This window comes from Bufo bufo, chromosome 1 (genome assembly GCF_905171765.1).
Source record: "Bufo bufo chromosome 1, aBufBuf1.1, whole genome shotgun sequence".
NCBI classification, from domain to species: Eukaryota; Metazoa; Chordata; class Amphibia; order Anura; family Bufonidae; genus Bufo; species Bufo bufo.
The window spans coordinates 551084309-551349101 of NC_053389.1; the positions used below are offsets into that span (position 1 = coordinate 551084309).

General features: G+C 44.7%; 1 protein-coding gene, 1 long non-coding RNA gene and 1 pseudogene across 7 annotated transcripts; 2 read left to right on the forward strand and 1 right to left on the reverse strand.

Annotated features, from left to right (window-relative positions):
* Positions 1-90483: 90483 nt before the first annotated feature.
* LOC120987117 lies at positions 90484-97466 on the reverse strand. The gene is made up of 3 exons (XR_005775921.1): positions 97456-97466; positions 96131-96133; positions 90484-90726 (listed from the first exon to the last, which is right to left on the reverse strand). It is a non-coding gene; the product is annotated as an uncharacterized LOC120987117 (long non-coding RNA).
* Positions 97467-119855: 22389 nt separating this feature from the next.
* On the forward strand, positions 119856-243435 carry KMT2E (lysine methyltransferase 2E (inactive)). 6 transcript variants are annotated; one of them, XM_040412573.1, is made up of 27 exons: positions 119856-122269; positions 149381-149565; positions 151909-152023; positions 152507-152730; positions 153043-153123; positions 155056-155114; positions 156290-156343; positions 164803-164972; positions 165191-165229; positions 178801-179031; positions 179974-180104; positions 181659-181776; positions 181985-182094; positions 184728-184992; positions 202738-202836; positions 205464-205628; positions 206658-206993; positions 207432-207485; positions 210144-210395; positions 210500-210644; positions 215801-216051; positions 218592-218648; positions 219906-220475; positions 229816-230117; positions 233547-233632; positions 234078-234175; positions 241263-243435. In XM_040412573.1, exons 2-27 carry the CDS (start codon positions 149495-149497, stop codon positions 242664-242666), a joined length of 5487 nt encoding a protein of 1828 aa, XP_040268507.1. In that variant the 5' UTR covers positions 119856-122269; positions 149381-149494; the 3' UTR covers positions 242667-243435. The 6 variants fall into 6 exon arrangements, with proteins under 6 accessions (XP_040268507.1, XP_040268516.1, XP_040268531.1 ...); XM_040412582.1 differs by lacking the exon at positions 207432-207485; XM_040412597.1 differs by lacking the exon at positions 202738-202836.
* LOC120987343 lies at positions 214561-214644 on the forward strand (annotated as a pseudogene).
* Positions 243436-264793: the final 21358 nt, after the last annotated feature.

Consider the following 264793-nt stretch of genomic DNA (forward strand, 5'->3'; position numbering starts at 1 on the left):
TTATTAGTCTGCATCCCACAATTAATTTGTTTCTTTATTCATAAAACTGTGAAACTTAAATAAAGAATTTAAAAATAAAAACTGTTGTTACCACAATTTTTAGCATTATGTAATTCCCTACTTAAAGGAGCTTCATTGCCACCCCAGGCTGTGAGGGCACATATCACAATACTTCATAAAGAAGGAAAAAACCCTGAGGACTGCGGCAGTTATAGGCCGATCTCCTTGCTCAATTGTGACCTTAAATGGTGGTCAAAATTGTTAGCACATAGAATAGGCCCTTTCTTAAACAAATTAATAGACCCAGAACAAGTGGGATTTGTTCCTGGGAGGGAAGGCAAACATAATATATGGAGAATAATACTGTAATGAATATCTATACATTAATGGAATTCATTATATTCTAATTTTGTGCTGCCACCTGCAGGCCTGCATTGGTATATACTAGTAGTCAGCCTGGAAGCATTGTACAGGCTTAGGCCTATTACTAGTGTGGGATGCCTCCTCGATCTCAGCCAGGGGAAGCGGCCGGGGCTGGGAAGCGTGCAGAGAAATATTCAGATTAGATTTTGTCAAGAACCCAAAAACTTGAATCTTTTTTATGCAACAACACTAGGCTTGGTAAGCAGGAGTGGAGATAATTTTATTTATTAAGAGACCAATTTTCTCTGCACATTTAGCAGATTACCATTGTGGAGTATCAACAGAAATCAAAAGCAAGAAATAAGAACATGATATACGCTTTTCTGCGTAGGCAAATGCAAGTTTTATTTATTTTATTTTTTTTAACTTCTACACCCAAAACATAAAATATAACGACATATTTTAACATTGCAGATTTGTTGCAGATGTTTTTTTTCAACAGGTGAAATACAATTGAACAGGGTTTTAGAGAATCCAGAGCACGTTCTGTTGTGGAATTTTGCCACGGGACTCACTATTTAATTTGCAACAGATTTGTACAACAAAATCTCCATTTAATGCATGCCAAATTTTATGCAGATTTGTGGCAAAATCTAGGGCAGAACATTTCTGTTATGTCCAACATTTGCACAATAGTGCATACCTACTCATCAGATGGGGAGAGGTTAAGCATCGCTAGGTATGGAATTTATAGGTAGTACAGTCATTGTAAATTAATAAAAGCTAGAAGTCGGACCCCTATTCTCACGGTGGGTAAAGATTACAGGGGTGGGACCTGCACCTGTCTGAGATTTCAGTCATATCTTGTGGCAGTGCTATATGTTGAAGATAAAAGTATTTGTAGCATATACAATATATTTTTTAAACAAGGCAGGCTTCTAGATGTGATCTTACCTACATCTCAATGGTCCCATTTTGTTACTTATAGCTACCCCTGGACCAGGCCTCCAGCAGTACCCAAATAACGGGCCATGCATGCTCCATTCTGTTTTCCTCACCAGCATAATACACAGCTGCAATGAGGGTCATGGTCAGTGATTCGTGTAAGGCTCTTGAACAAATATGTGCTGGGTGGCTTCCCTTCAGCATCCTCCACCTGCCTCTCTAAGGTACACAGGTCTCTTTCTATACACTAATAGGCTCAGCTATGTATTACCTATGGCAGTGCTTTGTAGTAAAACTAGCCTATTTTGATAACGAGACCTTTCATTAAGCCTTCTTGCAGACGAGCGTGTGTCATGCTGCGAGTCCGCAGCGCAGCTCCTGGCCTGAACTCCCAGCAATGCCTGGGTCACATAGCATCATATTGATTTATGATGCTATGTAACCCTTACAGTTCAGGAATGTATTGGATAAGACTGACATCATTATGTCAGTGTCATCTAACACATTACAGAACTGTAAGGGTTACATAGCATCATAAATCAATATAATGCTATGTGACCCCAGCAGTGCTAGGAGTTCAGGCTGGGAGCTGCGCTGCGGACTCGCAGCGTGACACACGCTCGTCTGCAAGGGGCATAAGTCATGTTGCCTGTAGTTAGGTTCTTTGAATGATTAAAGGGGTTGTCCAGGTTCTGAGCTGAACCCAGATATAAGCTATTCTTTTACTAAATATGAGTGGAGGATCGGAGCATTTCTTGCTCCGATGCTCCCCCTTGCCTTGCTCTGAATTGAGCAGCGCAAGGTCTGTTTGTTTACTGCCGGTAACGTACAGGGCAGAAAGTCTCTGCCTAACATAGTGAGGAGAAGCCCGGTACGTCACCGGCAGTAAACAAACAGATGCATTGCAAAAGGAGCATAGGAGCAAGGAAATGCTTCGATGCTCCACTCATATGTAGTAAAGGAATAGCTGATATCACCTGGACAACCCCTTTAGTACTAGACATGAAAAAGTGTGTATTCTTTCCTTCCCTTGTACTGCATTGCTTACTGTCATTTAACATATTTTAAAATTGCTGGCTAATTTTATTAAATTCATAACCATTTCCTTTTTTTCTACAGTGTTCTTGAGTGATTATGTTCACTGACAAGCACAAGTGAAAACCCATGGAAATGTTTCTGTATGCCATCATTATGTAAGAAGAAAGTGCAGTGTACAAGGATGTTTCAGAAGTTACTTTCCCAAAAGAGAAGTTGAAGAATATTCTTCTGTATATTGTTCTCATCTCTACATTTTTAATAACTCTCCTAATAATACTGATCTATAACTGACTACATAAGAGCGACTTAGCTGTGTGCATCATAAATAGGTAACAAATCCCTTAAAACAGCTCTCAAAAAGTATACATTTGTAGTTCCCAGATTGTAGACCTCTCAGTAAAAATATTATTTGGAACAATTGCCCATCTGGTCACATGGCCAGGTACTCCGCACTGTAATAACAGAGCAGATTTTATATATACACTAGTGAACACTGTTTAAGAATGTCCTAATTTATACACAATTCTTTGTTGGCCAATATTTTATGACTTATTTGACAAGTTACATTACGTGCCAATTAAATCACACAGTCTTGAGAAATAGATCAGTTCCCAGTAAGCATCTGAGAATGATTGTACACTCATTGACAAAAATAAAAAATGCACCCAGATAGAAATGTCAGATTGCTGCAAAACTCTGCATGTAGTTAGGTCTTAGGCATATATGTAAATGATTGCAGGTGTGGTCTGAATAGACAATGGGTCTTGCCAAAAAAAGGGACGTAAAAGTGCTTCCCCCAATGCCCTATAAAAAGGCTCTCAGAGGCTACTTTTGGGTAGTTTACCTTTTGGTGGGAGACAATTGGCTTCTAGACATTCCTCTACAACACAATTGAAGACATTTTGCTCTGAATTTGAGAGGGGGGCAAATCATTGGGCTGATAGAAGCAGGATGGTTGTTTCAACAGTGTTTTGAGCAGTAATTTTGTGAGGGAATGCATACACAACTAACAGGCTCCAGATGGTCCAGACAGACCATCAGAGAGAGGAACGTTTGATCTGCCATTAAGCATGAGCAGCTCTCACAATTTCTTTCTTTCTCCAGACACAGGTGGCACCTTCATTACACAACCATGTCCCTACCTAGACTATTTCCAGGTGCTTAGCAGAAGGAAATTTTGTGTCACGGGGATCATTACATATCTTGGTTTTGACAGCCCGCCACCATCGCCTTCGTTTTCAGTAGTGTCATAAACGAAAAACCTGGAAACTTGGACTGCTACGGACTGGAATCATATCGTCTTTAGCCACAAATCCAGATTCTGTTTGAGATCCTACGACGGTTGGGTTCGACTATAGAGGCCTGGTGGTCAATTCTTCAATTCTGCCTTTGTTGTGGAGTGACACACTGCCTCAACTGCCGGTGTGATGATCTGGGGAGTCAGTCACCCCTTGTAGTGATAAAAGGAATCTAACAGCTCACAATATGTGCAGGACATCCTGTGGCCAAATGTGTTGCCTCTCATGGCCGGGCTTCCAACTGGCATTTTTCAGCAGGAATGTTTTAAATTGCAACACTTATTTATTTAATGCACTTATAGAGCGCTAATATATTCCGCAGCACTTTACAGACATCCAACTGTCCCTAATGGGGCTCACAATCTAAGTTTTCTATCAGTATATCTTTGGAGTGTGGGACGAAACCAGAGTACCCGGAGGAAACCCACGCAAACGTGGGGAGAACATACAAACTCCATACAGATGTTATCCGTGGTCGGATTCGAACCTAGGACCCCAGCGCTGCAAGGCACCAGTGCTAACCACTGAGACACCATGCTGCCCATTTTCCAGACTTATCGGCAATTGAGCATTTATGAGACTAGCTGGGGTGCTTGATTTGGCACCAACAAGTGTGCAGGATGTACAGGTCCAGCTACAACATCTGTGGGCAAATGTGCCGCAGGGCTCCAAATGGAACCTATATGCCTCCAAGTACAACCGTATCTCATCTTATATCTAGGCTAGAGGCGGACTACAAGGTACAAGAGCCTCCTTTCAATTGTACAGTTTTCCCCAATAAACGTATCCTTTTCGCTCCAATATTGTAATCACTTATAAATATCATCATTATATTCACACATAAACAAAAGTTTAATTAAATTCCAGCGCGTTATTTTTTTGTCAATGAGTGTATCAGCAACCAGTGAACCTCATTACTGGTCTTACATAAGAACTATGTAACACTGTCTGCCAAATAAGATCACTGTATACAACAATGGATCTCCCCACGTTTTCTGCAATCTTCACAGATAATGTGTCAGACTATAAAACAAGTGTTCTATTTGGGATTATCCTGTGCCCCTCTGCACATATGAATTTCAGTTACATCGGAGTGTAAGATTTGAAGGGGTTGTCTAACGTCAGCAAATGGCATTTATCGTGTAGAGAAAGTTAATACAAGGCACTTACTAATCTATTGTAACTGTCCAGATTGCCTCCTTTGCTGGCTTGATTAATTTTTTTATCGCATTATACTGCGGGTTACAGCCACCGCGGCTGCAGGATGGGATCTGTAGCACATGCATGCCTATGTGTGGTCCCACTCTCCTGTCCATCAGAGAGGCTGTCGCTTTTTCCTATAGTGTGCAAGCATGGCCACCGCTGCTGGATTGTGATGGAAAAATATTAGAAGCCAACAAAGCAGGCAATATGGACAATCACAATACATTAGTTAGTGCCTTATATATTAACTTTGTCTATATGATAAATGCTATTTGCTGAAGTGAGACAACCCCTTTAAGCCTGTGAACATAAATACAGTTTAGTACTTGACTAAAAATATTTTGATTAACCAACATGGAAAAGTTGTAGATGATTTTTTTTTTTTTTTACTAAGTGGGTAGCTCTTTACTTATGGAACCTGTGCCCTTAATTAAAGGGGTTGGGATACCACTTCTTCTGTATTCCATTACTATGTACGAGAGACGCATTGGAGTATTTCCTTGCTCCGATGCTCTCCTTTGCCTTGCTGCATCGTGCAGTGCTAGCCAGTGTTTGTTGTGAGTTGGTGACGTACCAGGCTTCACAACACTATGCTAGACGGAGACTTCCGCCGAGCAGTGAGCCCGGTGATGTACTATACTACTTTGCATAGTACCCGCCTCCGGCAGCCAAGAATAGCGTTGTGAGGCCCAGTACGTCACCGGCTCACAACAAACACTGGTTCTCGCTGCACGATACATTGAGGCATCGGAGCAAGGAAATGCTCTGATTCTGCTCTTGTACATAGTAAGGGAATACCGAAGAGGTGATATCCAGGTTGAACCCTGAACCCGGACAACCCCTTTAATCCCCAGTCATTGGCTATTGATTTAATGTTTCTATTTATATGGAAACTTGCCTTCTTCTCAACCAATGAACAAGTTGCAGTATATGTTAGAGCATTAGCTGTCGGGTTCTCTGAATGTTACTGTAGTAAATGTGAAGACATGGATTTAATAATATTAGCTAAGAGGAATATGTATTAAACCACAGCCTCAATGAATGTTACATGTAAGTATTAACCTTTGAATTCCAAACAGTTGCTTAGATGTGTTCATTATCGATGTGTGTTTGTATGTATGTACAGTATCTCACAAAAGTGAGTACACAATATTTTATTCTATCTTTTCATGGGACAACACTGAAGATATGACACTTTGATACAATGTAAAGTAGTCAGTGTACAGCTTGTATAACAGTGTAAATTTGGTGTGACCTCAAAATAACTGAACACACAGCCATTAATGTCTAAACCACTGGCAACAAAAGTGAGTACACCCCTAAGTGAAAATGGACATATTGTGCCAATTAACCATTTTCCCTCCCTGGTGTCATGTGACTCATTAGTGTTACCAGGTCTCAGGTGTGAATGGGGAGCAGGTGTGTTAAATATGGGGCTATCGCTCTCACACTTTCTCCTACTGGTCACTGGAAGTTCAACATGGCACCTCATAGCAAAGAACTCTCTGAGGATCTGAAAAAAAGAATTGTTGCTCTACATAAAGATGGCCTAGGCCAGTGATGGGCAAACTGCGGCTCTCCAGCTGTTGTAAAACTACAAATCCCATCATGCCCTGCTGTAGGCAGACTGGGCATACTGGGAGTTGTAGTTTTACAACAGCTGGAGAGCCGCAGTTTGCCCATCCCTGGCCTAGGCTATAAGATTGCCAACACCCTGAAACTGAGCTGCACCACGGTGACCAAGACCATACAGCGGTTTAACAATACTGGTTCCACTCAGAACAGGCCTCGCCATGGTCAACCAAAGAAGTTGAGTGCACATGCTCAGTATCATATCCAGAATTTGTATGAGTGCTGCCAGCATTGCTGCAGAGGTTGAATGGGAAGGGGGGGTCAGCTTGTCAATGCTCAGACCATATGCCGCACACTGCATCAAATTGGTCTGCATGGCTGTCGTCCCAGAAGGAAGCCTCTTCTAAAGATGATGCACAAGAAAGCCCACAAACAGTTTGTTGAAGACAAGCAGGATAAGGAAATGAATTACTGGAACCATGTCTGTGGTCTGATGAGACCAAGATAAACGTATTTGGTTCAGATGGTGTGAAGTGTGTGTGGCGGCAACCAGGTGAGGAGTACAGACAAGTGTGTTTTGCCTACAGTCAAGCATGGTGGTGGGAGTGTCATGGTTTGGGGCTGCATGAATGCTGCTGGCTGTGGGGAGCTACAGGTCATTGAGGGAACCATGAATTCCAACATGTACTGTGACATACTGAAGCAAAGCATGATCCCCCCCTCCTGTTCAGAAACTAGGCCACAGGGCAGTATTCCAATATGATAATGACCCCAAACACACTTCCAAGATGACCACTGCCTTACTAAAGAAACTGAGGGTAATGGTGCTGGACTGGCAAAGCATGTCTCCAGACCTAAACCCTATTGAGCATCTGTGGGGCATCCTCAAACAGAAGGTGGAGGAGTGCAAGGTCTCTAACATCCACCAGCTCCATCAGTGGCAACTTGTGAAGCACTAGTAAACTCCAAGAGTTAAGGCAGTGCTGGAAAATAATGGTGGCCACACAAAATATTGACACTTTGGGCACAATTTGGCCATTTTTACTTAGGGGTGTACTCACTTTTGTTGCCAGTGGTTTAGACATTAATGGCTGTGTGTTCAGTTATTTTGAGGTCACACCAAATTTACACTGTTATACAAGCTGTACACTGACTACTTTACATTGTGTCAAAGTGTCATATCTTCAGTGTTGTCCCATGAAAAGATATAATAAAATATTTACAAAAATATGAGGGGTGTACTCACGTTTGTGAGATACTGTGTGTGTGTGTGTGTATATATATATATATATATATATATATATATATATATATATATATATATACAGTACAGACCAAAAGTTTGGACACACCTTCTCATTCAAAGAGTTTTCTTTATTTTCATGACTATGAAAATTGTAGATTCACACTGAAGGCATCAAAACTATGAATTAACACATGTGGAATTATATACATAACAAACAAGTGTGAAACAACTGAAAATACGTCATATTCTAGGTTCTTCAAAGTAGCCACCTTTTGCTTTGATTACTGCTTTGCACACTCTTGGTATTCTCTTGATGAGCTTCAAGAGGTAGTCCCCTGAAATGGTTTTCACTTCATAGGTGTGCCCTGTCAGGTTTAATAAGTGGGATTTCTTGCCTTATAAATGGGGTTGGGACCATCAGTTGCGTTGAGGAGAAGTCAGGTGGATACACAGCTGATATTCCTACTGAATAGACTGTTAGAATTTGTATTATGGCAAGAAAAAAGCAGCTAAGTAAAGAAAAACGAGTGGCCATCATTACTTTAAGAAATGAAGGTCAGTCAGTCAGCCGAAAAATTGGGAAAACTTTGAAAGTAAGGGCTATTTGACCATGAAGGAGAGTGATGGGGTGCTGCGCCAGATGACCTGGCCTCCACAGTCACTGGACCTGAACCCAATCGAGATGGTTTGGGGTGAGCTGGACCGCAGAGTGAAGGCAAAAGGGCCAACAAGTGATAAGCATCTCTGGGAACTCTTTCAAGACTGTTGGAAGACCATTTCAGGGGACTACCTCTTGAAGCTCATCAAGAGAATGTCAAGAGTGTGCAAAGCAGTAATCAAAGCAAAAGGTGGCTACTTTGAAGAACCTAGAATATGACATGTTTTCAGTTGTTTCACACTTGTTTGTTATGTATATAATTCCACATGTGTTCATTCATAGTTTTGATGCCTTCATAGTCATGAAAATAAAGAAAACTCTTTGAATGAGAAGGTGTGTCCAAACTTTTGGTCTGCACTGTATATATATATATATATATATATATATATATATACATATACATACTGATAAAAGTACCATAAGAAATGTGTTTATCATTGGAATATACATTTCTGAAATTATGTAACGTATTAGCAATTATACGTTTTATACACTCCAGACACGTGGCTCATTTAAATTTCCAAACTCTAGCATTTGTTGGATTTTTATTTAAGGAGCCTTGATTGTATATGGTGACGTTCCGTGTTATTAGATGCTCAAGGTAGTACTGTAAATAGTTTATAACAAAAGAGGTAAACTTTGTACTGTTTCAAATGCCTGTAAATTATATTGTCTTACCTGTTGCATTGAATGATCCAGTCACTTGCAAGCAGAGGTTAATGATAAAACTTGTGTTATTTTACCATCACCTGAAATACACTGGATATGTTAAATCAGTATGAAGTTGGTGACTCAATCTGTATTTTTGATTTGTCTTGTTTTATCATATAAAGCAGGGGTTTATCTTATCAAATATTATTAGAAAGGGGTAAGGAGATAGTAAGGGAATATATACAAAGGCTACACAGCAACATGTACTAAAATAGCATTTGTGTGATGTTATTCCCTGTAGGTAAAAATAAATTCTATCTGATTTGGTATTATCATAGAAAAACATGTTGGACATTTCTGTAATAATTACAAATTATATGCAATTTTCTTTCCCTGTAGGGAATGATCAGAAAGATAGAACACTTTAACAGTTAGTCATTCCCATTGCAAGGCCACACATAAAAAAATATATTTTTGTAAGTAAAAATCTTTAGAATATATCTTATGACCATGGTTTAACCATATTATGTATGTGTTAAAAATATGAAATTTGATAAGGAAAATGATACTGATCCTATTCAAATGTAATAGCTAAACCAACTTGCAGGGGCATTGGGTCTTTAATACATGTTTACCACAGCATTCTTAACTTAAATTTCGAAGCATATGGTAATTGCATTTTGAATGAGTTATACATATTGGAGTATGGGAAATAAAAATAAAAAAGAATGCATTAATATGTATAGATAGAAAGTGTGGCAATCAACATTTGGTAGGTCTGCTGATGTACATAGTTTAAAAAAAATCTATTCATGCATTGTCACCTTGATAATAAAGGTCCTTTTCAATGCAGTTTTATTTCAAATAAAAATAATTTTGTCTCCAGGACCCCTCTTTTTTTATTTTTGCTAAGTGCATTGTTTCAGTGAAATGAAATTTATAAAAATGTTGATATTATGCATCTCTTTGAAATACCGTAAATAGGTTAAAATGCTGTGCTGCTCCATTTCTGTAAATATATATATTTTTTCTATCTATGCATGTTGAATGGGAGTGATCTTCCCTCAGCCACATCCCCATGCTGCTTCCCCACTCTCTTGTCACAGCACGAGTCTCTCACAGACAATGGCCTCATCCCACCATCCTGTCTACTATTCATGGTTTCGAAGATTTATATATTTTTTTTGTGATTAAAGCGGATATATCTATCAAATTTTTTTTTTACGTTTCTCTATACTATTTAGAGCATAACATGGTACAGGAAGTGGTGAGTAAATTTATAGAAGAACTGCAAAATGGAATCTTAAGACAGATGGACACATTTTTAATTTATGTATCTAAAAATTCAGTTTATGTCCTGTTTCTTTTTTGTTTTCAACATTAAATGTTCTCTTTTTCTCACATGAAAGGAACACGTCTATATTTAGACAATATGATAAGCAGACATCACAGAATAGCACCAGGGTATGTATGTGTTGTATTTCTCACCAAAGGGATAAATTAGAACTTTGATGGTGAAATCCCTAGGTAAGGACTAACACAAATGATTAGATTGCTACATAAAAAAACAACCTTTGTTTGATGTTAATTTCTCTTTTTAGAATCCCACTCCAAACTTATTAACTATTTAAAGGATTTTCCTGTTAAAATTTTTTAATTTTATTTATTTGTTTATATAATAGGAAATCATGAAATTTTCTAATATACAGGTATTTAACATTTTGCATAAATACCTTTATTATATCAGGCAGTTGACCCCTATAGCCAGAAGAATGTTATAGCCCATGTATCAGACCTATGTAATCTATCAATGGCCTAACTGTAACATTGCATCAGTCATGTGACACTCTTTACACCCTGACATTCAGTAAGCACTGTTACATGACATACATGTGCTGGGTCAGCACACAGGACACATTCATGTGATAAGTAAATAGGAATAGTAGTTGAATCATGATTTTTATTGTGGTTATTACAGTAACTACCGTATTTAGATAATATGTTGAAAGGAGGTTGTGGTGGCGGTGGCCAGTCAGGGAGGGGAGATCGAGGTGCTGGTAAACAGCTGGACCTCGATGTCCCATCCCCAGTCGGCATCCGCCCCAAAACTACAGGAAACCAAACGGCTCCATCTCAGCATTCAGGCCAGCGGGAATTATTGTGTCAAACTCAAAATAAAATTGCGATTCAGCTCTGGACATATTGGCAATGAGGTTGCCTCCTCTCCATGATCTCTTAACTTTCTCAAGGGCCAGAAAGTAAGTTTAGAAGGATCTTTATTGTGGTAGGTTTTGAAATGTGAGACAGAGTAATTCTCGAATCCATTTCTGATGTTTGTGATATGTTCTGACACCTTCTGTTTTAATGTTCTCTTGGTTCTCCCTACATATTGTTTTCAACACGAACATTCTAGGATGTACTGTATATCACATCCGTCGTGTCACAGCATAAGCGCGGCACTCTAGTCTGCTGGTGCGCGTTGTCGTGGCCTCCCAGCCTAAATCCAATGGTGAATTGAGACAACACCACTCTTAACCACTTACCGTCACACTAACGCCGAAAGGCGTCATCTCTGCGGCGCTCCCAGGTCACACTAACGCCGATTGGCGTCATCTCGCGTGAGCCGAGATTTCCTGTGAACGCGCGCACACAGGAGCGCGCGTTCACAGGATCGCGTAGTGCACAAGTTCTTCTACAGCCTGCCGGCCGCGATCATTGGCTAGCAGGCTGTGGATTTTTGAATCGACGAATGAAATGGTTATGTCAGACGCTATTTTGAAAATAGCGTCTGATATAACTGCTGCCTGGTCCTCTGGTGGTCCCTTTCGCTTGGATCGACCACCAGAGGACACAGGCAGCTCAGTAAGTAGCACCAAATCACCACACTACACATTAGATATTACCCTGTCATTTATTAACCCCTTATTTAGCACCTGATCACCCATATCAGACTCCCTGATCACCCCCTTGTCCATCCCCCCTGTCACTGATCACCCCCCCTGTAAGGGTCCCTCATCCCTGCCAGGTAGTTAGCGCCCAGCCCACCGCAGTCACTAGTACTATATAGTATCTGTAAGTGATCAATACTGATCACATTCAGATCTATATAAGTACATTAGGGTCACCTTTGGCTCTACAAAACGCAGTGTTCGCCCGATTAGGCCTGATCTTTTGCGCACACTTGCGTTCAGTCCGCCCCACCGCAGTGACAGAAATATTTTTTTTCTGATCACTGCAAAAACACGGTAAAATCGCTGCGCCGCTTTAAAGATCACTTTTGAGCTTTTTGGATCTTTATTAGCTATCGCAGCTTTACTTCGCAAGCACTCCTTTTTACTAGGTAGGTTTGCTCTTTTTCCCGGGTAGTCTGAGAGGAATACCCCCTAAATTTAGTGAACCCAAAATGTCAAACAAGGGGTATTCCGCTGAAGAGGCCTACAGGATTCTGGCCGTGATGGATGAAAGCGATGGGGACGCCTCATCCGCTGAATCCAGTGGTTCAGAATATGAACCTGTAGACAGCAGTGGCACTCTAACCGCTAGCGAAGATGACGAGGTAGAGGTCCCTACTACGGCCAGACGTACCCGATCCCATGTAAGAGTTCTGCCTACCCTGCATGATGGTCCTCATTTGCAGCAGAGTGGTGCTAGCGCTGATCTTGTTTATGGTGCGGCATACACCAGCAGCGCAGCACACCCTGGACCTTCTACCAGCACTGCCGTATTCCCTGGTGAAGTGGCGAGCACCAGAAGGGCAGTTCCAGCTGGTACGGTGGCACGTGCAATAACTCCCCTGTCGCAGCCACCGCGTTCACAGGCCCGTAGAACCCCTAGTCTCCCAGAGGTGCTGGCAAATCCTAATTGGCAATCCACTGATTCCGCCGCACCCGTATTGCCCCCTTTCACCGCCCAGTCTGGAGTTCGCGTGGAGACGGCTCATTTAGGATCGGCCCTTCAGTTTTTTGAGCTGTTCTTCACCGCGGATCTCTATGACCTAGTTGTGGCAGAAACCAACCGCTACGCCACACAGTTTATTACCGCCAATCCGGAAAGCTACTATGCCCAGCCTTTCCGCTGGAAACCAGTCACAGTTTCTGAGTTTAAAATTTTTTGGGGCCTTATCCTCAGCATGGGTCTAACTAAAAAAAATGTATTGCGGTCATATTGGTCTAAAGACCCAATACATTACATGCCCATGTTCTCTGCTGCAATGTCTAGGGCACGTTTTGAGGTCATCATGTGCTTTATGCATTTTACGGACAATAGCACCTGTCATCCAAGAGGCCACCCTGCTTATGACCGGCTCCACAAAATTCGGCCCCTCATAGACCATTTGTCATCCAGATTTGCAGATGCGTATACCCCTAATCAAAACATCTGCATAGACGAGTCCCTAGTACATTTTACCGGGCGCCTTGGCATAAAACAGTACATCCCCAGCAAGCGCGCCCGGTATGGGGTCAAACTGTATAAGCTCTGTGAAAGGGCCACAGGCTATACATATCGTTTTAGGGTCTATGAGGGAAAAGACTCAAAACTGGAGCCGGTCAGATGTCCTGACTACCTGGGGAGCAGTGGCAAGATTGTCTGGGACTTGGTGTCACTCTTACTCCACAAGGGGTACCACTTATACGAGGACAATTTTTACTCAAGCGTGGCCCTCTCTCGGCACTTACATCTAGTCGGAATTCAATGCTGTGGCACCGCGCGACCTAGTCGCCGGGGCTTCCCCCCAATGGCTCGTTTGTACCCGACTTGCACGGGGGGAGAGGGCTGCCTTGTGTGACCAAGAACTGCTCGCGGTGAAGTGGAGGGACAAGAGGGACGTTTACCTTCTGTCCACCATTCACGCAGACACGACTGTCCAAATTGAACGGGCAACTGGAGTCATTGTGAAACCCCTCTCTGTCCACGACTATAACCTTCACATGGGAGGGGTGGACTTCAGTGACCAGATGTTGGCTCCCTATTTAGTTTCCCGACGCACCAGATGCTGGTATAAGAAGGTGTCTGTTTATTTAATTCAATTGGCGATGTATAATAGTTTTGTTCTCTACAGTAAGGCTGGGAGAACAGGATCCTTCCTAAAATTCCAGGAAGAGATCATTTCGGAAATCCTGTATCCAGGAGGGTCTGTGCCCCAAGGCCCTGATGTAGTGAGCCGGCTACATGGCAGACACTTCCCGTCTGTCTATCCTGGTACCCCAACTCAACGTTCCCCAAGAAAAAGATGTTGTGTCTGTAGCAGGGGTGGAATAAGGCGTGACACCACCTTTTTTTGTCCTGACCAGCCTGCCCTATGCATAGGGGAGTGTTTCCGCAAGTTCCACACTCAGGTACACTATTAGCATAGGGATTGCGTACACAGGACAGGCACACAGGGGTCTTAGGGCCCTTTCACACAGAGCTGCCACAAACCTCTCCTTTCACCTGGGACAAAGTGCATAATGTACTTTGCCACATCTCTGGGCGATTTGCGCTTTGCACATTGTCCCATGGGGAAGAAGAGGTTTGTCCTATAAAAGGTAAAAAAAAAAAATCACCGGTAAGCAAAAAAGTTATTGTTCTGTTTCAAAAGTTTATAAAAGTTAATGTTAATAAATTTATTGCGTTGCGACCTGTTTTTTTATTTTTATTTTTTTACCTTCTAGGTGGACCAAGCGATCAAGCAGCTGCAGCTGCTGTCAGATTACACAAAAGTCGGTGTATGCGGCGCTGCAAGACGAGATTTCTCCTCTGCAGTAAAAGATACGTTTGCCAAGGCATATGAGCTGAGGAGGCGGCAGTGTTCATATGCTTTGGCAAACACTTTGTATATATAAAAAAATAAATAAAAATCCCGGCAATGATTTATTCATCCACATCGATTGATGTGAATGGAGAAATCTGGTTTGCCAGGGCATACGAGCTAAGTGGGTATGGATGTTGGGCGGAGCTCCTATGTCCTGGCAGACGCCTTTCCCCTCCTTTTTTTTTTTTGACAGAGATTTTTTCATCCACATTGATCGATGTGAATGAAGAAATCTGTGCCGTTCATTTTTTCTTTCAGCCCAGAGGCTGAACGAAAAAAAAAAATCTCATTACCCGTATTCTCAATATAAGGAGAATAGCAGAAACTCCTAATGCTGGCCATACATGTAATGACTGCGGAGACCCTCAAATGCCAGGGCAGTACAAACACCCCACAAATGACACCATTTTGGAAAGAAGACACCCCAAGGTATTCACTGAGGGGCATATTGAGTCCATGAAAGATTGAAATTTTTGTCCCAAGGTAGCGGAAAGGGAGACTTTGTGAGAAAAAACAATTTCCGCTAACTTGTGCCAAAAAAAAAAAATTCTATGAACTCGCCATGCCCCTCATTGAATACCTTGGGGAGTCTTCTTTCCAAAATGGGGTCACATGTGGGGTATTTATACTGCCCTGGCATTTTAGGGGCCCTAAAGCGTGCGAAGAAGTCTGGGATCCAAATGTCTAAAAATGCCCTCCTAAAAGGAATGTGGGCCCCTTTGCGCATCTAGGCTGCAAAAAAGTGTCACACATGTGGTATCGCCGTACTCAGGAGAAGTTGGAGAATGTGTTTTGGGGTGTCATTTTACATATACCCATGCTGGGTGAGATAAATATCTTGGTCAAATGCCAACTTTGTATAAAAAAATGGGAAAAGTTGTCTTTTGCCGAGATATTTCTCTCACCCAGCATGGGTATATGTAAAAAGACACCCCAAAACACATTGCTAAACTTCTTCTGAGTACGGCGATACCACATGTGTGACACTTTTTTGCAGCCAAGGTGGGCAAATGGGCCCACATTCCAAAGAGCACCTTTCGGATTTCACAGGCCATTTTTTACAGATTTTGATTTCAAACTACTTTGCACGCATTAGGGCCCCTAAAATGCCAGGGCAGTATAACTACCCCACAAGTGACCCCATTTTGGAAAGAAGACACCCCAAGGTATTCTGTGAGTGGCATGGCGAGTTCTTAGAATTTTTTATTTTTTGTCACAAGTTAGCGGAAAATGATGATTTTTTATTTTTATTTTTTTCTTACAAAGTCTCATATTCCACTAACTTGTGACAAAAAATAAAAACTTCCATGAACTCACTATGCCCATCATGAAATACCTTGGGGTGTCTTCTTTCCAAAATGGGGTCACTTGTGGGGTAGTTATACTGCCCTGGCATTTTAGGGGCCCAAATTCGTGCGAAGTAGTTTGAAGTCAAAATGTGTAAAAAATGGCCTGTGTAATCCGAAAGGTGCTCTTTGGAATGTGGGCCCCTTTGCCCACGTAGGCTGCAAAAAAGTGTCACACATGTGGTATCGCCGTACTCAGGAGAAGTTGGGCAATGTGTTTTGGGGTGTCTTTTTACATATACCCATGCTGGGTGAGAGAAATATCTCGGCAAAAGACAACTTTTCCCATTTTTTTATACAAAGTTGGCATTTGACCAAGATATTTATCTCACCCAGCATGGGTATATGTAAAATGACACCCCAAAACACATTCCCCAACTTCTCCTGAGTACGGCGATACCACATGTGTGACACTTTTTTGCAGCCTAGGTGGGCAAAGGAGCCCACATTCCAAAGAGCACCTTTCGGATTTCACCGGCCATTTTTTACAGATTTTGATTTCAAACTACTTTGCACGCATTTGGGCCCCTAAAATGCCAGGGCAGTATAACTACCCCACAAGTGATGCCATTTTGGAAAGAAGACACCCCAAGGTATTTCATGATGAGCATAGTAAGTTCATGGAAGTTTTTATTTTTTGTCACAAGTTAGTGGAATATGAGACTTTGTAAGGAAAAAAATAAAATAAAAAAAATCATCATTTTCCGCTAACTTGTGACAAAAAATAAAAAGTTCTATGAACTCACTATGCTCATCAGCGAATACCTTGGGGTGTCTACTTTCCGAAATGTGGTCATTTGTGGGGTGTTTGTACTGTCTGGCCATTGTAGAACCTCAGGAAACATGACAGGTGCTCAGAAAGTCAGAGCTGCTTCAAAAAGCGGAAATTCACATTTTTGTACCATAGTTTGTAAACGATATAACTTTTACCCAAACCATTTTTTTTTACCCAAACATTTTTTTTTTATCAAAGACATGTAGAACAATAAATTTAGAGAAAAATTTATATATGGATGTCGTTTTTTTTGCAAAATTTTACAACTGAAAGTGAAAAATGTCATTTTTTTGCAAAAAAATCTTTAAATTTCGATTAATAACAAAAAAATGTTAAAATGTCAGCAGCAATGAAATACCACCAAATGAAAGCTCTATTAGTGAGAAGAAAAGGAGGTAAAATTCATTTGGGTGGTAAGTTGCATGACCGAGCAATAAACCGTTAAAGTTGTGAAGTGCCGATTTGGAAAAAAGGGCCTGGTCACTAGGGGGGTATAAACCTGTGGTCCTTAAGTGGTTAATGAATGCAAAGTAGTTTTTATTCGTAAAGCAACTTTCACAACAAAGTGACGTTTCGGTCAAATCATGACCTTTTTAAAACAGTGTGAAAATAATGTAGAAAATACATAATATTGAAAAGACATCAAGTATGAACACACTGCAGCAAAAAAGTATATATGCATCATGTCAATACAAAAATTAACAAGCTCCACTGTCTCCACTATGGACATACATCAAAAGTTGCATAACTTGGACTAATAACAATACATAGGTAACGTCTGGATTAAGGTAGCTCCAAATACGGCGGACATCAGAAAACATAGAAGATCCAATGTATAGCGAAGGCAGAACAGCAGATGCAATTATCCTGGTATTTTTTTATACAGTTGTGTTCAAAATTATTCAACCCCCAATGCTGTAAAGGGTTTTAGGGAATTTAGTGTACATTTGTAATTGTGTTCAGAATGAAATCTTACAAGGACTTTTTAAAGAACCAAATGCAACTAAAATGACATCAATTTTTTTTGTAATACAGTATTAAATGTTTTTTTTGTGATTTCTTCATTGACACAATTATTCAACCCCTTAAAGACTACCACTCTTAAGAACAGAGGTTCATTCAAGTGTTTTCGATCAGGTATTGAAAACACCTGTGGATGTCAAGGAGCAGCAATCAGCATAATAAGCACCAATTAGGCAGATTTAAAAGGACGGTGATACTCAGCTCCTTCTAGACATTTACTGGTGTGTTTACAAACATGGTGAAGTCAAGAGAATGGTCCAGGAAGACAAGAGAAGAGGTGATTTCTCTTCACAGAAAGGGCAATGGCTATAAGAAGATTGCAAAGATGTTAAACATACCAAGAGACACCATAGGAAGCATTATTCGCAAATTCAAGGCAAAGGGCACTGTTGAAACGCTACCTGGTCGTGGCAGAAAGAAGATGCTGACTTCGACTGCTGTGCGCTACCTGAAGCGCAAAGTGGAGAAAAGTTCCCGTGTGACTGCTGAGGAACTGAAAAAAGATTTGTCAGATGTGGGTACTGAAGTTTCAGCTCAGACAATAAGGCGCACACTGCGTAATGAAGGCCTCCATGCCAGAACTCCCAGGCGCACCCCCTTGCTGTCTCCAAAGAATAAGAAGAGTCGACTGCAGTATGCCAAAAGTCATGTGGACAAACCACAAAAGTTTTCTGTGGACTGATGAAACAAAATTAGAACTGTTTGGGCCCGAGGATCAACGCTATATTTGGAGGAGGAAGAACAAGGAGGAGGAAGAAAAGAACACCTTGCCTACTGTGAAGCATGGCGGGGGGGTCAATCATGCTTTGGGGCTGTTTTGCTTCTACAGGTACAGGGAAGCTTCAGCGTGTGCAAGGTACCATGAATTCTCTTCAGTACCAGGAGATATTGGATGAAAATGTGATGCAGTCCGTCACAAACCTGAGGCTTGGGAGACGTTGGACCTTTCAACAGGACAATGATCCCAAGCATACCTCCAAGTCCACTAGAGCATGGTTGCAGAATAAAGGCTGGAACATTTTGAAGTGGCCATCGCAGTCACCAGACTTAAATCCGATTGAGAACCTCTGGTGGGACTTAAAAAAAGCAGTTACAGCGCGCAAGCCTAAGAATGTGACTGAACTGGAGGCTTTTGCCCATGAAGAATGGGCGAAGATACCCGTAGATCGCTGCAAGACACTTGTGTCAAGCTATGCTTCACGTTTAAAAGCTGTTATAACTGGAAAAGGATGTTGTACTAAGATTGAATGTCACTTGGGGGTTGAATAAAACTGATAATGATGTGAGCACAGAAAAGACATTTGTGGTTATTTCATTATAAATGTTATGTTATATTTGTCTGACTTACAAGTGCCTCTTTGATTTAATTGTAAACAAGATAACAGAAATGATCAAAATCAATGTCAAACTGGCCAAAACACTCAATTTCAGTGGGGGTTGAATAATTTTGAACACAACTGTACATGAAAACACATCTCTGGTGATCACAGTTAAGGGTCTAAATAGAGAATTATCAGGGCCTCTCTTTAAGGTAGATCTAATGGGAGGTAAGTTGAACCACACACACTCTCACCCTGCTGAGTACAAAATGTTAATTGCTGAGTACAAAGTATTAATAGTGGGATGAGACTTATTACAAAGTAAAGGTACCTGGTGCCCCCATGTGGGACAGTACTTACCAAGTTGCCAGAAGGACAAACGAAAAGAAGAAAATCATTTTTTATACTCAATAAAACCACTCAGAGATATGGGACAGGTATATTGCGGACATGCTAGCAGCGATCTAGCCGTGCATGTCCGCATCTCTATAGGGTAAAAAGAGGTGACAGAATACCTTTAATCCGCCCCTAGATGGAAGCGTTCATTGCTGGAGCACAGAGAGCTGCTGTCCTGTCACTCAGCTCCCTGCACTCTGTCTCTCCCGCACTGAGTGGTAAAGCAGGAAGACTTCTCCCCGCTCCACCATTCAGCCTGCAGGCACAGATCGTGCTGCCGGCCTGTGTGGGCGGAGCCTGCAGCCCAGAAATCTGCATAAGCTCCGCCCACATCGTTCTGCAGAGCGATCTGTGTCTGTAGGGGAGAGAGGACTGTGAGCTTCAGGAACGGGAACAGGTGAGTAGGTACTGTGTTTTTTTTATTTAACAGAGGGCATTTCTACCACAGTGGGGGCACAGGGTATTTCTACCATGGAGGGGGTACAGAGGGCAAAATTACTACAAAAGGGGCACAGAGGGCATTACTATTACAAGGGGCACAGAGGGCAATACTACTACAAAGGGCATTACTAGTATTAGGGGGGTACAATAGGCATTACTACTATAAATGGGATACAATGGGCATTATAACTATGAAGTGGGCACAATGGCATTACTACTGTGAAGAAGGCACAGTGAGAATTATTACTATGAAGGGGGCACAATGTGCATTACTACTTTTAAGGGGGCACAATGGGCATTACTACTATTAAGGGGGCACAATGGGCATTACTACTATGAAGGGAGCACAGATTGCATTACTACTGTGAAGGGGACACAGAGAGCATACTCTTGTAAAGTGGGTAGGCATAACTTATGGGGCACTGAGTGGGCATTATTACTATGAAGGGGCACAGGGCATTATTACTGGTATGAGGGCATAACTACTCTGAAGGGGTACAGAGAGGGCATTACTACTTTGAAATGGGCACAGAGAGGGCATAACTAATGTGTGGGAGGCACAAAGAGGGCATTACAACTGTGAGGGGGGCACAATGAAGGGAAAAGTACTTTAACCACTTAAGGACCACAGGTTTATACCCCCCTAGTGACCAGGCCCTTTTTTACAAATCGGCACTTCACAATTTTAACGGTTTATTGCTCGGTCATGCAACTTGGCACCCAAATGAATTTTACCTCCTTTTCTTCTCACAAATACAGCTTTCTTTTTGTGGTATTTGATTGCTGCTGAGATTTTTCGTTTTTCTGATATTAATCAAAATAGACCGCAATTTTCTCAAAAAAAGTGTATTTTTTATTTTTTCTGGTAAAATTGTTCAAATATAATTACATTTCTATACAAGTTTGTGTCAGAATTTATTGTGCTACATGTCTTTGATTAAAAAAAAATCCAATAAGTGTATATTTATTGGTTTGCGCAAAAGTTATAGCGTTTACAAACTATGGTACAGAAATGTGAATTTCCGCATTTTGAAGCAGCTCTGACTTTCTGAGCACCTGTTATGTTTTCTTGAGGTGCTAGAATGCCAGGATAGTATAAATACCCCCCAAATGACCCCATTTTAGAAAGAAGACACCACAAAGTATTCGCGGAGGGGCATGGTGAGTTTATGTATGATTTAATTTTTTTTCACAAGTTAGCGGAAAATGACACTTTCTGAGAAAAAATAAATAAAGTTTCCATTTCTGCTAACTTCTGGCAAAAAAAATAAAAAATCTCCCACGGACTCACTATGCCCCTCAGTGAATACCTTGGGGTGACTACTTTCCGAAATGGGGTCATTTGTGGGGTGTGTTTACTGTTCTGGCATTTTGGGCAGGGCTAAATTGTGAGCAACCCTGTAAAGCCTAAAGGTACTCGGACTTTCGGCCCCTTTACGCACCTAGGCTGCAAAAAAGTGTCACACATGTGGTATCGCCGTACTCAGAAGTAGGGCAATGTGTTTTGGGGTGTATTTTTACATATACCCATGCTGGGTGAGAGAAATATCTCTGTAAATTGACAACTTTGTATAAAAAAAATTAAAAAGTTGTCATTTACAGAGATATTTCTAACACACAGTATGGGTATATGTAAACATACACCCCAAAACACATTGCCCTACTTCTTCTGAGTACGGCGATACCACATGTGTGACACTTTTTTGCAGCCTAGGTGCACAAAGGGGTCCAAATTCCAATGAGTACCTTTAGGATTTCACAGGGCATTTTTACGCATTTGGAGGCATGGCGAGTTCATAGAAGATTATTTTTTTTGGCACAAGTTAGCGGAGATAGATTTTTTATATATTTTTTTTCTTACAAAGTCTCATATTCCACTAACTTGTGACAAAAAATTAAATTTTACATCCAAACCCACTTCAGCTCGTATGCCCTGGCAAACCCGATTTCTCCATTCACATCAATCGATGTGGATGAATAAATCATTGCCAGAATTATTATTTTTTATATACAAAGTGTTTGCCAAAGCATATGAACACCGCCCGTCAGCTCATAAGCCTCGGCAAACGTATCTGTTTTACTGCAGAGGAGAAATGTCGTCTTGCAGCGCCGCATACACCGACTTTGTGTAATCTGACAGCAGCGCAATGCTTCTGTCAGAATGCACATCAGTGCTGCAGCTGGTTGATCGCTTGGTCCACCTAGAAGCTAAAAAAAAAAAACAGGCAGCAACGCAATAAATTTATTAACATCAACTTTTAACATTTGAGACAGAACATTAACTTTTTTGCTTACCTGTGTTTTTTTTTTTTTGTTTTTTTTTACCTTTAGAGGACAAACCTCTCCTTCCCCATGGGACAATGTACAAAGCGCAAATCGCCCAGAGATGTGGCGAACTACATTATGCACTTTGTCCCAGGTGAAAGGAGAGGTTTGTAGCAGCTCTGTGTAAAAGGGCCCTAAGACCCCTGTGTGCATGTCCTGTGTCACGCGATCCCTACACTAATAGTGTACCTGTGTGTGGTACTTGCGGAAACACTCCCCTATGTATAGGGCAGGCTAGTCAGGACAAAAAACTGTGGTTTCACGCCTTATTCCAGCCCTGCTACAGACGCGACATCTTTTTCTTGGGGAACGGTGAGTTGGGGTACCAGGATAGACACTCGGGAAGTGTCTGTCATGTAGCCAGCTAACTACATCAGGGATTTGAGGCACGGACCCTCCTGGATACAGGAGTTCCGAAATGATCTCTTCCTGGAATTTTAGGAAGGATCCCGTTCTCCCAGCCTTACTGTAGAGAACAAAACTATTATAAACAGCCAATTGAATTAAATCAACAGACACCTTCTTATACCAGCGTCTGGTGCGGCGGGACACTAAATAGGGAGCCAACATCTGGTCATTGAAGTCCACCCCTCCCATGTGAAGGTTATAGTCGTGGACAGAGAGTGGTTTCTCAATGACTCCAGTTGCCCTTTCAATTTGTACTGTAGTGTCTGCGTGAATGGTGGACAGAAGGTAAACGTCCCTCCACTTCACCGCGAGCAGTTCTTGGTCACACAAGGCAGTCCTCTCCCCCCATGCAAGTCGGGTATTAACGAGCCGTTGGGGGAAGCCCCGGCGACTTTTGGTCGTGCGGTGCCACAGCATTGAATTCTGACTATATGTAAGTGCCAAAAGAGGGCCACGCTTGTGTAAAAATTGTCCACGTATAAGTGGTACCCCTTGGGGAGTAAGGGGTGACACCAAGTCCCAGACAATCTTGCCACTGCTCCCCAGGTAGTCACGGCATCCGACCGGCTCCAGTTTTGAGTCTTTTCCCTCATAGACCCTAAAACGATATGTATAGCCTGTGGCCCTTTCACAGAGCTTATACAGTTTGACCCCATACCGGGCGTGCTTGCTGGGGATGTACTGTTTGATGCCAAGGCGCCCGGTAAAATGAACAAGGGACTCGTCTATGCAGATGTTCTGATTGGGGGTATACACATCTGCAAACCTGGATGACAAACGGTCTATGAGGGGCCGACTTTTGTGGAGCCGGTCATAAGCAGGGTGGCCTCCTGGATGACAGGTTTTATTGTCAGTGAAATGCATAAAGCGCATGATGCCCTCAAAACGTGCCCTGGACATAGCAGCAGAGAACATGGGCATGTAATGTATTGGGTCTTTAGACCAATAGGACCGCAATACATTTTTTTTTTAGTTAGACCCATGCTGAGGATAAGGCCCAAAAATATTTTAAATTCGGAAACTGTGACTGGATTCCACCGGAACGGCTGGGCATGGCAGCTTTCCGGATTGGCGGTTATATACTGTGTGGCGTAGCGGTTGGTTTCTGCCACAACAAAGTCATAGAGATCCGCGGTGAAGAATAGCTCAAAAAACTCAAGGGCTGATCCTAAATGAGCTGTCTCCACGCGAACTCCAGACTGGGCGGTGAAAGGGGGCAATACGGGTGCGTCAGAAGCAGGGGATTGCCAATTTGGGTTTGCCAGCACCTCTGGGAGACTAAGGGCTCTACGGGCCTGTGAACGTGGTGGCTGCGACGGGGGAGTTACTGCACGTGCCACTGTACCAGCTTGAACTGCCCTTCTGGTGCTCGCCACTTCACCAGGGAATACGGCAGTGCTGGTAGAAGGTCCAGGATGTGCTGCGCTGCTGGTGTATGCCGCACCATAAAAAAGATCAGCGCTAGCACCACTCTGCTGCAAATGAGGCTCATCACGTGGGGTATGCAGAACACTGCTAAATTTAGGGGGTATTCCTCTGAGACTACCCAGGAAAAAGAGCACACCTGCCTAGTAAAAAGGAGTGCTTGCGAAGTAAAGCTGCGATCGCTAATAAAGATCCAGAAAGCTCAAAAGTGATCTTTATAGCGTCGCAGCGATTTTTACGGTGTTTTTGCAGTGATCAGAAAAAAAAAATTCTGTCACTGCGGTGGGGCGGACTGAACGCAAGTGTGGGCACAAGATCAGGCCTGATCGGGCGAACACTGCGTTTTTTGTAGAGCCTAAGGTGACCCTAATGTACTGATATAGATCTGATTGCGATCAGTCTTGATCACTTACAGATACTATATAGTACTAGTGCTGATTAGCGACAGCGATGACGCTAATCAGTGACTGCGGTGCAGTGGGCTGGGCGCTAACTACCGGTGATAAGGGACCCTTACAGGGGGGTGATCAATGACAGGGGGGTGATCAGGGAGTCTATATGGGGTCATCAGGGGTTAATAAGTGACAGGGGGGGGTGTAATGTGTGTGTGTGGTGTTTGGTGCTACTTACAGAGCTGCCTGTGTCCTCTGGTGGTCGATCCAAGCAAAAGGGACCACCAGAGGAGCAGGTAGCAGGTATATCAGATGCTATTTACAAAATAGCGTCTGATATACCTATTTGATTGGTTATTTAAAAAAATCTACAGCCTGCCAGCCAATGATCAGCACTGGCAGGCTGTAGTTCAACTTGTGAACTGCGCAATCCTGTGAACGCGCGCTCCTGTGAGCGCGCGTTCACAGGAAATCTCAGGTCTCACGAGATGACACCAATAGGCGTCCCTGAGAGCGCTGCCGTCCGGAAGCCTATCGGCGTTACCGTGGCGGCAAGCGGTTAAAGTGGCATAATGTGGGCATAACTACCATTAGAGGGCACATATCTGGAAAAAACTACTGTGAAGGTTGTACAATGAGGGCAATACTACTGTAAGGGGGTACAATTTTTAGTATTGGTGGAGCGTGCCAGTGAAAGGACCCGCCCCGGGTGCCAAACACCCTAGGCACGCCACTGATTATCACCCTTACGAAGCCTGGTAGATCCCCGGATGTTCCCCAGAATTTTCGCCCCATATCGTTACAGAATACAAACCTTAAACTATTTGCTAAAATTCTGGCCAAACATCTTTCCCCTTTATTACCAACGCTTATTGATAGGTTTTATTAGAGTCAGATACGCTTCAGACAATACCAGAAGACTGTTAAACCTGGTTTATTCCCTACAGAAAAGTAGAATCCCATCAGTGGTGCTTTTGCTTGATTCTGAGAAAACGTTTGATCACATTAATTGGGATTATACTTTTCAGGTTATGAAGACCCTAGGTTTGTCAGGAGATATTTTTAATGCTATTACGACCTTCTATTCTGCCCCTTCCACCAAGGTTTTTTTCAGTGGTGCCTGACAAGCCTTGAACCCTTGGCTCAGCTGATCAGAAATGTGGGGGGTCACTAGAGGCAATTGTGCTCAAAAAATTTCGTTATACGCAGATTATATCATATTGACTTTTACATTACTGGAGCAATCGTGGAGCCAGTTAGTCTCGATTATTAAAAGGTTTGGCCTTATTTCGTACTATAAATGTAATACCACGAAGTCTCAGATTTTACCTCTTTTTATACATTTCACCTATTTCTTACTACTTTTCAATTTAATTGTCATTAAACACCAATATACATGGGGAAAAGATAACATCATCCGGACATTACCCCAAAATAAGTTACACAAAAAAGACCGATCCGGATAGAAAATAATACCTTTATTCATACATAATTCATAAAATACAGCTTAAAATCAGTTGGTGGTGCAGACGCACATTAGGCAGTAAAATGCCCTCACAGGAGATAACAAACAGTATATGTGCCAAAATAAAGGTTGGTCATACATAAATGGGGTATAAAGCCACCACATAAAGTTTCACAAGATCATCACATAAAGTGCCAAGTGCCTCACCACAAATGGATAGATAATCCTGACCTCCTAGATCCCCACATGGTCACATAGGTATACCTACAAGTAAAATCTGTATCTCCCGCGTCCCATGCTATTTGCTGAAGTGGCACAGCCCCTTTAAGTGCTTACAGGTTCGGCATTTTCTAAGAGGGGTTGTGAACAGAGCATCATGTGAAATACAGGTTTTCATCGTATTCTCAAAGTCTTTTAGGGGTCTTAAACCATTATTATCCCTGTTACAACCTTGCATGGGAGAGCAATTTGGGGAGAGAATTCAACCAAGAGGATTGCGTGAAGGCTACTAATTGTATTTATAGAAACTTAGAGTGTGTGCTCCACGTACAGGCAGCACAAAAAAAAATATTAAGGTGGTATTATACCGTGAACAGCCTACATGCTATGTATCCATCTTCCTTGCCACTATGCTGAAGGGAGTGTTGGGCGAGGGGGACCCTTTACTATATGCTGTGGGGTTGTCCTCTGATCCAGCCACGGTGGCTGCACTGATCTCAGACCTTATTGGAGTGGAGACGACCCTACTACCCCAGACGGCTCTATTATTTATTGACATGCAGCAGTTCCCCAGGGCAGTACGACCTCTCATCTGCAAAATCCTTATTATTTCCAAAATTGTGGTGGCGAGACACTGGAAAAGCCAGTTGAAGTCTCCTTTAGATGAGATTATTACAGTGCTTAAAGGATAACTGTCGTATTGGATTGTGGTAATTAATATCACCTTGGTGGCCCTATTTAAACTTTTCACTGTGTATTCAATTACCCCTTAATTCCACATTTTTGTTCCCTGTACTGCCCATTTTTACCTGTGCTTAAAATAGGGTTGCTAGGCATGGTCCGTTATTACTGACAGCCAGGGACTGTAAGTAAATGATTAAAGCCAGGTCCTCCCCAGCAGCTGATAACAGTGCCTGGGCTGTGTGCACTTCTCCCTGTCCCTGTGCTTGGCAGATGCTCCCTCACTCAGCAGAGCAGGAGAATGCAGAGTTGGTGCAGCGCAGACCAGGGAAGGGAGATCTGCCATCTGCTCAGTGTATGAAAGCAACATGTGGTAAGAGGACCCCTTTGTGCTGCAGGAGATTTACCCTTTAGGGGGGAGGGCTCTGGTTACTGACACTTTTGGGGGGCTATTGTTACTGGGCAGGCGGGATTAGCCTCAGGGTGAGGGCAGTGGTGGCCATCTTAACTGAATAGTGAAATTGCAGTTTTATGCAGACTGGTTGCTAAGGGCTGAATCTTATTAAATATGGGGTAAGTCAGTCTAATAGTAACTGATTCTGGAAAATCATGTTATTAGTAACTACATATATGAAAATTGAAATTAGGGTCTAAATGTGACAGTTATCCTTTAACACCACATGTTCATATGAAAGGTTGATAGCTATAGACCAATTGAGGTTTTCCAGATTTGATGAGGTATGGAGGTCATAGCGAGCTCACAAAGCTTATTTGCCAGGTTGAACCAACGTAGTGCTAGCTAGGGACCATGACAGGGTTCCTTTGTAAGGTATGGGTATCACTAAGGTGGTATTCCTCTTTCTGTTTTCCTGTATCTCTCCTTCTACCTAGCCAGATAGTTTCCGAAGGGAACCTCGTTACATTGTACTGTGACAATTATAATACCGATTGTACACCAACAGATTTCTCGTCTGAATATTTTTCATGGTCAATTTTTTCTTAGTTGTATTTGTTTGCATCCTAGTAAAAAGTTTTAATAAGATTACCCTGGGGTTGCTGGGCCCTTTTTGGTTTCCCTGTGGGTTTGGCCCAAAATGTGCCAGAGCCAGCCCCAGCTTTGCTGCCAGTAGTTCTGTGTGAGCAACTACTGTATGGAGCTTTTTCTCTACTAGGCATGCATACAGAACCACAGCAGTGTGCAAGATCTGCAGGATTAAAATAAACTGTGGCCATCCAAAATCCACACTCATAGTTACCAAAGGTCTATTGCACCACATGAGGTGGCATCACCAGATCATTTGGGAAAATACAAATAGCCAGCATTTCCAATCAGAAAAAGTCAGTCTTCCTTTACCTAGTCCTCTTTGTGGCATCTCAAAGCAATATGGAATCGTTATATCATTATCATTATGTTATTCTTCTCCTGCTAAGACTCCTCCTTGTTCTCGGCTCCATCATGGACATCTATAACGGAATGTTTGGCCATGAAAAAATGTTCTCCACCAGCAATTAGCTTGTCTACAAGCTAAATCCCCACCTGGCCACATTGCTGGCAGTGCAGTCACTGTAGTACCATTCTAGTAGTGCTTTGCACTCTCACGTGGCAGAGAATACAGGCCACAGCGTTCGATTCTCACTGCAGCAAGCTGCACTCCACGGTAGACTCCTGGAGCAGCTGTTACCGGCAGGGACAGTACATGTCTTTCATGGCCCACTGGATCAATGTTTTCTGTGGCAGTGCAGAGACAGCCCCCCAGCAACATTCTTTTGACCCCATTCCACCATATCATGGGGCTGGCTCCCACAGCAGGCACTTATATGCCATGCCTCGTCCACCTCCTCCTCCATGGGCAGGAGAAAAATAGAAATGTTATGTGCCTTTGAATGTTTGCCTCTATTGTGTAAATGTATTGAAACATTAAAGGGCTGTTCAAGACCTATAATGCCCCCTATGTGCCCGGGCCCCTCACACATATTTTACTTAGTAGGCTGCGACGGGAATGAGCCTCCCTAGCATCAGAAATGAGAATGAAGCTATGTTTTTTGCCTGTCCTTACATGCTGACCGATCAGTCAGATTTGACTAACCAACCAGAGCAATTGCAATATAGAGACCACTCGGATTAGTTCTTGAGTGCCTACTACGTCTGCTGTCACTATCCAGGCACTATGCGCTTACAAAATAACAAGTTTATTCTACGGGTCGGTACAAACATGGTGATACTAAATATGTACATGGGTTTTTACTTTTGCACTATAAAAACATGATTGATTGATTAATTAATTAAAAAAAAGTAATGTTGCTGCATTTCAGAAATCCAAATTATTTTTTTGTATATTACTATAGCTGTTCGAGGGCTTCTTTTTAGTGGTGCTGTGTTGAAATACATATAATTTAGCACTTTTTAGAATTTATTTGTTTTGGGGGGGAATGCAAATATATTTTATGCAAAGTTACCTTTATTCTTAAGGTAATTATGAGTGTGGCAGTATTAAATATATACATCAGTATTAGATTTTAAAAAAAGTGGTAAATAGTAAAAAAAAAAGCAGTGCATCAGAAGCCTCAGTGATACATTAGCCTCCATAAAAACAGGAACAGTCTTTAAGGGGTTAAATGTTGCTATGATACAAAAGAGATATTTATTTTTAACCCCTTAAGGCATTTTTTGCAAATCTGACCAGTGTTACTTTAAGTGCTGATAACTTTAAAACGCTTTGACTTATCCAGGCCATTCTGAGATTGTTTTTTCGTCACATATTGTACTTCATGACACTGGTAAAATGAAGTTAAAAAAAATCATTTTTATTTATAAAAAAAAATACCAAATTTAACAAAAAAAATTAAAAATTACAAATTTCCAAGTTTCAATTTCTCTACTTCTACAATACATATTAGTACAAAAGTAAGTTACAAAGGAATGGCGTGAAACAACAGTAAAGCCCCTGACTGGAGCTTAACTCAGAAAATAACTAAATAACCTATAGAGAGACACTGAGAACTACTAAGCTAAAAAATATTATTTTATTGAGTATATCGTTAAAAGCATATACAAAGAGATGACAGACAAATGCAAAAAGTGCAGTACAATCCTGGGAGAGTTTATCAAGTATAACAGAGTAATAAGGTAAGTGACCTAAATGTAAGCGCCTATAAGTAAAAAAGCTCCTATATAACATATACTGTACATTGAAAAGAGTATCCACTGTTGGTAAGAGTGCAAGTAATGGCATCAAATATAAAGTGCAAGTGCATGCTATATTTTATAAGCAAAAAAAGAAAAATATATCTATTCAGCCAGATACAGCAAACAATAAAGTGCATGTGCAAGCTGCAGGAGATAATGAGCAAAAAACATAACCAAGGTTGGTTCAAGAGGCAAAAAAAAAACGCAACAAGTAACATCAAACATGCGGTCCAAAAAGGCAAGGTCACATACCATACAGGGAGTGCAGAATTATTAGGCAAGTTGTATTTTTGAGGATTAATTTTATTATTGAACAACAACCATGTTCTTAATGAACCCAAAAAACTCATTAATATCAAAGCTGAATATTTTTGGAAGTAGTTTTTAGTTTGTTTTTAGTTTTAGCTATTTTAGGGGGATATCTGTGTGTGCAGGTGACTATTACTGTGCATAATTATTAGGCAACTTAACAAAAAACAAATATATACCCATTTCAATTATTTCTTTTTACCAGTGAAACCAATAGAACATCTCAACATTCACAAATATACATTTCTGACATTCAAAAACAAAACAAAAACAAATCAGTGACCTTTCTTTGCAAGGACACTCAAAAGCCTGCCATCCATGGATTCTGTCAGTGTTTTGATCTGTTCACCATCAACATTGCGTGCAGCAGCAACCACAGCCTCCCAGACACTGTTCAGAGAGGTGTACTGTTTTCCCTCCTTGTAAATCTCACATTTGATGATGGACCACAGGTTCTCAATGAGGTTCAGATCAGGTGAACAAGGAGGACATGTCATTAGATTTTCTTCTTTTATACCCTTTCTTGCCAGCCACGCTGTGGAGTACTTGGACGCGTGTGATGGAGCATTGTCCTGCATGAAAATCATGTTTTTCTTGAAGGATGCAGACTTCTTCCTGTACCACTGCTTGAAAAAGGTGTCTTCCAGAAACTGGCAGTAGGACTGGGAGTTGAGCTTGACTCCATCCTCAACCCGAAAAGGCCCCACAAGCTCATCTTTGATGATACCAGCCCAAACCAGTACTCCACCTCCACCTTGCTGGCGTCTGAGTTGGACTGGAGCTCTCTGCCCTTTACCAATCCAGCCACGGGCCCATCCATCTGGCCCATCAAGACTCACTCTCATTTCATCAGTCCATAAAACCTTAGAAAAATCAGTCTTGAGATATTTCTTGGCCCAGTCTTGACGTTTCAGCTTGTGTGTCTTGTTCAGTGGTGGTCGTCTTTCAGCCTTTCTTACCTTGGCCATGTCTCTGAGTATTGCACACCTTGTGCTTTTGGGCACTCCAGTGATGTTGCAGGTCTGAAATATGGCCAAACTGGTGGCAAGTGGCATCTTGGCAGCTGCACACTTGACTTTTCTCAGTTTATTGGTTTTTCCACACGCTTCTTGCGACCCTGTTGACTATTTTGAATGAAACGCTTGATTGTTCAATGATCACGCTTCAGAAGCTTTGCAATTTTAAGAGTGCTGCATCCCTCTGCAAGATATCTCACTATTTTTGACTTTTCTGAGCCTGTCAAGTCCTTCTTTTGACCCATTTTGCCAAAGGAAAGGAAGTTGCCTAATAATTATGCACACCTAATATAGGGTGTTGATGTCATTAGACCACACCCCTTCTCATTACAGAGATGCACATCACATAATATGCTTAATTGGTAGTAGGCTTTCGAGCCTATACAGCTTGGAGTAAGACAACATGCATAAAGAGGATGATGTGGTCAAAATACTCATTTGCCTAATAATTCTGCACTCCCTGTATATAAGAGGTAACAAATCCACAGGAAGACTGCACACCCCGACGCGCGTTTCGATTTGAAACCTTCCTCTGGGGGGTCTCAAATCGAAACCCAGAGGAAGGTTTCAAATCGAAACGCGCGTCGGGGTGTGCAGTCTTCCTGTGGATTTGTTACCTCTTATATACGGTATGTGACCTTGCCTTTTTGGACCGCATGTTTGATGTTACTTGTTGCGTTTTTTTTTTGCCTCTTGAACCAACCTTGGTTATGTTTTTTGCTCATTATCTCCTGCAGCTTGCACATGCACTTTATTGTTTGCTGTATCTGGCTGAATAGATATACTTATACATTCAAGAGATCCACATTTGAGTGTTGATATTTTTCCTTTTTTGCTTATAAAATATAGCATGCACTTGCACTTTATATTTGATGCCATTACTTGCACTCTTACCAACAGTGGATACTCTTTTCAATGTATATGTTATATAGGAGCTTTTTTACTTATAGGCGCTTACATTTAGGTCACTTACCTTATTACTCTGTTATACTTGATAAACTCTCCCAGGATTGTACTGCACTTTTTGCATTTGTCTGTCATCTCTTTGTATATGCCTTTAACTATATACTCAATAAAATAATATTTTTTAGCTTAGTAGTTCTCAGTGTCTCTCTATAGGTTATTTATTTTTCTACAATACATAGTAATACCTCCAAAAATAGTTATTACTTTACATTCCCCATATGTCTACTTCGTGTTTGGATCATTTTAGGAATGATATTTTATTTTTTGGGGATGTTACAAGGCTTAGAAGTTTAGAAGCAAATCTTGAAATTTTTCAGAAATTTTCAAAAACCCAATTTTTAGGGACCAGTTCAGGTCTGAAGTCACTTTGCGAGGCTTACATAATAGAAACCACCCAAAAATGACCCCATTCTATAAACTACACCCCTCCAGGTATTCAAAACAGATTTTTACAAACTTTGTTAACCCTTTAGGTGTTCCACAAGAATTAATGGAAAATAGAGATACAATTTTAAAATTTCACTTTTTTGGCAGATTTTCTATTTTAATTTTTTTCCAGTTACAAAGCAAGGGTTAACAGCCAAACCAAACTCAATATTTATGGCCCTGATTCTGTAGTTTACAGAAACACCCCATATGTGGTCGTAAACCGCTGTAAGAGCACACGGCAGGGCGCAGAAGGAAAGGAATGCCATATGGTTTTTGGAAGGCAGGTTTTGATGGACTGTTTTTTTTGACACCATGTCCCATTAGAAGCCCCCTGATGCACCCCTAGAGTGAAAACTCCATAAAAGTGACCCCATCTAAGAAACTACACCCCTTAAGGTATTCAAAACTGATTTTACAAACGTCGTTAACCCTTTAGGTGTTCCACAAGAATTAATGGAAAATAGAGATAAATTTTCATTTTTTTGGCAGATTTTCCATTTTAATAATTTTTTCCAGTTACAAAGCAAGGGTTAACAGTAGAGTTGAGCGAACACCTGGATGTTCGGGTTCGAGAAGTTCGGCCGAACTTCCCGTAAATGTTCGGGTTCGGGATCCGAACGCGACCCGAACTTCGTCCAGAACCCCATTGAAGTCAATGGGGACCCAAACTTTTCAGCACTAAAAAGGCTGTAAAACAGCCCAGGAAAGGGCTAGAGGGCTGCAAAAGGCAGCAAAATGTAGTTAAATCCCCTGCAAACAAATGTGGATAGGGAAATGAATTAAAATAAAATAAATAAAAATGAACCAATATCAATTGGAGAGAGGTCCCATAGCAGAGAATCAGGCTTCATGTCAGCAGAGAATCAGTCTTCATGTCATAGCAGAGAATCAGGCTTCACGTCACCCAAAACTGGAACAGTCCATTGTCAGATATTTAGGCCCAGGCACCCAGGCAGAAGAGAGAGGTCCCATAACATAGAATCTGGCTTCATGTCAGCAGAGAATCAGTCTTCATGTCATAGCAGAGAATCAGTCTTCATGTCATAGCAGAGAATCAGGCTTCACGTCACCCACCACTGGAACAGTCCATTGTCAGATATTTAGGCCCAGGCACCCAGGCAGAGGAGAGAGGTCCCATAGCAGAGAATCAGTCTTCATGTCATAGCAGAGAATCAGGCTTCACGCCACCCACCACTGGAACAGTCCATTGTCAGATATTTAGGCCCAGGCACCAAGGCAGAGGAGAGAGGTCCCATAGCAGAGATTCAGGCTTCATGTCAGCAGAGAATCAGTCTTCATGTCATAGCAGAGAATCATGCTTCACGTCACCCAACATTGGAACAGTCCATTGTCATATAATTTAGGCCCCGGCACCCAGACAGAGGAGAGAGATCCCATAACATAGAATCTGGCTTCATGTCAGCAGAGAATCATAATTCACGTCACCCAACATTGGAACAGTCCATTGTCATATAATTTAGGCCCTGGCAACCAGACAGAGGAGAGAGGTCCCATAACAGAGATTCAGGCTTCATGTCAGCGACTCAGCAGAGAATCAGTCTTCATGTCATAGCAGAGAATCAGGCTTCATGTCACCCACCACTGGAACAGGCCACTGTCAGATATTTTTAGGCCCCGGCACCCAGACAGAGGAGAGAGGTCCCATAACAGAGATTCAGGCTTCATGTCAGCGACTCAGCAGAGAATCAGTCTTCATGTCATAGCAGAGAATCATGCTTCACGTCACCCACCACTGGAACAGTCCATTGTCACATATTTAGGCCCAGACACCCAGGCAGAGGAGAGAGGTCCCATAGCAGAGAATCTGGCTTCATGTCATAGCAGAGAATCAGGCTTCATGTCACCCACCACTGGAACAGGCCACTGTAAGATATTTTTAGGCCCCGGCACCCAGACAGAGGAGAGGTTCATTCAACTTTGGGTTGCCCCGCAATATAATGGTAAAATGAAAATAAAAATAGGATTGAATGAGGAAGTGCCCTGGAGTACAATAATATATGGTTAAGGGGAGGTAGTTAATGTCTAATCTGCACAAGGGATGGACAGGTCCTGTGGGATCCATGCCTGGTTCATTTTTATGAACGTCAGCTTGTCCACATTGGCTGTAGACAGGCGGCTGCGTTTGTCTGTAATGACGCCCCCTGCAGTGCTGAATACACGTTCAGACAAAACGCTGGCCGCCGGGCAGGCCAGCACCTCCAAGGCATAAAAGGCTAGCTCTGGCCACGTGGACAATTTGGAGACCCAGAAGTTCAATGGGGCCGAACCATCAGTCAGTACGTGGAGGGGTGTGCACAGGTACTGTTCCACCATGTTAGTGAAATGTTGCCTCCTGCTAACACGTTCCGTATCAGGTGGTGGTGCAGTTAGCTGTGGCGTGGTGACAAAACTTTTTCACATCTCTGCCATGCTAACCCTGCCCTCAGAGGAGCTGGCCGTGACACAGCTGTGTTGGCAACCTCTTGCTCCTCCTCTGCCTTCGCCTTGGGCTTCCACTTGTTTCCCTGTGACATTTGGGAATGCTCTCAGTAGCGCGTCTACCAACGTGCGCTTGTACTCGCGCATCTTCCTATCACGCTCCAGTGCAGGAAGTAAGGTGGGCACATTGTCTTTGTACCGTGGATCCAGCAGGGTGGCAACCCAGTAGTCCGCACACGTTAAAATGTGGGCAACTCTGCTGTCGTTGCGCAGGCACTGCAGCATGTAGTCGCTCATGTGTGCCAGGCTGCCCAGAGGTAAGGACAAGCTGTCCTCTGTGGGAGGCGTATCGTCATCGTCCTGCGTTTCCCCCCAGCCCCGCACCAGTGATGGGCCCGAGCTGCGTTGGGTGCCACCCCGCTGTGAACATGCTTCATCCCCATCCTCCTCGTCCTCCAGTAGTGGGCCCTGTCTGGCCCCATTTGTACCTGGCCTCTGCTGTTGCAAAAAACCTCCCTCTGAGTCACTTCGAAGAGACTGGCCTGAAAGTGCTAAAAATGACCCCTCTTCCTCCTCCTCCTCCTGGGCCACCTCCTCTTCCATCATCGCCCTAAGTGTTTTCTCAAGGAGACATAGAAGTGGTATTGTTACGCTGATAACGGCGTCATCGCCACTGGCCATGTTGGTGGAGTACTCGAAACAGCGCAACAGGTCTCGCATGGAGGCCCAGTCATTGGTGGTGAAGTGGTGCTGTTCCGCAGTGCGACTGACCCGTGCTGCAGCTGAAACTCCACTATGGCCTGCTGCTGCTCGCACAGTCTGTCCAGCATGTGCAAGGTGGAGTTCCACCTGGTGGGCACGTCGCATATGAGGCGGTGAGCGGGAAGGCCGAAGTTACGCTGTAGCGCAGACAGGCGAGCAGCGGCAGGATGTGAACGCCGGAAGCGCGAACAGACGGCCCACACTTTATGCAGCAGCTCATGTCAGGGTAGTTGCGAATGAACTTCTGCACCACCAAATTCAGCACATGCGCCAGGCAAGGGATGTGCGTCAAACCAGCTAGTCCCAGAGCTGCAACGAGATTTCGCCCATTATCGCACACCACCAGCCCGGGCTTGAGGCTCACCAGCAGCAACCACTCGTCGGTCTGTTGTTCTATACCCCGCCACAACTCCTGTGCGGTGTGGGGCCTGTCCCCCAAACATATGAGTTTCAGAATGGCCTGCTGACATTGACCCCGGGCTGTGCTGAAGTTGGTGGTGAAGGTGTGTGGCTGACTGGATGAGCAGGTGGAAGAGGAGGAGGAAGCTGAGTAGGAGGAGACAGGAGGCAAAGAATGTTGCCCTGCGATCCTTGGCGGCGGAAGGACCGGCGCCAAACAGCTCTCCGCCTGGGGCCCAGCCGCCACTACATTTACCCAGTGTGCAGTTAGGGAGATATAGCGTCCCTGGCCGTGCTTACTGGTCCACGTATCTGTGGTTAGGTGGACCTTGCCACAGATGGCGTTGCGCAGTGCACACTTGATTTTATCGGATACTTGGTTGTGCAGGGAAGGCACGGCTCTCTTGGAGAAGTAGTGCCGGCTGGGAACAACATACTGTGGGACAGCAAGCGACATGAGCTGTTTGAAGCTGTCTGTGTCCACCAGCCTAAATGACAGCATTTCATAGGCCAGTAGTTTAGAAATGCTGGCATTCAGGGCCAGGGATCGAGGGTGGCTAGGTGGGAATTTACGCTTTCTCTCAAATGTTTGTGAGATGGAGAGCTGAACGCTGCCGTGTGACATGGTTGAGATGCTTGGTGACGCAGGTGGTGGTGTTGGTGGTACATCCCATGTTTGCTGGGCGGCAGGTGCCAACGTTCCTCCAGAGGCGGAGGAAGAGGCCGAGGCGGCGGCGGCAGCAGAAAAGGCCGAGGCGGCAGCAGCAGAAGAGGTAGCAGGGGGAGCCTGAGTGACTTCCTTGTTTTTAAGGTGTTTACTCCACTGCAGTTCATGCTTTGCATGCAGGTACCTGGTCATGCAGGTTGTGCTAAGGTTCAGAACGTTAATGCCTCGCTTCAGGCTCTGATGGCACAGTGTGCAAACCACTCGGGTCTTGTCGTCAGCACATTGTTTGAAGAAGTGCCATGCCAGGGAACTCCTTGAAGCTGCCTTTGGGGTGCTCGGTCCCAGATGGCGGCGGTCAGTAGCAGGCGGAGTCTCTTGGCGGCGGGTGTTCTGCTTTTGCCCACTGCTCCCTCTTTTGCTACGCTGTTGGCTCGGTCTCACCACTGCCTCTTCCTCCGAACTGTGAAAGTCAGTGTCACGGACACCCCAAAATTCGGTACCACCCGAACTATACAGTTCGGGTTCGCTCATCCCTAGTTAACAGCCAAACCAAACTCAATATTTATGGCCCTGATTCTGTAGTTTACAGAAACACCCCATATGTGGTCGTAAACCGCTGTACGGGCACACGGCAGGGCGCAGAAGGAAAGGAATGCCATACGGTTTTTGGAAGGCAGGTTTTGCTGGACTGTTTTTTTTGACACCCATGTCCCATTTGAAGCCCCCTGATGCACCCCTAGAGTAGAAACTCCATAAAAGTGACCCCATCTAAGAAAGTACAGCCCTCAAGGTATTCAAAACTGATTTTACAAACGTCGTTAACCCTTTAGGTGTTTCACAAGAATTAATGGAAAATAGAGATACAATTTCAAAATTTCGCTTTTTTGGCAGATTTTCCATTTTAATAATTTTTTTCCGGTTACAAAGCAAGGGTTAACAGCCAAACCAAACTCAATATTTATGGCCCTGATTCTGTAGTTTACAGAAATACCCCATATGTGGTCGTAAACCGCTGTACCGGCACACAGCAGAACGCAGAAGGAAAGGAATGCCATACGGTTTTTGGAAGGCAGGTTTTGCTGGACTGTTTTTTTTTACACCATGTCCCATTTGAAGCCCCCCTGATGCACCCCTAGAGTAGAAACTCCAAAAAAGTGGCCCCATTTTAGAAACTACGGATAGGGTGGCAGTATTGTTGGTATTAGTTTAGGGTACATATGATTTTTGGTTGCTCTATATTACACTTTTTGTGAGGCAAGATAACAAGAAATAGCTGTTTTGGCATAGTTTTTATTTTTTGTTATTTACAACATTCATCTGACAGGTTAGATCATGTGATATTTTTATAGACCATGTTGTCACGGATGCGGCGATACCTAATATGTATACTTTTTATTTATTTATTTATGTAAGTTTTACACAATGATTTCATTTTTGAAGCAAAAAAAACAAACATGTTTTAGTGTTTCCATAGTTTGAGAGCCATAATTTTTTCATTTTTTGGGCGATTACCTTGGGTAGGGGGGTATGATTTTTGCGGGATGAAATGACGGTTTTATTGGCACTATTTTGGGGTGCGTGTGACTTTTTGATCGCTTGCTATTAGACTTTTTGTGATGTAAGGTGACAAAAAATGCTTTATTTAGCACAGTTTTTTTTTTTTTTACGGTGTTCATCTGAGGGGTTAGGTCATCTGATATTTTTATAGAGCCGGTCGATACGGACGCGGCGATACCTAATATGTATACTTTTTTAATGTACGGTAAGTTTTACACAATAATACAATTTTTGAAAACAAAAAAAAAATCGTGTTTTAGTGTCTCCATATTCTGAGAGCCATAGTTTTTTTCAGTTTTTGAGCGATTATCTTAGGTAGGGTCTCATTTTTTGCAGGATGAGATGATGGTTTGATTGGCACAATTTTGGGGTGCATATGACTTTTTGATCGCTTGCTATTACACATTTTGTGATGCAAGGTGACAAAAAATGCTTTATTTAGCACAGTTTTTTTTTTTTTTTTTACGGTGTTCATCTGAGAGGTTAGGTCATGTGATATTTTTATAGAGCCGGTCGATACGAACACGGCGATACCAAATATGTATACTTTTTTTTATGTAAGTTTTACACAATAACAGCTTTTTTCAAACAAAAAAAATGATGTTTTAGTGTCTCCATATTCTGAGCCATAGTTTTTTTATTTTTTGGGCGATTGTCTCAGGTAGGGGCTCATTTTTTGCGGGATGAGGTGACGGTTAGATTGGTACTATTTTGGTGGGCAAACGCCTTTTTGATCGCTTGCTGTTGTACTTTTTGTGGTGTAAGGTGACAAAAAAATGGTTTATTTAGCAGTTTTTATTTTTTACGGTGTTCATCTGAGGGGTTAGGTCATGTAATATGTTTATAGAGCCGGTCGATACGGACGCAGCGATACCTAATATGTATACTTCCCCCCCCCCCCCCCCCCCTATTTTTTACCAATTTTTTTACTTTACTTGGGGAAAATTACGTTTTTGTTTATTTTTACTTGAAACTTTAAATTTTTTGGGGGGGAAACTTTAATATTTTCAACTTTTTTTTCACTTAATTTTTTGTCCCACTTTGGGACTTGAACTTTTGGGGTATATTCCTTTACAATGCATTCCAATACTTCTGTATTGGAATGCATTGGCTGTATGAGTAATACTGTGTGTATTACTCATACAGCTTCCGGGGCCTGGGAGATCCAGGGGGCTGGATCTCACAGGCTCGTCACCGAAAGGCAGCGCAGATGCCTCAGGAAGGCATCGCGCTGCCTTCCATGCCATCGGGTCCCCCCCACAGCCCCATGGGGACCCGATGGCACCACCGCCGCAACAGGTAAAAGCCGCAAACCTCAGGTCTGAATTGACCTGCGGTTTGCGGCGATCGCCGACACGGGGGGGTCACGGGACCCCCCCCGCACATTTAGCCGTGGTGCCTGCTCAATGATTTGAGCAGGCACCGTGTCCCGATCACCGCCCGCCGGGCGGCGGTGATCGGAACAACACATGACGAACCGGTACATCATGGATCCTTAAGGACTCGGGAAACAGCCTGTACCGATACGTCATGCGTCCCTAAGGGGTTAAGGGAATGTGTCATCAGAAAATGACGTATTTTTTAAATCATGTTTTTATGTCTAATCTTTTTTATTTAGAATTTTCCATCAATATCCACATTTAAACAAAAGCCATAAATTCCAGTAATTTTTGCACTGGCCCCTAAGCCTAATAATAGGCACCACGTCTTGGCCTATACAGATCACTTCACTGCAGTTATCTGCTTATCTGTAATTCTAATCCTGCCTATAATGGTATAATCTCTGTGTATAGATTATACAGGATTGACCATTCATAGGTAATTGTCAAAGCCTATTTATTCTTTTCTTGTACAATGACCTCTGCACACGTCACAGGTCATGCCTAGTAAACTCTCCCATAGAAGTCAATGAGGTCCCCACCTGACCATTGTATCTATGGACCATGTGGCTGCCATAAAGCAATTTTCTTAATGCTTTCTAAACGATGTTAAGAACAGCTCAAGCAAGACGACAGCCCCATAATCATGTTCACAAATAGAATAAAAAAATCTGCAATTACAAAAAAAATAACAGATTAGAAAAAAAAATACATGTGTTGCTATCTGGTTTTCACTAGCAGATACAAATTTTCTCTAACTCCTTATTCATAGAAAACTATTTTTAAAGAATTTTTGCCTGTTAAGCAGTACAATACAATTGAACACTAAATACAAAATATTGTTTATCTCTCTGTAGCAGTCAGTATAGTGAGATAAAACTCCTGTATAGATAGGTCACTCATGGTTAGTTTACTGCTGCTGTGAGGGAAAGATGTTATCAGTTAGAATAAAAGTAGATTAGCACAATAAGGCCTCATGCACACGACCGTTGTTTTATTCCGTGTCCGTTGTTCCATTTTTCGTGATTTTCTGCGGACCCATTGACTTTATATGGGTCCGTTGAAAACTCGGCTAATGCACCGTTTGTCATCCGCGTCCGTGATCCGTGGTTCCAGTCCGTCAAAAAAATATAACCTGTCCTATTTTTTTTCACGGAAAACGGTTTGCGGACCCATTCAAGTCAATGGGACCGTGAAAAAACACGGAGGCACACAAGATTGTCACCCGCGTCCATTTTTTTCCTATCATTTGCATGGCAAACTTGACTTAGACTTTTTTTTACTTTCCTTTATGTCTGGTGGTCCTCCAAAAATCAAGGAAGACACACGGAAACAGAAACGGATCACGGAACAACGGAACCCCATTTTGCGGAACGGAACACAACAACGGTCGTGTGCATGAGGCCTAAGGATAACAGTATGACAACTCTATTGTTCTCGTTAGAGACTAAATAAAGATGCCCACAGTAAAGCATTGCACTTATCAGTGTAACTAACTGACAAAGTCAAATGAGGCTGTGTGCCATGCTAAAAGTCCAAAGAAATTAGGAAGTTGCCACTCAGCATATGATGTAGAATACATTGAGCGACTTAAAAAAATTATACCCAGAAAACCATCCATACAAATTCACATATAGGCTGTTAAAATATGATGACAATAATATGAAGGATCTTTTCTTTCACCATGCTACTTTACTATGCTGCCAATAGATGGAACCATAAATCGATTTGTGAGAAGAAACTGTTATTTTATTACAAAGCCACTAGATGGCACAAGAGGATTGGAAAAAAAATAAAAATCAGCAGAAGCAGCTGTGTTAAAATTAACAAATGACAAACATTCTAGAGCGGTGATCAGCAACCTTCGGCACTCCACCTGCTGTAAAACTACAACTCCCAACATGCACACTGAGGCTGCATGCACACGACCGTATGTGTATTGCGGTCCGCAAAAATCATTTTTTTTTGCGGATCCATTGTAACAATGCCTAAAACGGACAAGAATAAGACATGTTCTATTTTTTTTTGCGGGGTTACGGAACGGACATACTGATGCGGAGAGCACAAGGTGGGCTGTCCGCATTTTTTGCGGACCCATTGAAATGAATGGGTCCGCATCCTATCCGCAAAAAAAACAGAACAGACATGGAAGCAAACAACATTCGTGTGCATGTAGCCTTACTCAGCTATTCTTGTAATTCCCCTAGAAGTGAAAGGACAAACTCTTGGGCACCACAGCTTTCTTTATTCATGTAGTCCTTTTCAGTACAAGGTGTCACCAGCACAAAAACTTTGCTGTGGTGACTAGGAATTAAAAACACTTCAAGCAGCATATGCAAAATTTTGTATCTGCGGTCTTTGGTCTGGAGTTGATTTATTTAGAAGAAATTGTATTTACTTTTGAAGTATGACAGAGGGGTAGCTGAGCTTGCACCATCAGCAACTGTACATTACAGCTGACACTCTGATACAACAGCAGTGGTCGGAAATAACTGATGCTACGGTCAATAGCCACTACAGTATCTAAGTGGTTAAACAGAGAGGGCTCCCACGGTCATCCTATAATCTGTTACATGATTTCAAGGTGCTTATAGGTCATAGTGGCTATCTCAGTTTATGTGAACAGAAAAATGAAAAAGTTATGTCTCTGGGAATGCAGGGAGAAAAAAAAGGAAAAATGTCCCAGTCCTTAAAGAAGTTATCCAATCCTTATAATGACCCCCAGAATGCCCAGGCCCCTCCTCTAGAGCATACTTACCTGCTCCCCGGCACCCGCGTCCCTCCGGATCCCTGCACGGCCACCGCTGCATCTCCCGGTGTGGATCAAAAGATCTGGTGATGGGAGATGCAGCCAATAGCAAGCCGCGATGGTGACCGCCCTCCCTAGCGTCACCCGCGATTCTAGGGAGTCCAGAGCAAATGTCAGAACAGAATGAAAAGGGTGTGTGCCTAGTTGAAAATTCAGAACGGAATAAAATATCGGTAAGGCTGGGTTCACATCACGTTTTAGCCATTTATTTAACGTATACAAAAAAACATACACGTTGATGGATACCTCAGACTGATGCTATACAGTGGCATCCGTTCACCATAGAGTTCCACTGTAAAAAAAAAAAAATTATACTTTAACACAGTGTTCCCCAACTTCAGTCCTCAGGGCCCACCTGTCAGTCATGACTTGAGAATATCCCACAGAATGAATTATATCATATAAATATATCACCTGCTCAATACTAAGGTGGGCCCTGAGCACTGGATAAAAAAGCGTGTTGTGCTGCACTTTTGTATCTTTTTATTTTTTACAACGTATCCATTAAACGGACGGTAAAAACGTGATGTGAACCTAGCCTAATCTATTCTTAAAATCAGAGTCCATACAAGAAAACTCCTTGAAATAAATACACTAATTGACAACAAACAAAAAAACGCACCAAGATAGAAATGTCAACATGTAGTTATGTAAATGATTAAACACACTGTACAGTTTTGACATGAATTCAGGATGCAGTTTTTTTTATTGTAGCAAGCTGAAATTAATTAAATCATTCTAGTTCTGATCAATGGTCAGGTAGGTTGATACACTGCTCCAAATTAGATAGATACGTGCATGCACGGCGAGAGAAATAACACTGACACTCTAGATAATGTCAAAGTATAACTCTAATTTATTAGGTGGGGGCTTCACATTATATACCCTCCATATAAGTGGGAGGAGTGGGCTCACATGATTGGTCTTTTAGCAAGAAGGAATGTAAACAGGAAATACATTTAAGGCATATGTATGATAGAATTCCTTACAGTTTCAAGTCTTTGCTGCAAATAGTTTCAATCATAGAATGCATACTGGGGGTTGTCTCTCGGACTGACACCATTTTGTAAGTGACAAGCAAGTGTCCATTATATTCCATAACAGTCCCCCCTTGGATTCTTGATTGTAGAACTTTCCCTGCCTAGTGAACCCCTGGGAATACCATTCGCAATCCTCTTCACCCACAGTGGTGTCAACCTACCCCTTTTGGGTAGACTCCCGGTTAAATCGGACTTATGATAGTACCCTGGGATTCATCTTTCCCTATCGGTACGACTAGGGTTGGGCGATATCAAAAATATTCCCATGATAACGATATTAAGAAATTTATCGCGATAACTATATACACTGCTCAAAAAAATAAAGGGAACACAAAAATAACACATCCTAGATCTGAGTTAATTAAATATTCTTCTGAAATACTTTGTTCTTTACATAGTTGAATGTGCTTACAACAAAATCACACAAAAATTAAAAATGGAAATCTAATTTTTCAACCCATGGAGGTCTGGATTTGGAGTCACACTCAAAATTAAAGTGGAAAAACACACTACAGGCTGATCCAACTTTGATGTAATGTCCTTAAAACAAGTCAAAATGAGGCTCAGTAGTGTGTGTGGCCTCCACGTGCCTGTATGACCTCGCTACAACGCCTGTGGATGCTCCTGATGAGGTGGCGGACGGTCTCCTGAGGGATCTCCTCCCAGACCTGGACTATAGCATCTGCCAACTCCTGGACAGTCTGTGGTGCAACGTGATGTTGGTGGATAGAGCGAGACATGATGTCCCAGATGCGCTCAATTGGATTCAGGTCTGGGGAACGGGCGGGCCAGTCCATAGCATCAATGCCTTCGTCTTGCAGGAACTGCTGACACACTCCAGCCACATGAGGTCTAGCATTGTCTTGCATTAGGAGGAACCCAGGGCCAACCGCATCAGCATATGGTCTCACAAGGGGTCTGAGGATCTCATCTCGGTACCTAATGGCAGTCAGGCTACCTCTGGCGAGCACATGGAGGGCTGTGCGGCCCTCCAAAGAAATGCCACCCCACACCATTACTGACCCAATGCCAAACATGTCATGCTGGAGGATGTTGCAGGCAGCAGAACGTTCTCCACGGCGTCTCCAGACTCTGTCATGTCTGTCACATGTGCTCAGTGTGAACCTGCTTTCATCTGTGAAGAGCACAGGGCGCCAGTGGCGAATTTGCCAATCTTGGTGTTCTCTGGCAAATGCCAAACGTCCTGCACGGTGTTGGGCTGTAAGCACAACCCCCACCTGTGGACGTCGGGCCCTCATATCACCCTCATGGAGTCTGTTTCTGACCGTTTGAGCAGACACATGCACATTTGTGGCCTGCTGGAGGTCATTTTGCAGGGCTCTGGCAGTGCTCCTCCTGTTCCTCCTTGCACAAAGGCAGAGGTAGCGGTCATGGCTGCTGGGTTGTTGGCCTCCTCCACGTCTCCTGATGTACTGGCCTGTCTCCTGGTAGCGCCTCCATGCTCTGGACACTACGCTGACAGACACAGCAAAACTTCTTGCCACAGCTCGCATTGATGTGCCATCCTGGATAAGCTGCACTACCTGAGCCACTTGTGTGGGTTGTAGACTCCGTCTCATGCTACCACTAGAGTGAAAGCACAGCCAGCATTCAAAAGTGACCAAAACATCAGCCAGGAAGCATAGGAACTGAGAAGTGTATGTGGTCACCACCTGCAGAACCACTCCTTTATTGGGGGTGTCTTGCTAATTGCCTATAATTTCCACCTGTTGTCTATCCCATTTGCACAACAGCATGTGAAATTGATTGTCACTCAGTGTTGATTCCTAAGTAGACAGTTTGATTTCACAGAAGTGTGATTGACTTGGAGTTACATTGTGTTGTTTAAGTGTTCCCTTTATTTTTTTTGAGCAGTGTATATATCGCGATAAATACCCATTTAGCAGAACAAAACACTTGGGGCCAAAAGGAGACATTATACTGTATGGGGCAGCCACAAGGAGATGTTACACTGTATGGGGCAGCCACAAGGAGACGTTATACTGTATGGGGGCCACAAGGAGACGTTACACTGTATGGGGCGGCCACAAGGAGACGTTACACTGTATGGGGCGGCCACAAGGAGACATTACACTGTATGGGGCGGCCACAAGAAGACATTATACTGTATGGGGCAGCCACAAGGAGACGTTATACTGTATGGGGCAGTCACAAGGAGACGTTACACTGTATGGGGCAGCCACAAGGAGACGTTACACTGTATGGGGCAGCCACAAGGAGACGTTACACTGTATGGGGCAGCCACAAGGAGACGTTACACTGTATGGGGCAGCCACAAGGAGACGTTACACTGTATGGGGCAGCCACAAGGAGACATTATACTGTATGGGGCAGCCACAAGGAGACGTTACATTGTATGGGGAAGCCACAAGGAGACGTTGCACTGTATGGGGCAGCCACAAGGAGACGTTGCACTGTATAGGGCAGCCACAAGGAGACGTATGGGGTGGTGGGCCACAAGGAGTCATTATACTATATGGGGCGGTGTGTGGTAGTGTAGGGAAGCCTCTTACGATCCATCTAACTGGGGTAAAATCCTATTAGGATAATTCGTGGAGGAAGTCTTCTTTGGGAGATTTTAAAAAAGAGGACATGGCTCCACATGGGCTAGAAGTGACAACTGCTATTGAGGGGGGAAGGGGTCATTCTGTGGTGATGTCACTCTTCACCACCAAAATAGCAGTACATGAGGAAGCTGACTTCAAATATGAAGTTCTCCTACCCCTATAAATCACCCCAATGGACAGTGACTGCAGTCATTACCTGAAGGAGAGGTGAAATAGCCAGGGATTATGTTAGCAGTCAGTAGTGGGCTGTCTGTCACAAAGGGCGATGCAGATGAAAACACAGAAAATCAATGTAAACCATCAGTCTACTGGAGCCCAGTACACACGATATATACATCATGTATGTACACAATGACATCTCTATTTATATGCGTATATGTTGCTTGAGAAAGACCTTTACGGTCGAAACGTCGCATTTTTTTTTTTGCTGGTGAAATAAATTCCACTGAATTGAAGACAGGAGAGTGCTGCGGTTTCTTCTATATGACGCTTTCAAGGGGGAACTTCTGACTGGCTCCCAACACGGCTGGCACCACCACAAGATAAGACTTCAATTTTTCGTTGTGCTGCTATACGCATTTCTTCCTATGATCTCTATCTATATGATTATCACATCACAGGTGGACACTGGAGTGAAGACACATGCGTTGGTGACACATATTAAAGAGGACCTTTCATGAGTCCAAAGAATATGAACTTAGTAGCAGGCTGCATAGAGCGGCGCCCAGGGATCTAAGTGCACTTACTATATTCCTGGGCGCCGCTCTATGCAGCCTGCTACTAAGTTCATATTCTTTGGATCCATGAAAGGTCCTCCTTAATACAAAGTCTTGGTAAAGTTGCAGCAGATGGCAGCAATATCACTTACTGCTTTTTATGTTGGCTGCCCCATGGGTCAGAGAAAAGTCTATTTGTTAGGTCCCACCGAGTTCTAGTCATATGTCACTCAAACTACTGGACTGACCAGAGGCGGAGGAGGAGCATAGCAAGGTGAAATGCGGCGGCTGCGAAGCACCAGACTTGTGCGGCAGTATATGACAGGTTTATATAAAGTGAAGGGAAAAAAAAGCCTACTCATCCCTGCAGCCAGGTTCAGCCCTCCGCGTGCTAGTAGTAATGCAAGAGGCAGAGGCCAGTGACCGGGGAACATAAGCAGGTGGAATCGGACATTTTAGAAGTAGGTCAGCACACATGCGACCACTCCTATGACGTCATTAAATACCGCGGTTTTTTGGAAACTGTGATAGACATATCGCCGTGTTATAATATCGCGGTATATCGTGCATACCAGTATATCGCTCAACCCTAGGTACGACATCGTAATTGGTGGGGGAACTTGTGTTGAATTCTTTGGTTTCCATTTCTTCTTCACCATATAGCAGCGTGATGGGCTGTTCAGTAGTTGGTCACAATTTTTTCACATATTTTTCGGGCACAGGGTACAATGCAACATAACACTACTGACATTAATACTAGCATCAAGACTATCACCATACCTATCTAGGTGAGGAAGGATTTCCAGTTTTTTAACCATCCAAAAGTACTCATCCCATGGGTCTGTTATCCCTGAGTTGCCTTTTAATTCCTCTGAGAGGTTAGTAAGCTTGTTTATTGCTTCAGTTACCTTCCCTTTGGGGCCAGTGTTATCTGGGATGTAGATGCAGAAAATTTCCCCAATCATTTTACTAACTCCCCCAGTCTCAGCTAGGATCATATCTAGGGCCATCCTGTTCTGAAAGGCCACAGCAGAAGAGGCCTCTAACTGTTCTGCAATTCCTTTTAGGGCATCATGGGTGTAGTTTACAAATCTTTGCTGATTATAATATATGTGGTTTATCCAGTTGACGTTCTTGTTGATTGTCACTATTGGAGTAGGGATTTAAATCCAGCTGCCACCTGATCTTTGGCCTTAAACTCGTTGGGGACCCCCCATTGGGACTCCTATTGCGTCTATACACATGTGGGTCAAAGCTCCACTGTGGGGAGGCCTCCCTTTTTGACCTCCCTAAATAGGATTTTTGAGTGTACCCTCTAACTGTGGGGTCATCTTCTAGTATGTGAAGGGGCATTATGGCTTTTGCTAGGTCGCATTCACCGGACCAATTGCCTTCTGATCTAGTTCTTATTTTTCCATCTCCACAGATCCAATAGATGTCCCCCAAAGATACCCTCTGATTCTGTGTTTCAGTGGACAGGTTGCTGTAGGATGAGCAGTACCCTTCTGTGAAGTTGCCCAAGAATCTCTGACTGCCAGGGTTGAAGTAACAGGTGTAGTTACCGGGATATATGGTTATGCCTTCACCTGGTTTGGGGGTTTTTACTACCAGGGGGTATTTTCTCTTCCACTTTTCACAGGCAGAGTCATTCATGCTAGTGTTGGTGTATAGGCTGAGGAAGCAGCTTTCAGTCTCAGGAGGGAGATTCAAGGGCACTGTGCCTAGGTGTGGGTGTGGAGGGACAATTCTGTTGCCCACATATGGCACAGGTCCACCCCCCCCCCCGGTCCTTCTTCTTGATGACACCATAATTATAAGGTGGCTGCTGCCCGGGCATACAGTAATATCTTCCTGTCGTTTAATTATATTTCTGTTCTCCCCCCGTCCGTTCAAATTCCTTGCTGCAGTCAAGCCACACTTCCACTGCATCTACTATCTTTTCATCAGCAAGCTTGTCTTTTTTTTCATTTAACAGTGCTCTCCATGTATCAACACAAAGAGTGCCACCTTTACACATCTCGTAATGTTTCTCCAACCAGGGTAAACACTTTATGAAGTGTTTCCCTCTCTTGTCCGCCACGTACTGCTTCGGTGAGCAGCATCCCTTCGGGACACTTTCAACATTTCCCATAATGTAATATCTCCTGGAGCAGTCTAGTCCGTAACCTGTGCTTGCACCCTGTGTTCCTGAACTACCTGAGTTTTTCTTTGAGTCAGACACATAGTACACCTTTGGACCGGTTCTGACCGCCTCCTCCCCTTCTACTATCCGGACAGACGCCTCTGGCTATACCGCGATGTAGGCTAATGAGGTAGGCTTCCTTGTAACTCGGTAGTTTATACACAGGTGCTCAAGGTCATAACGACATCAGAACACCACAACACATAAAACACAGTGCATCAAAATCTCATCAATTACTGTGGGGTTTTTACTTGCGTGCCCTTAAAGGCGCCCCAACTGCTGCCGCACCCCTTCCTCAGACAGATGACAAGAGGCTACACCAGGGGACACAGTATAGGCAAGATTGCTGTTTTCTTATATCACGGGTAGTGATCCCGGTATCCGTTGGTTGCGCCCCTCCTATGTCTGATCTCTGGGGGTACGGGAACAGGGGGGTCCAACCTTCGAGCCCCAAAATGTTCTGGTTCTGATCATTGGTCAGGTAGGTTGATACACTGCTCCAAATTAGATAGATAGATACGTTCATGCATGGCGAGAGAAATAACACTGACTCTAGATAAGGTCAAAGCATAACTCTAATTTATTAGGTGGGGGCTTCACATTATATGCCCTCTATATAAGTGGGAGGAGTGGGCTCACATGATTGGTCTTTCAGCAAGAAGGAATGTAAACAGGAAATAAGTTTAAGGCATATGTATGATAGACTTACAGGAATTCCTGACAGTTTCAAGTCTTTGCTGCAAAAAGTTTCAATCATAGAATGCATACTGGGGGTTGTCTCTCAGACAGACACCATTTTGTAAGTGACAAGCCAGTGTCCATTATATTCCATAACAACTATGCAAAACAATATAGAAAGACTCCTGTACTCCACTTTGAGTTTCAGTATAAAGCTTTTATTTTGTGCGGTTCCAGTCAAAGAACGTTTTCGGCTGAAATAGCCTTCTACAGTGTAACTGGAAAGGCATATAAAGTATCACAATAAATGTACAGTAGTCACAATACATGTGTAAGAGATCTTACAATATCCGAAATAACATGGTAGTTAAAGAATATTTGTAAATATATATAGTGTTACAAATAGGTGCGCAATAGACATACAGCACATGGCATATCGATTAAATTATATACAAAAGAGGAAGACGTGTCGATATGGCACATCAAGAGAGCGTCGTCTGTCATCTGGGGACCCTGTGGGATCATCATCATCGGGGTAGTCTGTGGTGAGTAGGTGGCTTCTGGTCGTGGGCTTATTCTGTGGTGAATCAATCGGTGTTCCACCCGATTTAAAGTGGGGCAATAGGTAACAGTTGGTGGAATTAAGGAATGAAAATGCAGAATCTGACATGGCGCAAAATACCAAATCTCTGTAGTACGTATGCTATAGAGTTAAAATCATGTTACTGCATCAGGCTGGTCTAGCTACGTGCAGAGTCCGGTTTAGTATAGGTTGCAATCAGACACATCAATGCAATATCTGACATAGCGCATACTGACAGTTTCTATATTACTTATACCAAAGAGTTAAAATCATGTTACTGTATCAGGCTAGTCTACCTACGTGCAGAGTCCAGTTTAGTATAGGTTGCAATCAGACATATTCATGCAGAATAATGCAAAGTACACAGGTAGAGAGGCAGTTTAGTACATGCAATCGGTATTATGGCATTTAGCATTGTCTGTTCTTACCCGGATCGTGGCCGCATCAAGTGTAAAGCTGAATAGGGGTGAATACCCTCAGTGGGTAGCAGGATATGCTGCTTCTTGTTGGGCTCTATGTCCCTGTTTGGCACGTGGTCCGGGAGGCTGAGGCCTGTATTCCGGATTGCCATAGTGTTTGATGTGTCTCCGTTCCCCTTATGAGGAAGTTCGGCTGCGCGGCGTGGTAGGGGGGCGGGTACTTGCTGGCCTACTTCCGGGTAAGCCAAGATGGCGTCCGGAGCTCTCCGTGAGGGATTGCGCATGCGCGCGCTGCGTGACGGCGGGTGTTGTAGCGGCTGGCTGTTTCTCTGATTGCGCGTGCGCTGGGTGTTGGAGCGGCCGGCTGATTCTATGAATGCGCATGCGCCGGTTCTCATTGTTGTTGTCAATAGCTATCTACGCTGGGGAAGCGCTGCGGCTGAGAGCTGGGAGAGTTAGGGGTGCAATTCTGACATATTTACCTACAGATGACCACCGGAGGGATGAGACATACAAAGGATATGATATATTCATTTCTTGTTTGAGAACTTGGATGAAGTTCAATATCTGCTCTAAAATCGGAATAGAGGTGTCATTAGTACTGTATAGTTAAATGCAAAAAGGTCAATATTTTCAAATTGTGGTCTTGCTCACAGTGACCCATAGGGTAATCCATGCAGTTAATTTGCATTAAAACAGTCATATATACAAGGATGCAATAAATGTACATGTTACATGTTGTAATTAAATGGAAGTTCGTTGACACCGGTGTCTCCGTCGCTTATAATTCAAAAGCACTTGATTATAGAAGTTTTACAATGTATTAAACATATCGTCCGCCGGCGGTGTTCATTTAGATTAGGTAGATAGTATGTTATTTTGTGAACATAGAAGGAGGGGGAGAAACAGGGGGGGGGGGGGGGGGAATTGATTATTTACAGTACTGTAGGAGCTATATGAAGCTTCCTATTTCATAATCACGGTTGAGTCCCTTGGGTTCCAGTGTTTGTAGACGGTGGATCCACATGGCTTCCCTGTTCATGAGGAGACGTGATAGGTCTCCGCCCCTTCTGGGGACTGCTACCTGTTCCACTACCTGGAATCGCAGTTGGGCAATAGTGTGGCGTTTGGCCGCGAAGTGTGCGGGAATGGGCAGGTGATTGTTTTCACATCGGATGTTGGACTTATGCTGACATATTCTGTCTCTAATGGTCTGTGTTGTTTCACCCACATAGGTTAGGCCACAGGGGCATTTGATGACATAAATAACATTGATGGAATCGCATGTGAAGAAACCCCGTACCGGGATCCCTTTCCCTGTTAGGGGGTGGAAGATCTTGTCACCCTTTGTGACATGTGAGCATTGCGCGCAATGTAGGCAGGGAATGTGCCTTTGCGCTGTGTTTGTAGGAGCAATTGTCTCGGCATCTTGATATTGGAGCCCACATCTGCCCTTACAAGCATGTCTTTTAAGTTCTTGGGGCGTCTATTACATGGTAGGAAGGGAAGTGAAAATGCCTCGATGTGTGGATACGCCTGGTGCAAGAGGTGCCAGTGTTTGCGTAAGATGTGTTGAATCTTGTGCGAGAAGGGGTGTAATGTGTGTACAAAAGGTACCCTTTGGGGCTGTTTTACCCTAACCTTCTGACTGGGTTGTAGGCATTCTTTTATCACAGTGCTGGGATAGCCCCTGTTGAGAAAACGTGTGGACATTTCATTTAGTCTCATTTCTTTTGTTGCCGTGTTGTCAACTATGCGGGATATCCTTTGGAACTGCGATCATGGGAGGGACTTTTTCATGCTGGTGAGGTGAAAGCTAGAATAGTGTAGCAGACTGTTGCGGTCTGTGGGCTTCGTGTAGAGGTCAGTGTGTAGGACGCCATTGGGATCTTTTGAGACTATGGTGTCGAGAAAGTTGATTGATGTGCTGCTGTGGTGTAGGGTGAACTGGAGTTCAGGCCAAATGGAGTTTAAGTATGTGAGAAAATCGTGTAGTGATTCTATCGTGCTGTTCCATATGCAGAAAACATCGATGTATCTTTTCCAGGTTGTTATGTGTTGTTGAAATTCTGTATTAGTGTAGACGTAGTCTTCCTCAAACGTGGCCATGTAGCAATTGGTGTAGGGGGGCGCCATGTGTGCCCCCATCGCGGTCCCCTGTTTCTGAATGAAGAAGTTGTCTTCAAACAAAAAGTAGTTTTGAGTAAGCACAAGATGGAGAAGGTCCATACATAGTGATGAGACTTCAGGTTTAGTGCCCGTTGTTTCAAGTAATCTCTTGGTGGCCGCTAGGCCCTTGTTACGTGTTATTGATGTATATAGGCTTACTACATCAAGGGTGGCCAGAATGGAATCTGGCTGCACCTGTTTGATATCCCTTATGAGATTTAGGAATGTGGATGTGTCGAGAAGAAAAGACTTAGTGGTTTTGACTTTAGGTGTAAGGACCTTCTCTAGGAATTCCGAGAGGGGGGACAGAATGGAGTCAGAGGATGAGACTATTGGGCGTCCCGGGGGTTTATTGAGACGTTTGTGAACTTTTGGTAGTATGTACAGTACTGGCATTATTGGGTGTTTTTTAGATAGATAGGATACCGTTTCTTTGTCAATAGTGCCCCTATCTAGATGGGTTGTCAGGACCTGTTGGATGTTATCCCTAATGGACGAGATCGGATTACGTGGTGCCTTAAACCAAAAAGCACCTACAACCCGCCCAAGAACTCCCACCCAGTGGAAACTTTCATTGCACTGGTAACGAGGGACAAGGAGAACCTCAGGAGGGACATTGAGAGGGGAAAACTCTCATGTCAGTCCAACCTATCACAAGACGAACGTAATGCCCTAACATGTCTTCAAAAGGATAAGGAGTTAACCATCAAACCCGCCGATAAAGGCTGAGCTCTGGTGGTTATGGACAAAAGGGATTACCTCGAGGAAATCCATAAACAATTGAATGACACCAATATTCATGAGCGAGCACCACGTAATCCGATCTCGTCCATTAGGGATAACATCCAACAGGTCCTGACAACCCATCTAGATAGGGGCACTATTTACAAAGAAACGGTATCCTATCTATCTAAAAAAACACCCAATAACGCCAGTACTGTACATACTACCAAAAGTTCACAAACGTCTCAATAAACCCCCGGGACGCCCAATAGTCTCATCCTCTGACTCCATTCTGTCCCCCCTCTCGGAATTCCTAGAGAAGGTCCTTACACCTAAATTCAAAACCACTAAGTCTTTTCTTCTCAACACATCCACATTCCTACATCTCATAAGGGATATCAAACAGGTGCAGCCAGATTCTATTCTGGCCACCCTTGATGTAGTAAGCCTATATACATCAATAACACATAACAAGGGCCTAGCGGCCACCAAGAGATTACTTGAAACAACGGGCACTAAACCTGAAGTCTCATCACTATGTATGGACCTTCTCCATCTTGTGCTTACTCAAAACTACTTTTTGTTTGAAGACAACTTCTTCATTCAGAAACAGGGGACCGCGATGGGGGCACACATGGCGCCCCCCTACGCCAATTGCTACATGGCCACGTTTGAGGAAGACTACGTCTACACTAATACAGAATTTCAACAACACATAACAACCTGGAAAAGATACATCGATGATGTTTTCTGCATATGGAACAGCACGATAGAATCACTACACGATTTTCTCACATACTTAAACTCCATTTGGCCTGAACTCCAGTTCACCCTACACCACAGCAGCACATCAATCAACTTTCTCGACACCATAGTCTCAAAAGATCCCAATGGCGTCCTACATACTGACCTCTACACGAAGCCCACAGACTGCAACAGTCTGCTACACTATTCTAGCTTTCACCCCACCAGCATGAAAAAGTCCCTCCCACGATCGCAGTTCCAAAAGATATCCCGCATAGTTGACAACACGGCAACAAAAGAAAGAGACTAAATGAAATGTCCACACGTTTTCTCAACAGGGGCTATCCCAGCACTGTGATAAAAGAATGCCTACAACCTAGTCAGAAGGTTAGGGTAAAACAGCCCCAAAGGGTACCTTTTGTACACACATTCCACCCCTTCTCGCACAAGATTCAACACATCTTACGCAAACACTGGCACCTCTTGCACCAGGCGTATCCATACATCGAGGCATTCTCACTTCCCTTCCTACCATGTAATAGACGCCCCAAGAACTTAAAAGACATGCTTGTAAGGGCAGATGTGGGCTCCAATATCAAGATGCCGAGACAATTGCTCCTACAAACACAGCGCAAAGGCACATTCCCGTGCCTACATTGCGCGCAATGCTCACATGTCACAAAGGGTGACAAGATCTTCCACCCCCTAACAGGGAAAGGGATCCCGGTACGGGGTTTCTCCACATGCGATTTCATCAATGTTATTTATGTCATCAAATGCCCCTGTGGCCTAACCTATGTGGGTGAAAAAACACAGACCATTAGAGACAGAATATGTCAGCATAAGTCCAACATCCGATGTGAAAACAATCACCTGCCCATTCCCGCACACTTCGCGGCCAAACGCCACACTATTGCCCAACTGCGATTCCAGGTAGTGGAACAGGTAGCAGTCCCCAGAAGGGACGGAGACCTATCACGTCTCCTCATGAACAGGGAAGCCATGTGGATCCACCGTCTACAAACGCTGGAACCCAAGGGACTCAACCGTGATTATGAAATAGGAAGCTTCATATAGCTCCTACAGTACTGTAAATAATCAATTCCCCCCCCCCCCCCCCTGTTTCTCCCCCTCCTTCTATGTTCACAAAATAACATACTATCTACCTAATCTAAATGAACACCGCCGGCGGACGATATGTTTAATACATTGTAAAACTTCTATAATCAAGTGCTTTTGAATTATAAGCGACGGAGACACCGGTGTCAACGAACTTCCATTTAATTACAACATGTAACATGTACATTTATTGCATCCTTGTATATATGACTGTTTTAATGCAAATTAACTGCATGGATTACCCTATGGGTCACTGTGAGCAAGACCACAATTTGAAAATATTGACCTTTTTGCATTTAACTATACAGTACTAATGACACCTCTATTCCGATTTTAGAGCAGATATTGAACTTCATCCAAGTTCTCAAACAAGAAATGAATATATCATATCCTTTGTATGTCTCATCCCTCCGGTGGTCATCTGTAGGTAAATATGTCAGAATTGCACCCCTAACTCTCCCAGCTCTCAGCCGCAGCGCTTCCCCAGCGTAGATAGCTATTGACAACAACAATGAGAACCGGCGCATGCGCATTCATAGAATCAGCCGGCCGCTCCAACACCCAGCGCACGCGCAATCAGAGAAACAGCCAGCCGCTCCAACACCCGCCGTCACGCAGCGCGCGCATGCGCAATCCCTCATGGAGAGCTCCGGACACCATCTTTGCTTACCCGGAAGTAGGCCAGCAAGTACCCGCCCCCCTACCACGCCGCGCAGCCGAACTTCCTCATAAGGGGAACGGAGACACATCAAACACTATGGCAATCCGGAATACAGGCCTCAGCCTCCCGGACCACGTGCCAAACAGGGACATAGAGCCCAACAAGAAGCAGCATATCCTGCTACCCACTGAGGGTATTCACCCCTATTCAGCTTTACACTTGATGCGGCCACGATCCGGGTAAGAACAGACAATGCTAAATGCCATAATACCGATTGCATGTACTAAACTGCCTCTCTACCTGTGTACTTTGCATTATTCTGCATGAATATGTCTGATTGCAACCTATACTAAACTGGACTCTGCACGTAGGTAGACTAGCCTGATACAGTAACATGATTCTAACTCTTTGGTATAAGTAATATAGAAACTGTCAGTATGCGCTATATCAGATATTGCATTGATGTGTCTGATTGCAACCTATACTAAACCGGACTCTGCACGTAGCTAGACCAGCCTGATGCAGTAACATGATTTTAACTCTATAGCATACATACTACAGAGATTTGTTATTTTGCGCCATGTCAGATTCTGCATTTTCATTCCTTAATTCCACCAACTGTTACCTATTGCCCCACTTTAAATCGGGTGGAACACCGATTGATTCACCACAGAATAAGCCCACGACCAGAAGCCACCTACTCACCACAGACTACCCCGATGATAATGATCCCACAGGGTCCCCAGATGACAGACGACGCTCTCTTGATGTGCCATATCGACACGTCTTCCTCTTTTGTACAGGGAGTGCAGAATTATTAGGCAAGTTGTATTTTTGAGGATTAATTTTATTATTGAACAACAACCATGTTCTCAATGAACCCAAAAAACTCATTAATATCAAAGCTGAATATTTTTGGAAGTAGTTTTTAGTTTTTTTTTAGTTTTAGCTATTTTAGGGGGATATCTGTGTGTGCAGGTGACTATTACTGTGCATATTTATTAGGCAACTTAACAAAAAACAAATATATACCCATTTCAATTATTTATTTTTACCAGTGAAACCAATATAACATCTCAACAGTCACAAATATACATTTCTGACATTCAAAAACAAAACAGAAACAAATCAGTGACCAATATAGCCACCTTTCTTTGCAAGGACACTCAAAAGCCTGCCATCCATGGATTCTGTCAGTGTTTTGATCTGTTCACCATCAACATTGCGTGCAGCAGCAACCACAGCCTCCCAGACACTGTTCAGAGAGGTGTACTGTTTTCCCTCCTTGTAAATCTCACATTTGATGATGGACCACAGGTTCTCAATGGGGTTCAGATCAGGTGAACAAGGAGGCCATGTCATTAGATTTTCTTATTTTATACCCTTTCTTGCCAGCCACGCTGTGGAGTACTTGGACGCGTGTGATGGAGCATTGTCCTGCATGAAAATCATGTTTTTCTTGAAGGATGCAGACTTCTTCCTGTACCACTGCTTGAAAAAGGTGTCTTCCAGAAACTGGCAGTAGGACTGGGAGTTGAGCTTGACTCCATCCTCAACCCGAAAAGGCCCCACAAGCTCATCTTTGATGATACCAGCCCAAACCAGTACTCCACCTCCACCTTGCTGGCGTCTGAGTCGGACTGGAGCTCTCTGCCCTTTACCAATCCAGCCACGGGCCCATCCATCTGGCCCATCAAGACTCACTCTCATTTCATCAGTCCATAAAACCTTAGAAAAATCAGTCTTGAGATATTTCTTGGCCCAGTCTTGACGTTTCAGCTTGTGTGTCTTGTTCAGTGGTGGTCGTCTTTCAGCCTTTCTTACCTTGGCCATGTCTCTGAGTATTGCACACCTTGTGCTTTTGGGCACTCCAGTGATGTTGCAGCTCTGAAATATGGCCAAACTGGTGGCAAGTGGCATCTTGGCAGCTGCACGCTTGACTTTTCTCAGTTCATGGGCAGTTATTTTGCGCCTTGGTTTTTCCACACGCTTCTTGCGACCCTGTTGACTATTTTGAATGAAACGCTTGATTGTTCGATGATCACGCTTCAGAAGCTTTGCAATTTTAAGAGTGCTGCATCCCTCTGCAAGATATCTCACTATTTTTGAATTTTCTGAGCCTGTCAAGTCCGTCTTTTGACCCATTTTGCCAAAGGAAAGGAAGTTGCCTAATAATTATGCACACCTAATATAGGGTGTTGATGTCATTAGACCACACCCCTTCTCATTACAGAGATGCACATCACCTAATATGCTTAATTGGTAGTAGGCTTTCGAGCCTATACAGCTTGGAGTAAGACAACATGCATAAAGAGGATGATGTGGTCAAAATACTCATTTGCCTAATAATTCTGCACGCAGTGTATATAATTTAATCGATATGCCATGTGCTGTATGTCTATTGCGCACCTATTTGTAACACTATATATATTTACAAATATTCTTTAACTACCATGTTATTTCGGATATTGTAAGATCTCTTACACATGTATTGTGACTACTGTACATTTATTGTGATACTTTATATGCCTTTCCAGTTACACTGAAGAAGGCTATTTCAGCCGAAAACGTTCTTTGACTGGAACCGCACAAAATAAAAGCTTTATACTGAAACTCAAAGTGGAGTACAGGAGTCTTTCTATATTGCATATATCTGGTTTGGGAACCATCTCCTAACACCCACGCCATCCAATTGGAGAACTATCCAACCCTATAACAACTATGCAAAACACCAGGGGTTAAAGAGGCTGCTAAACTGGCTAAATTGAAAACTGCATCCTAACTGCATGTCAGAGCTGCACTATGTGCCCTACAAAAAGGCTCTCGGAGTCTACTTTTTGGTAGTATACCTCTTGGTGAGAAGATGGTTGAATGCTAGACATGCCTCTGCAACGCACTCAAAGACATTTTGCCCAGTTGACAGACTTGAAGAAGGAAATCATCTTGGACTGAGAGAAGCAGGATAATCGTTCTGACTATTTACCCGTCATCTAGTCTGTTCTGACCCAGCTGTTAGGAGGTGTTGGGAGTAGTGATAATGTGAGAGCATGCACACACATATGGCGCACAGGCTCCAGGCATCCCACCAGTAGAGAGGTTTGTATGATCTGCCAAAAAGCACGAGCAGCTCCCACAGTTTCATTGTCCACCATCCAGACACAGTCAGCAGCTTCACTACACACCCCTCTATACTCAGACTGCTGCAGACCGAAACTATATTGTCTTTGGCGACAAATCCAGGTTCTGTTTGGGATCAGACAACAGCTTTAGAGTACGGAGGCCTTGTGGTGATTTCTTCAATATTTCCTTTGCTGTGGAGCGACACAGTTAGGGATGAGCAAATCGACTTCGGATGAAACATCCAAAGTCGATTTGCATAAAACTTTGTTCCAATACTGTATGGAGCAGGAGCTCCGTACAGTATTAGAATATATTGGCTCCGATGAGCCAAAGTTCTTGCTTTGTGAAGTTCGGGAAATTGTTTTTATCAGTACAAAATAATTTATGAATACCTGAAGTCTCGCGGGACTTTGCGAAGCAATAACTTCAGCTTATCGGAGCCAATACACTCTAATACTGTACGGAGCTCCTGTTCTGTACAGTATTGGAACAATGTTTCATCCAAAGTCGATTCGCTCATGCCTAGACACAGTGTCCCAACTGCTGATAAGATGATCTTGAGTCACCCCTAGTAATGATACAAGGACACTAACAGGTCAGTGATATGTGCAGGATGTGTTGCCCCACATTGAAGGGCTTCCAACTGGCATTTTTCATCAGGATAATGCTTACCCACAAACAGCATTCCCAGGAATGTCTTCATGAGGTTACATCTCTTAGTTGGCTTTCTGGTCACCAGATTTATCACCAATTGAGCATTTATGGGATCAGCTGGGATGCCAGGTTTGGCAACCTGAGTGTGTAAAAATCTATAGGCGCAGCTGCTACATCTGTGGTCAAATGTGCTGCAGGATAACATACAGTACCTATATGTCTCCGTGCAGAATTGTATATCATCTTGTTTCAAGGCTAAAGACGGCCCAACAGGGTACTACAGCCTTCTTTCAATTGTACAGTTTGCCCTGATAAACTTCCTAATATTTAAATCACTTTGTATTTACAAATAACAGAAACCATTGCAGTTTCTTAATTTGAATGCCAGAGACCTGCTAGCGATTTGACCTCAATGAATGGATACTTTGCCTATATACAGTGGCTGATTAAAATGCAGTGTGGTCTCCCATTGAAAATAGTGGGATTGAGCAGTGTAGCCCACGGGTTTTTGGTGAACAGGGCCTTACAGTTTTCTGTGAATCCTGTATATTTCAGCAGGAATAACATATAGAATAACACACACAGGGTCTGGAAAAGCCTGAAAACCATCCCAGGTCACAAACCGGGTCAAATCCAGACTGCAGGTGACTTGGGGTGGGTTAATGAGTTAAACAAGTTATTCAATAGGTTTGACCAGATACCCACCCCTCCCCTGACCCAGTCCCCCATGCTGCTACAAACACCCCCCCCATCTTCTTCCCCCACCACTACCATCACTGCCTGTTCACCTCTTAGCAACCTACCACCACTCTCCCCCTCTACACCAGAGGACTCCATCGTTCACCCCCTCCCCACATACCCACCGTGTCCTTCACCACACTCCAAGTGAGGAAGGAACTACAGAAAATCAAGGTGCGTAAAGCTGCAGGACCAGACGCCATAAGCTCCAGGCTCCTGAAGTGCTGCTCAGAACAACTGTGTGGCATCATGGGTCACATGTTCAACCTGAGGCTGGGGAAGGTTCCACAGCTGTGGAAGACCTCCTGTGTGGTACCAGTGCCAAAGACCTCACACCTGAAACACCTCAGCAGCTACAGGCCAGTAGCACTGACCTCACACTTGATGAAGACCCTGGAGAGGCTGGTTCTCAACCATCTTCGCCCCCCTGGTGAGGTCTTCATTGGATCCACTGCAGTTTGCCTACCAGCCTGGCATCAGGGTGGATGATGCCATCATCTACCTCCTACACTGAGCTCTAACTCACCTGGAGAGGCCTGGAAGCACTGTGAGGATCATGTTTTTTTATTTCTCCAGTGCTTTTAGCACCATCCAACTTGGGACAAGCTGGAGATGGCAGGAGTGGACCACCACATGTAACATTGGATACTAGACTACCTTACAGAACGCCCACAGTTTGTTATACCTCAGGGTTGTGTCTCTGACAAGCTGATCTGCAGTACGGGAGCACCACAGGGAACAATGCTGGCATTGTTCTTCTTCACCCTCTACACTGCAGACTTCTCCATCAACTCCCCAGGCTGCCACCTACAGAAGAAATAATGAATTATAGAGAGTCAGTGGAAAAAATCCCCGGATGCCGCAGTCCCCCGGGCCTGTGTCTCTATAGCCCACCACAAGATGGATCACATGTAGGGCATGTATTGGATACACAATGTGGTGATGGGACAGAAAAGTAGGGAATAGAAATATACATCCAGTACGGTCATCTAGTCTGTAACCATCACCAAAATGTGTGGCCTGAGACGTATGGATCCTAATATGTCACAAATGTAGACATGGGCAAAAAATATATAAATATATCATAAATTGCCCATGTGGGGTACTACAAGTAAAAGAGACCCCATGAATAGGATCAACTAAAAAGCTGTAAGCAGAGGGACTCAACCTGAAGTGTAAGATGAAAAAACACAGATCACAACATACCCTGAGACATGGTGGAGGGCAGAGACAGCAGGCACAGGACAGGCAAAGGACCCCGACGCGCGTTTCGCCTCAGCTTCGTCAGGCGAAACGCTGAGGCGGGGCCACCATGTCTCAGGGTATGTTGTGATCTGTGTTTTTTCATCTTACACTTCAGGTTGAGTCCCTCTGCTTACAGCTTTTTAGTTGATCCTATTCATGGGGTCTCTTTTACTTGTAGTACCCCACATGGGCAATTTATGATATATTTATATATTTTTTGCCCATGTCTACATTTGTGACATATTAGGATCCATACGTCTCAGGCCACACATTTTGGTGATGGTTACAGACTAGATGACCGTACTGGATGTATATTTCTATTCCCTACTTTTCTGTCCCATCACCACATTGTGTATCCAATACATGCCCTACATGTGATCCATCTTGTGGTGGGCTATAGAGACACAGGCCCGGGGGACTGCGGCATCCGGGGATTTTTTCCACTGACTCTCTATAATTCATTATTTCTTTTGTTATTTGTTATATTTTTATTATTATGTATTACTTACTATTATGAAATAAAATATACTTTTACATACTGGGCATTCAATTGTTGTTTGTGTAACGACTTTTTAGGTTTATATAGTTGGTTTTTTTGTTTGCCCTTGACTATGAACATATAGATGAGGCCTTCTTCTTGTTTGGTTCTATGCCACCTACAGAAGTTCTCTGATGACTTTGCCATAGTCGGCCTTATCACAGGTGTGAGAACGACTCAGAGTACAGACGGGGGACACAGGATTTTGTGGACTGGTGTCAGTGAAACCAGCTCCAGATCAACGCGGGCAAAACCAAGGAGCTGGTGGTGGAATTCCGCAGACACAGGCCCTCTGCTTTGGTTCTGGTGAACATAGAGGGAACGGACATTGAGGTGGGGGACTCTTATAAGTACCTGGGTGTTCACCTGAACAACAAACTGGCCTGAAGCCATAACACTGATGCTCTTTTGAAAAAGGGTCAGAGCAGACTCTGTTGAGCAGCAGACGCCCCTAAAGACCTTCTTTGACTCAGTGGTGGCATCAGCCATATTCTTACAGTTAGCTATTTGTTTAAATTTCTAATAAAACAATTAGGTGTACAATAAGACAATCATTTAATAGTGGAGCAGCTTATCTGTGGCTGAGAGACAGAGATTAGAGAAGCTCATTAAGAAGGCCAGCTCTGTCCTAAGTTGTCCCCTTGATCCAGTGCAGGAGGTGGGTGACAGAAGAACTCTAGCAAAATTAACATCACTGTTAGGCTACTTTCACACTGGCGTTTTGGATTTCCGTTTGTGAAATCCGTTCAGGGCTCTCAAAAGCAGTCCAAAACGGATCAGTTTTAGCCTAATGCATTCTGAATGGAAAAGGATCCGCTCAGAATGCATCAGTTTGCCTCCGTTTAGTCTCCATTCCGCTTTGGAGGCGGACACCAAAATGCTGTTTGCAGTATTTTGGTGTCCGTCTGACGCAACTGAGCCAAACGGATCCGTTCTGACACACAATGCAAGTCAATGGGGATGGATCCGTTTTCTATGACACAATCTGGCACAATAGAAAACGGATCCGTCCTCCATTGTCTTTCAATGGTGTTCAAGACGGATACGTCTTGGCTATGTTAAAGATAATACAAACGGATCAGTTCTGAACGGATGCAGACAGTTGTATTATCTGAATGGATCCGTCTGTGCAGATCCAAGACGGATCCGCACCAAACGCGAGTGTGAAAGTAGCCGTAGACAATGTCTCCCACCCCATGCACAAAACTGTTGTGGAGCTGGAGAGCTCCTTCAGTGACAGACTGCTGCATCCTAGGTGCACAAAGGAACATTATCGGAGGTCCTTCCTCCCAGCAGCGGTTAGGATTTATAACCACCACTGTTTTCAGAAACCCAGTAGTGAATTTTTTAAGTAAATTCTGTGTTATGTTTTTCTTGCATTTTACTCTTTAATTTCTAATTACTCTTATTATGCTCCTGTTGTAAATGTGATCAGTGATGGCCAGTTCGCCGTGTTCGCCCGCGAACACATGCGAGCTGCCATCTTAACTGACAAGTCCGGCGATGCACAGGTAAGTCCTTACCTGTGCCTGTGCGCGAGCCGGTCGGAAATAAAATGCGGTCTCCGGGTTCAGAGAACAGCCCGATGAAGGCCCCCGGTGGCTGTTCTCGGAACTGCCTGCTCCCGATGACCGCAGGCGAACGCGGAGAACTGGCCATCACTGAATGTGATTACTGCGGTTATGCCAAAATACAAATGAAACCATCCCCAATTAATCTAGTCCCCTGATGGGAAAATTATGAATATCATTGTAATCCTGTTGCACACATTCAATAAACCTTTTTTGGAACTAAACTATTAAACAATATGGTTTTACAGGATTACTGTTCCTACAGTATCAAAGTAGAATCAAATACCTGTCTACCAAGAGAAACAATTTACCCATTAAGGTTTACATTTCTTTTATTAGTTTTCAAATAAAAAAATACATAAATCCAGATTGCCATTTTTTCCTGACTTTTTAATAACAGACCCTTGTAAGGATACTGTACCAGTGGCGGATCCAGAGCCTGGTCTCGGGAGGGGCACTTCCAGATTATTTTCTGTCCGCCCCCACAAAACAATGGTGCTTATAGAACAGACTACACAGTGTAGAGGTATACTGTATATTGTGTGGCACAGTGTATGCTATATGTGTATAACAAACATATTTCACATGAAAACTTACAATTACTTGGCTTGGCCCTTGGGGATGTCGGACACCACTTCAACACTTGGCCAGGGGCTCGGCGGAGCTGATGTGTTTTATCCTAATGAGAAAGATTTCATAATAAGGATTTGGAGAAGGGGCAGAGGGATAGCAGAGCAGGGAGAGGCTGGTGCTGCTACTAGGGGGTCATACCATGGGGGAGTAATAAAGCCCACCATAATGCCCCCCCAGTAGAAATAATTCTCCTTATAATTTGACAGTGCAAAAAATACCCCCTTGTAATGCCCCCAGGTGAGCTAATGTCCCCATAGTGCCCCCATAATGTGCCAGTATAAAATACCCCTATATAGAGACCACAGTAAATGCCCCCATAGTGCTCCACACTCTCCTTCCTCCTAGTGCCCCCCATAATGTACCAGTATAAAATTCCACTTCTTAGTGCCCCCTGTAGATGACCCCAAAGTACTCCTCTCCCCCCTTCCCCATAGTACCCACCATAATGTGTCCCAGTATAAAATTGTACTGTACAGAGCGCCCCATATAAAATACCCCTTCTTTGTGGCCTCAGTAGATGCCCCTATAGTGCCCCCAATAATGTGCCAGTAACAAGAGCAACCCCTCCAATCATGTGCCAGTAATAACAGCCACCCCCATGTGCCAGTAATAACAGCCCCCCCATGTGCCAGCAATAACAGCCCCCCCATGTGCAAGTGTCAATGGGATCTACACCATTGGTATCTTTGAAGTTGACAGATCTATTACTGCATTGTTATTAAAGGGGTTTTCCGAGATTTTAATATTAATGACTTATGCTTGGTGCTTGGACTCCCATATTGTTGAATGGATTAGGAAGTGGCTGAGGGACAGACAACAAAGGGTTGTAGTCAATGGAGTATATTCAGACCATGGTCTTGTTACCAGTGGAGTACCTCAGGGATCTGTTCTGGGACCCATATGGTTTAATATCTTTATCAGCGAAATTGCAGAAGGCCTCGATGGTAAGGTGTGTCTTTTTGCTGATGACACAAAGATTTGTAACAGGGTTGATGTTTCTGGAGGGATACACCAAATGGAAAAGGATTTAGGAAAACTAGAGGAATGGTCAAAAATCTGGCAACTAAAATTTTATGTTGATAAGTGCAAGATAATGCACCTGGGGCGTAAAAACCCAAGAGCAGAATATACAATCAGTGATACAGTTCTAACCTCAGTATCTGAGGAAAGGGATTTAGGGGTCATTATTTCAGAAGACTTAAAAGGTAGGCAGACAATGTCATAGAGCAGCAGGAAATGCTAGCAGAATGCTTGGGTGTATAGGGATAGGCATTAACAGTAGAAAGAGGGAGGTGCTCATGCCGCTCTACAGAGCACTAGCGAGACCTCATTTGGAGTATTGCGCTCAGTACTGGAGACCATATATCCAGAAGGATATTGATACTTTGGAGAGAGTTCAGAGAAGAGCTACTGTAGTGTCTCACTACGTAAGGGTGGGCACTACTAAGGGTCATGTTGCCCCACCTCCTGTGGGAAATTGCTATTGTGTTTTGTATTGCATTGTAATGCATATTTTCATGTTATCTCCTGTGTACCAGGCCTGCTAGGGGTGTAGTTTCTCCTCCCAAGCTGTAGAGGGAGCTAGGGAACCCCCTAGTATATATAGTTAGGCCCAGATAGGAAAGAGTTAGTTCAGTCCAGTACAGGAGGCTAAGTAGCTCAGTCTAGCCTGCCTGAGGTTCCTGAGTAAGCAAAGCTCAGAAGTTAACCCAGGAGAAGAAGTTGCCTCCTGAAGATAGCTAGCACCTTGAGAAGTACAGTGCAGAGCCACTTTTATCCAGCTAAGTAGAAAGCTGAAGAGCAGAAGGATCTTTACAGCAAGAGGATTTATATCAGAGGAAGTTTTCCCTACCCAAGGATAAAGGCAGCTATAGGGCATACGGGCCTTGGAGAAAGCCAGACAGGATCGGAGGAAAATACAGCCTGATCTGTAAGTGTTTATTCCCTCTGAGTATCTTGCAAAGACTTTGCCTGCCACTTATGTGAAGCCTGCCTGTGACCAACATTGTACATGTGGAACTAACTGAAACCTGTAAATAGTTGAACTGTTCAGTAAAAAGAAGTTCTGGTTCACTGCAACTTTGTGTACTTCAAATTATTCCTACAACAAATCGGTGTGCCACCGTTACCGGCACTAGCGTCACGAACTATAAGGGATCTTGCCACCGGCACATTAAACTTCCAACACCCAGGGCACCTCACCTACCACCTGGCCTGGTCCCTATACACAGAGAGTGCCAGCTTCTCCATCACTGCTGTACGCCTGCCCAGGGTAAATAAAAACTGAGTACCAAGAGCAACCCTCGGTTTGTTAACTACCCCTGTGACCTCATATTCGCTCACCCTGCAGGACTGGCGCACTGCACTACTAAACTAGTACATGGATTGTAGGATAAAACTTACCAGGAAAGATTAAAGGACCTTAACATGTATAGCTTGGAAGAAAGACGAGACAGAGGGGATATGATATAAACTTTTAAATACATAAAGGGAATCAACAAGGTAAAAGAGGAGAAAATATTTAAAAGAAGAAAAACTGCTACAAGAGGACATAGTTTTAAATTAGAGGGGCAAAGGTTTAAAAGTAATATCAGGAAGTATTACTTTACTCAGAGAGTAGTGGATGCATGAAATAGCCTTCCTGCAGAAGTGGTAGCTGCAAATACAGTGAAGGAGTTTAAGCATTAGGCCATCCTTCATATAAGATAGGGCTCGGGGCTATTCATTGTATTTAGTATATTGGGCAGACTAGATGGGCCAAAAGGTTCTTATCTGCCGAAACATTCTATGTTTCTATCCTCAGGATAGGTCATCAATATCAGATCGGTGGGGGTCGACACCTGGCACCTGTTTGAAGAGATGGCTGCTCTCCATGCAAGCGCAGCTTTCCCTTCATTGTTTACCTGCTCACAGTCAATATCACAGCTACGAGCAGGTATGATTACAAGCAGTCACATGACATACTTTTAGCTGAGCTAAATAAATTAAAAGCAAATTAAAACACCACTAAAAGCGACAAATATACAGTACAGACCAAAAGTTTGGACACACCTTCTCATTCAGCGAGTTTTCTTTATTTTCATGACTATGAAGGCATCAAAACTATGAATTAACACATGTGGAATTATATACATAACAAACAAGTGTGAAACAACTGAAAATATGTTATATTCTAGGTTCTTCAAAGTAGCCACCTTTTGCTTTGATTACTGCTTTGCACACTTTTGGCATTCTCTTGATGAGCTTCAAGAGGTAGTCCCCTGAAATGGTTTTCACTTCACAGGTGTGCCCTGTCAGGTTTAATAAGTGGGATTTCTTGCCTTATAAATGGGGTTGGAACCTTCAGTTGCGTTGAGGAGAAGTCAGGTGGATACACAGCTGATTATTCAGTAGGACTGACTGTTATGGCAAGAAAAAAGCAGCTAAGTAAAGAAAAACGAGTGGCCATCATTACTTTAAGAAATGAAGGTCAGTCAGTTAGCCAAAAAATTGGGAAAACTTTGAAAGTAAGGGCTATTTGACCATGAAGGAGAGTGATGGGGTGCTGCGCCAGATGACCTGGCCTCCACAGTCACCGGACCTGAACCCAATCAAGATGGTTTGGGGTGAGCTGGAACGCAGAGTGAAGGCAAAAGGGCCAACAAGTGCTAAGCATCTCTGGGAACTCCTTCAAGACTGTTGGAAGACATTTCAGGGGACTACCTCTTGAAGCTCATCAAGAGAATCCCAAGAGTGTGCAAAGCAGTAATCAAAGCAAAAGGTGGCTACTTTGAAGAACCTAGAATATGACATATTTTCAGTTGTTTCACACTTGTTTGTTATGTATATAATTCCACATGTGTTAATTCATAGTTTTGATGCCTTCATAGTCATGAAAATAAAGAAAACTCTTTGAATGAGAAGGTGTGTCCAAACTTTTGGTCTGTACTGTATATATATATATACACTGTTCAAAAAAATAAAGGGAACACTTAAACAACGCAATGTAACTCCAAGTCAATCACACTTCTGTGAAATCAAACTGTCCACTTAGGAAGCAACAGTGAGTGACAATCAATTTCACATGCTGTTGTGCAAATGGGATAGACAACAGGTGGAAATTATAGGCAATTAGCAAGACACCCCCAATAAAGGGGGTTAATTCATAGTTTTGCGGCCTTCATAGTCATGAAAATAAAGAAAACTCTTTGAATGAGAAGGTGTGTCCAAACTTATGGTCTGTACTGTATATATTTTTTGTACTGAAATAGGCCACTAAACGCTTTAACCACAAATACCTGCAACAGTGGTGTGTATATATTTTTCTTTTTGGACTGAAATAGGCCACTAAACGCTTTTACCACAAATAACTGCAGCAGTGAAGTGCGTATATATTTTTTATTTTGTACTGAAATAGGCCACTAAACGCTTTCACCACAAATAACTGCAACAGTGAAATGCGTATATATTTTTCTTTCTGTACTGAAATAGACCACTAAACGCTTTCACCACATACAACTGCAGAAGTGAAATGCGTATATTTTTCTTTTTGTACTGAAATAGACCACTAAACGCTTTCACCACATAACTGCAATGCGTATATATTTTTCTTTTTGTACTGAAATAGACCACTAAACGCTTTCACCACAAATAACTGCAACAGTGAAGTGCGTATATATTTTTGTACTAAAATAGGCCACTAAAGGCTTTTCAACATAGCACTTGCACCCCAATAACAAGAACAAATTGCTGAAATGACAGAGCTGTATAATGGCTATTTGGATCCCCAAATAATCTTTTCCTGCACTTGTAAATTGCTTTTCTAGCACTGTCCCTAGCGCCTTCTGACGTCTCTACCTGCACTAAGATGCTGTGAAATTATTCCTCCCTATTCTTTCCCTGCACTTATAAATCATTTTTTCAGTTTTTTTCACAATGAGGTTTTTCCTATTGCTGCCCCTAGCGCCTTCTCACGTCTGTCCCTGCACTCAGAACGCTGGAAAATTTCGGAATCCAAGATGGCCACCGTATTTATAGGGCTGTGACATCACAGGGCTGGCTGGCTGCTGATTGGCTGCATGCATGGCATTATGGGTCAACCCGCCTTCCCAGATTTCCTTGCCCCATGTCCTCACATGTGTAGCTGCCATTTTAGGAAAAATTGTGATTCGTTACCACGAAGCAGGAGGAAATTAGTTGCAAATTGAATTTTTCCTGAAATTCAGATCGAATTCCACTTCATCAGCTTCGATTCGCTTATCTCTAATGTCAGTATATCGCGCCTGCATGCACTGGACTACCAGCAGCACGGGAATGGTGAAGCAGGAAGCTGACTGCTCTCTGCTTCACGATTCTATTCAACTGGATCTGTGTCCTGAGGACACAGGATAGAGTAAAAGTGGGACATGCAGGCACTGGCGTACCTAGGTTGTTTGGGACCTGGGGCGGGTCTTTTCTCTGACAACCCCCCCTTCCCCCAATACTTTAAAAAAATCGTACCCCCTCACAGTAGTATTGCCCTCACTGTACAACCTTCACAGTAGTTTTGTACAGATGTGTGCCCCCTAACAGTAGTTATGCCCACATTGTGCCCCCTTAAAGTACTTATCCCTTCATTGTGCCCCCTTCACAGTAGTTATGCTCTCATTGTGCCCCCCTCACAGTAGTTTGCCCTCTCTGTGCCCCTTCACAGTTGTAATGCCCCCTTTGTACTTCCTTCATAGTAATAATCCCCATTGTGCCCCCTTCATAGTAATAATCCCCATTGTGCCCCCTTCATAGTTATAATCCTCATTGTGCCTCCTTCATAGTTATAATCCTCATTGTGCCTCCTTCATAGTTCTAATCCCCATTGTGCCTCCTTCATAGTTCTAATCCCCATTGTGCCTCCTTCATAGTTATAATCCCCATTGTGCCTCCTTCATAGTTATAATCCCCATTGTGCCTCCTTCATAGTTATAATCCCGATTGTGCCTCCTTCATAGTTATAATCCCAATTGTGCCTCCTTCACAGAAATAATGCCCTTTAATAGTAGTAATGCCCATTGTGCCCCCTTCACATTAATAATGCCCTCTGTGCCCCCTTCATAGTAGTAATGCCCTCTGTGCACTGTTCCCCCTCCAGAGTAGAAATGCCCATTTTGCCCCCTTCAGAGTAGAAATGCCCATTGTGCCCCCTCAGTGTTAAAAAAAACAAAACAAAATACACAGTAACTACTCACCTTGTCCGGTTCATCAAGCTCACAGTCCTCTTGCCCCTGCAGACACAGATCGCTCTGCAGCAATGTGTGGGCGGAGCTTATACAGATTGCTGGGCTGCAGGCTCCGCCCACACAGACGGCCAGCGTGATCTGTGCCTGTAGGTTGAATGGTGGAGCAGGGAGAAGTCTTCTTGCTTCACGATTCAGAGCGCCGCGGCCTGAAGGAGGGGAGGAGCGTGGGGAGCTGAGCGGTGAGTGACAGGACATCAGCTCCCAGCGCTCCAGCAATGAGCACTTCCATCTGTATTGATGGAAGCGCTCATTGCTTCTGGACTCTGGCACCCCATGAGAGCCGGCACGCATGGTGGACCCCCCCCTTCCTTAGCATGCCACTGCATGCAGGGGTTCGGTCCGCGGTCCGCCAGTTGAGTACCCCTGGTGTAGGCTAGAGTTAGTGATCTGAATTATAAAACCAGCTAATATTTAATATTATATATAAGAACAATGGGGGTCATTTATGACCAGTTATATGCCACTTTTGTGGTGTATATCTGTCACATATTCTGTCGCATGCCATAGTGCAAAAAAGTGGTCGGGGAAGGGGGCGGGCGGGCCGGCCCATCTCATTCATCATTTTCTACGCCTGGTTTAGGCATAGAAAATTGTCTAAATTTAAGACAGCAAGGAAGCTGTGTTACATTTAGAATCGGTGCTGGATGCGCCAAATTTATGTAGGGGCCGATGTCTCTACATAACTTCGGCAATCTACCACCAGCTATAGGGCTTATTAAGACCGGCGTCTAAAATGCCGGTCTTAATAAATGTACCCCAATATGCTCATTCAGATGGCTGTATGAATGAGTCCGCATTGCGGAATGGGTGCGGACCATTCATTTCATGGTTCCATTCTGTGGCTCCGCGGAAAAGATAGAGCTTGTCCTATTCTTGTCCACGATCGCTGACAAGAATAGGCATTTTCTATAATGGTTACGGCCATGTGCGGTCTTTAAATTGCGGAATGCACACGGCCAGCACTACGGCTGTCTTAATGTGCCTTAAGTCTGAGAAAATACATAGAAACAATATCAAATATTGCAATTTTTGGGTATTTATACATGACAATTATTCATTGCCAGCAATAAAAAAAGATGAGGAGTTAATGAGAACAGAGAGATAGTAATATTGCATATGTTCTCTCTTAAGATTTAACCTCTTAGGCCCCTTTCACACGAGCGAGTATTCCGTGCAGGTGCAATGCGTGATGCGAACGCATTGCGCCCGCACTAAATCAGGAGCCATTCATTTCAATGGGTCTGTGTACATGAGCGTTGGTTTTCACGCATTACTTGTGCATTGCGTGAAAATCGCAGCATGTTCAATATTCTGCAGTTTTCACGCAATGCTGGCCCCATAGAAGTGAATGGGGCTGCGTGTGTTTTTCACAGATGGTTGCTAAGAGATGTTGTTTGTATACCTTCAGTTTTTTATCACGCGCGTACAAAACGCATTAAATCGCATTGCACCCGCGCGATAAAAACTGAACAACTGAACGCGATTGCTGGCAAAACTGAATGAACTGGCTTGCGAAATCGCACATTTTTCACTGAACACATTCAAAATGCATCCAGACCTATTCCATTCACACCCGTCTGCAAGGGGCCTTAGGGCTCTTTCACACGATCGAGTTTTCCACATGGGTGCAATGCGTGACGTGAACACATAGCACCCACACTGAATCCTGAACTATTCATTTCAATGGGTCTGTGTACATGAACGTTTTTTTTTCACGCATCTGAAGGGTTAAATAGAATAAGCTATATGATCTGTATGAAGGACAGGAGGTTGGGTGACATCATACTAGAGGGTGAATATATATTTACATTGACCTTCTGTCTGTATAAGGAACTGTTCCTAGTCAGCACTATTGTATTGAGAGCTGCAGCTGTTCTTGTATGTATGGATGGATGTATGTATAAAAGGCCCGTATGGTCAAGAATAAACTCAGAGCTGTTTCTGACATCATACTGTGTGTGTCATTGATAGTTCCCCAGGCCTGTCTTCGGAGACAAAGAAGGAATCAAGGTGCATTGAGAAGGAAAGGATACTTTCAGCATCAGTTCTGCATGCGTGAAAAACGCAGCATGTTCTATATTCCGCGCTTTTCACGCAGCCCTGGCCTCATAGAAGTGAATGGGACTTCAGTGAAAAACCCATTGCATCCGTAAGCAAATGCGGATGTAATGCGTTTTCACTGATGGGTGCTAGGAGAGTTTGTAACCCTTCCGTTTTTGATCACACGCGTAAAAATTGCATCAAAACGCATTGCACTCGCGCAGAAAAAAAACTGAATGCAATTGCAGACAAAACTGACTGAACTTGTTTGGTGCGAGTTTCACTGAACGCATCCGGACCTAATTCGTCACGCTTGTTTGAAAGAGGCCTTAGGGTATCTAGTATCCAAACAAAAGATCCAATAAACTTAATTAACAATTGGCATCAAAAGTCTCCTCTTGCTAATGCGCATATTTTTTCAATTGCAAATGCTTTCAAATATTTAACCGATTTATTGTGATGTTGGATAAGGCTACTTTCACACTGGCATTTCTGGGTCCGCTTGTGAGATCCGTTTCAGGGTTCTCACAAGCGGCCCAAAACGGATCAGTTCAGCCCCAATGCATTCTGAATGCATAAGGATCCGTTCAGAATGCATCAGTTTGGCTCCGTTGCGCCTCCATTCCGCTCTGGAGGCGGACACCAAAACGCTGCTTTCAGCGTTTTGGTGTCCGCCTGACGATACGGAGCCAAACGGATCCGTTTTCACTGACACAATATGGTGCAATTGAAAACGGATCTGTCCCCCATTGACTTTCAATGTAAGTCAGCACCGAATGCAGGTGTGAATGTAGCCTAAAGTGTTTAGCCGCTTAAATTGTTGGCTTTCTATTTATTGCCCCTTCTGTCAGCAACTAGAATTTCATATTTGTTATCATGCACCTATAATTTTGGAGACTTGCCCTGCTAACCCAGTTAGGTTTTCTCATAGGTGGCGTTTCCCTTCCTACATGTTTAGATCAGAAGAATAAAAATTTCTTCTTACTGGTTGCTAGGAAACATACCTCTATGATAATAAGGTACACATAGGCGATATTAATTTTCTGGTCTACTTCTAAAGTGGTTATCAGGGGCCAATTCATTGCTTACATTTCCCTATTTCCCATAAATGGAATAAACTGTTGGAAGCTACTTGGCACATCATACCTTAGCCAAGGTGTAAAAAACAATTAAAATTACGCAACTCTGCGGATATGCGCCCAGGTTATTTAGATGCAAAAGAAGCCACTGACAGTGTATGAAAGGACCCTTACTAACCTTGATTATAAAAAATAAATAAATAGTTTTGGTTGGGTAATAATCTGGGATGTCTCTTAGCATCGCTACTTAACCCTTTCGACTTTCTACTTGTGTGCTTAAAGTTAAGTCACACTCTGGCTCCCTTTTAATGAACCCTTAGGGGACTTTCACAGAGCAGGTTTTACAGAGTAATTTTGGTGTGGACAGCCACGCCGTAATCCCGCCAAAAACCTGCTCACTTCCACATCCTCTCTAGCTCCCACAAATATCAGTGGGAGGCAGCTCTGAGGATTGCGGAGCAGTGGCTTATAACTGCTGCCATGCCGAGAAGGGACATGTCTGTCCTCAGGACTGCCTCCCATTGAAATGAATGCGGCTATGTATAACATGCCGTGTGAATGGGCCCTAAGGAGATTAGTGAGCAATTCTGACATTTTTATGCCTCCTTATATAATGCATAGCCGGATGACCCAGTAGACTGCTTATCTTTCTTGAACCAAACCCAACTACTTTTCTTGATGCACATAATATCGGAAATGCACTTATCAGTCAGGATAAATTACCCACACTATAAATTCCCTTAAACTTTCCAAGGCTCCAGGCCTTGATGGTTTCAGTAATGAAATATTATCGACTATTAGGCCCCTCTCTTAGCAGACATTTATGTAGTTTGAATAATACTATATCATCCAAAAATATTCCAGATGGATTTAATGATGCACATACCGTATAATCGCCCTTACAAAACAGGGTAAGGATCATACTCTCACTAGATCCTACCGACATTTATCCCTACTGAACTTGGACTTCAAAATATTTATGAAAATTTAAGCAACCAGATTACAGTCGATGTCAGAGAGCACTCTCTTGAGCTTGATCTGATCTTTCCTCAACCAACAAGTGTTGATTGAGGAAAGACAGAACCGTCTCTCTCCTGTTCTTTGTCTATACTGCAGTGGTTCCGTCCATCGTGTCCACAACTGCCCTAGGAAGTTGCGAAACTCCAGTGCCTAGGGTCATTAGGAGAGTTGATCCTACGCGAAGATAACTTCTCTCTGAAAACCTCTGTTCAACTGTCGTTTGGTGATGATAGGTTCTCCGTAACGGTCTCCATTGACTGGTTCAGAAGGAAAATTCCTGCATCAGGACGTGGTGGATCAGTATCGTATCCCAGTTCGACTACTCAAGAATCCCCTGGTGGTGACGTCGATCACTGGCAAAGCCCTATCCGATTATGTGTTAAATGTCACCGAGCCTCTGGATCTTGAACTTTGAGTTCTGCATACTGAGAAGATTTCCCTGTATGTTCTTCTGGAACTGCCTCACCCTGCCCTGTTGGGGCTGCCCTGGCTCAGAGTCCATGAACCCGTTCTGGATTGAAAATCAGGAGATAATACGCTGGGGACAGTTGTGACAGAGCAAGTGCCTGACCTTTGTACAACCTAAGGTTTGCTCCCAACCACCTGGAAATTTAGAAGGTCTACCTACCGCATACCATCGTTTTGCAGATGTCTTCAATAAAAAATAAAAAAAAGACTCTTGCTCCCCATCGTCCATGATTGCCCCATCGATCTGTTGCCTGGATCTACTCCTCCTTATGGTAGGGTGTATCCCCTCTCACCCACAGAATATCAAGTGATGGCTGACTACATCAAGGAGAATCTGGAAAGGTGGTGCATTTGCAAGTCCATATGTCTGGCTGGGGCTGGTTTCGTCCTTGCATTGATTATTGTGGACTAAACAAAGTTACTGTTAAAAATAAATACCCTTTGCCTTTGATTTAACTTTTTGATAAATTCTGGGGTGCCAAGATATTCTCTAAATTGGACCTGTGTGGAACCTACAATTTAATCCGTATATGTATAGGCGATGAGTGTGAAACAGCCTTCAATACCCGTGATGGTTATGCCATTCGGTCTGTGCAACGCCACTGCCGTTTTTCAGGAATTTGTAAATGACATTTTCAGAGACTTACTGTATACATGCGTGGTCGATTACCTGGATGACCCTCATCTTTTCTAAAGATCTTCTCTCTCACTGCAAACATGTTCAACTGGTGTTACGTCTCCGATAGAACCATTTATACGCAAAATTTGAAAAATGTGTTTTTGAAAAAAGTCTTCTTTACCTTTCTTGGGCTACATCATCTCGGATCATGGGCTTCAAATGGATCCTAAAAAAGGTTTTGCTATACTTGACTAGCCCAGAACCAAAAGACTAAAAGCTATACAGAGATTCATCGGTTTTGCAAATTAATACTGACAGTTTATTCGTAACTTTTCCTCTCTGACTACTCCTCTTTCTGCCCTCACCAGAAAAGCTGCCAATGCTAAAAAAATGGACTTTTGAAGCTGAAAATGACTTTCTGACCCTGATGACATGCCTCTGCAACCATTCTTCATCGTCCTGATGAAAATAGACAATTTTTCTTGGAGGTGGACACATCCTCCACCATTGCGGGCGTGGTGCTTTCTCAAAAAAATAAATTCTGGCAACTTATATCCATGTGGATTCTTTCCCAAGTCTTTTTCTGCTGCCGAAAGGCATTATTTAATTGGAGACAGAGAACTACTAGCCGTAAAAATAGCTAAGAATGGTGTTATTTATTAGCAGGAGCTCTTCTAATTGTCTTCACTGACCATAAAGTTTTGACTTATATTCAGACTGCTCAGAGGCTCAATCCCAGACAAGCTTGATGGTCATTTTTCTTTGCACACTAACTTTCTGCTTCATTTCCGTTCTGCAGATAAGAACATTAAAGCCGATGCTCTTTCCAGGTCCTTCGATGTTTCTGATGTTGAGGATGATCCACAACACATAATTGATCCTTCCAGATGCATTTCGGTGGTGTCTATAAAACTGTCTGAAGTACCCACGGGTAAGATTTTTGTTCTTGAAGTCCAACATATTAAATTCCTTCTATGGGGACATGCCTCGAAGACTGCAGGTCATCTTGGAGTTCAGAGAACTGAGAAATTAATTGCTCGTCATTATTATTATTTATTTTAAAGCGCCATTAATTCCATGGCGCTGTACATCTAGCTGGGGTTACACAGAAATAAAAAACGCATTTGGATTCCAAACTACTTCTCATACTTTAGGGCCCCTAAAATGCCAGGGCAGTATAAATACCCCACAAGTGACCCCATTTTGGAAAGAAGACACCCCAAGGTATTCCCTGAGGGGAATGGCGAGTTCATAGATTTTTTTTTTTTTGGCACAAGTTAGCGGAAATTGATATTTTTTATTTTTTTCTTACAAAGTCTCATATTCCACTAACCTGTGACAAAAAATAAAATTTTACATGAACTCACCATACCCCTCACGGAATATCTTGGGGTGTCTTCTTTCTAAAATGGGGTCACTTGTGGGGTATTTATACTGCCCTGGCATTTTAGGGGCCCTAAAGAGTGAGAAGTAGTTTGGAATCCAAATGCGTAAAAATGCCCTGTGAAATCCTAAAAGTACTCATTGGAATTTGGGCCCCTTTGCGCACCTAGGCTGCAAAAAAGTGTCACACATGTGGTATCACCGTACTCAGGAGAAGTAGGGCAATGTGTTTTGGGGTGTATTTTTACATATACCCATACTGTGTGTGAGAAATATCTCTGTAAATGACAACTTTGTATAAAAAAAATGGAAAAAGTTGTCATTTACAGAGATATTTCTCACACACAGTATGGGTATATGTAAAAATACACCCCAAAACACATTGCCCTACTTCTTCTGAGTACGGCGATACCACACGTGTGACACTTTTTTGCAGCCTAGGTGCGCAAAGGGGCCCAAGTTCCAAAGAGCACCTTTAGGATTTCACAGGTCATTTTTTACACATTTTGATTTCAAACTACTTACCACACATTAGGGCCCCTAGAATGCCAGGGCAGTATAAATACCCCACAAGTGACCCCATTTTAGAAAGAAGACACCCCAAGGTATTCTGTGAGGGGTATGGTGAGTTCATGTAAAAAAAATAATGTTGTCACAAGTTAGTGGAATATGAGACTTTGTAAGGAAACAAAAATAAATATCAATTTCCGCTAACTTGTGCCAAAAAAAAATAATCTTCTATGAACTCGCCATGCCCCTCACGGAATACCTTGGAGTGTCTTCTTTCCAAAATGGGGTCACTTGTGGGGTATTTATACTGCCCTGGCATTTTAGGGGCCCTAAAGCGTGAGAAGTAGTTTGGAATCCAAATGCGTAAAAATGTCCTGTGAAATCCTAAAAGTACTCTTCAGCGGAATACCCCTTTTTTGACATTTTGGGCTAACTAAATTTAGGGGGTATTCCTCTGAGACTACCCAGGAAAAAGAGCACACCTGCCTAGTAAAAAGGAGTGCTCGCGAAGTAAAGCTGCGATCGCTAATAAAGATCCAAAAAGCTCCGCAGCGATTTTACGGTGTTTTTGCAGTGATCAGATAAAAAAAAATATTTCTGTCACTGCGGTGGGGCAGACTGAACACAAGTGTGGGCACAAGATCAGGCCTGATCGGGCGAACACTGCGTTTTTTGTAGAGCCTAAGGTGACCCTAATGTACTGATATACAGGGTGGGCCATTTATATGGATACACCTTAATAAAATGGGAATGGTTGGTGATGTTTGTGGCACATTAGTATATGTGAGCGGGGAAACTTTTCAAGATGGGTGGTGACCATGGCGGCCATTTATAAAATGTGTTCAATGTGCTGCCCATTGTGTTGGATTGTCAATGCAACCCTCTTCTCCCACTTCACACACTGATAGCAACACCGCAGGAGAAATGCTAGCACAGGCTTCCAGTATCCGTAGTTTCAGGTGCTGCACATCTCGTATCTTCACAGCATAGACAATTGCCTTCAGATGACCCCAAAGATAAAAGTCTAAAGGGGTCAGATCGGGAGACCTTGGGGGCCATTCAACTGGCCCACGACGACCAATCCACTTTCCAGGAAACTGTTCATCTAGGAATGCTCGGACCTGACACCCATAATGTGGTGGTGCACCATCTTGCTGGAAAAACTCAGGGAACGTGCCAGCTTCAGTGCATAAAGAGGGAAACACATCATCATGTAGCAATTTCGCATATCCAGTGGCCTTGAGGTTTCCATTGATGAAGAATGGCCCCACTATCTTTGTACCCCATATACCACACCATACCATCTTTTTTTTTGTTCCAACAGTCTTGGAGGGATCTATCCAATGTGGGTTAGTGTCAGACCAATAGCGGTGATTTTGTTTGTTAACTTCACCATTCACATAAAAGTTTGCCTCATCACTGAACAAAATCTTCTGCGTAAACTGAGGGTCCTGTTCCAATTTTTGTTTTGCCCATGCTGCAAATTCAGTGCACCGATCTGGGTCATCCTCGTTGAGATGCTGCAGTAGCTGGAGTTTGTAAGGGTGCTATTTGTGACATGCTGCGAGTGCTACGCTGTGGGCTCTTGCTGAATGAAGCTAGGACAGCCACTGATGTTTCTTCATTAGAGACAGATTTCATGCGTCCACATTTTGGCAAATCCAACACTGAACCAGTTTCACGAAACTTAGCAAGCAGTTTGCTAACTGTAGCATGGGAGATGGGTGGTCTCATAGGGTGTCTTGCATTGAAATCTGCTGCAATGACCCGGTTACTGCATTCACCAGACATCAACACAATTTCTATCAGCTCCTCACGTGTTAACCTCGTCGACATGTCAATGGCTGTAAACAAAGAGAAACTTGTAAATAACTCATGAAAGAATAAAGTTACGTTAAAACCAAGCACACCATTGTTTTTCGTGTGAAATTCCCAATAAGTTTGATGTGTCAAACCCTCTTCCTATTGAAAAAACAAAAGTTGGATTCAAAATGTCCGCCATGGTCACCACCCATCTTGAAAAGTTTCCCCCCCTCACATATACTAATGTGCCACAAACAGGAAGTTAATATCACCAACCATTCCCATTTTATTAAGGTGTATCCATATAAATGGCCCACCCTGTAGATCTGATTGCGATCAGTCTTGATCACTTACAAATACTATATAGTACTAGTGCTGATTAGCGACAGCGATGACGCTAATCAGCAACTAATCAGTGACTGCGGTGCAGTGGGCGCTAAGTACCTAACAAGTAGCTAACTAACTGGCGGTGATAAGGGACCCATAGGCCCCATTCACACGTCTGCAATTCTGTTCCGCATTTTGCGGAACGGAATTGCGGACCCATTCATTTCTATGGGGACAGACTTTGTCCCGCTCGGATCCGGAATTGCGGATCTGCACTTCCGGGTCCGCACTTCCGTTCTGCAAAAATATAGAACATGTCCTATTCTTGTCCGCAATTGCGGACAAGAAAAGGCATTTTCTATATAGTTCTGGCAATGTGCGGATCCGCAAAATGCGGAAAGCACATTGCCGTGTCTTGCGGATCCGCAAAACACATACGGATGTCTGAATGGAGCCTTACAGGGGGGTGATCAATGACAGGGGGGTGATCAGGGAGTCTATATGGGGTGATCAGGGGTTAATAAGGGTTAATAAGTTACGGGGGGGGGGTGTAGTGCTACTTACAGAGCTGCCTGTGTCCTCTGGTGGTGGATCCAAGCAAAAGGGACCACCCGAGGACCAGGTAGCAGGTATATCAGACGCTGTTAACAAAACAGCGTCTAATATACCTTTCTGATGCGATTTTTTAAACATCTACAGCCTGCCAGCGAATGATCAGTGCTGGCAGGCTGTAGTTTAACTTCAGAGCTGCGCGCCGCTGTGAAAATCTCGTTCATGCGAAATCTCGGGTCTCACGAGATGACGCCAATAGGCGTCGCTGAGACCGCTGCTGCCCGGACGCCTATCGGCGTTACAGTGGCGGCAAGAGGTTAAACTTTTTTTTTAAAGTTTCATGTAAAATCAAAAAAAGCATAGCGTCTTTTTCCCAAAATTAAGTAAAAATAAAAAAATAAAAAAATTTAATTGGAAAAAAGAAAAGTAGACATATTAGGTATTGCTGCGTCCGTATGGACCGGCTCTATAAAAATATCACATGACCTAACCCCTCCGTTTAACACCGTATAAAAAAAAAATAAAGAAAACTGTGCTAAAAAAAAAACCCTTTTCTTTGTCACCTTACATCACTAAAAGTGCAACACCAAGCGATCAAAAAGGCATATGCCTGCCAAAATAGTACCAATCTAACAGTCATCTCGCCCTGCAAAAAATGAGCCCCTACCAAAGACAATCACCCAAAAAATAAAAAAAAACTATGGCTCTCAGACTATGGAGACACTAAAACATGATTTTATTTTTATTTAAAAAATGATATCATTGTGTAAAACTTACATAAATAAATAAAAAAGTATACATATTAGGTATCGCCGCATCCGTAACAACCTGCTCTATAAAAATACCACATGATCTAACCTGTCAGAAAAACATTGTAAATAGCAAAAAATAAAAACGCTGCCAAAACAGCTATTTTTTGTTATTTTGCCCGACAAAAAGTAATATAGAGCAACCAAAAATCATATGTACCCTAAAATAGAACCAACAAAACTGCCACCTTATCCCGTAGTTTCCAAAATTGGGTAATTTTTTGGGAGTTTCTACTCTAGGGATGCATCAAGGGGTCTTCAAATTTCTTTCCTTCTGCACAATGCAGTGTGCCCGTACAGCAGATTACGACCAGATTACGGTGTTTCTGTAAACTACAGAATCAGTGCAATAAATATTGAGTTTTGTTTGGCTGTTAACCCTTGCTTTGTTAGTGTAAAAATTAAAATGGAAAATCTGCCAAAAAAGTGAAATTCTGAAATTTCATCTCCATTTTCCATTTTCACACTATCGTTTTTCTTTTCCGGTATTGTGTTCCGTCACAGGGGCTCAATACCGGAAAAAAACTGATCAGTTTGATCCTAAAGCATTCTGAATGGAGAGCATTCCGTTCATTATGCATCTGTTCAGTCCCTCTTACGTTTTTTGGCCGGAGAAAATACAGCAGCATGCATGGCCAGAAAACCGGAAAAACAACATTGGATTAAATCTCCCCCACAGGGGGACTTACGCAAGGTGGCGCAGTGGCTTCTGAGTGCTCCGGTGCAGAAATCCTGGAGGGATAGAGAGACAACAACTCACCGCAGCCAGTAACGCTGGGGAAAGATTTCAAATTTTCTTCCGGTCCTGCCGAATATGCACCGCCTTCGTCACTTCCGGTGATGTCATTCCGGTGCCGGAAGTTACGTAATTTATATAGCGCCCGCCGCGCAACTCAGCTGGAACTACCGGAGCTCAGGCAGGAGACAGCAGCCCCGGGAGCAGGCCCCAGATAAGACCGGAGCGAGGCCTCCCAATCCACTCCCTGCCCAACGTTAGTACGGGGACCGCGGGAGGCCAGGGAGTCACCATGTGGAAATGGTGTTTAAGGTGCGCATCATCTTCATCTCCCCGGCGCAAGGCACACAAGGAGACCTTTCTCTGCCCCTGTCCTCTGTAGGGACAGGAAACACTGGTGTTGGTTGTGGGAGGGGGGTATTTAAACCTTTCTCTGCTTCCTGCCCCTACAGAGGTCAGGGGTCAATCTCCTTGTGTTGCCGTTGTGGTGATGCTATGGAAATTAGGTTTTGCATCTTTATTGTTTTAAGTTTATGTCACCAATATGATTAACATATGGAGTGTGCAATATTCGCAAGCATAATATTTATTTATATCTTAAGACATTATGAATTGCCCTTTTCTGTAGTATGTTGCACACGTGAATTGCACCTATATTATTTTCTTCCTTTTGTAGATCATGTAATTTCAGTTTGATCACTAGGATATGTAGTTTCCCCCCTCTACTTGTTATGTACAGGTACGGTGTGTGTATACATACTGGTCTCCAATCAGTAGGTGGCGCTATGAGTTCATTATTCCTTTTATGCTTTGGTATTCAGCATATCTCTACAGTTTGCTCAAGCACATTTATGTGTATAGCATGTTGAATTTGTTCACCACAACTCTCCAGAATCATGTTTCTGGTGGTTCCTAGATTTGGAGGAGCTGATTTCTGATCTTCCGTTGCCGCATGTTCTGCATTGGCTTTTCACCATTTCCCGTGATTTTCTCGCTTTCTGCCCACTTGGGTCGCTCCTTCTTGGTTTGACTCAATCCTTCGACACCTCCTAAACACTTGATTTGGCAATTGTATAGGCAGAGCTCTATAGATATGGTTCTGTGGAAGCAGAGTTCCGTATTACCTTTTATTCACTCTCCTATGGGAAAGTATTTTCTTTTATAGCTAGATTATTCTAGGCTATCCTGAGGGGACTAGCTGTGCTGGGTTTATATATAGTTTGATTTGGTTCTTGTAAACACGTTGCCTACACACATTCTAAGTCTTTATTGTGGCTATATTACACACGATTACATCAATCTGGCCTGCGTGCTGATTTCAGCTGTTATGCTAATTTGCAAGGCCCTCTTTTGTTTGCATTGTTTTTATAATTTGAAAATAAAGATTGTGGAAAAAACTAAATAACTTAATATTGTCAGTTATGTTTCATAAATTTGTAAAAGTTTAGAAATCCTAATCATAAATATAGTTTATCAATCTAAGGCCCTTAATTATCAAAAACAGTGATAAGCATGGTGTTCTAGTGGTGAGAGAAAATCCGTTTTTATCTCTCCTGTCTTATACTAGGTATCTTCATGCTGCTCTAAAGCCCTTTGTTACAATGTTTAAAAATGTGCTACACATGCTCAATAGCGAAGACAGGAGAGGAAGTTCACTACTGGGCATGCCTGCAGTCATCTCAGAACTGCGAGACAGAACAAAAGACCGTATTAAAGTCGTTCTCCAGGACTAAGTAACTTTTCACAGATGCCCGCAGCCTGCCTCTGCTATGGAAATTATACCTACTCACCACTGTTCTGGTCCTGCATGCTGGTTCCCATGTGTCCATCCTCTGCAGCCAATAATTGCAGTTCAGCGGCGATGCGTCTCTTGTGGAAATGTCACCACTGAAGCCCATGGCAGAGATGTAGTAAACAAGCCACAGACCGGAAGATAGATGCACAGGAACCAGCGCACAGGACCGAAGCTGTGGATAGCAGGGAAGTATGAATCTTTCCACAGCAGAGGCCGGCTGCGGGCTCCTGTGAATGATTTGATTACACTTACCGGTAATCGTTTTTCTTTGAGCCTATGACAGCACCCCTGGAGAGACTGCCTCCACCTCCTCAGGACAGGAAACAGAACCGCCTTTTTAAAGGAGGAATTATCCCCTCTATCTCCAGTCCTTTCTTCAAGAACGAAGAATAAACATCTTAACAACATATCCTAATAGCTCTAATAAATATATATATATATATATATATATATATTTATTAAAGAAAAAAGATCCGCAGCACTCCTTGAAAAATAAAATGTGCTCTTTATTCACACATCAAATATTGACAACGTTTCGGTTCTCTCACAGAAAGGTTCTGTGAGAGAACCGAAACGTTGTCAATATTTGATGTGTGAATAAAGAGCACATTTTATTTTTCAAGGAGTGCTGCGGATCTTTTTTCTTATGTTCCGTCCTGAATCGAGGGACCACCGCCTGCACCCTGCGACATTGCCGAAGGGAGTGCTGCCAGATTTTCCTTATATAATATATATATATATATATATACACTGCTCAAAAAAATAAAGGGAACACTTAAACAACACAATGTAACTCCAAGTCAATCACACTTCTGTGAAATCAAACTGTCCACTTAGGAAGCAACACTGAGTGACAATCAATTTCACATGCTGTTGTGCAAATGGGATAGACAACAGGTGGAAATTATAGGCAATTAGCAAGACCCCCCCAACAAAGGAGTGGTTCTGCAGGTGGTAACCAAAGACCACTTCTCAGTTCCTATGCTTCCTGGCTGATGTTTTGGTCACTTTTGAATGCTGGCGGTGCTTTCACTCTAGTGGTAGCATGAGACGGAGTCTACAACCCACACAAGTGGCTTAGGTAGTGCAGATTATCCAGGATGGCACATCAATGTGAGCTGTGGCAAGAAGGTTTGCTGTGTCTGTCAGCGTAGTGTCCAGAGCATAAAGGCGCTACCAGGAGACAGGCCAGTACATCAGGAGACGTGGAGGAGGCCGTAGGAGGGCAACAACCCAGCAGCAGGACCGCTACCTCCGCCTTTGTGCAAGGAGGAACAGGAGGAGCACTGCCAGAGCCCTGCAAAATGACCTCCAGCAGGCCACAAATGTGCATGTGTCTGCTCAAACGGTCAGAAACAGACTCCATGAGGGTGATATGAGGGCCCGACGTCCACAGGTGGGGGTTGTGCTTACAGCCCAACACCGTGCAGGACGTTTGGCATTTGCCAGAGAACACCAAGATTGGCAAATTCGCCACTGGCGCCCTGTGCTCTTCACAGATGAAAGCAGGTTCACACTGAGCACATGTGACAGACGTGACAGAGTCTGGAGATGCCGTGGAGAACGTTCTGCTGCCTGCAACATCCTCCAGCATGACCGGTTTGGCATTGGGTCAGTAATGGTGTGGGGTGGCATTTCTTTGGAGGGCCGCACAGCCCTCCATGTGCTCGCCAGAGGTAGCCTGACTGCCATTAGGTACCGAGATGAGATCCTCAGACCCCTTGTGAGACCATATGCTGGTGCGGTTGGCCCTGGGTTCCTCCTAATGCAAGACAATGCTAGACCTCATGTGGCTGAAGTGTGTCAGCAGTTCCTGCAAGACGAAGGCATTGATGCTATGGACTGGCCCGCCCGTTCCCCAGACCTGAATCCAATTGAACACATCTGGGACATCATGTCTCACTCTATCCACCAACGTCACGTTGCACCACAGACTGTCCAGGAGTTGGCAGATGCTTTAGTCCAGGTCTGGGAAGAGATCCCTCAGGAGACCGTCCGCCACCTCATCAGGAGCATGCACAGGCGTTGTAGGGATGTCATACAGGCACGTGGAGGCCACACACACTACTGAGCCTCATTTTGACTTGTTTTAAGGACATTACATCAAAGTTGGATCAGCCTGTAGTGTGTTTTTCCACTTTTATTTTGAGTGTGACTCCAAATCCAGACCTCCATGGGTTGAAAATTTTGATTTCCATATTTTTATTTTTGTGTGATTTTGTTGTCAGCACATTCAACTATGTAAAGAACAAAGTATTTCAGAAGAATATTTAATTAATTCAGATCTAGGATGTTATTTTTGTGTTCTCTTTATTTTTTTGAGCAGTGAATATATATATATATATATATATATATATATATATATATTTTTTTTTATATTATTCTTTTTTCTTATAGCTCTTTTTTTTTTATATATACACATACCCCTCTACAGAAACTTCCTAGGGTCTGGAATTAACCAGGTGCTGTCATAGGCTCAAAGAAAAACGATTACCGGTAAGTGAAATCAAATCATCCTTTCTCGCCTATGACAGCACCCCAGGAGAATAGGCAAGAATTTGTCTAGGGTGGGACCGCAGCCTGAAGTACTTTACGACCAAATGAAAGACCTTCATTAGAAGGTAACTGAAGTCTATAGTGCCTAAAAAAAAAAATGTATGTGGAGAGCTCTAGGTAGCTGCCTTACAGATCTGCTCTATAGAGGCTGAAGCTCTCTCTGCCCATAATATGGAGACTGATCTCATAGAATGAGCCCCAAGCCCCAAGGGCGGAATAACTCCTTTAGAAGAGTAGGCTAAGGAAATGGCCTGTCTAATCGACCTAGCAATATAGACTGAGAGGAGGCTGCCGATCCTTTCCTTGCTCCCTGAAACAAAATTAACAAACGTGGAGGATCTCCAAGGCTGAGTGACCTGTAGATATTGCAGGATACACCTCCTAACATCCAAATTGTGGTATTCAGACTCATTTTTTGGGGAAGCACAGAAGGAAGGTAACACTATCTCCTGAGAACAATGAAAACGTGTAGAGACCTTTGGTAAAAAAAAAAAAAGAAGGATCAGGCAAAATCACAACCCGATCCTCCAGAATCACCAAATAGGGAGGGTCAACCGAGAGGGCAACAATCTCACTGACCCTTCTAGCCAAGGTAATGGCCAGAAGGAAGGAAAGCTTAAGGGTGAGCAACTTCAGTGAGATTTTATAGATAGGCTCGAAAGGGTCATAAGTGAGAGCAGAGAGGACCAAGTTTAAATCCCAGGGGGGTACTCTATTTTTACATACTGGAGATAATTTAGACATTGCTGTTATAAATCTTTTAATCCAAGGGTGAACTGCTAACTTAAACTCAAATAAGGTACGTAAGGCTGAAACCTGGACCCTCAAAGTGCTAGGCCTAAGTCCTTTCTTCCACCCTGCTTGTAGGAAATCTAACACTAGTGGGATGTCAAGCATCTCTAAAAACATCCACAGGCTTTTTGGCGAATCTGAAAAAGGTTCTCCAAATCCTAAAGGTAAATCTCGGAAGTGACCCTCTTCCTACTGGGCAACAGAGTGTCTACTACTTCCTCAGAAAAAACCCTTCTCTTTAAAATCTCGCTTTCAATAACCAGGCAGTCAGGTGCAGATTTCTCACCTCTGGGTGAAAAACTGGACCCTGAGATAGAAGCTCCTGGGATTCTGGAAGTACCCAAGGTGTTGCTATTGACATTTTACGAAGCCAGGAAAACCAAACCCTTCTCAGCCAAAAGGGATCTATCACTATTACCGTGGCCTCCTCCTCTCTGATCTTTTTGAGGACCCTTGGAAGCAGCTTTAGTGGGGGAAAGGCATATTGAAGACCCTGCTTCCAAGACTGGGCCAGAGCATCCGCCGCTCTCGAATGCTCCTCCGGAGAAAGAGAAAAGACCTCTACTTTTCTATTTTACCTGGTGGCAAAGAGATCTATCTCCAGGGTACCCCACAAAGCTGCTACTTTGCTGAAAATCCCTTGATCAAGGGACCATTCTCCCTGGTATAGACGATGACAACTGAGGTAGTCCGCTTTCATATGGTCTGAATCTCTTAGGTGAAATGCGGAAAGAGATAATAGAGAAGTTTCTGCTAGGTTGAAAATAAGTTAGAGACATTAGGCCCTGAGCTCTTGTCCCTCCCTGTCGGTTGATATAAGCCACTGCTGTCGTGTTATCAGAATACATTTTGACATTTCCGCTCCTGATGATTGGAAGACTCTGTATCAAGGCTATCCTGATCGCGTCCAACTCCCTGAAATTGTGCGACTGGAAAAAGAGAACTGCTGTCCCAATTGCCCTGCAACAGCATGGACTCCCCAACCGGTCGGGCTTACATCCGTGGTTAAGGGGAGAACTGCCTCCCTGGTCCAAGGAACTCCCCTCTGTGAGCTCTTTAAATCCATCCACCAGTCTAAGGAATCTAGGGTCTGGGAGGATAGAGACATATCCATGTCCAGTGAGAGGAGACTCTTGTCCCAGTGCTGCAGGATATGTAGCTGAAGAGACCTTGAATGATACTGGTGAGCCCATTCCACTTCTGGAATAGCGGCTGTCATGAGACCCAGTACCGACATGGCCTCTCTTATGGTGAGTGACGTAGACGAATGAAGAAGCTGAACTCCTGACCTGATCAGTAAGGCTTTCTGCAGGGGAAGTAGGCATTTCTGGGAAGTGGAGTCCAGAATCATTCCCAGAAAACTGCATCTCTGGCTTGGGCATAGACTGGATTTTTCTAGGTTTATTTGCCAACCCAGCCTCTTTAGAACCTCCCTCAACCAGGCAATCTGACCCAGGAGAATCTGATCTGTCTGGGCCACCAGTAGAAAATCGTCCAGGTATGGTATAATGATGATGTCCTGCTCCCTGATGTGGGCCATCAGCTCCAAAAAAATCTTTGTAAAGACCCTCGGAGCCCGAATGGTAATGTTCGGAACTGAAGATGTAGAATTTTCTTCTCTAACTGGACCGTTACCCTTAGAAATCTCTGGTGGCTGGGATGAATGGGTACATGATAGTATGCATCTCTCAGGTCTATTGTGGCCATGAAGCAGCCTGGGTAAAGATTGTTCACTACCGATCTGATGGACTCCATATGAAACCTCTTGTACTGCAAAAAAAAATGGTTCAAGCACTTCAAGTTTATTACGGTCCGAAACGAGACATTTGGTTTTTTGACCAGAAAAAGAGTCAAATAAAATCCCTCTTTCTCTTCCTGCTCTGGGACACTTACTAGCACTTTTTTCTCTATTAGGGAAAAAAAACTTCTGAAACTATGGCAGAATGTTTTACAGGATCTGACCGGAAATCTGTAACTACAAATTTTTCCTCTGGAACTTTAGTTTTAGGCCCTCCCCTATTACAGAATTTAACCGAGGGCTGTTGGAGATCCTCTGCCATTGGTGTACAAAGAGGGGCAGACGACCCCCAACGTGAGCCTTTTTTCTTGTCTGAGGCCTTTTCCAATAAATCATCAAGAACAGGCCCAAACAAGAATTCTCCCTGACAAGGGATAGCGCACAGTTTTGCCTTGGAACTAGCGTCTTCTTTCCAGCCCTTTAACCAAATAGCCCGCCGAGCAGAGTTGGATAAGGCAGAGGCCCTAGCGGAAAATCTCAAGGTATCCACAGAAGCGTCAGCTAAGAAATCCAAGGCGTTGTTTATAACAGGAAAGGAAGAAAGCAATTGCTCCCTAGGGGTACCCCCTTTAATGTGAGCCTCTAGCTCCCCCATCCACACTTTTATGGACCTAGCAACAGATGTAGCAGTAATGGCAGGTCTAAAAGTTGCCGCAGAGGCGAACCCATGTCCTCAAAGGGGAGCGCAGCTTTTTGAACATTTTTGCTACAGGGGCATCCAGTTTTGGGGCTCTATCCCAAGGGGCAGACAATGCCTCATCGAACGGATTCTTCCGCTTAGCTGAAGAGAGAACGAAAAATTTCCTATCCGGTCTTTTCCATTCTCTGGCAATCAGCTCATGAATGTTCTTATACACATCAAATATCTTCCTCTTCTTGGGGCCTAATCCTTCAAACATTGAATTCTGAACGGATTGCTGTGGCTTCTGATCCTACAACTCCATTGTAGCCCTAACCACCTTTACTAGGGAGCTAATGTTCTCCACATGAAAAAGTGGTCTCCCTGCAGCCTCGTCTTCCGAAGACCCATTTCCTTCTTCCTCCAGACCCGAAAGTATCTCACAGTCACTGGAGGGGGTAGTCCTTAGCAGCAGCAGAAGTACCGGGACGATGCTTTATCAAACCGCTAACAGACTCTCTGACTTCCTCCCATATCATTTGTTTAATGCTCCCCATTAAAGACGGCGTTTCCTCCTCCATTAACTTGCTGATACAAGCTTGACATATAGGTTTTGCCCAGGCAGAAGGGCGCTTCTTCTTAGGCTACTTTAACACCTGCGTTAGGTGCGGATCCGTCTGGCATCTGCACAGACGGATCGGCACCTATAATGCAAACGCTTGTATCCGTTCAGAACAGATCCGTTTGCATTATTATTATTTTTAAAAAGTCTAAGTCAAAACGGATCCGTCCTGACTTACATTGAAAGTCAATGAGGGACGGATCCGTTTTCAATTGCACCATATTGTGTCCCCATTGACTTACATTGTAAGTCAGGACGGATCCGTTTGGCTCCGGATCGCAAGCAGCGTTTTGGTGTCCGCATCCAGAGTGGAATGGAGCCAAACTGATGCATTCTGAACTGATCCTTATCCATTCAGAATGCATTGGGGCTGAACTGATCCGTTTGCGATTTCCTTGAAACAGATCTCACAAATGGAATTCAAAACGCCAGTGTGAAAGTAGCCTTACATACACCACATCCACGCTCCTTTATTCTGGAGGTCTTCCTTAAAGACTCCTTTGATACCCAAGCAAAAAATTAGCATATACATAAATAATATTCATGCTTGGGTCAAACCCCTCTTACCCCACCCTGGTACCAAAGTATCATTGGTGGTCTCAGTGGGTTCTGCACGCTGAACCTGCTCCATCTCTCACACAGCAACAGCCCAAATGGAGGTACTGTACACACTCTTCTCACCCAGCATGTCAGTGTGCTGGTTGGGCTTTTCTCCTCGGTCCAAAGCATAGCTTCCTCCCACTGCTGCAACCCGGAAGCAAACGCGGGTCTGCAGCCGAACATGTGAACACAGCCGCAGGGGTACGCAAGAGCCCAAGAAGGTGAAGACCGCCCCAAGACTGGGAAGGAGGACCGAAGGGGTAAGGAAAGAGAAGGGAGCCCAGACTTTTGCAGCAGCTCCCAGAGGAGAAATTACACTGCACAGGGTAACCCCCCTCACACTATTTAAATAGCCGGCAGCTCTCGTTATTAATCTTTCTTGCGGCGGATCCAACTCCCTCCTGCCCCTTAGGACAGAAAACAGAACTGAAGGTAGAGGGGATGATCCCTTCTTTAAAAAAGCGGTTCTGGTCCCTGTCCTGAGGAGGTGGAGGCAGTCTCTCCAAGGGTGCAGTGATAGGCGAGAAATAAATTTATTCCCAGAAACCCCTATAATGGCAAGCAGTGAATATAGCAGCTATGCATTTTCAGGACATAAATATGTAGCTTTTCTAACTTTTTCTGAAAACAAATTAATATATTTCTTATAATTAGGGCTCCAGCACACTACCGTATGACCTCAGAGACATACGGTCGTGTGCATGAGCCCTTAAAGTGTTTAACAGCGGTTTCCAGTTATTAAATGCAGTGTATTGCAGATTTTCTTACAGAAATTTAGAACATTCCAGTAATTGTATTCCAATAAATATATTTTATGCTCCATCTAAGTAGCCTGCTCTTCAGCTGCTGAGAAACGGATTTCCAGCATGCACGCTTACTTAGCTGTTCTTGTAACGCTCATAGTATATAAAGGAGGATTCTGGGAGTTGTCATTTAAGAACAGCTAGGTGCTGTAGGTTACTGATCCCTGACTTATATGATGGTAACATCAGGCTTTTTGTACCATTTTACTACAGTTAAAACTATTACTAAATTATTGGCCATTTATGAAGGAGTCAAAGTTGAAAAGCTTGCTCCCAATAATTGGCTCGTATAATAGAGCAGTCAGCCAATGAATGTGCAAACACTCGTTCATTGGCTGATAATCTCTTTCATTATGATGAAAGATGCCCATCAGCTACACATCTCTGTGTAACCAGGGATCTGTTGCCAATAATGAATAAGACAGAATGAGGGAATAAATTGTTCCTCCCACATTCAGTTTGCATCAGCCTATGGAGTCCATAGAAATGTGCATTTCAACACATACGTGTTTCGGACAGTTTTGTCCCATCCTTATTCACGGAAAGAATAAGGACAGAATGTCATGAATAGGGCTGAAACGATTACTCCAGTCAATCGACTAATTAGACAAAAAAAAAAATCCTCGAGGATTCATTTCGGTCATGTGACCACAGAGAGCAAGTGAAGCGCTTGCCATTGTAAAATATGAGAAAGTGAAACTGGATCACACATCCTCTATGCTTTAATTTATATGCTTCTCAGTTCAATTTATCGTATACCTACCCCTATGTTGAATGCTGTACGTGAGACATTAGTATACAATTTGATCAAAAGGCATAGGCCCACTCACCACGACAAAGTTGCTTCTCAGCATAATTAACATCGGTTCTCAGCGCAATCGTATACCTACCCCTATATTGCATGTGCGATCCAGTTTTGCCTTCTCATATTTTACATGAAGCGCTTGCTATTACTCACTCAGTGGTCAGCCAGCACCGCGCTGTCCTGACACATCATCAGCACATAGTGCATGCTTACGTGCACTATGACCTAGCTGTGGAGAGGCGCTAGGGACATGGCTAGGAGGGGGGAGATGGAGGCACTGGGGGCTGATTTTTATTTATTTTTATAAAGAAAAATGTTCTTCTAATTAGTTTTTTTATTAGAGTACTAGTCATGAATAAGGGCAACATGAGTCTGAAGTCGAAATGCACTTCTCTATGGACTATCTTTTGTACTTTTTGCTTTGAGGATTTTTGGACAACTTGCTGGAAGATTCACTTTTTGTACTACATAGTCCAGCAGTAGAGTGGAATAAGCAAGCCAGGAGGGGTGAATGGCACTGTGCGTCCACACCACTTTCACACTTGTGTTTGGTGTGTTCGGATCCGTCATGGATCTGCACAAATGCATCCGTTCAGAACTAATCAGTTTGTATTATCTTTAACATAGCCAAAACGGATCAGTCTTGAACACCATTGAAAGTCAATGGGGGACGAATCCGATTTATATTGTGCCATATTGTGTCAGTGAAAACAGGTCCATCCCCATTGACTTACATTGTGTGTCAGGATCCGTTTAGCAAGCAGCGGTTTGGTGTCTGCCTCCAAAGCGGAATGAAGGTGGTACGAAGCCAAAATGATGCATTCTGAGCGGATCCTTATCCATTCAGAATGCATTAAGGGCAAAACTGATCCGTTTTAGGGTATTTTCACACTGGCGTTTTTCTTTTCCGGCTCTGAGTTCCGTCCTAGGGGCTCAAATCCGGAAAAAAACTGATCAGTTTTATCCTAATGCATTCTGAATGGAGAGTAATCCGTTCAGGATGCATCAGGACGTCTTCAGTTCAGTCTTTTTGACTGATCAGGCTATCAGAAAACCGTAGCATGCTGTATTTTTACCTCCGGCCAAAAATCCTGAACACTTTGACTGAACGACGGATCCGGCCTTTTTCCCATTGACTTGCATTAACGCCGGATCTGGCGCTGTGTGTTCAGTCAAACCGGATCCGGCTTTTGCATGTTAAACCCGAAAAATGTGAAAAAAAAGTTAAAGTCCATAAATGGCGGATCCGTCTTTTCCAATGCACTTTTTCATTGTGATCAAAATCCTGATCAGGATTCAAATGTAATCCGTTTTCACACGTTTTTCCGGATCCGGCGGGCAGTTCCGGTGTCGGAATTGAACGCCGGATTCAAACAACGCTAGTGTGAAAGTAGCCTTGGACAGCTTGTGAGACCCCTGAACGGATCTCACAAACGGAAACCAAAACGCCAGTGTGAAAGAAGCCTAAACAGCAGCATTCAAAAAGGCATGAAGAGATCAGCAGATAAGGTGCACATACACCTTCAATAGCTGTCAGCCGAACGCTCATTTGGCCAACAGCTATAGTTCAACTACTCCATAAGTAAATACACTTGGTTCAACCAAACCTGCATTTTCATTTAGGGCATAGGGGAAAGAAAAAAAAAAACACGAAAAAAAAAAAAAAAAACAACAACAGGTGCCAGGAACATCCCGCAGCCAGACAGTTCTGCTGGCAGGTTTGGTTGATAATGACCTAATGTGCATTGGGGAGGGAGGGGTGTTACTCTAGAGCAGAGGTGCACACCCTGCGGCCCCCAGAGCCAAGATTTGCGGCCCCCGTATATATTTTTTTTCGACCCACCATGAGAAAGCCCCAGATTGGAGTCCAGGGGAGAAAGCTGGATTACCCAAAAGATATTCTAAGGGGGACGGTTTAGATTGGAGGGAGCGCTTGAACCTAATGGATCTCCAAAGGAGCAAAGCGTAATATGAAAGTTGGGATTTTGTATGGAGTGAGGAGGGTAATGAGGAGGTGGTCCAAATAAGGGCTCTCCAGGAGAACGGCCCCAGCAGCGATTGTTCAAGGGAAACCCAAATAGGCTGAGCCTGTGCAGGGAGATGAGTCAGAAATAGTTGAGCTAATCTGGCAGCCCTGTAATACTGAGCTAAGTCTGGCACAGAAAGGCCGCCACAAGCCTCATGACGACACATAACAAGCTTAGAGATACGAGCTAGTTTATGGGCCCAAATAAATTTAAGGATGTCCGCCTGGAGAGCCCCCAGGTCTGACGCTGGGACTGGGATCGGCAGGGTGAGGAATAGGTATAGTAGCCGTGGAAGGACCACCATTCTTACTATATGGATCCTACCCACCCAGGAAACTGGAAGAGACTCCCATGACTGTAGGTCCCTTCGTATTTGAGTGAACATGGAAGGATAATTATATTTATACAGGGTGTTAGGTGTTTTGGTCAGCGATATGCCTAAATATGGAAGGAAATGCGTGTTGTGTTGGAATGGAAACTCGCTCTGAAGAATCTCAGAAACCTGGGAGGTGACATTACCTAACAAAAGCTCCGACTTAGATTGATTGACTAGTAGGCCTGATTCATGAGAAAATTTTTAGTAGGGACAAAAGAGAGGGAAATGAAATGATAGGATTGGTGACTGTTAACAAAAGGTCGTCAGCAAAAAGGCTCAATTTATATTCCACACCCCCAACCGAGATTCCTGTTATGTCTGGGTGAGATCTAATTTTTAACGCTAATGGTTCCATGGCTAGTGCAAAAAGGGCTGGGGAGAGGGGGCAACCTTGGCGCGTTCCTCTAAAAATTGGTATAGATGACGGATGTGAGGAAGGTAATTTTGGACTAGCCTGAGGCGAAGAGTACAAAGCTTGAATAGCAGAGAGAAAAGGGCCTCTAATGTTAAAATGGTAGAGAGTCCGCCAAAGATAGGTCCAGGAGACTGTATCAAAGGCCTTCTCTATATCCAGCACTAGTAAAGCTACTGGAGTTGAAGTCCTGTTCGCCTCATGAACTAACCCCAAGACCTTTCGTATATTATCTGGGGCTTCCCTGCTGGAGATGAAACCCACCTGATCTTTATGTATCAGGCTAGGGAGAATTCTATTAAGTCTACGCGCTAAAATGGAGGTGAACAACTTGTTATCTATATTCAAAAGTGAAATGGGTCTATAGTTGGAGGGTAGGAGAGGGTCTTTATGAGGTTTGGGGATCACAGTAATTTTGGCTGCTAAGAACTCGGGTGGGGGTGTGGAGCCCTGCAATAAATGGTTACAGTATTTAGTAATGAAGGGGATTAACTGGTCTGCAATTTTTTTTAAAGTAAAGTGCTGAATAGCCATCTGGGCCGGGGGCTTTTCCCAGTTTCAAGGCCTTAATTGTGTAAGTCACCTCCTTAGGTGTGATGGGGCTATTGAGCTCTTCTAGTGCTGCAGATGAGACCTTTGGGAGGGAAGCAGAGGAAAGGAAGTCATCTGCCTTAGCGTTGGAGTCACCTATTTTTTCTGAGTATAATTGTTTATAGAAGGATTGAAAGGTGTCATATATGATGTCTGGGTGGGAGGTAGCTCTACCAGACCGTGTACGGATCTGGTAAACTTGGTTAAGTCTCTGTGTGGCTTTGAGTTGGCGTGCCAGCATCTTATCTGGTTTATTGGCATACTTGTAATAGTAGGAGGACGTCCAGCGGAGTGCTTTTTCAGTATTATTTGAAAGTAGGGCATTCAGCTGGGTTTTAGTATCTTTTATTTCCTTCAATAGGTAAAGGGTTGGTGTTTGTTGATGGGCTCTCACCAGTCTGGCCAATTTAGACTCTAGTGCAACCTGAGCTGCGGATCTGTCCTTTTTGAGCCTTGAAGCTACCTGAATGAGTTTGCCCCGTATGAAAGCCTTGTGAGTAAGCCACAAGTTCATAGGGTCGGCATCCGGAGTGTTGTTTAGCAAGGAGAACTGTTTAAGCTCGTCTAATATCGAATTAAACACAACCGGTCGAGTCAGTAATGACTCATTCAGGCGCCAAGTAAAAGGGACACTAGAATTGTTGACTAAAGCGAATTCGGCTATAACCATGTCATGGTCTGACAAAGAGGACACAAGATGTCTGGAGTAGGTTAGTGAGGGGAGGTAGGAGGTGGAGGCTAGGATTAAATCAATCCGGGTGTAAAGTTGGTGAGAAGGAGAATAATAGGTATATCCCCTTTGGGGGCCATTGTGCTCCCTCCAGGTATCCGCCAAGGACAGGGATTCCATCACATGCTTAACTTTAACATTATGGGATGCAGGGCGCATTTGAGCCGGGAGGGTGGAGCGATCAAGTACAGGGTTGAGTACAAAATTAAAGTCACCACACCACAATAACTTGTGATAGGTGAGAGGCGCAATAATGGAGTGCATTGAGACAAAAAAAGCAATAGGATCTTCAGTAGGCGCATACACGTTTACAATGCACAGGGTTTCTTCCTTGTAGGTGCCTAGAAGGATTACGAATCTCCCATTAGGATCTATTATAGAGCGTAGTAGCGTAAAAGGAAAGGAGTTACGCAATAAAATGATAGCTCCTCTACTTTTAGAGACATAGGTAGACGAAAAGAAACGCGTGTAATGCGGATGGAAATATTTGGGATGAGAGGTGGGCGTGAAGTGGGACTCCTGAAGGCAGATCACATCGGGCGTATGTTTGATATATGTAGAAAAAGCAGACTTACGTTTTCTGGGGGAGTTAAATCCCCTTACGTTGTGCGATAGTATCTTACACATGACCAGAAAGTAAGGAGTATGCAGGAAAAGCGAAGCGAACCCGTGCGATCCGCCTCAGGAGCGCCACCTCCAGCCGTCGCCCATACATGAAAACTACACGAGCATTTCCCCTGACATAAACAAGAAAAGAAATAAAAGAAAAAAGAAAAGGGAATAAAAAATTGAGAACAAATAACACAATATATAACTAAGCCTAAATAGGCCTGAGAAAAATAGGTGGGTGCAGTTGAGCGGGGTGAGGACTCTAACGGAGTCTCCCAATCCAGCCCAGAGAACCCAAACATGGGGGCAAACATGACAGTCCTTCACGCCGAATCCCTAGAAGATGATATGCTTCGGGCAAATAGCAGTTAATAATAGAAGGACAATATTATGAAGGCTAGTGTCCTGTAATACTGACAAAGGGAATATGGGTATGAAGTGGAACCTTAGGTAGGATAACAACGTTCCTAAATGCCATGACAGGCTAGAAGATCAGGGGCAGAAGTCCCGAACTTAAGTGGAGGATGACGAAGTCGGTCTCCGCGAAGTCGAGAGCACCTTCGTCCAGACTCTGGCTGGCCGTTGCGGTTCTGGAGCGGCTTCTGGAGCTGGATCTTCGTCACAAGGAACTCCTGCTTTCCGAAGGATCTCGATTCCCTCTCTGGGTGAGTGTATAACATGGTCCCGAGAGTTGAGACGAAAAGAGAGGGAAAAAGGGAATCCCCATTTGTACCGCACCTGGGCGTTTTGTAGAGCCGAGGTCACCGGCTTCATGTCCCTGCGTCTGCGGAGGGTGGAAGGGGCCAGGTCGGCATATAGGTGCACTGTGGAGGGGAGACCAGGGAGTTCAGTGAGGTTACGAGCAGCTGCAAGAATTTGATCCCGTGTGCCCGGATGATGGAATTTGAGAATAACATCTCTCGGTAAAGCATCTGAGCGTGGCCTCCCCAGGGCTCTTTGAACCCTATCCATCAGGAGTTTCGCTGGTTCAGCTTGTGGCAGCAAGGCCTGGAACAATGCTGACAAAGTGGCCGAAAGGTCGGTGAAAATTTCAGGCAGACCTTTGATCCGAAGGTTACCCCTCCTGGTTCTGTTTTCTAGGTCTTCGAGTTTGAGCTCCATAGCTGCAATCTGTGCTGCCTGAGACTGAATATCCGCCTTATCTGAGTGCAGGGCGTCCGATAGATCATCGGTGCGTGTCTCCAAGTCAGAGACCCGGGTGCCTAGGTCATGGATCTGGCGGGAAAACTCGTCCACTGCTTGGGACAGTTCTGAGCGGAATAGGGAGGCTATATTTTTATAAAGTTCAGCCTGACCTGGGTCTTGAATGTCCGGTGACAGCGAGATGTTGCTGGCTTCAGATGGTGTTGGGCTCCGGGATGCAGGGGCCTGGTCCGCCATATTGCTGCGGCTTAAGTTTCTGAACAGCTCCGGTAGGGACTGTGAAGGCACGGGTGTTCCCGTCGACTTTGTCCTCCCTTTGTTGCGGGTCATCATAGGAGTCCCTTGCATGTAGGTTCAAGCCCGTGGAGCTGAATAAACAGCGCTAAATGAGGGAAAAGTTCGGCGCGAGGAGCGGAGCTCAGGGGAACACGTCCGCCATGCGAGCCTCGCGCATGCGCCTCCCGGCAACAATATATTTAAAAACAAATATAGAAAATTGATTTAAAAAAAAATTAAAAAATAATAAAATACAAAAAAAAAAATATAAATGTGCAAAATAGTAGTGTGTTCATTGTCCCCCAACAGTCTTTTTGTGACCTCTTGGGGGAGATATTATTTAAATATATTTTTGCCACATAATAAGTAATAAACCAATTATAAAAAAAGAATACAATAAAATATTATTAAAATACAAATAAAAGTAATAAATAAAAAAGAGTGAAAAATTCACAAAAAGTGTCAGTGTCCCCCAAAGGTCTTTTTATGACCTCTTGGGGGATATTATTTGTAGCAGAAATATATAAAAAATTAAGTTAAAAAAGATGAAAAAACACCCACACCAACCAAAACCGTTGCCATTATTGCCCCATTCATGTGAAACTAACTATACATATAAATATAACAAAACTACCGACACAAAATAGGGAACTAATTATAATAATTTATTTTGGTGTCAGTTTGCATATTTAAAGAATAAGGAGCTATAGTTTGAAAAAAAATATATATTTTAAAAATGTTTTGTGCAGTAAAACCCCCCAAAAAATTATAAGGCCCTATCTGTCAAGTGAGAAATTGTTGCAAAATTATTTTGGTAGTCCCAACACATAAAAAAGTTACAACCGTTCGAACCACCAGGTGCACAAAAAAAGTGTCTTTTCAGGCCTGGTTATTAACCACCTGCCATCTGGGCCATTTGCCCCCTTCCTGACCAGGCCAAATTTTGCAAAACTGACATATCTCACTTTATGTGGTAATAACTTTGGAACGCCTTTATTTATCCAAGTCATTCAGAGATTGTTTTCTCGTGACACATTGTACTTCATGATAGTCATAAATTTGAGTCAAAATATTTCACCTTTATTTATGAAAAAATCCCAAATTTACCCAAAGATTTGAAAAATTCGCAATTTTCTCAATTTCAATTTCTCTGCTTTTAAAACAGAAAGTGATACCTCATAAAATATTTATTACTTAACATTCCCCATATGTTTTTTAGGACGTTAGAAGGCTTAGAAGTTTAGAAGCAATTCTTAAAATTTTTAAGAAAATTGCCAAAACCCACTTTTTAAGGACCAGTTCAGGTCTGAAGTCACTTTGTGGGGCCTACATAGTGGATACCCCCATAAATGACCCCATTGTAGAAACTACACCCCTCAAGGTATTCAAAACCGATTTTACAAACTTTGTTAACCCTTTAGGCGTTCCACAAGAATTAAAGGAAAATGGAGATCAAATTTTTAAATTTCCCTTTTTTGGCAGATTTTCCATTTTGATCAATTTTTTTCTTTAACACATCGATGGTTAACAGCCAAACAAAACTCAATTTTATTACCCAGATTCTGCGGTTTACAGAAACACCCCACATGTGGTCAGAAACTGCTGTATGGGCACACGGCAGGGCGCAGAAGAAAAGGAACTGCACATGGTTTTTAGATGCCATGTCCCATTTGAAGCCCCCTGATGCACCCTTACAGTAGAAACTCCCAAGAAGTGACCCCATTTTGGAAACTAGGGGATAAGGTGCCAGTTTTATTAGTACTATTTTTGGGTACATATGATTTTTTGATCATTCATTATAACACTTTATGGGGCAAGGTGACCAAAAAATTGGTTGTTTTAGCACAGTTTCTATTTATTTATTTTTACAGCGTTCACCTGAGGGGTTCAGTCAAGTGACATTTTTATAGAGCAGATCGTTACGGACGTGGCGATACCTAATATGAATACTTTTTCTCATTTATTGAAGTTTTACACAATAATAGCATTTTTGAAACAAAAAAAATTATGTTTTAATGTGTCCATGTTCTGAGAGCTATTTTTAGCTTTTTTTATTTTTTGAGAGATTTTCTTATGTAGGGGCTCATTTTTTGCGGGATGAGGTGACGGTTTTATTGGTACTATTTTGTGGGACATACGCATTTTTGATCACTTGATGTTGCACCTTTTGTGATGTAAGGTGACAAAAATTGCTTGTTTTGACAGTTTTTTTTTTTTTTTTACAGTGTTCACCCGAGGGGTTAGGTCTTGTGATATTTTTATAGAGCTGGTTTTTACGGACGCGGCAATACCAAATATGTCTATTTTATTTTTTTATTTTTAAAATTTTTTTTTCATTCCTTAATTGGTGACTTTTTTTTTTACATGTGAAACTTTTTTTAATTTTTTTATTTTCAACCTTTTATTTTTATTTTTCTTATTTTACACTTTTCGTCCCCCATAAGGTCATACAAGACCTCTGGGGGACATTTACTTCACTTTTTTTTTCACTGTTGATTTCTCCTGTAACTGGGGCTGACATAGTAGCCCCAGTTACAGAAGAAATGCCCCCCTAGAGAGGCTGTACAGCAGCAATCCAGCGCTGTACAGCCTCAGAGCAGGGCTGATCGAGGTCTCAGAGACCTCACACAGCCCCTGCACTCTCCGGTCACATGACCGCCGGGCCGGAACAGGAAGCGCATAGCGCTTCCTGCTCTGCATACACAGCGCTCGGTGAGCGCTGTGTCTGCAGCGATGCAGAAGGCAGGGACACCTGGGAACTGTCCCTGCCTTCTCTAAGGGTTGCCCTGCTGTCACTGACAGCGGGCAACCCGATCAGCAGCTGCACGATTAGCGTGCAGCTGCTATTTCTGAAAGGACGTTTTAAAACGTGCTTTCAGAAATAGAGGTCCACCCATAGGACGTTTATATCCTATGGGCGGACGGAAAGTGGTTAAAGTGTTAACCAATAAGCGCTTTCCCCACTAGTAAGAGAAAGTGCTTACTGGTTATTGCAGGGCGTCTGTAACTGGCAGGAGGCGGTAATAACCAGGGAGCACGGCCTCTGCAGTGAGAAAACTACATTGCTTACCGGTAATCGTTTTTCTCGATACCCATGACGGCACCCAGTGCGACTCAGGACCTCCCATCAGGACAGGAAACCTGAGAAGATAAAAAGGACACACCTCCACCTAACACCAGTGGAAGAAATAAATTGTTCTCCGGAGAGAAGTGATAAGGGATTAACCCCTTAAGGACCAAGGACGTACCGGTACGTCCTAACTTTAAATAGGCATTCCGGCGCCCCAGGGGTTAATCTGAACAGGATGCCGGCTGAAATCATTCAGCCGGCATCCTGTCACAACGCCAGGGGGGGTCTTGTGACCCCCCCCGTGTCGGCGATCGCAGCAAACCGCAGGTCAATTCAGACCTGCGGTTTGCTGCGCTTTTTGCAGTTTCTGATCCCCGCGGTCCGATCAGAAACTTTACAGTGCCTAAAATCAATATTTTTCACCCCCCCTGCACGATTTGATGCCGGCGGGTGGTGTCGCATGCGGTGGGGGCGTTGCGGGAGGCGGGCGGTGCGGCAGGCGGGATCGCGATCCCCCGCCCGCCTCCCCATGAACGATCGTTGGCTTCTAGTGGTTATACCAGGGTGCCAGCACATTGCTGGCACCCTGGTATAAACGGCTGACATCTGTGCAGATGTCAGCCGTTTAACCCTTTCCATACCGCGGTCCGTACGGACCGCTGTATGGAAAAAGTTAACTGTCATCGGTTAGGGAGCTCCCTCCCTCTCCATCGGGGGGCTGCTGTGCCTTTGCAGCCCCCCGATGGAGAGGGAGAGAGCCCCCCGACAGCCCCCCTCAGCCCTGTGCTTACCCTTCCCCGTCTGCAAAGTTGTGGCAGACGGGTAAGGTTCCCATGGCAACAGGACGCCTGCTCAGGCGTCCTGCTGTCCATGGTGCTGAACAGATCTGTGCTAAAAGCATAGATCTGTTCAGTGTAAGTAAAATACAGTGCAGTACAATATATATTGTACTGTACTGTATTATACAAACATCAGAGCCACTGGATCTTCAAGAACCAAGTGGGTCTGGGTAAAAAAAAAAAAATGTAAAAAAAAGTGAAAAAAGTTAAGATAAAAAAAAAAAAAAAAAACATTTATCACTGAATAAAAATTTAAAAAATAAAATAAACTACACATATTAGGTATCGCCGCGTCCGTAACGACCTGATCTATAAAACGGTCATGTTATTTTCCCCACATAGTGAACGCCATAAAAATAAATAAATAACTGAGAAAATTGAAATTTTGCCCACCTTACTTCCCAAAAAAGGTAATAAAAGTGATCAAAAAAGTCGCATATACGCCAAAATAGTACCAATCAAACCGTCATCTCATCCCGCAAAAAATGAGACCCTCCTCAAGATAATCGCCCAAAAACTGAAAAAACTATGGCTCTTAGACTATGGAAACACTAAAACATGATTTTTTTTTGTTTCAAAAATGAAATCATTGTGTAAAACTTACATAAAAATAAAGTATACATATTAGAGCCGGTCGATACGGACGCGGCGATACCTATAAAAATATCACATGACCTAACCCCTCAGGTGACCACCGTAAAAAAAAAAAAAAAAAAAAAAAGTGTAAAAAAAGCAATTTTTTGCCATCTTACGTCACAAAAAGTGTAATGGCAAGCGATCAAAAAGTCATATGCACCCCAAAATAGTGCCAATCAAACCATCATCTCATCCCACAAAAAATGAGACCCTACTCAAGATAATCGCCCAAAAACTGAAAAAACTATGGCTCTTAGACTATGGAGACACTAAAACATTTTTTTGGTTTTAAAAATGAAGTTATTGTATAAAACATACATAAATAAAAAAAATTGTATACATATTAGGTATCGCCGCGTCCGTGACAACCTGCTCTATAAAATTACCACATGATCTAACCTGTCAGATGAAAGTTGTAAATAACAAAAAAAACGTGCCAATAAAGCTATTTCTTGTTACCTTGCCGCACAAAAAGTGTAATATAGATCAACCAAAAATCATATGTACCCTAAACTAGTACCAACAAAACTGCCACCCTATCCTGCAGTTTCTAAAATGGGGTCACTTTTTTGGAGTTTCTACTCTAGGGGTGCATCGGGGGGGCTTCAAATGGGACATGGTGTAAAAAAACAGTCCAGCAAAATCTGCCTTCCAAAAACCGTATGGCGTTCCTTTCCTTCTGCGCCCTGCCGTGTGCCCGTACAGCGGTTTACAACCACATATGGGGTGTTTCTGTAAACTACAGAATCTGGGCAATAAATAATGAGTTTTGTTTGGCTGTTAACCCTTGCTTTGTAACTGAAAAAAAATATTAAAATGGAAAATCTGCCAAAAATGTGAAATTTGGAAATTGTGTCTCTATTTTCCATTAATTCTTGTGCAACACCTAAAGGGATAACAAAGTTTGTAAAATCAGTTTTGAATACCTTGAGGGGTGTAGTTTCTTAGATGGGGTCACTTTTATGGAGTTTCTACTCCAGGGGTGCATCAGGGGGGCTTCAAATGGGACATGGTGTCAAAAAAACAGTCCAGCAAAATTAGCCCTCCAAAAACCAAACGGCGCACCTTTCACTCTACGCCCCGCTGTGTGGCCATACAGTAGTTTACGGCCACATATGGGGTGTTTCTGTGAACAGCAGAGTCAGGGCAATAAAGATACAGTTTTGTTTGGCTGTTAACCCTTGCTTTGTTAGTGGAAAAAATGGGTTAAAATTGAAAATTAGGCAAAAAAATGAAATTCTCAAATTTCATCTCCATTTGCCAATAACTCTTGTGCAACACCTAAAGGGTTAACGACGTATGTAAAATCAGTTTTGAATACCTTAAGGGGTGTAGTTTCTTAGATGGGGTCACTTTTAGGGAGTTTCTCCTCAAGGGGTGCATCAGGGGGCTTCAAAATGGGACATGGTGTAAATAAACCAGTCCATAAAAATCTGCCTTCCAAAAACCAAACGGCGCACCTTTCACTCTACGCCCCGGGGTGTGTGGCCGTACAGTAGTTTACGGCCACATATTGGGTGTTTCTGTAAACGGCAGAGTCAGGGCAATAAAGATACAGTCTTGTTTGGCTGTTAACCCTTGCTTTGTTAGTGGAAAAAAATGGGTTAAAATGAAAAATTAGACAAAAAAATGAAATTCTCAAATTTCCTCCCCATTTGCCAATAACTCTTGTGCAACACCTAAAGGGTTAACAATGTATGCAAAATCAGTTTTGAATACCTTGAGGGGTGTAGTTTCTTAGATGGGGTCATTTTTGGGTGGTTTCTATTATGTAAGCCTCGCAAAGTGACTTCAAACCTGAACTGGTCCCTAAAAATTGAGTTTTTGTAAATTTCGGAAAAATTTCAAGATTTGCTTCTAAACTTCTAAGCCTTATAACATCCCCAAAAAATAAAATATCATTCCCAAAACAATTCAAGCATGAAGTAGACATATGGGGAATGTAAAGTCATCACAATTTTTTTGGGTATTACTATGTATTACAAAAGTAGAGAAACTGAAACTTTGAAATTTGCAAATTTTTCCAAATTTTTGGTAAATTAGGTATTTTTGTGTGCAAAAAAAATAATTTTTTTTACTTCATTTTACCAGTGTCATGAAGTACAATATGTGACGAAAAAACAATCTCAGAACGGCCTGGATAAGTCAAAGCGTTTTAAAGTTATTAGCACTTAAAGTGACACTGGTCAGATTTCCAAAAAATGGCCTGGTCCTTAAGGTGAAAATGAGCCCGGTCCTTAAGGGGTTAAAGACCCTCTTTTTCTTCTCTATATTACTTCATATAGACCTGGCTGATGCCTTATATACACAGCTCAAAAAAATAAAGGGAACACAAAAATAACACATCCTAGATCTGAATTAATTAAATATTCTTCTGAAACACTTTGTTCTTTACATAGTTTAATGTGCGGACAACAAATTCACACCAAAAAAAAAAAATGGAAATCAAATTTTTTAACCCATGGAGGTCTGGATTTGGAGTCACCCTCAAAATTAAAGTGGAAAAACACACTACAGGCTGATCCAACTTTGATGTAATGTCCTTAAAACATGTCAAAATGAGGCTCAGTAGTGTGTGTGTGGCTCCACGTGCCTTTATGACCCCCCCTACAACGCCTGTGCATGCTCCTGATGAGGTGGCGGACAGTCTCCTGAGGGATCTCCTCCCAGCCCTGGACTAAAGCATCTGCCAACTCCTGGACAGTCTGTGGTGCAACGTGACGTTGGTGGATAGAGCGAGACGTGATGTCCCAGATGTGCTCAATTGGATTCAGGTCTGGGAAACGGGCGGACCAGTCCATAGCATCAATGCCTTCGTCTTGCAGGAACTGCTGACACACTCCAGCCACATGAGGTCTAGCATTGTCTTGCATTAGGAGGAACCCAGGGCCAACCGCACCAGCATATGGTCTCACAAGGTCTCTGAGGATCTCATCTCGGTACCTAATGGCAGTCAGGCTACCTCTGGCGAGCACATGGAGGGCTGTGCGGCCCTCCAAAGAAATGCCACCCCACACCATTACTGACCCGATGCCAAACCGGTCATGCTGGAGGATGTTGCAGGCAGCAGAACGTTCTCCACGGCGTCTCCAGACTCTGTCACGTGTGCTCAGTGTGAACCTGCTTTCATCTGTGAAGAGCACAGGGCGCCAGTGGCGAATTTGCCAATCTTGGTGTTCTCTGGCAAATGCCAAACGTCCTGCACGGTGTTGGGCTGTAAGCACAACCCCCACCTGTGGACGTCGGGCCCTCATGGAGTCTGTTTCTGACCGTTTGAGCAGACATATGCACATTTGTGGCCTGCTGGAGGTCATTTTGCAGGGCTCTGGCAGTGCTCCTCCTTGCACAAAGGCGGAGGCAGCGGTCCTGCTGCTGGGTTGTTGCCCTCCTACGGCCTCCTCCACGTCTCCTGATGTACTGGCCTGTCTCCTGGTAGCGCCTCGATACTCTGGACACTACGCTGACAGACACAGCAAACCTTCTTGCCACAGCTCGCATTGATGTGCCATCCTGGATAAGCTGCACTACCTGAGCCACTTGTGTGGGTTGTAGACTCAGTCTCATGCTACCACTAGAGTGAAAGCACCGGCAGCATTCAAAAGTGACCAAAACATCAGCCAGGAAGCATAGGAACTGAGAAGTGGTCAGGTCACCACCTGCAGAAACACTCCTTTATTGGGGGTGTCTTGCTAATTGCCTATAATTTCCACCTGTTGTCTATCCCATTTGCACAACAGCATGTGAAATTGATTGTCACTCAGTGTTGCTTCCTAAGTGGACAGTTTGATTTCACAGAAGTGTGATTGACTTGGAGTTACATTGTGTTGTTTAAGTGTTCCCTTTATTTTTTTGAGCAGTGTATATATCTGTATATGGGGAGGGAACTATTGGGTGCCGTCATGGGTATCGAGAAAAACGATTACCGGTAAGCAATGTTGTTTTCCCCTCACCCATGACGGCACCCAGTGCGAGATAGACTATAAGTAGAATCTAGGGGGGGCCACAGCCTGAAGGACCTTCTCCCCAAATGAGGCGTCAGAATGGAGCTGCAACCTATAATGTTTGAGAAAGGTATGTGGGGAACTCCAGGTAGCTGCCCTACAAATCTGAGCTAAAGACACATCAGCTCTTTCAGCCCATGAAGTAGACACTGCCCGAGTAGAATGGGCCCCGAACCCTGAAGGAGGGGAAAGACCCAAGGAGATATAAGCCTTAGTTATGGCTTTCTTCACCCATCTAGCAATAACCCCGCAGGATGCCTTCTTCCCCCTATTCCCACCTAAATACTGGACAAGAAGGTTCTCGTCTTTCCTCCACGAAGCCGTAACATTAAGGTATACTAACAAGCATCTCTTAACATTCAAGCAATGAAAACTTTTTTCCCTGCTATTGGAGGGGTTAGGAAAAAAGGAAGGTAACACAATGTCCTGGATGACAGAATAAGGTGGATGTGCAGAAAAGGCCTGGATCTCCGAGATCCTCCTAGCAGAGGTAATTGCCAGGAGGAAAGCCATCTTAATGGACAGGATGTCAATTGGGATCTCCAACAAGGGCTCAAATGGTTTATCGGTTAGGGCCGTCAAGACCCTGTTTAGGTCCCATGGGGGGGGAAAGGGGTCTTACAGAAGGATGGATTCTGGCCGCGGCAGAAAGGAAACGTCTGACCCAAGGGTGAATTGCTAACTGATAGTCAAAAAAAAATAGCTCAATGCCGATACCTGTACTCTTAAGGTGGAGGCCTTAAGTCCCTTGTCTAAACCTGCCTGTAAAAAGTCTAAGACCTTAGGTATTTCTGGAGGATTAAATGGATCAGGGCTAGACCCCAGAAAGGAAGAAATGATATTCCAAACTCTATTATACTTCCTGGCTGTTGTAGTTTTCCTACTGCCTAGAAGGGTGGAAACAACTTTGTTAGAAAGCCCTCTCCTTAACCAGATGTCCCTGTCAAACTCCATACTGCCAATTGAAGAATCCCCGGATTGGGATGCCATACGGGGCCCTGGGAAAGGAGGTCCTCCCTTGGAGGTATCACCCAGGGGGGGGGGGCTTCTCTGAAGGACGGCCCCGCGCATGCGCGCTTAGACGCGCGGGCGCCATTTTGGAACTGGGCATGTCGGCTGAAGAGCGTGGGGAGCCGCCTGAACACGGCCACAGTGGCTCCCCGCAGGACCAGTCGCGAGTGCGGGCACAGGCAGACTTGTGGGGAGCGGCTTCCGGCACGGCCACAGAACTACCGCTCCCCAGGGATAGTTCTTCCCACGGCATAGCCACAGCGTTGGTGCTTCTTCCGAGGTATGTCGTGCAGTACTACTGCTGCTACTCAGGAACTCCCATCCGGAGGACAGGAAACCTGAACTGGTGTTAGGTGGAGGTGTGTCCTTTTTATCTTCTCAGGTTTCCTGTCCTGATGGGAGGTCCCGAGTCGCACTGGGTGCCGTCATGGGTGAGGGGGAAAAATAAATCACTTATTTATGAACAAGTTCCTTCAGCGTGGCCCCTGAACCAGAAGATGCATACTTACCTGCTCCATTCCACCCTGCCCCCGCTACCTTCCTGCTCCATGCCACCCTGCCCCCATCTTCCGGTTCCTGCACTTTTACACCTGTCTGTGCATGACCATGGACACATACACCGCTCCAGTCAATGACTGGCTGCAGCAGTGACACGCTGCTTGTGGCCACATCACCGCTGAAGCCAGTGATTGGCTGCAGAGGTACATGTGACCATGGCCATGCACTGACAGGTGTAATCAGTGCTGAAGCAGGTAAGTATAACTCTCCGGTTTAAGGGGCCATGCTGCAAGAACATGTTAAAAATTCATTTTTACTGGGAAATCCCTTTAATCCAGGGTGGATTAGCCATAGCTCTCACAGGGAAACTTCCCAGGGGGCTGCCTGGGACCTCCTCACGGCCAGCCAGTGAGAGTTTTTGGGGATGTATTTTGTGCTCATGGGGGCAGTATTGTATGATGAACTGTGGGGTGGTATAATGTGCCACAATATGGTATTGCTGGCCCGGACTTCCATCAATTTGTACCCGACTACAAAACGGGGCCACTGTTAGTATTTTTCCAGGGCCAGCAGCGAGATATTCAGGTCAATTATTGTAAACACATCTTCATAGACACTCACTCATGATAACTGGCGGTATAATCGTGCCGCACATCTGTGTGATCAGGGATGTGCTACTGATAGTCAATGTAACTAAATGAAGGAGGAATGACTGATAGCGATCATTCTTCCCCAGTCACTTTACATCGGCCTGTGTACATTGCGGCCCCTTGAAATAGAGCCATGTGACAATGCGGCCCTGAGACCAAAAAAGGTTGTGCACCCCTGCTCTAGGGTAAGCCTATGGCATTTTTAATGCGGCAACAGCTGTAATCCCATGATTATTGAAAAGAAGGAAAAAAAAAAAAAAAAGGAAAATCAGACATCATATGGATCCAGAGATCTCTCCATTTATTGCTCTGCTAGATTTATATCACGTTGACAGCTCAGGGGGAGGGTATTTTCAGCTGCAGCAAAGGGGGCGTATCTCTGCTCTCCCCATCACAGCTCAGGAGGCAGTTGAAGGATGAAACTGAGCATGTGCGGCCATCTCAGTGAGCAGGGCAAAGAAATAAGAACAAAGAGCAGGTGGTGGTATACAGATACATTTTATTGAATAACTCAATGGTTTATGCAAAATTTTTGAATTACATGCAAATACAAAAGTATTCAGATCCAGGTGCTGGTTTGAAAGATCACCCCTTGCTAAATGAAGAAAGTTAGACTTACATTTAAAAGGGTTTCTGGTCTTACACAAAATGTAATTGTTTTATAATAAAAGACATGCAAGTTTAGTATATGTTTCCACTCCTAACCATTTCCTAGTTGTTTGCAGTCAGTGGATGAACACTTGATGGTATCCAAAGGCTGAAAACCTGAATAGACCTAAGAACGCTCTCAGCTAAAAGTGGAAATTGTATCTAGCCTAAACAACTCTTTGTGAATTAATCAGCCTGGACTGAAAACCAATAAACCGCAACATTTTAACCACTTAAGTTCAATGTATCTGCAAGGGGGTGGGTGGGTCAATAATATAGTGATCCCTCAGGATACAATATTTTCTACATACAATGGTCTTTTCTGACCCATCATAAGTTAAAACTGGACTCGACATACAATGCTATTCCTAACTGTTATATGCAAGGACTTGTTTTATCCATCTTAGGCCTCCTGCACAAACGTGTGCGGCCCGCAATGCACGAACACCGACCGTGGGTCAGCCGCAGCGGAACCATTCACTTTAATGGGTCTGCAATCCTTCCATTCCGCAAAAAGAGAGGAAATGTTCAATCTTTTTGCGGAACTGAAGTACGGGACAAAACCCCATGGAAGCACTCCGTAGTGTTTCCATACCATTACGCATCCGTGATGCACACGGAACGGTGCCCGTGTATTGCGGACACGCAATACGGCAACAGGACACCTACGGTTGTGTGCAGGAGGCCTTAGTTCTCTGCTTATATGCTCAGGCCCCTCACACTGATTCTATTTACCTGGCTCCCCACACACTAATTAAAACATCTGGTTTCGGGGCGGGGTCAGCGAAAAGCAGGCAGTGACGGGGACTAGGTTCCCTAGCGTCACCTGCGATGCTAGGGAGGCTCGTCCCCCGTCTGCCATTGGCTGCCGCCCAATCGGATGTTTTCATCTGCGCACAGGGAGAAGCAGCAGCGGCCGTGCAGTGACCAGGAGCGACGCAGGAAGCCAAGTAGAATCAGTGTGAGGGGCCCAGGCATTTCCAGGCTCTGATAACTCCTTTAAGTTACAATATACTGTATATACTTGTCTACTCCACCTGCCAATGGTCCAATCCTTCCTAGTACTGCAGCAGTGACTTCAACTTCTTGATGATCTGGCCATATAAGAAACACTAGCCTCAGTATTGGCTGGAGCAGTCACATGACATATACAGCTATATCACTGCTGCAACCATGTAGACAAACCAAAGTGCGGACTGAAAGCCCTGGAAACAAAAGGGTTGTGTCACTTCAGAAAATGGCATCTATCATGTAGACAAAGTTAATACAAGGCACTTACTAATATATTGCGATTATTCATATTTTTCATCAGTTTGCTTTTGGCATCCGTATGTCCATTCTGAAAATTATAGATCATGTCCTACACTTGACTTGCAAAATAAGGATCGCAAACGGACCACATGTGTATTTTGCCTTAGCCTCCATAACAAGGACACTGCTGGAGGGTCATCTGAAATGACCAGTCCATTAGTAATCTCCAACAACCCCACCATTGGAAACCATGTGCTAGTTTTCGGGATGTTTGGCAACTGTGATCCGGACTGGCCTCTGGTGATTTTGAGCTTACGGACTGACAGCTATAGTGTTAAACATTCTCCTTCTATTACATCATGAACAGCAGGTTACAATTGTAATACTGGCATATACCTAAATCTAGGAGTGGGCGATATAAACTATATAAATTCTCTATATCGCCCTATCACGATAGAGGACCACAGAGCGGTAGTGAATTGAAGAAGCTTCTCACTCACCTCACCAAGGCCTCCTAACTCAACACCACGCTTCACTGGCCAGAGCCTTGCGTGCACAGTCAGTGCACTGGCTGGCGCTGTGTGACACATCAGGTCCCTCCCAGTGCATGGTGGGAAGAAGACGCGTCTCCATCAGCCAGCCGCGTACCCTGCAGGAAAGGTTAATATATTAGCAGGGGCCCATATCTACCCGAGGGTGTTGGGTTGGAGGATGGCTATGGCATGGGGCTGATGGCGTTGGCTGGGGGACATGGATGATGGCAAAGGTTTGTAATTTGTATTAGGGATCTACCGATATTATCGGCCGATATTCAGGATTTTGACAGTTATCGGTATCGGCATCTATTTTGCCGATATACCGATAACGTATTGGGAACACAGAACGCACTGCTCTCAGCGCTCTCCGTGTTCCCTCAGCAGCACATAGAAGGAAGCAGTGTCTCCCTCCCCCTGTGCTGCTGCCAATTAGAGGAGAGAGGACAAAAGAAGGGGAGGGGCTGTGGCCACCGCTCCGCCAATGAAGATAAGTCTTTCATTAAATCATATACAGGAAGCGGGAGCTGGCTGCAGAATCACATAGCCGGCTCCCGACCTCTATGAGCGGCAGCTGCGATCTGCGGTAGTTAACCCCTTATGTGCCGCTGATCGCAGCTACCGCTCATAGAGGTCGGGAGCCGACTATGTGATTCTGCAGCCAGCTCCCGCCTCCTGTATATGAATTAATGAGAGATTTCTCTTCATTGGTGGCGCAGTGCGCCCCCCCCACCCCTCCCAGTATTAAAAACATTGGTGGCGCAGTGCACCCCCCCCAGTATTAATCATTGGTGGCAGTGGCCACAGGCTCCCCTCTCCCCTGCTCCTCCGATCGGAGCCCCAGCTGTGTAATCCTGGGGCTCCGATGCTACTGAAGCCCTGGCTGCCATGTTCAGCTCCATGCTGCTGTGTGCACAAAGCACAGAGCAGCAGGGACAGTGTTAGAGATCTATCAGGGTGAATAGGACATGGGTTTTAGTCCCGAAGGGGGCTAAAAGTTAGTAAAAAATATAAAAGTATAAATGAAAAAGAAAGATTTACAAAAAAAATAAAAAATACACGTTAACAATAAACATTAATTTTCAGCAGATTTGTGTGGGATTTTTTTTTTTTTTTTTTTATGAAAATTCCCAGAATATCGGTATAAATTATCGGCTATCGGCCTAAAAGTTCAAATTATCGGTATCGGTCCTAAAAAAAAAATCAATATCGGTCGATCCCTAATTTGTATACATACAGAAGAAAATATATTGCAATATCGTTATCACACATAGTTTACATTATATCACGATATAGATTTTAGGCCATATCGCCCAGCCCTACCTGAATCCATCCAGAAAGTAAAAGACACTGCTTAGGCTACTTACACTCGCGTTTGGTGCGGATCCGTCTTGTATCTGCACAGACGGATCCGCACCAATAATGCAAACGCTTGTACATGTTAATAACGGATCAGTTTTCATTATTCATTAAAAAAAAAAAGTTCAAGTCAATACAGATACATCTTCACTTACATTGAAAGTCAATGAGGGACGGATCCGTTTTCAATTTCACCATATTGTGTCACTGAAAAACGGATCCGTCCCCATTGGCTTACATTGTAAGTCAGGACCGATCCGTTTGGCTTCGCCTAGTCAGGCGGTCACCAAAATGATGTAAGCTGCGTTTTAGTGACAGCCTAAAAAAACGCAACAAAGACCAAACGCAGCCAAATTGATGCATTCTGAACAGATCCTTATCCATTCAGAATGCATTGGGGCTTAACTGATCCGTTTTGGGCCACTTGTGAGAGCCCTGAAACAGATCTCACAAGCGGACCCAGAAACGCCAGTGTGAAAGTAGCCTTAGAAATCATGCAAGTGAGTGAGACAATTATATATGTAATACTTTACTTCCATGTGGTCTTCCTGAGGGCTACAACTTCTATCTTTCGATATCCTAATCTTAAAAAGGCAGGACCAGCTCTATTAAACCAAAACATACTGCCTTGGGGGGTTGATTCTGCTGATTAAAATAACTGTTGTGAAAATGAGTTGTGTCCAAATAGAGATGGGAGGGGGAAAAAAAACAAAAAACAAAACAAAACACCCAACACATTCTTTATGCAAAAGAGGGCTTCAGTGCACCAAGGTGCAGGTCCTAGCCCCTCAGCTATCCATGCTGGCCACTACCTCACTTGACTGACAGGATCATGCTTTCACATCCTTTAGCATGGCTGAAGCAGATGTACTCAACGTGCGCAGTTGCACCACTATTTGTGAGGTTCCTTTGTGAAAACAATATTCAAGAAAGAAAAACATTTAAAAAAACCTTACATCAATGTTATGTCTCTGCTCACAATTAAAGGGGCTGTCCGGGTTCAACATTTCTTTCTCCGATGCTTCCCCTTGCACGGCCAGTGTACCAGGCTTCACATAAGTATGCTAGGCAGAGACTTCTGCGTAGCCATGATGCCGTCACATAACTGGCACCACTGCTAGGCAGAAGCCTCCTAAAACAGTGAAGATGTAAACAAAAACAGACCTTGGGCAATGCACGGCAAGGGGGAGCATCGAAGCAAGTGAAATTCTCCACTCAGACATGCTAAAATTAGTGAACCATGACATTTTGGGGTGTAAAATGGATAATCTTGAGCTTCTAACGAACGGCCGTGTCCAAGACCATTGGAGAGGCTTTTATGACCGTCATTTGCAGTAGAAAGAGGAAGGTAAGCCATCACCCTGTGCACAAAGTACAACAGACCTACAGAAAAGATTTATAAAATCTTTACTGCACATTAAAATTTTTATGCTTGTTTTAACCTTTGTCAGTAGTGCAGATTTACAGATTCTACCAGTAATTTAAAGTGCTCAAACAAAGTTAGAAGTTTCCAAGTGAAAGAGCCTAAATGGATAGAATTTTTAAACCAGTGAAATAGAAATGTGGTAAAACCACATCATACAGGAATGTGTGTCAGCCTAGTTTGTCAACAGCAACCTGAGCCTGCATCTCAATTTTGAAGTGCAATTTAACAAAAGGCTGACCCACAATACACAAAAAAATAAATAAAAATACAATATGTTTGGCTCCTGCAGCTTCCATGTTTCACAGTACTGTACACTAGGGATCGACCAATATGGATTTTTTTTTAGGGCCGATACCGATAATCTATGAACTTTCAGGCCGATAATTTATACAGATATTCTGTGAATTTTCATTTTTGAAAAAAAAAAAAAATAATATATATAAAAATTTTTGTAAGCAAATCTGCTGAAAATGAATATCCCCTAAGGACTAGAACCCTTGTCCTATTCACCCTGATCGATCTCTATCAGGGTGAATAGGACTTCACACAGCAGCATTGAGCTTACCATGGCAGCCAGGGCTTCAATAGCGTCCTGGCTGCCATGGTAACCGATTGGAGCCCCAGGCTTACACTTCTGGGGGTCCGATCAGAAGCTGCCACTGAGGAGGAGGGGAAAGGGGACCCTGTGGCCACTGCCACCAATGATTAATACTGGGGGGGGGGGGGGGGGGGCACTGCGCCACCAATGTCTTTAATACTGGGGTTGGGGTGTGCACTGTGCCACCAATGTTTTAATACTGGGCTTGGGTGGTGGGGGTGCACTGCGCCACCAATGAAGATAACTCTCATTCATATACAGGAGACGGGAGCTGGCTGCAGAATCACATAGCCGGCTCCCGACCTCCATGAGCGTTAGCTGCAATCTGCGGCACCTGAGGGGTTAACTACCGCAGATCGCAGCTACTTGTCATAGAGGTAGAGAGCTGGCTATGTGATTCTGCAGCCAGCTCCCGCCTCCTGTATATGAATTAATGAGCGGTATCTTCATTGGTGGCACAGTGGCCACAGCCCCTCCCCTCCTCTTGTCCTCCCTCTCATTGGTGGCAGCAGCAGCACAGGGGGAGGGAGACACTGCTTCCTTCTCCCTTGTGCTGCTGAGGGAACACAGAGCGCTGTCAGCAGTGCGATCCTTGTTCCCCATACGTTATCGGTATATCGGCAAAATAGATGCAGATAACGTTCAAAATCCTGAATACTGGCAGATATCGGTAAAACCGATAATCGGTCGATCCCTACTGTACACATCTGCAGTATGTGGTTCTGAGACTCCTATGTCAGGAGGGCTGTCTGACAGCTCGTTCTGAAGTCCCTCGCTCTCCAAGTTGTTGCATACTTAGAATTTAGGAATACAGACCAACTATCCCTCAACATCTCCAGTCATGAGACTGTATTCCACATAAATTGACAGTTCTGGATCATATTTCCAGAGTTGTGCTGTTCCTTTATTATTCCTGCTAGAGCTGTGATGGCTAACCTACGGCACTCCAGCTGTGGTAAAACTACGACTCCCAAGAGGCACACTTGCTTGGCTGTTCTCAGAACTCCACCGAAATGAATGGAGCATGCCAGGAGTCAGTTTCACCATAGCTGGAGTGCCGGAGGTTAGCAATCACTGTACTAGAAGTTTTCACGCTCCGTGTGCAAATCCTGAGCATTGGTACAGGGAGGAGACGTTAGGGCAGTGATGGCAAACCTTTTAGAGACAGAGTGCCCAAACCGCAACCCAAAACCCACTTATTTATCGCAAAGTGCCAACACGACAATTTAACCTGAATACCAATGTAGTATATCTTCTATGTACTTTATCATTTAGCTATAATAGCCTGCCTACATTCAATGCACTGTCTGTGCCGTTAATAGTGCTCCCTGCGCTGTTGAACAGGAAAAGTCTAAGGCATATTGACGCACCATAGACATTTTCCAGGGTGCGGGTGCCCACAGAGAGGGCTCCGAGTGCCGCCTCTGGCACCCGTGCCATAGGTTCGCCACCACTGCGCTAGGGTTTCTCAATGGGCACCTCCTTCTCCCTGGCTGTGTCGCGATCCAATCACAGCGGAGAGCGTCACAGCCAGGGATGTTTTTCCTCCCTGACTGTGATTGGATCGCGTCACAGCCAGGGAGAAGGAGACGCCCATTGAGAAACCCTAGCGTCATCCTGTACCGATGCTCAGGATCTGCATACTGAGTGCGAGAAATTCAGGCGGGGCGATGTTCAATAAAATTTTTTTTTGTTTTAACAGATAAGGCAAGTTGTGGATTTTAAAGACTAAACTGTGGGGCTTTCCATTTCCCTTCACCAGTTAAATGAACATGTCCAAGCCAGGCAGGCATGTGGAGAGAGTTTGACCAACAGTCTGCCATCTTAGATAGATCGGTGGCAATATGGTCACCATAACTGTACTCTCACCTGATCTGACCGTTAGACTCAGAAATGCAGGAATCACACCGAGCAGTACAGTTGCAAAGCACATACAACACCCAAAAGTTTTGTGCAGCAACCCTAGCATACACTCTGGGTGTTGTAGGTTTACCTTAGCAATGACATTACCTGTGCATTTCACGCTGAAAGTCAGCTACATTGAACTGGAGAAGACTTCAAACTGGTTGCCAGACTTATTTCAAAAGTTCCCCAAAGCCCCTAAAGGTCTTCCAAAAAAACATTACCAAGTGTTCATGCCACTTCCGTCTGTTTATAGACCACAGCAGTGACATGCTTGCACATGGCAAGTGACCGCCTCAATGGTATATGGCAAGACTGCAAAGGACAGTAAGTGGCTGCAAAGGTTACACATCACTGCTGCAGTCGTGTAAACAGTCTGTAGCAGTAGAACTTGAGAAAAATCAGGGGATTAAGCAGAGTGTCCCATCTTTTGTTATTTTAACACATTTAGGCCTTATACGTCCATGAAAACAGTCAGTGTTTTGTCTGTGGACATTTCAATGAAGTGTCCATTTTTAGCCCTCTGTGTTTCATCTGTATACCACATGCACTGCTGAAAAGGAGATTTCCAAAATATCCCCTACCAAGGACTCAGACGGCCGTGTAAACCCATTGACTAGAACGACTCCACGATCTGGCAAATGAAAGGGCTTGTCCTATCTTTTGCAATACGGAGGCACGGATCGGAAACCCATGGAAACACTCAGAAGCGCTTCCGTGGGCTTCCGGGTCCTTGCTTCTGCACTGAAAAAAAGATATGGCAAAAGATAAGACATGGCCTATCTTGCAGATCATACCCATTCAAGTCAATGGGTCCACAGCACAGAGTTCACACGTTCGTCTGAATGATCCCCAAAAGTAAGGGAAAACTGATGACAGAAAGCAGATGCCATCCATGTTCTGTCAGTACGTTGCACAAACAGTTGAAAAAACACCTCTGTGTGAATACAAGCAAAAATGTGAATAAGCTCAGGGGCTTTCCAAAAACTTGAAATAATTTGGGCCACCGCTTTAAAAGCGCTATTCTCATCTTGGACGTTGATTGCATACTGCTAGGATATGCCATCAACGTCAGATAAGAGCAGGTCCCAGAGGTAAGACCCTCGCCCATCTACAGATCGGGGGGGCCCCCAGAAGCAAGGGAAAGCACGTTAAACATGCTTGCTGTTCATTCATTGCTTTGGGACTTCTGAAAATAGCCCTTTACACATTAGGGAAGAACTTATGCGTTTTAGGCTCCATTCACACGTCCGCAATTCTGTTCAGCATTTTGCAGAACTGAATTTTGGACCCATTGATTTCTATTGGGCCACACTATGTGCTGTCCGGATCCAGAAAAGGGGATCCGCACTTCCGTTCCCGAAAAAAAAAAAAAAATAGAACATGTCCTATTCTTCTCTGCAACTGCGGACAAGATTAGGTATTTTCTATTATAGTGCTGGCTATGTGTGGCCCGCGGAACGCACATTGCCGGTGCCCGTGTTTTGCGGATCCACAACACACATACGGATGTGTGAATGGACCCTTACGCTGATCTATGGTATTCCCCCGTTTCCTTCATATAAAATTATTTTTTTAAGTTGACATCTCTGGGGATTTTTTCCAGCAGGCTGTTCTGGCAAAGAACAGCCCACCGGAGGTCATGGGATTTGGCATTGGCAGATTCTACAGACCACCAAATCCCTATTGACTATAATGGAATCCTAACTCTTTCCGGCATAAATGCCGGGTTTCGGCAGGACAAAAACAGTTGTATGTAAGGGTTTTTGGTCCGGCTAACAGCAGGCATTTGTGCTGGATCATCTTGCCAGAGATGTGAACATGGCAGTTTGTGTACATTAAATAGAATATGTATTAAAAAGAAAAGTAAGGGTTCATGGACACAGCCAAAGCCATTTGTGAGGTCTGTAGAACATAGATACTGGCTATGTGCGCACCTGATTTATGGAACTAAACGTCCTGCCCTCAATAACAATCCTAGTCCATAAGGGTACTGTCACACTAGCGGCAGGACGAATCTGCCAGGCTGTTCACTCCGTCGGATCCATCACAGCACGGCAGTTCGCGGTGAGAGGCTGCTGGACTAAAAAGTCAGACATGCAGTACTTTTAGTCCTGCGGCCTTTCGCCGTGTCGGAGCGCCCCCCCCCCCAATTATAGTCAATGGGGACGGAGCGGCGGAAGGACGGATCTGACAGGGATCGGATCCGTCCTGCCGCTAGTGTGAAAGTAGCCTAATACGGACAATAAGCCTTGTTCTATTTTTTGTGAGTGATGCACAACGGACAGGCGGATGTGGAAAGCACATGGAGTGCTCGCCACATCTTTTTGGGGCCTGCATCCAACACGCAAAAAAAAAGTGGCTCAGATGTGCAGAAAAAGAACGGTCGTGTGCACGAGACCCAATTCTGAGACATTTTACCACATAAATACAAACCCATCAGTGAGAAGACTTCGGTTACGAATTCCACTACAGTGATTAAAAATAAACCCGTCCAACCGCACCAGGTTAATGTCACTTTAAAAAGGAAAGGTGACATTAGTCAGTCCCACAGTGTGCCATAGACATGCAGTTTCTGAACACATTTACACGATGTGCACAAGTATGCAGTAAAATGGTGAACTGTTGTCCAGACTGAATCACCCCCGGCAGAAACCTTATTCCTCCTTCCCTCCCCCACATCCGTCACTAACCACTTGACTCGCGGCCAAGTTCGATTACCAGGCAACCAGACCACGTGACCAACACCAGACGTGCAGCCAAAAGCATATTTCCCAAGCCGCCATATTGGTGTGACGCACTCACAAAATTTGCAATCCAAGAACAGGCGGTTGACAGAAGAGGAGACCTCGGGAGCGCGAATATTACTTTCTGTTGGAAAGAAAAGACGTGTCAGTATAGGCCGACGCTTAGAACGCAGCGGAGGACTACCCTCAGGCTCGTTGCTGCGTTGTTACATAATGGCGCCGAACTCTCCCTCTGCACCCGCTTCTCCCGGCAGCTCTATCCCCTCCCACCTGCTGCAGCATGATGTCACAGACAACCAATCGCGTCGAGGCCTTCGAGCGCCTCTCAAGCGCCCATTGGAGGTTTTCTATCAGCCCCGCCCACCGACAAACAACAGTAAAGTGACAGAATACTTACACGGCGCCATTATACAGCTACAAGGACAACGAGAAAAAAAACCGGAAAAAAAATATAAATAAACACATGAATATACGGAAAGGCACGGGTCTACAAGAACACAGTTTAATAACCACTCAACGCATACAATACTTGGCACGACCAATGTCCGTTCACAAGCCGTTTCTTTGTCACTCCGTAAGCGGTAGACCGGAGTAGAAGACATACTAGAAGCACACGCCGAGCAGCACGACTTTATTCGTCCGTCCGTCTCTCTCCATAGAGGCAGTGCAGTAGTCAGCCAGCTTTTATCAAGAGCTTCGCGGCTGCGCACTGTGGGAAAGCAGCCCCTGCTCCAGCTGCATGGAGACCCCGACGGCGTCTCTCCCTCAGCCAAGAACACCATGGTGATAAGAGCAGAGCTTGTGTAGGAACCGCCTCCATCTTCCCCAATTAGAGCAAGCATAGGACTAGCTTGAGACCTTGTATAGCCGTATACCCACCCATTTCCAGAGACATTCCTGTTGTCTCTCACACCCACCTTCTGCGGAGCTCACCCACGAAGAACAAAACTAAAACGAGCGCGCCGTCCGTTAGCTCTATACGAGCCATTGCTGTCTGTCACCACAAACATAAACTGACGTAAAACGACAGGCTGTGAACATTTATTCACACGAGTAACGCTTGCATAAACTGCATACTTCACTGTACACGACAACATGGCGGGTGTCGCTCAGTATCCCCGCAGCTGAAGAACCTTAGACATGCTGGCCGTGGTATTTACGCCCGAATCTCTCTCTCTCAACATGTCTACACCTTCCTTTCAGTCCATAACTCCACCTTCGTTGCAGGGACTTTTTTTTTTTTTTCTTCACCCCTCACCCACCCACACGAAATGCACGGGTTCGCCATTACATAACAGGGCACGGACGTTCACTTTCCCTATGCATTCCTAATGTGAAGAGGGCGTGCCGCTATGCAAGGGCAAGCTGGTGCCCACAAGTAAAATGGTGTGCGCTTTGGTGCACGCGTCGCCATTTTGCTTGTGGGCACGGACGCTGCTGGGGCCCTTCCACACCCGCAACAGTCTTGTATTGAGTCCGTGGCAGCAGGGTTAGGAAACCCCGTGCGAGCATCCGACGCCATTTTCCAGAGAGAGGCAGTGACATAGAGCCAGCGTAGGCTGAGACACGGGAGGAGCGGGGTTTGTACACATTGGAGCTGCAGTCAGCTTAGGCACTGCAAACACCTTTATACCTCTTTTCTCCGGCGGTCATTTCTAGATTTTTTCAGTCAGGGCAGCTCACCGTGCTTTCCATAGCTTTCAGTCAGTTCCGTACATCTTCCTAACGGTCCCCGGGGCTGCTTCTGACGTCGCTTTTCCTGTCACCCTTCAAGCTGCTGGGAGGGATCGCTTGTAGTAATAGGATTTAGGTCTCACGTTAGCGGCCATTAAGATCACCCTTTAGGGAGGGGGTGCATTTACGTTTTCCGTTTTCGGTGTCCTGTTTCCTGGCTTTGGCACGTTGGAGGTAAGTTATTGTGCGGCTTTTTGACGTTTTCTTCCACATGTCTGTGTTTGCAGCATGCTAATTGCAGGGCTCCAGCCCTGTGTGTGTGTGTGTGTAAATACTGAGGTGGGTGTGAAAAATCTCCCAGCCTGCTAGGAAAGGGTCAGGCTGGATTAATATGGCGGGGCTTCTGGTCCACATAGCTGGCTCTGGCAGAGATGGCAGGGGGGTGGGCAGCCTCAGTGCATTGCTTTCCTCTGGGTTTTCTTTCTGACTGAAGGATGCTCACCATTAACCCTTCTTGCCCCCTTTTCAGGCCTCTTGCTTTAACCTGCACATTGCTGTATTCCACTAGGTTTGTGGTAATAGTAATGCAGCTTCATCAATTGTTAATGTGGCAGAACCTGGTAATGAATGCAGATGTATAGGTACTGTGCGGTGTATACCGCGTCTGCTTCTCTATATCTGATCTATCTTTTAGCAGTTGGTGTATACAGCGTCTATCTATGGCTGCCTGCTTCTCTGTATCTGATCTATCTTTTAGCAGATGTATTGGACACCCTTCTGGTACTGTGCGGTGTATACAGCGTCTATCTATGGCCGTCTGCTTCTCTGTATCTGATCTATCTTTTAGGTTGCGCTTATAGTTGAGCGGAGGAAGTCCTTGAACCTATCTGCAGAATTGAGTGATCCTGGCGTGAATATGGCAGACCGATTCGGTGGCGTGCGTGTGCTAAAGGGGGAAAAAATAAAATAATAAATCCTGGGGATGGCTGGTGTGTGTGTATATCCTCTCACACCCTCTGCAAAGCTGTAGGTCTTCCCAGGGCTTTCTGCTCACAGGCTTCAGACATGGATGGGGGAGGAACAAGCGACCCTTTGCAGGACAGGCCAGCTCAGACACAACACCAGCACACAAAGGACGGGGGCACCATGCTTCCCTGCTAGGAGATGCCGTCCGCACACGGGCTGAGGGCATATGTACATAGTATGATGTGCGTGTGCCCCTCCTCTGTCATGCGGAATATGTTGTCCTTCCCATATGTGCATTGGGAACGTCCGTCGGGTTGTTTCCTGGGATAACTTGGTTTTCCCTCAAATAATACTGACTGGAGGATCCTTTCCACCCACTGGTCTTGTCAGTACAAGAGACCTGGGTAAGAAACGAGGAGCGGTTTTACTTACGGGGTGACAGTGATCATTTGTTGTTGGTATGTCCCTCTTTTGTCCTTTTTGGAGAGGCTAAAAATGGCGGCCTCGGGCTGCTGTTGTAATCTAATCACCTCGGGTTCTCTGCACCCCATGCAGTATGTATGTCTGCAGCACACACATGTGTTTAAGGAGAGTTTTCTGCAAATAATGCCTTTATTGCTGTAGCTCTGACGCGCGATGGCCTTGTGTGCTATTAGCGGATTTAAAGGGCCGGAAGGGAATTGATTTCTGTGTAATTTACCTAGAACTAGCCCTTTTGGTCGGGGAACAGCTGGCTTAACCCTAGAACTAGCTGCTTCAACCTGGAATTGAAGCTTAGCAGGATTGCTGTAGAGGCAAGGGGGCGGTGATGAGGGAGTGTATATACTCCTGTGTATATTGTCTTCCTGCTCTGCTTTAACCCCTTCTCGTCTGGAGGACATTGCACAGTGCTTTGCCGCCCTTATGTAATATCCCTAGGATTGGTGTTTACACGCCTCACTTCCTGATATTCTTTGTTTTTGTTGGTGTGAAGCTTCTTAATTTATAGTCACAGAATTTCAGCATCAGAGACCTTTATTTAAAGGGTTTGTCTCACTTCAGCAAATGGCATTTATCATGTAGAGAAAGTTACTACAAGGCACTTTCTAATGCATTGTGATTGTCCATATTGCTTCCTTTGCTGGCTTGATTAATTTTTTTCCATCAAATGACATCCGAGGGTTACGACCACCTCAATCCAGCAGTGGTGGTCATGCTTGTACACTATAGCAAAAAGAGATGAGATGCCCCCTCTGGTGGCTGGGATCTTGGGAACGCACACAGGCACGCTCCCATCCTGGTATCTGTTCTGCAGTGGTAGTCATAACCCCTGGATACGAGCAGTGTATAATGCAAAGGAAGTAATATAGACAATCGCCATACATTAGTAAGTGCCTTGTATTACCTTTTTGTGTACATGATAAATGTCACTTGCTGAAGTGAGACATCCCCTTTAAGGGTACTTTCACACTAGCGTTGTTAGAATCCATCAGGCAGTTCCGTTTTTCAAAGATCAAAAGAGAAACCCGCTCCTCCTATATCCCGGCGCATGCGCAGACCGGAAAACCAGAACCGGCGATGCTATTTCCGGAACACTTGGTACTGGATCCGACATTAATACATCTCTATGGAAATTAATGGCGGATCTGGCAAGTGCGGTATTGTTCCCGGATTTTGTCTGGTTAAATATCGTACAAGGGACGGAATGGTAGACATCCTGATGCATACTGAACGGATTGCTTTCCATTCAGAATACATTAGGACAAAACTGATGTTTTTTTTTTTTCTGGTATTGAGACCCTTTACCAGATTTCAATACCGGAAAAGAATAACGCTAGTGTGAAAGTACACTAAGGCCCCTTTCACACGGGTGAGAATTCCGCGTAGGTGCAATGCGTGAGGTGAACGCATTGCACCCGCACTGAATCTGGACCTATTCACTTCAATGGGGCTGTGCAGATGAGCGGTGATTTTCACGCATCACTTGTGCGTTGCATGAAAATCACAGCGTGTTCTATATTCTGCGTTTTTCATGCAACACAGGCCCCATAGAAATTAATGGGGCTGTGTGAAAATCGCAAGCATCCGCAAGCAAGTGCGGATGCAATGTGATTTTCACGCATGGTTGCTAGGAGATGATGTTAGTAAATTGATTAGTCAATGCACTTTATTTTCATTCAGCAGGACCTGCACTGGCGTTACCGCACTCAACACGGTACGTCATTAAAGGTCCTTTGGCAGGTCCTCGAAGAAGAAAGACTATCCTGGCTGAGCGAACAAGTAGACGAGGTGAGTTATGTTTTTTTATTTTTTAACCCCTCAAGCCACATTTTACTAAGCATTTTGTATTAAAGGGATTCTGTCATGACATTTTAGGCCTATAACCTAAACATATGGCCAGGTCCGTCCAAATAGCATGAATCCGTAACGGTACTTATTAAATGTGCCTGTGGCTCTATTAGCACATAAAACAGGTTTTTATAACCTGTCATTCACCTACCTAAGGTGCCCAAGGGGACGTCACTTCATACTGGGTGCCCGGCTGCAGCCATCTCCGTCTGGTGCCCAGCGCCGCCTTCCCACTAGAAATCGCCGCCTTCCTCACCCCCGCCTCCGCAATCGTCCGGTCCCTCTGCCAGATCCCGCGCGTGCGCACTAGGCATAACCTGAGGGACCGAACGATTGCGGAGGCGGGGCTGAGGTGAGGAAGGCGGCGATTTCAACTGGGAAGGCGGCGCTGGGCACCAGACTGAGATGGCTGCAGCCGGGCACACTGTATGAAGCGACGTCCCCTTGGGCACCTTAGGTAGGTGAATGACAGGTTATAAAAACCTGTTTTATGTGCTAATAGAGCCACAGGCACATTTAATAAGTACCGTTTCGGATTCATGCTATTTGGACGGACCAGGCCATATGTTTAGGTTATAGGCCTGAAATGTCATGACAGAATCCCTTTAAGAATGCCATTATTTTCCTTTATAACCATGTTATAAGGGAAAATAAATCTACAGAACACCTAACCCAAACCCGAATTTCAGTGAAGAAGTTCATTCTTAGTACCACATTCAGTTTTTTATCACGTGTGTGCAAAACGCATTGCACCCGCGCGAAAAGAAACTGAACAACGCAATCGCAGTCAACTAGTGGGTTTCCCCCAATGCATCCGGAGCAAATCCGGGACGCCCGTCTGAAAGAGGTCAAAGTCTGAATAAAGCTCTGTTCACACTGTCTTTTTATATTGGTGTTCACCAGCTCCCTTTTTTATTTGCCTTTAAACTGGGTACTATAGTGCTGTAGGATATGCTATTCGTTTTGACAAGGGACATAGGAAACCTAACAAAACAAAATCTTCCAGTCCAACAAGCTAATTTGGTTTGATTTTAAGATGTGGATTTTAGAAAGTTCCCATGTGGCGTAAATCTGGCAGATTTGCTGCTGCGATTTTGTTGGCATGTTGTAGCATCAGTGAAGTGGATGAGATTTTCAAAAATCTCAACCACAGGTCGTGGAAAAACCCTCAGCATAAACTGACTTGTACTGTGGGTTTTCAGTCTGCAGCATATCGATTTCTGAAGACCCACTGTAGTTCCTTTAGTAATGTTGCCACTAAAACAAGCCCATTTCAGCCGTTCATTTATGGTGCCATATTTCAGAGAGACCCACTGCTGAATTTCCGTGGCTGAAATTCCGTTGTGGTCTCGCTATGTTACCTTTGTTTTCATGCTGTAAGTGACCATTCTAATCCTGGTTCTACACCAAACACTTCCTAAACCACTCCGGTGTGCTTAGGGTCATTGTCTTGTTGGCTCACGGATGTGGTACTTGTCATAGGGTATAGCCCAAGTTTTATCTTCTAAGTTAATAAACATTTTTTGTTTTCTTTTACCGTCCAGATACAGGCAGTGAAATATCATTGTCTTGTTGGCAGGTAAACCTTTGGCCCAGTCTGAGGTCCAGAGCACACTGGACCAGGTTTTCATTAAGAATATCTCTGTACTTCTCCGTTCATTTTTCCTCAACTTGGACCATTCTCTCTGTTCCAGCCGCAGAAAAACACCCGTAGCATGGTGCAGCTACCACCCTGCTTCACTATAGGGATGGTAATGGGCAATTCTTGGCTTCCTCCAAACATGACATTTCGGCCCCTTTCACACGAGCGTGATGGATTAGGTCCCGGTGCGTTCAGTGAAACTTGCACCATTTTGCAAGCAAGTTTTGTCTGCGATTGCATTCAGTTTCTTCCGCGTGGGTGAAATGCGTTTTTCACGCGCGTGATAAACTGAAGGTTTACAAACAACATCTCTTAGCAACCATCAGTGAAAAACGCATTGCATCCGCACTTGCTTCCGAATGCAGTGCGTTTTTCATTAAAGCTCCATTCACTTCTATGAGGCCAGGGCTGCGTCAAAAACGCTGAATATAAAACATGCTGCGTTTTTCACGCAACGTAGAACTGATGCGTGAGAAAAAAATAATAAACGCTCATGTACACAGACCTATTGAAATGAATGGGTCACGATTCAGTGCGAGTGCTATGCGTTCACGTCACGCATTGCACCCGCGTGGCAAAGTCGCTTGTGTGCAAGGGGCCTTAGAATTGAGGCCAAAAAGTTCAATCTTGGTTTGATCACACCAGAGAACATGGTTTCTCACAGTCTGACAGTCTTTTAAGTGTTTTTCTTTTTCGGCAAACTTTCAAGTGTCTTTTTACTGAGAAGAGGCTTCTTTCTGGCCACTCTACCATAAAACCCAGGTTGGTGGAATGCTGCAGGGATAGTTGACTTTCGGAAAGTTTCTCCCACCTGCACACGGGATCTTTTTAGCTCAGCCGTAGTGACCACTCTTCTCCTACCAAGGCCCTTTCCACCTCTTCTTCCATGTAATAATTATGTAGGTTACAGTGCTCTTGGTAACTTTCAATGCACCAGAATATTTTTTTTTATACTGTTCTCCAGTTCTGCGCCTCCACACAATCCAGTCTCTGAGAGCAGGCAATTATTTTCTCCTCATGATCTGGTTTTTGCTATGATAAGTCAGCTGTGAGACCTCACAGGGGTGCTTTCCAAATCAATTTGACTGAATTTACCACAGTCACTCCAATTAGGGTGTAGAAACATCTCAAAGATAATCAACAGAAATGTGAGGCCAATCAGAGCTAAATGTCCAGTGTCATTGCATAGGGCCTGAATACGTATGTCTAGGGGTAAGCGAATCGAGTTCGGATGAAACATCCAAAGTCAATGCGCATAAAATGGTGTATGGAGCAGGAGCCAATACATTCTAAGGCTACTTTCACACTGGCGTTTTGGCTTTCTGTTTGTGAGATCCGTTTAGGTCCAAAATGGATCAGTTTTGCCCTTAATGCATTCTGAATGCACAAGGATCTGATCAGAATGCATCAGTTTGGCTCCGTTCCATTCCGCTTTGGAGGCGGACGTTTTGGTGTCCGTCTGACAAAACTGAGCCAAAATGTAAGTCAATGGGGACGGATCCGTTTTCACTGACACAATATGACACAATAGAAAATTTATCCGTCCCCCATTGACTTTCAATGTTGTTCAAGACGGATACGTCTTGGCTATGTTAAAGATAATACAAACGGATCTGTTCTGAACAGATGTATACAGTTGTATTATCTGAACGGATGCGTTTGTGCAGATCCATGACGGATCAGCACCAAACGCGAGTGTGAAAGTAGTCTTAATACTGTACGGAGCTCCTGGCCACTCTACCACTCTGGTGGCCGGGACTATAGGAGCTCACATAGACTTGTGTGTGTGTGTGTTTTTTTTTTTTTTTATATATTGTGCAAGCATGACCACCACTGATGGATTGCAGGGTAGTCTGTAACCATGGAAACGAACAGTGTATAATGTGATGGAAAAATGAATCTAGCCAGCAGAGGAAGCAATATGGACAATAACAATAAATTAGTAACTGGCTTGTATTACCTTTCTCTACATGATAAATGCCACTTACTGAAGTGAGACAACTTCTCCAAATGTTTAAGGTTCAGGAGGGAAGTGTTCTCAATAAGATGCTAAACACAAGATGGGAGGGCAGGGCGGTAAGATCAGGAGCAACATCAGGAAATGTTATTTTACTAAAAGATTGGTTGAAGCTTGGAACAAACTTCCAGCAGATGTGGTTTCTGTGTTTGCTGTGGTTTCGCCGTACACATTAATGTTTGCCAGTCCCAGTTTAGTTTTTTTTCTGTCTAATGCCATTTCAGTTATCCAGGTGAGATCTTTGTAGGTGCCCTGTCACACTCTGGACATCTCCGGTTTCCGGACCTGTAATATGTCTATGTCCATAAGCATTGTTGAGAATAATCTGACGTCTGTTTTGATTGGTTAACAAAACCTCTTGCATTATGTCTTGTACTGCAATATGCTGTTATACAGGGGGTGCAGAATTATTAGGCAAGTTGTATTTTTGAGGATTAATTTTATTATTGAACAACAACCATGTTCTCAATGAACCCAAAAAACTCATTAATATAAAAGCTGAATATTTTTGGAAGTAGTTTTTAGTTTGTTTTTAGTTTTAGCTATTTTAGGGGGATATCTGTGTGTGCAGGTGACTATTACTGTGCATAATTATTAGGCAACTTAACAAAAAACAAATATATACCCATTTCAATTATTTATTTTTACCAGTGAAACCAATATAACATCTCAACATTCACAAATATACATTTCTGACATTCAAAAACAAAACAAAAACAAATCAGTGACCAATATAGCCACCTTTCTTTGCAAGGACACTCAAAAGCCTGCCATCCATGGATTCTGTCAGTGTTTTGATCTGTTCACCATCAACATTGCGTGCAGCAGCAACCACAGCCTCCCAGACACTGTTCAGAGAGGTGTACTGTTTTCCCTCCTTGTAAATCTCACATTTGATGATGGACCACGGGTTCTCAATGGGGTTCAGATCAGGTGAACAAGGAGGCCATGTCATTAGATTTTCTTCTTTTATACCCTTTCTTGCCAGCCACGCTGTGGAGTACTTGGACGCGTGTGATGGAGCATTGTCCTGCATGAAAATCATGTTTTTCTTGAAGGATGCAGACTTCTTCCTGTACCACTGCTTGAAGAAGGTGTCTTCCAGAAACTGGCAGTAGGACTGGGAGTTGAGCTTGACTCCATCCTCAACCCGAAAAGGCCCCACAAGCTCATCTTTGATGATACCAGCCCAAACCAGTACTCCACCTCCACCTTGCTGGCGTCTGAGTCGGACTGGAGCTCTCTGCCCTTTACCAATCCAGCCACGGGCCCATCCATCTGGCCAATCAAGACTCACTCTCATTTCATCAGTCCATAAAACCTTAGAAAAATCAGTCTTGAGATATTTCTTGGCCCAGTCTTGACGTTTCAGCTTGTGTGTCTTGTTCAGTGGTGGTCGTCTTTCAGCCTTTCTTACCTTGGCCATGTCTCTGAGTATTGCACACCTTGTGCTTTTGGGCACTCCAGTGATGTTGCAGCTCTGAAATATGGCCAAACTGGTGGCAAGTGGCATCTTGGCAGCTGCACGCTTGACTTTTCTCAGTTCATGGGCAGTTATTTTGCGCCTTGGTTTTTCCACACGCTTCTTGCGACCCTGTTGACTATTTTGAATGAAACGCTTGATTGTTCGATGATCACGCTTCAGAAGCTTTGCAATTTTAAGAGTGCTGCATCCCTCTGCAAGATATCTCACTATTTTTGACTTTTCTAAGCCTGTCAAGTCCTTCTTTTGACCCATTTTGCCAAAGGAAAGGAAGTTGCCTAATAATTATGCACACCTAATATAGGGTGTTGATGTCATTAGACCACACCCCTTCTCATTACAGAGATGCACATCACCTAATATGCTTAATTGGCAGTAGGCTTTCGAGCCTATACAGCTTGGAGTAAGACAACATGCATAAAGAGGATGATGTGGTCAAAATACTCATTTGCCTAATAATTCTGCACGCAGTGTACATATTTACTGAATGAAGGTGCTTACTAGGCTGCTCTGATACCTCTAAACTGTGTAATGCCTTGTGAACAATGGTAGGTGTGTATGTCTTGTTAATCTAGTGGTTTGATTCTTCTAATTTGGGTCCTCAGCCAAACATTTAGGGTATGACTATACAGGAATGGGATCGCAACACCAGTTGCAAGAAATTCAGCAGTGTTGGCTTTCTTGCAACTGGCACGGAGATCCCATTAATTTCTACGGGATCACTGCTACTCTGCGATCCTGGCCACGAACAGTGTAGCTGTACCCTAACATATTTAAGAGTATATCTGTAAGGCCTCATGCACACGACCGTTGTTCGCGTCCGCATCTGAGCTGCAGTTTTTGTGGCTCGAGTGCGGACCCATTCACTTCAATGGGGCCGCAGAAGATGCGGACAGCACTCAGTGTGTTGTCCACATCCGTTGCTCCGTTCCGTGACCTCGCTAAAAAAAAACAACATTGTCCTATTCTTGTCCGTGCTTTGCAGACAAGAATAGGCATTTATATTAAAGGCTGTCCGTGCCGTTCCGCAAATTGCGAAAAGCGCACGGACGCCATCTGTGTTTTGTGGATCCGCTACTTGCGGACCACAAAACACCACGGTCGTGTGCATGAGGCCTAAATATGGCGTGTTGGATGTTGCTGCAAGAGACTTATGTAGTCTGATGTACTAAAGTGATAAGCAATACAAGACAAAACCCTCGTCATATCCTGTGGTTTCTGAGATCTGACAGGCTTGCCCTTTTTCTCTCTCTGTAGTGAAGGATTAGACAGTCTAAGACATTGATGGTGGTCCTCCTGTGCAGGCCCTGTTGGGAGGCAGCTACATGGGGTGCAACCGCCTAAAGCCTCATTCACACGTCTGTGTCTATGCTCAAATCCGAGAGAAGGTGGTCAATGATGCATCCGTAAAGTATCTGTGTTGGGTCCGTGTGTCTGTTTTTTGCTGTCTGTGTGTCATCCGTGTTTCACTGACACTGCACAGCTTAAAAGTAATTTTCAAAGCTCTTTTTTTTTTTTTTTTTTTAATGATCCATGAAATATGGATGGCATCTGTGTTTTTCACTGACCCATAGATTATAATGGGCGTGATGGATCCGTGAACATAGACAAAATAGAGCATTCATCCGTGCTAAAACACATTAAAATAAATGGGGACATGTGCTGTATGTGGAGAACATGGACGTGTGAATGAGGCTTTACTCAGGATGATGATCAGAACAGACAGTACCACACAATTTTGTAGAGTGTTCTGCCCAGCCATAATGAACTGATGAGGGAATACTGTATTGTGTCCGGTTGACCGCCACTGTTTTATGAGTGCTGGCCATGTCGGAGGGTGTAGAAATGCAAAGGCAATGGTGAAGGCTGATGCACAGGTCAATGATCAGGAAAACTATTCATTCCCTATCAGTGCCTGCTCATGTAAACCACATTGACATGCAACAATCATCCCCTCTGTATAGTGATGAATGATTGCTACTGCAGTAGTTTATTCCATTATAGAGCATCCCCTTCCCGCCCAGCGTCGTGCCGGTACGCAACAATGAGTGCTGGCTGTTTTAAACAGCTGATACCCGGAGCAAATGTATGCAATCGATCGATAATGTTGATCTCGCACATTCACCTCCTCAGATCTGGAAGCTAAAATACCTGGGACCACACTCTTCTGGACTTTGAACAGCTCCCCCTAGCGGGGATCAGGGGAGACGGATAGTGTGCGCAGCAGCCTCTATACTCCTGAATGATCCAAAGCTGTCGCAGATAGGTCTGCTCCATAACAACATAGGGGGAGATTTATCAAGTTGTTGCAAAGTAGAACTGGCTTAGTTGCCAATAGAACCAATCAGATTCCACCTTTCATTTTTTCAGACCTCCTTCCCCTATGGAAACCGTTGAAAAGTATTTTTTATTTTTATTAAAAAAATTACAAATATAAATAAAATAAACAGTAAAAAGAAATTAGCCCTCATACAGCTCTGTAAATATAACTGCAACAAAGTTATAGGGGTCAGGTTTTTAAAGTTATTTTTATTTTTTTTCAGTAATAAACCGCCAGAAAAACTATACAATGCCGTAATAATACTGACCTGGAGATTGAAAGTAAGGGCTGTTTCACACGAGCGAGTCCATTGCGGGTATCGCGCTCCCTGTGTGAGTGTGATCCTCCGCTCTGGACTTGCAGGAGCGCACGGCATTATCATGATTTATAATGCTATGTGTCTCTGCATGGCCTTTTTTCCACAGAATCATAGTGACATAAAGCTGTCAGTATGATTCTGTAGAAATAAGGTCAAGCAGAGGCACATAGCATTATAAATCATGATAATGCAGCGCGCTCCTGCAAGTCCAGAGCGGAGGATCACACATGGAGTGTGATTCCTGCAATGGACTCGCTTGTGTGAAACAGCCCTAACAGGTCAGTTTTAATGCATAGGGAACACTATAAAGACCAAGCCCATAAAACGGTGTCAAAATTGTGCCCCCCCCCCCCCATTCCACCCCATTTACTGTATTTTTCGCCCTATAAGACGCACAGGCCAATAAGACGCACCTAAGTTTTAGAGGAAGATGATAAGACAAAATATTTTTCATTAGACCTCAGATCAGCAGTCAGACCCCTAATATTAATCAGACCTCATCTGACCGCCACAATCAGATCCCCAATGTTAATAAGACATCAGATCCCGATATAAAGAACACCCCCATGCCTCATATCAGCTCCCAGCCATGTATAAGCAGCCCCCAGTAGTGATATTTCAGCCCCATCAGCCTCAGATCACAAAATAAAAAAACACTTAGCTCTCCTGCTCCTGGACTCCGCCACTCCTCATCCACAGCGAGATCCTCTTCATCTTGCCGCCGGCTGTGCTGTGAAGGCTGCGCTCAGCGTGAGATCAGAGCGCACTCGCGTTGTGCGCAGACTTCACAGCCGAGGACCAGAAAGCAGTGAGTACAGAGCCTTCACCGCTTCCTGGTCCTCCGGTACTAATGAGCGCTTCCATAATGGAAGAGGCTCATTAGTATTCGTCCCATAAGACACAGGGGCATTTTTCCACCACTTTTGGGGGGGAAAAGGAGTCTTATGGGCTGAAAAATACGATAGATTTTTTTATTTTATTTTTTCCCCAGTTTCCCACTACATTCTATGCAATATCAAATGCAGCCATTAGAAAGTACACAAAAAAACAAGCCCTCATACAGGTATGTGAACAGAAAAGTAAACCTGGAAAGGCAGGGAGTGAAAAATGAAAACACAAAATTGAAGAACACTCCACGGGTTAAAGAGGGCATTTATCATTAGCAGTTGATTGAGTCATTTTTAACCCTATCAGGAACCATGACATACATGTAAGTCACAGGTTCGGTCCCTAAACATGGTGCCCTCTCGCACGTGCAAGGGGCGCCTTAGCCGCAGGGTTTTTGCTATTTTAAATAGCAGACACCCGCAGCACATGTATGCGATCAGCCATAAGGCTGATCGCATACATCTTACCCTTCAGATGCTGTGGTCAAATGTGACCACGGCATCTGCGCAGACTAACTGGAAGTCACGCGCTTCCGGTCCGATAACAGCGTTCCCTGGCTGAGATCGGGGAACCTGTTGCCTTGTGCTAGTTGACCGAAGCCTCCTGCAGGCTTCAGTCAATTAGATGTATATATCAATACAGGCCACTAGGTGGCAGCCTTGTATTAATATAGTGCAAATGAAGTCTTCAATGATGGCTATTTAGCCATCACTGAATACTATGGGCAATCGAATGATTGCCAGTTATTGTCACCCCAGGTGACTAAAATAAAGTAAAAAAAGGTTTTTACAAATCTATATAAAAAAAATAAACCTAAAAGTTCAAATCACCCCCCTTTCCTTAAAATAAAGATACTTAACCAATAAAAAAAATAAACATGGGCATCGCCGCGTGTGAAAATGCCCATACTATTAAAGGCAAATGGCGTAGCGGGAAAAAAATCAAAACTGCTAATTTGCAATTTTTTTGTCACTTCAACTACCCAATAATTTTTTGATAAAAAGTGATCAAAAAGTCGCACACACTTAAAATTGGTATCACTGAAAAGAACAGATCGTCCCGCAAAAACTGTACACATAACTACAAAAAAGTTATAGGGGTCAGAATATGGTTATGAATTTTTTTTTTACATTTTTTCCTCAAAGGTTAAAATATTATTATAATTTTTTTTTTTTCAGTATTAAAACGCAAGAAAAATTATGCAAGTGTGGTATCGTTGTTACCTTACTGACCTGGAGAATGAAGAGAACAGGTCAATTTTTCAGCATAGTGTACAGTGTAAAAAATAAATAAAAATAACCTTTTATCAGAATTGCGTTTTTCTTTCCTAATTCTAACCCATTTGGAATCTCCCCCCCCCCCCCCCCCCCCCCCGCTTCCTACTACATGGTATGCAACTTGTCCTAGGGTTGGGCGATATCAAAAATATTCAGACGATAACGATATTAAAAAATTTATCGCGATATATATATATATATATATATATATATATATATTAGTTATCGCGATAAATACCCGTTTAAAAGAAAAAAACACAAGGGGACGTTATACTGTATGGGGGCAGCCACAAGGGGACGTTATACTGTATTTGGATAATGGGGGCCACAAGGAGACATTGGCTTGGGGCAGCGGCCAGGCAGTCACAACTTGGAGACATTAATTGTCACACTGTATGGCAGTGTTCGCCGGGGCAGCAGCCACAAGGAGACATTTACAGTATCGGGGGCAGCAGCGCAGCCACAAGGAGACATTTACAGTATCGGGGGCAGCAGCGCAGCCACAAGGAGACATTTACAGTATCGGGGGCAGGCAGCAGCGCAGCCACAACTAAACAGCTGTGATAAAGTTCAACTTCTGACTGACTTTCCCGCCACTCGCTCGCTGCTACTGCGCTGCTCAGCCTGGGCGTCATCTGATTCCGACGTTAGACTTCGGTGGGCAGAGACTGCACCATGGGAGCAAGCGAGGAGGAGCCTGGTCGGCCGCTGCGGGAAGCAATTGGTGTGTAATGATTCAGGGGCGGGTGGCCTCGGATGCAGTTTTTGAAGCGGTCAGCGCACATGACCGCTTAGAGGACGTCACAAAATACTGCGGTAATTAGGAAACAGCGATATCGACGTTTTTTAATAACCGCGGTATATCGTGAACACCAGTATATCGCCCAACCCTAATTTTGTCCCGCAAAAAATAAGCCCTCATAAGGCTATGTGAATGGAAAAATAAAAAAGAACTATGGGAAGGTGGGGAGTGAAAAACCAAAGCGTAAAAATGGAAAATCCCAGGGTCTCTAAGGAGTTAGGTCTCTTTGCTTTGTGTGTCTGTGCCAAATTTATGACTATGGTGCACCTTAATACTATACTTGGCATGGTTGCAGTGTGATGTACACCTTTATATGTAAAATTACACTGGGAGGTTGCCTAGCGTGGAGTTGCAACTTTTGCCAAAAGTCACACATAGTAAATGAGACATAATCCAGGTCTGGTCTCACTATTGTCCATTAAAACCTAGACCATTTTGAAACATGGGGATTCTCAAACACCGCAATCGACACGACTTGTGACATTTTTAAGCCACAAAACTGAAGTATGTGATTTGATCAATGTCCTTCTCATTGATTACACAGGGCAGTTTGCAGCCCACAAACAACTGAAAAATGTGTTTGCTTTCTTGTCAGGTGCTCAGAAGCACCTTACACAGGGTAATTATCAGGATCTGTCTGTCTCAATTATTGGCCCTTGTAAAAGAGACCCAATTCTCATTAGACTACTTTATAGATTTCCAGGAGGAATAACAGGGCATCAGGTGCTGCATCGTTGCTCGTTGGATCCTCTTTGTTTGAATTAATTCAAGCCTGATCAGATCTGCCCTGTTCAGACCTTGCTGTCCCTCATCCTCATACAGAATCATTATTTCTGATCAGCAGATCACTGTTTAGACCGCACAATCTACTGCCCAGAAACGATGATTGATGTGCATTCACGAACGACTGGATCACCTGATTAAATGAGCGTTTTGCTTGTTCTTCTGTTGATCGGCGGCACATTTAGTGGGGTAGATTGTCAGGAACATTCGTTCCCGATAATCTGGCTGAATATTGGGCTTTGTAATCCCACCTTAATTCACCTGATGAAAACGCTGGTTCGGGAGTTATGATAGTTTTTCTTTATGTGCACATTAGGCCTTTACTGCAATGAGGCGTCGCCATTGCTCTTGTTGCACCCAGCTCCACTCCTTTCTGTGCCCAGCCCCTTCATGGCTTCTTTGGCTCTGTCTGGTCTTGTCAATCAAAGCAGTCCTAAATCATAATGTCAAACCTAAAGTTTATTTTTTTGTGTGTAACTATTCATTCAAAATTTTTCACTTTTTTTTTTCTTTTCCATGAATAAGCAAACTTATCAGTATTTTATTTGTGGACCAATATTAGTTTTCTTTCCCACATTTATACAATTGAAACACATTAGACTATGACCACACATTTTCTGATACAGTTTTGAAATCCAAAACCAGGAGTAAATGGATAAAAGAGAAGTCGTGTGCGTATCTGTCCTGTATACTTTCTCTCGTTTTATGATCTACTCCAGATTTTGGATTCCAAACCAGGAAACCTGACCTTGTGGTCTTACCTTTATGACTCATTCACATGGCCGTTGTTCAGCCGTTCCGTGCATTGGGGGCCGCACGGGCACCATCCGTGCAGCTGCAATGGATCCAGATCGGAGTCCCAGTTTAAATCGCTGGGGCTCCGATCGGTTACCATGGCAGCCAAGACGCTATTTCAGTCTTGGCTGCCATGGTTACTTAGCAACAAATAGAATCATTATACTTACCTGAAGAGCTGCGATGTCTGACCGGCCGGGAGCTCCTCCTACTGGTAAGTGAAAGGTCTGTGCGGCGCATTGCCTATAGACCTGTCACTTACCAGTAGGAGGAGCTCCGGTCACATAGATCGCAGCTCTTCAGGTAAGTATAATGCTGCTATTTGTTGCTAAGTAACCATGGCAGGGAAGGGGGGGGGGGGGGGAGAGGCCGCACTGATCACAATACTTTGAATCCGCACTGGCCACCAATGAATAGAGGGAGGGGGAGGCCGCACTGCTCATATTTAATACTGGGGAGGGAGGGAGGGAGGGAGGGGGAGACCGCACTGCTCATATTTAATACTGGGGAGGGAGGGAGGGGGAGACCGCACTGGTCATATTTAATATCCGCACTGGCCACCGATGAATATAGAGGGAGGGGGGGCCGCACTGGTTACAATTAATACTGGGGAGGGAGGGGGGGCCGCACTGGCCACCAATAAGTTAAATACAGGAGGGGGGGGGGGGGGGGTCTGCCCCCTGCTGCCCCCTGCTGCCTGGCAGCACCTGCCAGGCAGCAGGGGGCAGTCATGTACACAGTTCTCAGTATATTCTAACTTGAAGCGTCCCCATCACCATGGGAACGCCTCTGTGTTAGAATATACTGTCGGATTTGAGTTTCACGATGTAACTCAAATCCGATGGTATATTCTAACATAGAGGCGTTCCCATGGTGATGGGGACGCTTCAAGTTAAAATATACCATCGGATTGGAGAAAACTCCGATCTGATGGTATAATCCTGACTTTACATTGAAAGTCAATGGGGGACGGATCCGTTTGAAATTGCACCATATTGTGTCAATGTCAAACGGATCCGTCCCCATTGACTTGCATTGTAAGTCTGGACGGATCAGTTTGGCTCCGCACGGCCAGGCGGACACGAAAACGCTGCAAGCTGCGTTCAGGGGTGCGCCTGCTGAGCGGAGCGGAGGCCAAACGGTGCCAAACTGATGCATTCTGAGCGGATCCGCATCCACTCAGAATGCATTGGGGCAGTACGGATCCGTTTGGGGCCGCTTGTGAGAGCCTTCAAACGGAACTCACAACCGGAGCCCCGAACGCTAGTGTGAAAGTAGCCTAAGTCTTCTGAAATAATGACCCCTAAATCACTTTCCTCAGGTTAGGACTGTATCACTGATTTTAATTTCTGCTCTTGGGTTTTTACACCCCAGGTGCATTATCTTGCACTTATCAACATAAAATTTTAGTTGCCCGATTTTTGACCATTCCTCTAGTTTTCCTAAATCCTTTTCCATTTGGTGTATCCCTCCAGGAACATCAACCCTGTTACAAATCTTTGTGTCATCAGCAAAAAGACACATCTTACCATCGAGGCCTTCTGCAATTTCGCTGATAAAGATATTAAACAATATGGGTCCCAGAACAGATCCCTGAGGTACCCCATTGGTAACAAGACCATGGTCTGAATATACTCCCATTGACTACAACCCTCTGTTGTCTGTCCCTCAGCCACTGTCTAATCCATTCAACAATATGGGAGTCCAAGCACAAAGACTGCAATTTATTGATAAGCCTTCTATGTGGGACAGTATCAAAAGCCTTACTAAAGTCTAGATAAGCGATGTCTACTGCACCTCCGCCATCTATTATTTTAGTCACCCAATTAAAAAAATCAATAAGATTAGTTTGACATGATCCCCCTGAAGTAAACCCATGATGTTTTTCATTTTTCAATCCATGGGATTTTAGATGTTCCACAATCCTCTCCTTAAGTGTGGTTTCCATTAATTTCCCCACTATTGATGTCAGGCTTACTGGCCTATAGTTGCCCGATTCCTCCCTACTACCTTTATTGTGAATGGGCACAACATTTGCCAATTTCCAATATTCTGGGACGAAGCCTGTTGCCAGTGATTGGTTAAATAAATCTGTTAATGGTTTTGCTAGTTCGCCGCTGAGCTCTTTTAATAGCTTTGGGTGTATCCCATCAGGCCCCTGTGACTTATTTGCATTCATTTTAGACAGCTGACTTAGAACCTCTTCCTCTGTAAAGACACATGCATCAAAAGATTCATTAGTCTTCTTTCCTAACTGAGGTCCTTTTCCTAGATTTTCCACCGTTAGAGTACTGGACACCTTTTTCACAGAAAGGTAAACATTAAAGTGTACTTATTGTAAATGCCATACAGTTGTACTTTTCTGATATACGTTATTTATTTTTCCCATATGGCAACTGAAGTTTAGGTGCCTTTTGCGCCTGCTGTACAGGCCAGAGCATCTCTGCTGCCGTTCTTGATTGGCTATTTCAGGCATTAGCAGAGCGGGCACAGGCAGAGGAGTAATGTGTTGTGTGAACTCCTGCCCTGTTCGCTCACTCTGCTCTGTTAATGACCTGTACCATTGTTGTAAGCAGGCTATTAGCGGAGTGAGTGCAGGGCAGGATTATATACTTATTACAGGCAGGATTAGAATGACAGCACCTCTACATACAGATAACAAAGGATCCACCATCCACTCAATGAAGCCGAAGATGTGGCTCATCTGAGAAGGCAACCCTTTGCAAATCAACAGAGGTCGAATTCCAATTCGGCCGCAAAAGTTAAAAAGCTTTTTTGCCGATGAAATCTGCAGAGATGCAGGTGCTTTTGGAGCCCCATACTCAGTAGGGTCCACTTTTAAACACATCTGGTGGGCCCCTGGTTCACTTTGGTAGTAGCGTTTCGGTCCACCCTCGTGCACCTTCGTACCTGACCTTCACCACTCGCATTAGTGGCACGTAGTGCTCTGCCTTTTCCGCATTGGTCAAATGGCACCACATTGTGAATAAGCATTCTTGATACACTTTTACTATGGCAGCACAAGACCAATTCCCAAACTGCACAGTAATCATTCCTTTTTTTTTTTTTTTTACTCTGATATATTGTCCCATGACAGCAACGAGGGATATGTTTGCAGACAGCCTATCACACATCTTAGTCTACTTTCACACTGGCGTTTTGGCTTTCCGTTTGTGAGATTCGTTCAGGGCTCTCACATGCGGTCCAAAACGGATCAGTTTGCATTCTAATGCATTCTGAATGGAAAAGGATCTGCTCAGAATGCATCAGTTTGCATCATTTCAGTCTCCATTCTGCTTTGGAGACGGACACCAAAACGCTGCTTGCAGTGTTTTGGTGTCAGTCTGATGAAACTGAGCCAAACGGATCCGTCCTGGCACACAATGTAAGTCACTGATACTATCTGGCACAATAGAAAACTGATCCATCCTCCATTGACTTTCAATGGTGATCAAGACTAGAGTTGAGCGAACACCTAGATTTTCGGGGAGTTCAGCCGAACTTTAAAAAAAAAAGTTCGGGTTCGGGATCTGAACTTGAACCCGAACCCCATTGAAGTCAATGGGGACCCGAACTTCACTTTATTTTCCGTTATAACGGAAAATAATAGTATTAGCTTTTTTCAGATCTGAGTTTTCACGATCGTGAAAACTCAGATCCGACAGTATATTCTAACACAGAGGCGTTCCCATGGTGATGGGGACGCTTCAAGTTAGAATATACTAAGAACTGTACATAACTGCCCCCTGCTGCCTGGCAGCACCCGATCTCTTACAGGGGGCTGTGATCTGCACAATTAACCCCTCAGGTGCCGCACCTGAGGGGTTAATTGTGCAGATCTCAGCCCCCTGTAAGAGACCGGGTGCTGCCAGGCAGCAGGGTCCAGACCCCCCTCCCTCCCCAGTATTAAAATCATTGTTGGCCAGTGCAGCGCCGCCCCCTTGTGAGCGGATCTCAGCCTCCCTGTAAGAGATCGGGTGCTGCCAGGTAGCAGGGGGCCGTTATGTCCACAGTTCTCAGTATATTCTAACTTGAATTGTCCCCATCACTATGGGAACGCCTCTGTGTTAGAATATACTGTAGGATCTGAGTTTTCACGATCTAACTCAAATCTGATGCTATATTCTAACATAGAGGCGTTCCCATAATGATGGGGACACTTCAAGTTAAAATATACCATCGGATTGGAGAAAACTCAGATCCGATGGTATATTAATATTAACCGAACCCAAACCTGAGCTTTTACTGAAATGTTCGGGTGTCGAACACCGTAAAGTTCGGTACGAACCCGAACTTTACAGTTCGGGTTTGCTCAACCCTATTCAAGACGAATCCGTCTTGGCTATGTTAAAGATGATACAAATGGATCCGTTCTGAACGGATGCAGACGGTTGTATTATTTTAACGGATCCGTCCATGACTGATCCGTACAAAACGCGAGTGTGAAAGTAGCCTTATACTGTATACCCACCAAACCAGCTCACATGTGACTTCCTTTATGAGCTATGCGCTGCTGACGTCAAAACTAGGAAGTGGTCATAATAATGTGACTCTGCTGTGTATATATGATGACCTATAATCAGGATCGGTCATCAATATCTGATCGGCGGTGGTCCAGCACTGTTGGAAGTTGTTTGAAGAGGAGGCGGCGCTCCATGCAAGCACTGCTTCCTCTTCATTACACTGTGCATCATCTCCCTTACAGAGGTGTAGTGTAAGTATAAACACTTGTGATTACACTGCTCTTCCGAGACGATGGACAGTGTGATGAAGCGGAATTTGCTCTCGTGTGTAGTGCCACCTCCTCAGCTGATTGGCAGGGGTCCCAGGTGTCAGACCCCCGCCGATCTGATATGACCTGTCCTGATTATAGGTCATCAATATAAATGGCCTGTACAACCCCTTTTAAGGGCTCTTTCACACTTGCGTTCTTTTCTTCCGGCATAGAGTTCCGTCGTCAGGGCTCTATGCCGGAAGAATCCTGATCAGTTTTATCCTAATGCATTCTGAATGGAGAGAAATCCGTTCAGGATGCATCAGGATGTCTTCAGTTCCGGACCGGAACGTTTTTTGGCCGGAGAAAATACCGCAGCATGCTGCGCTTTTTGCTCCGGCCAAAAATCCGGAACACTTGCCGCAAGGCCGGATCTGGAATTAATGCCCATTGAAAGGCATTAATCCGGATCCGGCCTTAAGCTAAACGTTGTTTCGGCGCATTCCCGGATCCGACGTTTAGCTTTTTCTGAATGGTTACCATGGCTGCCAAGACGCTAAAGTCCTGGCAGCCATGGTAAAGGGGAGTGGGGGAGCAGTATACTTACCGTCCGTGCGGCTCCCCGGGCGCTCCAGAGTGACGTCAGGGCGCCCCACGCTCATGGATGACGTGATTGCATGGAACACGTCATCCATGCGCATGGGGCGCTCTGACGTTATTCTGGAGCGCCCCGGGAGCCGCACGGACTGTAAGTATACTGCTCCCCACTACTACTATGGCAGCCAGGACCTTAATAGCGTCCTGGCTGCCATAGTAACACTGAACGCATTTTGAAGACGGATCCGTCTTCAAATGCTTTCAGTTCACTTGCGGTGTTACGGATCCGGCGTGTAATTCCGGCAAATGGAGTACACGCCGGATCCGGACAACGCAAGTGTGAAAGAGCCCTAACTGACTCGCTTGGAGTCTGAGACTACACGTTCAGGAAATAAATGCTGACTTATCTCTTTGTATTCATATTTTTTTTCCCTTGTAAGTTATATCTCTCCTCCTTGCTGGATCCGCTTCTGGCTTTGGCTCAAAAATATGCATTTAACTCCAGCTTTATGGTATATTCTGTTCTACTTGATTTTCTGCAGACAATTTTTGCCCCAAATTCGGAGAAAGTCACAGGAAATCCTGCAGTCATTCAGATCTTACTGAAGATATTATTTTGCAGATTTTCCTGTGGAAATCAGCTGAGCCTCTAAAATAAAAAAATAAAAAGCCCACTATAATCTTTTCTCGTCCCATGGCAAATTTCTGGTTCCCTGATGGTCTCTGTACATCCCGCCTCCAGCAATGATTTTGTTGAATGTGACTGCAGCGACATGTTCTGTAGGGACTGGTGGAGGACCCGAGAAACATTGCTCTAGGCATTTTTTTTATTCAATTGGAAAAATTCACAAAAAATATGCAACATAAATTGACATGTTGCAGTTTTGAAGATCTGCACCGCAGATCATTTTCTGTGTGCAAAATGTCCGCAGCATGTGAGAGGGATTTGTTCACATCCACTGCACTGGTACTTTTTTCGATTTTATAGATTTCTGTCTGCAAATCTGGACAGAATATCCACATTTCCTCCCGTGTGGAGGTGCTCATTTGTTGGATGCTGGCATGTTTCACGCAGCTGGTAGCACATCACCCTGTAGAAACAGGAATTTGCTGACAACAGACAAGGGACCTGTATGGGGATGAATGATCATAGTACCTATGATTGACCCCCATACACCACTGATCATTGGCGCACATATATGTGCAACCAGTGAGCGGGCAATGATTGGGAATTAACTTCCTCATTCCCGATCGCTGTGTAAAAGGCCCAAGCAGGTCACTGATTGAGCAAGCAATTGTCGGGAGAGAAGCGTTCCCTCCCGACAATCGCCTGCTATGTCGTAATTAAACAGCGCGATCTGCCGCCGGCAAACGATTATTTGTAAGTGTGCTTAAAAATCACAGTTGCCCAATGAACACTGCCGAAAAATTGACAGGAGTAATACAGCCTTAAATCAAAAATGAATGCTAAATGTAAACGATAGATAAACTTACCTACAGGGTATCAGTCTGCAAAATTTTCTTCAAGTTGCTGAAACAGCCTTGTAGAAATGCCGCGTATAACACAGATTTACTTACCCACCTGATCTTTTTCATTTGCGTCTGGTAAACAGGTAAGGCTACTTTCACACTAGCGTTCGGAGCGGATCTGTCTGATGTTTCATCAGACGGATCCGCTCCGATAATGCAGACGTTTGCATCTGTTCAGAACGGATCCGTCTGCATTATTACTTAGAAAATTTTCTAAGTCTGAAAGTAGCCTGAGCGGATCCGTTCAGACTTTACATTGAAAGTCAATGGGGAACGGATCCGCTTGAAGATTGAGCCATATAGTGTCATCTTTAAGCGGATCCGTCCCCATTGACTTACATTGTAAGTGTGGACGGATCCGCTCGCCTCCGCACGGCCAGGCGGACACCCGAAGGCTGCAAGCAGCGTTCAGGTGTCCGCTCACTGAGCGGAGCGGAGGCTGAGCGCTGGCAGGCGGATGCATTCTCAGTGGATCCGCCTCCACTGAGAATGCATTAGGGCCAGACGGATGCGTTCGGGGCCGCTCGTGAGCCCCTTCCAACGGAGCGCACGAGCGGACACCCGAACGCTAGTGTGAAAGTAGCCTAAGGCTACTTTCACACTCGCGTTTGTATTATCTGTAACATAGCCAAGACGGATCAGTCATGAACTCCATTGAAAGTCAATGAAGGACGGATCAGTTTTCTATTGTGCCAAATTGTGTCAGTTTCGTCAAGTGGACAGCAAAACGCTGCAGGTAACGTTTTGGTGCCCGCCTCCAAAGCCGAACTGATGCATTCTGAGTGGATCCTTTTCCATTCAGAATGCATTAGGGAAAAACTGATCCGTTTTGGACCGCTTGTGAGAGCCCTGAACGGATCTTACAAACGGAACGCCAAAACGCTAGTGTGAAAGTAGCCTATGGGGATTCTGCCAAGAGTTGGAGCTTGGTTATCTTTATACCCTACTGCAGACAGGGCACAGCAGGGAAGCTCCTGCAGCAGCCACTTGTCTCACAGCCAGACACAGAATTGTGAGGAGGAGGGGGAACATGACTCATCCTATAGTATGGGGGGGGGGGGGGCCACAAGGAAACATTACTCTATATGGGATGAAGGCAACAAGGAGATGTTATACGGTACAGGGCTTATACAGTAAAATGTGTCTGTTGCTCCCATACATTATAGTAATGTCTCCTTGTGGCCCCACACAATGTAATGAGGCCTGGGCAAATGGATTTAGAAATGAATGGGTCTGCATTCAATCCGCACAAAATGCAGATTAGATGCCTACAGAAAATATGGTTGTGTGCATGAAGCTTTGAAGACATATAGTCAGGTCCATAAATATTGGGAGATCGACACAATTCTAACATTTTTGGCTCTCTACACCACCACAATGGATTTGAAATGAAACGAACAAGATGTGCTTTAACTGCAGACTGTCAGCTTTAATTTGAGGGCATTTACATCAAATCAGGTGAACGGTGTAGGAATTACAACAGTTTGCATATGTGCATCCCACTTTTTAAGGGACCAGAAGTAATGGGACAATTGGCTTCTCATCTGTTCCATGGCCAGGTGTGTGTTATTCCCTCATTATCCCAATTACAATGAGCAGATAAAAGGTCCAGAGTTCATTTCAAGTGTGCTATTTGCATTTGGAATCTGCTGTTGTCAACTCTCAAGATGAGATCCAAAGAGCTGTCACCATCAGTGAAGCAAGCCATCATTAGGCTGAAAAAACAAAACAAACCCATCAGAGAGATAGCAAAAACATTAGGCGTGGCCAAAAGAACTGTTTGGAAAATTCTTAAATAGAAGGAACGCATCAGTGAGCTCAGCAACACCAAAAGACCCGGAAGACCACGGAAAACAACTGTGGTGGATGACCGAAGAATTCTTTCCCGGGTGAAGAAAACACCCTTCACAAGAGTTGGCCAGATCAAGAACACTCTCCAGGAGGTAGGTGTAGGTAGGTGTATGTGTGTCAACAATCAAGAGAAGACTTCACCAGAGTGAATACAGAGGGTTCACCACAAGACGTAAACCATTGGTGAGCCTCAAAAACAGGAAGGCCAGATTAGAGTTTGCCAAACGACATCTAAAAAAACCTTTCACAGTTCTGGAACAACATCCTATGGACAGATGAGACCAAGATCAACTTGTACCAGAGTGATGAGAAGAGTATGGAGAAGGAAAGGAACTGCTCATGATCCTAAGCATACCACCTCATCGGTGAAGCATGATGGTGGTAGTGTCATGGCGTGGGCATGTATGGCTGCCAATGGAACTGGTTCTCTTGTATTTATTGATGATGTGACTGCTGACAAAAGCAGCAGGATGAATTCTGAAATGTTTCGGGTAATATTATCTGCTCATATTCACCCAAATGCTTGAGAACTCATTGGACGGCGCTTCACAGTGCAGATGGACAATGACCCAAAGCATACTGCAAAAGCAACCAGAGTTTAAGGGAAAGAAGTGGAATGTTATGCAATGGCCAAGTCAATCACCTGACCTGAATCTGATTGAGCATGCATTTCAGTTGCTGAAGACAAAACTGAAGGGAAAATGCCCCAAGAACAAGCAGGAACTGAAGACAGTTGCAGTAGAGGCTTGGCAGAGCATCACCAGGGATGAAACCCAGCATCTGGTGATGTCCAGACTTCAGGTTTTAATTGACTGCAAAGGATTGGCAACCGAGTATTAAAAAGTGAAAGTTTGATTTATGATTATTATATCCCATTACTTTTGGTTTCTTAACAAGTGGGAGGCACATATGCAAACTGTTGTAATTCCTACACAGTTCACCTGATTTGGATGTAAATACCCTAAAATTAAAGCTGACAGTTTGCAGTTAAAGCACATCTTGTTCGTTTCATTTCAAATCCATTGTGGTGGTGTAGAGAGCCAAAAATGTTAGAATTGTGTTGATGTCCCAATATTTATGGACCTGACTGTATCTGGATGGATGTTACATACAGTGCTGCTAAACATACTGAGTAATACAGCACCACATACCTATTCCATTCAGTGATGTCTCCTCTGAGGTAGACGTTCTCTTTCCTCATCTTTTCCATTCGTTGATCAGACCTCCATGATAACTTCCAGCCACGTCTCGTCTCTGCAGAGTTTCACATAGACATCTTAGATTCCTCACTTGTCCATCATCCTCCCCCTCCTGCTGCCCCAACATTGTTATTCTGCTACTACCTCCAATACTGTGCCCCTCAATGCCCACAAACACTATAATTCAGAAATTATAGTGCTAAACTGAGTTTGTCGTTCCCCCCCCACACACACAATAATGCCTTGAGTAGTAAAAGTGCCCCCCTACAGTACCACAATAGCAAATGGTAATAGTGCCCACTGCCCTTCATATTGTGCCTAATAATAATGCTCCTCTAGGACACTAGGGCTCCCCTATAGTGCCCCCATGTATATAATGCTCTCCCCTCTAGTGTAATGCTTTTCTCCCCTGTAGTATAATGCCCCATATATGATGCCCCTCACCACCTGGCATTTCCCCCAGTAGTGCTATACATAGATCAATTTAAAAAACAGTCCTTTATACTCCTCTGCAGGCCACAGGTTTCTTCTTTCTTCAGGCCACAGAACCAAAGATGCCGCTTCCTGGCGCAGGCAGTTGTGATAACATCACAGTGACATCCTGCAACAGGTCACTGGTAGCGCAATGATGTGGTCACCTGCCTACGTCATTGTGCCGTGCATCACCCAGTAAAAGAGGTTACGATGATATAATTGTGACTGCGTGTGCCGTTCTACTGCGGCCCGAGGTCTGAGGATGAACAGCGGGGACGGGAGCCAGAGGCTCCCATGTCCCACATCTTCAAGGAAGACAGTCTGCAGATGGCGTTGTCTTTGCTCTGGATAACCTTGTGCAAGGTGTTGGGTGCCATACACCCCAGGGGGAATTTCCACGATGCAAGCTTTGGTAGTCCTCCTCCAGCAAGCTGGAGTGCACAAGATGTAGAGGGCGAGATGGAAAGTGGGCATCGGTGAGAAAAAAAGGCATATATGTCAGTCCCATGTTTATATGTGCCCGCATTACTGAGAAAAATGAAGTTTTGATATATGCAAGTTAGCCTCTAGGAGCAATGGGGGCGTTGCCGTTACACCTAGAGGCTCTGCTTTCTCTGCGACTGCCATGCCCTCTGAACTTTGACAGGGTGAGGCATTATGACATTGATTGACAGCGTCTGGCAATGTAAAAGTGGAGAGAGCGCAGCAGAGAGCAGAGCCTCTAGGTGTAACACCAACACCCCCGTTGCTCCTGGAGGCTCATTTGCATATGTAACAGGTCAGTCAATTTCATGGGTAAATATCTGCTGACAAATGCCCTTTAAGAACAGAGGAGCAGTGTATTCTGCTTTCATAAGGGACAGGCAATACATACAGAGTTTGTATTCTGCTGAAGGAGCAATAGATGGCTCTTGTGATTAGCTTTGTTTTCCTGGGCCTTTTCTCTTTCGTTTCCTAATTTGCTACTGATCATAAAGAGTTATAAAGTTAACCTATGGGACCATGTAGTCTCATATTTTTAAATGTGCATCTTGGGGTCCAATCACATGTCCGCATCCGTTTAGCAATTTTGCGGAACAGGTGCGGACCCATTCATTTTCAATGGGGCGGGAATGTGCTGTCTGCATCCGCATTTTCTATGAGAGTGCCGGCGATGTGCGTATCCGCCAAACGCATACGGACGTGTGAATGGACCCTTAATGACAAGAACTGCCTGTTTTACAGTAGAACTAATTGAGGCTGAACACATACAAATGAAATGTAGCTGTACTAATAAGTCTTTAATAACAGATGTCTGCAGTTTGCCTGTGACATAATGTAACTTGCATACTTAATGGTTTTCCTTCTTGCATTTATTTAGGGTTTGTGGATGCACTTAGATGTTTGCAATGAGCACTGTGGCTGGCATGCCCCAGTGTTTTGGATCCCGATGCAGAGGACTCCATAGTAATCGGATTTATCAGAAGCGAACGTCATGAGCATAGTGGTCCCTTTGCGGGTTGAGACAGCAGAAACTCCATACATAGACATGGCTGCAGGCTCAGAGTAAGTAAAATGTTTACTGAAAAACAGTCTCCCGTTCTTGTTTTTGTATTTGCAATCTAAAATGTCCCAAACTGGCTAAATGTGCTATGTAAATTATGGTAGGGGAGGAAGACCTTTTAGTCTAATACACTTGACAGTATTTTAGGGCATTGTTTAAAGAGAACCTGTCACCACATGAAGTAAGCTGAGCTGATTGATATATTGTTTGGTAGAAAAATAGTCAGAAAAATTTAAATTTACACGTTTATTTCTTTATTTCTGAGGTCAGTAGCCAAGTGACCAGTCTTATCTGTAATTGATAGTATTCCCTGTATGTTTGTATAGAGAGGTATCTGTCAGTCGCTGATGGCGATATTTAAATGTGTAAATTTCAGGTTTTTCCATAAAACCATATATTAGTCTGCTCAGCTCCTCCTGCTCTATAATAACTACTTTCACACTAGCGTTTTTTGCTGATCCGTCATGGATCTGCAAAAACTGATCTGTTACAATAATACAACCGCATTCATCCGTCATGAACGGATCAGTTTGTATTATGTCTTCTATAGCCATGACGGATCAGTCATCGACTCTATTGAAAGTCAATGGGGGACGGATCCGTTTTCTATTGTGTCAGAGAAAACGGATCCGTCCCCATTTACTTACATTGTGTGTCAGGACGGATCCGTCTTGCTCCACATCCCAGGATGGACAGAAAATCGCTGCAGGCAGCGTTTTTGTATCCGCCTCCGGACCGGAATCGTGACTGAACGGAGGCACACTGATGCATTCTGAGCGGATCCTTTTCCATTCAGAATGCATTAGGGCAAAACTGATCCGTTTTGGACCGCTTGTGAGAGCCCTGAATGGATCTCACAAACGGAAACCTAAACGCTAGTGTGAAAGTAGCCTAAATAGTAATCCCTTCAACATTACTCCAAGGGGCATGAGAATTTTTTTATTTTTTTTTTAAATCTGATCATTTTTATTGTAGAAATGTACAACAATAAAGCATTGTTACAAATATACACATGTTGTATCACAGAATTTGATATACATCGTCAATTCCACTGGACAATATGATACAGCAACAAATGTCTATGTGGATTATAAAACTACCGCAACATACCCTTCCCACCCCTCCTTCCCCCCCCAACTCCCACTTCAGTACTTTGTGGACTTATCCAAGTATTATTCGGTGCTAATCATCCAGCTGCCCCACAATTTTTCATATTTTTGAGGACATCCCCCTCTTCTTGAACACCATTTTCTCATAAACTAACATCGTGTTTACTTTCCTTTTTGAATTCCTCAATGACTGGAGGGCATGACTGAATCCAATGTAAGGCAATCAGCTTCCTTGCCACATATGATAATCGCCAGCTACAATCTGTCTCCTCCTTTCCAATATCTGACACATAACCCAGAACACATACTTTTGGGGTATCTGCAGTGAAAAGGTATTTTGAATCACTGCCAATACATCCGACCAGAAGCCATCTAAATGTGAACATTGCCACAGCATATGTAATAAAGCAGCTGGTTCTGCTTGGCATCATGGACACTTTGCATCCGTCCTGATGTTAATACGGTGTAAAAAGACCTGAGTTTTGTAGACTCTGTGTACAATGAAAAGTTGAGACAACTTCCCACCTTCGCTTAATGATACTGTCGGTATGGCTTCTAATATAGCTTCCCATTGCTCCTGGGATATTTCCCCTATATCTTTCTCCCAACCCTTCATTCTGGATAGGGGGAACGCTTCCAGATCATGAGAATTTTTTAACATGCTTCAGTGATTGTAAACAGGCTGCCTTTCTGCTGAAAGATAGCAGTGACAATTTTTTTTGTAAAATGTAGAATTTCCTAGAATAGCTATATAAAGAGCATCAGTCACTTTCTTTGGCATCATAATCGCTGTATTTACACTATATATTCATGATGAGTATTTTTCAGGATTTGTTACTTAGGAGAGAATTTAAAGGGGTTGTCAAAGTTAAATAAAATCTCCGGCAGAACGGATATTCACCAGTTTTCTCCCCTACCACTTCGTGCACCCTCCTTCAGTCTTTCTGCCAGTGTTTGTTTTCCTTGGTGCAGCTGTAATGTCTAATGCAAACCACGTCGCTGCTGCAGCCAATAACAGGCCTCCGCAGTAGTGTTAAGTGAATTGATTTGTTCGAGTTCTTGAGCAGCAAAGGGGCTGCTCCCACTGCTCAAGAGGCTCCCCTCTCCCGCTTGATTGGCAGGGACGGACATTTAACCTGGCCCTCTCAATCTCGCTTTCATTTTTCCAAAGCAGGTTGGCATGTGAAAGCTGTAAATTAAGGCAGTTATTTCTTTTTTTTTTTTTCTTTCATGTAGACCGGAATCTGTAGAAGCAAGCCCTGTTGTAGTTGAAAAGTCAAACAGTTATCCACACCATTTATATACCAGCAGTTCTCACCATTCGCACAGTTATATAGGCTTGCCTTATGCGGTAAGTATTATTAATAGACTCTTAACATGGCATTTGCATTTTCTTTAAATTGGAGAAATCGGTCTCTGCATATACTGGAAATGCTGTGGATCATTCAAAACACAGAGAATAATCTCTGGGGTTGGGCGTTTGGAAGGAAAAAGAAATTATATATATCTCATATCTATATCTCTATATATCTCTATCTATCTATCTATATATATATATATATATATATATATATATATATATATATATCTCTATCTATCTATATATATATATATATATATATATATATATATATATATATATATATATATATATCTTCTGCTGCTAACTACAATTTAAAGTGTCACAGTGACACTCCATAGTTAATTAAAATGAATTTGAGCTAGATGAAATACACATCCTTTGCCTAATAGGACAAGAATCCTGAGCATTGTGCACAGTGCATGGAGCGCAAATTATGCTTAACAGATTTGTGTATTTATATTTAAAATCCAGGATCACAACTATGGTGCTCGCCCTCCGCCAACACCTCCAGCATCTCCGCCCCCTGTTCTTATTAAAAACGAAGTGAACGTATTTACTACTCCGCATTTTGATGAGACGTCAAGTGCTACGACCATCAGCACTTCAGAAGATGGAAGCTATGGAACTGATGTCACGCGATGTATTTGTGGTTTTACCCATGATGATGGGTACATGATCTGTTGTGACAAGTGCAGGTATGACATTAGGTTAGGCTAGACAGTGTGTATATATACTTTAGAATCAGTGTATATATATCACTTTAGAATCAGCTGATCTTAAGTGATTGAAAAATATATTTATGTTATGTAAAATATCACACAAATGCAAGTTCCTGAGTACCCTATGAGACTTGTCATCTTTAACTTTATGCCTTTCAGGGATCATTTCATCTTCAACTTGCTTAACCGCTCTCTGTAACAGTAATTTTGACCAGGGGTGCCCAAACGTTTGCATGCCACTGTATGTTGGCTAAAACAACCTTTTTTTTTCATTTTAATTTTTTTCAGTGTCTGGCAGCATATAGATTGTATGGGTATTGACAGACAAAATATTCCAGACATCTACTTATGTGAGCGTTGTCAGCCTCGGTAGGTCTTACTTTGTTTTTGTTTTTTGTCATTTCTTATATGCTTATTTTAACACTGTACATATTTGACCAATATGTGAAAATATAACACTATAAGAATATAATATCAGGAGGTTAAAAAAAAAAAAAAAGCCCAAAGGCAGAAAATACAGTTTGGGATGGATGTTGTACCTATTTGCTCAATATTATTGATTTTCTGGAACTGCCTGTATTGTCCCACAAGTCCTTTTCCCTCTTTAACACCCTGCTGATCCAAGTGCCCCTCCTCTCGCCCACCTCTCCCCTGGCTGAAGCTGTTCTGTGTGATGGCGTGACCTGTCATATCTGTGGTGAAAATGTGCTGTTTTTGCTGTGATCACTGGTTTGGAACGTCACAAGATGGGTACCGTGGACCAATGCATGGGTTTAGTGGTGGTGGCCTTTTTTCCCCCCTTTTAATACAACATTTACTATTAAAATTACATTTTGAAAGGATAACCAATTTGGTGTGAATAGAGAACTACTGCCAAATTACAGTGTTGGTAGATCACTGAAGCTGTTTTAGTTTTGTAAGGATTCCGCATTTAAAGGGAATAGGTTACTGAAAATGTTTTCTGCCAGTTAAAACCATTATGGAAGCAGCCATCTTGCCTCAGATGTGGTTAGCAGCCACCATGGGCCATAAACACAATCGACAGGAGGAGACCATATTGACTTCTATAGGACAGTTTTCCAGGCATGCTCTGTGACCTGTGCAGAGGTCCGGACGGAGTAGATAAGCTCTGATATCACCTATTGTGAATGATGGATCTTGTGTTATCTAGATGATATAGATGATATGTGTCATGCTATTCCCGCCTCTAAAGAGAAGCATGTAACTGCAGTAAAGTGATCTGGCACATTTTATTAGGCTTAGTAGCCAGTGTTAATTTATGCAGGATTTTATGGGTGTGTTTCTTAATTTTTTTTTCTTTTTTTTTTTTTATAATATAGATATTGATGTGGAGAATTAAAAATATCACTAAAATGCTTTCAAATGTTTAACATAAACATGACTTAAGGATAGCTGTCACATTTAGACACTAATTTCAATTTTCATATATGTAGTTACTAATAACATGATATTCCAGAATCAGTTACTATTAAACTTACCCCATATTTAATAGGATTCAGCCCTTAGCAACCAGTCTGCATAAAACTGCAATTTCACTATTCAGTTAAGATGGCCGCCACTGCCCTCATCCTGAGGCTAATCCCGCCTGCCCTCACTACCCGCAATGCATTGAGCTCCTCACTTGCACTAGCCAGTAACAATAGCCCCCCAAAAGTGTCAGTAGCCAGAGCCCTCCCCTCTAAAGGGTTAATCTCCAGCAGCACAAAGGGGTCCTCTTACCACATGTTGCTTTCATTTATACACTGAGCAGATGGCAGATCTCCCTTACCTGTTGTGCGCTGCTCCAACTCTGCATTCTCCAGCTCTGCTCAGTGAGGGAGCGTCTGCCAAGCGCAGGGAGAAGTGCACACAGCCCAGGCACTGTTATCAGCTGCTGGGGAGGACCTGGCTTTAATCAATCATTTACTTACAGCCCCTGGCTGTCAGTAATGTGACCCTGCACGCTGCGTGCTCCGTCTAGTTTGACCATGCCTAGCAACCCTATTTTAAGCACAGGTAAAAGTAGGCAGTACAGGGAACAAAAATGTGGAATTAAGGGGTAATTGAATACACAGTGAAAAGTTGAAATAGGGCCACCAAGGTGATATTAATCACCACAATCCAATACTCCCCAATAAAAATTACAACAATTATTCTTTAAACAGGTCATTTTCTGATGATACCTTCACTTTAAGCACAGAAATTGTCAGACTTTGATCATGCTGTATTCACTTTGACTGAGATATTATTTCAGATTTTTGGGTATTTATAAGTAATGTTATACTAAACATTTTTTGGCAGATCTCTTGACAGAGAGCGAGCAATATTGCTTCAACAAAGAAAACGAGAACATTTGTCAGGTATGTAAGGTAGGGTTGTGAAATATTATGATCCTGTGCTTTTTGAAAGGGTGTAAATATTCTATACAATTTTTTTTATTTTCTCTAGAAAATGTGAATTTGGGACGTTTGTACATACATAAAAACAACAAACATGACATGTAAATGACAGAAGCCTGGGGGTTATTTATTTAGTCCTCATATGAATATAGAAATAGATTTCAGTCTACGAATGGTACACAGATTGCAAAATTCACCAGGCTTCCCAGCTGTCTTATTTCATCAAGGAAGCAGTAGAGTAGGGGATGTGCTGGAAGTGTGACTTGCCGAATCCCTGTACGTGACCACTGCCGGCCATTCAGTCAGTGACGTGGGCAGGCTCAGTGGTCACGTTCTACTCCTCTCCAGTAAATGAGAAGTTCTTATACTTAATGATAGAATGGTCTGCTCCAACAGGCATGTTTTAGATGGCTAAATCCCAGCTGTATGCTGGTTGTTTAGAGGCCCCAATCCTTTTTAAGGGAGATGCCACCCATTTTTTTTTTTTCGGCTTGTAAAAATGACAGGAAATACATGTGCCCTTTACAACTTGTTTTTGTAGTGGTATTTTTTTAGTCACTTTACTTGCCTTTTTTTTTCTTATATAGAAGTTTATGTGAGTGCCTGAAAAAGCAGCACACCTAGAGCATGCTACAATTTCAGGAAACGCCAAGGGTCCAAAAATCGCCAGAAAACTGGCTTAAAAGTACTACTACAACAAAACACATTGAATAATTTCCTATTGGCCAACATGTTACATCTGACTTCAGCGCTTTTTGGCTTAAGAAGAAAAAGCCCAATCAAAGAACCATGGCAATATTGGGGGAAAAAATAATCATAGTTGGAACCCACTGTAATAGAGTATACAGTGCATAGGTTTGGGCATGTTCAATCTTTTGTTTAGCTTATGACTGCAGTTACCCCGGAAGACTCCTTTTTAAGTAGAACTTGCCAGGATTGGTTTTCTACCTGATGATAGATGTAGATCATCTTCATAGGTGGGACATTGCTGAAGCCTATTAAGGAGAGGCAATATTTATTTGCCATTATTTGATCAATCTGGTCATGCTCAGAGGCATAGTGTGTTAGTGCACTTATAATGTTATTTATTGAGTGCCACATACCTTTTGGGCTATAACTTTGTGACTCTAATGCAGATGATCTTCAAACCTGCTACAATGGTAGAGGCAACAACGGAAGCCTTTTATCTGGTAGGTACCATTTCAAATGTGACACACCCCATTCCCTAATTGCTCACAGTTTCTCTTAAAGGGCACCTGTCAGCAGATTTGTTTCTATAAAACTGACTGACCTGTTACATGTGCACTTGGCAGCTGAAGGTATCTGTGTTGGTCCCATGTTCATATGTGCCCGCACTGCTGAGAAAAATGATACCATAATGTATACAAATGAGTCTCTAAGAGCAACTAAGGCGTTGCTGTTACTCCTAGAGGCTCCACTTTCCCTGCAACAGCCGCACCCTCTCTACTTTGATAGGGCCAGGCGTTATAATGTGTTCACTGCCTGGCCCTGTCAAAGTGGAGCAGGCGCGGCAGTTCCAGAGAGAGCAAAGCTTCTAGATGTAACAGCAACACCCCTGCTGCTCATCCTAGAGGCTCATTTGCATAAATGCGGGCACATATGAACATGGGACCAACACAGATGCCTTCAGCTGCCAAGTGCAGATGTAACAGATCAGCCAGTTCCATAGGTACAAATCTGCTGACAGATGCCCTTTAATGGTCTTTTATGTCTTAATTTTTCAGGGTTCCTGTTTCAATCTAATTTTCTTCGCAGAGCATTAGTGCTGTTTTTACTTATTCTACATACTACATATACTGTGTATACAAAAACTTTCATATGTGCACAGTTAATTGTCATTAAGTATTTCCCTTTTTTGTGCCACCCTGTATTTGTAAATTAAATGGCACATAAAAATAAATTATTCTTGGCTACATAGTTATCTGAAAATTGAGCTCTTATCTACCTGCAGATTTCCGAACTGGATATATTACTATCTAAGCTTTGCAGTGCATTTTATGTAACTGCAATGAACTTTGTGTAAAGTTAAACATGTTAGTCAGTAATGTAACATGTTAAAGTATCTAATCTTCCAATTTTATTACCTGACACGAGCAGTCTTGCCTGTGTATAGAGTTTCTTTTGTTGGTGATACAGCACACACTTTCTTCAGCTTGTGGCCTATGTGTTTTTGATACTGTCTGACAAACAAATGTGCAATAACACCTTTTGAATGGATTTATTCCTATTATCACTAGTTTAAAAGTTATATACAATATTTACGCCTAATGTGAATTTAGCTTTTAAGTAAACATTTAAATGCATTTGATCATTTATGTATTAGAAAGTACATAAATAGTAATTAGGAAGTAAAAAAAGGCTTGTTTGAACAGGAAACCCTGTAATAAGAATGTGATGTGCCACTGGAAATGGAAACAGTTGCAAGAATAATAGCATTTATTTCTTAATATACTTTTCAAATCCTGTACATAAAAGTAAAACCTGAAAAAGTAGGTACTTGGGTATGTTGTTTGTGCTGTGTGGGTGTATTTCTTTTAGATCTAGGTAACATCTGTGAGTGATCCTTTGAAGCTAGGTTAATGAGAATGTCCTTTTAATATATTAGGAGTAGTAATTCTTACATTGTCACCCAAATGAGAGTTGGTTTCATATTGCAGCGTTTCTTTATCAGTCTGTTCCCCTTAAACTTCATATTGTCGTGCATCACAAAATAACAGGCAAATGTCAGGCTTCTTGAAAGCCACGCTATTTGTATATTTCATGGAGTAAACTAACCTGAAAATGGATTACATACATATCTGCTATGGATATTTCACAGGCAAGAAACTTAACCAGATGCCACTTTTTGATGCCTTTTTTGACACTTGCACTTTTTTCATGTAACCAGTACAGGCTTTGGCTTAAAGGGGTTGTCCAGCCTTTAACTGATGGCCTATTCTAAGGATAAGTCAACACTAGCTGATGGGCAGGAGTCTGACACCCCACACCAACGGAAATCAGCTGTTCTGTGTAGCTCCATCGCTAGAAGTCAGCTTCGGAACTACACAGCACTATCGGCATTGTAGTGGAAAACACTTGCAATTGCAGCACTTCTCCGATTGAAGTGAATGGGAATAACGCTGTACTGATGAGCACTGTCCACTACAATGTTGACAGTGTTATGTAGATATTGTTGAGGATGGGCCATCACTTAAAGGGGTTATCCAGAAGTAAGACATACCTCTCAGATGGGCTGATCTGTGGTAGACATTATATTTGCCTAGTCCCTGCCGCTGAGTTCGGTATCTGATGCTACCGGACCGACTGGTCTTCTCCCTGCTGCGCTGAAATCAACATTGGTCGACGGGAGACATGTGACTGCAGCAGCCAATGACAACTGGTCACTTGATACAAGGGAATTGGCCCGGGAGTGTCAGACACCGAACCCAGCGACTGGGACCAGGTAAGTATGATCTCCACCATGGGTTAGCCACTTTGGAAGGTCTGTCTTGAATAACCCCTTTAGGATAGACAACCTCTAAATAAAAAACTGCGGTTTTAAAAACGTGGTGAATTCAGCATCGGGGTGTATTCACAAACTGTGGAATTGGTGGAAATTTTCGACCTGGATTCTCAGTAAATGCAGGTGCCTTAGGATATTGTCAATGCCAAAAATTGGGAATAATTGGTCACATAAATTTATAAACCCTATACCTGGCGGTGGATCTGCCTGAGTTATAAAGAGGCGCAAGCTTCTACATAACTTTGGCTGATCCTCTGCCACTTCTAAATGTAAGACAGCTTCATTTAGACCATTTTCTACGCCTAAAACAGGAGTGGAAAATGGTAAATGAGAAGGGCGCCACTTTTTTAGATCTGGCATGAGCGGGGAGAAGTCGCAGATTGTGGCCCAAAGAACCTTTGCTACACAATCTGTGCCAATGATTGTAATGACCCTTGGTATATGGGCTGCCTACTTTATTTATTTATTTGTTTATTTATTTATTGCACTTATAGCACTTATATAGCGCTACTATATTCCGCAGCGCTTTACAGACAGCATCCAACTGTCCCCAATGGGGCTCACAATCTTAGGCCTCTTTCACACTTGCGTTGTCCGGATCCGTCGTGTACTCCATTTGCCGGAGGTGCCCGCCGGATCCGTAACACCGCAAGTGAACTGAAAGCATTTGAAGACGGATCCGTCTTCAAAATGCGTTCAGTGTTACTATGGCAGCCAGGACGCTATTAAAGTCCTGGTTGCCATAGTAGTAGTGGGGAGCAGTATACTTACCGTCCGTGCGGCTCCCGGGGCGCTCCAGAATGACGTCAGAGCGTCCCATGCGCATGGATGATGTGATCCATGCGATCACGTCATCCATGCGAGTGGGGCGCCCTGACGTCACTCTGAAGCGCCCCGGGAGCCGCACGGACGGTAAGTATACTGCTCCCCCGCTCCCCACTACACTTTACCATGGCAAACAGGACTTTAGCGTCCTGGCAGCCATGGTAACCATTCAGAAAAAGCTAAACGTCGGATCCGGGAATGCGCCGAAACGACGTTTAGCTTAAGGCCGGATCCGGATTAATGCCTTTCAATGGGCATTAATTCCGGATCCGGCCTTGCGGCAAGTGTTCAGGATTTTTGGCCGGAGCATAAAGCGCAGCATGCTGCGGTATTTTCTCCGGCCAAAAAACGTTCCGGTCTGGAACTGAAGACATCCTGAACGGATTTCTCTCCATTCAGAATGCATGGGGATAATCCTGATCAGGATTCTTCCGGCATAGAGCCCCGACGACGGAACTCTATGCCGGAACAAAACAACGCAAGTGTGAAAGAGCCCTAAGGTCCCTATCAGTATGTCTTTGGAGTGATACTTCCCATATAACTAAGAGAGTATATACATCTATATGTTTTACTGCTGCAGCTTTAATGCGGCTTTAATGATTACATCTATTTTTATTTAGCACAAAGGAGGTCATACTATTAATATATATCAATTACAAATTTTGGTTCCAGACCTTTATTATGTCTGCGCAGTAGCCTCTCTCCAAGGGGGGAAAAAAGTTACGGCCAATTTTAGCCCTGTGTAATGCATCCATAGGAAAGGACTAAACTTGACTTCAGTCATGACCTCTGGCATTCAGTTAAAGGGGTTTTCCTGGATAGGTCATCAGTATCTGATTGTTGGGGGTCCCAGGTGTTGGATCTCCACCAATCAGTTATTTGAGAAGGCAGTGGCACTCTCAGTAGTGCCATGGCATTTTCCAGCTTTTTCTAGGCTGAGTGGCGACTCTTTCATCGGTCACATGGCCTAGGCTCAGATTGTCCCCATAGAAGTGAATAAGATTGAGCGGCGATACAAACCACAGCCACTGTACAATGTATAGCCTTGTCTCACATGAGCGCCGTCACAGCTGATCGGCAGAGGTCACCCACCAATCGGATACAGATGACCTATACAGAGGATAGCTCATCAGTATTAGGCCTCTTGCACACAACCTTTATGGCTTTTTCAGTATTTTGCGCTCCGTAAAAAATACGGATGACGTCCATGTGCATTCCATTTTTTGCGGAACGGAACAGCTGGCCCCTGATAGAACAGTACTATCCTTGTCCGTTATGCGGACAATAATAGGACATGTTCTATCTTTGAACGGAAATACGGAAACTGAATACATAGGGAGTACATTTTTTAGTTTTTTTTGCGGATCTATTGAAACGAATGCTTCCGTAAACGGGGGGGGGGGGGAGGGAAACGTTCTTGTGCAAGAGGCCTTAAAGTGTCGGAAAACCACTTTAACTGCCCAGGTATCTAATAGGTGAATTGTTAACTGAGGAGCAGAATTAGTACTGCATGCAGCAGCCTGTCAGCATTAGATCTGTCAGTTTCTACGTAGAAGCAAGATCTGTGTGTGCGTTTTTTTTATTTAATTAAGATGACAATATCACTTAGACTGAGGCAGGCATCCATCAGTGATGTAGTTATTGTAGTAATAAAATACAATCCACCACTGTCCTGTGCATTCAGGCAGCAGATATGTCATGTAACACTGTTGCTTACTGAATGTCAGGGGTGGGGTCACATGATGTGAAGGGTGTCCCATGACTAATGCCATGTTTCAGTTAGGACTTGGATACAGTACAAAGGACTGAACCGTGGTCTGTACCATTCTACTGTGCATATAGGGGTTCACTGCCTGATATAAGAAAGGTATGTATGCAGAATTTTAAGTGCATTCCTTATAAACAAAAACATAAAGTAAAACCTGGGATAGCCCCCTGACACGTTCTCTACAATGTATAGGTGTCTTTTACATATGCAGATTGTGAATGGAGTACTGGTGCAATGTTTACATGCTGAAGAAACGTGCCTGTTTTACCTATGGGATTATTGATATCTTTTGTACCACATGATGGAAAGTATATTATTAGGCTTTATAATAATCTGGGTATTTCCTGTACTTGTGCATTTGCCAAAATGTGTGACTTAAAATATCACTTAAAAATTAAAGAGGTTGTCCGAGCATTTAACATTGATGACCTATCCTCACAACTCCCAGCACCCCCTGCCAGTCAACTACTTCAAGAGGCTGTGGCGCTCTGACATCACTTTCATCCATCATATGGCCTAAGCACAGCTCAATCCCTTTCAAGTGAATGGGGCTCAGCTGCAATGCCACGCTCAGCCACTATCCAATGGACAGCACTGTGCGTGGAGCGCCGTGGCCTCTTGTGCCGTTGTACAAAGATTGTGAATTTTTTTTTTCTTTAATCAATGAACCGTTAATATGTTCATGCTATTCCTCTTATATCCCTTTTTAAATTAACTTTTCTTTTGTCTTCCAAGTTGATAAAAATTATGCAGTACTGTGAAAAATGTGTAGCTGGATATGAGCAATTTCATGTGATTTGCAGATGCACTAGTGTATATAATATCATGGGCAAATCAATTTTACATGTTCTCTAATTCTTTAAAGCATGCATTCAGTAAAAAAAACTTAAAAAAAACATTAATTAAAGGGATTCTGTCACCTCTTTTTACCCTATAGCGATGCGGACATGCACGGCTAGATCGCCGCTAGCATGTCCACAATATACCTGTCCCATATCTGAGTGTTTTTATTGAGTGTAAAAAATGATATTATATATTTGTAAATCGCCCTGGTAAGGAGCCCAAGGGGCTGTACTAACCGGTCTGGAGCCTAGCCAGGCCCCCGTGAAGGAGCCCAGCACCGCCTGTATCCACTAATCTCCTTGCTCACAAAGTCAGATCGCCGACATAGTGTTTCTTCCCTTTGCTGGCATTAGCCTCAGGGAAGGAACTGATTACGGCGATCTGACATCGTGAGCAAGGAGGAGATTAGTGGATACATGCGGTGCTGGGCTCCTTCACAGGGGGCATGGCTGGGCTCCAGAACGGTTAGTACAGCCCCTTGGGCTCCTTTGAACAGGTATATTGCGGACATGCTAGCGGTGATCTAGTCGTGCATGTCCGCATCTCTATAGGGTAAAAAGAGGTGACGGAATCCCTTTAATGAATCTTATTAAAGAACATGGCTTCTGCCTTTATCAGGCTGCTTTGCTGTTTCCTGATTTTAATGTCTATCGAGAGAGGAGAAGGCGGCGGCTGCATGAGACAAACACCCCGCAGTTTCTTAAAGTGGTTATCCAGGAAAAGATATTTCTGACTTGGGCTACATGCACACGACCGTTGTGTGTTTTGCCAACCGCAAATTGCAGATCCGCAAAACACAGTATGGCGTCTGTGTGTGTTCCGCCATTAATATAACTGCCTGTTCTTGTCCACAAAACTGACAAGAATAGGACGGTTTATATTTTTTTTATGGACCAAGGAACGAAGCAACGGATGCGGACAGCACACGGAGTGTTGTCCGCATCTTTTGCGGCCCCATTGAAGTGAATGGGTCCACATCCAAGCCGCAAAAACTGCGGCTCGGATGCGGACCAAAACAACGGTTGTGTGGATGTAGCCTTATCCTCAGGATAGGTCACCCGTGTCAGATCTGTGGAGGTGCAACACCTGGGACCCCCACGATCAGCTTTTAGAAGAGACCTTCAGTGCCGCAGCTTCTTCTTAGGCCAGTGACGTCACTGTACATCAGTCACATGGCCTAGTTGCAGTTGAACTGCAATACCATGCATAGCCACTATACAATATACAGCACGGTGTTCGGAAAGCTGCCAGGAGCCGACTGCGCTCCCCAGAGCTCTGGTGAGTGCGGTGGCTCCGAAACAGCTGATTGGCGGGGATGCCGGGACTTGGACCCCTGCTGATGTGATAATTATGACCTATCCTAAAGATAGGTTATAATTACCTTTTCCAGGATCGACCCTTTTAGGCCCGTTAATTAAGTAGATGATTCAGAAAGGAAGTGTTCCTTCCTGACAATCACCTGCTCGTCAGTGTACATGCAGCGACCACCTCCACAGTATGGGGCGGAGCGATGGCTATCGTTTGACCCCATACAGAGTGCTGTTTAGACAGCATGATCTGCTGCGGGAAAACTTTTGTCTTCAGTGACCACACTGTTGCCTGATGAACGCGCTTTTTGCTTCATGGGTTAATCAGCGGCACCTTTACAGATTATTGCTAACGAGCGCTCGTATGAATGCTTGTTGTCCATAATCTTAACGAACAATGGGCAGTCTATATGGGCCTTTAGCTCTGCTACAGTTAGCACTGTTTACTATATCTAGTAAAATAAGGCTATAGCACTGTTCAGAATGATGTAACAAATCACTTACTTGCTCGCAGCAGCCTCCTCCTCTCCATAGACTTGTGTGTGGGGCTGGAGACTTATGATGATAAAGATAAGGGGCTGCGTAAAGGGAAGAAGCCCAGGAGCAGTCATAATTCTTATCATAAGATATATTACAAAGTTTCTTATATTCACTGTTTATAACTGGAATAACACTTCCATTACTTAAAGAGGTCCTTTTACCACTCCTGACCTGCCTATTTTAATAGCTCCATGCAATCCCCATGTAATACTAATTCTGTAACATCTATTCTTATGTCTCTATGTTGTGCTATTCCTTTATTTCTACTAGAAGTTATGAATGAATTGCTATTAGCCTTCAGTAAGGGTACAGAGGGGAGGTAACCAGTTGTGGGTGTGTACCTGCACAGTCTGACAATGGCAGCACTGATTGGATAGAATGAGTCTGTGCAGGTACACCCCCCAACTGGTTACCTCCTCTGTACCCTTACTGAAGGCTTATAGCTATTCATTCATAACTTTTATGCCACATCATAGAGTCATAAGAATATATACTATAGAATTGTTATTACATTGGGAATGCATGTAGCTATTAAATCAGGCATGTGAGGAGTAGTGAAAGGTCCTCTTTAAAAGGCACCCAGCTAGAAATTTCAAAAGAAAAATGCATCGATTTTACAAAATTTGTTAAAATGTGTATGATTTTTAAGGACAAAAATGCCCCCAACCTGAACCAGTTAAAAGCATATTCTCAGCTCTTATGACTCGATTGAACTTGTGGGAATTCACAAGTCAAATTGGACAAAACCATTTGCTTATCTCGGCAAATTTTTCCTTTCTTTAGAGATATATATGGTAAATTGAATATGCTAAAGATGGTTTAATGTCTTGTCTGATTTTAAAGATGGTGATACCAGTGCAACAGAGAGTTGTGATGAAGTTCCCATGGAGCTGTACACTGCTTGCCAGCACACTCCTACAACACTTACTCTTACCGCCACCAGAGTAACAAAAGTGAATGACAAAAAAAGAAAAAAAAGTGGAGAAAAGGAACAGAATGTGAAGTCAAAAAAGGCAAGAGTTTAAACATTAAATACCAGATTATCCTATTCCTTTTTTTATTCTAATTGTAAAGTTGGCACGTTCATGTTTGGTGGTATTAATCTTTGACTTGTCTTATCTTGCTTTGTCTTTTTTTTTTTTGGGGGGGGTCTTAATAATGAATATATCTAATATTAGATTATCATTTTGTGTGTGTTTAATACTGAAATGTCTCATTTTTACCTCCACAGGCCTTTAGAGAAGGATCTAGAAAATCTTCTCGAGTAAAGGTATGATAAATTACTCATTTTTACCAGAAGTTTTTTAATTTGTCATTTGTAACTAAAGTGTTTAATGAGGCTCTGTTCGCTCATGTCATAACTTACAGAAGCCATTTTGTAACTAATTCCGATGTATTCCAATGGCATGTAATGGTTCTTTAAATTTTTTACATTTTATTTAATTTTTTTTCTAAATTATGATGGAAATGCTGCTTTTTCTCGTTGATGGTATTGGGGGACACAGCACCATGGGTATATCCCCAGCTACCACTAGGAGGCACTAGATGTCAAAAAAGGTTGGCTCCGCCCAGGTGGGCTGTACCCTCTCCACAGCACTAGGCTATTAAGTTTTAGTCTAGTGTCAGGAGGCAGACCTGACCTGCTTTTTTTCCTGCAGGTCATGCTGCTATTTTATTAAATTTTTTCATCGTAATTTTTTTCTCTTCTGCAGGTTTTCACTTGCTGCAGGCGGGTGCTCCATCGTGGGCTGTCACTTTAGTTGCACCCCTTGCGGGTGCGTACTCAGGTACCTCGCCAGTCACCCAGTCCCCATTGACTGCATGCACAGTGGCATGCTGGCATTCCCACGGTCTCCGTGTTGAGTCTGCCGATGGGGTGACCCTGCGGCGCCCGAAGACTTCGGACGGTGAGTATTTCCCCTGTGTCCCTGTCCCAGAGTTAGTGGGGGTCCCGGGTTAGGTCCCCTGTCGTGGTCGGGGATGGCCTCCACTTTGTCACTCCCCCTTCTTTAACCCTTTCTCCCGCCTCCCCGGGGTCCTTTTTTCTTCTCCCTGGCCTCCCTGCTTCCTTTGCGGCCCCCCTCTCCCCAGCCTTCCATCTACTTTAGTCCCCGGCTTCTGCCGGGACTAGGCCGCGTTTTCTCCGGCCCGCCCCCGATGCTCCTTTTTGCCATGCTTTTTTCGCTCCCCCCTCAGGAGCCCCCCTCACTGTTTTTTATATATTTTTTACATTCCGGAGGGCCTGTTCTTTCCCACCGACGGTGCACCTTTTCCGGCCACCTCATTAATCGAGGCCCCGGCTTCCTCCACGCCTAGGCCATGTTCTCTCCCGCCACCTTCCCTTGTTTCCAGGGCTTTTGCTGGCCCCTCCCTGCTCCTCTAGGCTTCTGGAGGTGTTCCTCCTCCTCCTATGCTAGCCAAGCGTGGGCTTTAACCCTGTGGGTGCTGTTTTCTAGAAGAAATATCTTCCATCTTGCCAGCAGGGGGGTCCTTTCTCTGAGATTCTGCAGCTGCTGCAGCACCTCTTTGGGGACTCGGCCCCTGGGATCCAGTAGACAGTCTTTGGCTGGCTGCTTTCATTTTCAGGCTCCCTCTCAGGCCTCATGTCCTCTTTCTGAGGACTCCCATTCCCAGCCCCCCTCGGGGGTCGCATGTATTTGGGTGCGCCCGTTGCGATAAAGGGTTGCCACGCGGTCAGCCTGTCCCTGTTTGTGCGCAGTCGCTCCCAGGCCCTCTCATGACGCCCTAACCTACTTCTCAGTCGGTCTCTCCTGACTGGGCCTCTTCCCTGTCCCAAGCCATAGGTAATCCTGTCAGACTCTCCCAGTCTATGGCAGAGTTGCTGCACCGACTGCCTGTCCAAAAATTGCAGCCACCTCTGCCCTCCCAGGGACCCTTCCGCGGGTGGGGCACACTCTGCTAGGTCACGCAGACGACCTCTGGTTGTCACAACTATGTCCCGCTGCTCCTTGGCATCCTCGGGTCACTCCCAGGACAAGTCTGAGGCTGGTGACAAACCCTGCCATTCCATCTGCTGCCTCGGGGGACACCTCTGCTCCGATTCTCTCTCGGTAACAGAGCATCAGGCGGTCTTCAACCATACAGATTCTCTCTGGGTGGTTAAAGACAAATGTCCACTGAGGAACCTCTCCTCTCCAAGGTTGATATCCCCTCTAGTGGACTTTCGGATGGCGCTCCCCTGGCTGCACAAGGTAAGTCAGCCCGCCACGTGGTTAGCATGCCGGCAAACCTACGTGGTGTCCCAGGTACGGGGGTACTTGTACCACTGCCAAATGCTGTACCCACCACTGCAGCTATTTCTCTGTACATGGGGTTATATTCTACACACCCTCCTAGTCGGAGAGTGTTCGCTGTAGCCAAAACAGCTATTCTGGTGCTAGCGTGCGACACGCAACCATATTTACAGAGGGAGCCCTGGTTCACCAGCGGGAGTGCCTTTAGCCATTACAGTACACTATGCAGCCATATGCGAGCAGCTACATTACTCCCTTCATAAGTAGAGTACCTGTACCATCTCCAGATACTGTAGTCATTACACCTGTCTCGTTCTATTGCGCTCCACTTGTTCTAATGGGCACCAAGCAGCCACATTGCTCCCTTCATAGGTAGAGTACCTGTACCATCTTCAGACGCTGTAGTCAGTACACCTGTCTGGTTCTCTGATGCTCCATCTCCAGAGGCTGTAGCCATTTCTTATGCCTGGTTCTAGTGTGCACCAAGCAGTCACATTGCTATCTTTAGAGGTAGAGTACCTGTACCATCTCCAGATTTGCTGTAGCCGTTTCACCTCTCTGGTTCGATTGTGCACCTTGCAGCCCAATTTCTCCCTTACCAGGTGAGGTATAAAGGCCCCCTTCTAATGCGGTAGCTATTGCACGTCTCTGGTTCTAGTGCGTACCATGCAGGCATAGCTCCCCTCTGACGTGGAGTTCCTGTGCCATCTCCAGATGCTGTACCCTTTACACCTGTCTGGTTTTAAATCTGCTCTACACAGACGTCTTTCTCCCTTATTAGGTAGAGTACCTGTACACCCTCCATATACTGTAGCATTTCCAAATCCTGTAGCTATGCTCCACTCTCATTATAATGAGCTTCAGTATTTCCAGGAGCTATGCCCGCCCTATTGGTACAATCTGCGGCCCATACGGCTCCTGCATTACTGGGCGTATCCCTCACTTCCCCAGCTCTTATCTGTGATAGGCAATCATGTGGCCCCCATTCACATGGAGTGCTGTCTCCTGATGCTGTGTTCATCACTCTTTTCAGCTTCTAGCATACATGGCATACCTGGTATCCATATGTTTACCCCCCCCCCCGCCCCCTCCTGGGCGGAGTAGAGTTGCTTTGTTCGTTTCAGTATATTGCTGGCCTGTTGAGATTCCTCCTGAACCAGGCACTCTAAGTCTTCTCTTTGCCTCTGTACTAGGAATGATTTTTACATCATTGCCTGACTCACTATTTAACAAGACTTCCCAGTCCTGGTATGCACCAGACAACTGCTCTCCCTCCGTGTGCAGGTTTTTGGCTGGCATGCTAGTATTGTTCTTTGTCAACCTTATAAAGTACTACTGCATGCTGCACAGCTGCGTTACCCCATTTCATGATGGAGTACTTGCGTTGTTATTACTGCTCCTCTGCTTTCTTTTCACAGAGTTACATGGCACAGTCCTGGCAGAGTACAGGGATCACCACTGGATGTTCTATCCTGCAAGAGTACCCAGCGTTGTGAGCACCAGCTTCTACTGCAGTTTTGGCTCATCGCTGATGTCCTCCACCATACAGAATCCTTCTGGATGGTCAACGACAAGCGTCTTCGCTGGACGTCCTCTCTGATGTGGCTGTGACAGGACTAGTGAGTGCCACACACCTGCTCTGGTATCGACATGGTCCCGTACCTCTTCCATGGTCCGGATGTTCTTGGTACTCCCTTATGTTTTCTGATTAGTTGTGCTACATGACAGAAGGGCCGTTCCCTTGGGCCTGGCTGTTGTCTGCACCTGTCAGTTCCTTCCCCCTTCCCTGGGGGTTTCATTGTGCTCGGCTGGTAGCTGGTTTCTAAATGTCTTTGTAGTCTCTCCCGGCTTTCCCTGCTTACTTCTGCATCCTTTCTGACATATGGATGTTTGACGATTCTTTTACCAAATCCAGGCTGCTGTACTTGCCCCTTCTGGGGACAGTTTTATACAGTTGGCTGGTCACTACACTTAGGATGGTTGGTCACCCATGGCCGATGTTATTTCCTTGGTTTTCTGGCTATTGTCCTTAGGTGGTCCTGTTTTTTGGACCCTTCTTGAGCCTCTGTCGGGGTAATCCTGCTTGGAGTCCCTGACCCCACTCTTTCTTAGACCATCTAGCTGGCCGCTCCCTTCTGGGGAAGCTGTGCATTTTGACCGCACAGGCTCTGTATGACAGCTGCTTTTTTGTCCTCTGTTTGGTCCTTTTTCCCTCCTGGGTCCTCATAGGTTGTTGCCTTCTTGAGATTCTAACCTCTCTTCCCATGCCCCAGGTCAAGTACCTGGTACCTAGTTGTTTAGTGCTATGGTTTACAGTTTACACCGTATTGGTCGCTTTTGGGACAGAGTTTTCCCTCGTTTGGAGAACAGTTTCTACTTAGGCTGTTTGGAGTCGTCTCCTACTCCAATATCTCTCAGACCAGTGGGTCTCCGCTTGTATTACCAGGGCCTGCTACTGGTTCCTTTTTTCCCTGTGACTTTATGCGGCCAGGGATTTCTCTGGTCTTACATTTCACAGCGATATTATGTCTTTCAGAGGCTTGTTCCTCGCCTCCTCTGTATGGGAAGCAGGTCTTTACGTTCCCTTCTCCTGACCATTACCTAAGTTTCCTCTTTACCCTGGCCTTTACATGTGGTTGGCCACGGACAGGCCGTGTTTTGGTCTGAGACGACTTAAAGTTTAAGTCTTTGGTTGAGGACTGCTTCCGTCCTTTTTCCAGGCATTTTATCTCCTGCCAGCCACCCTCATAGTCTATTTTGTCTTCTTGGGTCGGTCCTCTTAGGGCTTCTCCTCCTGGAGCTTCCTTATCTATGCAGAGCGCTAGGTGGCTTCCAACAGACATTTCTGTGCTACTCTCCTATTTCCTCAGGGGGAGCCCTGGTTCTTCTAGATCCTTCCTTCGGGCTCTCTAGTGCACTCTTGGTCAGCTCTTGATTCTCGCGCAGGACATCTGGTCCTGTCCCTTATCTTCTAGCGCTTTTTTTTTCTCCCCTTGGGTGGAGCTGGGTGTTTCCCTTTTGTTCCTTCTTGCGGGCCTAGTTTTCCAGGCACCTGTCCTTGGGATCCTGACGGTCTCCCTTTTTCTTTGGAACCATTTTATGCTAGGGTCTCTCCTGGTCCTGTTGGGTCACATGGTTCCTCTGCACATGTGCACCCTTCTTTTTGCATGAGATTTCAATCCCACCCTGGAGGACTGCTTTGGGACGTCCCAATGCCATTGACGAGAAAATTGGATTTTTGTACTTACTGTAAAATCCGTTTCTCCTTCAATGCATTGGGGGACACAGATCCCTCCCTCTGTCACCGGGCCTCTCTTCTCTTTTCCTTTCCCGGTCCAGGACATGTTGGTTCTTCACTTTTGTTTCTCTCTCCTACTGCTATTGGTACAAACAAACTGAATAGCCTAGTGCTGTGCAGAGGGTATAGCCCACCTGGGCGGAGCCAACCTTTTTGATAACTAGTGCCACCTAGTGGTAGCTGGGCATATACCCATGGTGCCGTATCCCCCAATGAATTGAACGAGAAATGGATTTTACGGTAAGTACAAAAATCCAATTATTCTGGCCATCACAGCAATGGAATCGTGTTGATTTTAAGCAGAATCTGTCACCATGAAATGCAGTACAGCCTTCAGGCAGCATGTGTTTAGAGCAGAAGTAGCTGAGCAGATTGATGCATGGTTTTGTGTGAAAAGATTCAGCAAGATGTGTAATTTATACATTTAAAAAGGAACAGTCACCACAAAAAATGCAGTTTAATCTGTAGACATGTTATAGAGTAGAAAACTTTTAATTTTCTAGGCACCTGGTGACTGATCCTCAGGATAGGTCAGTAACATCCGATCAGTGAGGATCCAAAACCCCACATCTGCTGCAGCTTCTTCTCATGCTCGGATGAAAACATCCGGTGTCGGGGGGAGCAACCAATGACAGGTGTGGACGGGGATGAGCCTCCCTAGTGTTACCCGCGATACTAGCGAGGCTCGTCCCTGTCCCCGCCTGCCATTGGCTGCTCCTTCCCGACATGGATTTACACTGCCCGATTGTCAGGCAGATTATTGGGAATGAATGTTCCTGACAATCTGCCTGTCTAAATGTTCTGCTCAGAAACTATGAATCTGTATGGGGACAAGATCGCTGCATGTAAATGCAGGAGTCTTTCAGTGAACGAGCAGCCTACTGTCGGGAAGAAAAGCTTCCTTCTCGACAATTGGCTTTTCTGGGCGATGCGTGTAAACCTACCTTTAAGTTTTACTGAAGCTTTTCCCTTATCATCTTATCAGTCACTTACTGCTATCTCTACATACACACAGAATCACAGAATGCTGTCAGTCATTGATAATAACTGAATAAACCATCATGAACTCAGAAGGAGCAGAGATAAATGTATAAAACTACATTCCCCCCCCCCCCCCCCAATAAACTATACACTCACCTAAAGAATTATTAGGAACACCATACTAATACGGTGTTGGACCCCCTTTTGCCTTCAGAACTGCCTTAATTCTACGTGGCATTGATTCAACAAGGTGCTGATAGCATTCTTTAGAAACGTTGGCCCATATTGATAGGATAGCATCTTGCAGTTGATGGAGATTTGAGGGATGCACATCCAGGGCACGAAGCTCCTGTTCCACCACATCCCAAAGATGCTCTATTGGGTTGAGATCTGGTGACTGTGGGGGCCATTTTAGTACAGTGAACTCATTGTCATGTTCAAGAAACCAATTTGAAATGATTCGAGCTTTGTGACATGGTGCATTATCCTGCTGGAAGTAGCCATCAGAGGATGGATACATGTTCTCATTCTGTTTACGCCAAATTCGGACTCTACCATTTGAATGTCTCAACAGAACTCGAGACTCATCAGACCAGGCAAAATTTTTCCTGTCTTCAACAGTCCAATTTTGGTGAGCTCGTGCAAATTGTAGCCTCTTTTTCCTATTGGTAGTGGAGATGAGTGGTACCCGGTGGGGTTTTCTGCTGTTGTAGCCCATCCGCCTCAAGGTTGTGCGTGTTGTGGCTTCACAAATGCTTTGCTGCATACCTCTGTTGTAACGAGTGGTTATTTCAGTCAACGTTGCTCTTCTATCAGCTTGAATCAGTCGGCCCATTCTCCTCTGACCTCTAGCATCCACAAGGCATTTTCGCCCACAGGACTGCCGCATACTGGATGTTTTTCCCTTTTCACACCATTCTTTGTAAACCCTAGAAATGGTTGTGCGTGAAAATCCCAGTAACTGAGCAGATTGTGAAATACTCAGACCGGCCCGTCTGGCACCAACAACCATGCCACGCTCAAAATTGCTTAAATAACCTTTCTTTCCCATTCTGACATTCAGTTTGGAGTTCAGGAGATTGTCTTGACCAGGACCACCCCCCTAAATGCATTGAAGCAACTGCCATGTGATTGGTTGACTAGATAATTGCATTAATGAGAAATAGAACAGGTGTTCCTAATAATTCTTTAGGTGAGTGTATATCATTCTGCTCAGCTCCCCCGCTCTGTAACATGCTGTTGGCAATTACGCTGCATTTCGTGCTGACAGTGTCTCCAATAAATGCACGATTTGCCACAAGGGCTACTTTTTTTCCCTTTTTTCTTGAGAAATCTGGGCTGAATGTATGGCATCTAATAAGGCATGATGGAATTTTCTTTAAATTCCTTCACTTGATTGTCTGAGGTACTTGATAGCACGTTGGGGTGCTGTGCAACTATTTTCCATAGAAAAGTTTTTTTTTTTTTATGTCTTAACACCTTCAAGACCAAGCTAGTTTTCACCATAAGGACCAAGCCACATTTTGCAAATCTGACATGTTTCACTTTATGTGGTAATTAATCTGGACGCTTTTACTTATATAAGCGATTCTGAGATTGTTTTCTGGTGACATATTGTACTTCATGTTAGTGGTGAATTTGAGTCAATATGTTTCACCTTTATTTATAAAAAAAAAATCCAAAATTTACAGAATATTTGGAAAAATTTGCAATTTTCTAAATTTGAATTTCTCTGGTTCTCTGACAGACAGTGGTAACTTACAAAATAGTTATTACTTTACATTTACCATATGTCTACTTCATGTTTGCATCATTTTGTAAATGTTATTTTATTTTTTTGGGATGTTAGAAGGCTTAGAAGTTTAGAAGCAAATTTTAAAAATTTTCAGAACATTTCCAAAATCCCCTTTTTAAGGACCAGTTCATGTCTGAAGTCACTTTGTGAGGCTTATATAATAGAAACCACACAAAGAATTTTTTAAATTTCACTTTTTTTGCAGATTTTTCCATTTAGATCCATTTCTCCTGGATGGAGCATGGGTTAAAAGCAAAATAAACCTTAATATTTGTTACCCTGATTCTTAAGTTTACAGAAACACCCCATATGTGGTCATAAAGTGCTATATGGGGGCACAGCGGGGCTCAGAATGAGAGGAACACAGCTTTTGGAAGGCAGATTTTGCTGGAATAATTTTCAAGCACCATGTCTCATTTGAAGACACCCGGAGGCACCCCAACAGTGAAAAAAAAAAAAAAAAGTGACCCCATTATGGAAAAAACACCCCCCAAGGAATTTTTCAAGGTGTGCACTGAGCACTTTGGCCCAATAGCCCGTTCATAGAATTTAGAAAGACTTGGCAGTGAAAATAAAAAATTTCATATTTTACAAGAATATCTCGCTTTAGGCCCAAATTTGTCATTTTAACAAGGGGTATCGGGAGAAAATGCACCCCATAATCTGTTACCCATTTTCTCCTGAATACGTCAACACCCCATATGTGGTTTTAAAGTGCTGTATGAGCACACAGCGGGGCTCAGAATGGGAGGAACACCGTGTGGCTTTTGAAAGGCAGATTTAGCTGGAATAATTTTCAAGCACTATTTCGCATTTGAAGACACTCTGAGGCACCCCAACAGTGAAAACCGCAAAAACTAGGCTCTAGGGGAAATTGAAGAATTGCCTTATTTAATAAAATGACACCTTTCAATGTATTCATCTAGGGGTATAATGGGAATTTTTAAGGTTTTTATTAAAAAAAATTTGGGGGGAGCTATTATTGGATTGCCAAATGGAAAAATGCTCAACTGAAAATGTCTTGCCATGGATTAATTAAGAAATTAGTGAAATGGACTTAATGGATATCAGTGGAGGTGTGATAAACTTGAAAGCACTCTCCAATGCAGAGGCCTGGTTTAGAGGGGCAGGTCTGACAGTAGTGAGTGGTGTCTTTCCTAATCCCTTTAACCGAGCAAACTCGACACCTTTTTTGGGGTCGCCTTTTTTTTTCTGTGGGGGGAAGTACTCCAGGGAAATGCTGCCCACGTATTATTCTTGATACCCCAGAAGCACTGCTGGATGAAAAACTGCCCTCTCCTTCCTGAACGCCAAAAATCTATTTTTTTTTAAATAATTTTTTCCTGAAATTGCAAGAAGGTCCCCCCAGGACCAGCTGTTCTGTGGATGACAAAGGCATTATATAGTGACACTTGGGTTAGGTACACAGCTAATTTTTTGTACCACACCTTAGATTTTCTTAAAGCACTGTAGGGCTGTAGTACCTGGTCTGAAAGATCCACTCCACCCATGAACTTGTTGTAATCCTGGATACACACAGGCTTGATGTTCTGCTCTGTGTTTCCTCGGACTGGGACTGGGGTGGACTGATCTGCATGGATGGTAGTCAACACAAGAACATCCCGTTTGTCCTTGTATTTTAGCAGCATCAAATTTTTTGAGCAAACAGCCCTGCTTTCCCCACGACGCTCTGTCTGATCTATATAGGATTTAGGGAGCCGTTTTTGATTTCTTCTAATTGTGCCACATGTGCCTATGCCTCTGGCAGCAAGGCACTTCAGGAGAGGGACACTATTGTAAAAGTTGTCCAAATACAGATGTATCCATGGTCCAGCAGGGGGTGGACTAAATCCCATACTATCTTCCCACTTATACCCAGAACCGGTGGACAATCGGGTGGCTCAATTTTGGAATCTTTTCCCTCGTAAATACGAAAGTGCAGTGTATACCTGGATACACTTTCCCAGGCCTTATACAACTTCACGCCATACCTAGCCCTTTTATTGGGCAGGTACTGGCGGAAATGTAATCGGCCTTTGAAGTGGACCAATGATTCATCCACTGAGACATTTTTGGGGGGTATATACTTGACCAAATTTGGAATTGTAGTGGTCAACTACTGGCCTAATTTTAAAGAGTCTGTCATAACTGGGGTCGCTTGGGGGTTGGCATTCATTATTATTGCTGAAGTGTAGGAATCTTAGAAGAGCTTGGAAACAGACCCGCGGCATGGCAAGACAGTGAAGAGGGGTGTGATATAAAATATCTTTGTTCCAATACGAACGTATTTTTTATTTTTTTATAATGCCCATGCTTGGGAGAAGTCCTCAAAACCTTTGCATTTCAGTCGTGTTAGTAGGGGTCCATTTGCGGGGCCTTGAGAGATAACTGTCTGGATGGGAGGCAATAAATTGCTCTGCATATATATTTGTTTGTTCCACCATCAAGTTAATTAGGTCATCAGTGAAGAATAATTGGAAAAAATGTATTTCACTGAAACCTGTTGTATCTACATTGATGCCTGGAGTGGCTGTAAATTCAGGCACCTGGGGCACATAGTTATCTGCGGTTATCCATGAATAGTCACTTGTACGGGGCTGCGACTGCGCACTACCCCTAGGACCCCTACGAGGGGGTTCATCATTAGAGGAATCATCTGAGGAAGATGAAACTAAAAATGTCACTTCATCTCCACTGTTGGAGTCAGTGTCCTCAAAAAGTACGGCATATGCTTCTTCGGCAGTGAAAAGCCGTTTAGTCATTTTAAACTGTAAACTAACGTAGATTTTTTTTAAAATAAATATATATAATTTTTTTTAAAAATAGAACAGCAGACTAATACTGTATATCCTTTAGGATAGGATAAAAACTCCCCGAGTCACTTGGAAATTTATTGACAGGTGTCACAGGTAGCACAGATGGCTGGCGCTGAGCCAGGGGTCTAGTATGGGGCACAGAGTAGTGCCAATATCCTTACTGGGGCAGAAAAGGGGTTAATGTATTATTTTACAGTATTAGGTGGCACAATGCCACATGGGGCATGAGACTTATATTTTACAGAATGGTGCCACTCAAGCACAGGACACGAGTATATACACACACAGGAGGATGGCACACCTATTGACGGTTATTTTTAAGAAAAAAATTTATGTAACTTGGGAGTGTGTGACAGGTGACTTGAGGGACAGACAGGCAGGTGTCTTTATTGAACGGACAAACTGGAGTTATAGGTGTCTTGATGGGCGGACAGGCTGGAGTAATAGGTGTCTTGATGGGGGGACAGACTGGACTGACAGGTGTCTTGATGGGCAGACAGACTGGACTGACAGGTGTCTTGATGGGCAGACAGACTGGACTGACAGGTGTCTTGATGGGCGGACAGACTGGACTGACAGGTGTCTTGATGGGGGGACAGGCTGGACTGACAGGTGTCTTGATGGGCGGACAGGCTGGACTGACAGGTGTCTTGATGGGCGGACAGGCTGGACTGACAGGTGTCTTGATGGGCGGATAGGCTGGACTGACAGGTGTCTTGATGGGCGGACAGGCTGGACTGACGGGTGTCTTGATGGGGGCGGACAGGCTGGACTGACGGGTGTCTTGATGGGGGCGGACAGGCTGGACTGACGGGTGTCTTGATGGGGGCGGACAGGCTGGACTGACGGGTGTCTTTATTGAACGGACAGGCTGGAGTGACGGGTGTCTTTATTGAACGGACAGGCTGGAGTGACGGGTGTCTTTATTGAACGGACAGGCTGGAGTGACGGGTGTCTTTATTGAACGGACAGGCTGGAGTGACGGGTGTCTTTATTGAACGGACAGGCTGGAGTGACGGGTGTCTTTATTGAACGGACAGGCTGGAGTGACGGGTGTCTTTATTGAACGGACAGGCTGGAGTGACGGGTGTCTTTATTGAACGGACAGGCTGGAGTGACGGGTGTCTTTATTGAACGGACAGGCTGGAGTGACGGGTGTCTTTATTGAACGGACAGGCTGGAGTGACGGGTGTCTTTATTGAACGGACAGGCTGGAGTGACGGGTGTCTTGACGGGCGGACAGGCTGGAGTGACGGGTGTCTTGACGGGCGGACAGGCTGGAGTGACGGGTGTCTTGACGGGCGGACAGGCTGGAGTGACGGGTGTCTTGACGGGCGGACAGGCTGGAGTGACGGGTGTCTTGACGGGCGGACAGGCTGGAGTGACGGGTGTCTTGACGGGCGGACAGGCTGGAGTGACGGGTGTCTTGACGGGCGGACAGGCTGGAGTGACGGGTGTCTTGACGGGCGGACAGGCTGGAGTGACGGGTGTCTTGACGGGCGGACAGGCTGGAGTGACGGGTGTCTTGACGGGCGGACAGGCTGGAGTGACGGGTGTCTTGACGGGCGGACAGGCTGGAGTGACGGGTGTCTTGACGGGCGGACAGGCTGGAGTGACGGGTGTCTTGACGGGCGGACAGGCTGGAGTCACGGGTGTCTTGACGGGTGGACAGGCTGGGGCAAATCAGGCACAGAAGAGTGGCAAATCGGTACTGAAGGGGTTAATTATATATGAGGCAGGGGATGAGTCACAGAACTGACTACAGATGACAGGCTGTTGATGAGGCACAGAACTGATCTGTGTCACTGACTGGGGCACAGAAGCAGCTTTTCGGCACAAAAGGGGTTAATTCGATCTGGTAGGTATTAATGTACAGCAGCTTTTCACACTCTCTCCTTCTCTGATTGCTTCCCTGACAGGAATTGGGACGATCAGAGAAGGAGAAGCACATAGTCCCTCCCTAACCCCCCCTTACCTGCCCTGATGCGCTGCGATTGGTCCCTCTGCAGTATTGGACCAATCACAGCGATCGCGAGCGGGTCAGAGCTCCGATTCTGTTCCCGCTGGCATCTCTGGTTGCCTAGCAACCCCAGCACGCCGGTTTCACTGAACTTTCAGCGCTTCGCTCCCTGCGCTGACAGAGAAAGCCGATCACGTACATGCACGTGGGGATGCGGTGAGGCACCACATTCCCCCACGTACATGTACGTGATGTTGCGTGAAGGGGTTAAATGTGTTCAGAAAATGTCCTTTCTTACACAATGCCATTATGCTGCACTGCATAGATAAAATTTTTAAGCTATGGCTTATTTCCAAATACTGTGTCAAAATCATCATCAGTCATTAGCAACTAAGACGTGGTCTGCTGAAGTGGCAACTACAATTTTCAACCCAACAAACTAAAATTATTTTAACACTTTTCTGCAAATACCATAGGCTTTCACCATTAGTAGCCTCTTCTGTGGTGTATAGAGTTGTGCTTCAAATGGGTTGTTGAAGATTACGGATTTATTTATTTTTTATATTACTTTGTATGGAAAACGGCACCACTTTGCATTGACTGATGCTGGTAGTGCAGATCAACCCATTCTAAATAAATGTGGCTGAGCTGCAATAACAGACACAGTCCTTGAATAAGATGGACTCTGTGAATCTCTGACAACTTTGTATACATTACATTTTTATCTCGTTTATTAGGGATCTGCCCCCGAAATTGATCCATCTGATAATCCCACATATGGATGGGAGAGTAAAATCAAAGCTTGGATGGACCACTATGAAGAAGCAAACAGCAACCAATACAGTGAAGGTGTTCAAAGGGAGGCTCAAAGGATAGCGCTAAGACTTGGTTGTGACAATGACGGAAAGGAGCAATGTGGAAAGTCCAGCTTGAGCCCTAACAATCTCTTATTTAAACCTCCAGTAGAGGTATTGGTTTACTTGTGTTGACATGCTTGTGTGCTTCCTGCAATCATTTTAATAGCATAGACATACTACAAAGTTTAGTATGGTTCTTATGGGTCTCCGCTATAGCACTTAGTCAGTGGTTATTGGCTCCATGGAAATAAAGTAATGCCCCACTTCTTGTTTAAACTAGGAAACTAGAGTTATATATCCACGCACATCATAACGTATAATTTTTATTAAAATGTTTCCATCACTTCCCTAAAGGTGGCACTACATGAGATTAAAGTCAGCCCGAATGTCCGATTTGCGACCATTCCGTCCAAATGACATTTGGAAAACTAGCATAAATGCTGATGGCAGACTCCTTGCTGCCAAAAATGTAATCCGCCACCCTGGAAAACTTCAGCCGTTCATCCTACACTGCTTGTTGATGGCATGATTGGTTGATGTCAGCCGATCACTTGCCATTGCGCTAACGTACCAGGGGTCAGGTTTTTTGAAAAAACGGACTCCCTTGTCAGCCAGATTAGTTGGTCAGATCATTCGTACAAACTAGTCTATGGACGACAGATCAACAGCAATACGGCTCAGATTTATGGGCAGCTTTAGAATAGCTACCTTTTCCTGTGTTACACAACCTGTCACCGGTTTTTGGTAGCATTGTTGTCCCCCCCCCCCCCCCCCTCCCTTACAGATAGATCATTTACATAATAATAAATGAACCTATATTTTGTGAGACAGTTTGTTTCCCTGTGTACTTAAGGTCTAAGCGTAGATTTCAATAGGCCAGTAAAACTAAAATGTTGTTGCCAAAAGTTGCTTGGTCCTGAAGGGGTTAAAATGAACTTACCACCAGTTTTATAACTGTGTGCACAAATCGGGAAGCTTAAGTGTAAATTTGGTTAGGAGGCTCTTTTAATAATATAAAAAAGTGTAACATTCAAATGGATTTGTTTCCAACAGAGTTATATGCAGAAGAACAAAAAAATATTAAAAGCTGCAAAAGACCTGCAACCTGAAACATTAATAATTGAATATAGAGGAAAATTCATGCTTCGGGATCAGTTTGAAGCTAATGGCTACTTTTTTAAAAGGTAGGTACATGTGGCAAGGGTACTAATTGTTTATCTTTTAAAGGGGTATTCCGGTTAGAGAAAGTTATTCTCTCTCCACAGGATTGGGGAAAACTATTAGATCAATGGGGGTCCTACCACTGGGTCCACCACTGACCAGGAGAAAGGTTGGCTCCATACCATGTGGAGCCCCCCTGAAATGGACAGAGAGGCTGGTTGGAAATCTGTGCTGCCGCTCAATTAATTTCTCTTGGAGCTCCCATTGAAATTAATAAACGCACGTTTCCAACCAGCGACTACATCCATTTTAGGGATTTTTGGCTTTGGTTCTCCTGAACAGTGAGAGTCCTAGTGGTAAGACCCCCACTAATCTAATAGTTGTCCTTTTTACTGTGGATAGCGGATATCTTTCTCTAACTTGAATAACACTTTTAGGGTCCATTCACACGTCCGTAAGTGTTCTGTGGATCCGCAAATTGCAGATCCGCAAAACACAGACACTGGCAATGTGCATTCCGCAATTTGCGGACCGCACATGGCCGGCACTATAATAGAAAATGCCTAATCTTGTCCGCAATTGCGTACAAGAATAGGACATGTTCTATTTTTTTGCGGAAACGGAAGAACAGATGCGGAAATGCGGATGCGGACAGCACATTCCGGCCTCATTGAAAATGAATGGGTCTGCACCCGTTCCGCAAAATTGCGGAACGGATGCGGACCCATTTTGCGGACGTGTGAATGGACCCTAAGCTGAACCCATGGTAGTTTTAACAATTTTTGGGCTGATTTTTCAGTGATACCTGAAGATTTATTTTTATAGAAATTTTATTTTAGAATTACACCCAAGAAAATTTTAAAGAGAAAATGTGTATTTTAGTTTGTTTTTTTTCATTAGCAGAAAGTGCAATGAAAATTATTTTATAAAATGTGTCTTTGTGTTAGACATTTGTATATAGGGAATGTATAGTTTACAGTCACTTGGGATGAGGCTAGAAGCTATTGTGTGGGCTAGCAGTGGCATATTTTCATTTTATTTTATTTTATTTGATACATTGTGCCCACAGTAAGGTAATATAAGACCTTTGGCGGAAATTGATATAGTACATTCTTTTTCTAATTTCTCTTGTAACTGGGGCTGACGTATTTGCCCCAGCTTCAGAAGGGAATACAGTTCCCATTTCAAAGCTGATATTAGTCTCCTAAGACCCAACAGCTCCTGCAATTACCAAGCACCTGGTGGTCACATAATCACCAGGACAGGATCAGGAAGAATCATGGCTGCTTGCTTGCTGAACTATCTGTGGTGCTCACTTCAAATTAAAACTTTTCGAATACTTCCTACAAGGACACCCAAATGTGACATACCGTACTAAGGCTTTGTGGTGTAGTTGACATTTTATTGTTGAATTAAATGCAACAATGACCGCTGGTAGCACTAACCCACTGCTGAGCAATGCTTGCATATATAGATCTAGTAAATGGCAGTTACTTATGTAACAGTTTTTTGAATATACCTTTTTTATGTGCTGAGATTATTCAATCTTTTTCAATAATATATTTTTTTCTTTATAGACCATACCCTTTTGTTTTATTTTATTCTAAATTTCATGGGTTAGAAATGTGTGTTGATGCAAGGACATTTGGCAATGAAGCTAGATTTATTAGAAGATCCTGTACACCTAATGCTGAGGTAAGTACAAAGTTCAGTGCATGAAATTGAAAACAAACTACTCGTCTTCATTATAGGTCTACAATTAGGATATCTGAACTGAATTATAGAGCTGTATACAGGATTTCAGATATTTATTCCGATAATGTGGGGGTTTATGCAGTCAAATTCCTTGTTTTGTTATATGCAATTGTACTCGATTTTTATTAAACCTCTTTTCACATTGTAGGTACGGCATATTGTTGAAGAAGGAACAGTTCATTTATATATTTATTCAATTTCCAACATTCCAAAAGGTGCAGAAGTTACTATTGCATTTGACTTTGAGTATGCAAATTGGTGAGTCAAATATGTGATTTGTTTATGCAGTTCAAGTGGTTTTGTTCTTTTAGCTGTTGTGTTTGTTCCCCTATAAATTTTACTGGCCTTTTAAAGGGGTTATCCCATCATAATGATCACTGTTAAATCAGTTAATGATTTGACAGTGATAATTTTTGTAAATATATTTGAATAACCAATTCCCACCGTTTTTGAGAAAATTCATCCCTACTTACCTCATTGTTGTTGTTCGGTCTCCCCTGGTTACGGCCACCGCTCTTCTCCGGAATCCAGGTGGCCGCGCTTGCGCAGAAAACTCCTTCTCTCCTCCCGGCCGAGCCGTCGCTGTCCTGAACGTGCACGCGGCCGCGCATGCGCGATGGGGACTTCTTCCTGGCAAGAATAGAACAGAGCCGCGAACGCGCACGACTGCTCTGTACAATACTGGCCAGGAATAAGTCACCATGGCGCATGCGCGGCGGCGTACGCATTCAGTCCAGCGCATGGCCCGGCTAGGAGAAGACTTCAATCAAGATGAAGCTCGCCCCCAACCAGAATCCAGGAAGTGAACGGCGCGCTGGCAGCAGGTAAGTAAGTATGAAAATGCAAAGTGGGATAACCCCTTTAAATATCTTTTCCATTTATTATTATTATTATTATAATAATTATTTTTTTTTTTATTTTTTTTTTTTTATTGATGGCTTAGACTTTCTCAGGAAATACCATAAATATTAGATTGGTGTGATTCAGACTTTCCACATGCCCGCTGATCACCTGTCTAAAAGGGTTGCACTGTTTTCATTCTTTATTATTTACATATTTTAGGCTATATTGAGACAACAGTGAAAAACAGCTGTGTGATGACCATTTTTGTAGCTGCTATCACACGGCTATTTTAAGAGCCAATTAAAATCTATTGCGCACTCGTGTAACAGCCTTTTAAAACAGGTACACACACACAAAAAAAAAGGGCCATTCAGGGGTTAAAATAAGAGCTGCAGGTTGTGACGCCCATAGTGTGGTGACATCACACCACTTATACATGCAAGTGGATGCGGTGATACAGAGGGGCACTATGGAACCATTATATATACTGGGGACACTATGGGGCCATTACATGTCCAGAGGGGTCATTGTATCAACTGAGGGCACTGCGGTTAAGGGGGAACACAATATATACTAAGGGTACTGCAGGGGTTGGATGTAAATAAAGTCTATGAAATTCATTCAAACTGGCAGCGGTTAGAAGCATAAAAGGTCAGAAAATGGATGCACACCTTGATGCAAAATGGACTTATCCGTTAACTGCAATTATTTTTCAGTGTAGCCTTAGGCTACTTTCTCACTTGCATTGTTAATTCTGGTATTTATATCTGGCAGAGAATCGCGATAACAGAATTAGGGCTTGTTCACACGAACGTGTGAAGCCGGTGCTATGGACCACAAATTGCGGTCCGCAATGCACGTGCACCGTCCGTGGGGCAGGCGCATTGGATCGCAGATCCATTCATTTGAATGGGTCCGCGATCCTTCCGTTCCGCAAAAAGATAGAGCAAGTTCTATCTTTTTGCGGTGTACCCCAGAAAGCACTCCGTAGTGCTTCCGTAGTGTTTCGTTGTTTCGTTCTTCCGTTCCACATCTCTGGATTTGTGGACCAGTTGAAATGAATGGGTCAGCATCTGTGATGCGGAATGGCCACGGAACGGTGCCCGTGTATTGCGGATCCGCAAAGCGGGCAGCACACATTTGTGTGAACGAGCACTTAAACTGATCCATTTTTATTTTGCACATCAGGATGCTGTCGCCATTAACTTACATTTTCAGTGCCGGATCCGTTTTTTTCTGTTTTTATGACCAGACACAAAACCGCAGATTGCAGCAGTTTTGTGTCCGATCACAAAACGGAATGCTGACGGAATGGAAGACATCCTGATGCATCCTGAACGGATCTCTTTCCATTCAGAATGCATGAGGACTAAACTGAAGTTTTTTTCCCGGTATTGAGATCCTCTGTCTGATTTCAATACCGCAAAACAACAACGCAAGTGTGAAAGTAGCCTTACACTGGTCTGTGCTGCACATAACCTACTTTTTGTAGTGATTGTGCTAGGTATTGCAGCTTTATGTGCAAGTAAACAAGACACAGCTGCAGTAACAAGTACAGCCTCCATGGAATTGTGGTTTTGTGCAGTACAGACCAGTGTAAAACTTGTTGAACACAATGAAGAGGCTCTAGTGCTCACCCAAATGTTGCAGCCCCTTCAAACCTCTGAGTGTTGGCAGTAGCTGGCCCCCACAGATCTAATAGTAATTGCCTACCCTAAGGGCTTGTGCACTCGGCCGCTGGCTGTTTTGCAGTCTGCAAATTGGGGATCCGTAAAACACTCATACCGGCCGTGTGCATCCCACATTTTGCGGAATGTCTGGCCCCTATTAGAACTGTCCTATCCTTATCCTTAATGCGGACAATAATAGGAAATGTGAACAATAATATGTCCATACGGAGACAGAATGAGCATTTATGTATTTTATGCGGACCCGTTCAAGTGAATGGTTCCGCATATGGGTCGCAAAACAAAACAAAACCTTAGATTTTTCTTAATACTTTTAATGAGGAATTGTATTCTTAAAACAGTGATATTTTGTTTCTTTAGCAAATACAAGGTGGATTGTGCATGTCTCAAAGACAATCCAGAGTGTCCGGTGCTACGATGCAGTTCTGAACCAACAGAAAATTTCAACAGTGGATATGAGACTAGGAGGAAAAAAGGAAGGAAAGAAAAGGATCTCTCTAAAGAAAAGGAATCTCAAAATCAGAACCTTTTGTTAGACAATGATGGTTCCGTTGACAAAATGAAATCCCCAGATAACAGACAGAGAAAACTTTCCCCTCTTCGACTGTCCATCTCTAATAACCAGGTAATGGTTTCACTTTTAGTATTTGTGGTGTGTTCCAGTCATATAAATTTTTTATATGAAGTATACCTTTGTTTAACTTTTGCCCTTAATGGGCTTTTTCAGCCATTTTATTCTTTTGGCATGTGCTATTAGAGTTATTCTGGTTTTAATGATTACATTTATTTGTTTTTAGAGTAGCCAGTTACACAATTTTCTAATATACATATATTTTTAAAAGTTTGCTTGCAGACCTTTATTATATCTGTACAATAGCCTCTGTAATGAAAAAAAAATTGTACACCTCATTTTAGTCCTGTAAAATGCATCTGTAGGAGATGTGAATAGGACTAAAGATGGCGTCTGTCATGTGACCTCTGACATTCAGTTAACTATTCAGATATCTAGCAGATAAATAGTAGTTTATTGAAATGAAGCATATATATGTATACAGAAGATGCAGCATTTCATGTCTGTTTGTGTCTGTCGAGAAGCACACCTAACATTGTTCTCCCGGTCTCCCCTGTGTAAGTTTTTAATATTTTTATTTTCTCGCACATTCCATTGGGGGACACAGACCATGGGTATAGCCTAGGTCATTACTAGGAGGAGACACTATGCAAATAAAAAAAGAGAGCTCTTCCTCCACGGGCTATACCCCCTTGCTCCACCAGGAGGACCCCAGTCTTTACTTAGTGTCGGATAAGGAGGTGACATTTCTGTTCCTGCAGGGTTGTCCCTGAAGACTCTCTACTCTTATTTTTTTCAGCAGGAGGACACAGGGTCGCATTTTGCTTCCCTGGTCTCTCAGTGGAGCGAGCGCCGGGGTCGAATTGGCGTCCCTGGCTACCTCCTCCCCCTCCCTCAAGAAGATAAGTGGAACCGGGCTCGACCTGCAGCTCCGGCGGCCTACCAGATCGGTGGTCACCTACTCCTGCCCTCCTACCAGATCACTGCCACTCCTTGTGCCAGCTGACTGAAGAGGTGAACCCTGCTGGTGTGGAGCAGAGGGTGAAGACTGCAGGACGCAGATAAGTATATGCTGCACTCCTGCAGAACCGCCTGCCCTCCCTCTGTCTCCCTGTGTGACACTTAGGGCCCGCTTGGGTGAGTGGTGTTGGAAGGGGGAAGGATTCCTGTCTTGGGGCAATCGTTCTTAAGAAGTGGCAGCTTCCTCGGCCTCCTCCCACAGCGGTACACTGCCTGCGCCGCTCAGTTCTCCTACCCCTCCGCGGCCGCTCGGCACTATCCTTAACCCCTGCTACACCGTTTTTGGCGCGGGGCTGTTTTTTCATACTTCCCGCGCAGGTTTCGTGCCATCCTTGACGCGATTGGTGGGCGGAGCCCTATTTCTTCAGCTCCGGCGCTTCCATTCTGTCTCAGCGCTTCTCCACCCATGGCTGCTCTCACTGCTCCTCTGGTCGCGGTAGGACAGTTTGTTTAACCCTCAGCTTGCTGCAGGAACAGTAGGAGACCCTGACCTTTTCCTTTTTTTTGGGATTGTTGCCATCATGCCAAAACCTGGGGCCCCCCAAAAATCCTCCAAGGTGGCTCCTCAGGCCCCACTGGGGTCATGTAAGGTCTGCTGTTTGCCACTATCAGTCACTGGATCCTGTGACTCTTTGACAGGATCATCCTCCCCCTCCTCCTCTCACTCAGCCCAATCCTCCTTCCGCTCCTTCAGAGCCCGCGGAACCTGCCTGAGCCTCTTCCATATCTAGGGCGGCCGCTGATTTAGCCCAAGTCTCTCGTGCCGCCATGGCCTTCATGGAACGCATGGCGATCACGGATCCTGTGGCTAACACCACTCCACCTCCCAGTGGTTCCCAGAGAGGACGCTCGATCGCTAAGAGGCAGCGTACGCAGCAGCATCCCTCCTCGGATGACTCTGCTTCCCCTCCTCGCCTGGAGGCGCGTTCAGACACTTCCCCTCCTCGCAGGGACCATAGGTCTGAAGGGGAACTATCCAGCTCGGACAAGGACACAGAGCTGGAACCCTCGCCCAAGCTGTCCACCATGGTGGCAGACTTGGTGGCGGCGGTCCGGGACACCTTTGATATCCAGGGGGAATCTCCTTCCACTAGTAGCCAGGAATTCCCTCTTTTCCATTCTAGGAAACCAGGACCGGTTGTATTCCCCATCCATGGCGAATTCGCCAAGGTCCTTTCGAAGGCCTGGGACTGCCCTAATCACGATTTTCTGCCACGAAACGCATGGATACTCTTTATCCATTTCCGGCAGAAAATGTGCAGCAGTGGTCTTCCCCTCCTAAGGTCGACCCGCCGGTGGCCAGATTGGCTAAGAATACGGCCATACCTGTCTTGGACGGTTCCTCCCTACGGGACTCAGTTGACAGGCGTTTGGATTCTCTTTCCAAAGCCATCTTCACTCTGGCAGGCACAGGCCTGTGGCCCGCTTTCGCCTCGGCCTGGGTAACCAGAGCGCTTTCGGTATGGTTGCAGCGCCGCCATCAGGACCTCGCAGAGCAGGATGCCTCTGCGGACACCTTGAACTTTGTCCTCCAGATGTCTCAGGCGACGAAGTTCCTCTGTGAAGCTTCCTTGGATGTTAGCATTCTCTTTGCGCGTGTTTCGGCCCTCTCGGTCACGCAGCGCAGAGAGGTCTGGTTGAAGGTTTGGGACGCTGATGCTTCCTCCAAGCGTTCCCTCACTAAGTTCCCCTTTGCGGGTTCCAGGCTTTTTGGTGCTAAGCTGGACGAGATTATCTCGGACATGACGGGAGGCAAGAGCACCAACCTGCCCCAATCTAGATCCAAGCGCACCTTCGGAGCTCGGTACACCGGTTCTAGGAACCAGTCCTTTTGTCGCTTCTCCTCTTCCAGGTCTGCGGCGGCCCCCTTCCTGGGTGGCTCGGGACTCCCGCAAGAAGCCTGCCTTTAAGCCCCAACCTTCCTGGCGCCCGCGGACACAATCAGCCCGCCCCGCGGCTCCCAAGCAGTCCTCCGCCTGAAGGTGCGCCCCACCTCTTGCGGTGGGGGGCCGACTGCTCTCCCTTCAGCAGGTTTGGAGAGCTCACATCCGGGACGCCTGGGCCCTGGAAATTGTAACCTCCGGTTACAAAATAGAATTCGCTTCCAGGCCTCCGGAACGTTTCTTCCCTTCTCGGGTTCCGGGGGAGTGATTGCCCCAGTCCACCTAGAGGAACAAGGCGCAGGTTTCTACTCCAACCTATTCGTTGTGCCAAAGAAGGAGGGATCGGTGCGTCCGGTCCTAGACCTAAAGCTTTTAAACAGGTCCCTGCGGGTGCGGAGGTTCCGGATGGAATCCCTCCGCTCTGTTATTGCTTCTCTTCTTCCAGGGGAGTTCCTCGCGTCTGTGGACATCCAAGACGCCTATCTGCATGTCCCTATCGCAGAATCTCACCACAGATTCCTGCGCTTCGCTGTTGGTGGACATCATTACCAGTTTGTCGCCCTTCCCTTTGGGCTGGCGACATCCCCTCGGGTATTCACAAAGATCTTGGGGCCGCTCTTGGCGCTTCTCCGTACCAGGGGCATATCTCTGTTGCCTTACCTGGACGACATACTGATAAAGGCTCCCTCCCTTCCCCAGGCCAAGGACAGCGTCCGAATCACTGTTCAGACTCTGGAACAGTTCGGCTGGCTGATCAATTTCCAGAAGTACTCTCTTCATCCTTCTCAGAGAGTGACCTTCCTGGGGATGATTATGGACACAACGACAGCTCGAATATTCCTTCCGGATCCCAAGTCCTCTCGGATACAGGAGTCGGTGTCTCTCCTCCTGCACTCCCGACGTCTCTCCACCCGAGAGTGCATGAAGGTTCTGGGGCTTATGGTGGCCTCCTTCGAGGCCGTCCCCTTTGCCCAGTTTCACACTCGGCCTCTGCAGTGGGCGATCCTGTCCTTTTGGGACAGGACATCGCGTGGTCTGGACTCTGGGGTCCGTCTGCCTCCTCGGGTTCGTGTAGAACTCCCTTGGTGGCTGTCCCCTCAGAACCTGACTTCAGGGAGGTCCTTCCTTCCGATCTCCTGGACGATCGTCACCACTGACGCCAGTCTCCTGGGTTGGGGTGGCGTTCTCCAGGCCCGGACGGTTCAAGGGGTTTGGTCCCTTTCTCATTGGACTTCTCTCCTAGCAGGTCCACCGGTAAGGGTCCTGTCGGACAATGCCACAGCCGTGGCTTACATCAACCATCAGGGCGGGACCCGCAGCCGGACGGTGATGCAGGAGGCGGAAAGGATCCTCCAGTGGGCGGTGACTCATGTTCCAGTTCTGTCGGCAGTGTACATCCTAGGGGTCGACAATTGGAAGGCAGACATTCTCAGTCATAACACAGTGGATTCGGGAGAGTGGTCTCTACATCCGGATGTATTCGAGGACGTCTGTCGCCGTTGGAGCCGCCCGGACGTGGACTTGATGGCGTCCAGGCTCAACAACAAGGTTCCCACGTTCCTGGCCCGTGCTCGGGATCCGGAGGCGTATGGGGTGGACGCGCTGATGTCTCAGTGGCAAGACTTCCCCCTCCTCTGTCTTTCCACCACTGCCTCTACTCCAAAAGTTCCTTCGCAAGATCACGACGGAAGGGATTCCGACCATTCTCACCGCCCCCGATTGGCCTCGCCGCACCTGGTTCTCGGATGTCACTCGGATGCTGGCAGACGTTCCGTGGCCTCTTCCTCTCAGGGAGGACCTACTGTCTCAAGGACCGCTCTTCCACCAGAATTTACGGTCTCTTCATTTAACGGCGTGGCTGTTGAGAGCGCCATCCTGAAGAAGAGGGGCTTCTCTGACTCAGTCGTGAAGACCATGATCAAGGCCAGAAAACCAGCTTCCTCCCGGATATACTATCGTACCTGGAAGACCTTTCTTGCCTTTTGTGAGAAGCTAGGCGTTTTTCCCCTTCGTTTCTCCGTTGTGGTGGTCCTCTCCTTTCTTCAGTCGGGCCTTGAGATGGGAATGTCCCTGAGCTCCCTGAAAGGTCAGGTCTCGGCTCTAGCCATCTTCTTTCAGCGATCCCTGGCTCTGCTCGGTCCTGTGAGGACCTTCCTACAGGGGGTGGTGCATTCGGTTCCTCCGTATGTTCCTCCCCTGCCCCCCTGGGATCTCAATTTGGTTCTGTCTTCCCTCCAGGTGGCTCCCTTTTGAGCCTCTGAGGGAGGTTTCCTTGAGTTTTCTCACCTGGAAGGTGGTCTTTTTGGTGGCCATCACCTCGATCAGGAGGGTGTCGGAGCTGGCCGCGCTTTCCTCTAGGGAGCCCTTTTTGGTCTTCCACCGGGATAAGGCGGTGCTACGCCCGGTCCCTTCCTTTTTGCCCAAGGTGGTCTCTGCCTTCCACCTTAATGAGGATATAGTCCTGCCCTCTTTTTGCCCATCCCCGGCGAACCTCAAGGAGCGCGCTCTCCGTTCCTGGACGTTGTCCGTGCTCTGCGGGTGTACCTTTTGGTTACTGCCCCCTTCCGCCGTTCGGTCTCCATTTTCGGGATTCCCGAGGGGCCTCGTAAGGGTGGCTTCCAAGGTCTCGGTGGCTCGGTGGATTCGGTCGGCTATTGCCACGGACTATCGTTCCTGTGGCAGGGTTCCCCCAGCTGGGGTTACCGCGCACTCCACCAGGGCGGCCTCCTGGGCTAGGCGTAATCGCGCCTCGGCATCTCAAATTTGTAAGGTGGCAACCTGGTCGTCCTTACATACCTTTTACAAAGTTTTACCAACTACACTCTTTGGCATCGGCTGATGCTGCCCTTGGGCGCAAGGTATTGCAGGCGGTGATTCCTGTTGGGCGTTTCCCCCTGGAGGTGCTGATCTTTTTCCCACCCCATGGACTGCTCTGGGACATCCCATGGTCTGTGTCCCCCAATGGAATGTGCGAGAAAAGTAGATTTTAATTTTTTTTGTGAAACTCACCTGTAAAATCTTTTTCTCGTCTTTTCCATTGGGGGACACAGCTCTCACCCATTCTTGCCTTTTGCAGGAGGGGGTTGGTTCAGTTCTTCAGGACCTCATGGTTAACGGTCCGATGGCGGTATTCCTTTGTTCTGGTCTCTAGTTTTTTTTTGGTCTCCTTCTCCTACTGCTTTTGCATGCACTGGGGTCCTCCTGGTGGAGCATGAGGGTATAGCCCGTGGAGGAGAAGCTTTTTTTTTTATTTGCATAGTGTCTCCTCCTAGTAATGACATAGGGCTAGGCTATACCCATGGTCTGTGTCCCCTAATGGAAAAGACGAGAAAGATTTTACAGGTGAGTTTCACAAAAAATCTCCTTTTTTTTTTTACACTTTAACATAACAACATCTTTTAGAGAGATCAGCCATTTAAAAAATCACCAAGAGACGGGCAGCCATGTAAACACACAGTGAAATAGTCGTCATAATAACCACAATGGTTTCCACTATTAGTGTCAGGTGATCTTATTATGTATAGGGTGTCACGTGACTGATTCAATGTTTCAGTTAGGCCATGGATACATTACACAGGACTGACTTGATTCATGGGCTGTACCATTCTACTGTGCAGATAGGGGTCAACAACCTGATATAAGAAAGGTATGTATGCAAAATCTTAAATATATGTATATTTGAAAATTTTATTTCATATTATTTAGGGCTCATGCACACAAACGTATTTTCTTTCAGCATCTGTTCAGTTTTTTTTTTTTTTTTTTTGGGACTGTATGCGGAACCATTCATTTCAATGGGATTGCATCTCCACTTGGGCGTCTCCGCCTAAGGTTGACCCTCCCGTGGCCATTCCTGTGGCGACGGCTCCTCTCTTCAGTCAGCTGAGGACCGGCGCATGGAATCCCTTACAAAGGCCATATTTGCCGCCTCCGGTTCAGCCCTCAGGCCGGTCTTTGCTTCAGCCTGGGCCGGAAAAGCGGTCTCAGAAGGGGGTTTCCCAGCTGGATCAGGAACTTGATTCGGACGTCTCCATTCAGGACCTCCGTGCTTTAGCCCAGCTAGTTGTTCAGGCAGGGAAATTCATTTGTAAGGCCTCCCTTGATGCAGGTGCCGTCATGGCCCGTTCCTCTGCTCTGGCCATTTCAGCTAGAAGAGAACTTTGGCTAAAGGTTTGGACGGCATATGCCGCTTCCAAACGGTCGCTTGCTGGCCTTCCCTTCGCGGGCTCCCGCTTATTCGGGACCCGCCTGGGTGAGATCATTTCTGAAGCCATTGGGTGGGGGGGAAGAGCACCCATCTTCCCCAGCCTAGGACCAAGAGCACCACTCGAGGCCGTCCTGGTTTCTCTCGTTTTAGATCCTCCCGCAGGGCCTCCGGCCCTCGATCCGCGTCCGGTCCGTCTTCTAATTCTTCCCGTAAAAAGCCTTTTTTTCGGACTCAACCCTCCTGGCGTAAGTCCCAGCCTGCTCGCCCTCCCTTGGCCAAGCAGACCCCCGCCTGAAGGTGCGCCCCCACCCGGGTGGGGTGATGACTCCTCCTGTTCAGGGACATCTGGCATGCGCACGTCTCCGACGCCTGGGCTATCGAAGTTGTATATTCCGGATACAAGATCGAATTCGCGTCTCTCCCTCCGGTTTGCTTCTTTCACTCCCGTGTCCCGAGGGACCCCCAGTCTGCGGCCGCCTTCTCCGAAGCCATTCGCACCCTTCTGGACAAAGGAGTGATCGCTCCCGTTCCTCTAAGGGACCGATTCAAGGGGTTCTACTGGAACCTTTTTGTGGTCCCCAAAAAAGAAGGTTCGGTAAGACCAATATTGGACCTCAAGTGGTTAAACCGGTTTCTCCGTCGGTTCAGGATGGAGTCCCTCAGATCCGTGGTGGCCTCTCTGGAGAAAGGGGAGTTTCTGTCGTCTATCGACATCCAGGATGCTTACCTCCACGTCCCGATCGCTCGGTGTCACCAGCGTTTCCTTCGTTTTGCGGTGGGGAACGACCATTATCAATTTGTCGCGCTCCCCTTCGGGTGTTCACCAAGATCCTTGCCTTGCTCCGCTCCAGGGGCGTTTTTCTACTTCCCTACTTGGACGATCTGCTCATCAAGGCGCCCTCCTTTTCCCAGATGTCCACCAGCGTAAACCTCACGCTGGAAACCCTGGAGCGGTTCGGTTGGATAATCAACCTTCCCAAGTCCTCGCTTACCCCATCCAGACAACTCGTCTTTCTGGGGATGCTACTGGATACAGAAGCGGCGGAGGTTTGACTCCCACCGGAAAAGCGTCTGCTCCTTCAGTTCTGTTCGGACCCTTCTTCTCCACCGCCGTCCGTTCTTCCGGTCCAGCATGCGGGTATTGGGACAGATGGTGTCCTGCTTCGAAGCGATTCCTTTCGCGCAATATCACTCCCGCATCTTTCAGACGCCAATTCTGTCTGCCTGGGACAAGTCTACAGGGAGTCTGGACCAGCCCTTCCCCCTCCCTCACCATTCTCAGACCTCCCTCCTCTGGTGGTTACGGACCCACCTCCAGGGAAAATCCTTTCTGCCGATGACCTGGTTGGTGGTTACCACCGATGCCAGTCTGCAGGGTTGGGGGGGGGGGGGGGGTCGGAGTCCAAACTGCCGATAAACATTCTGGAACTGAGGGCGATTCTCCTATCGCTCCGGCATTGGACTCCACTGCTTCGGGGCCATCCCGTCCGTGTCCAGTCGGACAACGCCACGGCTGTGGCGTATATAAATCATCAAGGGGGCACTCGCAGTGCAGCGGCTATGCGGGAACTGTCTCACATACTACACTGGGTGGAAACTCATGTTCCGGCCCTGTCAGCAATTTACATTCCGGGGGTGGACAACTGGGCGGCGGACTTCCTCAGCCGGACGACTATCGACCCGGGCGAGTGGTCTCTGCATCCCGATGTGTTTGAGTCAATTTGCCTCCGGTGGGGTGGTCCGGATGTGGATCTCATGGCCTCCAGGTTCAGCCACAAGCTCCCCACCTTCCTGTCCAGGTCCAAGGACCCGAGGGCGTATGGGCTCTCGGAGGGAATCAGTGGTTCGGTCACTGAGGTGATTCCGGTGCGATCTTCCAAGTTGGCGTCCGAGGTAGACAGCAGTACTTGTTGTATGCATTACCCCCTTCCTTAGGCGGAGTATTTGCACTACTACTGGATGCAGTACTCCCTTGGATATTACCTCCCTCCATTGGGGTCTAACCACACTAGAAATTTTTCAGTGCCGGCAGTAGGCGTTCCTCCTTTTTGTAGGTGGCGGAACTGCATTCCCACTGGGGTCAGTACTTACTGTAAGCATTAGCCTCTTCCATAGGTGGCGCTATGGAATTATCCCTGGTTCAGTGTTTACTGTATGTCTTACACCCTTACGTAGGTGGAGTATTCATACGGGACTCTCCATATGCCTTGCCCTTTCCGAAAGAGGCGTACTCTCTCTCTCTACTTGGATTCGGTTCCTGCTAGATGCATTACTGCATTGCCACCCTTCATGGTGGCGTACTTGCACTACCACTGAGTGCAGTGCTTGCCGCAAGCATTACCCCCTTTCTTTGGTGGGATAATTGCAACATTGCCCCTTACACAAGTGATCCACTACCGTGGGGACTGAGTACACATCCTGGATGTTGCACTTCAACTACGCCACGGCTATAGATGCCTTAGCTTCTTCTACAAGTGGGGCGTAGCGAGTATCGTTACACGCTGGTGCCCTGTACTCTTCTTCTAATGGTATTTCGGTGCCGCCAGTGGATACTGTGGCTGTTTCCACGTTATGTCCTTTTCCTTCGGTGCCGGTTTGGGGCAGGAATATGACAACCTCTCTCTTCAGGGGGTTGCCCAGTGCCACTCATGTGTCCTAGCGTCCCCTATATCCATGGTCCTCCACTGTTCCAATATGTTATCCACCATTCCTGTTGTGGAAAGTGGTTGTTCTGGCACTCTGGTTTGGCTTTGCAGCGTGTTCTCCGCTGGTGCGGTTTTACACTGGTACTAGCGTTCGCAGTCGCTGCAGTGGGGCCTCCCCTCAGGTACGGGTTCCACCCGGACGCTGGCTTGGCGGTTGTTCCTATTCGACGCCCTTCCCAGGTGGAGTGTTTAAGGTTAGCTCTCCTTTCCTGAGGCAGTATGGTACCATGGCTTCTATCGGATTCCTCTAGTCTGCCCCTCAGTTTGTGGTACGGTGGTCCTGGAGTAGCCATTACATACTTTGGCTCCTCGTGCACGGCTCCTTCGTCAGGTGACTGATTCTTCTAACGCAGAATTCGGTGGCGTAAGCTGCATGGCCTCCTCCTTAGGCGGAGTATGGCGCCGCCGCTCTCATCTGGTGGCTACCTCTGTGTAGTGCCAGTCTCTGATGGGGAATGGGCTTCGCCCTGCCCCCTTTTCCTTCTGTTTTTTCCTTCTCTGGTCAGGGTTCACGGTCAAACCTTGATAGCTCCTACGTTACTACTTCCCCTCATCTACGTTGATGCAGGGTATTGGTTCTGTGTTTTTTTTTTTTTTCTCTTCCAGTCTCGTTCCGGACCGACTGTTGGGCTGTGACATTTTCCATATTCTCCTTCTACAGGTGAATCCTACCCGTTGGTCCTGGGTGTCCTACCCGTATCTACAAATACCTCTCAAGACTTGACTACTGACTGCTACGTCAGTCCGATGGTAGTCATGCCTTTTCACTGCACATTCCGTGGCTAGACTACGAGACTCGCCAGGCGGAGCGGGGGTGCTGTCACGACTTGCCACCGTTGCTGGAGTTTCGTTCCTGGAACAGAACACCCCTTCTATTCTTCCTCCTCGAGGCAGGAGTTTTTAAAAAAAAAATTCTCTCATCTTGGTCTGGTAGAAATTTCCGTCGAGCAGCGTTGCTACACCGTCAATACACGGTCGCTGACGGAACTCCTCGCCGCCGGTGATTCTCATATCGTCTTCTACCTATCCAATGTATTGATTCCTTGGCATGCGGTTGGACACGCCTCATTCAGGTGTTTTTTTCTTGGTAATTTATCAGCCGGCTTCTCAGTCTCCCCACAAGCCTCTTCGGCTCGAGGGACTTCGGTGGACCAATTACCGTTTCCGGAATTCCCCCCTTGAACCCTTGCGGGAGATGTCTCTCCGACTCAGGTCCTGGAATGTAGTTTTTTCTTGTGGCTATCGCATCCATCAGACGGGTGTCCGGGTTGGGGCGCTCTCTTGCAGAGAACCTTCCTGGTTCTTCACAGGGATAAGCGGTCCTCCGGGCCCGTTCATTCCTTCTCCCGATGGTGGTCTCTGATTTCCATTTCAATGAAGAAATTGTCCTTCCATCAGTGTCCCTCCCCTTCACTAGGGGACGGGAGTTACACCATTTGGACGTTGTCAGGGCTCTGACGATTTATTTGCCAGCCTCCAGTTCCTTCCGGCGTACGGGCTCCTCTTTTTTGTCATCCCGGAGGGTCCTCGCAAGGCATTGGCGGCCTCCAGGGTGGCAATTGCACGTCTGCAATTGCTGAAGCATACTGCACCTGGAGCAGGGTTCCGCCCTTTGGTGTCACGGCTCACTCCACCAGAGCGGTAGGCGCTCTTGGTCTCGGAGGATTCAAGGTTCGGCCGCGCAGTTGTGCCAGGCGGCTACTGACCTCCTTACGCAACATTCACAAAAGTTTGCCAGGTGCATACTTGTGCATCGGCGGGCGCTGCCTTGGGCCGCATGGTCTTGCAGGTGGCAGTTCTTAGTTGCCTGCAGGGGCGCTTGCTCCATGTGTCTGTGGTTTTCCCTCCCTGTGGACTGCTCTTGAACGTCACATGGTCTCTGTGTCCCCCAATGAATATGGGCGAGAAAACAAGATTTTTGTATAACTTGCCAGTAAAATCTCTTTCTCGCTCTTCATTGGGGACACAGCACCCACCCAGTATTGTTGTTCGGCCACAGTTGTGGCTGTTGCTGGTTAGAACCTGGTTTGGTTCTCAGCATTGTTGCTGTTCAACGAAAAAACTTGGGTTTACTTGCTTCTCCTACTGCTTCTCACAAACTGAAGCTCTCTCTCCAGGCTGGAGGGGGTATAGCTGCCAGGAGAGGAGCTAACAGCTTTAACTAGTGTCAACGTCTCCTAGAGGACATAGCTATACCCATGGTCTCTGTGTCCCCCAATGAAGAGAAAGAGATTTTACTGGTAAGGTATACAAAAATCTTCTTTTTCCACCCTTCAAAAGATTGCTTTTCTTTTTTTTTTTTTTGGGGAATACAAATGCAGAAATCTGATTGGTTGCCATGGGCATTTATCCCTGTGCACCAGTTTTCAAAAATCTCCCAAGTGTCTGCTTCTGTTAGCCTTACTTTGCTTTGTTTGCCAGACACCAGGTTGACACATTCTATCTTGCACCAAGTCAGTTTTTATTGTTGTATGGTAAAATGTAATACTGCTTTCCTACAGTAATAGAACCTTATTTCAGCTCTATTTAAAAGCTGTAGTTCCACTGGAATTTGAAATGTGTATGTTATTATTTAAAGGGGGTATCTCTGCTCCGGCCCTTGCTAAATTTAATCTGTAACATATTTCACGTGATCTTACAGGTGTAGTCTGGCCAATTATATATAACTTTTTTTAATTTTTTTTTTTTCCCGTGATTGTCTGGCATAAGAAAACAAATAGATTCTCTCCTCACCTTGCCAAATCCCTCAGTACCTTGCTATACCAAGGTACAAGACCTACACGAAGCGCTACCTCAATCACTGGCTGAGGTGGGTCATCACTGTAGTCAGTGTTTGGCTGAGTGGAGATTTTCTGCGTGTCTTGAACCAGGAAGGCAGAGGCTAGCAAGTATTGAAATCATGTAGGCAATCCCTTGATTTTATTTATTTTATACATTTTTGGGGTTTTTAGTCATTCTATTGCATTCCACAACAACATTTTGTGCACATTAGGCAGAATTATAGTTGCACCTTTTTTTAAGATGTGTCCTTATTGAGTCTATATGTATTTATTGAACCTATTGTTTCTATTTTATTTATATTTTTTCAAAATAGGTCAGAAATAGTCTCCTATCTAACAAACAAGTACAGATGTGGGACAGAGCTCTGTTCTTCTGTTGGAGATCCAAATCCCCTGCTTCCTATCACAGTGCCATAGCTGGCATCTGCTTATATCACATTGTGACAGGCCCCATTCTCATTAGTTCATTGGCTGATGCGGTTGGCAAGTTTACTTTTATCCAACTATATAATCTGCATTTGGATTACATAATCTTCAGTAAACTCTCACTAGTGGTGGCTTTTATTTTGCATTTGAAGCCAACCCAGAGATCAGCTGATTGCTATATTTTCTCGCCCATTTTCTTTGGGGGACACAGGAACCGTGGGTATAGCTATGTCCTCTAGGAGGCGTTGACACTAGGTAGAAGCTGTTAATCCCTCCCATGGCAGCTATTCCTCCTCCAGCCTGGAGAGAGCGCTTCAGTTTTTTCTAGCGTCATCCCGCTAGCGGAAGGGTCACCTATCCAAGTCCCTCTCCCAGTGTCCTGAAGAGGTGACCCTGCTGGAAATGGTGGCAGGACAGATAAGTAATGCCTGCTCCCGGCCTTCACGAACCCCCCCCTGCTGCGTCGGGGAGGGGGGGGGGGGTAGTAATCTTTATTAGAGGAAGGCAATCTCTTGGACGCAGGCAAAGTGCATTCGGGTTGGGAGGGTGCGGGACCTGCCTCCGGGCGCTCTGGTCTCCACTTACCACATCAGCCCTCCAGAGAGCAGCCAGCTGGCGGAGCGCCGTCGCATTCGGTGGAGAACCATGGCAGACGGCGCTGCGGGGGTTACAGAACGGCGTGTGTGTGCTGAGGCGGCAGATGAAAAGCCTAAGGTGGAGCGGGATATCGCAGGACCTAAGTGGGCGGGACCTTCTATTCCTGCCACAGCGCTACAGGAAGCTCTTCTTAGGTGGCGCTCGTTTTTCCTGCCTCTGGTAGGAACTGTTGTCTCTTCTCTCCTCAGGTCACTGTACTCTCTCCAGCCTCGAGGTGTGTTTTTTTTTTTTTTTTTTTTTTTTTTTTTTTTTTTTTTTTTTTTTTTCCCCCTTCCCTGGGTAACCATCATGTCTGATCCCACGGGTGCTCTTCCTAAGCTGCCCATAGCTGTCCCTTATGCCTGCTCCATGTGTCAGGCAAAATTCCCTTGCGGGCAACCAGATTCTGTCTGCACTGCTTGTCAGGCTTCCAGGCAGGGCCCTCCCCCTTTCAGCTCGTACTTCTGCCTTCGCCTCTGGTATCTGAGTTCCCGGATTGGGCCAGAACCCTCTCTCAGGCAGAAAACCTCTCTAAAATCTCCAAATCCACCCTATCTATAGTGGGTCGTTTGGTTGAGAATCCTTCCCCTGGTCACTTTCCTCTGGTGAACCCGTCAGTACACGGCAATCACCACCCCGTGTAAGATCTCACTCTCAGGTTTTTCGGTTTTTCTTCTCTACCTCTCCTTCAGACGGCACATCCCCAGGAGGATTCTGATTTGGACATGGATAACTGAGCAGCCTTCCAAGTTGGCCTCCACTGTAGATGGCCTCATTGCTGCCATCCGTGACACCTTCCAGGTGCAGGATGATCCCCCCCCCCCCCCCCCCCCTTCTGACCAACAGGGGGTATCTTTTTTTTTTTTTTTTTTCATCCAACACAGGCCTCAAAGTTGTTTCCTTGCCATAATGATTTTTATGCAGTGGTTTCTAAGGCTTGGGATTATCCAGACATGCGTTTTTCCACCCCTAAGAAGCTGGATATTTTATATCCATTCCCAGCGGATTGTGTGTCCACGTGGGCATCCCCTCCTAAGGTCGACCCACCAGTGGCACGGCTAGCTAAATATACGGCTATTCCTGTAGCCGATGGATCTTCCCTTCAGACCCCTGAAGACCGTCGGATGTAATCCTTGACGAAGTCCTTCTTTGAAGCTACAGGGTCAGCCCTTAGGCCCGTGTTCGCCTCCGTGTGGGTGGCAAAGGCAATATCTGAGTGGGGCAGACAGCTGGACCAGGACCTGGTATCTGAAGTCACTGGTCAGGACCTCCGGTCCTTGGCACAGCTGATCATTAAGGCGGGGAAGTTCCTCTGCAAGTCATCCTTGGACGCAGGCGCCCTCATTGTGCGCTCTTCAGCGCTTGCAGTCACCTTACGCCGCAAGCTCTGGCTAAAGGTGTGGACAGCGGACGCAACTTCCAAGCATTCTCTAACCGGACTTCCCTTCGTCGGGGCCCGTCTCTTTGGGACCCGGATGGACGAAATTATTTCCGAGCCCACGGGAGGTAAGAGCACCCATCTCCCACAACCTAGAGCGAAGCGTGCCTCTCACGCTAGGTCAGGTTCCTTCCGTGGTAGGCCTTTTCATCGATTTGCTGGTTCCCGCCCCGACTCAGGCCGCTCTACCTTCCGCGGCTAAGCAATCCTCACCAGGATGTCTAGCGGACCCACGTCTCCGACGCTTGGGCACTCGAGATTGTATCCTCGGGGTACGCAATCGAGTTCTCATCCCTCCCCCAGACAGGTTTTTTCAATCCCATCGGGCGGCCGCCTACTCCCAGGCCATTCAGTCCCTCCTGGACTGAGGAGTCATCTCTCCTGTTCCCCCATCAGAGAGGTTCAATGGGTTCTACTCCAACCTTTTTGTGGTTCCAGAAAAGGAGGGCTCTGTGCACCCAATCCTGTACCTCAAACTGCTGAACAGGTTCCTCCGCCTCCAGCGGTTTCGGATGGAATCCCTTCGTTCCGTAATTGCTTCTCTAGAACAGGGGAAATTCCTTTCGGCTGTAGATATCCTGGCAGTTGGCAAATGCTTCAAGTGTCCACGTTCTGGCTCCTCAGTCGACGTTCATTCTGGTCCAACCACTTCAGCGCCGCATCTGGGTCTTCAAAAAATACTGCAGATCCATAAGCCACCACTCTCAGCTTGGCGGGAAACAACATAGAATACTGGACTTGTAGGTCACGGAGTCTCCTCTTTATGTCCACAAAGCGCACTTCACAGAGCATTTACAATGATGGCCAAATTCAGCATCATGGGGGGGCAGAGGTTGCTGTTCCTCCCCAGAGAAGCACTCCGGTGTTGTATTCACCTCTTCTGCGGCCAAATTACACCCCTCCGTATCACCCCATGCGCCCCTCAGGGACTTCTGAGGCTTGTGGGCAAATTTCTCCAGCTGCGCTGCCGCTCCCTGGCTTACCGCGGTCAGCATGTCAGCCACGTCTTCTTCCCCGGCGCCATCTTGGATCCGCTCCGATCTGAGCAGTGTTTTGCCTCTTTTCCCCGGCATGTCAGACTCTGCGGTAGTTAGATCTCCGTCCTGGAAGCTGTTAGGAAGGTCTGTGTGTTAGTGCCGCTTTTTAAAGACAGCCGCTGAACGATTAATGCCAGGATCGTGACCGGAGCACTGAAGACCCGCGTCCTACTCCATGGTCCGTCAGGCCCCGCCCCCGGAGTTGTAAACTGTATCTGCTATTTTAAAACTCCCAAATCCTTGTGATAGACTGCCGTCATACACCCTAAACTAGTGTTTCCAGATATAGATGCCCCAAAAAAAAAAAATTATGGAAAAATTGCTTGTGTCTTTTACATGCGTTTTAAAACGATGAAAAATATCACTAAAGAAGTTCTAAACGTTTTATTAATCATTCCACATTGGATACTGGGAATATACAGTATGTGACAAAAGATAAGTGCTCAATGTTCTCTGTAAGGAGAAGCTCCTTTATGTAAAAAAAAGGAAAAAATATAAATGTAGGAAAGGGGGCATTCATCAGTAACAAGAAGCAGTATTGCTCAAAATCACTTATTTATTTGATGCCTCTTTTATCAGAAAGAAAAAAACACTGCAAGCTACTACTTAAAGGAAGCCTGTTGGTAGTTTTCACCTTCCTAAACTTCTGACAACACCTAGCTAGGGGCTGGGGAGATAAGTATTTTGTGGAACATTTCTCATCAGGAGTAGTGTGAATATTACGTTTTAGGCTAGGTCTACACGACTACATTTGTCACGCGACAACAATTTTTATAATGGAAGTCTATGGTGTCGCACTGTAACATGTGACATGCTGCTACTGCGACGCGACAGTCGCAGAAAAATCCATCTCAAATGGATTTTCTGCGACTGTTGCGTCGCAGTCGCAGCCGCAGCATGTTGCAGTGCGACACCATAGACTGCCATTATAAAAATTGTCGCGCGACATTGGTGCAACAAAATGTCGTCGTGTAGACCTAGCATTATTCTTCTTTTGCAAGTGCCCAAGTTGGAGCTTCACAGTGAAGTGCATTCAGCTGCTTCACAGCCACTGCTGAGAGCCCCTCTGCTCTCACCGGTGGCTGTACTGGTGGCCTGGTTGGATGCTACAACTGCTACTCAGAGGGAAGGGCTGTGAAGCTTTTAAACAGTAGAGAGCACTTAAAATGAAGCCCCACCCTGGGCACTTCTAGCAGAATGTGGCAAAATAAATTCAGAATTTCACTAGTCCTGATGAGAATCCCCACAAAAGGTATGTTTGTACGGCTCTCCGTCGCCCGTAATCCTATCAATAGTTTGGTCAAACTTGCTGACAGACTCCCTTTAGTACATGAAACGAATTGTACTTTACTTATGGAGTGATCAATAGACAGTCGCTGATGTAGGAAGTTTTAAATTACGTAATCATCAATGACCATTATAGAAGGGTGATCACCCTAACTTAGGTCTTACTGTTGTGTTTAGTAAGTTTAACGTTAAGCATTAGGTACTGGATGGCAGTTCAAGTAAACGTTTCTTGAATCTGGTAGCCTTGGAGTTCCAGCTAGCATGACATTGGCAGTTTTCCTTTTTGATAACTAAGTAGATCTATAGCTACTTCAGTCTTAGTATCCCTTGAGTAAGTAGTGCAGTAGAGCTTCTATAAAGCAGTCATTTCCATCTTTCAGGAGCCAGATTTTATTGATGATATAGAAGAAAAAACACCTGTTAGCAATGAAGTAGAAATGGAATCTGAGGAGCAGATTGCAGAGAGAAAAAGGAAGATGGTAAGTCGGGAAGATAGTGGCTAGTTAATGTCACTTAGCCTGACTGACAGTTGCTCTTCCCATGCTGACTGTTGCTTCCTCTTAGGCTTTAGAGCAAAATCATTCTAAGAATTGCTTCCTTTTGTGCATCGTTCTCTAATAAATGGCTTGCTTGGTGCATTCATTTCACTTGGCTCTCTTAAATTTTTATTTAAATTGTTCCATATCTGTATTACTTTAACGATTGGGTTCATGTTTTAAAAAGGCATTACTATACTATTACTGGTTTCTAAATACTAACTGAGCAAAACGTTTCTAATTTTTCTAATGTATATGGTTTTATCTTGTATTAATGTTAAGAATCTATCCATTATGGGACATAATCAGAGAATAAGCATTAGGGCTCATGCACACGAATGTATTTTCTTTCCGTGTCCTGTGTTTTTTTTTTGTTTTTTTGCGGAACCATTCATTTCAATGGGTCCGCAAAAAAACGTTACTCCATGTGCATTCCATTTCCGTTCGTCCGTTCCACAAAAGAATAGAACTTGTCTTATTGTCCGCATTACAGACAAGGATAGCACTGTTCTATTAGGGGCCAGCTGTTCCGTTTGCACACAGACGTCATCCGTATTTTTTGCAGGCCACAAAATGCTTACGGTCGTGTGCATGAGCCCTTAGCGCAAGTCCACATGAGTGGGGAAAAAAAAACTCTTGCATGTGGATATTACGTTATCCATTACAAAGACTGAAAGAATTGACATTCTGCGGATTAAAAATCCACACAGCATATCAATTTTAATGCCATGATTTTCCTCAGCATGTGACTGAGATTTGTTAAAATCCCATCCACTGTGCTGCAGCTGTATTTTGCTGGCAAATCCAGATGGAAAGTCCACATTGCCGCTATGAAGCTCCTGGGCTGACCTGACGCTAATAATTTATGCTTTTCCACATTTGTGTATTGTTGCGCAGAGTGAGGCTTATGCTTTATTGAACTATGTTTGTGGATAACAGTGCTTTATGTAAAATACCAGGGATGGTCAAATTACTCTAAACCAGGGATGCCCAACCTGCAGCCCTCCAGCTGTTGCAAAACTACAACTCCCAGCATACCTGAACAGCCTACAGCTATTAGGGCATGCTGGGAGTTGTAGTTTTGCAACTTCTGGAGGGCCACAGGTTGAGCATCACTGCTCTTAACTTTAGAAGCCAGGGAGGAACAATTGTGACCCTGGTTCCTGATTAAACTAATCATATATTTTTATTTTTTCTGAATTATACCTTTTTAAAGAGGACCTTTCACTAGAATAAAACATCTAAACTAAGTATACAGACATGGAGAGCGGCGCCCAGGGATCCCCCTGCACTTACTGTTATCCCCGGGCGCAGCTCCGTTCTCCCGTTATAGCCTCCGGTATCTTCATAGTTAGGCTCCAGCTCATAGCCTGAGAGCAAAAAAAAGCCTCTCAGGCTATGAGCTTAGCGCTGCGATTGGCCAGCGCTACAGCATGGGAGAATGAGACGCCGGCAGGTTCCACTGGGTGGAGCCTAACTATGAAGATACCGGAGGCTATAACGGGAGAACGGAGCGGCGCCCAGGGATAATAGTAAGTGCAGGGAGATCCCTGGGCGCGGCTCTCCGTGTCTGTATAGTTAGTTTAGATGTTTTATTCTAGTGAAAGGTCCTCTTTTTAGTGAATTATGAGCCGTTGCTGGTTATAATCTACCTGTAAATGACCACCAAAACACCTGTTTTACAGCCGTAATAATGAATCTTATTTTACAGCTTTGTGGAGTAGCAGCTGCACAGGAAATCATGCAGCTGTGGGTCAGGTGTCCTGCTTTGACCTTTTGGGGGGGACACATCATAAATTTCTTTTTTTTTTTTTTTTTTTTTTTTTTTTTTATATCTAATGAAGCCTCTCCCCTGAACTAGGCCATGTGTTATATATATATATATATATAATTTTTTTTTTCCTCCCTTTTTTTCAGGCATTACATGTCCATTATTTTGGGCATAGTGGGGAGATGTTCTTTGCACATGTACACGTGTCCTGTACATTGCACAGAGAGAGTGGGGGGTGGGGGGGGGGGGTTTGTACAGACCGTAGCACCAATGTTTAATTTCATAAAGCAACTCTCATTTCAACAGGCATCATAGGGAGGTAATAGGTTTTTAACATAAGTAATTGTAAAGCCCGCTTATTCAATAAAGGTAGGTTCACACCTCCATTTATAACAAATCTGGCAGGCTGTTCTACCTGAGTTCACCCAGAACAGGCCTAGCCAGATACTGCCCTTTACCGCTGAACCTAAGGGATTCCAGACACTTTCTGGCACAGGTCTTCTGTTCTATTGATCTTTGCAGCAGTTTTCCTGCTGGTTGAGTGAATTTCTTTTTGTTATATGTGGATAAGTGAACCCAGCCTTTAGCTGTGAAAGTTGTACAGGTGTGCAGAGTGTGAATTGAAGTTTGTCATGTTGGGGGCTGCTCTCTATAAATTGTTAAATTATTTAAATGTGTATATATAGCATGGAAAGTTCTCATTTTGTGCTTCTGTTTTGTTTTCCTCTATTTAATTACAGATGATGATATATTGATATTCTTTTTCTTTTTCTTTTTTCCTTTTTTTTTTTATATATAGACAAGAGAGGAAAGGAAAATGGAGGCCATCCTTCAAGCATTTGCTAGACTGGAGAAGCGAGAGAAAAGAAGAGAACAGGCTTTAGAGAGAATAGGCACGTCTAAAACAGATGTCAAACCTGAATCAAAAGATGTGCAAGTTCTTAATGACCCTGAACCTTCTCAGGTAATTAGTCAATGCTGTGGTCTTATTTACCATGTTTTCAAGGCAATATTGGCATACAGTGACAAGATCATCATTTTTTTTTTTACCGAAACCTCTCTAAAATTGATGTACAAGTAAACTAGGAATACAGTAACAAAGTAACGTTTTCTCTGAACAAGAGTTTGCTCGGGTTGAGTTTTTATTTTATAGACATTTGTAAAAAAAAAAATAAAAAAAATAAAGGCAAGGAAAAAGCCACCAAAAAACATGCTTTTGTAATTTGTTGTAATTCCTTCCAGTCGCAGCAAGGAGAAAAACTCATTGCAGAAATATGAAATATATATAAAAAAAAATAAAAAAAAAGTTGTTAGACTAGCTAAGAATAATGAATAAAACATGTAATGCTTTAATTAACCCCTTAACGCCTTTCACCATATATGCTCAGTGGAAATAAGGAGTTTAAAGATGGTGCACGCTCTGAAGCTGAGCAGGTTCCATTGCTGCCTGGTGCATGCTGTTTTTCACGCTAGCGCAAAACTGTTCGGTTAGGGGAACATACTGCTGGAGTTTATTGTATCTGACATAGCTGGATACCACCCTTCCCCACCGGAGCCATTTACTATAATGGAATCTGGCCTGTTTCCAGCATTAGTGCCGGGGTACAGCCGGACAAAAAACACTGCTTGCAGCAGTATTTGTCTGGCCAAATCTCAGCACTAATGCCGGAAACAGGGTGTTATCCAATTCCACCCCATTTGAAATTATTATTTTTTATTTTTTTTCCAGTTTCCCACTACATTGTATGAAATATAAAATGACGTCATTAGAAATTCCAACTTGTCCTTCAAAAAACAAGCTCTCCTGTGAACAGAAAAATAAAGTTATGGCTTTGGAAGGCAGGGAGTAAACAATGGAAAATCGTAGTGTCCTTAAGGAGTTAATGTGATTCCTTAGTAAATCGGAAACCAATGATATGATTTAAAATAACTACTAATCAAAATTGGTGTTGTTTTTTTTTTTTTTGTTTTTTTTTTGTGTTGAATCTGCCAGGAACCAGTAAAAGAGGAGCCTGTCATCAAGCCTACCCCTGCCAAAATTAATCGCACCAAGCAAAGAAAAAGTTTTACTAGAAGTCGAACTCACATTGGTCAGCAGCGTCGCCGGCACAGAACTATCAGCAGCTGCTCAGATGTTCAGCCACCGTCCCCAGAAGTCGAGGTCACCTCTCAGCAAGTGGAATCAGAGACTAGCGCACTTGTAGAAGAGCCTGTCAATGAGAGTCCTGCTACAGACGTGGTGCCGATTGTCCCAGAAACAGAGGAGGTTCCAGATACTGAATCACTTGTGCAAAACAAATGTTCAGCAAAATACCCAAAAACAAAAAAGGTATGATCTCTTGGTGAGAAATCTCCTCTGTGACTGCCGGTTACTTTCTCTTCACTTTTCTTTTTACTTGTGAACTAGTGTATTAGTCTGCAAACAGAAGTGTTTTTTTTTTTAAAAAGAAAGAAAAAGAAAAAAAATACGTTTAAAAAATAAGTATATTATCTATATATACAAGTTTACCTATGTTCTAGGACCACTTATGTGATGTATTCATCCAACATCACTCGCATTTTGCAAGTGAGTTTCTACATGTTTTTTCCTTTGTTTAGATACCAATTTTATTTGTTTAATGGCAGAACACTTTGATTTATATGTACTTTGATCACTTGCAAACTAAGATATTTTTATAAAATTGTAACACATGGCATGCTTTTCTACTTGTTTCCGATTTAAGCATGTGTCTTATCAATAATGCTTACATTGCCATTCTGTTTGCAGTCTTGCGTAAACACTTGTGTGGCACTTCAAAAATGGAAGGACACTCTTTTTACAGTATGTATCAAAGGCAGTCTTGTGAATTATTTTTCCACACAAGTATTTTATGCTGTGTCCTAAAATGTGTAATACTCTGCTGTGAACTAGACATGCAGACTTCAGATATTTTTCCATTATTTATGTTTTATATTGGCAATATATGGCAGTGTGAATGGACCATTTTGTGTCTTTAAAAGCTACTGGCGAAACTTTGACCTGGGATGCTAGATTTTTTTTAAAATATTTAAACATTTTTGCACTACAGCTCTTAAAAGCAGATTAATACAAGAAAAATATGGTTTAGTTTACTATTTCCCATCCAATACAGCCATTAACACTAAAAAGAAAAAAAATATCTCCCTTTTCCAGCTTGTTACAGATAATATAGGCAAAAAAAAGACTCTTGATTTTGCCTGGGGGATGCCAAATATACAAATTCTAGGAAGCTTAGAGTTTTCATTCAAGTTATTTTCAAGCAAAAATGAAGAACAGAATTCTACATGTATACAATAAGTTGTATTCTTACCTAGTGCTTCTTCATGTGACACTGACATGACTGCCTCTGTCCTCAACCTGTGCTACATTAATTCAGGGGAACGGGACACTTGTTCTTATTAGTGGGCGTCCAGAGGTCAAACTCTTTAACCAGATACTTATTTATAGGATACGTTTGTATTTGAGAGAAAGTCAATTTACTACAGAATTTTGCAACTATATTGTAGTTATAGTTGGACTTGGACTTTTTCCATAGTTTACTTTACATGACATGTTGAATAATTTACGTGACTTTCATTTTCATTCAGTAAAAGTCGCAAATTTGAGATATCAACATTAAAATGGAAAATAACGTTATCAAATGGAATATAGATCAGATTTCATACAGAGTGTTTTTGTAAAATTTTCATTATGTCCTCATTACTCATTTTTTTTTTGCCATAGAGTAACCGTAAGATGAAATTCTTACCTTAATTTTGAATTTGGACAGGATTTATTACACCTAATACACATGGTGTGAATGTGCTGGGTTTCTTTCCTTTTTATTTTTCATGTCTACATTTTGCAATCAATTAAAAATTACGATGATTATAAACATTATATACATCCAGTTGTAAAATAAATATATATATATATATATATATATATATATATATATATATATATATAAATATAATATTGCTATTGTTGCAGATCATTGGGTTTTCTGGTAGTGAAACTCGGGACCTGTCAAGTGCCACACTGGGACATACATGAGTGGCTGTTTTTCTTCCCTAATCTACTTAAAGACAACATGCCACCACAAAATGCATGTTCTAGAGCAGGAGAAGCTGAGCAGATTGATATATACTGTAGTTTTGAGGGAAGAGAGTCAGTAAAACATGTCATTTTTTTACTTTTATATCTCTGATGTTTCTGACTTTAGTTGTACACGGGGTAGGTGCTATTAGTAATTGATATTCCCTGTATAAGTGTGTATACATAGCTAGCTGTCAGTCACTGATTGCTATACACAGGGGTGGTCTTAAGTTCAGAAAGAGCAGAGGTTCAAATAAATAAATTACAGGTTTTACAGAATCTTTTCCCACAAACAATATATCAATCTGCTCGGCTCCTGGTCTATAACATGCTGCCTGCAGATTTCACTGTGACAAGTTCTGTTTAACCACTTAAAGGGGTTGGATATTTTCCTATATTGATGACCTATCCTCTGTCTGCTTCTTTCCATTGAAGTGAATGGGTACGGAGGAGCTACAATTGCACCTGCTCAGTGCTGCGATGTCGACGGCGAGCAGGTAAATGGTGAAGAGAAGGCAGCACTCGCATGAGCACTGTGTTCTCTTCAAACAGCTGATTGGCTGGAAGTCTGACTCCTGATCTGATATTGATGACCCATCCTTTTAATAAGTCATCAAAATAGGAAACTGGCTCACCCTCCTTTTTTTTTTTTTTTTACTTCCAATAGTCATAACTTTTAGTTTTTTCCGTTCACATAGCAGGATCAAGGATTGTTTTTTACAGGACAAGTTACATTTTTAATGTTACTATGACTGCCTTTTTCTGCGGGTCAGTTCAATTTCAAGAATACCAATTTTATTTTATTTTTTGTCCAATTAGGGGCTTTAGTATGCAATCCCTTGTACCTTAGACTGCAATAGAATTCAGTTGCAGTCTATGGGATTTTGACAGACATTCTATAAAGCCCTGCCGCAGGGCTTAACAGGCATCGTACTATGGTTGGGAGCCTCAGTAAGGCCTCAGGCTACCATAGTAACGGTTAGGAACTGCACGATTTTGCCGCAGTGCCTCTTATCGGATGGGGACCCCTCTTTCTGTCTAAGCCCACTGATACCTTGATCGCTGTTGACTGTGGCATCTGTCCATGGTCAGTTATCTCTGATCAGTCATTGTAGCTGGGCCTCTACTGTAATACACAGCCGAAACTCACTGCATATGGAGCGTAGTGGTCTATTGTTTACTTTTAATATTATGAGATTGAAAGGGAATTCCATAATCCAACTAATTTATATAAATTGCAATGTGTTTGGAAATATGGAAAGTTACCTGCAAACAATGCGTTTGTCACATCATATTGAATTCTCCAGTATAGCCCATACAAGCTGTACAAACAGATTCCAGTTTAGGGAGACCATAAAATGAACTGTGTTTTGTTATTTCTAGCACTTGGTTAATGAATGGTTAAGTGAGAAGCATGAAAAATCTGCTAAACATGGGGAGGCATTTTTGGAAAAACCTCTGCGCATAACCACAGATCCAGAAGTCCTTGCCACACAATTAAATTCTCTGCCGGGCCTCATCTATAGTCCACACATGTACAGCACTCCAAAGCACTATATTCGATTTACCTCGCCTTTCCTTTCTGAGAAGAAGAAGAAAAAAGATGAGGAGAACCTTACAAGTTGTTGCAAAAAGGTATATGAGAATCTATATATATTTTTTCTTTAAGGTATTTTAGCATCTTACTTGCCATCTATGCATATTTATATCATTTTATTTATTTATTTTTTAATAATAAGCGTTGGCTCAAACAAGCTTTGGAAGAGGAACATTCTGCACCAATGAATCCATTTGATTCTCCAGCCCAAGATGGATCTCAGAGTCCGATTACATTTGCAGAAAATAAGTGCCATCTAGTATTGAATGGTAGCTGCCCATTAGCAGGTAAGGTAAACTTTGGTAGTTTAATGTAAAACAAATATTTTTCAAGGACACCTGTCACCGTTTTAAGTAGGGATTGACCAATATTGATTTTTAAGGGCCGATACCGATAATCTATGAACTTTCAGGCCGATAGCCGATAATTTATACCGATATTCTGTGAATTTTCATTTTTGAAAAAAAAAAAAAAAAAATTTCCTACACATCTGCTGAAAATGAATGTTTATTGTTAACGTGTAGTTTTTATTTTTCTTGTAAATTCTTTTTTTCATTTATAATTAATATTTTAGTGTTGGTTTTTTTTTTAGATCTCTATCAGGGTGAATAGGACTTCACACTTACCATAGCAGCCAGGGCTTCAATAGCGTCCTGGCTGCCATGGTAACCGATCGGTGCCCCAGGCTTACACTGCTGGGGCTCCGATCAGAACTTCCACTGAGGAGGAGGGGAGAGGGGACTCTGTGGCCACTGCCACCAATGATTAATACTGGGGGGCACACTGCGCCACCATTGTTTTAATACTGGGCTTGGGTGGGGGGGGGGGGGGGGGCGCTCTGCGCCACCAATGAAGATGACTCTCTCATTCATTCATATACAGGAGGTGGGAGCTGGCTGCAGAATCACATAGCCGGCTCCCGACCTCCATGAGCGTTAGCTGCGATCCGCGGCACCTGAGGGGTTAACTACCACGGATCGCAGCTACTTGTCATAGAGTTTGGGAGCCGGCTATGTGATTCTGCAGATAGCTCCCGCCTCCTGTATATGAATTAATGAGAGAGGTATCTTCATTGGTGGCGCAGTGGCCACAGCCCCTCCCCTCCTCTTGTCCTCCCTCCTCTCATTGGTGGCAGCAGCAGCAGCACAGAGCGGAGGGAGACACTGCTTCCTTCTCCCCTGTGCTGCTGAGGGAACACAGAGCGCTGTCAGCAGCGCGATCCTTGTTCCCCATATGTTATCGGTATATCGGCAAAATAGATGGCGATACCGATAACGGTCAAAATCCTGAATATCGGCCGATAATATCGGTAAAACCGATAATCGGTCGATCCCTAGTTTTAAGTAACGTTCGGTAGGTTTGACTAAGGGAAATCTCTGAGCATTACTTAACTGGTTAGTCATCCTGTAGTTTTGAAAAAGTATGGAGGACCAAGCTCACTGAGGGTGTGACCCTGCTGTGGTTAGTGTACAACCTGCAGCCGGATTAAATTACCGTAAATCATTTGTACATAATAAGGTGCAGGATTAGACTAGATTGATTATTCATAGGTTCATTGTTAATGTCCTTGTGGCAATACCCTAATAGTTTCTGGACAAAATTTTGTTGTGCTGTGTAATCAACCTGCTGCTATTGATTAGGGAAAATCCCGCACAACACATGGATAATGAGCTGGCTGCGAATTTAGGGATTTTATGAAGATGTATCTGGAACAGCGTTCATACGTAATTCAAATCTTATTTTAGAGATATGAAAACCTTCAGTGATTCAAACTGCTAATCTACAAAATGACCTTCTGCCTTGATTACTTTGTGAAAGAGTGTTGACAGAATACATACATACATACATACATACATACATACATACCCATAAGACGCACCTAGGTTTTTGAGGAGGAAAATAAGAAAAAAATATTTTTAACCAAAAGGTGTGCTTTTGGTGGGTTTTGAACTAATGGTGGTCTGTGCATGACATTACTATGGGGGAATCTGTGGATTGCACTGTTATGGGGGGGGGGTGCACTGTTATGGGGGGGGGGGGAATCTGTGGGTGGCACTGTTATGGGGGGGGGGGAAATCTGTGGGTGGCACTGTTGTGGGGGGGGGGTGATCTGTAGGTGGCACTGTTGTGGGGGGGGGGGTGTGATCTGTGGGTGGCACTGTTGTGGGGGGGGGTGTGATCTGTGGGTGGCACTGTTGTGGGGGGGGGTGTGATCTGTGGGTGGCACTGTTGTGGGGGGGGGGTGTGATCTGTGGGTGGCACTGTTGTGGGGGGGGGGGTGATCTGTGGGTGGCACTGTTGTGGGGGGGTGTGATCTGTGGGTGGCACTGTTGTGGGTGGCACTGTTGTGGGGGGGTGTGATCTGTGGGTGGCACTGTTGTGGGGGGGGGTGTGATCTGTGGGTGGCACTGTTGTGGGGGGGGGGGTGATCTGTGGGTGGCACTGTTGTGTGTGTGGGGGGGGGGGGGGAATCTGTGGATGGCACTGTTGGGGGGGGGGGGGGGTGATCTGTGGATGGCGGCACTGTTATATATGTGTCGCCCACAGATCCCCCACCCCATCACAGTGCCATCCACATATCCCCCACCCCTAATATACCGGAGCTAAACCTGTGGGAGGGGCCGGTGGCATGCAAATGCGGCGGGGCTGGTGCGGTCACTGTACTCTGGCCCTGCCGCTCACTCACTGCTTTATTGCCTAAACCTATTATAATAATAACTTTAATTGAAGTTACGATCCCCAGCCCCATCTGTACTACTTACTAAATGTCCTGTAGCAGGCAGCCGGCCGTAACTCACTGATGTCACGTGCCTGCGTCGCCTACTTTATGAATGAAGTAGGCGGCGTAGGTAAATGACATTTAGTAGGTAGTACAGATGGGGCTGGGGATCGGAACTTCAATTAAAATTATTACTATAAAAGGTTTAGGCATTTAATGAAGTGAGTGACCGCATCCGCCCTGCCGCATTTGCATGACACCGGCCCCTCCTCCCTCCCCCTTCCAGCTGATACATCGCAGTCTTATGGGGCGAAAAATACGGTACATAAACTGTGGGAAAAAATGAAGAGACCACTGCAAAATTATCAGTTTCTCTAGTTTTACAATTTTATGGGTATGTGTTTGACAAAAATGAGCGGTCTAGTTTTAATTCTGTAAACTACTGACAACATTTCTCCCAAATTCCAGATAAAAGTATTGTATCTGTACAATAGGGTCTGAATACTTATGTCCATGCAAAATTGTACTTTTTCCTTTCTAAGGGCTCATGCACACGAACGTATTTTCTTTCCGTGTCCATTCAGTTTTTTGTTTTTTTGCGGACCGTATGCGGAAACATTCACTTCAGTGGGTTCGCAAAAAAACGGGAATTTACTCCATGTGCGTTTCCGTATGTACGTATTTCCGTTACGCTAAAAATTAGAACATGTCCTATTATTGTCCGCATTACAGACAAGGATAGTACTGTTCTATGAAGGGCCAGCTGTTCCATTCCGCAAAATACGGATGCGCATGGATGTCATCCATATTTTTTGCGGACCGCAAAATACATACGGTCGTGTGCATGAGCCCTCTGATTTCACTTTCTCATGATGGTGTATTAAGTGCAGATTGATGGGGGGAAAACTTTATTTTTCTTATTTTATTTTAGCACAAGTCTGCAAAACGGCTAAAATTTTTAAGTAAAAGGGTCTCAAGACTGTCCGAATGTGTTAGTTTCCATGTGTTTTTAATTTAAAGCTTAGTGGAGATGTTTTTTAGTATATTTAGTTTCATGTGGAGAGGTTTTCCTTAAAGGGAGTCTTTCACGCCGATTGACCCTATTAACCTATTAACAGACTTATGTCCACGGTATCCCCCCTATTAAAAATGTTCTTAGTTCCCTGCTAGCATCGTTCGTCCGAAAAACACTTTTATTCCGTATGCAAATGAGGCTGTGAAGGTGCCCAGGGGCGGCCTTACAACGGCCAGTGCCCAGGCCCCTGGATCATTTTCATACCAATCCACTCCCCCCTCCGCCGATTCTGCCCGCCCTTGGTCTCTTTTCTATCTTTCCCCCTATTGTCCGTAATCCCGCGCATGCGCCGATGACCGCGATATCTGCGCGTGCGCATTGAATGACCACAGTCTGGCCGGGGCATCACAGTTTACCATGCGCATGCGCCGGCCCCCGGCCTAACTTACGTTCTTGCCGTGATCACAGCATCGCTTCTCGGCTTTTTGGCTAAGATCAAGTGTAGTATCTGTTCTTCAGTTCCTGTAGAGCTACGCTCCAGGCTGTACTCCTTCCATGGCTCGCCATGGTCGTTGAGCGGAACGGAGAACCACACAGCAAGCCTGGGTGGCGGAGCATGGGTGTTGGACCGAATGCCCATGTGAAGTCACCTTTGAGCTCTGCTGGATCAACGCCATTAGGTCGAGTTGTGTTGAAAGCCCAAAGTGCAAGTGCCCCAGGGGTGGTGCCCTGGGCTGCTGGAAATCACTGGGAGTGGCAGCCCACCGAGAGATGGCACATTGCACAGCACTTTTTCTCACAATTTTAGCACACACCTCTATTTGCTCGTCTTCGGCCTTGAAGATACGAGGAATTTTTATAATTCCGGCCGAATGTCCGGGCCGTAATGACAAACATTTCACTTATTTATTTTTTATGTCACCGTGTACTTTTACACGTTGTGTGTTCACTAGGATTTTCAAGGATTGCGGCGCCCTAACGGGTACCCCCTCCTTGAGGTCTAGGGGGCTGTGTGTGGCCATTGGTTCCTCACCCCCCTGCCAAACCCCTTGGGCTCTCCCTTCGAGGAGAGTCCCGACCTTGTTGAAGCTCCTGGCTGACGCCTTGGGTGGCAGCCTAGGCGAAAGCCAGGAGCATAGATGGGCGTACCCTTGGCTTCGGCTGAGGGTTGCCACTTGTCTCAGTCCCTTGCAGCAGCTTAACGGCCCCGGAGGGATTGGGAATGGTTTGTGGGGGGCTCTTCTCTTCGGAGAGGGCCTGCGATAGACCGCGATCTAGTGCACGATTTTTGTGTGGCACGCTGCACGATTTTGTTGCACGAGGTGAGAGCACGACTTTGGGCTTTCGATAATTAAAAAAAAAAAAGCAGTTGCAGAGAAAGCACAGACACTAGGTGTAACAGCAATGCCCCCTTTGCACGATAGGCTAATATGTATATATATATATATATATATATATATATATATATATATATATATATATATATATATATATATATATATATTAAAACATTTTTCTCAGCAATGTCAACATGGAACCAACACAGATGCCTTCAGCTGCCAAGTGCACATGCAACAGGTCACCAAGTTTCATAGGTACAAATTTGCTGACATATGACCCTTTAAGCCAAAATTTCAGTGTTTTGTACTGTGTACATTATTAAGTTGAATCAAATTTATATTTTATTCTTTTTTTTTTTTTTAAAACAGATCTAACAACTCCACTGAAAAAACGAAGATTGTATCAGTTGTTGGACTGTGTTTACTCAGAAAATTCTACACCTACCGCATCTCCTTATGCTACACCAACCCACACAGATATACCATCCACAGACACTTCCCTATTTACTACTCCTCCCAGGGTAAAAGTAGAGGACGATGTTCGTAGCAACTGCAAGCAGGCTTTTTCACCAGTTACACCTATAACTTCATGCATACGTGGGAATCACTTGCAATTTGAGGTAAGTGGCAGTAGTTTTTGCCTCATGGTGTTAAAGGGATTGTGTCATCTCAAGCATTGATGGCATGTTGGTAGGATATGCCACCAATGTCTGATCGGTGCGGGTCCCATCTCTAGAACGGAGCCCACAAAGTGAAGGACAGCAAACCGCGCATGCGTGGCTGCCCTTTATTTCTGTGGGAGTGCCAAAAGTATAAGTCCCCTAAAAAAATGAATGGGAAGCACACTGTTTAAGTGCGCTCACCGCTCCATTCACTTGTATATGGGCGACGGAAATTGCAGAACCAACGTTTGGCTATTTTCGTCAGTCCCAAAGAAATGAATGGCGGGCAGCTACACGTGCGCGGTCTGCTCTCCTTCAGTTTGTGGGCTCTGTTCTAGAGACAGGCGGGACCACACCTATCAGACATTGATGGCATATCCTAGCAATATACAAACGAAAAATGCAAATGTGATCGCACACTACATCCAGCACTCTGCCCTCCATGCTGGATGAGACATTGGTTTATATTTTGGCCAAAGCATAGTAAGCCACTCACCGCGTCAAGGTTGTCTCATGAGTGGTCCCTAACTCTTGTTCCTACCTGTTCATGGGCCATGACAGCCACATAAAATCCAGGGAATGCAGGTCAGCATGCAAGCCAAGTACACTTTGCTTGTAACCCCGTCCGGTGCCATTACAGCTTTCATCGGATCCAGGGATGCAAGTACCAACATGCATGCTGAACCCACCATATACTTCTCCTGGAGCCAGATGGCTAATGGTAGGTTCTATACAAGCAGACTCAGTTTTATACTGACTTTAAAACCAGCCTCAAGGACAGATTAACTGGTCAGGTGTGCAATGACTCCAAGGAGATCGCCACGCCTCCAATATATACTACAAAGAAAAAAATAAGGGGTTGGGTAAGCACAACCTGCCTGCAGGTGCACATCACTATGGCGAAATACATATACAAACGGAAAATGCAAATGTGATCGCACACTACATCCAGCACTCTGCCCTCCATGCTGGATGAGACATTGGTTTATATTTTGGCCAAAGCATAGTAAGCCACTCACCGCGTCAAGGTTGTCTCATGAGTGGTCCCTAACTCTTGTTCCTACCTGTTCATGGGCCATGACAGCCACATAAAATCCAGGGAATGCAGGTCAGCATGCAAGCCAAGTACACTTTGCTTGTAACCCCGTCCGGTGCCATTACAGCTTTCATCGGATCCAGGGATGCAAGTACCAACATGCATGCTGAACCCACCATATACTTCTCCTGGAGTCTGCTTGTATAGAACCTACCATTAGCCATCTGGCTCCAGGAGAAGTATATGGTGGGTTCAGCATGCATGTTGGTACTTGCATCCCTGGATCCGATGAAAGCTGTAATGGCACCGGACGGGGTTACAAGCAAAGTGTACTTGGCTTGCATGCTGACCTGCATTCCCTGGATTTTATGTGGCTGTCATGGCCCATGAACAGGTAGGAACAAGAGTTAGGGACCACTCATGAGACAACCTTGATGCGGTGAGTGGCTTACTATGCTTTGGCCAAAATATAAACCAATGTCTCATCCAGCATGGAGGGCAGAGTGCTGGATGTAGTGTGCGATCACATTTGCATTTTCCGTTTGTATATGTATTTCGCCATAGTGATGTGCACCTGCAGGCAGGTTGTGCTGACCCAACCCCTTATTTTTTTCTTTGTACTATATCCTAGCAATATGCCACCAATGCTTCAGATGACTCAACTCCTTTAAAAAAAAATACATAAAAGCACATTTCCTACATTATGTGGTATTTTTTTTATTTTTTACAGCTAGCAAAAAAATTCGCACTTGTTAGCTGTTAGTAAAACTGATTACACACAGCAGTGTATTGGTCAATATAAAGATTCAGTGAGTCCAAAGCATGGAGGTAGAAATCTTTTTAATTCTACTTTTTCTCTGTGTAGGTTGTCACTCCTAATTTTTGCTTACATATACTAACCAAAATACTGCTGTGAGAAAGTGTCATTATGGCAGCACATTTAGTTTCGCAAACATACACAAAGTCTAATATGTTAGGCAAAATTAAAATAGATGTGGTATTTGTGGCACGTCCTATGAATATGCCATAAGTCTAAGATGGAAGTACCCCTTTAATGTCAGATTTCCTAATATATGTCTATTTCAGTAATCCAATTTTATGTTTAGCTGTTGAGGGAGGTAAACGACAGTTTCCGAAATATTTTGGACCAGATACACTGGTTTTTGGAGTCTGCTCCAAAAAATCTGTCAAAATAAAGTGGTGCAAATTGGCACACCACGTGCTTTTCCATGACACACTTGACAAAGTGTGGTGCTTAGTGGAGAGAGGTTGGATTTTCACTGGAAGGGGGCAGGGCCTAATATGCTCCATTTTTCTAACTATATATTATATACAGTTCCCAGCATAAATAAGTACACCCCCTCTGAGTAAGATTTTAATCAATATACCACTTAATAGAAGAACAATTTCCCAAGTTTTCTAGACAAATTATTACAGTTTACTTTACTACAATTCTTTCCAGAGCATTTCCTCGCCAGAAAGTTCTCCAGAACTAAGTCGTAAAACCTGTGGCCAAGATGTAAGTATTTCATGTATAGCACTAGAGCTGTTTATGGTCTCATATTTTCTGTTTTGTATGATACAAAAAAAGCAGCACTTAGTGAACAAAGTGCAGAAAATAACTTTTTCAGATCCTTCTCTCGATTCAACATCAGTGTGCTTGGGTTCCTAGGGCAGTGTTCGCATCATGTTTTTGTCCCATCTTTAACATATAGGTTGAGCGAAAAAAGGATGAAAAGCTTGAATTACTACGTTCTGCAGAGCCCTGCAAAAAAAAAAAAGTACAAGTAGAATGGAATTTTTATATATTTTTTTACACAAAGACCCTATAGAATGCTATGGATCATGTGCCGTACATTCTGCACGTGATCCCAGCCTGGGGTGAGAACCAGCAGCACATGCCGTGAGTCTGAATCTTTTGCTAGAGCTTTCCCCCTGTATGTTTTGTGACAATGTAATACTTTAAAGTAATTTTTCATTTTTAGGCTAATTAAAATCCTTATAGTGCGATTATTCAATATATAGTGCTCCTACCTTTTTCTATGCCTTAGTTTCTTTAAAAACCGCACTTTTTTAATATGTTAATTACCGTGCTACCAGCAAGTAGGGCAGTTGCTTGCTGGTAGCCGCCACATCCTCCTTTCAAAAAAATGCCCCCTCCTCCTGTTTCACAGGGCCAGCGAGCGCTCTCCTCCGGCTGGCCCTGTCTGCAATTCAAATCCCGCGCCTGCGCCTTACGTGTCTTCATTCGGCGCAGGCGCTCTGAGAGAAGGACGCTTGCTTCCTCAGAACTCCCTCGGTGCGCCTGCGCCGATGACGTCACCTCTAAACCCGAAAGAGAAGACATCATCGGCGCAGGCGTACTGAGGAAGTGCTGAGGAAGCGAGCGTCCTTCTCTCAGAGCGCCTGCGTCGAATGAAGACGCGTAAGGCGCAGGCGAGGGATTTGAATTGCAGACAGGGCCAGCCGGAGGAGGAGAGCGCTCGCTGGCCCTGTCAAACAGGAGGAGGGGGGCGTTTTTTTGAAAGGAGGATGTGGCGGCTACCAGCAAGTAACCGCCCTACTTGCTGGTAGCAAGGTAATTAACATATTATAAAAGTGCGGTTTTTAAAGAAACTAAGGCATAGAAAAATGTAGGAGCACTATATATTGAATAATCGCACTATAAGGACAGAAGCCCTTTAAATCGCACAGAAGCCCTTTAAATCGACCAGTACATTTTTGGGTAAATTGGTGTTTGTAGCTTAAATTTTATTTAATTTTTTCCTGTGAACAGGGTAGTGATCGGACAGGAACAGCGTTGGCTTTGAATTCATTCAGAAATTCTAATCTTACTGAAATTGGTGTGCAGGAAATCAAGACTATTGGTTATTGCAGCCCACGGAGCAGGACCGAGGTAAACAGACAATGCACATCAGATAGTGATTCGACTGTAGACCTTCACTTGGGACTTGAAATAAATGAACATACTGCATTACAAAAACACATGGAGCCCTTGTCCCGGGATAGGACTGATTCAAACAGCCAGCAAGAAAATGCTCACTGTGGACGGGGTGCAGTATATTCATCTTGGATCAAAAGCCCAGAAAGAACAGGAGTGAATTTCTCTGCAGTAAATTCTAACTTGAGAGACTTGACTCCTTCCCACCAATTAGAAGTTGGTGGTGGTTTCCGAATGAGTGACTCAAAGTGCCTGATTCAAGAGGATGCCCGTAGTATGTACATGGATGGATCAATTTTTTGTTCTTCAGAAGATGGACTTATTACGGGATTTGGTCGAGCACTTAACAGTGATGGTGTTTTAGATGGAAATGGCACACCATTAAATCCTCCACAAAAGAAAAAGGTTAGTGAACATTCTTCAGTATTCTACGTTGTAGTACTGATCCTACATTTGCCTGACTTAGTAATATTTTACTCTTGGACAGAAAAAAAATTAGATGGTCTTAGACAATCTTGTGAAACCTAATAACACGTTAACTAATTCTGCTAAGGTGTACAAAAAAAGTATTTAATTCTGTTATATTCTCCTTGATAAATGTAACTGCCTAAATGCTGCAGATTTTTCACAGCGGAATTGTGTGCGGAAAATCTGTAGCATTTACAGTAAAAGCGAAGTGGATGATATATCGGCAACCTCCTGCAGTGTAAACTGACACGCACTGTGTGTTTTCATTCTGCAGCATGTTAATCTATGCTGCTGGTTTTACCTGCGGCTTTCAACCGTTTGCAGTCTTCTGTTGCGATTAAGGCTGTTTTTGTGGCGGCAGATTTCAGCCAGATCACCTGTGGAAAATGAGTTCCCTGCTAGCGGAAATCACAGTAGACGTGAACGTTTTAGCATTTTCATGCATTTAAAGGGGTTGGCCACTATATCACAAAATGGCTGCTGAGGAAGGGTGATGTGACCGTTTCCATCCACCGGCAGCCTCCATTAAAGAGGTTATCTAGTAAAAGATATTGATGAGCTATCTGTCACGATCAATGTGGGCGTGAAACTACACCCTGAACACAGCAGGAAAGGGGAACAGTAATGGGCCTGGAAACTAGGGAAGAAACAGGTCACCTCCTAAACAACCCTAATCCGGGCCCTAACTACCTATAAATATGATTAGACCTTGAAGGTAGGAATATTCGTATGCTGTATACCTAGGCCCTGGAATGAGGTTAGGACCAGAAACAACCCATTCCTCCACAGATGGATGAATGGAAGTCTCTGTCTCAGGCCCAGATACAAACAGGGAATATAACAAACACAAAACAATAAGAAAAGACAAGACTTATCTGAAAGTAGAAAACTGGCAACTCCAGAAGCACCACAGTACAACCGACCAGCTAGTTAGAAGGCAGGAAGAAAATCTATAAACTTCACCTCCAAGAGTGAGAATCGGCTACTTATGGGAAAGGCAAATTATCAACAAGCAACACCTGAAGCAAGGAGTGTGGCATTCACCAAAACACAGACACAATAAGAGCCACAGGGAACTTGTCAATTTAACCCATGAGTTGTCAGTTTCTCTGATCTCCTGGTACCTGCCACGGGAACGTCCGTGACACTATCCTTAAGTAGGCCATGTGACTGATCAGAGCAGCATCTTCTTCCTAGCCAGTGACATCACCGTACATCAGTCACATGGCCTAGTTGCAGCGCAGCCCCATTTAAAGTCAATAGGGCTGAGCTGCAAAACCAAGCACAGCCACTATACTATGTATGGTGCTGTGCTTGGAAAGCTACCAACAGCCCGCCTGCAGCACTCACCAGACCTCCAGTGATGGCAGGACCTCCCTGAAACAGCTGATCCTGGCACCCACGCCAATGTGATAATGATGACCTATTCTGACATCATCTTTTTAAGGATAGCCGCATTAACCACCTCCTGTCTGTCCGTTGACTATAAATGTCCGGGAGGTGGATCTCTATCTCTAAATTGGATATTTCTGAACATCCATTCAGAGATGGCAGCTGCACGCTAATGGTGCAGCCGCAGAGCGTGTTGCCCGCTGTCAGTGACAGCAGGGCACCCCAGAGAGAAGGCAGGGACAGTTTCCAGGTGTCCCTGCCTTCTAGATCGCTGTAGAGCGCATTTTGTCCCGGCCCGGCGGTCATGTGACCGCTGGGGCCGGGAGAGTGCAGGAGCTGACGGGTCTTCTACAGACCTCGATCAGCCCTGTACTGAGGCTGCACAGTGTTGTATAGTGCTGTACAGCCTCTCTGGGAGGTGTATTTCTTTTGTATGAGAAATAAAAATAGTGGGAATGGGGGGGGGGGAAGGGAAGGGGGAGGAGAGAGAAGTGAAGTTAAATGTCCCCCAAAGGTCTTGTATGACCTTATGGGAGACTCAAAGTGTAAAATAAAAAGGTTTCACTGTAAAAAATTATATGTGTATATATGTATATGTGTATATATATATATATATATATATATATATATATATATATATATATATATATATATATATATATATAATCCTCAAATAGAGAATTAATATTTATTTTTAAATGGAAAAAAATAAAATAGACCTATTTGGTATTGCCGCGTCTGTGACGGTCGGCTCTATAAACATATCACATGATCCACCCAGTCCGATTAAACACCATAAAAAAATACGTAAATAAAAACTGTCAAAAAAAGCCATTTTGTCACCTTACATCACAAAAAGTGCAACACCAAGTGATCAAAAAGGCATGTGTCCCACAAAATGGTACCAATAAAAGTCACTCATCGAGCAAAAAATTTGCCCCTACATAGGAATATCGCAAAAATAATAAACTATAGCTCTCAGAACATGGACACATTGAAACATCATTTTTTTTTGTTTCAAAAATGCTATTGTGTTAAAGTGAAAAAAAAAAAAAAAAAAAAAAAGTATACATATTAAGTATCGCCGCGTCCGTAACAACCAGCTCTATAAAAATATCACATGATCTAACCCCTCAGGTGAACACTGTAAAAAACAAAAAAAAAAACTGTGCCAAAAAACAATTTTCTCGGACTTTTATCCATTGGGGGACACAGACCATGGGTATAGCTTAGAGGTATTAGTAGGAGGGACACTATGCAAATACAAAAGAGCTCCTCCTCCTCGGGCTATACCCCTCGACTCCACCAGGAGGGACTCAGTCTTTGCTTAGTGTCTGGTGAAGAAGGTTGACACTTTTTGATTAGTCTCCCTTTTGTTATTTTTCTTCTAGATGGGGACGCAGGTCGGCATGGCGCCTTCCTGGTCTCCCATGGAGTGCCCGCCGCCGTCTGTTGGACGTTGCCTGGCTGCCTCCATTATTCCCCAAGAAGGCAAGTGGATCCGGGCTTGACCTGTTAGCTCTGGCATCCCACCAACCCCTAGGTCACCTGCCGCTGCCCTCCATCCAGAGCACTGAACTCAGGTGAGTCAGATGTCTGAAGAGGTGAGCCCTGCTGGTAGAGGACAGAGGGAGAAGACTGCAGGAGCAGATAAGTATGGCTACAATCCTCTCCCTCTGGATTTGGTTCTCCAGATGTCTCAAGCTTCCAAATTTCTCTGCGAGGCTTCCATGGACATTGGTTCCCTCTTTGCCCGCATTTCTGCCCTCTTGGTCATTCAGCGCAGGGAGGTCTGGTTGAAGGTATGGGACGCTGACGCTTCCTCCAAGCGTTCCCTTGCTAACCTCCCCTTTGAGGGTTCCAGACTTTTTGGGGATCAATTGGATGAGTTCATCTCTGCTGCTACAGGGGGCAAGAGCACTCATCTTTCCCAGCCTAGGGCTAAGCGCCCCTTTCGGGCGCGGACTTCCGGTTCTCGGTACCAGTCCTTTCGCCGCTTCTCTTCATACAGGTCGTCGCCGGCTTCCTCTGCAGGGGGGGTCACAGGACTCCCGCAAGAAGCCCTCCTTCAAACCCCAGCCTTCCTGGCGCCCGAGGGCACAGTCGACCCGTCCTGCCGCTCCCAAGCAGTCTTCCGCATGAAGGGGTGCCCCCACCCCTCGTGGTGGGGGGCCGCCTGCTCTCTTATCAGCGGGTTTGGAGGGCTCATGTTCCGGACGCTTGGGCTCTAGAGATTTTAACGTCTGGTTACAAGATAGAGGTCGCGTCCAGACCGCTGGAACGTTTTTTCCCCTCTCGCATTCCGGAGGATCCGACCAGAGCCTCGGACCTCTTACTGGCAGTTTCCTCCCTTCTGGACCGGAGAGGAACAGGGCACAGGCAGGCCCGTCGCTAACAGACAGGCAAAACAAGCAATTGCTTGGGGCCCCGAGCTGGCCCAGGGCCAAGCAGAGCCGGTGCTTGTTTTGCTTCCTTTAAGGCTGCAGCCGCCTGAGCGCTCTATAGAGAGCCTCAGGCGGCTGCAGCACTCCTGGTTACCTCCCGAGTTCCTCCTCTGCTGACTGCTGCTCTGTAGCGTGGCCGAGCTCTCCTCCTCTACCTCCTGGCTGTCACTCAGTCCGGCCGGGTACCGTGCGGTACAGGAACAGGGGATTCAGTTTCCTGTTCCCGGCCGGACTGACAGGAAGTGTACACTGAGTGCTCACTTCTTTTTAGTCCGGCCGAGAACAGGAAACTGAATCTCCTGACCTGTACCACCCGGTTCCCGGCCGCACTGAGTGACAGCCAGGACTGGAGGTAGAGAGCGAGGAGCTCGGCCATGCTACAGGGTCCAGGGAAGGAGCCGGAGGACTGAATTAACTTAGGAACTTATCTAAGGTAGGGAGTAAAAAAACAAACAAACAGGGAGGGGGAGAGTAAGTAGGACATTTGTTGAAAATGTTCAAATTTCATGCACATTAAATGCAACAGCAGTATTTGCACTGTAAACCTCCTTTTTTTATTTATATAAAGTGTGGGTGAACTTAAACTGTATGGCTATACTGTGGTTCCTGTAGGCTTTGCGTGCGTAAGGTGTGTGTGGGGGGGGGGGGGGGGGGGGCGCGCCTCCATGTCTATTTTGCTTGGGGCCCCCAAATTCCTTCAAACGGCCCTGGGCATAGGTTTTTATTCAAACCTGTTCGTGGTCCCAAAGAAGGAGGGGTCGGTGCGTCCGATCCTGGGCCTAAAACTGTTCAACAAGTCTTTACAGGTTCGGAGGTTTCGAATGGAATCCCTCCGCTCCGTTATTGTTTTCTCTTCTTCCAGGGGAGTTCCTCGCGTCCGTGGACATCCAGGACTCCTATCTGCATGTTCCGATCGCAGAATCTCACCAACGATTCCTGCGCTTCGCCATTGGTGGTCGACACTATCAGTTTGTCGCCCTTCCTTTCGGGTTAGCAACCGCCCGTCAGGTCTTTGCCAAGATCCTGGCACCGATCATGGCACTTCTTCGTACCAGGGGCATTCCTTTGCTGCCCTACCTGGACGATGTCCTGATAAAGGCCCACTCGCTTCCGCAGGCCAAGGACTGCATCCGGATCACTGTTCAGACTGGAACAGTTTGGCTGGATAATCAATTTCCCAAAGTCCTCTCCCCTCCCGTCCCAGAAGCTCTCCTTCCTGGGGATGATTTTGGACACCTCGTCCGCCAGAGTGTTCCTGCCAGTCTCCAAGTCCTCCCAGATCCAGGGGGCAGTGTCGCATCTGCTGCGCTCCCCGTTCCTCTCCATACGGGAATGCATGCGGGTCCTGGGTCTTATGGTGGCCTCTTTCGAGGCCATTCCGTATGCCCAGTTTCACACTCGCTTGTTGCAACAGGAGATCCTTTCCCTCTGGGACAAAACCTCTCTGGGTCTAGACGATCGCATCCGTCTGTCTCAACGGGTTCGGGCAGCTCTCCCTTGGTGGCTGTCCCCGATGAACCTGAGGTCGGGGAGATCCTTTCTCCCTGTCTCCTGGACGATCGTCACCACCGATGCCAGTCTCCTGGGTTGGGGCGGCGTTCTCCAGTCTCACACGGTTCAGGGTGTTTGGGCAGCGGAATCTCGCCTTCCGATCAATATTCTGGAGCTGAGGGCGATTTTCCACTCCCTCTCCCATTGGACTCCTCTCCTTGCGGGCCTCCCGCTGAGGATCCAATCGGACAATGCCACAGCTGTGGCCTACATCAACCATCAGGGCGGGACCCGCAGCCGGATTGTGATGCAGGAGGTGCCGAAAATTCTGACGTGGGCTGAGTTGCACGTTCCGGTATTGTCAGCAGTTTACATTCCAGGAGTAGACAACTGGACGGCGGACTTTCTAAGCCGCAACAAGGTGGATCCAGGCGAGTGGTCTCTGCATCCAGCTGTATTCGAGGAAATCTGCCACAGATGGGGCCGTCCGGATGTGGACTTGATGGCGTCCAGGCTCAACAACAAGCTCCCGGTGTTCCTAGCTCGCGCCCGGGATCCGAAGGCGTACAGAGTTGGACACGCTGGTGTCTCCATGGCAGGACCATGGGTCTCTAAGTTTAACGGCGTGGCTGTTGAAACCGCCATCCTGAAGAAGAGGGGGTTCTTGGATTCAGTGATTAGAACCATGATCACTGTGAGGAAGCCGGCTTCCTCCCGGATTTACTATCGTACCTGGAAGGCCTTCCTGACTTTTTGTGAGAATTCGGGGTTCCCTCCCCTTCGCTTTTCCATCCCGACGGGCTGTCTTTTCTTCAGTCCGGACTGGAGATGGGACTGTTGTTGAGTTCCCTAAAAGGTCAGGTTTCGGCGCTGGCCGTCTTTTTTCAGAAGTCCCTTGCTCTTATGGGTCCTGTGAGAACTTTTCTTCAGGGGGTGGCACATTCGGCTCCTCCGTATGTTCTTCCTTTGCCTCCTTGGGATCTCAATTTGGTCTTGTGCGCTCTGCAGACTGCCCCCTTCGAACCTCTGAGAGAGGTCTCCCTGACTTTTCTCACCTGGAAGGCGGTCTTCTTTGTGGCCATAACTTCCATCAGACGGGTGTCGGAGTTGGCCGCTCTTTCCTGTCAGGAGCCTTTTCTGTTTTTTTCACCAGGATAAGGTTGTGCTCCGTCCAGTTCCCTCTTTTCTGCCCAAAGTGGTCTCTCCTTTCCACCTTAATGAGGATCTTGTCCTGCCCTCCTTTTGCCCTTCTCCGGCAAACCCCAAGGAACGCGCTCTACATTCCCTGGATGTCGTCCGGGCCTTAAAAGTGTATCTCACGGCCACCGCTTCCGTCTGCCGTTCAGATTCCCTCTTTTTGATTCCCGAGGGACCTCGTTAGGGGTCTGGCGGCCTCCAAGGTCACTGTGGCGCGATGGATCCGCTCGACTATTTCCGCGGCTTATCGCGCTCGTGGTAGGGTTCCCCCAGCTCGGATTAACGCTCTCTCCACTAGGGTGGTGGGGGCTTCCTGGGCAAGGCGCAATCGTGCCTCTGCGTCTCAGCTGGGTAAGGCGGCCACCTGGTCGTCCTTACATACTTTTACGAAGTTTTATCAGTTGCATTCCCTGGCTTCGGCTGATGCTGTCTTTGGCCGCAGGGTTTTACAGGCTGTGGTTCCTGTTTGACCGTTGGACGTTCCTCCTGGCGGTGCTGATATTTCTCCCACCCCATGGACTGCTTTAGGATGTCCCATGGTCTGTGTCCCCCAATGGATAAAAGTCAGAGAAAGGGAGATTTTTTTGTGAAACTCGCCTGTAAAATCTTTTTCTCGACTTTTCCATTGGGGGACATAGCTCCCGCCCATTCTGCCTGTTGCAGGAGGGTTTTTCAGTTCAGTTTCTGTTTGTGGTTGGACCTCATGAGCTTTGGTCCGATGGCTTCCATTATCTTTTCTTCTCCTTCTCCTGGTGGAGTCAGGGGGTATAGCCCGAGGAGGAGGAGGAGGAGATCTTTTGTATTTGCATAGTGTCCCTCCTACTAATACCTCTAAGCTATACCCATGGTCTGTGTCACCCAATGGAAAAGTCGACAAAAAGATTTTTCAGGTGAGTTTCACAAAAAATCTCCTTTTTTGTCACCTAAAATCACATAAAGTGCAACACCAAGCGATCAAAAAGGCATATGTCCCCCAAAATAGTACCAATCAAACTGTCACCTCATCCCGCAAAAAATGACTCTCTAACTAAGACAATCTGTCAAAAAATAAAAACGCTATGGCTCTCAGACTATGGCAACACTAAAACATTTTTTAAACCAAAAAAATTATGCCATTATTGCGTAAACCTTAAATAAGAAAATGCATACATATTAGGTATCGCCATGTCCGTAACTATCTGCACTATAAAAATGTCACATGACCTAACCCCTCAGGTTAACGCTGTAAAAATAAATAAATAAAAACTGTGCTAAAACAACCATTTTTTTGGCCACTTTGCCCCATAGTGTTATAATGAATGTTAAAAAAAATCATATGTACCCAAAAATGGTACCAATAAAAACGTCAACTCTTCCTGCAAAAAAGCCCCTGCACAAGACGATTGGGAGAAAAATAAAAAAAAATATGGTGTTCAGAAAATGGAGACAAAAAAGCTTTATTACGTAAAACTGAAACAAAGTAGACATATTTGATATCATTGCATCCATAGCAAACGGCTCTACAAAAATAGCACATGATCTACCCTGTCAGATGAATGTTGTAAAAAATAAAAACCGTGCCAAAACAGCCTACCTTGCCTCACAAAAAACATAATAAAGAGCAATTAAAAATCATATGTACCCCAAAATACTACCAATAAAACTGGCCCCTTATCCCCTAGTTTCCTAAATGGGGTCACTTTTGGGGAGTTTCTACTATAAGGGTGCATCAAGGGAGGCTTCAAATGGGACATGGCATCTAAAAACCCGTTCAGCAAAATCTGCCTTCCAAAAACCACACGGCGCTCCTTTTCTTCTGCGCCCTGCCGTGTGCCTTTACATCAGTTTACGACCATATGTGGGGTGTTCATGTAAACCACAGAATCAGGGTAATAAATATAGAGTTTTGTTTGGCTGTTAACCCTCGATGGTGTTAAAGAAAAAAATGGATTAAAATGGAAAATCTGCCAAAAAAGTGAAATTTTAAAAAATTTGATCTGAATTTTCCTTTTAATATTTGTGGAACACCTAAAGGGTTAACCAAGTTAGTAAAATCAGTTTTAAGTAACTTGAGGGGTGTAGTTTCTGCAATGGGGTCATTTATGGGGGGTATCCACTATGTAAGCCCCACAAAGTGACTTCAGAACTGAACTGGTCCTTAAAGTGGGTTTTGGCAATTTTCTTAAAAATTAAGAATTGCTTCTAAAATTCTAAGCCTTCTAACGTCCTAAAAAAATAAAATGACATTTGCAAAATTATGGCAACATAAAGTAGACATATGGGGAATGCTAAGATATATTTTATGAGGTATCACTTTCTGTTTTAAAAGCAGAGAAATAGACATTTTTAAAATTGAATTTTTTTTTGTAAATTTAGGATTTTTTCATAAATAATGGTATTGACTCAAATTTATGACCATCATGAAGTACAATCTCTGAATGGCTTGGATAAGTAAAAGCGTTCCAAAGCTATTACCACATAAAGTGACATGTCAAATTTGCTAAATAAGCCTGGTAAGGAAGGGGGCAAATGGCCCGGATGTAAAGTGGTTAACTAACACTGGATGGATAGGGGAACTAGGATACCCATGCACTTAATGTATCAAACTTGTTTTCATTTGATAATACTTTTATACAATGCCATCCGATTCTGCGTTTTTCTTCTATTTTTTTTTTTATTTTTTATTCAAGCCAAAATAACTTTATTTATTTTAATTTACTACATTGTGCATTAATGTTGATGCTGAGCAGCAATTGTACATTTGTTTCCTGCAGGTATCCTTATTGGAGTACCGAAAAAGGCAACGTGAAGCTAGAAAGAGTGGCTCAAAGTCTGATACTTTGCCACTGGTCGCACTTTCCCCACATTCTGAAAGTGGAAATGTATTTGCGAACTGTTCTACTACTAATGAAATCTGTAGTAACAATTTGGAAAGTGTCGAACCTATTGAGAGTGTTCCTAATTTGACTGTACCGCTGCCAGCTGAAGTTCAGAGCACCTCCTTAGAGGAGACAGACCAAAGTTCTCAAGTTACGGATGCTACTGCTAATGAGAAAAGTGATCCAGAGGTTCAATGGTATACATTTTTTTTCATTTTCCTGCCCTTCTGTTTGTTTGCTTCCCGTTTTCGAGCAATGGTTGCCAACATAGAAATTGATACATAATGAAACTTAATTAGATAACTACAGTTACTTTTACAAAAAGGGTGGAAAAAAACTAACTGACACATACGATTACATTTTGTCGCAGACTTATCACAGACTTCACCCCATCATTGTGAAAACAGTGAGTGTGAGAATACTGTGGAAAATACGCAACATGCTCAGTTTTCTGTGTGTACAATGTCCACAGCATGTGTGAGAGAGTTGTAAAATCTCATTCACTTGTCTGTTACTGTAGATATTACCTGTACTTAGGCTACTTTAACACTAGCGGCACGGACCTCCGGCAGGCTGTTCCGTCGGGTGAACAGCCTGTCGGATCCGTCCTATCAAACTTTGTTTTTTGTAATAATGCCTAGCCTTGTCTGCAAACTAGAAAAAAATAAGACATGCACTATTTTTTTTGCGGGGCAACGGAACGGACATACTGATGCGGACTGCACACGGTATGCTGTCCGCAATTTTTTCGGACCCATTGAAATGAATGGGTCTGCATCCTATTGGCAAAAAAAATGGAACGGACAAGGAAACAAACAACGTTCGTGTGCATGTAGCCTTATTCTGTGGATAGGGAATACGATCTTATAATGGGATAAGATATTGAAGTGGGACAGCCTCCTTAACCCGTAGAGGACCCGCACCGTACTTGTACGGCGCAGATGTCCGTGACTTAAGGACCAGCGCAGTACATATACAGTGCTGTGATCGGGCGGGTGCGGGAGATGCGCCCTCCCGATCCACGGCAGGGGTCCGGCAGTCACTGATAGCTGCCAGTGCATTAACCCTTGATGTGCCGTAGTCAGCGCTGACCGCGGCACATGCGATGTCCTCGGGTCCCCGTCCTGCAGGGAAAATTTTTTGTAAAAAATAGGGGAAAAAACAAAAGTACACATATTTGGTATAGTTTCTTCCTTGTCGACCAACTCTATAAAACCAACACATGACCTAACCCCTCAGATGAACACCGTAAAAAAATAAAAACTGTGCTAAATAAACCATTTTCTTTTGTCACCTTACATCACTAAAAGTGCAACACCAAGCGATCAAAAAGGCGTATACCCCCCAAAATAGTACCAATACAACAGTCACCTCATCCCGCAAAAAATGAGCCCCTACCTTAGACAATCGCCCAAAAAAAATAAAAAAAATATGGCTCAGAATATGGGGAAACTATAACATTGTTTTTTTGTTTAAAAAATGCTGTTATTGTGTAAAACTTGAGTAAATTTTAAAAAGTATACGTATTAGGTATTGCCGTGTCCGTAACAACCTGCTCTATAAAAATACCACATGACCTAACCCCTCAGGTGACAACTGTTAAAAAAAAAAAAAAAAAAAAAGTGTAAAAAAAGCCCTTTTATTTTTTGTCACCTTACATCACAAAAAGTGTAATGGCAAGCGATCAAAAAGTCATATGCACCCCAAAATAGTGCCAATCAAACCGCCATCTCGTCCCGCACAAATCATATCCTACCAATCGCCCAAAAACTGAAAAAACTATGGCTCTCAGACTATAGAGACACTAAAACATATTTTTTTTAATGTTTAAAAAATTAAATCATTGTGTAAAACGTACATAAAAAAAGTTGACATATTAGGTATCGCCGCGTCCGTAATAACCTGCTCTATAAAAAAAATCACATACCTTTAAAAAAAAAAGTGTAAAAAAGCTATTTTTTTTGTCGCCTTGCATCACAAAAAGTGTAATAGCAAGCGATCAAAAGTCATATGCACCCTATAATAGTACCAATCAAACCGTCATCTCATCCCGAAAAAAATGCGCCCCTACACAAGACAGTCACCCAAAAAATAAATAAAACCACGGCTTTCAGAATGTTGAGAAAACTACGGCTTTCAAAAATGTTTTATGTACAACTGAAACAAACAACCAAAAAAAAGTTGTCATATTTTGTATTGTCGCATCCATAACAACCTGCTCTATAAAAATACCACATGATCTAACCTGTCAGATGAATGTTGTAAATAAAAAATTAAAGCTGTGCCAAAACAGCTATTTCTTGTTACCTTGCCTCACAAAAAGTGTAGTATAGAGCAACCCAAAATCATATGTACCCTAATATAGTACCAACAAAACCTTATCCCGTAGTTTACAAAATGGGGTAACTTTTTTTTTGAGTTTCTGCTCTAGGGGTGCATCAGGGGGGCTTCAAATGGAACATGGTGTCAAAAAACCAGTCCAGCAAAATCTGCCTTCCAAAAATCGTATGGCGTTCCTTTCCTTCTGCGCAATGCTGTGTGCCCGTACAGTAGTTTACGACCACATATGGGGTATTTCTGTAAACTACAGAATCGGGGCCATAAACATTGAGTTTTGTTTGGCTGTTAACCATAAATGGATTAAAATGGAAAATCTGCCAAAAAAGTGAAATGATGAAATTTAATCTATTTTCCATTAATTCTTGTGGAACACCTAGAGGGTTAATAAAGTTAGTAAAATCTGTTGTCTACCTTGAGGGTGTTTTATTCTATTATGTAAGCCTCACAAAGTGACTTCAGACCTGAACTGGTCCTTAAGTGGGTTTTGGAAATTTTCAGAAAAATTTCAAGATTTGCTTCTAAGCCTTCTAACGGCCCCAAAAAATAAAATGGCATTCACAAAATGATCCAAACATGAAGTAGAAATATGGGGAATGTAAAGTGATAACTATTTTTGGAGGTTATTACCATCTATTATAAAAGTAGAGAAATAGAAATTTGTAAATTTTCAAATTTTTTATTTATTTTTGTAAATTTAGCATTTCTTTTTTTATAAATAAAAATACATTTATTTGACTCCATTTTACCACTGTCATGAATTACAACATGTGACGAGAAAACAATCTCAGAATGGCCTGGATAAGTAAAAGCGTTTTAAAGTTATCACGTCAGATTTGCAGAAAAAATGGCCTGATCCTTAAGGTGAAAAATGGCAGGGTCCTGAAGGGGTTCACTAGGCTGGTTGTCACAAGGAGCATTTGCTTGTCAATAGTGAAAACATGGTAGTTGACAGTGCTTGCAACTGCTGAGCTGCTCCCATTGACATGAATGGGAGCAACCCTGCACTTGTGAGTTCTGTCCACTACAATGTTGACAGCGCTGTGTAGTTTCGGCATAGACTTCCGGCAGCAGAGCTACACAGAGCAGCTGATCGGCAGGGGTGCAGGGTGTCTGATCCTTGCCGAACAGCTAGTCATGCCTTATCCTGAGGATAGGCTATCACTTAAAGGCTAGACAACCCCTTTAAAACATTGTATGGGTGAGTGAGAAGAATTTCTAGTGTGTTTGGAAGCATTGTATGTTTTGTTCTGATTTCATACTTAATGGTTTGGTTTTATATCTTTCAGGACTTCTTCAACATCTGTGGAACAAGTCAGAGAAAGGAGCTATCACAGAGCTTTGTTATTGAGTGACCACAGGAAGGATAAAGATGGTGGGTGGAATCACTTGTATCTTGTGTTGTGTTTATGAATGTCTATATGTTTCTTTCCATTTTGTTTATACTATAGGTCTCTTACTTTCACTGATTAATTTTTTTTTAAATAAGATAGATTTTAGATCTTAATAGATGTTTGCCTTTTGTAAATGTGGAAGCACAGTTTATCTCTTTTAAATAACTAGGTTTTCTGAGATGGAGATCATTGTCTGCAGTTATGGACTGTTTTTTGTCTGTAGCAAGGCAGCTATTCACGTTAGTCCTGAAGTAAAGAAATGATCTGCAGTGGCAGACTGTAAGCCAATGGTTCATAAAGTGTTCATCGGAGGTTGGCAGTATTGGTCAGTCTGTAAAGTAATGGGGAACTTGTGTGCTTTCCACAAAGCATTACTATCTTGCGTCTTTGCTTGCCATTTGATAACTTTGTTTTTTCTCTTGTCAGATGGTGAAAATGAAAATGGAGAATTTGTAAATGTTACGGAAACCCAGTCTCCAGATGCATGCCAGAAGAATTGCAGGAGTCCTTCAAAACAAAATTTGGTAAGATGTTTTTATGTACGATCTGAATAGCTGCTATGCATCACCTCTCATACAGAACTTGAAAAAACATTGTCTAATTCTCTTTAATTAAAGGTTTTGTTTGTCTTTTAGTTTCCATTATTAGACTGGTCCCCACAACTGTAAGGTTATAGTCAGACTGTGAAGTTGTGCTACAGTTTTTGAGTTTCGCCTTTGTAAGTTGTAGGACCGTTGCAATTCTCTGTAGAGCCCCCCCCCCCCCCCCAATATGCATATACATTAGAGTACTGAAGGATGAACTTGCCATTTAATGTGTATGGGGGGGGGAGGGGGTCCCAGCTGTCCCCTGACAGATGATATCAGGGCAGAGGAGAATTGGACATGTTGAATTTCTCGTACATTCCATTGGGGGACACAGACCATGGGTATAGCTTAGAGGTATTAGTAGGAGGGACACTATGCAAATGAAGAGCTCCTCCTCGGGCTATACCCCCGGCTCCAGCAGGAGAAACTCCGTCTTTGCTTAGTGTCCGGTGAAGGAGGTTGACACGATCACTATCTCTACTCCGGTTTGTTATTTTCTTTCTAGATGGGGACACAGGTCAGCATAGCGCTTTCCTGGTCCCCCGTGGAGTGCCCGCCGCCGTCTTTGGACGCTGCCTGGCTGCCTCCATTGCCCCCAAAGAAGACAAGTGGATCCGGGCTCGACCTGCAGCTCCGGTATCCCACCAGTTACTGGGTCACCTGCTGCCACCCTCCACCAGAGCACTGCACTCCTGGGCAAGGAGTCAGAAGTCTGAAGAGGTGCATCCCTGCTGGTCCTAGAGTCGAGGGAGAAGACTGCAGGAGCAGATAAGTATTGCCTGCATCCCTGCCATCCCCCCTCCTTCCTCCCTCTCTCCATCCTCATTACTCCTGTGGCTGCCTGGGTGAGCTGCAGAGATAGGAGTCCTTCTGGGGGCACGTTGGCTCTTTATTAGGGGCACATATTGCCTGCCTTTTAATGCAGGCTCGGCATCTGGCATGCTATGCGCGGCACTTGCCGGCATCGCTCCTTTCCTTGCAGGGGACGCACCAGAGTTCAGCGGTAGTACTCACCGCGGCAGCCACCGGCGGCACTTTCCTCCCCACACCCAAGGGACATTATCCCCCGATACGCTGTGTGGATCGGGCCCTGGTGGCTACGGGGTCCATTTTTTCATACGGCACGAGCGCTCTTTTCGCGCCATTACGATGGGCCGGGGGCGGAGCCTCGGTTCCGCTCTGGCGCTTCCTCCTCGCTGTGTACGGCCATGCAGTTCCGAACTCTCGCGTGACTTCCTCTGCTCATCTCTGCCGGAGGTCCTCTCTTCTGTTGCCTGAGTGATGGGACTCAGATGGACTTTGTTGGACCTTGCTGCTAAGCTAAAACAGGTGTTGAGATAAAGACTTTCAAAAAGATGAGGGAGGTCTCTGGGGTCTCCCCTTAGTCTGCCATAGCCATTTCTCAGGCCCCACCGGGGTCCTGTCAGGTGTGCCTTCAGCCTTTTTTCTGTCGCCTGTGTCTTGTGCCCTGCCCCTGGACAGGATCTCCTACTTCTCTTGCTCAGCCCAGTCCCCCCTCTGCATGACTCAATCGTGCCTCTCTGCGGAGACAGCGGTACCCATCTGGTCTTCCGACATGCCCAGGGTGGCCGCGGATCTGGCCTTAGTAGCCAAGGCGGCCATGTCCTTTATGGAGGGTGGGGCGGCTACCAATTCTGTGGCGCCCCCCACTCCGATTCTCACAGAGGATGCCTATCATGGGCGGCAGCATTCCTCCTCGGATGACTCCCCCCCCCCCCCCCCCCCCCCCCAGGGCGCGTCTGGACGACACTCACTCTCTCTTGGAGTACAGTTCTGGAGGGGAATTGTCCGGCTCGGACCAAGTCATGGAGCGGGACACCCCGCCTTAGCCTTCCACCAAGATCACTAACATGGTGGCGGCTGTCCGTGACACCTTTAATGCCTGAGACGGTCTTTTTGCCTGTCCATGGGGACTTTTCCATGGTCATAGCTAATGCCTGGAACCGCCCTCATCAAAATTCTCTGCCACCAAACGCATGGCTGTGCTTTATCCTTTTCCTGAGGATTGTGTGGAGAAGTGGTCTTCTCCCCCTAAGGTGGATTGCCCTGGTGGTCAGATTAGACAAAAATACGGCTCTTCCTGTCCTAGAGGGTTCCTCTTTGTAGGACGTGAGGACAGGCATCTGGATTCCCTGGCCAAATCCATTTTCTCTCTGACAGGAACGTCCCTGCGGCCTGCCTTTGCCTCAGTATGGGTTGCCAGCCCTTTCAGTGTGGTTACAACGCCACCACCAAGAAATGGCGGAACAAGTTGCGTCTGCTGACACGCTGGGCCTACGGCCACACCACCCCTTGCGGTGGGGGGGCGCCTACTCGCCTTTCAGCAGGTCTGGTCGGCTCCTGTTTAGGTCAGCTGGGTGCTAGAAGTTGTATCGTCAGGATACAAGATAGAATTTTTTTTTTCTTTCCCCTTCACGCGTTCCGGGGGAGCCGGCCCGTGCCTCAGGCCTTTTGAGGGCTGTCTCTTCCCTTCTGGACCGGGGGGGTTATTGCCAGTTCCCCCAGAAGAACAAGGCACAGGTTTATTATTCAAACCTGTTCGTGGTCCCACAGAAGGATGGATCGGTGCGGCCGATTCTGGATCTGAAGCTACTCGACAAGCTTCTGCGGGTGCGGAGTTAGAACGCCTATCTGCACGTCCCTATCACAGAAAGTCAACAACACTTCTGCGCTTCGCCATTAGCAACCAGATCTATCAGTTTGTCGCTCTTTCCTTCGGGTTAGCAACCGCCCCTCGGGTCTTTACCCAAGATCCTTGCACCGCTCATGGCGCTTCTTCGCTCCAGGGGCATTACTTTGCTGCCTTATCTGGACGACTTTCTGATAAAGGCCCCCTTGCTTCCGCAGGCCGAGGACAGCATCCGGATCACCGTTCGGACTCTGGAACGATTTGGTTGGCTGGTCAACTTTGGGGAGGTCCCAAAGTCATCTCTTCCTTTCTGGGTATGGTTCTGAATACCTCGGCTGCCAAGGTGTATCTTCTAGACTCCAGGTCCTCCCAGATCTAGGGGGCGGTGTTGCACCTGCTGCGCTCCCCGTGCCTCTCTATTCGGGAGTGCATATGGGCCCTGGGTCTTAGGGTGGGCTCCTTCGAGGCCGTGCCATATGCCCAATTTCACACCCGTTCGCTTCAACGGGAGATCCTTTATCTCTGGGACAAGACCTCTCGGGGTCTGGACTCTCGACTCCGTCTGTCTCTGCGGGTTCGGGCATCTCTTCCTCGGTGGCTGCCCCTTCCGAATCTGACGTCGAGATCCTTCTCCCGGTCTCTGGGACGTTCGTCTCCGCCGCTGCCAGTCTTCTGGGTTGGGGTGGCGTTCTTTGGTCCCTCGTGGTCCAGGGGGTTGGTCGGCGGCGGAGTCTCGCCTCCCGATCAACATCCTAGAGCTGAGAGCGATTTTTCACTCCCTCTCCCATTGGTCTACTCTCCTGGCCGGCCGTCTGGTGCGGATTCAGTCAGAAAGTGGGACCGCAGTCGGGCGGTGTTGCAGGAAGTGAAGAGGACCCTGCAGTGGGCAGAACTCACGTTCCGATGTTGTCTGCGGTGTACATCCCGGGAGTTGACAACTGGGCAGCGGACTTCCTAAGCCGCAGCAAAGTAGATCCAGGAGAGTGGTCTCTGCATCCAGACGAATTCGAAGACGTCTGTCACCGGTTGGGCTGTCCGGACGTGGACTTGATGGCGTCCAGGCTCAACGTCCTGGTTCCGGTGTTCCTGGCTCGCTATCGGGACCCGAAGGCGCACGGGGTGGACGTGCTGGTGTCTCCGTGGAAGGACTTCAGCCTCCTCTGTCTTCCCTTCACTCCCTCCGCTTCCTCCACTACCGCGGGTTCTGCGCCAGACGCCCCATGGCCTCTTCCTGACAGAGAAGATCTCCTGTCTCAAGGACCGCTCTTCCACCGAAATGTACGGTCTCTTCGTTTAACAACGTGGCTGTTGAAACCTCCATCCTGAAAAGAAGGGGGTTTTCGGATTCTGTGGTTAGGACCAGGTTCAGGGCAAGGAAGCCGGCTTCCTCCAGGATTTACTACCAGTACCTGGAAGGCCTTCCTGCTGTTTGTGAGAATTCGGGGTTCCCTCCCCTTCGTTTTTCCATTCTTTCTTTCCTTCAGTCCTGTCTTGAGCTGGGTCTGTTCCTGAGCTCCCTGAAGGGCCAAGTTTCGGCCTTAGCAGTCTTTTTTTCTGGGATCTCTCACTCTCCTGGGTCCTGTGAAGACCTGTTTGCAGAGGGTGGTACCTTCGGGCCCTCCGTCCATCCCCCCTTTGCCTCCAGGGGATTTCAAGTTGGTCTCCTGCGATCTCCAGGCAGCTCCCTTCGAGCCTTTGAGGGAGGTCTCCCTGACTCTTCTTACCTGGAAGGTGGTCTTCCTTGTGGCCATATCTTCCATTAGGCGAGTATCGGAGCTGGCTGCTCTTTCCTGCCAGGAGCCTTTCTGGTTTTTCATCAGGATAAAGTGGTACTCCGTCCTGTTCCATCCTTTTTGCCCTTCCATCTTAATGAGGATTTTTTTCTGCCCTTCTTTTGCCCTTCTCCGGAAAATCCTAAGGAGCGCGCTTTACGTTCCCTGGATGTGGTCCGGGCCCTGAAGGTGTATCTGAAGGCTACTGCCTCCTTTCGTTGTTCAGACTCCCTCTTTGTGATTCCAGAGGGGCCTCGTAAGGACCTGGCGGCCTCCACGGTCACTGTGGCGAAATGGATCCGCTCGTCTGTCGCCGTGGCTTATCGCGATCGTGGCATGGTTCCCCAGTCGCGGATTACTGCTCACTCCACTAGGGTGGTGGGAGCTTCCTGGGCAAGACGCAATCGTGCCTCTGCGTCTCAGTTGTGTAAGGCGGCTACTCAGTCGTCCTTACATACCTTTTCGAAGTTTTACCAGTTACATTCGCTGGCCTCAGCTGATGCTGTCTTGGGCCGCAAGGTTTTGCAGGCTGTGGTTCCTGTCTGACAGTTGGACGTTCTTACTGGTGGTGTTGATGTTTTTTCCCACCCCATGGACTGCTTTAGGACGTCCCATGGTCTGTGTCCCCCAATGGAATGTACGAGAAAAGGCGATTTTTTTTTTTTTTTGAAACTCAACATTAAAATCTTTTTCTCGTTGTTTCCATTGGGTGACACAGCTCCCGCCCATTCTGCTTGTTGTAGGAGGGGTTCTGTTATGTTGTTGGTTGGGCCTCTTGGCCTTGGTTTGATGGTTTCCATTATTGGATTCTTTCTCCTTCTCCTACTGCTTTTGCGACGCCTGAGTTTCTCCTGCTGGAGCCGGGGGGTATAGCCCGAGGAGGAGGAGCTTTTCATTTGCATACTGTCCCTCCTACTAATACCTCTAAGCTATACCCATGGTCTGTGTCCCCCAATGGAAACAACGAGAATTTTTTTTTACAGGTGAGTTTCACCAAAAATCTCCTTTTTAACACCTGATCCATTTGTTCACCTGGGTAATAAGTCACAGCTAATGCAAGCATGTATGTTTATTGGGGAGTTGGGACAGATAGCGGTCAACCAAACGATCATTAGGCTGACAGCTATTGAAGGTATATAGGCAACTTAAAGGGGTATTCCAGTTACCATAAATATAACTTATGTTTTAGACTAATTCATCATCAATAATTACCTAACATAATGTAAATTTCACATATTTACCGTTCTAGTTATAAAAGTAGTTTCTCGCACATTCCATTGGGGGACACAGACCATGGGTATAGCCTAGGTCATTACTAGGAGGAGACACTATGCAAATAAAAAAAGAAAGCTCCTCCTCCCTGGGCTATACCCCCATGTTCCACCGGGAGGACCCCAGTTCTTGCTTAGTGTCGGATAAGGAGGATGACATTCTTTCTACTCCCGTTTATTTATTTATTTATTTATTTATCTGCTTCCCTGGTCTCTTGGTGGAGCAAGCGCCGGGGTCGAATTGACGTCCCCGGCTACTTCCCACCGTCCCCCAGAAGTTAGGTGGAACCGGGCTCGATCTGCTGCTCCGGCGGCCTACCAGATTCGGGGTCACCTTCCTGCCCTCCTCCAGATCACTGCCACTCCTTGTGCCAGCTGACTGAGAGGTGACCTCCGCTGGTGTGGATTTGAGGGTGAAGACTACAGGACGCAGATAAGTACACTGCCTCCACTGTCTCCCGTAGTGACGCTAGGACCTCTTGGTGGGGGGTTTGAGGGGGGAGAGGATACCTGTCTGGGGCATCGCTACATGAGCGGCTACTTCCTGGCTTCCCTCGGCGGTGTCTAGGGGGTGGTCTCTCCTACCCTTCCGGGAGCCGCGTCTTATTATTTTCATATCCCCTACCCTTCCGGGTTTCGCGCCTCCTAACGCGATTTGTTGGCGGCGCTCTGTCTTCTACTACTTCCGGCTCAGCGCTCTCGGCTGCTACGGATCCTGCGGCTAACACCATACCGCTTCCCAGTGGTTCCCACAGAGGACGCTCAACCACTAAGAGGCAGCGTACACAGCAGCATCCTTCCTCAGCATCCTTCCTTTTTCTTCCTCTGCTACCCGCTGTTTCCTCAAATGACCACAGCATCAACCTGTAGTTCTGAGCTTTTGTTAGGTCGAGCATGCTCAGTGTGTTGCTATGAATTCTCTAGCTAACTGTCTTGTCAAACAAAGGGCGTGTTAGTGTGCTGGTGATTACTGAGTAGAGGGGGCGTGACCGGACTGTATATCAGGCAGCCAATCAATAAACAGCAACACTAACAGCAGGAAAGCTAGGGATTGTGAAGATAGGGCGCCATGATACTAAGTGTGTTGCAGGCTCACACAGGAGCTAGACAAATGGATTGCAAGGTAAATTGAAACTCTAGTTATGTGTATAGGTATGGGTTCTGGTTGGGTCACAGCTTGCAGCCTTAATGCAGTTTTTCAAAAATTAAGTTATTATACCGGAATACCCCTTTAATTCTCTGTGGAGTGTTTTTAATCTTGTGATTTTAATTAGAGCAACAGCTTTTCATTTGCTAAAATAATCTCATGCTCCATTCTTTATTTCCCCTAGCCTTGTTCTTCAGGATCTAAACCACCTTTGAAGGCAGATGCTTCCCAAGAAACCACCGTGAATACACCAGTGACTGAGAATACAAGCCCTTTTAAATCGGAGCCACATCAGAAACAATTATCAAAGTCCCATATTGCACAACCTCATTCACAAAAGCTGCCTTCTACACCTTTAAAACTGCACTGTCCATCTTCCCCTCATCTGGAACAGCCTCCAAAGTCATCCACACCGCACACACCTGTGCAGCATGGTTACCTTTCACCAAAGCCTCATTCACAACAGTTAGGATCTCCATACCGATCTCTCCATCCTCCTTCACACCAGGGGGCGACACCACAAAGAGAAAACCATGTGAACTTTTATCCTGTGTCTCAAAACCTGCAGCCTTCGAATCCGCAGCCAGCCAGTGGGCAGTTGTATTCCCAGGCACAGACAGGACAGTGTTCAACGGTCTATAGTCTCTTTAATCAACAGACTGTGAACAGCTCTGCACCACCTCCCCCTCCCCCACCACCAACAGCAAACTTTTATCCAAACCAGCAACCGTCTGCATCTTTTCAGAACTATAGTCAAGGTAAAGGTAGTATTCCCCAGCAGCCTGTGTTTACATCCTGTCCAAATCAGGGCCATGCAACAACCACGGGTCAACCAGTAGTTCATGGACATCATGTAAATTCTGGACATTATTTGCCTTCACAGAATTCTACTGTACCATCAAGTGTTCCTCCCCCACCACCTCCGCCTCCACCAGGATGTCATCAACAACACGTCTCTGGTCCAGTTCATGCAGTCCAAGTTGCTAGTGGCGCACTTATTCATTCACAGACCACAGGACACCATTTACCACCTCCTCCCCCACCTCCTCCAAGCCCAAGTTCCCACCATTCCCACATGCAACATGTTCCAGCTGGTCATCAAGGCTTGCAGGTGCAACACCAGCATGTTTTAAATAACGCTCCACCCCCACCACCTCCTCCACCCCCTCCACCTCCACCTCAATCGACTAATGTTCTAGGTGGTTCAGGACATCACTCTGCATCAGCACAAGGATTACATTTACAGACTCACCAAGGACCTGCAATGTTTCCTTCAGGGGCTCACCCGCCTGTAGCATCATATTCAACCCAGGCTCCTGTTCATAATACAGTGGGGTCTGTGTCACAACACCAGTCTTCTGCGCCAGGACAGCACCATCCACTTCCTAGTCAGGGGCCTCATATTCAGCCACAAGGACCAAACAGTATTGCATCACCTGCAGGGTTCTGTCCTCATCCTGGGTCTGTAAGTCTACCCCATGGGGTACAAGGACCACAGCAGGCCTCCACAGTGCCTGGCCAGTTACCTATTCACAGACCGCAGGTGCCACCTTTCCAAAACAATTATCATGGCTCAGGCTGGCATTAGTTTGGTTTTGTTGTGCTTAACATTTTTAAAATGTTGTGTAAAATAAACTGTACATTTTCTATGTACCTTGTAAAGGTACTTTTTAAAGCCTGTATATGAAAATTTGTAAAAATCCAAGTACCAGTGCGCTTTCATTGTCCATTTTTTTTTATGTCTGATGGTAGTTCTTTGAAGCCAATTTCGAGTCTTTAGATTGAGAGTAAACATTCCAGTTCTGTTCTGATGCAGTAGAGTTAATACTGCACAACATGAGTCACTTGTCAGTTCATTTAGTGAATGTTTTCTATTGTAAGTTTTATATGTGAGCTAAATACACAGGTAAGAGCACTAACACATTTTTCTTTTTCCCTCCTGTGCTATTTGCGTGTTATAGATAACACAGAGCCAGTTTCAATGTTACATTGCTTATTTACACAATTGTAATTTAATGTATAGTTCGGTTTTAACATCTTGACTTCTTTAGAAGTTTTGTAAATACTGTATTTGCTTGTATATTGCTTGAAGCTTCCACCTCATTTGATAAAACATTGTACATATTTTTTTTTATTGTATGATCCTTGTGGAAGTAGTACAGTATATGACATTTAATTTTTGTAATATACTGTCACATTGCAGCACTGGTTGGGCATTTTAATTCATGTCAATAAACCACAATTATGTCTGTTTTATCAGGTTAGTCCTTTCATACATTTTACAAAAATTAGCGTTGATGCATAACTGCAGCACTTAAACTGTACATTAAAGTACGTTGTCAGCACTTTTTCCTGACTATTCCAAAATGTGTTGTGTTTTCTCTATTTTAACTTCTCTTCAAATTAGGAAAGGAACAGAATTGGAAGTATATTTTAATATATTAAACATTACTATGAAGTTACTGCCTCCTGTGGGGCATCAGACTTCTGTTGGGATTCTTTAGTGGCTGTATAGGTAACAAATTGATACATGCAAGTTAGTTGGCACTAACTAGTAAAGCTATATGAACAGTATGTTTTAGGTTAGGGCTATGCAGGTTTTATAAGTTTAAGTCCAGATGTAGCAGCTAAAAATAGCAATGATTTGCTGTAAAACCGTACAGAAGCACAGTTTTTGGCCTATAAATAGTTTTTGGGTGGAAAACAACTTGGGCTGAATTCCACATGTGTGCCTGGCCTAGTTGCAGATTTAATGACTAGAACTCACAGCATCATTGATCCCTATGATGCTGTGAATTTGGGTCATTAAATGATTGGTCCAGGATACGTGTCCAGAATCTGGACATTCAAGTCCAGCCTAAGGCATGTTGATATGCTTTGTTGGTTAACAGACAAGTCTGCAATAAAACACTGATGTACAGGCCTGTCCAGCGCGAATTGTTTGCGCCAACAGTTTCTCCTTCTCTCACTGGATACACAGTATCAAGCCCCACCTCTATTCAGGCCTCGCAATCTAATCAAGGCTGTACTTTTTGCTGCCCAGTAGGCCACATGTGCAGTGGTCCCATTTTCCACGTCCAGTCAATTCCTTCAGCCCCCTCCCTCTCTGGTCTGCCCTGCACTATGTCAATCGGTGTCCACACTAAATTCAGTGTCCGTAGGGTGACTCAGGAGCTTTGAGCCACTAGGTTGTCCTAAGGAGAGGTGAACTAGCCCAGGTCCGAAACGGAGCAGGTCAAAAAACCCCCTATGGATGTGTAGTGGGTTCACACCTGTGAATAGCCAGTGTAGAGCAGTCTGGACAACACAGCGAGACACTGACTTTTCTCGCTCATATCATTGGGGGACACAGGACCGTGAGTATAGCTTGCTGCTGCCACTAGGAGGCGACACTAGGCTGAAAGCTGTTAGCTTATCCCCTGCAGGCTATACCCCCTACAGCCTGGAGAGAGCATATCAGTTTTTAGCTTAGTGTCTTAAGAGGCAGACCTCCCTGCTTTGCAGGGTGGCGCTTTTTGATTTTATTTTTTTCTATTTTTCCTTATAGGTTTACTGAATGGGGCACAGATTCGCATGGCGTTTGTCTCCCTGGGAGGCTGGCCGGTGTCCTTGATTCCACCACCCTGCCTCCCCAAGAAGACAAAGCGGACCAGGGCAGCCCTGCTGCCCGCCAGCAAGAGGGCCACCTAATCTCCAGCCCTTCTCTGCCTGGTGCCAGCTGTGGCTCTGCTGGTACAAATTAAAAAGGGTGAAGACCACAGATGAAGTATTACCTTTCCCTGTCTCCCTTCCGACCCTTTAGGGGGTAGCGACTGGCTCAGCATCCTGGGTTTCCTCCCTACTGAGCACTTGGAATAACAAGGGTTAATTCCACCACCGGCGGCGTCTTTACATGGCCGCGATTAATGGCGGCCGCATCTGCGATGGGGGAGAGTCTCCTCTCTCATTCCCCCTCCAACATGGGAGCGCAGCTCGGCACCCCTTCAGTGCGGGTGCAGATCGCAACATTAGCACCCCTTTCAGTAGGGCGCATATGGCCGCATGCGGCACCCTTCTTGCCGTTGCGGCCACTGTATGGGGGGGAAATAAATCATTCGGCCATATTCTTTTTACTTGGCCGCGATTAATGGCGGCCGCATAGAGCTCCAGCATAGAGACGGTGCCACAATGTCTGACCCAACCAATGCTCCCCCTCAGGCACCCTGCAGGACCACTTACTATGCCTGCACTTCATGCTCAGTGAAATTCCCTCGTGGCCAGTCACTATCACTATGCTCTACATGTCATGCGCCTGCACAGTGCCATCCCTCTATTCTTCAGCAGCCCACAGAAGCGCAGGACCATCCTGGCTATGGGGAACCCGACTGGGCAAGGTCCCGGGCAGTGGAAGACCTCTCTAAAATCTCCCATTCCACCCTTTCCTTGTTGGGTCGTTTGGTTGAGAAATTACCACCGGTGCAATCCACACCGTCGCATTGCGTACAAACCAGAGGCAGACTTCCTAGTAAGCGTCCCAGAGCAGGCCACCGTTCCTCCTCTGATGCCTCGGCATCCCCCCCCTGCTCCTGGCTCCCAATCACAAGCATCCTCCCTCTTAGGTGACGCACTGTCAGAGGGTGAGATTGGGGGATTCGGATGCAGATATGGACCCGGAGCATTCTTAGATTGCGTCCATGGTAGATAGCCTGATATCAGCTATACCTGACACCTTCCAGGTTCAGGAGGATCTTCCCTCCACTAGCCACCAGGGGGTGTCATTTCTGCTTTCAAGGCAGGCACCTAAGTCTTTCCCATTACACAATGACTTTTCCGTGGTTGTCGCAAAAGCTTGGGACCAGCCAGGTCTACGCTTCATTGTTCCGAAGCGACTGGACCTACTCTATCCCTTTCCAGGCGATTCCGTGGAAAAATGGACCTCTCCACCGAAAGTGGATCCACCGGTCGCTCGCCTGGCTAAGAACATGACCATTCCAGTGGCGGATGGCTCTTCTCTTCAGGACATTAACACCGGTACCCTTAGAGAAAAGGTTTACAGGTTTTTATTCCAACCTGTTTGTGGTCCCCAAAAAGGAGGGCGATATGTGCCCAGTACTGGACCTCAAGTTATTGAACCGCTTTCTCCGTGTTCAGAGATTCAGGATGGAGTCCCTCCGTTCCGTGGTTGCTTCATTGGTAAAAGGTGAATTTATGGCGTCCATGCATAGACATCCAGGATGCCTACCTCCACGCAACCCTTCACCAATGTTTTCTTCGGTTTGCCATACATTCGGACCATTACCAATTTGTCGCCCTACCGTTCGGTCTGGCGACTGCTCCGCGAGTATTCACAAAGGTACTCTCCCCCCTTCTGCGATCCAGAGGCATTACTCTTCTCCTGTATCTAGACGACATCTTGATCAAGGCTCCTACGACGTCTCATTGCGAGGAGAGCCTTCAGATCACTATGAGCACTCTATCCACCCTTAGCGGGACAGTCAATCTGCGGAAGTCCTTCCTGTCTCCCGCCACTCAGGTTAGAGTCAGGGGCAGCCGTGGTACACCTGCCACTGGACAAGAGACTGGACATTCAGAGGTCGGTGCGTCTGCTACTCCAGCACCGCGGTGCGTCTATCCGCGATTATATGCGAGTGCTGGGCCTGATGGTGGCCTCCTTTGAGGTAATCCCTTTCGCCCAATTCCACACCAGATATTTTCAGAGGGCCATTTTGTCATCCTGGGACAAATTCCTGGACTCTCTGGATCGCAGGATTCGTCTATCTTGTCAAGTGCTCTCGGCACTCAGTTGGTGTATTGTGACTGCGCACCTGTTTTCGGAGAAATCCTTTCTCCCGGTGACATGGACTATCATTACAACCGACGCCAGCCTCCACGGCTGGGGTGGGGTCTTCGCCACCCGGACGTTCCAGGGCTTTTGGTCTCCATCGGAGTCCTGGAACTCCAGGCAATCTACCTCTCCCTTCGCTATTGGACTCCCTTTTGCTAGGGTCGTCCGGTCAGAGTACAGTCTGACAATGCCACGGAAGTGGCCTTTATCAACCACCAAGGAGGGACTCGCAGCCGTGCGGTGATGCAGGAGTCTGCGAAGATTCTACAGTGGGCGGAAGCCCGTGTTCCGGTGATTTCGGCAGTCTACATTCCGGGAGAGGACAATTGGACGACAGACTTTCTCAGCCGGGCGACGGTGGACCCGGGGGAGTGGTCTCTCCATCAGGAGGTGTTCGAGGCTCTCTGTCTCCGGTGAGGATGTCCGGAAGTGATTTGATGGCATCCAGGCTCAATCGCAAGCTCCCGTGCTTCTTGTCTTGCGCAAGAGACCTGGAGGCGTACGACGTGGATGCTCTCATGGCACCGTGGGACGGCTTCTCGTTCCTCTACGTGTTCCCACCCTTACCGCTCCTACCTTGGATTCTGCGCAGAATCAGAGTGGAGGGCATCCAGACGATCCTGATCGCCCCAGTCTGGCCTTGACAAGCTTTGTACTCAGAGCTCATTCTTCTTGGGCATGCACCGTGGCCTCTTCCACTCAGGGCCGACCTGCTCTCCCTGGGTCCAGTCTTCCATTAGAATTTAGATACACTACATTTAACGGCGTGGCTGTTGAAATCTTCTTGTTGAAACAGAGGGGTTTTTCTGATGCGGCCATTCGGACTATGATTAGTGCTAGGAAACCCTCGTCTTCCAAGATTTACTATCGGACTTGGAAGTCTTTCCTACACTTCTGCGAATAGCGCGGTCTTCCTCACAGGAGGTTCGCCCTGCCTACTGTACTGGTGTTTTTCTTCAGTCCGGATTAGAACTGGGGCTGGTTCTTAGTTCACTGAAGGGGCAGGTCTCAGCTCTGTCCATTTTTTTCCCGAATACACTGGTGGTCTTAGATCCGGTCAAAACCTTCATACAGGGGGTGGCTCACACCGCGCCTCCTTATCGGCCGCTGTTGCACTCTTGGGACCTGAACCTAGTTCTGGTTTCACTCCAGGCCGCGCCATTCGAACCTCTGAGAGAGGTCTCCCTCCGGTTACTTTCCTGGAAAGTGGCGTTTTTGGTGGCTAATACATCTATTCGACGGGTGTCAGAACTGGCGTCTCTTTCCTGCAGGGAGCCCTTCTTGGTGTTCCATCCAGATAAGGTAGTGCTCCACCCAGTGCCGTCATTTCTACTGAAGGTTGTATCTGCATTTCACGTTAACGAGGACATTGTTCTGCCCTCATTTTGTCGTAAGCCTTCTCATCCACTGGAGGTTTCTCTCCATCATCTGGACGTGGTACGGGCCTTGAAAATCTACCTGTCAGTGGTGGCCTCCTTTAGGCGCACTGACGCTATGTTCATAATCTCGGAAGGGCCTCATAAAGGTTTGGCGGCTTCCAAGGTGACTATTGCTTGGTGGATTAGGTCGGCCATTGCCGAGGCCTATCGCTCTAAGGGCAAGGCAACTACTCCCGGAATCACGGCTCACTCTACCAGAGCGGTCGGGGCTTCTTGGGCGTACCTCCACCACGCTTCTGCATCTCAATTGTGTAATGCGGCGACTTGGTCCTCCTTACACACCTTCACAAAATTTTACAGAGTGCATTCTTTAGCCTCGGCGGATGCTGCTCTCGGCTGCAGAGTCTTACAGGCCGCAGTGTAGCGACTTCCATGAGGGAGTTAGTTTTTGAGGGTTGTTGTTTTCTCGCCCCGGGGACTGCTTTAGGACGTCCCCCGGTCCTGTGTCCGCCAATGATATGAGCGAGAAAACGAGATTTTTGTGAACTCGCCTGTAAAATCTTTCTCGCTTTATTCATTGGGGGGACACAGGACCGTGGGTATAGTTTGCTGCTGCCATGAGGAGGCGACACTAGGCTGAAAGCTGTTAGCTCCTCCCCTGCAGGGTATACCCCCTTCATGCTGGAGAGAGCATATCAGTTTGTGCTTCAGCAGTAGGAGAAACAGAATTAAACCAAAACCTCAAGGAAAGCACACTGCCGTAAGACCGAACCAAACCCGGTCCCACTGGCAAAACTTGGACCCACTTGCCGCATAATAAAAAATGGGTGGGTGCTGTGTCCCCCAATGAATAAAGCGAGAGAGATTTTACAGGGGAGTTCACAAAAATCTTGTTTTTAACAGGCACTGACCATCAAAAAGAAAAGAAAAAAAAATACTGATACAACATGCTCTGGGCAACCTCATTGTACTTTTAACAGGTTGATTAATTTACAGTAGTACAAGATGCTGTAGCTGCAACTGCATTACCACCTTCAACAAATGGAGTATTTCCGCTAGCACTGGATACGGTAACTACTACTCCCTCCTTTAACAGGTGAAGTATCTGTGCTAGCACTTGATAGTGAAGCTGACAATCCAACTCATTTCTGATGACTAGTCCTCTCCATTACCCCCTTAAACAAGAGGAGTATTTGCAATTGCACTGAATGCTGTAGCTGACAACTCCGTTCTGATGTGCACTAATACTAGATGCTGTCGATTGTAAACCTACTCATTTATATGGCACTTATCGACTGCATAATTCTCTTCAACAGGTGGAATATTGACACTGTAGCTGACAAGCCTACTCAGTTCTGATGGCACCGGTCAATTACACCCCTCACAAGGTGGAGGCCTGCCTCCCCCCCCCCCCCCCCCCCCATTATAATCTATGCACCATGCTGTACAGTATAAAGGATAATTAGAGCTGAGTGAATTTCATATTCTAAAATTCGTTCACATTTCGTTTGGTGCTAAAAGGTGAATTGCGTTATGGATTCTATTACCACGGACAATAACGCAATTCTATGACTGAATGCATAACGGAGCGCCTTTAGAGGCATTCCGTTATTCATTCCGTCATAATAGAAGTCTATGGGCTGCAAAACTGATCCGTCCAGTTTCCGTTATGCAGGAAAGGACTCCCCTGCATACCAGAAACGGGACAGATCCATTTTGCAGCCCATAGACTTCTATATGACTGAATGAATAACTGAATACCTCTAAAGGCACTCCGTTTATGCATTCAGTCATAGAATTGCGTTATTGTCCGTGGTAATAGAATCCATAACGCAATTCAGCTTTAACCAACAAATGAAGTGTGAACGAATTTCAGAAGCGGAAATTCGCTCATCTCTAGGCATGGTGTATGGATTTTACTGTATATTGTACAGCATGGTGCAGAGATTATCATGTATACTGTACAGCATGATGTATGAACTATACTGTATATTATACAGCATGGTGCAGGGATTATAATGTATATTGTACAGCATAGTGTGGATTATAATGTACATCGTACTGCATGGTGTAGGGATTATATTGTATAGCATGGTGTATGAACTATACTGTATATTGTACAGCATAGTGTATGAACTATATTGTACGGCATGGGGCAGGGATTATAATGCATTCTGTACTGCATGGTTTAGGGATTATACTGTATATTGTACAGCATGGTGTATGGATTATAATGTACAGTGAATATAAAAAGTCTACACACCCCTGTTAAAATGTCAGGTTTCTGTGATGTAAAAAAAATGAGACAAAGATAAATCATTTCAGAACTTTTTTCCACCTTTTTAATGTGACCTATAAACTGTACCACTCAATTGAAAAACAAACTGAAATCTTTTAGGTAGAGAGAAGAAAAAAATATGAAAATAAAATATGGTTGCAGAAGTGTGCACACCCTTAAACTAATACTTTGTTGAAACACCTTTTGATTTTATTACAGCACTCAGTCTTTTTGGGTATGAGTCTATCAGCATGGCACATTTTCACTTGACAAGATTTGCCCACTCTTCTTGGCAAAAACACTCCAAATCTGTCAGATAGTGAGGGCATCTCCTGTGCACAGCCCTCTTCAGATCACCCCACAGATTTTCAATCTGATTCAGGTCTGGGCTCTGGCTGGGCCATTCAAAAACTTGAATCTTCTTCTGGTGAAGCCATTCCTTTGTTGATTTGGATGTATGCTTTGGGTTGTTGTCATGCTGAAAGATGAAGTTCCTCTTCATATTCTTGCAGCAGAAGCCTGAAGGTTTTGTGCCAATATTGACTGGTATTTGGAACGGTTCATAATTCCCTCTATCTTAACTAAGGCCCCAGTTCCAGCTGAAGAAAAACAGCCCTAAAGCATGATGCTGCCACCACCATGCTTCACTGTTAGGTATGGTGTTCTTTTGATGATGTGCCAAACATATATCTTTCGGAATTATGGCCAAAAAGTTCAACCTTGGTTTCCTCAGACCAGAACACCTTTTCCCACATGCTTTTGGGAGACTTCAGATGTGTTTTTGCAAAATGTAGCCTGGCTTGGATGTGTTTCTTTGTGAGAAAAGGCTTTGATCTTGCCACTCTACCCCATAGCCCAGGCATATGACGAATACGGGAGATTGTTGTCACATGTACCACACAGCCAGTACTTGCCAGATATTCCTGCAGCTCCTTTAATGTTGCTGTAGGCCTCTTGGTAGCCTCCCAGACCAGTTTTCTTCTCGTCTTTTCATCAATTTTGGAGGACGTCCAGTTCTTGGTAATGTCACTGTTGTCCCATATTTTCTTCACTTGATGATGACTGTCTTCACTGTGTTCCATGGTATATCTAATGCCTTTGAAATTCTTTTGTACCCTTCTCCTGACTGATACTTTTTAACAAGGAGATCCCTCTGATGCTTTGGAAGCTGTCTGTGGACCATGGCTTTTGCTGTCGGATGCGACAAAAAAAAATTCAGGAAAGACAAACTAGAGCAGCTGAACTTTATTTGGGGTTAATCAGAGGCACTTTAAATGATGTGCAGGGATTATTTGCAGGTGTATGCTGACTCCTATTTAACATGATTTTGAATGATTGCTTAAAGGGGTATTCCCATCACAATGATCACTGTTAAATCTGTTAATGATTTGACAGTGATCATTTTTGTAAATACATTTAATTAACCAATTCCCACCCTTTTTGAGAAAATAAGTCCCCTCTTACCTGATCGTTGTCTTTAGTCTCCCCTGGTTAGGGCCACCTCTCCTGTCTAATCCCGCCGGGCCGCGCTTGCGCAGAAGACTGACTTTCTCCCGGCTGGGTCGCGCAATATCCTGAACGCGCACGCCGCCGCCGCCGCGCATGCGCCATGATGACTTCTTCCTGGCCAGTATAGTACAGAGACGCGAACGCCGGCTTTGTACTATACAGGCCAGGAATAAGTCACCATGGCGCATGCGCGGCGGCGTGCGCGTTCAGGACATTGCCCGGCCGGGAGAAAATCTTCAGTCTTCTGCGCAAGCGCGGCCCGGCCGGGAGAAGAATCAAGAAAGTTAATGTCGCGCTCAACAAGGGTAAGTATAAAAAGTGAAGATGGGAATACCCCTGTAATTCTGAACACAGCTACATCCCCAGTTTTGCAACCACATTTTAGTTTTTTTTTTTTTTTTTTTCTCCACCTAAAAGATTTCAGTTTGTTTTTTAATTGAGTGGTACAGTTTATAGGTCACATTAAAGGTGGAAAAAGTTCTGAAATGATTTATCTTTGACAATTTTTTATTTTTTTTTACAGCACAGAAACCTGACATTTTAACAGGGGTGTGTAGACTTTTTATATCCACTGTATATTACACAGCATGGTGCAGGGATTATATACTGGTATTGTACAGGATGGTGCAGGGGTTACACTGTATGCTCTTTGATGTGACAATTATCTTAGGTTTTCCTATCGCCCACCTTTGATGGCGCTGTGCCCAGCTCTGAGCTGACCCTCAGCAGTTGCCAAGGCTTAGAGGAACACTGGTGGAGTGGCTGTGCTATCGCTCGACACTGCCGAAGATGCTTTCTAGTCTACCCAGTTCTCACATGTGTCGGGCAATCGTATTACCCCTTTTACTGAGGGAGTACCTGTGCTGAAGCTACATACTTTTTCTGGCCAGCCTTCCCGGTTCTTTTTTTTTTTTTTTTGCAAGGGGCAATGCATCACACATTTCCACTGGCAGAGTATTTGCACTTTCACAGGTTGATCTATCTAGTTTGAATGTGATTCAAGCAAACACATTCCTCCAACAGGCACAGTCACTGCAATATTGTGGGATGTTATATCTTCATACTTCAAACTTATCTCAGGCATCTGCATTACCTCTGTCTATTGACAGTGTGCTTATTTTCCTGCTTACTGTTGGATCTGACCAGACCATGCAGTTCTAATAAGTATCGGGCAGCTACTCTCTTCTATACGTTTGGTATTTATACTGTCTCCACCAGGCAATCTCTTGATATAGTATATATGACAGACTGAGCCTCATTAGCTCTGTGTGCACCAGCCAACAGCATTTCCGTTCTCCTTAGGGAATACTTCTGTTTCTATCTCTTTAATTGCTGTATCTGATGTGGTTTATTTCAGATTTGCTCTCTGTTGGCGAACTAAGGGTGACATCACTGTATGTTTCCTGGTGAGAGTGTGTACTAGGCCGCTACATATCTCTCTTCTTTTATACAGTGTAGTTGCTCTGTTTCTACTGTTCTCAACCTGGAAATAACCAGTCATAATGTGGTGATTGGATCAGTATTGGTTACTCATCAGGCAGTGTCTTCCTACTGTCCTGGTCACTAGATTTGGCATGGCTACACTCTTACAGTACAATCCTATCAGCAGCATGACTGAATGGGGTGCTACTGCTCTCCTGTTCCTCACAGGGTGGCGTTTCTACCTTGCGAAATTCCATACCTTTCATCATTTAGGTCAGTGAAAACTTATGTTCCTGTAAAGGCTTTTGCTATCCCTTCCAGCCACCTTATCTCCTTCTACAATGAGTGATTATGTGCTTTCAGGATTAGATTTTATTGCAACAGGAGGCTCCCATTGTGCATTAACTTTCTTTACTACTCCCATTAGCAGCAAGAATAACTATTACATCAGTTAAAAAGTTTTTTCAAAACAGGTACTAAATATGTAAATGAGAAAGTCCAGATAGCCAATCAGTGATCTTCCTAGTGTATAAGAGATGATGACTATGTAGATTCTGCCTCTTTCTTGCTGCTCCCATCCAAAGGAGATATGTATTAATAATTTTGTCTTTCCTCATATTACCAACAGTATTCTTATGCATAAAATATAATATCTAAAGTTATTATATCAGGTTTTACATTCGGTACTACACTCACTCAGACAAGTGCATGTTTCCCAGTCAAGCACCGTGACCTAAGCCTCCGTTTTCATTGCGTTAATAGTGGTCACTTCTCCCCCTCTTCCCCTGACTGCCGACTCGCTTTATCAAACTACTACTGCCTTCTATCCCGCTTAATTCACCTCCGTTCCTTCTCCAGTCCCCAGGCGCCATCTTCTTTCATTCAACGCCGAAGTCTCATGTATCGTGAGACTTCGGGCGCTCCGCTCTCTTCAAATGGTGAGGTGATTCCACGCGTTTTTCAAATTACCTCAGCGCAGCTAGTCACCTCACAGAGATACTACAGTGCAACAGTTTGCTCTACACACCATTAAAAAAAAAATATATATATATATATATATATCTTTTTCTCCTACCCAATTGTGAGTATACCTTGTACATTTACATGCATTCAGTTACTATATTTATATACTGATTGAGTATTTTCTTGAATGCGCGTATTTGTGTATGTATATATATATATATATATATATATATATATATATATATATAAACACCCCCTTTTATACCACTCATTTAAAATTTTTCTATTTTTTCTCTTCTATCCATACTCATATTTTAGTAACATGAATCCTTCTGAAGAACAACCTAATCCCCAATCTATTCAATCCATACCCATTGGCTATGAAGTATTAATTTCGGATTCTATCCAACAAATGGTGGATCAATCCGTCTCTAAATCTGTATCCGTTGCGATACAGTCAACCATGGTATCCATTCAGGACTCCATTTCTAAATTCCTCTCCTTAGTAGTAAACCAAAGGTCTCAAAAATGACCCTGCTACTCCAACTGATAACTTCCTCTCAGCGGAAGATTCAATTACGGCGCTTGCCAAAGGATTTAAAAAATCAGGCAAATCAGCCAAAAAGAAAAAGTTTACAGACGACCCAAAATCCTACACCCTGGGAAAGGGTCAAAATTCCAAGGAATTAAGGTGGCGAAAATCCCCACAAAGGACCCTCCACCCGGGTGGAGACTACCAATAGCCGGGTTATGACAGCCAGTAAGAAGGCTAAGTTTATCTCTTGCAAATAAATAGCTTCCTCCTCCTCCTCATCAGATGATTCTGATTCAATTTTGAAAGACGAACTACCATTTTATTATGAAGACTACTATCCTGAGGAATCTTCTTCAACTAACCAACTCTCAGAATCTCTAATTATAGACAGTCAAGGTATCCCCCTTTTCAACCCCGACCAGATAAAACATCCTAGATCTGGAGAATGGGTTCCCCAACCTCAAATTTCAACTCCTGAGTAAAACCCGATCATTTTTAAATAAAACGGGAAAAAACAAAACAAAAGAGGTCTGGACAGATCATTTAAACTATGCCAAGATAAACTCTTAGACCTATTAGGACCTCTCACTAAAATATTAGATTTATCGGAGCAAGCAGTTATTACAGGCCAACCAGTAGACAAGTCAGTCCTACGTGGCTGGGCCCAAAGGGCCATCTGTTTCTTTGGAAACATTAATTCTGCACTTAGTGCGGAAAGAAAACGTAATATCTTAATGAAATTAGACCCACAACTTACTCATTTGGCCAATTCAGACCCTGATGCGTCTGCTGAAGGTCTCCTTTTCGGAGATTCCCTCATCAAAGAGATAGGAAAATTCGTGGGAGTATTTTCCTCCCTCGATAAAGCCAAAACATCCTTGAAAAAATTAGGTCAGCCCAAAATTTTTGGCAGGGCTGGGAATGGCAGGGAGGGGTGGCTTTCCGAGCTGAACTTCACAGTTCAGGCAAAATCAGCAGGCTCCCTTCCAACCAGACAGACCTACAACCTTTACACCATCCACTACACCATTTTTCCCTACCAGAGGACGTCCATGGAGAACCCGAGGCCAGCGAGGTTTCCCTAGATCCAGACCTTCATCAGGTAAGCTTTTCTATCCCAAACTATTCCCACATTCCTCTAGGGGGAAGACAAACATTTTTTTCCCAACATGGTCCTCTCTAACCTCAGATTCATAGATCCTGAACACCATCTCAGGATATCAGATAGATTTCCAATCCTCCCCCTCACGGAACCACATCCCTCAACCAATACATTTCTCCACTTTAGATCAAAACCTCATAGTCAGAGATACTAGATCTTTTCCACAAAAAAGCTATCATTCAAGTACCACCTCTGTCTCCAGGTTTCATCAGCAACATCTTTCTAGTAAAAAAGAAAGATGGGGGGTCACAGACCTGTCATAAATTTGAAAACCCTCAATGATTTTGTGACTTATCACTTCAAAATGGAAGGAATTCACCTTCTCAGGGACCTTTTACTCCCTCAAGATTGGCTAATAAAAATAGATCTAAAAGATGCTTATCTCACCGTACCCATACACCCTTCCCATCAACCTTTTCTACAATTTTTTTTGGAACAACCAGAAATGGCAATTCACTTGCCTTCCATTTGGCCTATCATCAGCCACTTGGTGTTTCACCAAATTAATGAAACCAGTGATATCATCCCTAAGATCCCGAGGTGTACGTCTAATCATATATTTGGACGATATTTTAATAATGGCACAATCACTCTCACTAATTCTTACTCATTCACAATGGACCATTTCTCTTCTAACCAGTCTTGGTTTCCTAATCAATTACAAAAAGTCTGTCTTATCCCCATCCAAAGAAATAGAATTTCTGGGCTTCAATATCAATACCGTCTCCACTCTATTGAGTCTTCCTACCAAAAAACTCACCTTGATTCGAAAGGAAATCCGTTCAGTACTAAACAAACATCTAGTTTCACTACGGACCATTGCACGGATTGTGGGCCTCTTATCGGCCTCCATACAAGCAATCTTCCCCGCCCCATTACACTACAGAGCCCTCCAACGTCTAAAAACACAACATTTACGGGAGGGTCTACAATATTCGAACAAAGTTCCACTATCCCCAGAAACCAAAGAAGAACTTCTTTGGTGGCTTCAACATATTCAGATCTGGAATGGGAAAATGATATTCAATTCCCTACCAGATCTGATACTAGAATCAGACGCCAGCCTATTGGGATGGGGCGCTCGTTGTGGTCCTTAATCCACAGGAGGAAAATGGTCAGACTCAGAATCTCAGCTACACATCAATTGTCTGGAATTACTAGCCGCCTTTTTCGCCATGAAAAGTTTTGCGAAAGACAAATCACACATTGTACTACTACGTATGGACAATATCGCAGCAGCTCAATACATCAACCGTTTAGGGGGCACCAACTCCAAGAGTCTAACCGACATTGCCAAAGATTTTTGGCACTTCTGTCTAGACAGGGATATCACCTTAAAAGCAGAATACCTTCCAGGTTTGATAAACTCAGTTGCCGATTGGAACAATTGGCCAATTAAACCCTTTCATCTTCCAACAGATCAACAATCTATGGGGTCCCCTCCTCATAGATCTATTTGCATCACGACTGAACACCCAACTTCCCACCTTTTTCAGCTGGCGTCCGGATCCAGAAGCTTTAGCCCTAGATGCTCTTCGCCAAATTTGGCCACAAGAACGTCTCTACGCTTTTCCCCCCTTTGCACTTATCCCCAAGGTTCTACTTTAGACAATCGCACAGAGTTCCACACTAGTGATCATCACCCCATGGTGGCCGTCTCAAACAAGGTTTCCCACATTACTCAGTCTAACGATAGATATCCCGAGAATTCTTCCTTCACCCCAAGATCTTCTCTGAGATCCTTCGGGACACCTACACCCTCTGATCCTATCGGGACACCTAACATTAATAGCTTGGTTGATTTCAGGCAACCAACAATCGATCTCGGCCTTTCACAATCTACTATCGACATCCTCTCTGACGCATGGGCCCCGGGTACCAAAAAGGCTTATAGATCAGCCTGGAAATTTTGGCTTCATTGGTGCACTCAACGGAACTTGGATCCCATTCATGCACCTATTACCCACATATAAAATTTTCTTTCTGAATCCTTTAATATGGGGAAAGCTTATAGGACCATAAACCTTTATTGTTCCGCAATATCATCAGAACATGCCCCTGTTGACGCCATCCCTGTTGGCTAACATCCAATGGTTTGTAGACTTATGAAGGGCATTCGTTTTAGAAATCCCCCGAAACCTAGATACCATTCGACTTGGGACGTTACTTCCCTTCTAAATCTTTTTTCTAATTGGGAAGACAATGAACATCTTTCATTAAAATTACTCTCTTTTAAAATCACGACCCTCTTATGTCTCATCTCCATAAAAAGGGTTTCAGATGTTAGAGCCTTAGACATTTTTCACAGATCCTTCACCCCTAACGGAGTAACCTTCCAAATCACCAGAGGAACCAAAACCAACCTACATATGTTTTTTTAACCCGGCTTTCCCTTCTAACGATAAACTATGCGTGGTCCGTTGTTTAAAAACATACGAATCCATGACCCAATCTTTATGCTCTCCTCAATCTTCCCAACTTCTTATTTCTTTTCGTAAACCACATCTTCCAGTATCCTCCCCTACATTAGCAAGATGGATTAAACTTACCATGCAAATGGCAGGGATTAATACAGCAATCTTTCGCCCACACTCTATCCGAGGAGCGGTTTCCACTAAAGCATTCCAAAAAGGAGCTTCTCTCTCTGAGATTTTGAAGGCCGCGGATTGGTCTTCAGAATCCACTTTTAAAACATTTTATTTCAAACCTGACACTCATGTATCTATGTCCATCATATAAATTATAGTTATGACATTTTGCATACATTTAGCTTTAAACTTGCACAAAGGGAGCCTCCTGTTGCAATAAAATTTTAGATTTTCCTAGCTATTGTAACGGAAAATATAGATTGTATTGAAGACAGGAGGCGAGCATTGTCCCCCCCCCTATTAACCCAACCCTGATCGTATATACACTGCTCAAAAAAATAAAGGTAACACAAAAATAACACATCCTAGATCTGAATTAATTAAATATTCTTCTGAAATACTTTGTTCTTTACATAGTTGAATGTGCGGACAACAAAATCACACAAAAATAAAAAATGGAAATCTAATTTTTCAACCCATGGAGGTCTGGGTTTGGAGTCACACTCAAAATTAAAGTGGAAAAACACACTACAGGCTGATCCAACTTTGATGTAATGTCCTTAAAACAAGTCAAAATAAGGCTCAGTAGTGTGTGTGGCCTCCACGTGCCTGTCTGACCTCCCTACAACGCCTGTGCATGCTCCTGATGAGGTGGCGGACGGTCTCCTGAGGGATCTCCTCCCAGACTTGGACTAAAGCATCTGACAACTCCTGGACAGTCTGTGGTGTAACGTGACGTTGGTGGATAGAGCGAGACGTGATGTCCCAGATGTGCTCAATTGGATTCAGGTCTGGGGAACGGGCGGGCCAGTCCATAGCATCAATGCCTTCGTCTTGCAGGAACTGCTGACACACTTCAGCCACATGAGGTCTAGCATTGTCTTGCATTAGGAGGAACCCAGGGCCAACCGCACCAGCATATGGTCTCACAAGGGGTCTGAGGATCTCATCTCGGTACCTAATGGCAGTCAGGCTACCTCTGGCGAGCACATGGAGGGCTGTGCGGCCCTCCAAAGAAATGCCACCCCACACCATTACTGACCCAATGCCAAACCGGTCATGCTGGAGGATGTTGCAGGCAGCAGAACGTTCTCCACGGCGTCTCAAGACTCTGTCACGTCTGTCACGTGCTCAGTGTGAACCTGCTTTCATCTGTGAAGACCACAGGGCGCCAGTGGCGAATTTGCCAATCTTGGTGTTCTCTGGCAAATGCCAAACATCCTGCATGGTGTTGGGCTGTAAGCACAACCCCCACCTGTGGATGTCGGGCCCTCATATCACCCTCATGGAGTCTGTTTCTGACCGTTTGAGCAGACACATGCACATTTGTGGCCTGCTGGAGGTCATTTTGCAGGGCTCTGGCAGTAGTCCTCCTGTTCCTCCTTGCACAAAGGCGGAGGTAGCGGTCCTGCTGCTGGGTTGTTGCCCTCCTACGGCCTCCTCCACATCTCCTGATGTACTGGCCTGTCTCCTGGTAGCTCCTCCATGCTCTGGACACTACGCTGACAGACACCGCAAACCTTCTTGCCACAGCTCGCATTGATGTGCCATCCTGGATAAGCTTCACTACTTGAGCCACTTGTGTGGGTTGTAGACTCCGTCTCATGCTACCACTAGAGTGAAAGCACCGGCAGCATTCAAAAGTGACCAAAACATCAGCCAGGAAGCATAGGAACTGAGAAGTGGTCTGTGGTCACCACCTGCAGAACCACTCCTTTATTGGGGGTGTCTTGCTAATTGCCTATAATTTCCACCTGTTGTCTATCCCATTTGCACAACAGCATGTGAAATTGATTGTCACTCAGTGTTGCTTCCTAAGTGGACAGTTTGATTTCACAGAAGTGTGATTGACTTGGAGTTACATTGTGTTGTTTAAGTGTTCCCTTTATTTTTTTGAGCAGTGTATATATTTTCTGTCTCCATAGCATACTAGAATATCTTTAATCCTACAATCCTCCATCCATCTTCGAATGTTCCTGTTATTCCGAATTTATTTCATCTAGATCTACTTTACATTCCTTTTATTGTCAAGATCCGGTTAATTTCAAGTTACTTCATCTAGAGTCACCATCAAGAAAGAGGCAGAATCTACATCGTCATCATCTCTTATACACTAGGAAGATCACTGATTGGTTATCTGGACTTCCTCATTTACATATTTAGTACCTGTTTTGAATAAACTCTTTTCACCTGTTGTAATAGTTATTCTTGCTGCTAATGGGAGTAGTAAAGAAAGTTAATGCACAATGCTCACCTCCTGTCTTCAATAAAATCTATATTTTCCGTTACAATAGCTAGGAAAATCTCCAATTTTGATTTCAGTTGTGTCTGTGGAGGCTACCTCAGGATGTTTTCTTTTGTACATGGACTCTTGGCAACTGTGCCTCTAGATGTCAAGTCCGCCGCTCCACATAAGCCCCTGCAAGTTTTCCCATTTTCTCAGGATGAATCTTCCACAAGGGAGTTGCTAAATTGAATTGTACACTTATACGAGACATCCTATAATTGTTTTCATAATCTACCTGGGGGGGAAATCCTGGAGTTTGCCCCACTTTCAACTGACCAGTAGATTCCTTTAAAATTTACCAAGCTTTTCTGTGTTGAAATATTCCTTCCTGGTATACTGTAATTATGTTTTGTTGCTGGGATACCAGACTTGGAAAGCGGTAAGGTTTGGTCTCATGCAGGATCTGTATCCGGTAGACCCATTCCTCTTTGGGCAGCTGTTTTACAAAGGTGCCCTTGATCTCTAGCCCAGGCTTCTTTGTAGGCATCCTGCTGGAGTTCATCCTCCTTTTCCAGTTCCCTCTGCCAAGGATGGAACTTGTGGTCTTTCTATATGGCGATATTTCTCCAGTCCATGACATTCAGATGTCCCATTCTCAGACATCATTCTAGCCTGTCTCCTTTTAGCCTGTATTCCGCAGAGAAGTGCTTCTTTGTTTATGATCACACTGCTCCTGCACAGGCTTTCTATTGCCAGACTTCATGGACACCCCCCCCCCCCCCTCCCCTCGCTTTCACAGCACCAGTCCCATGCAGATAATCTGCTCACCTGTGTGGTCTCTCTCACTTCTAGTGTGTCCCACATGGTGACTCATGGTTGCGCTCTTATGGTTGTAATCTACTGGTAAGTTTCCTCCAGTGTAATCTGGTCCCACATTAGGTCTCTTCTCTCCTACATCTTTCGTAGACATTTGTTTCTTAAGGCTGACTTGTTTATCATTTTCTGGATGTGCTCTGCTTCTCTCCAGAGCTTCTGGGGTCTCTTGAGACATTAGCTCAATAGAACAGGACTCCTCCTTATTTTGCCCTGGCCGAGATGCTGTGACATCTATACTTTCTCTCACTGCCCGCCTATCAACATTCTTTTTCTGTCCTATAAAAATTTACCTGATGCATTATTATTATAATTTTTTAATCAAATCTTTATTTAAGATTGTAAAAGGGTACACTTACAAGGTAAAAAGAATGGTGCGTCTATAGTACTAAACAATAAACAAAGGCAACATGCCCATAGGTCATGAGTACATAGACCTATAATAAAAAGGTTGAAGTTAACTTGCAATGTAATACAGTGTTCTCATGAGGTAGGTAACAGGGTCTATGCTACAGAAATTACTGACAATAAGTATATGAGGTAAGTAGGTCAGTCCTGTCTTGGTGAACTTGGGGTTGATTGGGTTCCACCAGGGCAAAATAGAGGTACTGAGTTCCTACACCACTGGTGCCACGGAGACCAGAGGTCCAAGAATTTATCATGAGAGAAGTTCTCCCAACTGGTTAGTTCTTAAAGTCTACATATGTCATGAGTTTTATGAATCCAAACTACTAGGGAGGGGGCTTTTTCTGATAACCAGTTAAGTGGAATAAGCAATTTTGCTGCTACTAAGTGGGGAGGCAGAGAACGTTTATGAAGGTCGTAGTGCTGGTCTGGGAGGTTTAGCAGCACGAGTGAAGGAGTTATGGGAGAAGATGTTGAGCAAATTTGTTGAATAGCTGCTGATACCGAGTCCCAGAAAGGCATAATTTTTTTACAGGACCACCAGATGTGGTAGGGTGTGCCCCCTTCCTCGCAGCATCTCCAGCAGAGTGGGGATGCTAAAGGATCTATCTTGTGAATTATGTCAGAGCTTCAGTACCATTTAGTGGTCAGTTTATATGCGTTCTCTTGGATCCTAATGCATTTTGAGAAGCCATGATAGTTTCTAAGAACCAAGGAAACCTTGTTGAACATAACTCTTTTTCCCATTGTTTAATAAAAGGAGGTACATTGGGTGAGTTGGCGTCTACTAATTTGTTGTATATCAGCGACATTAGCTTTTTTCCTAGGGTTTGGAGCTGCTATAATGCTATACCAGGAAGGAATATATTAATTATGCGCAATATTGAAGTATTGCTGGCACATTTCCTTAAAGTGGGAATAATGGAGGAAGGACCAGTTTACTGCGAGATGCGATACCTGAAGGAAGGGACTAAATTTCCTTTCACACGTCCCAAACAGTAGCATTGCCTAGGGAGGACCGTATTTCTAGATTGTTTATGTAGTCCTTGTTCAAGTAAAAGGGAAGAAGTCTCAGCGGCAAAAATGGGTAGGGGCTTTGAGGGAGATTTAAAGAGGTAGGACAGGTTTGCCCAAACGTTAAGGACCCCCTTGTATGCTGGAAGGAGCATGCGACTTTGTGTGGACAGGGCTGGCACGGTCCAAACGCGTGCAAGGACGGGGGTGGAAATGTGGCTCGGGCAATCTGACAACCCAATTTGTTATTTAAGGGGTTTACGAGTTCTAAATGGAGTCTCATTTGGATGGACATGTAATACGCTTTAATTTCTCGCCCATTCCATTGGGGGACACAGACCATGGGTATAGCTTAGTCCACCACTAGGAGGAGACACTATGCAATAAGAAAAAACAGCTCCTCCTCCACTGGCTATACCCCCATGCTGGAGGACCTCAGTTTTAGCTTGGTGTCGGATAAGGAGGTGACACTACTGCTCAGCAGGGTTGTCCCTGTAGTTTTAGCTCTTCTCCTGTTTGTTTTTTTCTCTATAGAGACGCAGGGTCACATGTGCGTCCCTGGTCTCTCAGGGAGCGAGCGCCGGGGTCGAATGGTAGTCCTCGGCTACCTCCCCTTCCCCCCAGAAGCTAAGTGGTACAGGGATCGACCTGCAGCTCCGGTGGCCTACCAGATCCGGGGTTACCTACTCCTGCCCTCTATCCAGATCACTGCCACTCCTTGTGCCAGATGACTGAAGAGGTGACCCCACTGGTCCGGATCAGAGGGTGAAGACTGCGGGACTCAGATAAGTGCAACTGCTCTCCTGCATTCTCCCCCTCCCCCCGTACTGACTATGTGATGTGGTGGGCCTGCTGGGTTGAGAGGGAGGAGGGATTCCTTCTTTGGGCTGTGACTAGTCGCAGTGCCTTGCTGCTGCTTCCTTTTGCGGAGGGCTTTTAACCCCTTCTTCCTGGCGATGGACGCCATTTTCGGAGCCGGGGTCCTGCCTTTTTTTTTTTCATATTTCCAGCGCGATCTGTGATGTGACTGGGGGGCTTTGCCTCAGCGCTTCTACACGTTTGGCTGCTCCTCCAGCTCCTCACAAGTCACGGTAGGACAGTTGCGTTTTGCAAAGCTTGGAGACCCTGACTCCGGGATTGTCGCCATCATGCCTAGACCTGGGGCCCCCCAAAAATCTAAAGCGGTGACTCAGGTCCCTCTGGGATCCTGTAATGTATGCTGCCTGCCACTTTCGGTTACTGGATCCTGTGACTCTTGCCTAGCCTCAGGACAGGATCCTCCTCCTCCACCAATTCAGCCCAGTTCCTCCACCGCTCCCTCGGAGCCTGCGGAACCCTCCTGGGCCTCTGCCATATCTAGGGCGGCCGCGGACTTGGCTCAAGTCTCACGCACGGCCATGGCCTTTATGGAACGCAGGGCGGCCACTGATCCTGTTGGTTAGCACCGCTCCAGGTGCCCCCCACAGAGGACACTTGACCATTCTAAGGCAGCGTACGCAGCAGCATCCCTCCTCGGATGACTCTGCTTCCCCCCCC

Coding starts and splice junctions, on each gene's coding strand:
- KMT2E (XM_040412573.1), top strand. CDS start 149,495: ATGAGCATAGTGGTCCCTTTGCGGGTTGAGACAGCAGAAACTCCATAC. Junction 155,115..156,289: donor AAAACGAGAACATTTGTCAG/GTATGTAAGGTA, acceptor ACTCTAATGCAG/ATGATCTTCAAACCTGCTAC. Junction 210,396..210,499: donor TTACAAGTTGTTGCAAAAAG/GTATATGAGAAT, acceptor TTTAATAATAAG/CGTTGGCTCAAACAAGCTTT.